The sequence below is a fragment of the Phyllostomus hastatus genome, unplaced genomic scaffold (assembly GCF_019186645.2).
Source record: "Phyllostomus hastatus isolate PE091 unplaced genomic scaffold, TTU_PhHast_1.1 phas_scaffold_345, whole genome shotgun sequence".
Taxonomy (NCBI): domain Eukaryota; kingdom Metazoa; phylum Chordata; class Mammalia; order Chiroptera; family Phyllostomidae; genus Phyllostomus; species Phyllostomus hastatus.
This window is the reverse complement of record NW_025334024.1, coordinates 16,296,806-16,583,151: the sequence shown is the minus strand read 5'-3', so window position 1 is coordinate 16,583,151 and position 286,346 is coordinate 16,296,806. Positions and strand designations below refer to the sequence as shown.

At 44.8% G+C, this 286,346-nt stretch overlaps 6 protein-coding genes and 1 non-coding gene across 10 annotated transcripts; 4 read left to right on the top strand and 3 right to left on the bottom strand.

The window, feature by feature from the left end:
* Window positions 1–2,472: 2,472 nt before the first annotated feature.
* CDH1 (cadherin 1) lies at window positions 2,473–77,245 on the top strand. The gene is made up of 16 exons (XM_045818754.1): window positions 2,473–2,644; window positions 3,476–3,590; window positions 52,105–52,340; window positions 56,273–56,410; window positions 56,534–56,689; window positions 57,327–57,471; window positions 58,609–58,781; window positions 59,054–59,182; window positions 60,726–60,908; window positions 62,364–62,608; window positions 66,579–66,724; window positions 69,183–69,407; window positions 69,715–69,948; window positions 72,732–72,862; window positions 73,783–73,926; window positions 75,605–77,245. The coding sequence occupies exons 1-16, from the start codon at window positions 2,579–2,581 to the stop codon at window positions 75,812–75,814; spliced, it is 2,676 nt and encodes an 891-aa protein (XP_045674710.1). The 5' UTR covers window positions 2,473–2,578; the 3' UTR covers window positions 75,815–77,245.
* On the bottom strand, window positions 45,962–46,100 carry LOC123806206. Its single transcript, XR_006783442.1, has one exon. It is a non-coding gene; the product is annotated as a U4 spliceosomal RNA (small nuclear RNA).
* A 4,026-nt stretch (window positions 77,246–81,271) lies between the features above and the next one.
* TANGO6 (transport and golgi organization 6 homolog) lies at window positions 81,272–215,163 on the top strand. Of its 2 annotated transcripts, none has more exons than XM_045819056.1 (18): window positions 81,272–81,422; window positions 89,044–89,684; window positions 91,896–92,033; window positions 94,125–94,266; window positions 97,259–97,395; window positions 100,110–100,272; window positions 101,760–101,842; window positions 116,656–116,768; window positions 118,507–118,683; window positions 120,258–120,384; window positions 122,230–122,421; window positions 126,098–126,232; window positions 132,586–133,101; window positions 135,255–135,312; window positions 156,110–156,250; window positions 179,250–179,401; window positions 189,143–189,256; window positions 214,749–215,163. In XM_045819056.1, the coding sequence occupies exons 1-18, from the start codon at window positions 81,326–81,328 to the stop codon at window positions 214,923–214,925; spliced, it is 3,303 nt and encodes a 1,100-aa protein (XP_045675012.1). In that variant the 5' UTR covers window positions 81,272–81,325; the 3' UTR covers window positions 214,926–215,163. The 2 variants fall into 2 exon arrangements, with proteins under 2 accessions (XP_045675012.1, XP_045675013.1); XM_045819057.1 differs by having other exon boundaries at window positions 81,274–81,422; window positions 91,917–92,033.
* On the top strand, window positions 215,126–239,292 carry HAS3 (hyaluronan synthase 3). Of its 2 annotated transcripts, none has more exons than XM_045819062.1 (4): window positions 215,126–215,255; window positions 233,430–234,065; window positions 237,469–237,570; window positions 238,369–239,292. In XM_045819062.1, exons 1-4 carry the CDS (start codon window positions 215,151–215,153, stop codon window positions 239,290–239,292), a joined length of 1,767 nt encoding a protein of 588 aa, XP_045675018.1. In that variant the 5' UTR covers window positions 215,126–215,150. The 2 variants fall into 2 exon arrangements, with proteins under 2 accessions (XP_045675018.1, XP_045675019.1); XM_045819063.1 differs by lacking the exon at window positions 215,126–215,255 and adding an exon at window positions 230,233–230,341.
* A 3,426-nt stretch (window positions 239,293–242,718) lies between these two features.
* Window positions 242,719–244,640, bottom strand: DERPC (DERPC proline and glycine rich nuclear protein). The gene has a single exon (XM_045819064.1). It carries the CDS (start codon window positions 244,638–244,640, stop codon window positions 242,901–242,903), a length of 1,740 nt encoding a protein of 579 aa, XP_045675020.1. The 3' UTR covers window positions 242,719–242,900.
* CHTF8 (chromosome transmission fidelity factor 8) lies at window positions 244,637–250,351 on the bottom strand. Its single transcript, XM_045819065.1, has 4 exons — window positions 250,275–250,351; window positions 245,630–245,688; window positions 245,250–245,367; window positions 244,637–244,861 (listed from the first exon to the last, which is right to left on the bottom strand). The coding sequence occupies exons 2-4, from the start codon at window positions 245,650–245,652 to the stop codon at window positions 244,637–244,639; spliced, it is 366 nt and encodes a 121-aa protein (XP_045675021.1). The 5' UTR covers window positions 245,653–245,688; window positions 250,275–250,351.
* Window positions 250,352–250,404: 53 nt separating this feature from the next.
* Window positions 250,405–278,020, top strand: UTP4 (UTP4 small subunit processome component). 2 transcript variants are annotated; one of them, XM_045819061.1, is made up of 17 exons: window positions 250,405–250,465; window positions 251,590–251,750; window positions 253,850–254,041; window positions 255,375–255,459; window positions 256,426–256,515; window positions 260,021–260,232; window positions 265,644–265,815; window positions 265,918–266,009; window positions 267,550–267,646; window positions 268,586–268,650; window positions 269,927–270,049; window positions 270,450–270,606; window positions 272,158–272,264; window positions 273,271–273,366; window positions 275,228–275,413; window positions 276,869–276,979; window positions 277,818–278,020. In XM_045819061.1, the coding sequence occupies exons 2-17, from the start codon at window positions 251,592–251,594 to the stop codon at window positions 277,932–277,934; spliced, it is 2,061 nt and encodes a 686-aa protein (XP_045675017.1). In that variant the 5' UTR covers window positions 250,405–250,465; window positions 251,590–251,591; the 3' UTR covers window positions 277,935–278,020. The 2 variants fall into 2 exon arrangements, with proteins under 2 accessions (XP_045675017.1, XP_045675014.1); XM_045819058.1 differs by lacking the exon at window positions 250,405–250,465 and adding an exon at window positions 250,533–250,757.
* The last annotated feature ends 8,326 nt before the right edge of the window (window positions 278,021–286,346 follow it).

The following is a 286,346-nucleotide window of genomic DNA, read 5'->3' as shown; positions in this document are numbered from 1 at the left end:
GGAAGTTTGTCCAAGCAGTGGCCACAGACACCTAAGAGGCTTTACTGGTGGGGGTGGGGAGGCTTCCTGGGGACTCACAGTTTTGCCTAGACCTGGGCGGAGAATGAATGCGCTAAGCCAAGAATGCTGACAGCTAACTTTTGGGCACTTACAAGAACCTTGTGAATTAAATGCTATCAACATTCCCTGTTTATGGATGAGGTCAGGTGACATGCTACCCAGCTAGTGGCAGGACAAGAATTTGAACCTCCCATCAGTGGCACAGGCTCACCCTCACCTGCTTGGGGTTGTTTGTTGTTTTTTTTTTTTCACCTGCTTGTTCGATCCTTACTAGGACGTATAGTGTTTTGATGGAAAAGGAAATTGAGGCCATTCATGGAAGAGGAGATTGAAGCCATTCATGGAAGGCCACAGCCACAAAACGCCCCTCCTCCACCGGGTCCCTCTGCGTGTCCCCTCCTCACCCTGGACGTCTGAGAGAGGGCAGCCCTCCACGATCAACTCCCTGGAGCTCGGAGAAGGACTTGCTGAGAAGTCTGAAGAGAGCATCTCCGCAGACCTGTCCACACTGCCCCTAATTGTTTTCTAAAATACTTTTTATTGAATTATCAGAGTGTAATGGAAGAATCGATGAGAGTCACTGCAGAGTTACAAGGCCAGGGCTTGCTGGGCGAAGGAAAACAAAGCCCTAACAGCTCCCTGGGCCGAGTGATGGTATAAAATATGTATTTTTACATAACTGGGAGAAAAAAAATAAACGGACAAGGCCGCCCCATGGGGGAAACGCCTCTTTCTGTATTTCCATTACCTTGTTTAATGCACAGTCCAGCAGGGGCCTCAGTAGGAAAGGAACACTGGAGCCTTTTCCCTCCGAGCCTCCTGGTGGGTTAAGAGGCAGAGAAAGCCGAGATGCAGAAATCCAAATGGCCTGGGCGTGTGCTCAGAAACCCATTTACACTGAGGGGCAGATGGGGAAACCCATTAAAACTGAGGGGACAGACAGGTCGAGGGGGCTTGAGCTGACCCTAAAGAGTGTCAGGTCTTGTTTTGTAGTGTTCTTGTTTTTGTAGTGTCTTGGTTTGAGACATCACCTCTCCTCTGGGCTTGAGAAAGTAGCTTCATGGGCTCAGATTTACCTTTAAGCTTTGGGCAAAATATTCTAAACATGGCCTTCCCCATGAGAAAGGGGGTGGTCCTTTCCAAAGAACAACCTCCTCCACTCCAAACATTTACAGAGCAGCCGCTACTAGGTGCCAAGTACTCTGCTTTGCGATTTCCTTGCATTAGCGCCTATCAACCCATTTGTAGATGAGAACACGGACTCGCCAAGGTCACCAGGTTAGTGAGCAGCTGACTCCACACACTGTTTTTTAGTTCTGACTGGGCTGGCAGGGTGACGGGAAAGACGGTGTCCTTGTCAGGGTAGCCAAACCACACAGATGTGGTTGGCCCGTGGCGCTCAGACAGGGAAGCTGTCTGACCTAGCATTTGCATGTCTCTTCTTTCTTTGGTCCTAAAATTATTTGGGGGGACAAAAATCCTCTAGAGAAGCGCTTGGTAGCTATGGTGTGGTGCAGAGTTCCAGCCTGGGGATCCAGAGATCTTTGGTTCTAGTCTTGGCTTTGACATTGATTTGCTGTGGGACATTGAGAGTTTTCTGCAAATGACAGGTCTGAGTGATCTCTGAAAGGGTGTCTTCCAGGTTAACATTAAAGGACAGACTGAAAACTGCAGCTCCAGCCGGAAGGCTAGCCAGGGCCACAGGAGGTGAAGCTAATGGAAGAAAGGGCCTTAAAATAAGGGGAAGGTGAGTTCCAGTCCTCCACCATCACCTACTTGCCTCAAATTCTTTATGCCTCAGTAATGCCTCTCAAATGAGGATAATAACACAGCTTTTGGGTTGTTTTGAGATGAGATACAATGAGATGGTCAGTGTCACGTGCTTAGCACAGAGCCTGGCACCATGACTTCCAATACCTAGCACCAGCTGTTACTGTTATTATCACTCGTATGTGTACAGAGCTTTTATGGTGCAGGAAACGTTGTTCTCATTAATCGCGTGGCAAGCTCACAACATAGGGAGGCATTTGTGATTATTATCCCATTTGGAAAGTGAAGAAACAAGTTTTGAAAGGGCAGATCCTGCCCAGTGAACTGATTTGCAGACACCAACCTTTGGAGACCTGGAGTTAAAAAGACACAACTCAATAAAGGGTCAAGCCCAGGTGGTAGCCACCCACAGCGAGACTGGGTGGCATCTCGGCGGTAACAGAAATCCTGGAGCCCCTGCACCCAACCCTGGCTCCCGCGGGTCAACGGGTCGGCGCGAGGCAGGGGCGGGATTCCGGTGGGCCGTCCTTTCCTCGTCTGAGTAGGAAGCTGGGCCGCGCCGCGCCGCTCATTGGCAGGTGCATCCTCAGCCAATCAGCCTTGCCGGGGGCGGGGCCTTAGAGACTCACCTGGCGGCTGCGGCCGATCCCTACTCAGTGGCGTCGGGAGCCTCAGGCCACCTGTAAGTTCTTGAGAGTTCTGCCAGACTCAGGCCCAGCCGGCCGGACCGACCCTCGCCTGGCCCGCCATGGGCCCTCGGTGCCGCAAACTCCCCGCGCTCCTGCCGCCGCTGCTGCTGCTGCTGCTGCTGCACGTACGTCGGGTCCCCCGGCTTTGCGGGGGACGTCTCCGCGCCCTGGCCCCTAGTCCCTTCCTCTCCTGTCGTTCCTTCCTCTTTTCTGTCGTCCCCGCTTCCCTTTATTGCAACAATGTTTGCGCCCAAATGCCCGGAGCAGCCTAAGCTGCTCGGCGGAGGCGAGCGCGGCTCTGCCCACCAGCCGCTCCGCACCCGAGGTGGGGGCGCGCCTCGCTGCGGGCTCTGGGGACCCGGGTTCGGCTGCAGAATGGGCCGTGGGCGGAAGGGGGGCCTGGGGGCAGAGCGGGGGTCAGGGTATTGCAAAGGGGAGCCCCCGTGCAAATCCAGGGGCGGCCGGGAGGAGTGGGGACGGTCTCTGAGGTGACGAAAGGGGAATCAGTAGAAATAAAGGCACCTGACAGTTACAGAAAGGGTTGTAAGTCGGTATGGGGGCGATCCCGGCATGAGAGAGTGGGGTCAAAAGTTGTGAGAGCGCCCTCGGTGTGAAGAGCCAGACTTAGGAATGGGAGCGTCCCGGGTATGAGGGAACTAGCGCTGGGAAGGGGAAGGGTGTCTCCGGTGGAACTAGAAAGGCGGGGGGACGAGGTGAGGGGCCAGGTGGGGAGGGGGCGGCCCAACAGCACCCAGTCCCTGGCGTCCCTAGGGGCTCGGCGGCCGCAGGTCTGGGAAAGAATTCGGAGAGGCCGCCTGCCCCGGGGGGTGGGGGTGGGTCGGTCGGTCCCGCAATCCCGACGCTGGGAGCGAGGGAGGGGCTGCGCTGTGGGTTTCGGTGTCGGCGGGAGGGGAACCGCGGAGCCACCCCGGTTCAACGCGTTTCTCCCACCCCAGGTCTCACCGCGGCCCTGCCAGGAGCCAGACCCCTGTCGTCCCGGCTTTGGTGCCGAGAGCTACACGTTCACGGTGCCCCGGCGGCACCTGGAGAGAGGCCGAGTCCTGGGCAGAGGTGAGGGCGCGCGGCCCGGGTCCTTGGGCCGGGAGGGTAGGAACGGGCAGGGTCCGAGAATCGCGCTCCCACGTCCAGGGGCTAGACTGGGCAAACGCCTTGTTCCTTGACTCAAATGACGCCCCTTTGGAATTTCTGCAGATGCAGGGGTCTAAGCGTCGCGCTGAGGGCGCACGGTGGTCGAAGGGGCTGTCCTGGGGTGGTGAAATGTGTCACGAGGAGGGGACACTAACAGAGGACTTCAGTGTGTCTTCTGTCGTCCTGGCTACTTCAGAGACAGTCTATCATCTAATACTGCAAAAATCTAACATGTGGGCAGGGCGGGAGGAGAGTGGCAATTCCTGATTCACAGGCGAGCAAAGGAAGGCTAAGAGAGCGCAGTCCACTTGCCCGAGGCCCACAGAGCGGGGTTTGAATGAGCATCTCGCTCCCAGGTCCGAGTCTGCACCACCTCTGCAGTTCCGAGGTTGTGGCTTTTACCTACAGAGATGACAACATTTGGGTACAAGAACTATTCTCCCAAGGAAGGATGTTTTTAAAAAAAAAAAGCCTGGTAGCTCTGACTCAGGGAATGAAAATGGACAAATGTACCCCTGTGACCTCTTATCGCTGTGATAATCGGAATTCTAGAGTTTTCTTTGTTTCATCTCTCTCTTGTCTGGGGGTGAAAGCAAGGGAGGTTGGTTTCTTACCTGTTTCCCTGATTCCCGGGTGCTTTTTTCCTTGTTTTCTTTCTTTATATTTAATTTAATTTAATTTTTTATTTTAGAGAGAGGGGAAGGGAGGGAGGAGAGGAAGAGAAACATCGATGTGAGAGAGAAATGTAGATCGCTTGCCTCTCACAGGAGCCTTGTCCTGAACCCATAACCCAGGCATGTGCCCTGACCGGGAGTCAAACCGGTCACCTTTCAGATTGCTTTACTTTTTTCTTACCAAACGACTTTCTCCTCCCTCTCGATTTTAGTTTATCAGGCAAGTTATCATTATAATAAATGAAGCACTTTTTGAAAGAAGAAATCACCCACAATTCCCCTGAGGGCGTTCATTGTTTATTCTTCCAGTCTTTGGCCACGTGGACAATCTACAGCAATCATGCTGTTGTTTGAAAAAAATTTTTGAAATTTGGAAGTTGTTCCAACAGTGGGTGGCATTTTTTTAAAACAGAAACTACAGCTCGATTGATTAAAATCTATTTGCTTTTCCGAGTAATTGTCTGTGTTGTGTGTGTGGAGCTTTCTATTGGATCAGTAAGGAAGTGTTTGCCTGATTTTTGCCAAAGGTCTGCCATTACCTCTGGCCGTGGGTTCTGCCCAGCACTGTGCCGGGCACCTGGGAATGAATGGAGATACGGGGACATTCCAGGACTTCGTGCTCCAACAGGTTGCAAAAAGTGCCCCAGGACCCCCTTACGGGGCACAGTGGAACATGGGCATTTAGGTGCCTGGAATGTTTTGATGGGTAGCATTGGACAGTGAGGACTGGCTTCTGGGAGGAGGCAAAGCTGACCCAGCCTTGAAGAACGGGGTCAGGGGTTAGAAACAGAAGTGTGTGTGTGTGTAAGTGAGGTGTCCCAACACAAGTGCTGGTCACTTTCTTTTCCCGCATCAAGACATTTGTATCACCAGGGGGGTGTTAGTCTAGTTTTTATCTGCCTCAGGAGTTCTTATGTCTGACCAATAATAATAATATTACATATTAATAGTATAATAGTTATTAGAATTAATAGCCATACCTATCATTCACTTTTAACTAGGCTCTGGGGCAAGTGCCTCATACATTTTACCTCATTTCTTCCCGAGACTCAAGAGTGTGGGTACCCTTTTTCTACTTTGCAGATGAGAAAGTGAAGCATACATAAAGCAGTTTGTCTGCTCAGGGTTTCACAGCTGGCCTTTCTCCCGTTCTCTCCCCTTCTCTTCTCAGCAATCCCCAGAAGGAAAGAGGGGCTTGGGGAATTAGTGTCTGCCGGGAAGTGGACTTCCTCCTCCTCCCTGTGTGCCTGCAGGAGGGGAAGTGTTGACAGGGCAGACCCGAGAGGGGTGGTGGAGAGAGAGCCGGGTCAGACAGAGCAGGTGCGAGGCGCAGGGGGCCCGCAGCTGGTGACGGTCTTCTCAGGCCGCTCGTGTGGCTGCTACCAGTTCTCTTTATGGCCGCCTCCCCATACGCACTCAACAGCTTTCCTGACATTTCACTTTTGGGGGGCTTTTTGGACTATGAATTGCCCCAGGACAGAAATGGCCTTCTGATAAAAAAAACACATGCAACTTGAGAGAACTGGCTTTGTAATTTAAAAAGGCAGCCAGGGTTTAGGGAGCTGGCCTCCCTCTCCTTGGGCAGCCTGGAGAATGGGGAGAAGCCGCATCAGTACCAGGTCTAAACACTGGCTCCATGGAGAGTTTGCTGTGTGGGAGTTTGAAAACGATGAACTTGTCCCTCTTTGTCCACTGCTGACCATCGAGTGTCACAAAAAGGATTTGGCTAAACTCAGGGGTCATTCCTGTGGCCCGTGAGATCCTTGTATTTATTTCATTGGTTTCCCTCCAGGTTCTAGAATGGAGAATGTTTTACAAACAAACAACAAACAAACAAACAAGCAATCAAACAAAACCCAGCTGTGAACTTCTTTAGTTTCTGATTATTTTTCTTTTTCTTAGCGCAAATTGGTTTTGGGATCAAGTATTACCTCAGTGCACTCAGCTGTAAGGTAACTGGAGGTGGGGGCAAGGAAGGCAGCAGGCTTTTAAACTGATGGTTTCCTTGCTCTGCTCTCTCTGCCACCTGGCCTTGGGCAAACAAGGCTTATATTTTGTATCCAAGCTCTGGCTGATGGATTGACCTAGCTCACAGGCACAACCACCTGTGTGGATTAAGTACACCCATTTTCCCTCTTTCTGAAAGATGTGCTGAAACTCGGTGGGAACCCTCTGCAGGGGTGGGGAGGGCTAATTAAATGGGCTTTAAAAAAACAAATAGAAACTGGCTTTGGGATGCTCTTATATCATCAGATCCCCACTCCCCAACGCTCAGACTCCTGGAGGATCATTTCCTGATCACGTCCGCATTACTCACATCTGTGACGAGGGTTATGCAGGGCTCACTGGGGAAGCCGCCTAGAGGGCCATCCTCCGGCCCTTGCTTTTGTGCCTCACTAGGAGCAGAAACCCAAGGTCCTGGGCCCTGCAGGGCCATTTAAGGGAGGCTGGCTGCTGCTCCTGCCCTTTCTCTGCCAGGTGGCTATGGAAATCCCTGTTTGCTCTCCGGGCCTTTTTACTGAGCGAGCCTTTTCTTCCGAAATGCTCACCTTGGTGTCTGTTACACATTCCCTTCCAAGCGTAGCCCCAGATAAGCCCGTCGCTGAAGCAATCAGCTCTCGCATCTCCCAGAAGCTGCCAAAACCCGAAAGTCCCCGAGAGGCACCTGTCACAATCCAGACTTGTGGGTTTCTCCCCTGCCTCGACTCCCATCTCCTCTCGGGGGCTGAGTGAATTCAGGATGGCTGGTTGGGATAGCTCTGGAAGTAGTATCTCAAAGATCCAGGTTTGAATTTCAGCTATTAGCTGTGTGACGCGGGGTAGATCAGTTTACTTGGATGAGCCTCAGTTTCCCCATGTGTAAAATGGAATGCAGTAATAGTTATAGGTTTGTCATGAGAATTAAACGTGCGTGTTCCACTCATAGAGTGCCGGCACAGGGCAGGACCCTGGGGTTACAGTAATAAATAAAGCAGATGTGGGCTGAGCATGAAGGCAGGTGAGACAAACATAAAGAAATAAGAAAGGATGGTGCATCGATGGATCACTTCTTAGGGACAGAGTAGGCATTCAAGTATCATTTTGGACAAATGAATACACGAATGAATAAATAGTTACTGCTCCTCATACTTTGGCTTACCTTTTTCCTCTTAAACTCTGCGGCCTCAGGCCAGCCCTGGATGTGCGTCGTGGATGGCCAGGGAAGAGTCGGGGCTGTGGCTGTTGAAGCTTTGTGCTGTGTGTCCCCGGGTTACAGCGCACTGAGTGCTTCCTTCTGAAAGCTTCGGAGGGCAGAGAAGGGAGACCTCAAACCCCAACTCGGAAATGGAAAGGCAGTTAGTCCTTTTTAAGTGTTTTTCATCTTTGGTCAATTAAAAAGAAATTTGTAGTGGCCTTTCTTTCTCCCTGTCTCTGTTTCCCTTTCTCTAATTTGTTTCCCATTTAAATGCCTCAGCTTATGCTTGGCAGGGCTGTCGGGCCTTTCTCTTTCTGCACTTTAACTCTTCCCTTCCCCTTCATCTACCTCCAGTCTTCCACTTTCCCCCAAGGACCTACTGGCATCTTCCCAATGTTTAGAAGGTTCTTGAGTCAGACCGCCTAGATTGAAATCCAGGTAACGCTCTTGCCAGCTGGGGAGACATCGGCTAAGGTCTTTCTAAGCCTCTGTTTTCCCATCTGTGGAATGGACAGGATAGTACTCTAGGATGTGTCAAGTGCTCAGTGAGTAGTAATATTAAAGCCACCAGAGGATTTGGTGTCTTCTGTCTGAGACACTCCCTCCGGTGTTTTACCTTTAGTTCAAACGGATCCCTGTGCTCTCTCCTGCTCAGCAAACCAGCCAAACCAGTTTCCTGGTCTTTCTGCTTCTGTGCTAAAGCAAACTTTGCTCTGCAAACAGTGACTAGACCAAAGCGCCCTTTGCTATGAAAGGAAATTCTGGTACCGCCTGCCACTGTGCAGGGTGCTTGGGGTGGGCTGCAGTGGGTCTGTCAGTTGATCTGCTTGTGAATGCTGTTTAGAATTGGGGTGGGAGGAGTGGGGCAAGGAGCAGCAAGGGCGGGGAAGGGTGGGGAAGTCAGGATGACCTTGAAGGTTTCAGCCTCTGCTCCTTTTTTTTTAAAAGGATCTTGTAATACACGGGCGGGCGGAAGGATACAGCTCTGTTCTCCCATTGCCGTAAATACTCTGCCCCAGGCCACAAGGCGAGGCCATGGATCGCCTGGAGCAGATGGGGTAGGAATGAGGAGACCTGGAGAAGTAGCCAGCCACAGCCCTCAGGGAGATTTCAGAAAATCTCTGAGAGAAAGTGCCCAGTACACTCTGCGAATATCCATGGGGTGGGAACGGGTTCAGAGGACCAGAGAAGTGGATTTACCTGCTTGGCCTTTGTGAGCAGGAGGGCGTCTGTCTGCACCAGGCCTGCAGAGAAGCGGAAAGAGCTCTCCCGGACGAGGACACGGGTGCGCAGGGGTGCAGCACCGCACAGCGAAGTCAGGCTAGGGCCGCGCACCCCCCTACCCCTCGCCGGGAACAGGGAAGGTGGCTTGTAGGAGCAGAGGGTCCCAGGACGAGGCTGCCTAGATTGGCCAGGGCCAGGCCTAGGACCTCGGTCTGCAGATAACCGAGGGTGTTTTCCTTCTATTCCTTTAGTAGGCAAATCATGCACTTGGTTAAAAAAAGCACAAAAGTCTCCTCTCCACCTCATTTCGCTCTATACCCAGGTCTTCCCCAGGGCACAGGTAACCAATGAGTTCCTCACAGGTAACTGGCTTTATTGGTCTCTTGTGTATCTTTTTCGGGGTTTCCTTATGGGAATACACGAGTCATTTCTTTATGCGAACGTAAATTTAATAATAATCTTTTCACAAAGAGTAGCACCTGTGGCACACGGCTCTGTACCTTCTTTTTTGCCCAACAATATATTTCCGTGTTCTCTCTCTACATAGAACGCCCACGTTCTTTGACTTTGGTGGTAGCTGTGTGGCATGGTTGTGCCGGGTCTGTTTAACCTGCCCCTGACAGACACTGGCGTGGGCCATGGGCTACATCTTATCTTTCAGAAAACAGCACTTCAGGGAATAACGTAGCATATATATCTGGTAGTGCATGTTCTGGTGTATGCAGAAGATAAATTTGCAGAGCTGGGCCTGCCCAATCAGGGCGTGCATTTGTAACTTCGACAGACCCTGCCCTTCACATGGCCTGGGTCAGCTGGCTGCCCCACCAGCATCTAGAGACAACCTGCTTCCCCACTGTCCCCCAGGGGGGCTTTTAAGCAAAAGGTATTGGGAGCCTGCCTCCCTGAAGAAAAAAATTGCTTTGATTTGAGGAAAGACTTCAAGGTTCCAGCAGCTAAGTGGCTCTAAACAAGAATTAGTTCCAGCAGCTTCTAGAATGTGTCTTTGCACTCATGCTGGGAATAGGTGAGAAAGAGGAGAAAGTTGGAGGAAGGAAAAGGAGTTCCTGGTTAGGGAAGCAGTGAGTGAGTGTTCCAGTAATCGGCAGAGCTATCAGTGGAGTGTCTGGGAATTTCTGTTTGGAGCTTGGGAGAGTGTTAGGTACCATTTTAAATATGAATTTGTATAGGAAAATGGTGTTTTTCTTTAATCAAACTGGAGCATAAAATGAAAGAAGGGATATACTGAGTATTTATTTGGAGGTGGCCAACAAGTAAAAATAGAAATATTTCTACCCAACATTAGGAGCGTGTCCTGCAAAGGGCCTCATAGACTTGACAGGTTAGTCAAGCCTCACGGTGGTCCAAGGCCATTGTCATGGTCCCCCACCCTAGAACAGAGAACAGGCTCGTAGAGGTTGGACAACTGGCCGCCCGGCCAGGTAGTGGCGGAGCTGGGGCTATAGTCCTGGACTTGTATCTTTCACGACGTGTGCGCTCGCCTGTGTCCCTCTGTGCCTCGTTGCCAACCTGCGTCTCCAGTGGAACCTTGTGCACCCTTCTAAGGGAAAGGAAGTCTCCCCTTCCCTTCGGAGAATACAGGGGTGGGTGAAACCAAGTGTACAGTTATAACACAAATAAATAATACAAGAATAAACTGTTTTGCGTATGCAAAACCGTAAACCTACTTTTGCTCACTCCTGTGTGTCTCTATATCTTTACGTCTCAGTAATTTTAATTGTGATGCTGGAATTCAGCCTCTCCTGCCTTTGAAGAGTCTCTTTTGTCTTTTGCTTATGTGCAGTTCTCAGCCTCTTCCCCTTTGACCTTCTCTTCCAAATAAATGCTGGGCGAGTAGCACTTATCCTTCTTCTGGTCTGTCTTTTTGACTTTCTGGGTCCTTGAGAATGCAATTACTGTGGCCTTCAAGACGGAGGGGTGGGAGGAAATCAGTCCTCAACAAACTCATGTTCCAACTGGGACTTATTCAAGGTGTAGGAGTCGGGCAGAGACCTGGGTGTGGATCCCTGTGCGCTCAGGTGTTCCCGCCAGGACTAATGGGGCCTGCCCGGAAGGGGTGAACCCGTTCCCCATGAGCAACATCGTCAACGGTAGCCAGCACCGGACCCCGTGGGATAATTGGCCAAGGCCTAGATAATAATTACTGGGCTTTATAATCAGGAGAGCTTGTAACAAGCCGAAAGCCTTTCAGTTATATGATACCTGGGCAAGCTGGAGGCTAAGAACACCTGTTTCTGTGGTTTGGCATCGACACACGCTGATACACCTTGTCTCATCCCAGGAGAGTTTTCCCAAAAGAAGTTTGAGAGGGTCCTCACTGCGATTGTTGCAACAGTCTCCTTTCTGGTCTTTATTGCCCTTTCACGTCCCCCAACACAGTCTTTCCTCTACCCAGCAGCCAGAGTGGTGGTTTTAAAAATGTAAATTAGAAAAGATCAGTCTCACTTAGAATCGGCCAGTGGCTCCCATTTTACACAAGCTAAAAAGTGAAAGTCCTTTCCATGACCTATGAGGTTTCCATGGTCTGCCCTGTGATCACCCCCTTACTCTTGCCCTCATCACTTCCAGACTATCCTAGAGCACAGCAGGCATGCATGTACCACAGGGCCTTTGCACTGGCTATTTCTACTGTTTATACTATCGGCTCACTCGTTTATGTCCTCAACTCTTTGCTCAAATGTCACCATCTCAGTGAGGGCTTTCTTGAACCCCCATTTGAGATTGTAAACCCTGGCCCCAATACTCTCCATTCCTTTTCTTTGTTTTATTTTCCTCTGTAGCACTTTTTGCCATCTAACATCCTATGCATTTCATTTACTTTCCACCAGAGCATAAGTTCCAAGAGGCCAGGGATTTTTGTCTTACTTAGTTCACAGGCTGTATTGTGTCTAGAACAGGGCCTGGCACATAATAGGTGCTTAATAAGTACTTGATGAATGAATGAATGAAGTTTCAGAGTGTATATATATAAGTTTATATATATTTATCTTTTGCTTTTGGAAGCTATTCCACTGTGCATTAAAAAAAAGATAGAATTGACCTATAACATTAGTTTCAGGTGTAATTGTGCCTTTTGTTTTATGTTTATTTTTTTAATTTAAATTATTTTATTGTTGTTCCATTACAGTTGTCTGTGTTTTCTCCCCACCCCTCCCCCCATAATTGTGCCTTTTGTTTTCAAGAAAAGAGGGAACTCTGTCAGTAAGGCCCCCATGAACCACAGAAAGGACACAAACTGGGGGAGGGGCTGATCTCAGGGTATGTGTCACTGCTTGGCACTCCCCAGTTTCTCTGAGCCCTGCACATCCCCGTTGTAACCTTACCTAATTGTCTTGTCACAAAACAGCTTGCAGTCTAGTCTAAAGGTCAGATGATCCATTTCTGCTTTGGTGTAAGGAAGCACCAGATCAAAATCTAAACGGAGATCTGAGCCCGCCAGGGCCATCTGTTTGGTTTCCTATTGTCTGGGTGACACCTTCCTTGAGCAAGGCTCCCAGATACACCCAACACCTTACTCCTGTGTATCCTTCAGGCCCATTAATTGTTCAAGACCTGGTGTCCATTCTTCTAGTTCTTGGCAATGCACAGGAGCCTGGAAAGAGCTTGTTGAGAGATGCAAAAAAGTTCAAGATAATAATGTAAGGCTAATTCAATCAGTTCATGGCCAAGATAAAAATCTCACAGCTCCAAAGTCCATCTGATCAATCAATATTTATGGAGGGAGTGTTATATGGCAATGCTTTATAATCTTGACGTAAGAAATACCACCCCACCTTCAGGGAGGTAACTGCCCAATGGGCAGCATTGCCAGATTTTGCAAATAAAAGACACAGGACACCCAGGGACATTTGAATTTTAGGGGGAAAATGACTAATTTTTTAGTATCAGAATGCTCCATTCAGTATTTGAGACATACTTACTTAAAAAAAAAAGGTTGTTTCATCCTCTGTTCTTATCACAAGCAACATTGTATTGACTAGTACTTGCTATGTGTCCAGTAAGACATAGGCGGTCTCTCCCCTTTGTACCTCACCATGACCAGTGACAAGTGATGGTCGTTGACCCTGCGAGACTCAGTGAGATAGAGCACGTCACAGAGACGGGAAGTGGGAAAGACTGGCCGCTTGCTCTGGTGGCAGTTGGACTTCAAACCTGTGCTCTTTACAACAGGAAAAGGCAACGGACCGGACAATCTGTGAGCAGCCAAGGGAAGGGGATGGATAATTCCTGCTCCGAGGGTCTCAGAGGGAGAGGGGTCCTTCTGGCTGACTGCGGCAGTCATTCGTGAATTCACGTAACCCATTCATGCTGAGTACCTGCCAGCACCAGCTCTGTGCTAGGCATTGGAGGCATAATGGGACAAAACAGACAAAATCCCGCCCTTGCGGACTTCTAGTCGGAGGAGACAGAAGGAGGCAGGTAGATGGTGATCTATGGAAGGAAGAACAGCACGTAGCAGGACAGGTGTAAGAACTGTGTGTGTTGGTGTGGAGAGATCTGTGGGAGTCGTCCCCTGAAGAAGTGAGGCGCTCAACACCGGTCAGAATTGGACTGTGTTTTGAAGGAGCTGGACTACCCACGTTCTTTCACTCCACGTGGGTGTCATTTAAAAAGACTATTCTCCGAGCAGGCATTTTGCTAGAGGAATAATCCTGAGGGTTAATTGTTGCCACATCTCCTTTAAAGGGTATCGGATTCCAACCAGAATCTAATGCTCTTTCCAAGCCACTCACCTGTTGGCATGTTGCCCAAGAGGAATATGGTTCTAGTCTCGTTTTCTTAACTTCCTCATGGCAGAGGGATGAGATCATCCTAAGAGTCATCATGACTCCTTGGACTTGATATTTTGGGGAGAAGTATAGGGGGAGGCACATGTGTACTTCTGTCATAGGACCTGCTGGTTAGAATTAGCCGTGGATTCAGCATGAGTACTTTCTTTTTCTCTTTCTCTCTCTCTCTCTCTCTCTCCCTCCCTCCCTCCCTCCCTCCCTCCCCCACAAATTCTTCGTTGCCATTGTGTGGGCATGTTTGAAAAGGGAACAAGTTGACCAGCTTGAGTTAGTGGGAAAAGTTGTGGTATTCCTACTGAAAACATCACCCACTGAATCAGCTGTGGGACAATATCCGGGGCACTTATTGGAGGGTGGGGTGAGACTCTGAATCACCATCATTGAGAGGCCGCTCCTTGTGAGCTTATCAGCATCAGAGGCTGAATCAACAGTGACATCACCCTCTCATAGTAACAGGTGCGGTAGGGGCCCACTCTTACTCATAAATCCCTGGAGATACTGGCCCTAGATCCCTTTATTCTTAGCAACAATCCCCAGGTTTTACAGAAATGACTGTTCAACATTCGCTTGGTGAAGTTCATGTGTTCAGTTTCACTGCCAACCCAATTTCTGGACTTGCAGTCATGATGAAACTTTCTGAAGAAATTAGCATTTGTGGATATACTGTCTGTGCCCTTTGCCCTCTCACGTCTCATGTATAAAGAAATGCTCTTCTGTGCTTTGCCGATGGGTGTTTTGGGGTTTGTAATTTGAGTGTTTGATTTTGAAACTTCCATGTAAATCGTGCTGGTTTTTCTTTGGACTTTGGAATTAGTTACACATTCTCTCTCTCTTTCTCCCCTCTTTCTCCTTTCTGCTAATCCTCTCACCTAAATCAAGGGCATATTTAAGACTTTGGGATTAAATACCAGGGGGACTGTCCACCCTGGGAAACTAGTCTTCACTTACCAGGTGTGAGGTTTTACTTCTGATTTCAACAGATTTGATGTCAAGGTTGTGACTTTATTTTTTTTATTGTATTTTATTGATTATGCTATTACAGTTGTCCCAATTTTTTCCCCACTCCCTCCTCCACCCAGCACCCTCCACTCCCTCAGGCAGTCCCCTCATTGCTCATGTCCATGGGTCATGTGTGTAAGTTCTTTGGCAACTCCATTTCCTGTACTGTACTTTTACATCTCCATGGCTCTTCTCTAACTACCCATTTGTACTTGTTAATCCCCTCACCTCTTCACCCATTCCCCTACACACCCCTCCCATCTGGCAACCATCAAAATGCTCTCGGTATCCATGATTCCGTCTCTGTTCTTCTGGTTTGCTTAGTTTGTTTTTTAGATTCAATTGTTGTTAGATTTGTATTTTTGCCATTTTATTGTTCATAGTTTTGACCTTCTTTTTCTTAAATGAGTCCCTTTAATATTTCATATTATAATGGTTTGGTGATGATGAACTCCTTTAGTTTGTTCTTGTCTGGGAAGCTCTTTTTCTGCCCTTCTACTCTAAATGACATCTTTTAGAGTGGCATCTAAATGGGTAGAGCATTCTTGGCTGTAGGTCCCTGCTTTTCATGACCTGGAATATGTCTTGCCAACCCCTTCTAGCCTGCAAAGTTTCTTTTGAGAAATCAGCTGACAGTTTTGTGGGAACTCCCTATAGGTAATTAACTTCTTTCCTTTTGCTTTTAAGATTCTCTTTTATCTTTAACCTTTAGCATTTTAATTATGATGTGTCTTGGAGTGGGCCTCTTTACATCTATCTTGTTTGGGACTCTCTGTGCTTCCTGGACTTGCGTGTCTATTTCCTTCACTAAATTAGGGAAGGTTTTTTTTTGTTTTTCCATTATTTTTTCAAACAGCCTTCTAATTTCCTGCTTTTTCTCTTCTCCTTCTGGCATCCCTATGGGGTAAATGTTGGACCTCTTAAAGTTGTCCTAGAGGCTGTTTATACTATTCTCTTTTGGATTCTTTTTTCTTCTTGTTGTTCTGAATGGTTTTTGTTTTTTTTTTTTTTTGCTTCCTTATGTTCCCTATCATTGATTTAAATCTTGCTTCATCCACTCTATTGTTATTTTCCTGTAAGTTGTTCTTTATTTCAATTAGTGTATCCTTTGTTTCTGACTGGATCTTTTTTATGCTGCTGAAGTTCTCACTAATTTTCTTGAGCATCCTTAAAACCAGTGTTTTGAACTCTGCATCTGATAGATTGCACTTCTCCATTTCACTTAGCTATTTTTCTGGAGTTTTGATCTGTCCTTTCATTTGGGCCATATTTCTTTGTCTCCTTATTTTGGCAGCCTCCCTGTGTTTTGTTTCTATGTTAGGTAGAGCTTCTTTGACTCCATGTCTTGGTGGTATAGACTAATGTAACAGATGTCTTGTAGGGTCCAGTGGCAGAGCCTCCCCATCACCCAACTGTGTACTTGAGGTACGCCCTTTGTGTGGGCTGAGTACACCCTCCTCTTGTAGTTGAGCCTTGGTTGCTGTTGGCAGATCAATGGAAGGGGTTTACCCAGGCCAGTCAGTTGCAAGGATTGGCTGTGACCACTTACTACCAACCCCTGCCCTCTGTGGAGAATCAGCTGTGCGGGGGGCAGGGTAGTGGTTCTCCCACATGATCTTTCACTAGGTGCGCTGGCCCTGGGGTTTCCCAGGTGATTCAGGCCAAGGTCAGCCTCTGCCAGTGTTTTGTCTGGGCCCCCATCATGCCTGAGCTGTAAAGCAATCTGAGACTGCTGCTACTTGTACTGAGCTTGGAGATTCCTAGGTGAAACCAAGCTATGACTCTAGGCTGGCTGCTACTAGTGCTGGGCCTGGGGCTCACTGAGACCAGCTGTTGCTTGTTTGATAGGATTTAGGAGGATGTGAAGCCTGAGCCAAGACCAGCTATTCATATGGAAAAGCACTTGGAAGTTGAGTGTGGCAGTCTGTAGGGATCTCCAAGGTGGGTCAAACAGTGTTAGCCAGGTTGATGGAGTCTCAGTTATGGCACCAGCTTGCCAGCTCTGTGGGAGGACAGTTTAGAAAAGGGACAATGGCCTCTGCTCACCTCGATGCCAGATGCTTCAGTTTCTCTCTGTATACCACTGGCATCTTTCTAGCTGCCACCTGGTGCTGGAGTTCAGAGGGAATGAGTCTGAGTAAGTGAGTCCATGTGTGGGTTCTTTAGGAGTAACTGCTTGGGGCTCCAGAAGTTTCTTCCACTGACTTAATTCCCACTGGTTTTTCCAGCCAGAAGTTGTGAGGACTTCATCTTCTTGGCACTGGAACCCTGGGCTGGGGGCCTGGTGTGAGGCTGGGACTCCTTGCTCCCGAGATATCCCTCCTGAATTTTTATCCACCATGTGTTGGTGACTGACCAACCCATTCCACATCCGCACCCCTCCTTCCAGTCTCAGTGGATGTGGTTTCTTTAATTCAGTGGTTGTCAGACTTCCATTCAACTTAATTTCTGGTGGTTCTGAGTGATGGTTCTATATTTTAGTCATAATTTAGAAGTGGGGAGTCGTGTCTATCTGTGCCACCATCTTGACTAGAAGTTCAAGGTTGTAACTTGAACGATCTTCAATATTTATTTCTCTTTTAACCTGTGAAACAAAGGAACAAGTTTCCCTGAGCTTCCGTCTGAGAGTGAAGATGAATGATTTTATTTTAATTGTTGCAGTACAATTTTCTATCTTTTACTCCCAACCCACCTACCCATCCGTCCCTTCCTCCCTCCCATTTCCACCTGCCCCTAGTTTTTATCCATGTGTCCTTTATACTTGTTCCTGTAAACCCTTCCTCTTTTCCCCTGAAATTCCCCTGAAATTCCCTCTCCTCTGCCCCCTGAACTCTGTCAGTCTGTTCTTTATTTCAGTGTCTTTGGTTATATTTATAGCAAACACTCTTAAGTAAGTATTGAGTTTTCAGTATTAGACATTTCCGCTTTAGAAGTATATCAAGGAGGTGAAAAAAATGTGTAGATGCTAAGGGAGCCCGAGAGGATCAGGATGAAGAAGGGCTATATTCCCTTGTCTTTATTTCTTTTTGTTTTTTGACCGCCCCAAGTCGAAGATACTCCTCTTGACCCAACACTGATTGCGCAAATTATTTGGTGCCACTCAGGCTGGCTATCATGATGCAACTCCGCTAATTTATAGTCACACCTCTTTGGTTCGGGCATCCTGTGAGCTTGCTTCTAGCCTAGTGTCATCTCCGTTTTACAGAGGAGGAAACTGAGATGCAGAGAGAGGTAGTGACTTGTCTGAGGCCACTAAGTCCACAAAACTAAGAAATGGCCAGCAGAGATTTGAACTCTGGTCCACTGACCCAAAAGCTTATGCCACTGCCTATGTACCTGTACTTGGCTGGTGCTTTTCTGTGAACTCTAAACTGTTCAGGTCCCTTGTCAGAGCCATTTAAAAAATTTTATATATATATATATATATATATAAATTTATATATATATATATATATACCCCCCAGTGTTTCTCGAATTACATATGTATAGATACTTATCCCTGCCCCCACCACGACTTAATACAGAAGGTAGCATATTAAACACACTGTTCTGCATCTTGTTTACTTGATATATATATATATATCTTGGAGATTGCCCTCACTTTTAACTGATTAGTATTCTATTGTAGTTTCCTGTTGATAGATACTGGCTGTTTCTGGTCTTTTAACATTAAAGCAACATCAAGAGCATTTTATTGGGTTGGTGAAAAAGTCCATTATGGTTTTTTTCGTATGATGGCTCCAGTAGTGCTTAATTGTGTTTAACTTCATTTGAAGCAATTTTGTTAGATTGTGTTGGGACAGCTGTCATCAGTGTGCATTTAAAGAAAAACTTACCAAAATTGGTGAATTTTTGTGCAGCCATTTTAATATTGAAGGTGGAAGAAGATATGCAACATTTCGGTGTATTATGCTTTATTATTTTAAGAAAGGTAAAAATGCAACTGAAACACAAAAAAAGATTTGTGCAGTGTATGGACTACTGTGACTGATCAAACATGTCAAAAGTGATTTGCGAAGTTTCTTGTCACTACTGATATTTTGGCCAGATAATTCTTTGCTGTGGGGCTATATTTAGCAGCACCCCGGCCTCTACCCACTAGGAGCCGATGGCGGGAGATAGCCAACATACTCAAAATATCCAAATCCATCAAGTTATTGGTGAAAATTTAAAAAAAATGTGTCTTTTATTTATGGAAAAAACTAAACAGACTTTTTGGCCAATCCAGTAGATGCCAGGTGCAGAATAGCCTGTGATATGAAGGTCTCTGGCCTCTGGGATTGTTACCGATTGCAGGGGGCAGATTCCTCCCTCGGTCAGTCCTGGGCATTGGAGAGGTACTAGGTTTTTAGGGTTTCTGGATGATGCATGAAATAGGGTCAGCATTAGTATGGAGCCAGGGGCAGCTTCTCTCACCAAAACTGGAGTTAATTCTCGCTGGGGTCCCTGCCCAGGCTCCCACTGTGCCGTCAATAGTTGAAGAATGCTGTTCTTTCCCCAGGCCCCGGGATCCTTAAGCCGCCCTGGGTGGGAAGTGTTTATGGATGACTGACTACCTCAGCCTTGGCTGCTGGCCTTTTGAGAAAGATGAGAACCAATTAATCTGCCTTCAAATACTTGCAAAGGGCATCCTTCACGGGGCCCCATGGAGAACGGAATGAAAGGAAACAGGGCAGCATTTGCAGCAGGAGGGACGAGGGTCAGACTCCTGAGGTTGGCTTGAAGCAGGGACACTGCATGTTCCAAATACTGACAGCTCCTCTTCCAGTTGTGCCACCTGAAGCACCTGTGGTCACACCTGGGTCATCTCACTTATGTCCATCAATTGCTTGCTGCTGCAGCCCTGTTCCAGATGGAATTCCAAGGTCTCCTTCCCTCTACAGGAAGACTCTGACTTACTTGTTCAGCACCAAAGTCAGAGAAAGAGTATGTTTTTCAAAATCCATTTATTGGGGGCAAAGTTAGAAGGAGACTTAAAAGAGTCTTGTAGTTCTGGCAGGGTGGTCCCCACCACCTGGGGGGTAGTCCCTGGTGGGGAGCTGAGTTGGTTAGAACCTCAGTCTGTACACTGAAAGGTTGGGGTTTGAGCCCTGGTCAGGGCACAGCCCTAGGTCGTGGGTTTGGTCCCCAGCTGGGGCACATACAGGAGGCAACTAGTTGATGTTTCTCTCTCACATTGATGTTTCTTTCTCTCTCTCCTCATCTATTTCTCTCTTCCTCTTCCTCTCTTTCTATCTCCCTCTTTCTCTCTAAAATCAGGAAACATATTCTCAGGTGAGGATTAGAAAAAAAAAAGAGTCGTGTAGCTCCTTAGTTTATACATGAATTTGGCCAGTTCAGTGTGGTTAGGTGACTGAACCAGAGTCACACAGCTGAGAGCTGTTGAATTAATAATAATAATAATAATAATAATAATAATAATAATAGTTATTATTAACTGTTGTTAAACAAGAATCATAAACTTCATTGCACTGTTCCTTGATTCAGTCCTGCACTGTTCACGAGGGGTCCATTTAAAATCCCTGTCCTGGCATTTGGGGTAGGTGCTACGACAGTTCCATTTCCAGATAATAAAACAGAAGCCTCTTGGGGTTGGTGAGCAGCCCAGGGTCCCACAGCTGGTGGCCTGGGATGGGAGAAGGTGCGTCTCCCAGCTCGGCCTGCTATTACTCCTCCCTGTGCTTGCAGCTCTGTTCTGAGCTACCGAGCATTCTAGAGTCTTCCCTCTGGCTGAGAGAGGAACCTCAAGGTCCACCCAAAGTCCTTTACTAGTTTTAGCCTTTGTGTAAATGAAGGTTCAAGATCCTTTAGGCTGCTTTGAAAACCCAGAATAAAAGGGGTGCTACTGGCCCCCTTGAGCTCCGTTTGAAATCTGAATGGTGAAATGTGTCCAGAGATGAGTTTGCAAGCCATTTCAGAGCTTCATGGTCTGCATTAATTATTACTATTATTTCTTTTCTAAATTACTACTTAAAGTTTCTTTCTAATTACTTTGGGGGTGGGGGTGAGAAAGGGATGGGGTAGAGGGTAAACCAGTTAACTATGAATGCCATAGTTTGGTTGACCTCCTTACCAGGCTCGATGGGAGGCAAGGTGTTTTGTTTTAAAAAAAACTTTTATAGTAGTAGTAATGGATTGCGGACATGCTAAAAAGGTCGGGGGAGAGCGTTGGAGATACACACGGACACATTTACAGACGGAAAGATAGGTGTCAGGGTGAGCGAGGAGCTGGGGGTGTAGAGGACCTAAGACCGCCATGAGTTACGTGTTGTAAGAGCTAAATCTATGGGGCCCGTTATAGCATTTTCTTTCCTTTTAATCATCTTTGAAATTCTTCATTATAAAGTTTGAACAAGTTGTGCAAGGGAAACCTGAAAGATGGTCTGTAACAGGAAATGCAGACACCCCCTCGCTCGCCCTCCCCTTCTCAGTGGCTGATGTCCGCAATTCGGTCTGTATCCCCCGGGTGTTTGTCTGCACATCTACAAAACGCGTGTCCGTGTTGGTGGGATTTTTAGAAATCGAGGTGTTCCAGAAATAGAGATATGAATTGTTCTGCAAAATGTAACCATCTCCTGCCCCTCCTTTATAATACGCCCTGGAAAATTTTGCGCATCAGTCCATGAAACTGCCCCCCCTCACCCTTATTTTCTGTAACCCAAGGAAGGTGTTTTTAATATCACAGAAGCTGACTGAGTTCCCCCTAGTATCGTGTTTGAGTGCCTACTGTGCGTTCCGTGTCAGTCTTGAGGCCCCTTTTGTCACGAGGGGTTTGGAGATCAGTCGAGCAGCATCGGAAAACACCGAGGTGCCAAGTTATCAAACAATGGGCGCATTCAGAACCCAGGTGGGGTTAGACCTGTGTGGGCTGGAGCAGCTGTGGAAGCTTCTGCAGGAGAGTGTGGGGTGGGCCCGAGGTGTTGGGTGGCATGTGAGCGGGAAAGGGGGGAAGGAGGCGTCTCTAGTTGGTGGCGTGGGTGGGGAGGGACCTCCCCTGCAGATTCTGGGGGCTAGGAATATGACAAAAGGAACGTTTGGATGGTGACTCCTAGCCGAGGTGAAGCGCAGCTTTCTGGCCTGGAACCCCACCAGGAGGGTGAGGGGCTGTGAGGAAACTCTCCCTCGGCCCTTCCGGCCTGGCTTCTGAGTCTGCCGGGGCCTAACAGGGTCACAGAAGGACACTAATGTGGCGGCCTGGCTGGGCCTGTTGGCGGAGGCCCTGGCGAGCTGGGAGAACAGGAGCAGCAGGTTTTCCTCTGCCTGCCGTGCGCCTCGTCAGCCCCGGAATCCGCTGGAGCAGCCTGGGGTGGGCCGCGGAGAGCGGGAAATGCGCCACACCATGTGTGGCCCTCGGCGTGGTCTGGCCAGGTTCATCACACCCGGCGCCGCCCCAAGAGCTTATCCAAAGGGCGCTGCCTCGGCACATGGCAGCGCCCACTCCATCCGTCCGTTTGTCCGTCGTTCACTCATTTGTCCGCTCAGTAAATAATGATCGAGAGCTCTCATGTCCCCCAACACTGCTGTGGGACAGGGGCCACCGCAGGGAACCAGTCATGAGCCTCCTCCTGGGGGAGGTGGTGTTCTGGTGCGTTGGTGGGAACAGGCAATGAGCAGTAAATACAGGGCCCCGCAGAAGGAAGGCCTGTGTGAGCGTGGCTGGTGGGGTAATAATATGGGTGTCATAATTTACAGTTCTAGTTTGAGCATTTCACCTAACACGTCATAGGGTGTGCTCGAGTGTGATATTGTTATGTTACAGAGTTACCTGCTTATGACTTTGTAATAAAAGATTTTGTAATAAAAAAGGGGCACTATTTGTGCCAGACCCTGTATGTCAGACATTTAGGGTATTGTGTGGCTGCAGATGTTTAGGAAACGTGAGTCTGAGGGAGGAATTGTTGGTAAGCAGTGGGGTGGGCTGAGGGGACTTCCCTCAAGAGAGGTAGGTGAAGGACCAGGTGGAGGGCGTTCTACACCGAGTGAACAGCAAGGACAAAGGCCCTGAGGCAGAGAGGAAGAGCAGGAGGCCAGTGTGCACAGATTTGAGAGACCAAGGAGCGCAGGGGGTGATGGGAGAAGGGCAGATGTGGGTGACGGCCCAGTGCAGGGAGCCTTGTAAGGATTTTGTCTTTAACTCCAGGCTCCTCTCTCCCATTCAGTCCAGATCCACACACTTCCAGCCAGTTCTGTCTCCTTCTTGTCACGTCCCGCCCCACCCACTCTCCATTCTAGGCTGTGGAAGACTTTACAGGTAGTTGTTTGGGCAGGGCTCCTCCAGGAGGGTTAAGCTGGTGGTTAATAGCTTGGGCTCTAGCCTCTGCCTGGAGCTGAGCTCAGAGGCCTGGGGCCTCTCAAGCCTTCTGATTCACCTGGTTCAGGGTGAGGCCCATGAATTCACATTACTCGTGGTGATGCTGGTCCATCTCCAGAGTAGCCAGGCTCTCTGACCCCCCCCCCCATTAGCACACTTTCCTACATTTCTTGCATAGCTAACTCATCTCTCCCTGCTAGCTTAATTGATGCTTCCTCCAGGAAGCCTTCCCTGATCTTCCACCTCCAGGCCTGAGTCAGGACATTTCTCTTCCCCCAGCTTCCTCTGAGGTTGGGGTCTCCTGAGTTCTCCTCTCTCCCCACCAGGCTAGGTGCTCCATGAAGTGTCCCCACCATTGGCATTTAGAATAATTGGCACTAAATAAGTAGTTGTTTGAAGGTCTGTTCGCTGGGGAGAATTAGGCTTCAGGGTCCCTGGGGATGGGGGTGACCTATCTCCATCTACTGGGAACTTCCGGAGTTTCACAGTGAGCCCACCGACCATCTTTGTAAACAAACAATGGGGGCTTTAGAAAGTCGTATGCTCCCCCCACCCCCCGTGGCTATTTGCTTCCCAAGGATAAATCAATTGTAAAAAGCAATTTAAAGCGTTCAATTCTTCTGCTGCTTAACATTGAAGGGAAATTGTGGTGACAGCAACTAATTTTTTGTGTTTAGCATCAGCTAGGCACTGAGACCAAAACTTCAACTCACTCTGCAGCCTATTGAGCCTACCCTGTGCCAGGCGTGCAGATAGGGCCTCGGGAGTGAGGACCTCCACCCGGGTGGGATTTCCATTCTAGGCCCATTCTAGGTGGGGGAGGGACAGCCAACAACAAGTAGAATGTGAGAAGCAGGTTAGTTCTCGCCAGGGGGAAAAGTCCAAGCAAAACGGGGTGAGGGTCGCACCTGCAATCTGACGATTGCCATAATCCTTTATCTCCTCGGCTCAAGCCCATTGTACAGATGACAGATTGAGGTGTAGAAAGAGGAACAGCTGGCCTTTCTGAGAGAGAAGTGGCCGAGGGTTGTGGGACCTGGAAGTGAGGGAGGGAAGTAAATGTTCACAGGCCTGGAGGGGGTAATCGCGGTTCCTCTCCCCAGTCCTTGGAATGTGGACGCCCCAAAGCTCTGCCACTGAAATGCTGATCAGTTCATTAGCAATTGTTTACAGGCCCTGGGCCCTTCCTAGGTTTTAACGGGTAGTTCTGGGAAATAGTTCTTTAAGAAGCTTCAAAACCACCTGTGTAACTAATTAAAAATGCAGAACTGCTGGGTCCCACCCCCTCAGATTCCAATTTGTAAGTCTGGGTAGGGTCCAGGAGTCTGCATTTTTAAGTGGGCCCACTTGGCTTGAACTGGAGGTTCTGGAACTACCCTCAGAATAAAAGCTGGACCACAGCACAGTTCCCAAACCTGGGCTAGAGTGTGGCTGACCCAGGCAGTGTGAAGTGCAAGCTTTGAGGGACACCCCCTTCAGAGATTCTGAGTCAAGAGGTCTGAAGGGAACTGGGGAAGTTGTATGAAACAGGTGATTCTTGTTTTTTTTTAAGATTTTATTTATTTTTAGAGAGAGCAGAAGGGAAGGAGAAAGAGATGGAGAAAAACATCCATGTGTGGTTGCCTCTTGTGCATGCCCCACTGGGGACCTGGCCTGCAACCCAGGCATGTGCCCTGGCTGGGAATCAAACCAGTGAACTGCACCAGTCAGGGCCCCAAGAGATTCTTGATTGGGTGAGTGATTTATGAACACACCCAAAGTTAAAATACTGCGAATTTGTAAGCATGTACACGTGCAAGCCTCTTCTGAGTTCAGAGGGTCCACAACTTTCCTCAGACTTTGAGGCAGTCAAGTCCCCCACCTCACACCCCCCTCCCTCCCATTCTGCAAGAGGCGTTCAAGGCTTGGCTGTGTGCAGGACGACTGGTTCCCACCAATCTGGGAACCAACCTCAGTCTCCCTCAATTCAGAGGTGAAGGGAAATTAAGTTGAGGGCTGCAAATTCCTCAAGATAGGTGACAAATGGTGGAAACTCTGGTGGAGGAAGATTTCCAGTGTGTTCACACAGGAGCTGGGATGGCCAAGAGGCTCATTCTTCCTTCCCCACCCCCCACCCCCACCCCTCCTTCCCTCCCTCCCTCCCTCCCTTCCTTCCTTCCTTCTTCCCTCCCTCCCCTCTCCTTCCACTAGTCATTCATTCTTTAATTCAGATAGTCTTTAGGCACCTGCTGCATCCAAGACCCTGAGCCATCCAGGCTGCTAGAGCAGGGAGGGCAACTCAGATAATTCCAACTAGTAGAGGATTTGACAAGTTAACGTACTTGGTTTTGGTCTGAGGTGGCATTTATGAGCCTGCAAACACAATTCCCTAATTTGAGCTGCCCAGTCCAATATTAAAATGTGGCCAAGCCCTACCGCTGTTCTGGAGAAGCCAGCGTGAAACTGTAGCTGAGCATGGAGTAAGGCAGCTGCCGGTTGAGCTTTAGGTTGGGCCAAGTAAGAATTTCAGGGACTTTTCCTGGCTGTGGACAAGGAGTCAAGTTACTTTTCTGTTTTTGTTTGTTTTTGGTGGCGGCTGGGGAGGAAAGGTTTGGTTTATGATTAATCCATCTAGAGTTTGGTAACAGATCCAGCAAATGTGTAGGGTATTTCAGAGATTTCACTCTGAATGCACTCCTGAAATTTGAGAGAGGGCAGTTAATCATGAACCTGAGGATTTTGTCTGTTATTGAACAGGTATGTCCCAAGACAGGTGATTTATCTCCTTTTTTTTTTAAATATTTCTGTACATGCCATGACTTTCAGATATTTAACACTTTTTAGAGATTTGTTTTTCTCTCGTCAGAAAGTTCCCTGTTGCAATTGGATCTGTTTTTTTCCCTACATCTTGTGCTTGTTCTCAGCCAATCCTCCTCAGTATAAGTGCCAAATAATTAATGGCCATTATCAAGAACCTTTCAGTTACTGACATGCACTTGGTTTTACATATGTGAACTTATTTAGTTTTCACAGCAACCCCATTATAATGATTTCCATTTTATAAATGGGAAGACTGAGGCTCAGGGGGACCCCTTGGCTACCTAGTGGCAGGGCAAGGATTTGCAATTTGCATCTAACTGCCGGGACATGCAGCATCCTTCCTTGAGATAACCTGATCAAGTTATCCGAGCACTCAGGGGCCAGCACTGGGTTTCTCTTGAGGCATCCTGTCTTCTGGGTAACTTTTTCCTCTGTAAAATCAGATTAGTAGTACCTGCTTCACATGGTTACTGGGGAAATTCAGTGAGATGAACGATACAGAATGTCAAGCATTCGCTGGGCACGCAGACAGTAGCAGTTCCTACTCTTCCCGATCCTTGTAAAACATGCCAGCTGTCACAGTTAACACTGAAACAGCCCTTATTACACGCCGAGTGTTGCCCTGAGCATTTGGACAGTAACGTATAATTCCACCCATCACTCTGGGGGTAGTAGGTCCTTGACCCCATTCTTGGATGAGTTAATTGAGGCCCAGAGAGTTTCAATTAGCTTATGGTCCACTATGACATGAAGATCTGCCACTTAGCTCTTAAGGGCATTTGATTCTTCATGATAGAACCTGCCGAACTGGACCATCCCTACTCCATTGGAGACAGTGATGTTCTAGTAATGGGAAGGTCAGGATCCTCCAGAAATGAGCATTTTCTTTCCCATGGTGCTAAGACTTCCTATAATGACAGTCCTTTTTCAAGACTTCAGCCCTGGCTGGTGTGGCTCAGTGGATTGAGTGCCGCCGGCCTGCGAACTGAAAGGTCGCTATTTCGATTCCCAGTCAGGGCACACGCAGGAGGCAGCCCATTAATGTATCGCTTGCACACTGTTGTTTCTTTCCCTCTTTCTCCCTCCCTTCCCCTAAAATAAATAAATAAAACCTTAAAAGAAAAAAAAAGACTTCATTAAGAACCTCTTGTCTTTATTGGTCTGTTTCTTCGCTTTGTTCATTCCTACCTCATTCCGGTGAAGAACTTGAAGACGTGACTTACTGAGATACGTAATGTCTGTATCTCAGACAGATAGGGACATGGGCAAAGGGAAATGCAAGCTAAAAGATGAGGACCGGAAGAGGCTTGAGTGGCTAAATGCCACAAAGCCTAGGTTCCTGCTGAAAGCAGACCACAAATTTGAACTTCCTACCAGTCAAAACAGACTGGTTGCATGACGGAGCTTCTGTGTGTTAAGCATAAATCGGTACTTTCGTGGGGAACCCAGCTGCTCCAGGGGATCTTTGACCTCCTGCAGTTCTGGCCACGCCTCTTATGCCTCAGACTCCGCATTTGTAGTTTTCTTTATTATAAAACTAATAGATCCTACCTAGATCTCACTGTGGGGAAACATGTGGGTGTATATCCTCCTAGAAGGAAGGTGCCTGTGACTGTATCTGGTGGCTTGTAATATAAATGCGTATTGGAGCAATAATATGTAATGGCAGCTTTACCAATGCACATCATTCCCCAGCTCGCCGCTGCCTCGGGGCCATGGTGCCTGCTGTTCCCTGAGCCTGGGACGCCCCTCCCATGGGTATCCTCGCGGCTCTGTTCCTTAACTTCATTCAGGTCGCTGCTTCACTTTCACCCTCATCAGCGTCCTTCTTGTGTAACAGTGCACACCTGAACTTGCCACTGCACCCCTTACCTGGTGGTGGTTTAGTTTTTTTCATGTGCTGATGTATAGTTCAGAACCAGGATCTTGCTAAGCTGTACCGACTTAACATCCGTTGTTTGCTTCCTGATTTCCACCAAGAGGCCTTTTGTGCAGGTGGCTTTTTCAGGGAGTCGTTCCTCTTTCTTCCCAGTCAGTTCTGTGTCCAGTCTGGGGGCCACTGTTACGTTTCCTTCACCTTTGCCTGAGAGCCATGACTGCAGCATTGGAGGGGCTCTGGGGGCGGCTTGGTCTGGCCTTTTCTCTGGCCTTGAGAGTCGAGCTTCCTGCCTGCCAGCCCGAGAGCCTCGCTCACCACTGCCCTGTGTGTGCGCTCCAGGGAGCTCAGTCTTCCATCCTCAAAGTGTCACCGCCCCGGCTCACGCCTGCTTCCCATGGACACCACCCCTGGCCAGGCCCTCTCTGACACACCCTCCCCCTGGGACTAGAAGGACCTCAGAGGTAAGGACTTGGGTCTCTCTCCTCTCCCACCAGGCATTTAAGAGGCCCTTGAGGACTACTTATGGACGGATGGATAACTTCACATCCGCCTCCAGGTGGGCATCCATTAATCTACATTTATTCAGGGCCCGCCTTTGAAGACAGGGCGACACACCAGCCCTATCTGTGCCTTCAGGGAGCTGCAGTTCTAGTGTCTAAGTAGACATTAACATGTAAGTACATAGGATTTCAGGGAGTGGTACCTTTTATGAAGGAAATAAAGCAGAGAAATGGGGTAGGGAGGAACTGGGGTGGGGAAGAGGTCTGTCCACTCCAGCTAGGGACGGGTCAGGTAAGTGCTTAGGAGGACACATCTGCTGTGTGTAGAGCTGGGAAGGAGGATGCCGGGAAAAGAAATGGAGGAAAGGGATCCTAAGCAGAGGAAATGGCGAGGACCAAGGGCCCGAGGCAGGAAAAGATGCAGTGTGCTGGAGGGGACAGCGTGGCCAGGGTAGGGAGGCAGCGTGGGGTACAGTGGGGAATGACACTGGAGGGCAAGGCAGCGACCAGATCTTGTCTCTGGTGTAGCCGACCTCTCCTGAAAGACAGATAAACACCCCTGCATCAGCATCCACCCAGATGAAGTGATTCGAACCAGTCTGTCTGGCTGACTCATCCTTCCGGTTTTTCAGGGAGATCTTTGCCCTCAGCTAGAAGTGGCTCTCTCTATTTCTTTCAGAAATGATGCGCAGGAGACCAGAATTAAGTGTATTCAATGAACATGGCTTAGCTAAGCGTGGACTCTGTGTCAGAAAGGACTTGGGGTAGATGGTTGATGAAAATTAGCTCCTGCCCACACCATCCTGTCTTTCACTTCCAGAGAAATCTGACTTCCCTTTGCCGCCGCTGTGCGCATGGACGGTTTCCTGCTCCAGCTCTGTTTCTGGTAGCATCCGATTTTTTCTGTCCCAGCAATAGCAGCCATCATTCATCAGACTTTCCTTCTGTGTCTGATACTGTGCTGAGGGGCTTTCTCCATCCATTAACCTGATTAATCATTGCATCCCCCTAGTAAGTAGGACCCAGCACAGGCTCTGTTCGGGTGAGAAAGTGACACAGGAGAAGGTGAAGCGTGGCCCCTGGGGTGGTGTCATTGATAAGTGGTGAACCTGGGGTTTGAACTCAGGTCATATGACCTCTCACCTGGGCTCTTACTAACTTCTTATACTATACCGTGGCCCTGAATTAAGGACTCGGAGTCCATGGTACTTACAGTAATCTCCAAACTGACCCCATATTGCCCTGTGATGAAGACTGTTTACATCCTCAAGTTCTCATAGACAGAGTCACTCACTGCCTCTTGTGACTCTTAGGCTCCTCGAGCCAGGCCTGGAAGGGCAGGGCTCCATTAGAGCTCTGAGGCCTCATGTCTAATTTACAGTTTTGACAATTGCTGTCCCTCCTGACCTCTTGGGAGGAAAGGTTAAATCTCTTTAATTAGTCCACTAAGATTAATAAGCCATAGACCTTTCAAGTAGTAAATGTTCAGTAAATGTTCACTGAGCGTCTTTTATATGACCAGGCTCTGTCTGCTTTTAGTGTGAGAGCCAACACTTGCCGCGCACTGACAGTGTGCCCGGCACTGCACTGGCCTCTCCCGGTACGTGTGTGTGCTCCCTTCTCACCACACTCGGCGAGGTAGGGAGCACAGTCATTTCCGCGGTAATGTGACAAAGGCCTTCCTAAAACGCCCCCAAGAAAAACCACAAGGCTTATGTGGAAATGGCTAGGGGAACAGCACTCAAACACCGTGATGCATAAAAAAAGAAGTTCGAGAGGGGAAGGGAAAGGGGGGAAAAAGAAGTTTGCTTGCGGAAGCAGGTCCCAGTAGGGTGGCATCTTGTGAGTGGTGGAAGGAAGATAATCTGGAATCAGATAGAACGTTGCAGCGGCAGGTGTGGCTGGGTGTGGATGTGTTGTGCATTCCGGTGCTTCAGCTGAGAAAACTCTCCTGCGTTCACCTAGTGTTTCTCACAGACAAAATCATAACACATGAGTCAACTTGACAGTTGAGCTATGCTCAAACTGTTCCCTAATAAATCATTCATGTTGGAACAAAGTTTCATTTTCGAAGCAAGCATTGTGGAAGGACCAACTGTGCTAGTCTGTTTTGCAGTAAAGGGACAGGCGGGGCCAGGGCAGAGCTGGGATTTTAGCTCAGGTCAGCCTTAACCTCTGTGTCCAGGGGTCTCCCCTTCCTCCTTCACAGGAAGCAAGTTAGGCTGACAGAGCGGGCCAAGAGGAGAGACTCTGGAACCTCCCTAACTAGAAGGAAGGGTCTGTGGTGAATGGCTAATAGTTTAAGGAGGGTCAGGAGTGATGTTTTAAAACATTTAAGGAAGGCCAGTACAGCATGGAACCACGTACAAGCAAAGTGCACGCCTGGCATTTACTGCTCAAACAGGTGCTGGGCTCCTGAGCGGCTGCTGGAGGATGGGCGTGGGCGAAGCCCTCAGAAGGCTGGGGCGGGCGGGGTCAGCTCACCAGCTGGCCAGGGGACTTTGAATATTTCAACCCCTGGTACAGCTGTGCCAGTGCATACCAGCAGGATATCCTTCCTCACTCTGTGTGCTACCTGCCCTCGCATGGGCTCCGGCTCCTGGGGACCCTACGAGCGAGTGATGTCCACAGTGTTGGTCTTCAGCAGGCCCGCTCAGCTCCTGCAGACTCGTGCCTATGGCTTCTTCCGTGGAGTCGCTCCACCTCGTACGTGGTCTCCTCTTTTCCTGCGAACTTCTGGCTTCTCGCGACGTGCCCGAAGCGGGGTGCTTCGGTTTGTTACTTTTGCCTCATGAATAAATACATGGTTGATTCATTCGTTTAGTTCTTAATAGGTCAGATCTTATGATAGAATCTTCCTCCCACCGCCAAAACGTTTAATTATGGGAAACTTTAAAAAGCACGTGAACGTTGAGCGATCGTACGGCGAACACCTGAATACACTCGTTCTACAGCCATCGCGGTCTTACGCGCCCTTTCTGTGTGCGCATGCGCTTTGGGAGCCATCGGGAAGCAGGTCGCAGACGTTCTGCCACTAAATACTTGAGCTGGCATCTCCCAAGAGCAAGGACGTTTTCCTTTTGAACCATAATAACTGTTATCACAACTTAGAAAATTTACAATGTCATCTAACATCTACTCCATATTCACATATCTCCAACTATCCCAAGAATGTCTTTTATTTATTATAGACTCTTACATGCATACCATTTACAATGTTGGCTCCCCTGATCACAGCGGCCTCTGTGTACCCAGGGAGGAATGCGAGAAGAAAAGGGGCCATTCTTTCCTTCTGGCCGGAGTCTGCTGGCCTCTTTTGTTCTCCTGCTTTGGGGCTAGAACTTGAAGTTATCTGTTGGGTGCTAGGAGGGGTTTGCAAGTTTCTGTTTTTGTGTCTCTAACTAAGAACACGAATTTCACATAAGCCACGCGTATGTATCCATAAACACACTAGCCACACTTGGAATTCAAGTTTGTAATTAAAAAAAGACTTTCTATTTCCCTCCCCTGTAATAAAGCAGAGCTGGAATTTCTAGATCTGAAGCTTCCCAGGTAAAGAGCTGATGGTGTCAGCATGTTGCTTTCAAGAGGAACAAAAGGTTATGATTTCACAGACCCTGAAATTAGACCTCTAGGTCAAGATGGCGTAAGCTCAGGTAGAAGCAGTTCCCAGAGCACTCACTCACACTTGGGTGTTTAGCTTTAGTCAAATGTTGCCCTTTGTATTTTTCACCCATCTGTCACAGGCACTCCCAAAAGGGGGAAATTTAATGTGAAAGTCATTAAAAAGTCCCCAAATAGACCTATTTTAGGTTTTAAATATGGTAGCGGGTAACGAGCACAGCTTGTATATTGTTCTGAATAATGACGATCATCATTCCTGGAATATGAGCAACCGAGTAGGTGCTCAGCGTGGGGCCCGGCGCACACTAGGAGTTCGGTGCTCACCGCTGCCGGGTGCACTCACTGGGTGTCACCTCTGAGTCTGACAGGCTAGCGTGCGGGTCCCTTTGGGTTATGCACTTTCTCATTCAGTCCTCGCTCGAGTTCTCTGATTTAGAGGTTGCCATTAGACCCACTTTATAGATGAGCAAAGTAAGGTTGGGGGGCAAGGGCAAATGGCTTACCTTCTCCTGGAGTTCTGAGTGGTGGAGCTGAAACCTCAATCCAGGCGTGTCTGACTTTGGAGTTGCCACCTGTCGCCACCATGCGGTCCCACCTCCTGTGTTCATAGCCTTGGTAAGAATGTGGTGTTGGGTACAGTACAGGGGTTAGACAGTCATCGGCTTTATAGTGAGTTCCCCCTAAATAAGTGACAAGGATGGTTCGCCCAGTCAGGAAAACACGTAGCACTGGAAATAGGTTCCTTTGCATTTGTATACAGAGGTGTGGGTGCAGGTGAACTGCAAGGCACAAGGCATTGTACGGTAGGCTAACTAAGGCCGCTGAAAGGTGGTCATGTCCTAGTCCCTGGATCCTGTGAATGTGTTACCTTACGTGGTAAAAGAGACTTTGCTGATGTAAGTTAAAGTCTTGAGATGGGAAGATTTTCCTGAATTATCCTGGTGGGCCTCATTATAATCACAAGGATCCTTCTGAGGCAAAGAGGGAGGCAGGAGGGTCAGAGATGGAGAGGTAATGACAGAAGTAGGGATCACGGAGGAGATGCTGTGTCAATGGCCTTGAAGATGGAGGAAGGGACCACTAGCCAAGGCATACGGGCAGCCTCTAGGAGCTGGAGAAGGCAGAAAGAGCCTGCAGACGGAACCGGCTGTGCCAGCACCAGCTGTGGAGGCGTGAGACGTGAGAAGTGAGGCGCCCTGTGTGCTGAGTCAGAAAGATGCACTTCTGTGCCCTGTTGCAGCGGATTCTCAGTTTTGCTGTGCAACAGAATCACAAGAGGAACTTGAAAGAAAATCCAGATTTTCCATGGGCCCCACCCACTGAATCAGAGTCTCCAGGGAAGGGCCCAGAAGCTGTATGCTTATTATTGCATTGTCTTCTTACTTGCATCGTCTTCCCAGTAGCTCTTTTCCTAACATAGCCACTTCATCTCTTTGCATGCTATCTTCAGACTCAGTATCTCCCCACCAAAAAATGCCCTTGATTCCGAATCAAGCAGATGGGTCATTTGTCTGTAATTCACACGGATGTTGCATTACATGAACTTTGCATTAAGATGGCTCTTGTGAAAAGAAAAACATGTCCCTGGCTGGTGTAGCTCAGTGGATTGAGCACGGGCTGGGAATCAAAGTGTCCCAGGTTCAATTCCCAGCCAGGGTATATTCCTGGGTTGCAGGCCATAACCCCCAGCAACCGCACATTGATGTTTCTCTCTCTCTCTCTCTATCTCCCTCCCTTCCCTCTCTAAAAATAAATAAATAAAATATTAAAAAAAGAAAAGAAAAGAAAAACATGTGATGTCAGTGTACTTGCATCTTAAGCTAGTGGGGGGTGGTATTCAGGTACGTCGGCCTTGTGCCCCCTGTGCTCCCTCCAGGCTTTCTCAGCAGACTTTGTGTTCCCGGAAGCCATCCACGAAAGCACAGTGGCCAAGAACTCTAATTCTAGTTTTAATTAGAATTAATTCTAATTCTAGTAACATACTCTTTGTGACCTTGCACAAGTTACTCAACCCCTCTGTGCCTCAGTTTTTCCACCTGTCATTGGAGATGATAGTAACACTTTATAGCTATTGTAAATATTAAATGCCTAATATTAATTTAATGAGCCTGGCACTGGCACGTAGTATGTGCTATAGAAAGTGTCAGTAGTTGTTGTTGCCATTATTATTATTATTAAAATATTTATATATTTAGTTAGTTTTAGAGAGAAGGGAAGAGAGGGAGAAAGAGAGAGAGAGAGAAACATCAATGTGCAAGAGAAACATTGAGCAGGTGCCTCTCACACATCTCCGACTGGGGAGCTGGCCCACAGCCCAGGCATGTGCCTCACCTGGGAATCAAACCGGCGACCTCTGGGGTTCTCAGGCCAGCAATCAATACACTGAGCTACACCAGCCAGGGTGCCATTTATTATTATTAATTATTATTATTATTATTATCCCCGCCCCCGCAAGGCCTTAGCCAGGGTTGCCTTCAAAGCAGTGTTTATGAGGTGGTGATGTTCTAGGGGAGGTGACATGTTTCCTTAAAAGCTCATTAACAAAGCCATAATCAGATAACATTTCACACTCACTGGGGTGGCTGCAATTTAAAAACAAAGAGAAAATGACAAATGCTGGCAAGGGTGTGGAGGAATGAGAACCTTCGTACGCTGTGCTGCGGGTGTGCAGCTGCGCAGCCGCTGCAGGAAACAGGCTGACAGTGCCCCAGAAAGCTGCCGTGGTCGCCGTGCAGCCCAGCGATTCCACTCCAGGCGTGTACCCAGGGGGTTCAGAGCGCGTGTCCACACAAACGCTTGTCCACGGTTGTCATAGCACTGTTTGGAGAAGCCAAAAAGTGAAACTAACCCAAGTGTTTATCATCAACTGATAATGTCGTATATACATACAATTGAATACCATTCAGCTATAAAAAGGAACGGACTTTGATTTCATGCTAATACTTGCTACAACGTACATGAACGTGAAACCTGCTAAGTGAGAGAAGCCAGACACAAACGGTTACATTTGTACTTTGTACGAAATGTGTACAGAACAGGCAAATCCATGGGGACAGACACAGATGGGTGGTTGCCAGGGGCTGGGGACAGAGGAGAGGAACTGGGGCCGACTGCTGATGGGTACATTTTTGGGGGGCGGGTGATGGAATGTTCTGGAATTAGAGAGTGATGACGGTCGTACAACATAGGGAATAACTAAAACCCACTAATGTTGTACACTTTGAATTGGTGAATTTTATGTTATGTGAATTATATCTCAAGCTTTAAAAATGCAATGGGGGAAAAATAAGATTATTAGTGAATTACTTCCTGCTGTAGCTAGCAGAGCTCCTGCTGAGCTTTTCGTAAACAACCTCAGACTGAGGGGTGGTTCTCAGGGCCCTGCCCTCCAGAGAACCTTGGTTCGCAGGCTTCCCATAAACCACAGGGGTTCTGGGAACCCAGAGCCACCTACCTGCCGAAGAAAATGGACACCCGAAATAAGTTTGATGTATTGTGTAATTCAGAGGTAGGCAGGGAGGCTTTCGGGACGAGCCTAAGCTAATGGCTTAAAAGGGTGTTTAAAAGAGAAAGCTGTAGCCCGACTGGTCTGATCCCCTGCCCAGTCAGCAGAAACGGCGCATTAAGAATGAAAAGTGTTTAAAGCCGGCATCCGTGGCACGCGTTTTCCTTGTCTTGCAGGGTTTACTTAATGCATGGTTCTCCGTGGAATTGATTAAGGTTGGGAGGTTCTTTCACCTCTTCCTGGCTCCCCTGGCGTGCCCCCTTGATGTCCAAAGGCAGGAGGTTCTCTGGAAATTAACACTCAAAGGTTGCGCTCTTCTTTAAGCAAATGAAGGCCTTTGGGGATGGCCAGGTGGCCCATCAGGTTTTGCCAGGTCAGTGAGCCCCATTACCAGCCAAGGTGTTGAGCCTACTTTATTTACAGCTCTCAGAGCCAGTCCCTGTGCTGTCGAAATCCCCCGAAGACCTGTCTACACCCACCTTATCAGATGTCAACACACTGCCTGCCCCATCAGCACCTTAGCCTTCCACCTACAGCGAGGGCTTTGATGAGACGCCCCAGCGCCTTCTCACCTGGAACCCGACACTCCCATTAGGTGACTGTGTTCAGGGAGGAAAAAGGCAGAGAGGGGATAGGTGCTGACAGGGCACCTGGGCAAAGTGGAGGTTATGGCTTTGGGGTCAGGCTGGCTTGAGTTCGGTTCCCAGCTCTGCTAGGTGTGTGACCTTGGGCAAGTCACTTCACCTCTGTGAGTCTTGGTTTAGTCACTTGTAAGATGGGGCTTGCACTTCCTCCCTCCCAGGGTTGCTGTGGGGATTACATGGAGGCTCTACGGTGCTTCCCATCAGGCTGACACTAGATCGCTCGCTGGTGACCACAGGCAAGAGGTCTTTCGGATGACTAAAGCAGCTCTAGCCCACTTGCAGGCTCATGAGCATGCTTGGAGGGTCTAAATCGGGGATTCCCAAGCCCCCAATTCTCATCCATTTGCAGGCCCCACCATGGCCTCTGGACAGTGTGCCCCCCTCTCATCTGCAGGGTTCACATGAAGGACCTGCTCTTTGCTTTGGGGCCCCCGGGGCCTCCTTGGGATCTGGACATGTGTGGTGGAGACAAGGGCACCATGTATTCATTCACAGATATTCACTGAGGACTGGTTAAATGCTCAGCACTGTGGTAGTAAAGGTGCTGCAGTTACAGTAATGACCACAACATTTAGCAAAGCTCCTGCCACCATGGAACTTAGTTCTGCTTGAAGGACAGCAGGTTATAATAAGTAAATAGGCACAGTAAGTGTACACTGTGCTCAGTGCTGTAGAGAAAACATGAAGAAGCTGGGAAGAAGAATGAGGATGGAGTGCTAGAGGCAGGGGGTTGCCATTTGAAAACAGTGTTCAGGGCCCACAGGAAAGGTGACCTTTGAAGGAAAGCAGGGGGAGGAATCATCTGGGGAAGAGTGAGGTCATTCGGGCACAGGGAAGAGCAAATACAGCATACTGGCTAGTGGAGAGGGAATGAGGCGAGGGTTTTCTATGTCAAGTCAGAGAAGCAGCTGGGGCCTGACCACCGGGAAGTTGTGTTTTTATTGCGAGAGAAACAGGGATCTCGGGAGGGCTATGAGCAGAGGCACGTTAGTACCTGACCGTGGCTGTAGTGGGTTCACTGGGTCTGTTGTAGAGAAGAGCCTGTAGGGGTCTGGGCCAGATTTGGGAAGACTGTTAGGCTACTGCAATGGTCCAGGCATCCAGAGATGAATTGGGTCTATGGGTCAGAGGGGCGGGGGCGCTCTTCTTGGCCTGTCTCCGTGTTCTTCTCCCACCCCACCCTACCCCTCACTGGTGCTTTGTTTTTATTCACAACACAGCAGGAGGCTTGGAGTTACTTCTCTGCTGGTGCTCAGGGGCCCCTGCTAGCGAGGCCTCAGAAACACCCAGTCATTGTGGCCTTGCCCAAGCCCCTTCATTGTCTGCCCTCCCTCCCAACACCCACAACGCCAGGTGAAGCCCTGAGTGTGCCTCTGGTCCAGAGCTCTCCTTCTGGGGTCTCAGACCTCTTTGAGAAGGTATCACAGGTATCCACACCTTTACTCATAATTCCAGGGGCCTCACCTTCCTGTTCACAGACCCAGACCTTGGCTCAGTTCAGAGCTCAGTCCTCGGGGGCAGGAGGGTGGGCAGGCAGGAGGGTGGTAAAGCAGAACAATAACGTGGGAAACTTCTTTAAATGGCCGCAGAAGAGGCTTCCAGATGGTCCGAGACGGTAGTAAAACTTTGACCAGGAGTGGGGGGAGAGAACTGACTTCTCCAAGTCCTGAGTTTGCCTTTGGTCTAGGGGCACCGCACCCAAAAGTGGAAGTGGCAGATCACGGAGGTGTGTGGCTGAAGAGGGGGGAGGGTGGATGAGGAGGCACTGATAGGACTTGAGTTTGTGGAGGGGGCCCTGCAGGGCTCTGCCTCTCCTGCAGGGTGGCCTCAGGCAGCTGCAGAAGTTTCCGGTTCTGCAAATCTATAATAGGACAAAAAATAGTAGCAAAGGCAGGTTAACCACTTGTCAAGGCTGAGCACCTAATACAAACTCTTATCTTCCCCTATTGTAGGAAAGGGGAAACTGAGAACTGAGAAATTGTGAGAAGGGGGAATTGACAGGGGGTTAAATTTCCTGCAGTCATGCAGGTAGTCAGCGGCACAGCTGAATGAAAATCTAGGTTTACCTGGACTGCGGGCTCCCCCACTGAACCTCAGTGCCATAGGGAAGCCGCCCCTGATGACGCCATCAGAGCTGCCGTGAGGGCCATTCGGGAGGCTGGCCGGCAGCCAGCCCAGTTCTGTGTGGGGTCAGCTCCGAGCAGAAGACATTTCCTTCTTTCCTTGGGTGGTCCTGCTGTTTCTATTCTTTTCGCCGGCCCATATCTTGCCCTCTGATGCCATTGTCACCGACCCTTCTAGGAGTCAGCCTTCTTGAGGAGTAAACTCCTAGCCTGTCTCTTCTCCAGTCTGCCCCTCACTCTGCAGAGGGCAACTCGATCATCCTTGCCCCTCTGTCTCTGGAGCAGTTCCATGGGTCAATGTTCCTCTTAAAGTGTGACCCTTGCGAAGGAACAGCATTCGTCATTTCCATCATTCGCTTGTAACCCTGAGGACGCACTTAGCCAACCACAAATAGAACTGGACAGGCCGAGACCACGGAGCCTCCCGTGTCTGAGTGTCTTGTTTCTGATACTGCGGCTGAAGTCTGCATCAGGGGCTTTGGGAGCCCACATGCAGGGTTTGCCCCTTCAGGTTAGTCAGCTCAGCCCTAGCCCTCCTCGGGTTCAACCCTCTTGTTAAAGAAGACTGTCAATATGTAAAGATAAGGAAGCAAACATGAACCAGTGCAAATGGCAGAAAAGAATAGAAAAGCAGGTCTCCTTCCCTCCTTCTCCTCCTCCCCCTCCCTCCATCAGCGGCAACAACCCGTGCTACCAGCTTCTGGATCCTGAAGCACATTCTGGATTCTAAGTGCATTCTCTGTCCAATTTTGCTTTTCTGCCTTCTTTAAAGAAAGGCAAGTTCCTCCAATATTATTACGTATAGATTTGATTCTTTTAAAAATTAAATGTATCAGAGTCATTTGACTCTTTTTAACAGCCACCTCATTCTGTTTAGTTTCTGCATTTTTTCCCTATCGAGTGAGCGCCCACTTAGTGTTTTCCCAGTTTCCTATTTTTTGCCACCATAAACGAGCCTGCGGTGACTCGCTGTGCATCTGTCCTTGTGCACCTGTGTCCTCGGGCACGTGTGTGAGTCCATCTGTGGGAGGCCCTAGACGTGGGCTTCGGCAGATGGAAGGATGGAGGCCTGTAAGATACGTGAGCAGCACAGTCAGGGCGCCCTCAGAAAGCCGTGCTGGTTCTACTTGCCAAGGAGGCCTGCGATCCCCACATTTTTGTTGACAGTTCGGCCTCTGTGTCACAGATGAGAAAACTAATCCAGAATGAATGAAGGGGACCAGTCCAAGCCCTCACCTCCAGGAAAACCCCTTAGAGAATCTGGTCATCTGATTTGGCCTCTAGCCTTCTTACTAGACCAGCTGACAGCAGTCCCCAGCCCTCCCCCCCCCAGCCCACGCCACAACACCCCTTTCTTCTCCTGTCACATGTGAGTCATCCTCTCTTCTACCCCAGCACCCACGTGATCCCTCTGTATGGTCTGCTGCATCCTGGGTTGCTGAGATTATCAGAGGGGTTGTGGTCCCCTGGGACAAATCCTGAGCGTTTGTGAAAAACTAAACATTTTTTCCTGTGGAGTAAGTCATAAGCCATTTACATATGGTCCCTTACAATTTTTTAAAATTTGTGAATAAATATAATGTTCACATGGGTAAAAAAAAAATCAACCTTTCTGTATGCAAATGTAAGCAAATATGGGCATACGTTCTTAGCCCCCTGCGCTGCTTTGCACCCTGCTTTCATCTCCTAACCCTGGGTTCATTCCGCAGCAGCGTATAAAGAGCCTTCTTCTTTGTTTTACAGCCACACAGCATTCCATGGTGGGGAAATTCCGTAGTTTATTCAGCTAATCCTGTTGATGGGCGCTTGGTTTGTCTCCCGTGTTTGGCTACTTACTGCCTTAGCGAATAGCCGTGTGCATTCTGCCTGTGTGCACGCTTCCGGTTTGTGATCACACTGGAGGCGGGAACAGGCCAGGTAACGTCCAAACCTGTGAGAATTTTTATGAGTTTATTGGAGCCAAACTGATGGTGATTGCTGGGACGCAAAACCTCAACGGGTTGAGAAAATGCTCTGGGGAGTGGTGGGTTAGCACCTTATTTCACACATCACAGTCAAAGCAGCTGTAGTTGGTGACGGATTAGGGAGGGGATTAGGGAGGTGGGAGAAAGTGAAGGGGAAGCAGGAGGGACATCTGAGATTAGATAAAAAGTAAAAGGATGAGACACCTACTTCTTTTACTTAGGTGGGTGCAGGGTAGTTCACAGTTAACAATGAACGGGACAACAACAAGGAGGGGCTCTGTAGTCTCTTTCTGTGGTGCAGTGATTGTGCCCTGAGGGGTCCGGAAAAAGGAAGTTACTCTGATACTCCAAAGGTTTGTTCTGCAAAAAGACTGGCTCAACTTTTGTCAAGGAAGAAACTGGCCTAGGACGTCACCACCCTCCTTGACCAGCTTTGAGTCAGGAAGTTTTCATTTCAGACCGACCTATGCGGTTCCTTTCGGTCTTTGAGTTTGTAGAGCCCACCATCCAGGCCTCCCCTGAGCTTGTCAGGTTGAGTATGTGGCCCCCTCTTCATCCACAGGACCAGAGCCTTGTAAGAGCTGCAGCCAAGAAAATTGAGTTTGGGAACCACTGCTGGGACAGGTTCCACAGGGCCCCATGGTGGCGGCAGCCGCCTGTGCCGTGGCATCTTGCAGGAGCTAGCCGCGTGGCTGGTGGCTGTGGCCCAGTGGGTGCCGAAGTCTGTGTCTGGAACTGTGGGTTGGTCTTCATGTCATTTTCTTTTTATAAATTACGTTTTTCCTTTTTTTAAAAGACTTTATTTATTTTTTTAAAGAGAGGAGAAGGAAGGGAGAAAGGGAGGGAGAGAAACATTGATGTGTGGTTGCCTCTTGCACTTCCCCAACTGGGGACCTGGCCTGCGACCCAGGCATATGTTTTGACTGGGAATTAACCGGCAATCCTTTGGTTCGCAGGCTGACGCTCCATCCACTGAGCCATACCAGCCAGAGCAATTTTCTTATTTTTTAAAAAATGTTTTTATCTACTTGGAATTTTGAGGGTAAGAAACCTCAGTCTGAGATTTTTCTGCTTTTTCCTGGTACTCAGTGGGATGCGGGATTGGTTGTGGGGGCTGAGCAATTTACCTTTGGAATCAGTTGAGTAGATTTAGCAAACACTCTTGGAAGCAGCCGCCTTCCATATCAATGCTTATTTGTTCTTGATAATGAGAAATGGTGCTAGCGTCCACTAAAGAAGAGAAAGCCCCCTCTTGTAAGCTCTGTGGGACAAGCGAGCACTTGTTTTGGAGTCATCTGCGAGTGCATGTGACCCCGAGACTCTGGGAAATGCCTGACTTCTGAAGCTTGGGCTCCCAGCTGTTCTTCTGGGCCGAGTGAGGAGTGCCACACATCTGAGGCAGAGGGCCCAAGTTTTCTAGCAAAACCCACATTTGGAAAAGGTGCCAGCCTCTCATTAGTTCTTTGTATTGCAGAAGAGATTTCCAGGCTTTGATCTCCAGTTACTGAATGATCCAAAATTCTAAGTCCACAACAGCTTTTCTTATTTCCACAGCCAGCGTAGCACATTTCTGTATCAGCCAGCTCTTGGGAAACGCTGCCCTCCAGATTGGCACATATTTATATCTGGGTTACCTTTTCTTCTCCCCACCCCAGAAAACTAAGTCTGTGCTGTTAAGCAAACTACCTTTGTGCCCAGCATGGATTTTCCTTGATCTCTTGTTTCTACCTGTGGAGCTTCTCTCCCGCCTCAAGGCAGAGCCGTTAAACCAACATGGGCTGGTTGGTTCTGGGTGTGAATCCTACTTCACAGACTGGCTGTGTGACCTTGAGCAAATGACTTCAGCCTTTCTGGGCCTCAGGCCCGTCAGCACCAAAGGGATTAAAGGACCCCACCGGCTTCACAGCAGCTTAGGAGCCAGTGTTTGTGAAGAGCTCAGCACAATGCCTGCACATAATGACTATCATTATGTTGGATATTTATTTACTCTTCTAATTACTGTTAATTATGTGTATTTATGGCTTCTCTTTTCCTTTCCCACTTTTTCATAGCTCTGACCCTGGCATTATTGGGTGCATGGATCATGTCGTTTTTAGATTTTTATTTATTTTTATTTTGAGAGTGAGGAGAAGAGAAGGAGAAAGAGAGGGAGAGAAACATCAATGAGTGGTTGCCTCTTGCATGCCCCCGACTGGGGACCTGGTCCTCAACCCAGGCATGTGCCCTGACTGGGGATCAATTAGCGACCCTGTGGTTCATAGGCCAGCACTCAATCCACTGAGCCACACCAGCCAGGGCAGATCATGTAGTTTTTGAACCATGGGACTTTGACTCATGGGGTCCTCCTCACAGAAGATCCTAGTAACTATTTTCATCACAGGTTCATTGGGATGTTACTTACAAACCACACAATTTACCCACCGTAAGTATACCTTAAGATAATTTTTATAAACACACTCAGCTGCCTGGCCATCATCACCACAATCCAGTTTCAGAACATTTTTATTACCCCACAAAGTTCCCTGGTGTCTATTGGCAACCAAGCCCCACACCCACCCCTGGGTCCAGGCAACAACTGACCTGTTTTATCATGGTTTTCATATAAATGGAATATGTGCTTTTTGGTGCACTTACAACAATTTTTTTTTCAATTTATTGATTTGACAGGGCGAGAGAAACATCAATTTCTTTGTTATTCCACTTGTTTATGCGTTCAGTGCTTGATTCTTGTATTTCTTGTGTGTGCCCTGACCAGGTGGGAATCAAACCCACAGCCTTGGTGTATCAGCACGGTGCTCTAATCTACTGAGCTACCCTGCCAGGGCCTGTCATGCACTTTTAAAAACCTACCCAGGAATGGGCCTTGCCCCAGACTAACTCCAATCTCCTGGACGGGTAGTCTTTTGTCTTTTTCTTTCACTTAGCGTAATGCTGTTAAGGTTCATCTATACTCTTGCAGTTACAATTTTTATTGCTGAGTAGCTATACCATATTTTATCCATTCTAATAACTAGGTTGATTTTTGTTGTTGTTGTTGTTGTTGTTGTTGTTGTTGTTGTTGTTGTTTAATGGGCAAATGGTAAAGAAAGAACAAAGTTAGGGAAGAAGGTCCTTAAAAGTATAGTAGCGCTGTAACTGGTGTGGCTCAGTTGGCTGGGTGTCATCCTGCAAGGTGAAGGGTCTCTGGTTCAAGATGCATTCAGGGCACATGCTCGGGTCTTGGGTCAGTCCCTGTTCAGGGTGCATGCGAGAGGCAGCCTGTCGATGTTTCTCTCACACATCAGGGTTAGGGTTAGGGTTGGAAATGATCTTACGGGTGTATGGGTCCAGGTGCTTTATCTCACAAATGAGCAATTAACTCTCCAAGGACCTAGGACCTGGTCCCTGACCCCAGGCCCATCAGCTGCCCCTTCTCTGAGGGGTCAGCAGGAGTTGGAAATAGGAGCCGTTCAGTTGCTTTGGAATTTCAGAATATGGGGCCCTACCTGGCCTTGGGAAACGCCACAGAAAGGAAAAGTGGACAGGTGTTGTGGTGTAATAGGGGGCCTTTTCTTTTTAATCAATAAGCAAACAGTTCCTGGGGTTGTACAACCTTGCCACAGGAATGCTTCCTGGGTTGCAGGTCATGGGAATGATCAATGATCTTCTCTGTGTTGAGACAGGCAGGCTCGTGTTTGTGTACTCGACATGCAGCCAGGAGCTGGGACAATAACACCCCAGTTCAGTGTGGAAGCCAGAGGGCCTCCCCGTTCTCTCTGTCCTTTTCGATGAAACCAAATGCGCTTTCCTTGCTGTCACAGGGTAGAAGCCCCCCCTCCAACCTCTGTAGCTGGCCAGAGCCAACTCCCAGTTAGAATGGAGCTTCGTCACTTCCCCCTCTTCCCTTGTTTGAACAAACTAAGGTGAGGTTCCTTGGCAGATAGCGTCCACCTTGGAAAACTAAAGCTAAGCCCTTGGTCTCAGATTTGAGCCAAGAAACAGCCTCAGCTGAGCCACTGGAGCCCCATCCAGGCAGGAATGCTGAGATCAAACTAGGCAAGGTTTTGTCATTGGGGGCTGGCCATTTCTGAACTGTCCAGGAGAGGCCTGGGATGGAAAATGACTTGTTTTCTGGCCTTGATCTGAAGGCGGAGGCCACGCCCTTCTAGACAGGGAGAGCAGGAACCCTCACCACTCACAGGCCTGTGGGATCCCTGTGCTCATTACCTTCCCTTCCACGAGGATGTCAGCCCCAGGAGGCCAGGGGACCAGTACCTGATGTGTTCACGCCAGGGTCGTTAGCCATGGACCCCAGCTCACAGTAGTAGCAGCTGAGCAGTGCTTGACTAGGCCCACTGGAATGTCAGCCCCGTGAGGGCAGGGATGGTGCTCTGTACACTGCTGTATTTCCCAGCCTCGGAATGACGCCTGACAAAGAGTAGGAAGAGTTCAGTTAATATTTTGTTGACCGGTGCAGCTTGGTTGGGCATTGTCCCACAAAGCAAAAGGTTGCTGGTTTAATTCCCGGTCAGGGCATGTGCCCAGGTTGCGGGTTCAGTCCCCAAATGGGGCACATGAGAGGAGCAGCCGATCGATGTTTCTCTTTCACATTGATGGTTCTCTTCCTCTCTTTCTCCCTTTCTTCCCCCCTCTCTAAAAATAAATAAAATCTTAAAAAACATATCTCGTTGAAACAGTCCTTGAAGCAACCCCTCTAAGAATGGGGAAGCTGACGCTCGAGGGAGGTCAAACTGATTGGCCTGCAGTGGCGCGTGAAAAGCACACCTGGGATTTGAATCCAAATTGGCATGACCCCATTAAATGTAAAACGTATAAAAGTATTTGCACTGGCTTTTCACCGACCCCACAAGTGCCACCGATGACGTTTGTTACTGGGCTGATTCTGATCAACATCCATGGTATTCGCTGTTCAAGAACGAAAGCAGCGTGAGCCCAGGCAGAAACCTGACTGGTTTCTGGCAAACACGCACTGCCAGAGTGGCCCCGACCGCATGAATCACCTCGAGACAAAGGGGGACACCCAAGTGTGATGCATCACCCCTTCATCCTTGTGGACTGCCCCTCGCAGGGGCCTGGGCTCATTTTTTCTTCACCTGTACCCTCACTGTTTGCTCTCTGCACTGACACTCCGCCCTGGCCTCCACCTCAACCGGCTCCCATGGCGACAAAAGCAACGGGGACTTTGCTCTTTGCTTCCTGTCTAGGCAGCCTTCATTGATGACACCTGTCAGTTGTGTGCAAGTTAAGTGAAGACAGAGACCACTTAAAATTTGTTCTGGGCAAGGACATGTTGGGAGGCTGGGAGAAAAACCTCAGTAAGTTTCGGGAGAGTACACTTCCCACCCCCGGGAAGTCCCCGGGGAGCCGCTTTGTCAACAAGGGAGATCGGACTGATGTGGGTGCCGCAGGCAAACCCTGGAGCCCATCACCTGGGCTTTGTGGTCGCAAGCCTGGCTTGTGCTTATGCAACATGATCTTCCAAGCTGCTTATCTTTCCCAGAAAAAAATGTTTGGGCTTTAAGAAACTCTGACTCATTTTAGCTAATGTAACGTGGTGACTTAGAGGAAAATATTCTTAAATCCGAAGGTTACTACTTTCTCTTTCACTTGGCTTCTGGCTGTCATTAATGCTTTCTGAGGCTGGGAACGGGAATTCCAAGGGATGGCAGCCTTCATTCAAGGAGAGAGAGGGAGTGAGCGTGTGTAAGGGGAAGATGGAGACCAGAAACTTTGCTGTCATCACTGCAGCTGCTCTCCGTTTGTCTTGCTCTTTTGTGTGAGCTCACTTCCGGTGTCCACTCAAGTAGTAATTTTTTTGCAAAATGGCTTATCAATATGAAGTGTCTGCTTGGTGACTAAGTCCTGATAGTGGCACCAGACCACAGGCTCTGCCACTGGATGGCTGTGTGAGCCTCCGTTTCCTCATTTATAAGCTAGGGCTGCTAAATTCCTACAGCCCAGGGCTGCTGTATCCAGTAAGGCCATTAGGTTGTGTTCTGTTCATAGTTCTCCTGTAGCAAATAGACACAGACGTTTGAGACTTACTGGGGCTAAAAAGATAGTCTTCCTGATGCAACTTGAATCTCCTCAACATCCTGAGGGTGGACAAATAGGAGGATTTCCCTCCCACTGTTTAGTTTTCAATTAGCAATAACTACCTCGGATAAACCTCATTGGCTACCATACTCTCACTGCACAAAGCTCCCCCTCCCACTTTTTAAACATAAAATTGTATTTTCTGCTGAGCATGGGTGTTCAGTAAACCCGTAATGTTCACTCATTTCATGGACACCCATCAAAGGAAGATCTTCCGGAACCACCTGGTGCCATCAAAGAAAAGGGAACCTAGAAAGAAATTTTATAGGTAGTGGTAACTGTGGAGAATTATGGCTTTGTGGTTGGAGTTGGACACACTGTTCCCAGCCAGTGAAAAAGAAACCCCTGCCTAGCTAAGTGACACATGCCTCTCTTCCCAGGGTTCCTTTTTGTCCATCAAGTTCAACTTCTGGTCTTTATCCTAACTATTTAAGTTAGAAACTGAAGCTCTTGGTTTGGGGGTACACCATGGCAATGTGACCCCCCCGACACAGGGGCCTCAGAAGTCTCCCTAATCTAGCCCTCGAGTTGTTAGTGTGAACTTCTCCTCCTGAGGCTGAGCGCTCCAGTTCAGATGGTCCGTGAAGTAAAGCTAAATGCCGTGTTCTTTGGTACCAGCTGTGGGAAATGCGTTCTGACAAGAGGGAAACAATCCACATAATGCACGCCTTTCTGTGGCGGGTGGGGAAGACACTACTCTCAGATGGTCGCTTCTGAGAGACTGGGTTATCCCACCAGTTACCAAATAACTCAGCTGCAGTTTACTGGCTTTGATAGCAGCCCCCATCCTGAAATCTCCACATCTGAAAACTTATACAGGCTTTTCAGACGGTTTTGTTCCTACCCATTCACATTCTAGTTATGGGGCTGGGCCGGGCTGGGGTGGGAGAAGAATCCTTTAAACTGGGCTGCTCTGTGGCACGATAGCAATTCTAAGCAAAGAATGCTGCTGAGTGCCCAAAGCTGCCCCAGGACCCAAAGCTTTTCACAAGTTTAATTTGTATTTGAACTTCAGCCATCTCTTCCAGGGTCCTCTGGTGAAAGCTTCTACTTCTGCCAAATAAGCCAGACAATGGGATGCTTGCAGGGTGAATAATACACAAAATCCCGATGTGTTAAAGAAACTTTTTAAAGTCACTTTTGTTTTTGTCATTTAAAAAAAGTAATTGAGCTGTAATTGTGATGCACAGTGTAATACAAAATGTGTAAGGAAAACATGTTTAACAAAAAGAAAACTGCCTCCTACTCCTCCCCCATTTCCCTCCACCCAAATTACTGTTAACCTCCTGGTGCGGAGAATTCCATACTGTCCTGGAATGTCTTTTTCATGTTTGTTTTTTTCTTTAAATATTCCATTTTATTATTGCTGGAAAGCATATCCTTGTTTTGCATAAGGGCACAGTGGGGAAAACAGCTCAGTCCCTTAACTCACCAGCACATAATTTAGGGCAAAGGAAATGCAGATAGTGATGCCCACGTAAAGGATGGGAGGTGGGGAAGTTGAATCAGTGCAAGAGTTCTGGCTTGTAGAGAGAGACAGGAGAAAGAGTGGTTAGGAGCCCGAACACTCAGGCTGCCCAGGGTTCCAGTCCCAGTTCTGCCACTTACTTATTAGTTGCCTCAATTTTCCCACAGTGAAAGGGGAATACTGATAGTGCCAATGTCAGAGAGATTTGGGGTTGATATTTGTAAAGTGCTTAGAATAGAGCTGACTACAATGTTTCTGCACCCATTAGAAATATTTAAAAATTAGATCAAGGTAGTTGAAGCTATTAGTTGAGGTTGTAGTTTTATTTAATTTTTTTTTTCATCTTGAGATTGTGGTTTTTGATGATGATGATAATAATATTGTTGCAGTGAAAAGATTTTCCCATTAAGAGATGGCCATTGGAGCCCTAGCTGGCGTAGCTCAGTGGATTGAGCTCAGGCTGCGAACCAAAGCATCGCAGGTTTGATTCCCAGTCAGGGCACATGCCTGGGTTGCAGGCCATGACCCCCAGCAACCCCGCATTGATGTTTCCCTCTCTCTCTCTTTCTCCCTCCCTTCCTTCTCTAAAAAATAAAATAAAATCTTTTTAAAAATGTTATATTTTTAAAACGGAAAAAAAAGAGAGAGATGGCCATTGGGTTCTTGGCTCTTATCATTGGGATTTGATTTTTAGACCAAGTGACAGGCTTAAGAAAGGAGGTGGACACACTGACTTAAAAAACAGTCTCTTCCTTCTTTCCTTCCTTCTTTCTTTCCTTCTTTCCTCCCTCTCCCCTCCCTCTCTTACTTTCTATAGATCTTATTTATTTATTTTTAGAGAGATGGGGAGGGAGGGAGACAGATAGGGAGGGAAATATCTATTGGTTGCCTCTCACTTGCCCCCAGCCAGGGAGGGACCTGACTCACAACCCAGGCATGCACTCTGGCATGAATTGAATTGGCGACCCTTTGATTCATCGGCCTGTGCTCATTCCACTGTGCTTAAGCCACACCAGCCAGGGCTGGCTTTTTGTTTGTTTGTTTCTTTAACTTTTTTATTGTGAAAATATCCAAATATACCCAAATCCCATGTACTGATCCTCTAGTGTCAACAGTTTGCCATTCATGTTTACTTTCCTACATTCTGGCATTAGTGGTCATCATGGCCCCCAGTCACTGGCCAGCCCTAGCCAGGTTTGAAGTGAGTTTCCCAGAGTCCCACCCCGTGCTGGAGATCCCCGCTGTCCTGTAATTTCTGGTTTATCAGCCCAGAGGATCAGGTTGCCTGGCAAGATAATGACCCTTAATGAGCACCTAGAAATTCAGGTTGGGGCTGTCTGTTGGCCACGCTTCCACTTCTGTCACTTCCCAAAGGTAGATTGAGGCTTAGCCACCATTAAGATGAGATGCCCCAAAGCAGGTTAAACGTTGTGCATCAAGTGATGTGAAAAAGCCCCTTTTCATTTTTTCAGGCCGCCACCCTTGGCAAGTCCAATCATGCTTGTCCCAACTTTCACTGCCCAGATTCGGGCCACCTGGGGAAAGGAATGCAGTGTGATAAATGAGGGCCGCTCTTGTTCCTTACTTACGTGACAAGCCCCTGAAAAGTCCAGTTGCCCCATTACTTCTGCTGGAAGTGGCACAGGGAAGGGTTATTTGAAAAACATTTTGTGCTAGTTTGAAAAGAAATCCCTGTTTTAGACTTAAAGGGCAGTGTCTGCCCGTCCTTTTCAAGACTTTGCATTTCTCCTTGGCTTCTGTGGTCATGTTAGAGCTCTTCTGTTTGTTTAGCAAATACTTGTCTTCTCGCTTGTGTGCGTGGAAATAAGAAGCTCCTTAGACTTGCGTTGTTTTTTTGCTTTCAAAATGTCGTTCTCCTCCTCACAAACTCCGGAAGAAGTAGGCTTGATCAGCGGTGGTATCCTTCATGTTCCAGTAGAGAAAACTGAGGCCCAGAGAGGTTAAACATTTTGCTAAGGCCACTCAGCATGAAACATGGCAGAATCTGGGTTTATAATCAGTCACAGACTCAGATGAGCCCTTTCTTCTTGTTGCCCTCTTTCTGTCATTTATTACAGCTTTCCACAGCTCACCCCACTCCACCCCCTTAAGTGTGGGAAGTGAGGGTAAAGTTGAGGGTAAGGATGGGGGCATGGTTTTGATTTTTTTTTTTTTTTACCAACTGGGAGGGAGGGTTGGGTGAGTGATTAAAAGGACCCAGCTCCCTTCTTGTGGACTAATAACACTTCTGTTTTGGCAGCTTAGTTTATTTGCTAGGTAGCAGACACCCAAATGCTGTATGGGATGGCCTGAAATTTCTACCACCCCTGGATTCTAGCTAGGAGGCAAAAATCTTCCTTTAAAAATAGTCAAGGCCTCCAGAAAAAAGTTCTCTCCAGGGTAAGGGAGTGCCAAACCTGAGACTGAGTAACTCATGTGAAGGGTTAGTCCCTGCTGTGCTGTAAAGTAGTTATAGGGTGTCAGGCGAATTTATTAACTTCTTTGGGCCTCAGTTTCTTCATCTTCAAAATGGGGCAGTTTGTGGTACTTACCTTCCCACCCCAAGCACAGTTTTAATTTCTCTGGCCGGGGTGGGGCCGTCGGCTTCAGAAACATTTGCAAGAGTGGCCTCTGGTGGCAGGAATAAAAACTGCAGCTCAGGCATCATGGGTGGCTTAGGGCTTTCTGGCAGAGACCTGATACTGACGAATGAAGAGGTGTCTAGCTATGTAAAATAAGCACAAGAGCAGGAATTTTATTAAAATATCACTTGAACAAAATATAAATTCTACTGGAAGAGTGAGGGGCAATTATTTGAAAGGGAGGAAAACAGGCCAACTTGCGAGTTTCCCCGAATAAACTGTTTTGTCTGTGGTTCCCTCTGCCTGGAAGGCTGGAACTAGGTTTCTGCAAGGCCGGCTCATGTAAGTCTCAGCTCAGATGCCTCCACGTGAGAGAGGCCTGCCCTCTCCATCCAATGCAAGTTATGCTTTCCCCAAACCTCCCTGCCCCTCTTTAATTCCTTATATCCACTGACATTGATCACCGTTTTCAATTTTTGGTTTTGGTGTTTGTCCATCTCTGCCACCATAGTATCAGCTCAGTGGGAGCGGGTGTCTCGTCTAGCTTGGTCACGGTTTTGATGCCCAGCACAGTTTCTGGCACATAGCTTGGTGGGAAGCTGATGAATGAGTCCTTTGGAATTCTGATGTTTAGTGCAGATGCTTTTCACCCAACTTCTCTAGCTTTGTGTATTAATACTTTTATTAAAGTTTTAATACTTTAATAACTAAAGTTTTTTAAAAACTAGTTTTGTCTTTTAGCCACTGGTCAAAAGTCCCCTTACCCAAGCAAGCAGTCTTTCTCTGCTTTTTGCTTTTGACTTGCCTCCCTGTAAGATCAGGTTGAAGTGTCCTATGAAACCTTCATTGGCCCTGGCTGGTGTGGCTCAGTGGATTGAGCTCTGGCCTGCGAATGAAAGGGGTCGCTGGTTCACTTCCCAGTCAGGGCACGTGCCTGTGTTGCGGGCCTGGTCCCCGGTTGGGGGTGTGTGAGAGGCAACCTGTCGATGTATCTCTTGCATATCAGTGTTTCTCTCCCTTTCTTCCTCCCTTCTCATCTCTCTAAAAATAAATAAAATCTTTTTTTTTTAAACGAACCCTCCATCATCTCCCCTGACAGCCATCAATGTCTCCTCTGTGCATCCTGAAAGCAGGAATTACCTCTCTGTCTCAGATAATAAGGATATAGTCAACACTATTAAATGTCTACAATTAACTAATGTTTTTGGTGGAATACTCACAGGGATTGAATAAATTATTAACCAAAGCCATGTTTGCTTTTAATCTTTTATTTAATAAACTTTAATATAGTGATGCTGTGCCAGACACTGTCCAGTGTATCTAAAAACAACCTTCTTTTTATAGATAGGTAGACTGAGGCACACAGAAATTTAATAATTCTCCCAAGGTCATAGAGCTAATAAGCAGAACTGGGACTTGAACCCAAGGAGATTGGTCCAGAGTCCATACTCAGTCAGTATTCCTTGTTGGCTCTCTCTTGTCTCCTACTGTTTATTGAATTGTAAACTATTTGTTGATTGATTTTGTTGATATTTAGAAAAAGAGAGAAAGAAGCACCAGTTTGTTTTTCCACTGATTTTTGCGTTCATTGGTTGATTCTCGTATGTGCATCAGTCGGGAGGATGCTCTAAACAATTGAGCTACCCAGCCCGGGACGTAAACTATTTAGATGTAGCTTCCCCACAGCAGCTAAATGTAGCATAGTCTCTTAACTTTTGGACTCAATAGGTATTCTGTCTCCACTGCTTTAGTGGTTTGTTTTCATGTTGTAAAGAGCCATCTGAAAAGGAGAAGCCCCTTTTATTGTTATAGAAAAGAAGTTATTTTCTAGACAGGTTACTGTTTCACTTTACAAGTAGTTGAGGGGAAAAATCAGATCCTCTAATTGTGAAGAACATGATATCGTTGTTGTTCTGTCACCAGACTATGGTTTGATTTGCTGGTACTTATTTTGTGTGAGTCAGGCTTTTGGTAGGTGAGTCCAGTTTGCTTTTTAGAGAAGGAAAGCACTTGTTTTTTAATCTGCCCGATTTCTTCATCGCTGTGATTTATGCCCTGCAGTGAGTTTCGAAGGATGCACCGGTCTGCCAAGGACTGTCTACGTTTCCGATGACACCAGAATCAAAGTGGGCACGGATGGTGTGCTGACGGTCAAACGACCTTTACGGCTTCACGGTCCAGAGATGAGCTTTCTTATCCACGCCTGGGACTCCACCCGCAGAAAGCTCTCCGCCAAGGTGACCCTGAAGGCAGCAGCTCATGACAACCGCCGCCGCCGCCACAACAACCATAATCCCGTACGTTGGAGCGTCTCTTGAAAAAAGCTCGCTATTATTTCAGTCTGCTTCCTAATCCAGGTTGCTCTGCTTGGCACCATTCGGATTTGGGGCTGGATAATTGTTTGTTGTGGGGCTGTCCTGTGCACTGTGCTCTCTAGTGGCATCCTTGGTCTTAACCCACTGGCTGCTAGTTGCACACCCCCAGTTGTGACAACCAAAGATGTCTCTAGACACTGCCAATGTCCCCTGGGGGGCAAAGTAGCTCCCCATGGAGAACCTTTGGTCTAGTTGAACTAATTCTTATGCTTGTTTTGTTTTTTCCTCCCTTAAGTACAATTTTTTTCATTGCTTTTAGAGAGAGAGGAAGGGGGAAAGAGAGAGAGAGAAAAACACAAAATCAATCCCTTGCTTCCTGTACATGCCTGGACCGGGGATCAAACCCATAACCCTTCAGTGTATGGGATGATGCTCCAGCCAACTGAGCCACACTGGCCAGGGGCTGAACTAATTCTTACTGGGGACTTTTTGTTGCTGTCGGGTGGAGAGTGATTAGGTGGAATGATGGGAAGACGTCATTACCTTTATTTCTGTGAGTAGTGTAGAATAGTGGGCAAGGGCATGGCCCCTGGGACTGAATCCCAGCCCTGCCATTTACTGCCTGAGTAACCATGGGTACTCTGTCCATGCTTGAATTTCCTTATCTGTCCATGCTTGAATTTCCTTGTCTGTGAGATGGAGATAATAATGACTGCATGAATTAATACATGTGAAATGCTAGAACCACACTAGGCATATAAGTCCTCAGTAATTGTTGACCGTTCTTATCATTCCCTTCCTGGAGGAAGAATGAATAAGAGGTCAGTTCTCTGACCATTTTGCTCTTGGTGTTTGCAGTGGAGAGGGTCTTGGCAAAGAAAGGGCGCTCACCCCATTGGGCTGGAATCTGTACGAGATCCTCCCCCATTGTATTGCGGCGCCTGGCCTGGGGTCTGGCACAGACCAGGAGGCCACTGAATATTCAGTGGACAGACAAATGGACTGGCCATGAATGAAAAGACAGATGTATGCCTGTCCCCGTCCTTGGCAAGAGTGTTTCTTGGAGGCATTACCCAAAGCCAAAGGCCTGTGCCAGTTTTTAAACTGCTCCCGTGGCGCTTCCTGCCCAAATGTCTCTCTGGGGAGCCATTCCGGCCACTCCCTGCGAAGGCCTTGGAAGTGCAGAATGGGCTCTGAGTGCCAAGGTCTTGCAGGCTGGTTCCTGTTTTTCTCCCCAAAGATTCCTGAGATTCTGGGACCTTAATAGTCCTGATAGGTTAAAATTGTTCTTCCTGGTATAACTGGACAGGCCACAGAAATGAGGAACTTAGCAGAGTTATATTAACATAACTCCCTGACTTAAGTATTCAAGTGACTAGGGTTCACATGAGTTCAGCACGGTGAGTCCTTGCTGAGAAAGGCTGTGCTTGAAAGCCTCTTATGACCAAAGACCGTTTTAAACTTGGTTTTTCAACTTTTCCTTTCCACCTTTGCCTCTGCCTCCATGTCTGCTGAATTGTGACTGGGTTCAAATGAATGTTAGAGAAAAACACAAATCACAGTAGTTTATGCAAAATACAGTATTTCTCTTGCAAATTAAGGAAATCCAGGTTAAGGGTTAGTTGTGGCCCGTGTAGAGACCCCACAGTCATCTGGAGCCTGGGTTCTCCCTTTCCTTCCTGTTCTGTCGCCCCTAGTGCATGGTTTCAACCTGCAAGGATTCCTCCTGACCCAAGGGGGCTGTTCCAGCTCCTGCAATCACAACTTCATCCTAGGTGCCAAGAAGGAGAAAGGGAGGAAGACAGAACGTGTTTCCTTCCTTAATTGCCTAGCTACCTTTTTAAGATGGCTTTGTGGAATTCTCAGGAAGTACTTTTGCTTATATCTCATTGGCTACAGCTTGGCCTTGTAGCAGCTACCCATAGCGGCAAGTGTGGTACAGGAAATGCAGTATTTTACTTGGGTACACTGCTGGATAGAAAACTGAGACACACACACACACACACACACACACATGAGGAAAGACAGGTATTTTTGTTTTTATAGAAGAAGAGAAGAGTAGATGTTAAGTGGGTGGGGGGACTCTGCCATAGCTGGTTTGCAGACCATGTGGCTTTGGTAGTTCAAGGGACCTACGTGGAGCCAGATGGTCCTGCATTCGGAGAAGGGGTGACAATCTTACCTTTCTTTCCATTCATGTAAGAATACATTTTTTAAGAATAGATCTTATTTGTACATTAAAATATCATGTTGTTCACCCTAAATGCATACAAATATTTTTCAGTTATGCCAAAATAAAGCTGGAAGGAAAATAAGAATAGACGTAACTTCCCAGTTCTTTGTCTTTGTTTGTGTGGATTTTCTGAATCTGGTGTATCCTTTTGTCTGAGGGATGAGGTCCACGTTCAGCGTGCTTACCCATGATTCCCTTTAATTTTACACCTGAAGATGTTACTGTTATGTTTGGCCAGTACAGTGTTCATCATTGTTCATTATCACCCCCTGAAAATGTCCTGTAGTCCTGATGGCAGCGAGGCACAGTCTGTGTCTTCCTCCTCGGAGGAGCAAGTGAATCTGTGTTTATGCATCAACACCTGTTCGCCACCCTGGCTGGGCAAAAGGCTTGTTCTTAGGCTTAGATTACAGTATTGACAGTTTAATACTCGTTTCTATGCTAGGGGGTCAAGCCCCACACTTGATTTTGTTCAAGCCATAACTTGCTGTTTTCCGACCAGTTTAACCATCATTGTTATGTAGTGAGCACTTAATACGTTTGGGATACTGCTTGCAATACTAGTATCTCATTTAATCCTCCCAAGAACTCAATGAGGTGTAGGTAGTCATATCATTCCTGTTTTAGACCGTAGGGAACTGTGGGACAGAGAAGTTAAATAACCTGCCCAGGAGATGGAGGTGCCACCGTGAGGATTTAAAGCCAGGCAGTCTGGCTCCAGAGCCTGCCCTTGGCCTGGGCAGGGCTGCTGCTCTAGGAGATGCATGTGAGGATGCAGGGGGGTGTGGGTGTGTGTGTGTGGCCAGGATGCAGAATTGGGAAGGACTTTGTATGATATCTGGTCACATCTCATGTCTGTCTGGTGAATTTTGAGTCAAAGTGTAAGAGCCAGGAAGTAGGGCTTGACTTGCCCTCGCAAACCATGATCAGGGACTGTAGAGGGTGGGCGATGGAAGAGTCTTCTGGAACCTTCGCCGTGTTCCCACTAATCACTTTAGACCACTTAAACAATTTGGAAGATTTTTTTCCCTTCCATCTCCAACTATATCTTATTTCCCTGTGTGTGCACAAAGTCATCATTATCGCCCATGAAAACTGTCCAAAACAGGTCTCAGAGGGCGTTCTAACAGCTTCCGTTCGAACAAATGGAAACCATATAGATATAATGGCATCATGAGATTAAGGGGTTTGCATTGATCACAAAGTAATTCTTAGTACTAATTCCCAAAACTTACTTATTTTGGCTGATAAGTCCACTTTGGGGACCTATCACTCTAGGAAAAACATAAAGAAAAAGAAAACACCGGAATGTCCAGTTATTGAAAAAGCTCTGATATGAAATCATTGTAGTATAATGTTCTATTAAAAAAGACAGGTGTGATTTGTAAAGTATATGATTATCTAACCACTATGCTGTACATCTGAAACTAATACAACATACTATTAAATGTAAATTGTAGTTGAAAAATAAAATTTAAAAAACATGACAGGTGTGATATTGTAGGCTTGAGATTGCTTATAAAATAATGTCAGACCCACAAGACTGTAATTGTGTATGCATCATGAGTACCGAACTCTGGACACTAAGAAAGATCAGAAGAGAACACCTTTGTTGTCGTTTATTGGATTTTGTTTTGGCTGTTAATTATCTCATTTTGTCCTTCACCTTTTTTCCTTTTAGGACCCTGGGGTTCCGGGGGAATTGCTCACGTTTCCCGACTCCCACCATGGTCTCAGAAGACAGAAGAGAGACTGGGTTATTCCTCCCATCAGCTGCCCAGAAAATGAGAAAGGCCCATTTCCAAAGAATCTGGTGCAGGTAGAGAAGGAAGTTCTCTATTTCTTTGGGAGGAATGTGGCAGAGAAGGACCAAGGAGGGGAAGGAGAAAGACCCAATGTAAGGATCCTTCCTTGCTAATTCTATTTTTTGTTATGTCTTCAGATCAAATCTAACAAGGACAAAGAAACGCAGGTTTTCTACAGCATCACTGGCCAAGGAGCAGACACGCCCCCTGTTGGCGTCTTTATTATTGAAAGAGAAACAGGATGGCTCAAGGTGACGAAGCCTCTGGATAGAGAAGCCATTCCCAAGTACATAGTGAGTATCTCTTAGAAGCTTGTTAATGATGGGGCCCCATCCTTCCAAAGCTTTTGATCAACCCATGTTGGTTCCTTGGATCCAGTGCTGCAGACATATGAGGAGCTTAACTGGACACCTCGGGATCTACTGATAAGCTTAAATGGCAAGAGAACCTAGATAGGGGGTGCAGGGGGAAGAGTCCTTACGCATCATGCATGCATAAGTTTAGACTCAAGATACCAACCTATTCTTGGAGCTAAAAGTCCCTGACCGGAAGGAAGCATCCAGTGATGATGTTGAGGAGCAAAACCCATTTCTGGGCCTTGGTAGCAGTGAGCTTAGGGAAGCTGGGATCTATCTCTTGGGTCTGGCTCCCCAGCCCTTGTGTGGGAAACAGGAGCTCTGACCTGGTGGGTGTGTCCTCCAGTCTATAGGTTTGCACGTGCCATGATCTCAACTGGTGTCGTGGCGTCACCAAAGCAGCAGCAGCAGCGCATGTGTGAGAAAAGGCCTCTGCTGTGGGTGTCCATGTACTTGGGTCCTGGAGAGTGGGAAGGAGAGGGACACCGGGGGGCCCCACTCTTTGGTCAGGCCACTTCTCCTGCTTCCTTTTTCCTCCCCGAGGCCCAAGTAACACTCACTTGGCTCTTGGCAGCTCTTCTCGCACGCTGTGTCTTCGAACGGGAATGCAATTGAGGACCCAATGGAGATTGTGATCACAGTGACAGATCAGAATGACAACCGGCCCGAGTTCACCCAGCCCATCTTCGAGGGGTCTGTCATGGAAGGCGCTCTTCCAGGTAACAAGAAGCCAAATACCCAGAAAGACACTTAGCTTCTTTGGACCCCAAAGTGTGGGGGCTGCCGTTCGGGGTCAGGCCCTTCATGTGGGTAGATGGCTCTTCTTTGGAAGCCGCTGCATGTGCGCGCTGTGTGTGTGCAGGCCTGGAGCACCTGGCCTGTGAAAACATGTGCGAAGTGGAAGCAATGGAAAAACAGCCTTCCCTGATTAAACAGATCCTTGCCGCTACTTTAAGCCCCACGTACCATTTTCCCGATCATATTTTTTCTCTTTCCCATAGAGGTAGACACTGCCCTGACCTTTGTGGTAATTATTCCCACCCGCCCTCTGCCTTTTAAAAAAATGTATCTTCTACCGTGTGCGTATTTACCCCTAGAAGTTTTGCCTACTTTCCTAAACTGTTTTCCAAGGTGGCCAAACCAATTTACCCTCCCACAGGCAGCGTATGTCCTGGAATAATAATTTAGACTTGTCAGCTTTAGTCAATGTATAATTATATCTCAGTGCCATTCAAACTTGTGTTTCTCTGATTATTAACAGGCTAAACATATTATCACGTGTTTGGCCATTTGAGTTTCTTTTTTACTTTATCACTTAATCTGTTCAAGTCTTTTGCCCTTATTCTCTTGGGCTGTTTGTCTCTTTCCTATAAACTCTTAGAGTTATTTAGATGTCCTGGGAACTAGTTCTTTGTCAGTCATACGTGTTATAAATATTTTCTTCCACCTTAAAGGCAGTGATCTCAAACGACCCATTCTCTCCGGTGATGCTATGGCTGAGAAGCCAATTGCAGAAATCATGGGATTTTTCCTACTTCTCAGGCTATTCTGTCAGTATAAGAGACATGACAAAATGGTTCAGGTTATTTATTCCCCATCTCCTCCTCACCTCTACCCCCACCCAAAACATCTGCTGGAAAAGCTGAATTCTCAGGACACCACTCATCTGGTGGAAGGTTTTCCTCCTGTAGTACTTAGGTAGGAAATTTGGAAATAAGCCATCAGAAGTGCAGTGACATGGTATTGTCCCAGGGTCCTGCCTTTCATTCTCTGGACACATCTGAATGGAGCAGTATTGACCAGCTCCTGAGGCATGCATAGCTTGACTAAATCTTCCTCTCCTTCGATGCTTCCAGGAACCTCTGTGATGCAGGTCACGGCCACAGACGCAGACGACGAAGTGAACACCTACAACGCCGCCATTGGTTACAGCATCCTCAGCCAAGAGCCTTCTCAGCCTTACCAAATGTTCACCATCAACAAGGACACAGGAGTCATCAGCGTGCTCACCACTGGCCTGGACCGTGAGGTCAGAGGGGGAGAGATCCAGAGGTGGTTGCAGGCAAATGCACATTAGTTAGGCCCATGGACAGCGCAGGGCTCTGCTGAGGCCAGCTACCCCTTGGACAGTCGTGATCTGAGCTTTGCAGCTAAACGTCTGGCAGACAGGCTGGTGGACCGGCATTTAAGCAGATGATCAACTTTGTTTCCGTGCTATGGGCTGGGCTGATGTGGCTGTTGGTCCTAGGGCTGGGCTGATATGGCTGTTGGTCCTAACTCGGGTGTGTTCAATCTCTACAGAATATTACGACGTATACCCTAGTGGTTCAAGCTGCTGACCTTCAAGGTGAAGGCTTAAGCACAACTGCAAAAGCTGTGATCACGGTCACTGACATCAATGACAACCCTCCTATCTTCGACCCACGCACGGTAATTTCTGCACTTCCTTGGATGGTTTCCCAGGAAAGGTCCTTTGTCGCTTTATAACTGCTCCTGAGTGAAGTCTTTGAAAACTTGCCCCAGACTAGTGAACTTTAAACTAAGAAGTAAGCAGATTGGGCCCTGGCTGGTGTGGCTCAGTAGACTGAGTGCCAGACTGTGAACCAAAGGGTCACCGGTTGGTTTCCCAGTCAGGGCACATGCCTGGGTTGCAGGCCAGGTCCCCAGTAGGGGGCGCTCGAGAGGCAACCACATGTTGATGTTTGTCTCCCTCTTTCTCTCCCTTCCCCTCTCTAAAAAATAAATAAATAAAATCGTGTTTTTTAAAAAAGTAAGCAGATTGGGGTGGCAGTTGTCCCTGTCTGGTGCCTAAATATTTTCCTGATTAGACCCTGTATTAGACACTGGAGATATTATCCCAAACAAAGCAGACAGAGATGCCATTCTCATGGAGTTTATAGTCTAGCTATGGAGATATTAGACAACGTAAATGAATTATTGTACCCAATTAAATGCAGTCCAGGAGAAGGGGCTAAGTCATGTAAAAGAACCTTAAACCTTATTGTGTTTGTTAGAAACCAGCTCAATGGTTAGCAACAGAGTGTAGACTCCTGCAGTTTCTGCAGAAAGGTTGGCTTTTTCCCATACGTCACAGAACACCCAGAGGTGGGTAGTCTGCTCTGTCAGAGACCAAGCCTCCACCCTCTTGCTGTCCCACCAACCTTGGTGCATGGCTTCCATCCTCGGCGCCACCTTGTGGCTCAGGGTGGCTGCTGGAACTGAGCCGCATGTGCGCTCCGTTCAGGAAGGAGGCAAGGGCAAGGAGTGCAAAAGGTGTTGCTAAGTGAAGTCCGCTTGTTTCTGGAAAGACCCATCCTACAAATTCTGTTTACACCTCATTAAGAACTGTGGTCAGCCAAGGAAGACTGGACACACAGTGTCTTATTTGGGAACATTGCGGCCACCAGCAGTACAGTGAGTGAAGAAGGGGAGAGTGGACATTCAGTAAGTAGGCCATTAGCAGTGTCCACCACCTTAAGCTGGGCATTGTGACAGTGAGGAACATTTGCAGTAAGACTTGAGGATGTTGACAAATGTGAGATGGGGAGGGTAGAAGAGTGTTGAGGCAGAGGGACCAGCATACGCAAAACGCATTGAATTAAGTTTGATGCATAGCAAGAACTGTAAAAACAGTGTAGGACCAAATGAGGTTGGGCCCTGCAGGACCTTGTAAACTGAGCTAAGAATTTCAGAATTTTTTTAACTCCGTCAGTAACTGGGCCAAAGTGAGCTGAGGGGCTTGGATAGCCAGGGCTTCGCACAGCCAGTTCAGGGACTCGTGAAGGAGGGTGCCCCTGAGAGCTCGCCGATCCATGGACAGGAAGTACGGGCCCTGCTCTCGAGGGACCACTTCCTCCGAGACTCTTCTCCTCTAACCTGGGCTCCGAAAGCATTCCCTTAGCCCTCTGAGACCTAGTTTCATTATCGTGTCTCAGGATGTCGTATGTGACCCATCTTCTCCTCTGCTCTGCAGTACCAGGGGCAGGTCCCCGAGAACGAGGCTGGTGTCGTGATCACTACGCTCAAAGTAACCGATGCTGATGTCCCCAATACCCCGGCATGGGAGGCCGTGTACACTGTATTAAATGACGAGGAGGAACAGTTTGTTGTCATCACAGACCCAGTAACCAACGATGGCATTTTGAAAACGGCGAAGGTTTGTAGGGTGCCTGGCACGAGGCAGAAACTGACAGCCCAGCTGTCAACAGCTGCCCACTCCCTTGTCCCGGTGTCCTCTGGGTAGATTAGCATAGCTATGGTGGGGCAGGGGTGGCCAGGTCCCCCAGGTTCTGTGGACCATTTGGGGTTTGCGGTGACACTTCAGGCTCCTATGAGAAGTCAGGACCAGCATCCGAAAATTGAAAAGGAAGTACCATCTATTTTAATAGGTTCTTTCTGTGAAACATTTGCCTACAGCTCATATCTGTTTTACAAATGAGAGCAAAAATGGTTTGCTGGTCTCTGCTATTTTGCTGGATTTATTTTACAAATGGGCCTGATATGACTGTGTTTGAATGATGTCTTAGAGCCTTGGTTGGGTTGCTCATTCTAGTTGTTTAGAATGTTGTCCTGATACACCAAGGTTGCAGGTTCAATCCCAGTCAGGGCACATTTAAGAATCAAACCGTGGCCCTGGCTGGTGTGGTTCAGTGAATTGAGCGCCTGACTATCAACCAAAGGGTCGCCGGTTCAATTCCCAGTTAGGGCAAATGCCTGGGTTGTGGGCCAGGTCTCCAGGGAGATCGCCGTGAGAGGCATCCACACATTGATGTTTCTCTCCTCTTTCTCCCTTCTTCCCCCTCTGCCTAAAAATAAATAAATAAATCCTAAAGAAAATCAACCAATGAGTGCATAAATGAGTGGAACAACAAATTGATGTTTCTGTCTCTCCAAAATCAATTTTTTAAAAAGATGACTTGAAAGCTAAGAAGTTGAGTGGTTGTTGTTGTCGTTGTCAACGTTAGAGAGTTGACAGATCTCTGGATCAGCCCCACAACTTGGGCTTCCTCTCAAGCAAGTGAGAGGACCCTTCATTTCCGAGTTACTTAGTACATAATCTTATCTCCCACTGAACATCGATGTCACCAGTTTTTGTTATTATTCTATCTGTCAACTATAAAAAGAACCTAGTAACTTGAGTTCCTACTGCATAAGGCTTTCATAAAAACCCCCAGTTTACTCTTTACAGCACCTCTGTGAGCTAGCTCCTTTTCCTACTTACTTGGGTGTAGAAACAGACCCTCAGGGTACGTCGCCCAGATCACACAGCTAGGAAATGGCCCAGCTGGGGTTTGACCTGGTGGCTAGCTGATTCCAAACTCCCTGGGTTGGTGAGGGGGACAAGCAGGATCTTCTGTCCATGTGCTGTCACGTGGACAGCTTGTCATACAGGATATGAACATTCTGACTGGTCTCCGTGTGCCGGTGTTTGTTAGCTGAAGCTCACTCTTGCAGGCTTCATGAGTTCATGTTCTTCTGGGGTTCTCAGCTTCAGTGCAGCCAGGTTGGAGGATCGTTGATCCATTGTTCACAAGAGCAATAATAATTAAGGATTTCACATTTTTTTTATATTGACCTAAACATTCTTTAAACTCATTTTTCTGCTCTTTAGGGCTTGGATTTTGAGGCCAAGCAGCAGTACATTCTCTATGTAGCCGTGAAGAACGCGGCCCCCTTTGATGTCGCGCTGCCCACGTCCACGGCCACTGTCACTGTGGACGTGATGGATATGAATGAAGCTCCCATTTTCATACCACCCCAAAAGAGAGTGGAGGTGTCTGAAGACTTCCCAGTGGGGCAGGAAATCACATCCTACACTGCCCAAGAGCCAGACAAATTCATGGAGCAGAAGATAACGTAAGTGCGGATTTTTCAATGGACTTGCAGCAACTGGGTGTGTGTATATAAAATATTTAGTTTATAATATTTTATTATCATTGGTCTATGCAAGACACTTCTCTTAATTGGCCTTTAATTTTTTTTTTCTTTTTATCCCCATTCCCCACACCTTTTCCATTCCCTCCATAGCCAGCCATTCTAGGTTTACTGTGCTTCCTCTCTTTGGGCTCACGTAGTATAGTAGGCATGTGGTTGTAATTTACAGACATGGTGTTGTTTATAAGTAGTTTGTTGCTCTCTTTAAACTTGAAGGCACCTCTATAGTGTAAACTACAGCCACGGATGCTGGAAACACATATAAAGCTAACGACAACAATGTCCTTAGACTTTTGAGAGCTGGGTTTGACTTGGAAAAAATGTTAGAGCCCAAGCCCAAACATGGCACGTGTGTCTCGTTAGTAACAGTGTGGTTTCCAGGGGCAGTAGAGGCCTTCCTCGGTTGTGCTAACTTCTTCTCAGGGAGAGAGATTCCTGCTCGTTAATATCTACTTTAGAGGAATTGGTCAGAATGCTCTGGACTGTTTATAACAAGGTTACGCAAATCCAGAGTAGAGTCATGCTTGGTAATTGAGTGTGTTCTTATTGTGGACGGTGTTTATGCTTTGGCTTCAGTGCCTGTGACTTACAAAACTTAAAACAGACGCACAAAAAAGAATTTGTGTGACATCAACATCTGAGGTTATTCTGGAAGTGTTAATTCTTCCCTGAATGAAAGGGCTCATAAATACCTTTAACCCTGCATGCGCTACACAGGATGAGCCGTGTAGAGGGTCCCGTTACTGATGTTCATGGCTGTGGGCATCACTGGGTCAAGGACGATGAGGAGTTTTAAAATGGAGGAACCAGGCACATAACACCCAGACCTTCTGATTAATTTTAACATGTACTGAAAAAGCAGGGACTACTCAACTTGATGTGCCACTTGATGGGATTCAGTAGCATGTGTACAGTGCCACTAAAGAAATCTTTTCGGAGAAAACAAAAGTTGAAACAGAATCTAATCAAGTCTTAGGATCTGACTTTGAAGATTTACAGGGAATGAAGAAACAAGTTAAGTGCCGTGAGGAAGCAGACAGCCAGATTGAGAATGTGGGAATTGTGTGACAAATGACATTTCTTCAACAAATAAGTGGCAAAAGGGTGAGGATGACCACTGTAAAGAGTATTGAGACTAATCAACCAATTGTAATGTGTACACCGTGCTTGAATACAGATTCAACACTCCAACTATAAAAGATACCCTCGAGTCCTCGCTGGTGTGGCTCAGTGGATTGAGCACCGGCCTGTGAACCAAAAGGTTGCTTGTTCGGTTCCCAGTCAGGTCACATGCTTGGGTTGCGGGCCAGGTTCCCGGTTGGGGTCATGTGAGAAGCAACTGATCGATGTATCTCATACACAGTGATGTTTTTCCTTTCCCTCTCTTTTTCCTTCCCTTTCCTTCTCTCTAAAAGTTAATAAATAAAATTTAAAAAAGTACCCTTGAGGCAATTAGAGAAATTTGAACATAAACTTGGCATTAGGTGACATTAATTATTATTGTTTTTGTTGGGTGTGTTAGGGGCACTTGTGATTATGTATTTTAAAAAACTTTTACCTATATAAGATATATGCTGAAGTATTTACAAAAGAAATCTTCTAATGTTTGAGATTTGCTTTAAAATACTGTTAATTTATACATGCAGTCAATGTACTACTCGTAATCCAGGGATTCTTCTAGGTGGTCCAAATATAAAAGCTGGTAAGATGGGTTTCTAATCAAAGATCAAAAGGAGAGTAAAGAACCAAAGGCAGTATTGTAGTGTATATGTTCAGTGATAAAGCCCCAGATTATACGGCTTCCCGCCTGGCTTGATATCTTAGCTTGCAGCAGTGAAATAGGTAGTTCAAAGCCTCTCTTGGTCAAGTTTAGGAACCAAGTCTTAATAGTGTGTGTAGAGGCCCTTCCCCCTGGATAAAGACCACTCTGTGAAATTCATTGCTTTGCACTTCTAAGGAAGTGAGGATGCACCCACGGGTGCACTTACCTCCTTAGGTTTCTTTGCTTCTCTTTCTGAGCCTTTCCATGACCCGAGTAAGTAACTGAGCAGCAGAGCTCTGACTTTCATGCTGTTGTTTCTTCTGATGGAGTTTCTGATAGTCCGAATAATGTGTTGCGTAACAGGATCCTCTTGGCTTTTCTTTTTCTTTCTTTCTTTTTTGGTCTATTGCATCATTTTATTTGCATGTATGTATTATGTCCCTAGAAAAAGAATCCCAGATTTTTCCTCCTGTGTGCTTTCATCTTGCTTCTTCCTGGTCCGAGAGGCCCACTGGGGTTGTCAGTACAGCGAGACCAAACTGACAGTGTTAGAAAGCAGACAATGACGTTGGGGTGTGGCCTAGGAAGAACCTGGCATTTGCATCTCTTTTTGGCAGCAGCTAAGGCATTCATTCACGCACACCATTTTGGCAGCACAGAAAGATGGTGGAAAGGACTCTCTTGGCATTTTGAATAAAACTTGACTTTTGCTCTTCAAGACCATAGGGAGCTTTAGCCTCCCTCACACCTACCATTAAATGCCCATGCAGCAGCCCATCCCCAGGTTACTGTGTCACCCAAACCTCCAAATGCTAATGGTACCCGTGTTGAATGGCACTGCCCTCTGAGAACTCCTGCACCCTTTGGGGAGCTGTTCTGAAAGAGCTTGCTTTTATTTTATTTTATTTTATTTTTAAGATTTTATTCATCCATTTTTAGGGAGGGAAGGGAGTGGGGGGGGGAGAGAGACAGAGAGACAGAGAGAGACATCAACGTGCAGAGACATCAACGTGCGGTTGCTGAGGGTTATGGCCTGCAACCCAGGAATGTACCCTGGCTGGGAATCGAACCTGGGACACTTTAGTTCCCAGCCCGTGCTTAATCCACTGACCTACGCCAGCCAGGGCTAAGAGCTTGCTTTTAAAAATACATAAGAATCACAGTAACTCTGACGTGATTCATCCATAGATGCTAACTCTATGGGATGAAAGTTAGTTTGCCAACAGGACATTCTCAATGGTGTCCCTTCAGATTATAGATTAACTATAAAGAGGAAAACAGTGCCTTTACTGTGAGGAAGCCTGGGGGCCCCTCCTTCATCCAAGTGATCGAAGGGAGCCTCAATTAAAAGAGCAAGCAGACGCCACGTGTCTCCTAACGAGACGCAACAAGAAGGACATAACATCACCTGTGTGGTGTTCTTGCTTCTGCCCCGTGAATGCTTCACTAAATTTAATTATGGGGGAATAATCAGACAAATCCAAACGGAGGAGGCTTTCTATGAAACAACCGACCTGCATACTTCCAAGATGTTAGTTTTAAGAAAGGAAAGACAAGCTAAGGAATGGTCCCAAAATGAGTGGAAACCAAAGAAACATGGCACCTGAGTGCCATATGCATGACCCTGGATGGGGTCCTGACTCAGGGCAGAGGTGCTGCTGTGTAGGGCAATTTTACAGAAACTGACAACTTGAATATGCACCATGTATTTATTAATAATATCTTGTCAAGGTTATATTTTCTGAAATTGGAAATCTAATTGTTGATTATATTAGAGAATACTTCTATTCTTTGCAGATAGCATATTGAAGTATTTATGAGTCAAGGAAAATCACATCTGCAACTTATTCTCATGGTTCAGCAAAACAAGACATTATGTATATGCATGTCAGCTTTTGTATATCGTGAAATATTAACAATGGGTAGATCTAGGTGAAGGGCACGTGAATGGTCAACATATTTTCCTGGCAACTTTTATATAGGCGTGATTTTTTTTTTTAATGTGGAACTCAAAAATGAAAGAAGTTGAAACTGATCTTTAGAGGAACTTCAGCAAAGAGGAACTTTAGAATCCATCCGCTACCTGCGGATTGCTGTTCCCTCTCTAAGCCAGAGCTCGTGCCTTTTCAGGTATCGGATTTGGAGGGACACTGCCAACTGGCTGGAGATTAATCCGGACACTGGTGCCATTTCCACTCGGGCTGAGATGGACAGAGAGGACATTGAGCATGTGAAAAATAGCACGTACACGGCCCTCATTATAGCTACGGACAATGGTAAGGACACCCTTCCCCTCTGGCCTCTGCTGCCTCACCTAGCTTGCTTCCCTGCCCCCACCCCTTCTTTTGGAGGCATGATGAGTTCCTTCTTTTTCTTATATTCTTAAACAAAAGCATTCTCTTTGTCAAAAATGCAAATAATTTGGGTCAAGCAGAAGTCCCTTTTCACCATTCCCTCTATACCTGAACCCCACTTCTTCCGGCAGGCAGACTGCTTGAGTTAGTTAGCTCCTAGGACCAAAGCTGAATTGCCTATGTGACCTTGGACTTATTGCCAAATTTTTATGTCCATTCCTTTATCTGACAAAATGGTAATATCCTGTCAGAATTCAAATGAGTTAATTTATGTAAAAAGTGCCTGTTACATAGAACATGCACATTGAGGACTGTCCATGTGTCTTGAATATATGTTTTTAAGACACAGGGCTGTATCAGGGCACCTAACTAATCTGCAGGCATGCGTCAGAGCTACTGTGGGTTCAGTGCTAGACCTCCACAATATAGCGACTTGTAATCTTTTTGCCAGTGGAGGGTCTTGCCTTCCCTATGGAAAAAATTGCAGCATAAAATAAATAAAAGCAACGCACAACAAAACAAGGTGTGCCTGTACCTCTTTTCAGTAAAATGCCGTTATCTGGACACAGTATAATTTAATCATTTGCTCATTAAAAGACCGCTGGGGTTGTTTTCAGTTCTTCGCTATTTATGTGAGTGATAAAGTAAACATCCTTGTACATGTCTCCGCGTGCAACTGTTTCCCTCAAACAGATACTCAGAAGCAGAATCCCTGTTTAAAAAAAACCTGCTAGCAGTTTCTGTGATTGAATTCTCTTCCATTTTCTCATTCCTCAACCTCCCGAGGTGGTCATTCCAGACCTGACAATCTGGAAAGCTGAGGGAAAGGCAAGTAAGGCCACGACGGGACTCTGTTCGCAAAGAGCTTCCGCGTAGAGGGACAGCTAGCCCATTGCTGCAGCTGCCTCCACACTGGCCTGCGGCAAGCCGAAGGGGCTGCGTGTAAAGCAAGGGCCAGCAACCTTTCTCCAGAGTGCCAAGGATCAAACAGTGTGGTCTCTGTGGTCCATGTAGTCTTGGCTGCCAGTGTAGTCTAGAAGTGTCATAGACAGTCTTTGAAAGAATGAGCATAGCTGTTTTCCTAGTTTGGCCAGAAAGCCATACTTTGCTGACCCCTGAAGTAATAGTGGCTAAGGTGTGGTCATTCTGAATTATTCCTTAATTTTGTGCTCGACTCAACAGTTCTCAGTGTAGGTCTAAAAGGAGAAGGAAGTTTCATCAGGAAGTCTATCAGCTCATTAAAAAAAGTGCTGTTGTCTTTTTTTTTATTATTAAAAATTTTAAGTGATACCTGCTCATTGTTAAAAACAATCCACATGATAAAGTAAAAAAATCATCCACAGATGAATGGATAAACAAGTGTGGTGCATACACACACAATGGAATATTACTCAGCCTTAAAAAGGGAGGAAATCTGTCACATGTTGCAACATGGATGGGCAGTGAGGATGTTATATGCTAATTGAAATAAGCCAGTCACACAAGGACAAATACTGTCTGAGTCCACTAACATGAGGCAGTAAAGTCAAATTCACAGAAACAGAGTAGAGTGGCAGTTGCCAGGAACTGGAGGGGAGGATGGGGAGTTGTTTAGTGGATAAAGAGCTTCGGTTTTACAAGTTGGAAAAGTTGTGGAGAGCTGTTTCTCAACAGTATGCGCATACTAACACTATTGATCTGTGCACTTAAAAAGACGGTAAATTTTATGCTATGTGTTCTTTTTTAGCTCTTCCCCCCAAATAGATAAAAAGGAAAAATAATCACTATAGTCTTGCCTCCCAGGTATAGCCATTTACAGGTTTGGGTTATAGCCCCCTGGGTTTTGTTCTTTGTTTTGTTTTGTTTTGTTTTGTTTTGTTCTCTCTACAATACACTAATATCGATAATGATTTCCTGAGTAGCTACATTTTCTGCTACCATATGCTAGTTGCTCCATCAGGATGTAGAAGAAATGCAAACAGAAGTGTGTATGAACTTGTAAATCTATTTTGAAATCAACTTGTAGCTATTTTAAAAGGCTCGACCCTTTGACAATGACCTTAAAGCCATAGACGTTCAGAAAAGGGAGAGCTGGTGGGGGGGACCATGAGGACTTCTGGGAGTGGTGGAACATGGATGGGTGAATGAAGATAGGTGAAGAAGGGGAAGGGGGTGTTCTTGGTATGAGGAATGACATGAATAACTATTATCAAAATGGGGAATAAGCGTGTCAGAGGCCTGCTCACATGGGAGTGGAGATGCCCTGAGACCAGCAGGCCAGGATGCTCTGTGGGCGCGTGGCCCCGAAGAGCCAGGACGAGCTCTGGGCTCGGTGTGGTGGGAGGCAGCGGGACTTGTCAAAGTTCCTGAGCCGTGGCACATCCTCTGCATGTCCTCTTAGGTTCTCCGCTTGCTACTGGGACGGGAACCCTTCTCCTGGTCCTCTCCGATGTGAATGACAACGCCCCTGTCCCGGAACCTCGGAGTGTGGAGTTCTGCTACAAGGACCCACAGCCTCGTGTTATCAACATCGTGGATCCCGATCTTCCCCCCAACACATCTCCTTTCACAGCGGAACTAATACACGGGGCGAGTGTCAACTGGACCTTCGAGTACAACGACCCAGGTGGGAACTGGAGGCTCATTGCGGAAACTTCGCTCTGACTCTCATGCTCCCCCTGCCCCCACCTCCCTTTCTGAAATTCCCTTTCATCTGATGCCTGTTTTCTTGTCCTTTCTACATTTGAGGCATTCCACCAAAGTTCTCTTTCCTTTGCTGGTTGACTTTGCAACATACTGCTCAGGGTAATCTGCAATCTAAGCAGCTCTGCTTTCTTTGCTGTTTTGGAATATTTTAGTTCCTTAATAATCTTATTCTACAGTAAACTTTCTTTTCTCCTGGTTCCATCATCTGTTTTTGTTGCTTCCTCTAGAACACGAATCTATCCTTTTGAAGCCAAAGAAAGCCTTAGAGCTGGGTGAATACAAAATAAACCTCAGGCTCGAAGATAACCAGAACAAAGACCAGGTGACCACCTTAGACGTGTCTGTGTGCGACTGTGAAGGGGTGGCCATCAATGGCTGTAAGAGGACCGCGGGTTACGCCGAAGCAGGGTTGCAGCTTCCCGCCATTCTGGGGATTCTTGGAGGCATCCTTGCTTTGCTAAGTGAGTACCGCTGACAAGTGTACTTCGACTTCTAAAATGGGGGAGTCTTCTCACTTGTTGAATGTTTCAGAGGTCGGTGGTCTGAGACTGGAAGGCTGCCCGTTGCATTAAATCAACAGGGGGCTCAGTCCTATTTTATTGTTCTTCCAGTCCCTCAGGGCAATGCTTCTCAAACTCAAGAGCATACAAATCACCTGGGGCTCTTTATAATATGAGAATTTTGATCTAGTAGACTTGGCGTGGGGCCTCAGATTCAGCATCTCTAACCAGCTCCGGGGTGATGCTGGGCACTGCACGTCCTTGGACCAACTCAGGGGAGCAAGGCTTTGGGACGCTGCCCTCATCAGCATGGTCAGAGCCAGTCGGCTCCCCGCCTGCACATCCGTCCTAGAGGAGGGATGATCGAGGAAGGGTAAGGCACACCTGCGTATATCACTGTCACCCACGGCACCTTTTCCCAGCCACAGGAAGTTCCCACTCTTAACTGGGTGACCATGTGCCTGATTAAAACTTGGCAGAGGTTAGGGGTGGAGTGTGGAGTAAACGGTCAGTATCAGTGACTGAAAGGATGCAGGAGGAAAAGGATAGTGGGGAAAATTTGGCAGTTTCCGCCATAGTCTTTAAATACTGATATCACCTGAACCCACCTTGGGTTGACACGGATGCTTTTACAGTTTCAAAAATCTAGCAGTGACAAGTGAATTAGAAAACCCTTGAAGACAGTGTATAATTAGAGGCTAGAGAAGTGGTCTAGGTCATGAATGCTTTGCAGTCCAAAGAGGGAGCTGTTCCCTGAGTCTGAAGAAAGGTTTGGTGGCAGACAGGATGGTTGTGCTTCAGGGCTGGTGGAATCCAGGCAGGCCGAGGGGCATTGTGGAGGTTCCAACAGGAGTGAAGACACAGAGGAGAGAGGACGGCTTGATTGCACTCCGTAGGGCAGAGATGAGGCCAGTGGAGTCGAAGACAATTTTTAGAGAGAGAGCAACGGACCCAACGCCAGGGCTTTTAATCTAGATTCTGCACAGGCATTATTGAGCCTGCTGCTGCCGCCGCCGCCACCATTGCTGCCTCAATGGGTTCGAGAAGGGGTTATTTTTTTACTTTCAGTGAATGTTTGCTACATCCATCTGCTCCTGCCCTCTGCTGCCTGTGTCCTCTCAAAATTGGAAGGAAGACGAGTGTTTAGAATTGAGCCTCCTGGCTTTATTGCTACCGTGGGACTAGTTGGTTCGCCTTCCTCTGTTGTGGTCCCCGGCGCGGTGACGCAAGCCCTGCCAGCCCACTCGCTGCCTGGGCAGGTTGTGTTTCCATGGGCCAGTCTGTTTCAGGGACAGTGGTTACTAAAATAATATTTGCAGGTAAATAGTAAAGATTGTCATTATACTTAAAATACCGATAGCATTTTTAATAATAGCATTACCTAAATGTGCTGTGGGTGTATTTCACTAGACACAGGGGCTGAGAACATTTTGTTCAAGTGTGAAGCAACATTTACAGCAGAAGCAATGCCAGGATTCAGATTTCCAACTTCTTATTCCTGGTGGGCAATCAGAGAACTCGTGTGTCTAAAGAACGTTCTAGAGAGGCACCAGGGTGTGAGAGTCTTTATGTAGTCCAGCGGTATTTCATTGCTTACTCGGTGCTGGGCTTGCTGTCAGGCCCTGGGGGTGCTGGGGTTTCGGTGCAGCTGGGGCGGGCTGGTGTGCTTCGATGACTGTCCTTTAAGTGACATTGAAGTGATACTCCATAAGAAGCAAACTTCTAGGAGCAATGACACGCCTCTGGCTCTTGCTTGCTCCGAGCTCTGTGTGGATGGGGGCTACCTGCCACTTGCACTGTCTTCAGCGCTGTGTCCTCAGTGCTGAGGCAGGCCTGGGCCCACCAAGGAAGTGCTCAGTATTCCTGCTCAATGAATTATGGCCAAGGGAATTATGTTGCTTAGTTTTAGATAAGATTTTGGAATCTTCATTTCAGAAAGAATAGGTAGGTTGGGTACTTCTAAGGAATCTTCTCCCCAAGTTTATGTAGTCTTCTGTTTCAGTACAATAATGCTTCATGAGGGTATCATATATTGGTATTTGGGCACAAGCATCGATAAAGAAAACACTGAATTACATATATTTTTTTACTTGTAATAAATAGTTTAATATTTGAAAAAATTAAGCATTAATTGTATATATCTTAGAACTATTCCAAGATCAAATGAAAACCTTGGAGACTAAAATGGCATTTAAAGCTTGCTTACACGATTTTTATCTTGAGAGATACCAAGTGATTTTTTTAAATAGTCTATGCCTCGCCCCTAAAACTGATACAGTAATATGCACGTATTAATCACATTTAGGCTGACCAAATTCTGCTCACAAAACTGCAATGGCATCGACGCACTCAGAACTGAAGCCAGCGTCCTGCCAGTGGTCCACATGTCCTGGTCGCCCCTCTGGCCTCCACGTTTCATCCCCCTCACTCACCCTGCTGCAGCTGCGCTGGTTGTCACACCTCATCCGCAGTCACACCAGGCACACTCCTGCCTCGTGGCCTTTGCCCATAACGTTTCCACTGGTTGGTTTAAGATCCAGTGGTGAATTTAAGACCACACTTGAATTCGCATGTCATTGTCCAGTCCGTTGTGCTGGATTTGTTGTCTTCAGGGCTGTGCGCATCTCCCCGTGGGTTGTGTGACAGCCGTCTGTCTGGGATGCGAGGCCGAGGTGCCCGGTGAGAGCTGCAGCTTACAGAATTCTTGACCTCCGCCTCTCACCACTGTCCCTTCCCCTTTACAGTCCTGATTCTGCTGCTTCTGCTGTTTGTTCGGAGGAAACGGGTGGTCAAAGAGCCCTTACTGCCCCCAGAAGATGACACCCGGGACAACGTTTATTACTATGATGAAGAAGGAGGTGGAGAAGAGGACCAGGTGGGTCTTTTAAACTGTGGTAAAAGGCAATCACTATATTTGGAAGAAGCAATGGTTAGAAGGCAGACATTTGAACTAGTTCTGTGTCGTTTTGTGTATTACTATTATTTTTAAAGCCTTACCCAAGAACACAGACGTTGTCACTGGGCATCACATTAATACAGCATTGCTGACAGTTATTGATCGCTTACTTTTCTGCACTCAGATGACTGAGCAGAGGCACAGAGCAGTTAAGCAACTTGCCCAAAGTCACACAGCTAGGCAGCATTAGAACCAGGTAGCCTGACTCCAAAACCTACTTGTCCTCATTGCTAGTCTCAGAATGTAAACTCCATTCAAATTACCTTTGACATGGAGCAACTGATCTGTTTTAATATTTCATTTCCCCTGAGTTATTTGAGCTATGCTAAACTGTTTTTTTTTTTTTTGCTTTTTTGTTTTGTTTTGTTTTGTTTTTGCTTTCTGTAGACGTTAAATCTTTGAGCTTTCTTTATTTTTCCTAATTTGGAGATGGTCTTAACTTGCCTTACTCTGGAGTTTTCCAGAGAAGTTTTGAAAGTCTACAGTGTTTAGAAAGGGAAGCACAGGACCCAGCAGAGCCTGATAGCAGGTGGAAAAGGAACGAGTATTTGCTGAAAAATAATCAAATAATCCTGCCCTGTGAAAAGTCAATAAGGTACAGCCATCTCCATCTGTACACACAAGTGTTCCTCACAACGCTTTTATGCTATATTTGTGCTATTTTGAAGACTCCTAGGTTGAGAACTATCATTTCAGGGGATACTGGCACATGCTACTAAATATCCCCCCGCTGCAGCTAAGGCACTGTTCAGCACTAGAACCTACAGACCACCTGGAGCCCTGGGTTTGTGACTGCTTCTGGTTTACGCTTTGCTCTGCTTTTACCTTTTTCTCCAAAGGACTTCGACCTGAGCCAGCTGCACAGGGGCCTGGATGCTCGGCCGGAAGTGACCCGCAATGACGTGGCGCCTCCCCTCCTGGGCGTGCCCCACTATCGGCCCCGCCCTGCCAATCCGGATGAAATCGGAAACTTTATTGATGAAGTAAGTAAGCAAAGTCAAGAGCCAAGACACGACTCCTCTCTAAACTTAGAAAAGAGCAGTTGTGTCAAAAGTGAGGAAGAATCTAGATTCTTCCCTTTACCACATTTTCATCTTGCATGATCCATGAGCCCGGTTTTGTTGTGTGTGGGGGTGTCATCTGAATTTTAGAAACGATAGCCTTTCAGACGGGCCTTAGTGGATCTGCAGAGTCCACACGGCAAAACCAAGAATCATGAAGGGATTTACTAGAGCTAGGAACTAAAGAAATTCAAAGTCAATGCAGTTTAGTTTCACTAATGGGTCTCTTTCTCCCTATGTCTCACTGATGGCTGTTAATGTTAAATATGTATCACAAGTCTACCTGAGGGCCAGAAAAATACCATTCATGATGTATGTGTCAGAAATGCATTCAGCTATAAATATCAAAAGCTTCATAGAAGTAGATTTACCTCTTGCAAGTAGAAGGCTGGGGTAAGCAGTTGAGGCTGGAACAGCAGCCTCTCCTACTTTCCTGCTACATGCTACAAACATGTATGTTCGTTTTCTCATGTTCATTGTCTCATGACCACAAGATGGCTGCCACACTTCCAGGCCTTGGGTCTGTATTCCAGTCAGGATAAAGTAGGAAGGGCAGAGCAGAGGGCAAAAATCTTTCTACCAGCAAACTGTTGTACAAGAAGGGTGTTTAATCCTACACCTTAGTGTCCAGAACTGTCACAAGATTGCTGCTATCAGCAAGGGAAGGTGGGCAATGAGACATTTAATTGATTAGTTTAGGGTAAGATGAGGAAGAAGTGGGGCTGGGATGAGCACAAAACCAATTAAGATGACATAGCAAAATCTGTTTTCTTAAACTCTGTTACCTGATCACTGACTCGGTTACTGGAATAAGTTTCAGGACCTGGCCTGTCTGTTGGTCCAGTGGCCCCCCTGTGGCCAGTGTTCCAACTTTGCTTTAGCTTCCCGTGGGAGCTCTTGTCACCGAGGACTGTACAAAGCACAGCAGTGTTGGCAGTGACCAAACCACATCCATTCCTGCCACTGGGTCTGAAAACTGGGAACCAGAAGGGCTGGTTTCAACCATCCTTTTTAGATACACCTGGATTCTAGTTCTTTCCTCCATTTACATTCATTTGCATATTATTATGTTTGATTGTAGCTTTAAAAAAAAATTCTAAAAGGATATGGCTTATTATTTTAAATATATAAATTATGACAAAGTACATAAAGAAAAAAATGTAAGTTCTTCCTTAGTTCCTCTGACCCTCCTCATCAGAATTAACTGTTGACTGTTTGGCATTCATCCTTCCAGGCCTTTTGGGCAGCCTTTATGGGTTGTTATGACTGTCCTTGTTTTTAGCCTCTGTCCATCCAGATTGGTCTGTGCTTACATCTCCCCTGTATACATATAATTTACCCTTTTAGTTCAGTGGGGAAATATGCCATGTACTTTCCCATAACTTCCTTTTCTTTAGCAACATGTCATGCCTATCTTCCGCTACAGTTTGTACGAACCCGCTTTATTGGTGTTGATTGCTCTTGGTGTTCCACAGGATGGTTGCATTCCACTTGCAGTTGTCGTGCAGTCCACTTTGCACCAAGGGAAGGCATCCCGCCTGAGATGGCAGGTGTGTGGTTCCTCTCACTGAAAGACCCTGTTGTTTTCCTTCTTCTTTAGAACTTGAAGGCGGCCGACAGTGACCCCACTGCCCCCCCTTACGACTCTCTGCTCGTGTTTGATTATGAAGGAAGTGGTTCCGAAGCCGCTAGTCTGAGCTCCCTGAACTCCTCGGAGTCAGACCAAGACCAGAACTATGACTACCTGAATGAATGGGGCAATCGCTTCAAGAAGCTGGCAGATATGTACGGAGGTGGCGAGGACGACTAGGGGACTCGAGGCAGTTGGGGAGAGGGGTCCCTATACTCATGTGATGGGAAATGTAAGAAGAATTGCTCTGGTCTTTCAGTTCCCTTCACTTGATGAATTTCTGGGAAGAGAGACTGTGGTCAGCAATGCAGTTAGAGTAGCTATGTTTTCCACTTTGTAGATCTAATCTGTGTGTGTTAGAAAGAAATTGACTCATTTTTTTCCTTTCATCACTCTTTACAAGCTTGCAAATTGCAGGTTTTCTTAAGGGCTTTGTTTCATTTTTTAAAAGAAAGGGGAGAGGTCGACTGCCCTATTTTTTTTTTGTATCTATATAAATTTTTTATTTTTAATTTGTGTGCATTTTTTTTAATCCTGTCACTGCACTGGTGTCTCATATTCTGATATTCATTTTCACTACTTCTGAATTTACACTGCCCCAGACATGAGTTCTCTGAGTCAGAAACTACTGGGCCCTTTAAGGGTAAGAGGCTGTATCTTAGTCTGGCTGTGTCATGACTGGGTATTGTATAGTTTTCTTTTCTCATCTCCCAAGTATGTAACTTGTTTTGAGTAAGAATGATTGTCATGTGAATGTCATTATGGGATACTTTGGTTCTAAATGCGGAGCCTTGACCGGAAAGTGAGGTGATAAGTTTTCAGGTGCCACTTAACTCTGAATGTTTATCACTAAAACAAATGAGTGATATTTGAACATTTTGAGGCTCAGAAACAGTGCCTGAAGTGTTGCAGCCACAGAGAGAAGATTCGGCATGTCGCAGCAGATGGAAAACGTGAAATGTGGGCTTGGAGATGACAGGAGGAATTGTCACTGAGCCCGGCAATTTAGGAAACTGAGCCTGAGAATGGTTGAGGTGGCTCTGCCTCTAGCCCTGCAAATTCTGGAAAAATGAAAGAATCTCAGCGTGTGCTTCCTACCAGGATCTTTCCACCATGGTTTGTACCCGAAGTCCAGAATCCCCAGACACTTGCTTCTGTTGGTGTCCACAGAAAATACTGGCTGATCCGGACATGTTTGCCCCAAATTCCAAGAAAACGGAGCATGTCAGAAAACCCAGAGTTTTTCTTAAGGGGCAGGGGAGGGGAGGGGCGGGTAAGGACTCGATTTGGATATTCTTCTGGTTGAATGTGGTCATCAAGAAACTTTTGACAACCCCTGGAAAGAAGTTTATCTATGTTGCTTTACTGTCTGTCAACGGTTTTTTGAAGAAAACAAAAATCATTCCTGCAACCACTTCTTGGAACTGTTTTGATTTTTCAGGAATTTAAACTCTGATGTAACTCTGTATAGACTGTCACTGTAGTTTTGAGTGTATGTGTCTAGGTGATGATAACTTGTATTTTCTTTGGGGGTGGAAAAGGAAAGCAATTCAGGCTGATAAACTTGATATTCATTTTTATAAATTTTATTAAAGAATTTTGTTAAGTCATTGTCAAACTTGTTTTATTTGCTTACACTGCAATTTTAGGCAAGACCAGTGATGGATGAGTCTAACCGTGGAGGAAGAAACCGTGGAGGAGGAGTATGACTTTTTAAAATATTTAAAAAATCTTTAAATTGTAAAATATAAACAACATTTTACTTTTTAAAATAATCTGTGTTCTTTTATTTTTTATGCTTTAAAGACTTTATTTATTTTTAGAGAGAGGGAAAGGAGAAAGAAAGAGAGGGAGAGAAACATCTACTAGCCTCTCTCACACCCCCAACTGGGGACCTGGCCCACAACGCAGGCATGTGCCCTGACTGGGAATCGAACCAGTGACCTTTCTGTCTGCAGGCCAATGCTCAATTCTCTAAGTCACACCAGCCAGGGCACATTTTACTATTTTTAATTGTACTGTTAAATTGTGATAAGTAATACCTTTAAAAGGGAGAAAAATCCTGACACATGCTACAGCGTGATGTCAAGTGAAACAAGCCAAACACAAAATGACAAATACCATGTGATTCCATATAAATTGGGTACCTAGAATAGTCAATTTTAGAGACAGAAAATAGAGTAGAGGTGATAGGACCGAGGAGAGCAGGATGGGGAGTTACTGAATGGGAGTCAAGGTTCACTTTGGGATGGTGAAAAGACTGGAGATGGATAGTGGTGATGGCCGTACACAACACTGAAAATGCACTCAATACTGCTGGATTGTTTCCTTTAACATTGTAGATTTTATGTCTATTTTACCATGATAAAGTCAGCAGAAAGTAGGATAAGGGTAAAGACAGAAGAGTAATGGTTCTGCAGACAATAACATTGAACTGTTTACAGAGTACCACGCTGACCAGTGTGGCTCAGTTGTTGGGCATCGTTCTGCAAAGTGAATGGTTGCTGGTTTGATTCAAGCTCAGGGCAAATGCCTGGGTTGTGGGTTTGGTCCCCAGTCGGGGGTGCGTTTGAGAGGCAGCTGATTGATGTTTCTCTTTCACATCGATGTTTCCTGCAGCAGAAAGAAAGAAGGAGCCCCTACCCTCTGCGACAGCATGGATGGAGCTGGAAAGCATTATGCTAAGCGCAATAAGCCAGGCAGTGAAAGACAAATCCCATATGATCTCATGTTTAACAGGAACCTAAACAACAAAACAAACAAACAAGCAAAATATAACCAAAGACACTGAAATAGAGAACAGGCTGACAGTGACCAGACGGCAGGGGGGAGGGAATTTCAGGGGAAAAGGGGAAGGGTTTATAGGAACAAGTATAGAGGACACATGGACAAAAACTAGGTGGGGTGGAATGGGAGGGGGGTGGGGAGGGCTGGGGTGGTAGTAAAAGACAGAAAATTGTACTTGAACAACAATTACAAAAAATTCATTCCAAAAAAAAAAACAAACCACATTGATGTTTCCCTCTCTCCCTCCCCCTCTCTAAAAAAAAAAAAAACACATTTTTTAAAAAGAAAACTTTACAAATTACTTACCATATGCAGGGGGCTGTACCAGCAGGGAAGAGTGACTTCTGAAAAAGACTAAGAAGGTAGTTGGGCCAGGCCAGGAGCCTGGCTAGGGAACTGCGCCTCTGCTTCCCTCTGGCTGGTTCCGAAGATCCTGACCAGGCAGTATGTGGTGAAGACACCAAGACAGGAGCCATGCTGCCTGAGTTCAAGTTCTGGTTCAGTCCTTTCTAGCTGTGGGCTCAGACAAGTTACTTAACCTTTCCCTATCCTGTTTCCTTATCTCCAATAGGAAGGTAACTGTTTCTTCTCCATAGGAGGTTGTGATACTAGATGAGTTGAAATGTATAAAGCCTTTAGTTCATAGCAGTGCACTGCTAAATGTTAGCTTTTATTTTTATTATTAATAAGGAGTAGAGCAAGGGAGTTTTGGGTAGAGGAAATCTTTAAGCAAAAACAGGATGTTAGGAGAGAAAAGGCCAAGCTAGACTGGATTTAGTGGGTCAGATAGAGTGAGTCAAGTATTCTGAGCAGAGCTATGTGAACCAAAGGGGTGTTCTGTGAAGGCGCATCTGTTTGCAAGGTTGGCGAACCGGCCTGGAGAGGCCAGAGACAGCAAAGAGCCTCTGAAGTTTGAGTTGCAATAGGAATGAAGGGATCCAGAATATACTACTAATGTAGAGGGTTGTTTCCTGAACTTACCTTCTCTGCCTCCCAAAAGAATTCAAGAGTCATAAATCTCCCCAGGAGTTTCACAACCAGGGAGGATTGACTGCTATCGCCAGAGACTAGAAGGGCACTACTGGGACAGGAAATCACCTAAACAGATATTTTCACAAAACTATCACATCTCCCATCTATTCTCCTAAGGGCTCATTTCTCTTTCCTCAAAAGTCATTTGTTTTACCCCCAGATTCTAATCACCTCTTTGAGACATTTTTCTGTGAATTCTCTCAGATGTGAATAAAATCTGTTTTCTCTCACTGATCTGTCTTTTGTCTGTTTTATTTCCAGGCCCCAATATTGAGAAGCTAAGTAAGTAGAGGAAAAGTTCCCCACGACAAGTATCTGACTGATAGCAAAGGGAGTGGTAAAATGAATGAGGCCCTGGCTGGGTGGCCCAGCTGGTTGCAGTGTAGTCCCCTACACCAAAAGGTTGTGGGTTTGATCCCAGTTTGGGGCATGTAGTCAATCGGGAGGCAATTGACTGATGTTTCTCCCCCCCCCCCCAAAATCATTAAACATAAGGTGAGGATTTTTTAAAAAGATTATTCATTTGGTGTCTACAGTGAGCTAACCCACATTTTTTTAAAAAATGAAAACAAGCTTCAGTGATGTCTTTGTGGAGTGGGTGGTGGAAGTTAACACAAACTAAGGTTTTCACACCAGTAGAGTAAAAATTTAGGGGTCAATTGTGGGAAATAGAATGCAACCATTCCACTTATCACATGTCACTTGAGAAGATAGAAACCTTTAACCCTTAATTCTCAGGGGTCTTTACTGGGAATTCAGTTATTGATAGCTATTGGATGTCATAGGCTTCTTAGTTCTGGGTTGACCCATTTCCTGCCTGCTTCATTAGGTCTCCCAGTGTTTTGGTGTATGAATATTTTCATACTGAAATACATATTATTTCATGATAAGCTACTTCTAATTGCTTTTTTTAATTTATTGATTTTGAGAGAAAGGAATGGAGACAGAAACATGTTCCTCTTTTTTCCTTTTTTATTATAAAATCTTTCATTACAAAAGTCATAAGCATGTAATTCTTTTTTTTTAAATTATTTTATTTATTTATTTTTTTAGAGAGGGAAGGGAGGGAGGGAGAGAGAGAGAGAGAGAGAGAAACATCAATGTGCGGTTGCTGGGGGTTATGGCCTGCAACCCAGGAGTGTACCCTGGCTGGGAATCAAACCTGGGACACTTTGGTTCCCAGCCCGCGCTCAATCCACTGAGCTACGCCAGCCAGGGCGCATGTAATTCTTTAAAAAAATTTTTTTATTATTGTTCAAGTGGAGACAGTTGTCTCCACTTTCCCCCTACCATACACCCTCTCCCTACTCACGCCCACCTCCCATCCCCAATCCTACACCCCTTTGGCTTTGTCAGTGGGTCCTTTATATGTTGCTTTTCTTGTTTATGCATTCATTGGTTGATTTTTGTATGTGCCCAGTGGAACTAGCAACCTTGGCTTATAGGGATGCTCTAACCAACTGAGCTACTATGCCAGGACCAATTTCCTTCTTGCACTTAATTGCACCTAAGCAGGTTGTGTTGTCTGCGGGATTAAAAAAAAAATTATTCATTGACTTAGAGACAGGAACATCCTGTTGTTGCATTTACTTATGCATTTATTAGATGCTTCTTGTATCACTTGACCATGCATCCGACCCGCAATCGGGAGGACGCTCTAACCAAATGAGCTACCGGAGTGAGACTGAGAGGCTGGAAGAAAACAATTATGTAAAGTGGGCGTTCCTGACCAAGTCACCCCGCCCCGTGTAGGTGGCTCCGCCCCCAGCGCCTTGCGGCTCCTGCCACACTCAACATGGCGGCGGCCCGGTCCAAGGCCGCGGTCTGCCCAGGCACTTGAGCTAGTCACACCTGACGCATGCCACACTAATTATGGCGGATCCCCGGCGGGACCCGGGCAGCGGGGCTCCTGAAACGTGCGGTCTGGAGCAGATTTTGGAGGCGTTGAAGCTGCTGCTGAGCCCGGGAGGTGAGAGGACGGACCTCTGCGCTGGGCTGCACCCGGGACTCTCAGGGCCGCCAGTCTTCCACGGCTGCCCTGGATCCTACACGGTGCGCCCCCAGGCCCTCGCGGGGCCTCAGGCCCTGGCGGCCGCCCCTGGGGGCTTTGGGCATTGTCCAGCCTAACACTACCATTGAGTAAACCCAGGCTCAAGGAAGCATGGGCTTCGTTGAATATTGATGCTAACCAGGGTCTCCTGAGCGCTCACCTGCCGGGCACTGTGTAAGCGCCTGGGTACGTGGTTTCATTCAGTCTTTACTGCAGCGCTCAAGGCAGGGACTGCAGCAACGGCTTCAAAGAGGGTAGGCGCTCGTGAAGATGAGGTGAGGTCCCAACCTCTTGAGGGCGCAGGATCTAATGTGAATGCTGGAGATTTGTACAAAATGTTGAGGAGTCCCGAAAAGGCAACCAGTGACTTTTGAGCTGGATTTGGGGAGAGTATTTAGTGATTTACAGTCTGGGGAGGATTTACAGTCGCTTTTAATCTTTCGTGGTGACAAGATCTTCCCAATTTAGAATTTTAAGATACCTTGGGAGTGCGTTAGTCTGGCACTCACCTTTGACAGCTGCAGACACTCAAGTCGCACTGAAGACATAAGTAACCTGCCCAAAGATCATGCGGTCTAATTAGGGATAAGACGCAGACCTAGAGTCGAGGTCTTCCGAATCCCTTTCTCAGACCAAAGCAAATTATTCCGTATGGATCCTCAGGTGTTATCTGGAGATTTGAAAAAGGACACAGTTGGAGTGGCTATTTGCGGGGAAGGGGCTTAGTTAGGATGAGCAAGGCAAAGTACATGAAGCAGCATGAGTTGATGTTCCAAGTCTCAAATTTGAGACACCCAGTCCCCCCCCCCGCCCCCTGCCCAAACTGTGAAAACTCCCACATACCTGGGGAAAGTGAAAATAAGTTATTAATAATAGTAATTGAGTGCCTACGAAGTATCAACCCCTGTACTATGATGTTTACATATATCATTCAATGCTCACAACAATCACATGAACTAGGTATTACTTGTATTACCTCTTACAGATGTTGGAACCAAGGCTCAGGTACATTGGAAACTGCTCAGTTTCAGCCTAGTGAGTGGCCAAGCTAGGGTTTGAATTCAGGAGGCTTCCCCAATAGTGTGATAACTATACCATCTTGCCTCGATGAAGAAACAGCAAAATGGAGTTTTAACTTGCTAATTGAGAGGACATTTGTCTAGCAACTGCAACTATCTCAACTAATGACTGAGAGCAAAGTTAAATAAGCAAAAACTTTGCAAGTAATTATCACAAAGCACATGTACTTCATTTACAGAAGGCCTCTAAATCTTGAAACGTATGTACTGGGATTACATACATGAACTCAAAGTCCAAGCATTCCTGTTTGAAAAAGAATACTTTTTTTAGTATGGTTAAATGACATTATTTTGCCCATGAAGCTGCCTGCTGTTTTCCTTGATCATATCAGGTGCTGAGGGCATTAAAACATACCTGTGCATTACGAGTATTTACATGTCCCTGATGGACAGAGGGAACTGAGGAGGCAAGATGAAAGTATTGGTTAAAATTGCAGCTGTAAACCTTTTTTGATCTATAAACTGCCTACCTTTGAGGTAATATGTACTGAGAGTTAACTGCATATAATATTTATCTTCAGTGCTACTGGAAATACAAAAATGTGTAACAACTTGTGCTCTCAAGTTTCTTGTCTGTTTGGGGAGGTGGTACTATGTACATATAAACCAAAGATAGTCAACATGGCAGGATAACACTAGTGGTGGGTGGATGGTACAGCTAGCAACGGGTTGAGGTTATGGAAGGCCACAGCGGGAGGAGAAGTGAGTCCAGGTGGGAATTCATGTTTGGGCCACCAGAAGTTCTGCTGCATTAGGCATTTCTCTTCCCCTGCTTTCCATTTCTATTATCTAGCATGGGGCAGATAAAAGTATCTCTGCCTTCATTTTTAGGAATCATGTAAGCAGAATTTGAAAGGGGTTTATCAATTTTAGTGTTTTGTTTGTAAAAAAAAAAGGGGGGGCAGTGAATGCATAAATGTAGATCCACTGGACTGTTGTCATTAACTTTGAGTTACGGGGGGAGAAGGGGCTGAAAATGTCAATAATGTGTAAGTAATGAAGCTGTATCCCACTCATTCTTGCATGCCACATTGTTTTATACTTGGGACTTAATAAAAAGTACCACACAAATAGTGAAGTCTGCTTTTAAATGTCACAAAGCATAGATATTTAAATTGGCGATTGGAGAGAATAGATAATGCTGTTCATGAGGGCATCATTTCAACTTTAAAAAATGATTTAATTTGAAGAAATAAACACATGAAGCAAATTACAGTATAGCTGGTACTCAGATAAATGGCCAAATCTGGGAAACATTGTTTTAAGGCAGTGGATCTCAAATTTTTCGGTTTCAGCACTCTTTTACACTCTTAAAAATTGCTGAGGACTTAAAAGAGATTTTCTGTGGGTTATATGTACCAATATTTACTATGTGAGAAATTAAGACCTTAAGAAAAACCTTTTACAATTATTTAAAAATAATATTAATAAACCCATGACATGTTAACATAATGACATTTTTAATGAAACCATATTTTGCAGAATAAAATAACTTAGTGGGAAGAGTGACATTGTTTTACATTTTTGTAAATTTCATTAATGTCTGGCTTAGTAGAAGACAGCTCTATTTTTATATTTGCTTCTCCAGTCTGTCACCATAGGTTGTTCCGATCGAAATAGATGAGGAAAATCTAGACTCACATAGTTTTGCAGTTGGAAAAGAGAAGGGGTTTCAATCACCTTTTCAGATAATTGTGTGTGTTCTTTTATACTGGGCTGAAAACAAGAATTTTTTAAAGGTTAGTTGCCCTGTGGAACCCGAACTCAGTGACTTTTTATACTTGGTGCTCTCATGAGAGAATGAGAGCATAAAAGGCAAGTGATGCCTTATTATTAATACGAAAATAGTTTTGACCTTGCAGACTCCCTGAGAGAATCTTGGGAAGCCCCATCGAAACCGGAGTCCCTGTACCACACCTTGAAAACTGCTGCTTTAAGGGAATGCTTTTATTTTCAAGATTTTATTTTTTACCACCAGTAGAGGGCAGAAGAGTCTGCTTTATTAAAGGGCTCCATAAATAGCTTTTGTTTTAAATCACTTTCTTTGTGTCCCTTGTTTGGGTTCAAATATTTTATCAAGTCTCAAGAAGTCACTTAGAGGTTGTTTAGTGATCTTAATGGGCAGCGGCAACCAGCTGTGAGAGCACGTATTTCCTTTTTAGGTGTCTTTAGCCAAAGGAACCACATTTCATGCCAGTGAGTCAGAACAGTCCCGGATGGCCCTAGAGAAGTACTGGAAAATGTTCCTGATTCTTATTATTTTAAAAGAACAATGTTATTATACCTTTTTATTTTTATAAAGTTGTTTATGTTCCTTAGAGTAGAGCTTAAAAACATAGAAGCTAAAAGAAGAAAATTAAAATGTCCTCAATTCCACTATCTTGAGATTGCATTTTGGGAAATACTATTTTTCTTTTTGACAAGGTCTCATATACCACCCACTGTTTTATAACCTTAAAATAGCCTTTGTTTTAGTACAGAAACAATAAATATTTACTGTAAAATTTTTAAACCATATACAATTAAGCCAAAAAAAATCCTTATCTCCTCAGTTTCCTCCCTCTCTCATTAGATAATTTATTTTAGTTTTAATTTGTTCTTACACAAAAGGTGGCAAATATATAAATTTTTCTACATTTTAGTTTCAATTTAATTTATAGATTTGAGAGAGAGAAGGTGGGGGAGAGAGAAAGATAGACATCGATTTGTTGTTCCACTTACTGATGCATTCGTCGGGCGATTCTTGTATGTGCCCTGACTGGGGATGGCACCCACAGCCTTGGTGTATGGGGATGACTCTAACCAACTGAACCACCCAGGCAGGGCTACTTTTAAATTTTATTTTATTATTAATTTATTTTTTCTTTTTTGAAATTTTATCAGGAAATCTTTTAAAATGATATTTTATTGATTATGCTATTACAGTTTTTCTGACTTTTCTCTGGTTTCCCCCTCCACCCAGTGCCCCTCCCTCAGGCAATCCCCCCACCGTGGCTCACGTCCGTGGGTCATGCTGATAAGTTCTTTGGCTACTTCATTTCCTATACTGTACTTTACATCCCCAAGGCTACTTTTGTAATCTACCTATTTGTACTTTTTAAAAATTTTTTTAAAGATTTTATTTTTTTATTTTTAGAGAGGGAAGGGAGGGAGAAAGAGAGAGAGAGAATCATTGATGTGCAGTTGCTGGGGGCCATGGCCTGCAACCCAGGCATGTGCCCTGGCTGGGAATCGAACCTGCGATGCTTTAGGTTCGCAGCCCGCACTCAATCCACTGAGCTATGCCAGCCAGGGCTCCTATTTGTACTTCTTAATCCCCTCACCTTTTCACCTATTTCCCCCCTCCACCCTCCCATCTGGCAACCTTCTGGTAACTAGCTTCTTTTCTTTTGCTCTTAAGAGTCTCTCTTTATGTTTAAACTTTGGCCTTTTAACTAGGATGTATCTTGGAGTGGGCCTCTTTGCATCCATCATAATTGGGACTCTGTACTTCCTAGACTACTTCCTTCACCAAATTAGGAAAATTTTCTTTCATTATTTTTTCAGATAGATTTTTAATTTCTTGTTTTTTCTTTGCTCCTTCTGGAACCCCTATGATGCGAATGTTGGACCTCTCAAAGTGGTCCCAGAGGTTGTTTACACTATCCTTATTTTTTGCATTCTTTTCTCTTCTTGTTCTGCATGGTTGTTTTTTGCTTCTTTATGTTCCAAATCATTGATTTGCTTCTCAGCTTCATCCACTCTACTGTTGTTTCCCTGTAAATTATTCTTTATTTCAACTAGTGTATCTTTTGTTTCTGATTGGGTCTTTTTATACTGTTGAGGTCCTCACGAAGTTCCTTTTGCATCCTTATAAACAGTGATTTGAACTCTGTATCTGTAGGACTGCTTATCTCCATTTTATTGAGCTCTTTTTCCTGGAATTTTGATCTGTCCTTTCATTTGGGCCATGTTTCTTTGTCTCCTTGTTTTGGCAGCCTCCCTGTGTTTGTGTCTATGTATTAGGTAGAGTGGCTATGACTCTGTGTCTTGGTAGTGTGGCCTAATGCAGTAGGTGTCCTGTAGGGTCCAGTGGCACAACCTCCCCTATCACCCAAGTTGGATACTCAAGGTGTCCCTGTTGTGTGGGTTGAGTACACCCTCCTCTTGTAGTTGAGCCTTGGTTTCTGTTGGCAGATCAGTGGGAGGGATTTAACCAGGCCAGTCAGCTGCACGGTTTGGCTGTGACTACTGACCACCAAACTCCACTATCTGTGGAGGATCAGCTGTGCAGGGGCAGAGTGGTGGTGCTCTGACATGGTCTGTTGCTGTCCACTGGGTGCGTTGGCCCTGGGGTTTCCCAGGTGGTGCAGGCCAAAGTCAGCTCCCACCTGTGTTTTGCCTGGGGCACCCTGCCTGAGCTATAAAGCAATCTGAGAAGGCTGCTCCTTGTGCTACTTGGAGATTCCTAGGTGGAGCCAATCTATTCTGGCTGCGCTAGGGCTCACTGAGACCAGCTGTTGCTTGTTTGATAGGATTTAGGAGCGAAGACCAGCCATTCTTATGGAAAAGCAGCTTGGGTGGGCCTGCAAGTTGGGTCCGGTGGAGCCTCTGTGGATGTCCAAGGTGGGTCACACAGTGTTAGCCAGGTTGGTGGAGTCTTAGAAAAGGCACCAGTCTAGTGCCTCTGTCAGGGGAGGGCTCAGCAAAGGGACAATGGCCTCTGCTCTCCCAGATGCCAGACACTTCAGTCTCTCCCTATACACCACTAGTGCCCTTCAAGCTGCCACCCTGGTGCCGGATCTCAGAGGGAGTGAGTCTGAGTAGGTGGGTCCGTGTCTGGGCTCCCCAAGAGGAACCACTTAGGGCTCCAGCAGCCTCCTCCACGGACTCAGTCCTCACTGGTTCTTCCAGCCAGAAGTTGTGGGGGTTTATCTTCCCGGCACTGGAACCCTGGGCTGGGGGGCCTGGTGTGGGTCTGGGACTTCTTGCTCCTGGGAAATCTCTTCTGAATTTTTATCCCTGTGGGTGTGAGGGTACCCTGCTCTGCGTCTGTGCCCCTCCTGCCAGTTTGGATGGATGCGGTTTCTTCAATTCTGTAGTTGTCAGACTTCCATTCAACTCAGTTTCTGATGTTCCTGAGTGAAGGTTGCTCTATAATTTTTTAAAGAGATTTTATTTGGTTACTTTTAGAGAGGGGAAGGGAGGGGGAAAGAGAGGGAGAGAAACGTCAATGTGTGGTTCCCTCTCACGTGTCCCCCGCACCAGGGACCTGGCCTGCAACCCAGGCAAGTACCCTGACTGGGAATAGAACAAGCGACCCTTTGGTTCACAGGCCCGTGCTCAAGCCACTGAGCCACACCAGCCAGGGCTCAGTCGGTTTACTGTTAGTAGACATTTGGGTTGTTTTAAGTCTTTTGTTAATACAGGAAGCACTACAATCTACGATGAATATCTTATGTATATGTCATTTTTGCCTGTATTTATAGGATAGATTCCTAAAAATGTAATTGCTTGGCCAAAGGTTAAATGCCCATGTAATTTTGCTAGATATTGCCAAATTTCTGTCCTTGGGGGGGTGTCATTTTAGTTCTGCCAGAAGTGTATGAATAGTGTGTGTTTCTTCCAAACCTTGCCACTTAATGTGTTATAAAAGTCGGATGTTAGCAGGTTGGTAGATGGGAAGTGCTATTTTAGTACGGTTTTTAAATTTACCTTTCTTTTAGGAGCAAAGTTCATCGTTACCATGTTTAAAATTCATTTGCATTTTCTCCATAAACTTCATCTTTTGCCTACATAATATTTTGTATTCTTTGTTCACTTTAGAATATATTTAATGAAAATGTCATCAAATAGTGTTCAATATAATTTAATGGCTGCACTGAGAACAATTTGAATGAATCTTCAGTGGTAAATGTTCAGTTTTCTAAATTTCTCTTCTAGCTACAACTGAAGCCCAGTAAGGGGACTGAGACTGGCCTCTGCCTTCAGAACACAAGTGGAGCCCTGGCTGGTGTAGCTCAGTGGACTGAGTGCTAGCCTGTGAACCAAAGGGTTGCTGGTTCAATTCCCCGTCTGGGTGCACGCCTCAGCTGCGGGCCAGGTCCCCAGTGGGGAGCGTGTGAGAGGCAACCACACATGGATGTTTTTCTCCCTTTCTTTCCACCTCCCTTCCCCTCTGTCTAAAAATAAAATAAAATCTTAAAAAAAAAAGAACACAGGTGGAATAGAAACAAGCTAGATGAAGTGTAATGTGTCAGGGACTCGATTCTGACTACATCCGAAGTGCTGTGGGAAGGGAGGAAATGTGGTCTTGAGTCCTGCCCGGGCTGGGGTGGCGCAATTAGGGAGGCTTTCCAGAGGCCGTGGCGTCTGAGCCAAGGCTCAGGATGAGCTGGAGCGGGCAAGGCATTCCCACTGAGAAAGTGTAGTTCGTTTTCCATGCATATTATTTCTATCTCTTTTTTTTTTCCCCTTAAAAGGATCAGGCTCAAGTTCACTACAGATCCCAAAACGTGATGTCTTGTTGGCTACTTTAAAATCTAACCTGTCTGCTTTGGAGGACAAGTTTCTGAAGGAGCCCCACTGGAAGAAACTGAAACTGCTAAGGGAGGAAGTTGCCAGCGAGGCAGGATGGCCCCAAAGCTCTGTGGACGTCACCTGGAGCTTTACGGCTCAGGCCTTACTGCTGCTCCTGTGCTTGAAGGAAACCATGCTGCACCTGGCGGCCAGTTTCAATCCACGTAAAGCCGACCCCCGGACTCCAGAAGCCGCCCCTGCCCTGAGCCCAGACACACTCAGTATCTCCCAGCAGAAGACCGTCCAGTCAGTTTTACAGTTTGTAGTCACCTTGGGGGTCTGTCCTTACCTCATGCCCGGTGTTGGAGTCCCTTTGAGATGCAGGACTGAGTTCGGGGCTGTTGTTCAAGACGTGGTGTGTCTCGATGCTGCCCCCGATGCCACCCGGAGACTGTATGCCAGCTGCAGGGTCCTCCTGAACGTTGCTCAGCACGCCGCCCTGGGGAGCCTGATTTTCTGCCGCCATTTCGGGGATATTGCCGCTGGGCTGTGCCAACTGGGATTCTGCCCAACCAAGAGAAAACCACTAAATTCCGAGGAAGAGGTAAAATAGATGTTGAGAGAGAGAGAGGCTGTGAATATGTCTGTGTGAGTGTGTATGAATATGTGTATATATTTGTGTGTGGTTATTTTAAAAGATAATTCTTAGTTTTTTGGAAAGGGACTGATGGAAAGATCTAGAATTTCTATTGAATGTCAAAGTATATCCAGTAGCTAAATGAATCTTTTGGGGGGATTGGAGCTTCCATTTATTAGACGTTAGCCGTTTGCACGCCTGGAGAGGCCACTCTGCCTGTCCCTTCTTGTTATTGAATGGAACAGCTATCGCAGGCTATTTCTTTGAGCCTCTGTTTTCTTTTTTTTTTTTTAATTATTTTATTGTTCTTATTTCTTTATTTTTAGAGAGCGGGAGAGGGAGGAAGAAAAAAAGGGAGAGAAACATCAATGTGAGAGAGAAACACCGATTGGTTGCCTCTTGCATGCACCTGAGCAGGGACTGAACTTGCAACCCATGCATTCGCCCAGTCAATTCGCCCTGACTGGGAATTGAACCGGTGACCTTTGGCTTTGCAAGATGATGCCCAACCAACTGAGCCACACCAAGGCCATTTCCTTTTTTTATAAAGTTGTATATAATACTTGCCTTGGAAGGTGGATGTGAGGATTTAGGTTAATGTGTGTAAAGTACCTAGCCCAATCCCCAACAGTGGCTCATCAAAAAGTAATTGCTACTAATATTACTATTAAACTATCCATGCCTTCTTCATTAAAATTCTTGTAAGGATTAAGTGAGATAAAGTAGGTAAAGCACTGAGTACACTATTCGTTGTTGTTATTAGGCATTGGGGGCATGTGCCTGTGTTGCTGACAGTAGGTGAGGTTTCAGTATCTGGACTGCAAAGGTGCTATGGAAGTTACAGAAGCACAGGACACAGTCCTTTTCTCAAACAGCTCCCGCATTAACTGGGAGACAAGACGCACAAGTCTGACGTAGCAGTGACCTCTGCTCCCCCGGGAGAGGACCACCACCCTCATTGGCATAGGACCTGGCCCGGAGAAGCTGTCACTGTGTGAGTGTAGCGAGGGTCAGGGCAGCGCGTACGCAGGGAAGTTCCTCAGCCACTGCAGCCAGATCTCACAATGCCCACCCTCCTCATTTCTTTGTCACCTTTCTATGTCACCTTCCAACTCCTTTTTGGTTCGTTCCCTTTGCTATTCTTTCTCCTGCCTGTGGTCACAGACATTTACCTAAAAGCCGCTATCACTTGAGCAGTGACAGGAGTGTATGAGCTCCCCCAGCGCCTCCCCCATGTGATGTGGAGCAGAGCACCACGCTCTTTACAACAGGGCGTGAGTCCTGACAATTCTGTCAGTTCCAGCCGCGTGCACTTGCGTGGTACAGGGGCCTCTGGTCCACAGGCTTTATTACTGTTCCTGGGGCTAGGCAGTGCCCAGGGATCTCGGGCAGGAGTGGGAAAAGGGGAAACACACAAGAAGGACCAAATGGGAAGCGGGGAGAAGACATTGAAAGAGGGGGAAACCTGAAGCTGAACAAACTCCAGCTCTAGCTGCTGCCCTGAGCAACTCCCAGACAGCCGCAAACGGTGGTACCCTGGCTGCTCGCTGTGCCCAGGCTGCTTTGGCAGTTACCAAATGGGGACTCAACTGTTGAGGCCCCAGGGCACCCCATGAATAGCACCCCTCTTTGCTGCCCAAGTTCTGAATGAATTAAAAGACATTCAACAGTGTAAGAATGCTGAAAATTCAAAATGTTAACTCTATTACTCATAAAGTCGGGGGATATTGCTTCTAGATGGAGACCCATGGGCTTCCCAACAGTGCATCCCAGAGTTAGACACACTTACTACTCCCTCCCCTGACCCCCGTTTTAAGGAGGGCTGGGAAGCTGCAGCACCTCTGCCCCATGGTGTGGGACAGGCCTCTGTGGACCCGGGGCAAGGAAGAGCAGAACAGAATATGCACTCGCTCTGAAGAGGTGGAGGAGGAGCGAGCTGAGCTGTGCCTGCCAAAGCCAGCCAGGCGGTTCACTCCACACTCCCCGTTAGGGTGAGTCAGTGAGACCCCCTGCGCAGAGGGGAGTGGGGGGATGGAGAGAGGGCTGGGGAGTTTCAGTGTTACCGCTTCCTCTGGGGGGAAGGAAGCCAAGGAGCCTGCCTCCCTCCCCGATCGCACGAGTCTTAGTGCCGCTCTGTAAAACATTACCTTCCTGCGCCTGGTCTGCATTGTGCTAAAGCCAACCGCGTGTTTCTTTCAGGTGATAACCGAAGAGGAAAGAGCCATGTCTAGGAAGGCCCTGAGAGACGTCTTGGATCAAGTGTATCAACCGTTAGCAGTTCGGGAGTTGCTTTTCCTCCAGGGAGGGCCACCCCAGGTAGGTGGCAGGCCGGGGGCGCTTGTGGGTGAATCGTTAGTGAGGGTGTGCTGTGTGCTGTCTTCTCCTGGGAAGTCCAGTGACCCAGGCGGATCTCATTTCGTCTTTTACATCATTGAATGGTATTTGTAAAACTAAATTTTACTGATTCTTAGGATAACTTAAAAGGATTTTTCTTTTCAATGGAATGATGGACACTCTTCCAAGAATATGGCAGTTTTATTTGAAATATATTTTATTCATAGTGAAACTAGATATTTTTAAAAAGATTTTATTCGTTTATTTTTCGACAGAAAGGGGGAGGGAGAGAGAGGGAGGGAGGGAGAGAAACATTGATGTGCGAGAGATACATTGATCGGTTGCCTCTTGCAGGTCCCCTGCCGGGAACCTGGCCCAAAACCCAGGCCTGTGCCCTGACTGGGAACCAAACCAGCGATCTCCCACTTTGCAGGCCGGCATTCAATCCACTGAGTACACCAGCCAGGGTCTGGATATTTTTAAACTAAAATTTGGCTGTTTGACAATGCATTTTTTGGACAGAAATATTTGGACATCTTATTCTTTGAATGGAGTATTTGAAGTCAAGAAATTAAAATAAGACCTATTATTGGGACTATTTTTAGCTCCTTTGAAAAACATAAAAGTATATATTCTACTAGGCATAGTGTCTTTTTTTTTTCCCTTAAAAATAATTAGTTATCTGAAATGACTGAATTTGAGGATGTAGGTGGGGATTATCTATTTGCTTTTAGGACCTAAATTTTAGTTATGAATCTCCGTGAGTAAAGCATGAGGGGCCAAAAGAATTGACTGTAGGCCAGGAACAAGGACCAGCTGAAGGTGGCAACAAAGATATCTCCCAGCTGAAGTCATTTTCATCTCATCCTTAGAACAGTACTAGGCACCCTACCCCATTGCCCCCCTGCACCCCACTACCCCACTGCCTGACATTGGACTCCTCTGGCCTCACACTGTGCTTCTCTGAATGAATGCGTCCACAGTTTGCCAGATTAAACCAAATGTGTTATAATGACGGTGTGGTAACAAGCAGAGACTCTGGAGTTAGGCACACTGGGATTCAACCCCAGTGTGCAGCTGTATGAATTGGTAGATCTTTCCATTCCCCAGTTTCCTTACCCATAATATGAGGATGACAACAGTTGAGATTATGTGAAGGGTTCTTAGCACAGTGCCTGGTACATGATAACTCTCAATAAATGGTAGTTATTACTTCTCCTCAAAAGAGAGAGGACAGGTTAGTTAGGATTAAATGTTTCTATCACACCCTGGCTGGCATAGCTCAGTGGATTGAGCATGGGCCTGCGAATCAGAGGGTCGCTGGTTCAATTCCCAGTCTAGGGCACATGCCTAGGTTGCAGGCCAGGTTCCCAGTGAGGGGCATGTAAGAGGCAACCACACATTGATGTTTCTATCCTTCTCTTTCTCCTTCCCTTCCCCACTCTCTAAAAATAAATAAAATCTTTAAAAAATGTTTCTGTCACTAACTTTGGGGCTCACATTGTTAAGTGTAGTGAAAAATAGGGACATCAAGTCTGTTTGTTCCTGGAGCTCCACGGAGTTCTCACAAAGGAGCCCTTGAAGAAACCCAACTCTGTTGAAATTCCCGCGTCACGAGGAATCCCAGTAGTTCAGACCACGGAGGCGAGGCCTCCATGCCCTCTCACCGTCGCCACCTGCCCTCCCAGTGGTGAGCGATGTTCGCGGGGTCTCCTTTGGAAGCTGGATCCTTCAGTGGGAAGGATTGCATTCGGAGACTGGTCACGTTAAGCTTGTGTTCCCAAAAGCTGGATTTTATTCACTGATGTGTTTGTCTGTTTCTGGGTTTGAACCTTCACTGGCTATTTCACTTGAAGTTTCACTGTATTTTTATTTGCTTAAAAGTGATACTGAAGAAGGTTTTGTAAATGAGAGTTCTTTCTTTTTTTTAAAGGAAAAAATGTTGCTCCTTTGAAGTCTGTATAGGATATTGTTTCTTGTCAGTCTGTCTCCATACATGTATGTTTTAATCATTTCTCCACATCCTAACTATTTCACTGGCATTCAATTCACACCTTTCCCTTCCTTTTTCAGTCCAGCACAGACAGGAAGACACCAGTGAGGTGTCAGGCCCCAGCTTGGCTCCGGCGTCTCTGTGGGCAGCTGCTCTCTGAAAGGCTGATGAGACCCAGTGGTGTTCAGGCAGTGGTCCGGGGCATTTTGGAAGGAGCAGGTGGTAAGAAATAAAACGTTTGTTGCTTTGGTGTATCCATTTTCCTTCATGTCAGAGTGATTTATTGGTCTTCCACATTTGCCTTTAAAACCTGGTTGAGACTATACTGTGTCTTTGTGGAGATTAAGGAGGTTAGACTTGGAAGCTAAACCTTAATGAGTTTCTTTTCCAAAGAAACTCGTTTTCTTGCCATTTTTCTAAAACAGTCAGATACACTACTCACAGTGTTGAATTAATTGTGAGCTTTTTCAAATGATTTATAAGAAGAAACCATTGCACAGAAAGTTTAAGGAAAACCCGGAAGACAACGTGAAGTTCTCAGTGGAAAAGGGACTTGGTAGCAGGTGCCAAGGGGACTTCGCCTCAGGGCTTCAACCACGAAATAGTCATCTTGAAGCTGGACATACCCCAGAGACGCACATGTTGGGATGAAGTTTTAGATTCATTTCCACAGTTATAGTCTCCCTGTTTGTAAGATTTTATTTATTAATTTTTTTTTTTTAGAGAGAAGGGAAGGGAGGGAGAAAGAGAGGGAGAGGAACATCAATGTGTGGTTGCCTCTTGCACACCCCCTAATGGGGACCTGGCCCACAGCCCAGGCTTGTGCCCTGACTGGGAATCAAACCCATGACCCTTTGATTTGCAGACCAGCACTCAATTCATTGAGCCACACCACCCAGGGCTCCACAGTTATATTCTCTAAGTCCTCATTAATAGGAAAAACTTAATTATGTTAAGCATGGTAGTATTTTCATTTGTATCTTTTGTTTTATTTTTTTAAACAAAATTGTACATGCTCATAGTAAAGAGTTTAATAGGTTGACAAGGCCGATAGAGAAAAGCAGTGGTCCTTTCACCAATCCGCTCCATTTCCCATTCCTAGAAGCAACCACTTTGAACCCTTTTAGAGAGTTTTTCTGAAATTTGCCTCTGTGTTTCTAATTATAATGCCTACATTGCACCTGCATCATTTTTTAGTCTTATGAATCATCTATTACCTTCTCACCGTGTGTGGAAAAGGATTTTGTTCACTTTCACAACCCTACCTTCATTCCCCCAAGCATGCTTTCCATCTCCTTGATAGCCATATCCTAATTTGGGTTAGATCAATATTCAGCGTTTGTAGTCTTATAACTATGTAATTATTTTTTATAGCTAAGCTATGTAGTATATTATGACTACTTTTTTTTTTTTGTCCGACTTTTGTACTTCCTGGGGTTAATAGCTAGTCTATTTTGTTTTTTATAGTCTGTTAGTCTGTTTTGTTTTTTAGGTAGTTGTCGCTAATCTATTTTCAAGCTTTCCCCCAGTTGTTTAAGACATTCAGATGCTCCAGATGTTCTGTCGGTTTCACCTTCTTGGGGACTGCTCTCCGAGTCCTCTCCAATCCGGGTTAGGTACCTTCTACTGGGCTGTTATCCTAGGCTCTCCCTTCACCTTTATCCTGGTGATCCTTTTGCTTCTTTTTGGCGTTCATTTCCTTATTTCCTGTATCCTCTGCATATTCTAACAAGTTACTGCAAACTTAGTAGCTTTTTGTTGGAAAGTGACATTTAAACTGAACCCTGAGGGTCGAGTTGGGGTTTCCCAGTTGACCAGTGAGGGAAGACTATTGTGGGCATGCGCGAGGGCACATGGGAAAGGGCGCAGTGTTTTGAGGAAGTTTGGGTGAGGACAGAGAGTGGTGTGACGGGGAGGGGGCAGTGGCCACATAGGGGAGGCCTGTGCACCCAGTTCAGTGTTTCAGGATTGATTCTGAGGGCAGTGGGAGAGAGACACGCTGAAGCCCGCATTTTAGAGATATCCGTCCGGCTGGTTGGTGAAGAACAGTCTGGGTGAGAGCAGGAGCAGGGAGCAGGGAGCAGGGGTGTCGGTTAAGAAGCAGTCGTCAGAGAGACCACTGTGGCTCGGTCAGGGGTGGCCGTGGAAATGGAGATGCATGAGGACAGAGGAGAGAGAGGGCGATCCATCTCGACTTTCCACTTCCGGCCGTACCGGCAAAGGTGAGGTCAGTGTGCTTGGCAGCCACTGGTAGGTTTGATCTCGAGTGGCTGCAGTGTTGCCTCCCCGGTTCTGCCTGCAGTGGCTTCTGGGGCCAGTGCAGTGATCAGTGATCAGTTACCTGGGAGAAGTCAGGCAGCTCTGTTCTGGGATGCAGTTGTTTTCTTGGCATCAGTTTGATCCCCAGACCTGGCTTTTTTAATTATTTTATTTTTTTGAAAATTTTTATAAGAGTTTATTTGAGCCAAACTGAGGACATATGCCAGGGAGCAAGACCTCAAATGCTCCTTGATCCTGTCTTTTAAGCCTTATTACTGTGGGTCTAGCACAGCCTTCAATCTAAGGTAATGTGGCTGCACCTCTGAGGCAGTAGCCTTCTGAGATTTTGCTCGAAGCCCCGTGTATTAGGAGGCCTCCCCTGCTCACCTGCAGGAACACAGACTGTTCTCAGCCCCGTGTGAACTCCGGGGATTGTTCCCTTATTCCGTTCTAGTCGTCCTTGGCCCAGCCTTTGGCTTTGTTCCTCACACACGTGATTACATGATTCAGATAAAGAGAAATAATACTATTAGTAATAAAAACTGAGAAGAAGCTAGTCCAGAAAGTCTGTGAATAATGTCAGTTCATCCAGTGTTGTTTTATTGTAATGTTGATGAGATGCCCTAGGAACCGAACTCCTGTTTACGTCTGTCCGTTAGCCTACGGTAAGACTGGTCTCATTACACATCATGTCACTTAAAGTGGCACAACCTATTGAAGACATTAAGTGAGGACATACTGTATTCAGTCATACGAACAATATTTCAATGAATAAGTGCTATTTTTTTCTCTGAACTTCTCAGAATCCAACATCGAAAGAAAAGTGCAGAGGGGTAGGTTATCTTATAGAAGGAATAAACAATTTTCAGTAGAGAAAAGATACTCTCTGCCCTAAATTTTAAGGACCTTATGGGAGACTGCTATGAGTTTTGACATCTCCATCCATCGTTGACAGCGGGGGCGGCTGGCGGGAGTGACGCAGAGGCCACGGCTGCTGACTGGAAGAAGTGCGACCTGATTGCAAAGATTTTGGCCTCCTGTCCCCAGCAGTCTCTTTCCCCAGAGGATTACTACAGGGATATCTGCCCCCAGGTAAACGGTTTTGTTTCTTTTGAACCTTTGAGGATCATCTGCTTATTTACAGAAAAAGAACTTTTACTGTTCCTCTAACATTGAGGTAAAAGCAATATAATATATATTTTTTTAATTTAGTTTCAGAGAGAGGGGAAGGGAGGGAGAAAGAGATGGAGAGAAACATCAGTGTGTGGTTGGCTCTATGCGCCCCTCCACTGGGGACCTGGCCCGCAATCCAGGCATGTGCCCTGACTGGGAATTAAACCAACGACCCTTTGGTTCGCAGACTGGCACTCAATCCACTGAGCCACACCAGCCAGGGCTCTGTGTGTTTTTAATTAGTTAAAAAATTGGTACTGAATAAACAAGGTAAATTAATATGGTACCCAATTTAAAAACCACAAACGAGTAAACAGAAAAGTAAGCTTCCCTCTCACTTCCATTCCTTAGTCCTTCAGAAGTACTATTACCAATTTCTTGTTTATTTTTCAGACATATTCTGTGTATTATGTATATACAGTTATATGTGTATAAATAGTCTAATTTCTATCCAAATGATAACATGCTACACACACTGTTTTTCATTTTGCTTTTTTTTTAGTTGTTTTTTTAAAGATTTTATTTATTTTTAGAGAAAGGGGAAGGGAAGGAGAAAGAGAGGGAGAGAAACATCAATGTGTGATTGTGTCGTGTGTGCCGCCTACTGGGGACCTAGCCCACAACCCAGGCATGTGCCCTGACTGGGAATTGAACCAGTGACTCTTTGGTTTGCAGACTCTGGCTTAATCCACTGAGCTACACCAGCTAGGGCTCATTTTGTTTTTTTAACTTAACAGTGTACCTTGGAGATTATTTCATATAGTCATTTTGTATAGAGCTGTCCATTCTTTTTCATGGGTACATAGTATCTCATCACATTAATGTATCATAATTTACTTAACCAGTCTCCTAATGGATATTTCAGTTATTTTCATTATTTTGCTATTATAAGCCATGCTGAAGTTAATATTCACAAATCTTATACCATAGGAAAAATTTCTAGAATTGAAATGACCAGTTCAAAGAGTATAAACATATAAATTTTTAACTGACTCTATTTATTTGTTTTCCTACTCTTCTGCCTACACAACATGTTATAAAACTTTTCTATTTTTGCTAATCTGATAGGTAAAAGTTGTGGAAGGAGTGTTCTTAATCAGTAGTCCCCCTGCATTTAGATGTGAGACAATGGCTTTTGAAGTACAGTCCAGAAGAAAGTCGGTCATCTTACAGGACAAAGTCAGCATGTGCAGTGATGAATAAAGTTTCCGAAACTAGTCACTATAGTGTTGGTTCTTGGCAAAATGATAAAATCAAGTCATAGGTTTCAGACTTGCTGAGTCTCTTTCAGGCAGTGTCAGAGAGCACAGGGATTCTCCTGCCTGCAGAAAATGCAAAAGTCACTTTTAAGTCAGGGACAGAAATATACTTTTCTGTCAGTTGCTTATAGACTGGGCTAAACCCTCTCAGGCACTGGAAATCTAGGTTTGTCTTTGAGAATAAAATAGCTGTTGTCTGGGGTAGTTCAAAAACAATGGACAATCTTCAGAGTCTAAATATATTTATATGTCTTGATCCAGCAAATTCATTTGGTGCTGCTATTTATAATAGCAAAGTTTGGGGAGAAATGGAATGTCTGAATATAATATTTTTGAATAATTTATAACATGCCCTGGCTGGTATTGCTCAGTGGATTGAGTGCCCGCCTGTGAACCAAAGGGTCACTTGTTCGATTCCCAGTCAGGGCACATGCCTGAGTTGCGTGCCAGGTCCCCAGTATGGGGCACACAAAAGGCAACCACACATTGATGTTTCTTTCCCTCTATTTCTCCTTCCCTTTCCCTCTCTCTAAAAGTAAATAAATAAAATCTAAAAAAAAATTATAATAATATGAGAATTTAGTAATACACAAAACTGAATATTAAGTGTAGTCCCAGTTAAGCAGGAAAATGAATTATACAGAAATATATTGAGCCCTGGCTGGCGTAGCTCAGTGGATTGAGCGCAGGCTGGGAACCAAAGTGTCCCAGGTTCGATTCCAAGCCAGGGTACATTCCTGGGTTGCAGGCCATAACCCCCAGCAACCGCACATTGATGTTTCCCTCTCTCTCTCTCTATCTCCCTCCCTTCCCTCTGTAAAAAAATAAATAAATAAATAAAATATTTTAAAAAAAGAAATATATTGGAAAAACATATCCAAAATGATTATAGTGATTTAGGAAGATTTGATTTTATTCTTGAAACTTTATTTTCCACAATGAGCATCCATTTTATATATTTGATAAAATTATTTAATAAAACATAGTATCTTCAGTTCTCACAGCCTTTGATACTGGGTTGTTAAATTTATTCTATTTTGATTTTTTTAGAGAGAGAGGAGGGGAAGTGGGAGTAAGGGAGTGAGACCTGTTCTACTTATTTCTGCATTCAGTGGTTGATTCTTGTATGTGCCCTGACTGGAGATGGAGCCTGCAACCCTGGCATCTTGGGACGAAGCTCTAACCAACTTGTCTAGGACCTTGAGTTGTTAAACTGAAAAAACAAAACAAAACACAAAAAAACGATTTTGTTGAATCAATGTTATTGCAGTGGATTTATCTTTGGGCTTAAAGACATTAGTGTTTTCTCTTCTCAGTTAATATAATGCCCCTTGTCAAGAACCTGGTATTTATTTCATGTACTTTTTCTTTTAGATTCTGGATTTATTCCACTTTCAAGATAAATTGACGGCACGACAGTTTCAGAGAGTGGCCACCACCACCTTCATCACTATGTCAAGAGAACGCCCGGAGCTGGCGGCCAAGTACTTGCTTCGGCCGGTGTTAGCGCCTCTGTGTCGGTGTCTGAGTACAGCAGGTAAAGGAGGAGGGCCGGTGACCGGGTCCCTGCGAGTGGCTTCCGTCTGTGGTAGTTCAGTTTTACCTTTCCCCCCCAACTTTTTAGATTGATAAATCTAGTTCACGTCAGTTCCAAGAAGAGTACCGTGGACCACCCCTCTACACTTCGCCTAGATTAACCACCTGATAGTTTTTGGCAACATTTGCTTTATCTTCTCTCTTTTTTATGTGTACATTTTTTTCTGAAACATTTGAGAGTTAGTTGTAGACATTGTCTACAGAATTTATTCAGATTTCTCTGATTGTCCCATGAATTTCTTTTATAGCTATTTTTTTTTTAAATTAAGAATCCAGTCAAGAATCAGGCATTACATTCACTTAGGTCTTTTCAGTTTCCTTCGATGCAGAATAGTTCCTCAGCTTTCCATCTTTCGCCACGACATTTTTGAAGAGCCCAGGTTATAGAATGTTCCTCTATTTGTATTTGTCTAATTGTTTCCATGTGATTAGATGCAGATTAAACACTTGAGCAGGAATGTGACACATGAGGATGGTTTTCTTCTCAGTCTCCCTCACATTAAGGGGTATATGTTATCAGTTTATCCCATTATTATCAATGTTATATTTGATTAAGGTGTTAGCACACAGATTTCTCCATTGTACAGATACCTTCCTCCCTCTGTAATTAGTATTGTGTGGAATGATAGTCTGAGACTGTATGTGTACAGTTTCCCAATAGTCTTTCATGCTGTGGTTTGGCATCCATTGATGAGTCTTGTCAATAAAATGGTGATCTTCTATTTCTTTTGTTACTTCTATTTTGTTAAATGGTGTTCTGTAAAGAAGATCTTTTCCTTCTCCCTACCTCGCCCCTTTTTAAATAATAATTACTTATGTATCAGTATAGATTTATAGATTTCTTTTTTAATTGGTTATCAAGCATTCCTGTCATTCATTTTGGTGCCCATATTTCCCCATATTTGGCCAGTGGGTTTAGTTCTGTTTTAATGTTTTAAAAGATTGGCATTTTCACCACTTCCCTTATTACGTTGTCATGCTTTATTGAGTTTAATGCTGGGATGCCGAGTATCATTGTAGCATTCTTAGTGATTTAAAAAAAAATTTCTAGACAGTAGTTCCTAAAGTTAAAAGTAAAAAAAAAAGTTTGATGTTATGGTTAAACCAAATTTAGGTCTGTGTAGACTGTGTGGCAGTCGTTTTGCAGTAGGTTGTTTTCTGGGTGTGTGTGGTGGGGTGCGGTGGCGAGGGGCGGAGAAAGTCTAATTCTCTTACATAGTAAATCTTTACCTGGTGGAGCCTTGGTGAAGTGAACGTTATTTGGACATGACAAACATGATATTTGAGCAAATACTTAATATTCCTTTGTATGTTTCATAGGAATTTAGGAATCCTAGAATCAGTATATTCTTCAAAAAAAAATGGCTTAAAAATGAAGGATTATTTCTGTTGGCCTCAGTGAAGGTAATTTTGGTTTTTGTTTTCTAGAGATTCCAGAGAGTGACATGGTGCCAGGGACGATTTTGGTGACAGAAGAAGAACTTAGTCGATGTGTTGAGGACATATTTAAGGTTGGTAATTTGAGTCACTAGTGGCTTTAGCTATATTTGTACTTAATCTTTTAAAATTATTTTGTCGCCCCGGCCGGGTAGCTCAGTTGGTTAGAGCATTGTCTGGACCTGCCATGCTGGCAGGTTTGGTCTCCGTCCCGTCAGGGCGCATACAGGAAGCAGCCAGTGAACGCGTACAGAAGTGGAACAACAAATCGACATTTCTCTCTTTTTCTCAAATCAAGAAATAAATTTAACAAATGAAATAATTTTGCCCTTTTAATTGGTACTTTAAGAATGAGAATGATTACTCTTAAATTCCAAATTGTAAATCTTTTCACTTTAAAAATTTATTTATTTATTTATTTTTAGAGAGTGGAGAAGGGAGAAAGAGGGAGAGAAACATCAGTTGGTTGCCTCTTGCACGTCCCCAACTGAGGACCTAGCCCTCAACTCAGGCATGTGCCCTGACCAGGATTTGAACTGGTGACCTTCCAGTTTGCAGGCTGATGCTCAAAGCACTGAGCTACACCTGCCAAGGCTGAATCTTTTCGCTTTTTGAAATTAGAAACCATAAGATGTTAGTGAACAAAACTAATAGATTTGAATTCTTTTTTATTTATTGACTTTAGAGAGGAAGGAACACAGAGAGAGAAACGTTGACTTGTTGTTCCACTTATTTATGCATTCATTGGTTGATTCTTTCTTTTTTTAATTGGTGAATTTTTTTTTTAAGACAGAGGGAAAGGGAGGGAGAAAGAGAGAGAGAGAAACATCAATGTGTGGTTGCCTCTGTGTGCCCCCAACTGGGGAACTCGGCCCGCAATCCAGGCATGTGCCCTGACTGGGAATCGAACTGGCAACCCCTTTGGTTCACAGGTAGGCACTCAGTCCACTGAGCCACACCAGCCAGGCCTGCATTCGTTGGTTGATTCTTGTGCCTGCCCTGGCCGGGATCAAACCTGCAACATTGGGGTATCAGGACAACAATATTCTAACCAATGGAGCTTCCCAGCCAAGGCAAAACTGACACATTTTGAAACTCTGTTTCGTCATTTATCTGAATGTTAAACAGTTTATATTCTCAAACTGGCACATGCCACTGATGAAGGTATGTCTTTTAAAGCAGTTAACAGAGACATTTACAATACTGTAATTTTCCTAAAAGTATATGTACATTTCAAATCTACCTTATAACTTTTGATAGTAATTCCCATCATAAAGAAGTCTGAATAAATGAATCCTGCAAATGACTTATCTAAATATATACTTAATATGAAAAGATATAAATTGCATATTATATGATTTTATGATATGAATTAAATATGTATTTGTAGGCAAAAATAAAATCCATTGTGTTAGGGCCAGGTGGATTTGGGATAAATACTCTTTTTTAATGTGTATTTCAATAAATTTACAGTAGTATTTTACTATAAAAAATATTAACAAGAGGCCGTGGGTGGTGTGGCTCAGTGGATTGAACACTGGCCTGCGAACCAAAAGGTTCAGTTCCCAGTCAGGGCATGTGGCTGGGTGCAGGCCAGGTCTGCAGCTGGGGGAGTGCAAAAGGCAACTAATCAATGTTTCTCTCTCACATCTATGTTTCTCTCCCTCTCTTCCTCCCTCCTTTCCCTTCTCTGTAAAAATAAATAAATAAAATCTTTAAAAATATATTTACAAGAGTAAATAACCTTTAAAACTGTGCTCCATCTAAAAAGGTACAGCCACTTTGGAAAATACTTGGGCAGTTTCTCACAAAGTTAAACACGGAGTTATATGACCCAGCAGCTCCACTCCTAGATATATACTCAAGAAAAATGAAAACATGTTCACACAAAAGTCTGTACACAAATGTTCACAGCAGCGCTATTCATAATAGCTAAAATATGGAAACAACCCAAATGTCTATCAACAGATGAATGGATAAACAAATGTGGTATATCCACATAATTTACTGTTTTTTAGCCACAAAAAGGAATGGAGTATGGATATATACCACAACAGATGAACATTTAAAAATTATAATTAAAAATTTTAAAAAGAAGCCAGACACCAAAGACCACACATTGTATAATTCCATTTGTATGAAATGCTCAAGATAGGCAAATTCATAGAGACAGAAAATAGACTAGTGGTCGCTGAGAGTTGTGGCAGAGAATTGGGAGTAACTGTGCATGAGTATAGGGTTTCTTTTTGATGTAAGGAAAATGTGCTTGAATTAGATAGTGGTGATGGTTATACAATCTTGTGAATATACTAAAAACCACTGGATCGGACATTTTAAGAGCGAATTTTATGGCATGTGAATCATATCTCAATAATTTAAAAATTTATATTCCACACTTCTCATTTCTATCGCAGTAAATTAAACATTTCAGAGTAACTTTTCAAATTTTAGTTTATTATGAAATATAATAGTTCAAACATACAAAAAGTGTGATGAGTAAAACACTCATATACCCATCACTCAGCTGAAATTCTCCACCTACTCATCCCTGCTGTCATTTCCCTTGCTTCCCACCTGAAGGGAGTCACTGTCCTGAATTTGTATTTATTATTCTGTAAATTATTTGTAGCGTTGTTGTGCACGATTTTAAATTTATTTATTTATTTATTTTTAAATTTTTTATTGTATTTATTTATTTTTAAAAAGAGGTGAAGGGAGGGAGAAAGAGAGGAAGAGAAACATCAGTGTGTGGTTGCCTCTTGCATGCCTCCAGCTGAGGGCCTGGCCTGCATCCCAGGCGTGTGCCCTGACTGGGCATCGAACCAGCAACATTTTGGTTTGTAGGCCAGCAGCTCAGTCCACTGAGCCACACCAGCCAGGGCTGATTTTAAATTTATTTAAATGACATTGTAATGTAAATGACTTTATTTCATTCATTTTCACTACTAGATGTTATTCCATTTTATGACTATATCACCATGTATTTGTTTATTCTTCTATTGGGAGACAGTCGAGTTGTTTCCATGGAGTTTTTGCCAATCTGTTATGTACACTGTCATTTTAATTAGCAGTTAGTTCCTTTATTACTAGGAGGTTAAACATCTTTTTGTGTTTTTTAGTTCATTCATATTTTTACTTCTCTAAATTGTTCATATATTTTGCCCCTTAAAAAATGTATTTGCCTCTTTTACAGTAAATGTTTTTTTGTAAAACAGCTTTTTTGAGGTATACTTTAGAGACCATAAACTAATGTTTTAATTGTATAATTGTACGTAAATTGCAGAGTTGTGAAACCATCACAGGACCCTTTTAGACCATTTCAGTCACTCCCTCCCCCGCCGAAGATCCCTTGTGCCCATCTGCGTGTCAGTCCCTGTTCCCACTCTCAGCCCCAGGCAGCCACCAGTCTGCTCCCTACCTCTCTGGGTTTGCCGCTTGTGGGTATTTTGAATGAGGGAATCGTGCAGCATGTGCTCTTTTGTGGCTGGCTTCTCTCTCTCAGCAGAATGTTTCTGAGGTTCAGATGCTACGATATCATTATTTTGTCCCTTTTTTTGCTAAATAATCTATTGTATGACTATACCACACTCTGTTTATCTGTCCATCAGTTGATGGACATTTGAATGTAGAGTAAATCTTGTTTTAAAACAGCTTTATAAGGTACAATTCACATATTGTATAGTTGACTCATTTTAAGTGCAAATCAATGGTTTTTTAGTATATTCATAGGTTTGTGCAGCTGTCATCACAGTCTATTTTAGGACATTTCATTACTCACAAAGAAACCCCACACCACCCCCAGTTCCCTCACCACCACTCCTCCAGCCCTAGGAAGCCATTAACTAACTATAGATTGACCTGTTCTGGATATTGCATACAAATGGAATAGCATATGTTTTCCAAAGTAACCTCACCATTTTACATTTCCACCAGCAGTGTAAGAGAGTGGATAGTCAATCTTATTCTTTCAGATAAGAAGGCAGGTGCTTTTGTTTTAAGCTTTATGTATGCTACTAATAAATTTGTAAATATAAAATGCATGCTTGAAAACTGAAAATTCATTCTCCATGACACTCACTTTTTACTAAACTGAGATGTTTTCTACCCTTTTATTTAATTTTGCTATTAAAAAACAAAGAACATACCTTTTACAGGGTTGGCTTGGTGTACAAATATGGAATTATTTTGCTCATAAATAAAACATGACATAGTGACTTAGTGAATATAACGTTATTTTATTTTACTTTTTTATTATTTTTAAAGATTTTATTTATTTAGTTTACAGAGAGGGGAAGGGAGGGAGAAAGAGAGGGAGAGAAACATCAATGTGTGGTTGCCTCTCACGTACCCCCTCCTGGGGACCTGGCCTGCAACCCAGGCATGTGCCCTGACAGGGAATCAAACTGGCACCAGTTTGATTCACAGGCCAGTGCTCAATCCACTGAGCCACACCAGTCAGGGCTGTTTTTTTTAATTTTTAATGCCTCATTTAGAGACTTATGAAAAGAAAGTTCTTATGGCCTATTCTGTGTATTGACAGTCAAGGACTTTTCAGGTTATAGGAAGGTGAGAAACTATGTAGAGCAGTCTGGAAAGCGAATGATCTGAATTAGAAAACAAGGCCAACTAACTTTCAAAAAGATTACCTTTCCTTCCTCCCATCCCAGGAATGTCATGGTGAAAAGCTGTTAAGTGGTTGGGTGTGGAATGTCAGAAAGACTTGAAAGTGCTGGTAAGGGTAGGACTACCTGTGACTAAACGTTTGTACAAACTCCTCACAGTATTCCTTGGAAGTCAATAAATCATTTTTAAAAGTAAAAGAAAGCAAAACAGCTTCTTGCTGGCAAGTGAATTAGCATCTAACAACAGGGAGAGCCAGCAAGAGTGAATCCTGTCATTTCTCCCACTGTTGCCCCAAAAAGAGTGGGGCGAGGGAATTCATTTCTAGTTTGGTGAACAATTTGGTGAATTTAAAACCTCCCGGAGAGGCAAGCAAAACAGTTTGCCTTAGACACTTGATTGTGCACAAGGATTGGGACTACAGCGAGGGCAGGAAGGGGTGCAGTGCAGGAGGGTAATTATTCTCTCTGCACGGTTTTGGCAGCTCAGCTGCAGTAGGAAAACAGAGGAAATGTGTATGTTGGAGGGAAATGGTAAACACAGGGTAAAATTTAGCTACAAAGGATGTGTTGTCTTTTTTTATTAACTTACTGCTAATACTAAATTATAGAGTACAGCTCAAAGGGAGGGAAAAAGGAAAACATCTGGGATGGTTGAATTGATTCAGCAACTCCCTGGGTGACGAGGGTGCAAGTGGGTGTTCAATTTTAGAGAGGTATTTGGGAACATTTCCAGCCCTGGCTGTCTCTCTCTGTTCCTTTCTTTTCTTTTTAACAGATTTATTGAGATATAATTCACATACCACACAATTCACACATTTAAAATGTTCAATTCAGTAATTTTAGTATATTCGAAGCATTGTGCACCCATCACCACTACAGTCTAAGTTTAGAGTATTTTTGGTCCCCCTGAAGGACCCCCATGCCCATTAGCTGTCACCCCCCATTCTTCTCACTTTGCCTCCCACCCTCATCTACTTTCTTTCTGTACAGATTTGCCTGTTCTGGACATTTCATATATATGGAACCAAGTAATATGTGGCTTTCGTACTTGGCTCTTCATTTAACATATTTTTTAAAAAAACCTTTTATTGTATTTTTTTCCATTACCATTTAGCCCCCTTATGTCCCGTCCCCCTGCAATCACCACACTGGTGTCCACGTCCATGACACCTTTTTACTTTTTGCTCGATCCTTCCACCCACCGTAATCTCCCCTCACTTAACTTGTTTTTAAGGTTCATCTACATTGTAGCATGAAGCAGTAAGTACTTCATTCCTTTAAATGCTGACCAGTATTTCAGTGTAGGGCTATACCACACATTGTTTATTCATCATATGATGGACATTGGTGTTATTGCTGCATTTTGACTGTTCTGAACAATGGTGCTATGGGCATTCATGTACAAACTCTGTGTGTATATATGTTTTCATTTCTCTTGCGTATATATACCTAGGAGTGGAAATGCTAGATCATATGGTAACTCTGTCTAACCCTTTGAGGAACCACTAGACTGTTTTCCAAAGTGGCTGTACCATTCTGTATCCCCACCAGCAATCTATGAGAGTCTCACTTTGCCCATATTTTGGCCAACACTTGTTATTATTCTTTTGTAAAATTATAGTCTTCCTAGTAGGAGTGAAGTAGTATCTCACTGTGCTTTTGATTTACGTTTCCCTGTGGCTAATGATGTTGAACAGCCTTTCATGTCTTCACTGGAGAAATGTCTGCTAAGATCCTTTGCCCGCTTATAAGTTGGGTTGTCTCTTTATTTTTGGTGGGTTGAGGGATGGGACTCACCCTCACCAACAACTCTCTCCAAAAATATCGTCCTCACTGACCTACTGTCAGTCCCCACACTGCGATCCTTCTCTGCCCTCTTTCTGCAGAGGCGTTTCTGTGCTCCTGTTTTCACCTACTGGAGTTCCACTTGTATTCTAGCATGACATTTCCAAGTCACCATTGTGTCACCTGAGTTATGACAGCCGCCCATCTCCCTGCCATCTCGTCCTGCAGATGCAGACAGAGCCCCTTGGTTTCTCAGAGGCAGTTTCGCCTTTACTTCTTCTGCAGTTCTGACCAGATCGGTGATGTGGTTTTAGGACCACAGCCGAACTAGAAGGAGTGAATTAGACTGACTAGGGCACACTGAGGAGAGGATGCCGGCAGAGAGGAGCAAGAAAGGAGGCAGAAAAAGTACCCCCAAAGGGCATAATAATTTGGAAAAACAAAGTATGTTGGGGCTGGTATGTTCAGTATGTGTACTTTATTTTAGGAGACAGGGATTGCCTATAATTCATTTTGTAAATATTCCCTTTTGAAACAGTTAAAGTATAAATACATCTTGCTGTCTTAAGGACTCTCCCTCACCTCTCAGAATGAAAATTTTATGATGGGAGCAGTTACCAGGGAGGGCCTCTCTGCTCTCGCATCCTTCGAACACAGCAGCGAGCGGGGCAGCATGGCTCTGCTGGGCCCAGTGGGAAGCTCTCACCCGCCCAGGTGTGTTCTGTGTCGAACTGAACTGAAAATTGGACACAGTTACTTGTACTTGGTCTGCATAGATCCTTCTCATCATTTCTGTGTGCATACCTTACCTCTGGAAAACCGACCTAAGCCGAAAAGGGGAGATGCAGCTCCAAGAGCCCGCAGTCCATTGGCTTCCTATTTTCTGTTTGCTCTGGCTCTGCCCGTCTGGGCCCAGTCCCTAGAGTGCCGAAACCCTTTTGTTCTCCTTGCTATGAGGGGATAAATGGTTTTTCTTTGCCCAGGGAGGTGAAGAGAGGCCTCAGTTGTATAGAGATTGGTTCTGGGTAGAGGAGGATAAGAGAATTCCAATTCTTTCTGATTTGGACATTTCCTTTCATTTAAGAGAACTGGCCAGGATCTGATGGTGGACCTGTGTGAATGGGCGGGGGGGGGCTTACTTTTAGTATTCCTTAAAGCACTTGGCTCAGACTCCCTGAAGGTAGAAGAAATTTTAGGGTAGGAAAGGTTAGAATTTACCCAATTAGCTTATTTTCTTCATTCTCGTTTCTATTCTATCTCTCTGTTTTCAGATTCAGGGAATTACCCAAGTATTTTTCCCTCATTAATCTTAATGAATTTCTAATTAAGGTTTCCTTGTCAGATTGGCCAGCTGATGTCTCTTTCTGAATCTTTAATAGAGTAAATTAGAACAAAACACTCTTAGAGCGGGGAGGACTTTAGCGATAGTTAGTATTACCCCTCATTTTTTAAGATAGTCCTTACTTTAGAGCAGTTTCAGGTTCACGGACATTGAGCAGGAAGTGCAGAGGCCCCATAAACCCTCGGGTGCTGCGCGTGCACAGCCTGCCCGTGCCAGCCTCCACGCCAGCGCGGTCCCCTCGCCGCAGCCGGTGGATCTGCACTGACATGTCAGCATCGCCCCAAGTCCATGGTTTACATCAGATTTGCTCTCGATGTGGGACATTCTTTGGGTTTTGACAAATGAATCCCTCACTTTACAGTAAAGGAAACAAAATCCAAAAGACTGTGATGTGATTTGTTTCAAATCATATTAGCGAGTGGCAGAGCTGGGTTAGGGACCAACCTCTCCTTCTCTCTGTCTTTCTCTCACTCTTTCCGTATTTAGAAAAGATAATATATTTGCACATGGTACAGGTTTCAGAAGTGCAAAAGGCTTTAAGTTAATCTCCCTCCCATCGATGGCTCTTCCCTAAAGACAGCCATTCTTTATGGATGTTCCTGTCCCTAACTGAACTGGGGCCTCGAATAACATGCAGAGGACTGAGATCCCTCCAAAGCTGTGGGATATGCCAGAGTTAGATTTCCTAAATGCTGCAGTTCAGAAATTTATATAGAATATATATATATAAATTTCTACAGAATATAAATTTCTATATTAAAGTGACAAGCACCTGGCCCTTGGAGTCAGACAGAGCTGGCTTGGAATCTGGCTCCAGGGGTGACTATCTATATGCCTTATATGCAGGTTAGGACATATTTAACACTGGCGTTGTGGGGATACATGAGGTAACTTTTGGTAGGTTCATTGCATGCTTTAGGACATAACAGGTGCTCAGAAATGCCAGTTCCCTTTCAGTTCAGGGAAACTCTTTTTTTAAAAGCTAATCTTATGCAGTATGCTCTGAAAGCATGCACAGTACAAAACATTGTGTTAGGTAACTTGTCCTGTTCTTTTGCCTCTCACAAATCTTACTTAAACTCAGTGAGTACATCAGCAGTTCTGGAACATTGCTATCAAAAGGATCACTGTGATATTTTAGAAGGCAGCATTTGACTAGTTTAATCTGGAACCGGGGTGAAATCAAGTTTCAGCCTGTGCTGGATTTCAGTGTTAAGATTAAGTCAGCTTCATTTTGAGTAGACTCATCATGTCGTTATTTCCACACGTGTCCATCCCTGAGAAAGATAGGGCTGTAAATTAAGAAGACCGTTCCATTTACAGTGGCATCAGTGAGAATAAAATATTTGGGGATAAGTTTAACATTTGCACAAGGCTGTTTATTTTACAAAATGTTTTGACATGAATTATCTTAACTGGCCCTTGTGCCAAAAGCTTGGTGCCTACGTTATAAATGAGGAGCCTGAGATGAAGGAAGGTTTAAATGTCTCTGGTCCATGTGCACTCACTCATATGCGATTTGGGGCAGAGACGAAACCACACCCACGTTTTCTGACTCCTGATTTCCCAGTGCAGTTTTGTTACTCGGCAGGGCTCTCCAAGGGACATGCCTGCCAACTCGATGGAAGTCTGTGACATGAGAGATGCAGCATGTGAGGACTGCTTCCTGTGTTGTTTGAAACAGAAATGCATTTTATTCTTAATACTTTTGACCATTTGGACTCTTGCGAGTTTTTTCTTTCCTTATTTTTTTTTCTTTATATTGTAATCCTTTTAGAGAAATTCAGTCTTCCAGACATTGAAGATAGGTGCTAAACAAGCCAATATAGTAAAATAAAGTCAGGCCTTCTTTTGTCCAATTTTCTCTCCCTTTCATGGCTGAAGTTCTCTCCTGGTCAGTTCATTTGCATTGATCGAGTAGCTTCTGGCTACAGGGTTTTTTTTGTTTTTGTTTTTGTTTTTTTAATGAAAATACAGCAGGCATTGTAACTTCTCCCCAAAAATAGAGCTTTAGAGAAAATGAACACCAGTCAGTCTACCTTGTTCATTTTTTCTTTGATTCAGTTCATCGATCACAAAAAATATTTACCAAGCACCTACTAAATGCCAGATACTTTGCGAGGTTTACCAATACATAAATGATTAAGAGCCAGCCACTGCCTTCAGGGACCTCCCAGTCAAGCAAACAGAGTTACAGTGAGGTGCGACCTATAGTTCAGTGCCCAGAGACACGCCTCCGTGACTCGTGGGAGCAGCAGTGTGAGCTCAGATGCGGTGTGAGGCTTCGTCTCTCACGCTGGCTCTGCCATGGAGAGCCAGGCTGCATGGGGAAGGACTGTGGAAATCCCCAGAAAGGAATGAGGAAATCCCCTGGCTGCCAGCGGGGCCCTGGTTTCCTCTTCTAATCTGTTCTGAGCCACTGTGGTTTTCATGGAGCTGTACTGTTCTCTTATTGTGCCCCTCAGCCCTGTCCTACACATTTATACGGGAAAAGCCCCAGGTAGTTATGGAAGTTCAACTGCAAAGCACCATTTCACTTACTTGCAGAAGGGCTTTGCACACCAAAGAATTGAAAAGGTACCTTGAGAGTCTGTCTCTCCCTTCCCTGCTTCAGTGTTCCCATCTCTTGGTGTTTGGTTGGGTGGTCCCTGGCTGTACAGATACTGCAAGTAACCAGAAAACTTTTCAACTAAATAGGATTTCATCTTTAAAGTACTAAGTTCAGAACAAATAGAATAGAGATTAGGTAAGGAAGGGGTAGTTCAAGATTCAGTGTTTCAAAATGTTTTGGGTGGGGAAAGCTGGTTCATTTTTTTCAGCTACTCTTACCTCTTAACGGCTGAGGTAGCAGAAAGGTAGAGAGGAAAATGGGCAAACCTGCAGCCAGGCCAGAGAACGCTAGGTTAGACGTGACCAAGGCCTTCAAGCTTCATTAATCCAGCCCTTTTACTCTCCACGTAAGGAAACTGAGACTCCATTGGTTTGTGTTAAGTCTCACAACTGGTCAGTAGAAATATTTACAAACAACCCTGCGTGACATGTACCCAATAATTATACTGCTGAAAAAAGGAAACTTTCAAGTGATCTAGAATATTTTCACCACAGGTGGGAATAATATATGAAGTACTGAAGTATGTTTCAGAACTTGAGTTCCCATCCCACTTCGCCTCTGGATGAGCAGGGAGGACCCACCACTAGGAAGAGATTGCATGTGAGCACAGTCCGGGGAAGTTGCACGGGAGCTGGGTGTTAGGGCACAGAGACAGCGAAGTGGAGCCGCCCCTCGGTGGGCAGGAAGCGGCTTTCCTACTGTGCCTTCACTGCCTCTGCAGTTCGTACTGCCACCAGCCTGGTGAGGAGGAGACTGGCCCGACAGTTTCCTCCATATGCAGTGTGACTTCAGTGGAAGGACTGTTTTTTTGTTTTTGTTTCTGTTTTTGTGATTGTCCCTAGGGTACCTGGTCATTGCCAGTGCTGGCACCGAGAAATCATAGTTCAGCACTGGCTGCATCAGGCTGGCCTCACTCACGTGTTCCTTTATTGTATTGATACAAGTCAGTAATGTGGGGAGCCCACTTACAGGGGAAGTGACCAGAGCCTACTGTGGAAGTGTAAGTTGGAGCAGACCAAACTGTTACCCTGCATGTGAGTTCAGTGTGAGGCAAGAGATTGGAAGGAAGGGGCTGTGGTTGTAAAGGACTGGCTATGGTATGGCCACCAGAAGACTCAGTAGAAGTGGGAGAGGTAAGACGAGGAGGAGGAGGAGGAGGAGGAAGTGGTACAGAAGCCGCTGTCCATGGTGCCACGCAGACACTCCAGCTCTTTTGTGCAGAGATGCCAGGCATAGGGTATTAATAGTAAACTGTGGTAAAATACACAAAACATAAAATTTACCATTTTAACCACTTCAGTTCAGTGGCATTAGGTCCATTCATGATGTTGTGCAACCATCACCACTGTCTAGTTTCAGAACTTCAAAAAAACTTTTATTTACTTATTTTTAGAGAGAGAGGAAGGGAGGGAGAGAAACATCTATGTGAAAGATAAATGTGGATCAGTTGCTTCTTGCACACCCCAACCAGGGACCTGGCCTGCAACCCAGGCATGTGCCCTGACTGGGAAACAAGCCAGCGACCTTTGTGCAGGCCAGTGCTCAGTCCACTGAGCCACGCCAGCCAGGGCCCTGGTTCATTCTTGAGTAGGTACTCAATGATGCACAATAAATGGTAGTTATTGTTTGCTTCATAAACGCCATGACAGTGGGGTTCCTTTGAATTGTATGCCACTGTGTCTAAACTGCTTATTTAACAAAAATTGAGGTAATACAACATAACCACCTCCTCCAATAGGGGTTGAAGTAGGAAATTTAACTTTTGCCTCCCAGGCTAGTTCAGGAAGTGAGAGATAACTGTATGTTCAAAGACTGATCATAGTTTACAAGCTTTAAAATGCTATTGGAATTTAGAGGGGAAAAGTCACTACTGGTGGTTAGATAGATGCTTAATGAATATTTGAAATAGTGAATGAATGAATGGACAGTTGACCAGTCAAATCCATAGCAGGCCTATGGAAGAAGTAGAAATTGACCTGGGTCCATTTAATATGTACCACTGCCTGTCTACATCTACAAAATACAGTCTGGTCCTCAGGACACAGAGCAATCCGTAAGGTGGGTGAGAGAAACTGGATTATGGCCAGTCCAAAACCCCTGGGGAACAGCTATACCTCCATCAAGGAAATTTCAAGGAAGGTAGATTTGGGCTCAGTATAAGGAAGAATTTACTGTTAATGTTGAAGGGGGAGTGACAGTCCTGTATGTGTCAGGCTGAGGCCATTTAAATTCTTTGAGATGTAGAGAAAAGGAGACTTTATTTCTAAATCTTTCCACTTTGAAAAAAATTTTCATTTCTCTGTTCCTATCAGTATGAACTTAACGGATTATTAGTTGACAAATTGATAGGAGTTATTCCCAATTTCTCTTTCTTTCCACATGCTCTTCCCGCTCTGCCCCTCATTGCTCTCTGTTCATGTAACTTGTTTTGTTTTCCTTCACCACACTTGTCACTACCTGACACTATATGTTTGTTGCTTATTTGCCGTCCCCCCAACTATTAATAGGATACAAGCTCTGAAGCAGATAATTTGTTCACCAGTATACGCCTGGCACACAACTGGCACTCAGTAAACATTTGCTGAAGCTCTATATAAAAATAAATAACATATGTATAAATAGCTGTACAGCTTTTCCTAAATATAAAAGTAGTACTTGTTTCTTGTTAATAAAATACAGAACAGTACAAGAAGAGAATTTAAACACTGGAGGAATTTATCAACAACAATGAATATACCCCTGAGAAATGTGCTTGATTAAGTTCATGTTAAAGTTCGAGATGTGTTGGCCCAATCAAGCCAGTAAATAATAAAGATTTAACTCCATCTGTTTTTTGTTTGTTTGTTTTGTTTTGTTTTTAATGTGCAAAAGGTGCTGGTAAGGAAGGATGGCTCCATAGGGATTACCTCTGGGAACACAGAACCCAGAGCCAAACAATAGGCTTTTACGTTATCTGGGAATCTCTCTTTTACCTCCTGTAATTGGCAGTATATAATTAGGCCTGCATATTACTTCTGAACACTGCCATACAATGCACTTCATTTAGCTGGGCTTATGGAGATTAGATCATGCACAGGAAGCTGGCTTCTTGGTTATCGAGCTCCACAGAGGAGCTGGGAGGTTTAAGGAGTGTAAAAAATTAGGGTTGATTTAAAGGGACAGGGTTTCTGGAAAAGCACAGAGATTTTTCCGTCTTGGTGCCTCTATGACCTCTAGTTTCCCATAAACAGCGTTGATTCTTACCTCAATACTTTCTGTAGATAAAGACCTCTTTTTTTTTTAAAGATTGATTGATTGATTTTTAGAAATAGGGGAAGGGAGGGAGAATGAGAGGGAGTGAAACATCGATCGGTTGCTTCTCGCATGCCCCCAATCCCAGGGACCTGTCCTGCAAACCAGGTCCTGACTGGGACCTGAACCGGGAACCCTTTGGTTTATGGGACAATGCCCAATCCACTGAGCCACACCAGCCAGAGCTAAATAAGGGCTTCTTTAAGCTTCCTTATCCTCATCCTTTAAAATAGGGCTGCTAATACCGACTTTGTGAGATTGTTAGAATTTTAATGAGCTAACTTCTTAAAAAATCTAAGTACCTGGAAGATGCAAATCCTACCATAGTTCCTGGGACACGTAGTAAGTCTGTAAACATGTCAATGTCTCTTCTTCCCCCTTTTATCATCACCATCACTGTCCACACTACCAGGCTTTTATTATAACAGAATTTCATTTTGAAATCCTATTATGTTTGTCTGGAGTTTTGAATGGCATTTTGCACTTCTTAAGATACTTTAAGTTACCTACCTTGAGTTAGTGTTATAATTGGTCTACTTGTTTTATTCTTCTTGATAGATTGCAAGCAATCTTTGAGATGACTCATTCATTTTTATATTCATTTCGGCACCTAGGACAGTACTTTGATCTCTGGGTATTAAAAAAATGTACCATAATTATTGTTAATAAAAACCAGCATTCTCACACACTTAACCCTATAAAGTCAGTGAAGATCTAGGTACACAGCATAACTCCTTCGAACATTTATTGATTTGGAGAGAATAGGACATGCCACTGTGGCAGTGATGTCTTAAGAATGACAGATCTATGTGTTTTTTTTTCCAACTCGTTTTCTTTTTTTTCCTATATGGCATTAATTGCATGTTAGTTCCTAAGAGCAGAGCCCTCAGCAGTAAGAGAATTACTGTGCAGATAAATAATAGGCAGATTAGGGGACTCAGAGGCAGTCAAAAGTAGGAAAGTGAGGGGTCAGAAAATGGGTTAATTTACTCACAGTCACCCAGCAGTTTTTCAGGCTGCTCACACAAAGGGGCTGTAGTCCTGTCTCCCTCCCTGTGTTTGAGCCTGTCTGTCAACCTCAAATGATTTCCCTGGCCTCAGAGCAAAAACTGTTTGTCTTAGGACCAGAGTGCTGCTCACGTAGGACTCTGAGCCCTGCTAATAAGCATATAGTGTTTGATTTCTGTTCCTCCGGCCTTGCAGTCATGATACCTCTCACCGTCTCCTTTTCCCTAGGTGTACGTGGTCGGGAACGAGCCTGTAGCAGTTCTGGTGGATTCCCTGATTCCAGTCCTGGGAGTGCTCTTTTCTCTCTACTGTTTTACCAAGCAGAGTGTGTCGCATCTAAGGTAAACAACGAGAGAGTCTTATTTGTTTGTAAATAGTGAAGTGTTCTCTTGCATGTTGTCCTTATTTTGAATTTGACTTATGCCACCTTGTAGTTGTCTTTTCCTTTCAAAGTCAGGAACACATTTGAGAACCCTCTCATTCTGCTCATCTAGAAAAGAGAGAGCTTTGCCTATTGAAGGGGGTTGGATGCAGTTTTTACAATGACTTTCCTGAGCCTCAGTCCTAGACAACAGATAGGAAATCTTTGTTTACGTGTGTGAACATGCCACTGTTTAATCAGTGAAAAATACTGGAATTACATGTCTAGGAAGGAGACAGCAGGGATGGGTCATAACTACCTTGTGGGGAGTGAGAAATCCAGCTCAGGAAATCTGGATCTGAATGTGGCACTCTGTAATTTAGCCTTGGATTTGGTGTTAGTGCTGCACAGTGTGGTTTAGAATGAAGGTGTGTCTTAGCCATCCAGAAAATAATCCTTTGCACTGGAATTTAAGTAGGACTCCTTTTGTATCAGCTCTATTTTCACAGCCGCTTATGTTGCTTCTTCCTCCTTACAAGTTTATATCCTTTCTAAAATCCTACAGAATTCAAGTTTTGGTGTTTGGAAATCTTCTGTGTGTAACCTGATTGATATACAATTGTACCTTCTTCATTCACTTATTATAAAGTCTAACTATGCATTAAATTATTTAGCAAATAGGAAACTATCATCATCAAGTGGTGAAGGAAAGTATAGCTGATGCTTGAACAGCATAGGTTTGAACTGTGTGGGTCGACTTAGACACTATTTTTTTCAACAAATACCTGTGCTGGTTTTAGTCCATGGTTTGCGCATGCGTGGTTGTGAAGAGCCAACTGTATGCATTAATCTGTGCCATTTTATGTAGGGGCCTGAGCGTCTTCAGAGTTTGATACTCGCAAGGGGTCCTGGGACCAGTTCTCCACAGATACCAAGGGACAGCTTAAGTTTTGGGGGGAGTCAAAGTTATACATGGGTTTTTGACTATGCAGGAAGGTTGGTATCCCTAAGCTCCATGCTGTTCAAGTCTTGCATATTAGTCAAAGCTTACATATTGCCTTTGACTCTAACTTTTGGTTAGTGCGTCACTGTGGCCCAAAGCCATAGGGAAGTGACAATAGCAAGTGCACTGGAAGATGGAGACCATAACTACATGAATTTGGCTTCAAAGGACCATCCATATAATAACTCTTGTCTCAGTTTTGAAACCCACGTTCTCATAGCACTGTCATGTCCACGTCAGAGACCGAGAAGGAAGACACAGACGTATATTCCATTCCTCTCCTAGTTGATTGGCACCAGTAAAAGTGGATGAGGAATCAGCAGGAACTCGTCAGTATGCTGTTTCTTGGTCACGAGCGGCGATCGGGCCCATCGATAGCGATGGGTTGTATTATCAGTGTCAGTTTTCTTTCACAGTGCCGGATCCAAAGACAACGGGTGTACTTGGTATTATTAATAAAAATTCATGTGGGACTCATATGTGATATCAAGGTTGCTTCTAGGGCCAAAGATCAGTCTGTCATTCATTGGATTTCAGGATATTTGTGCTTTGAAATTCACAAGAAGCACACTTTCCACTCCTGCACTTCAGTAGTAGTACTAGGTGACTGTGCCAGCATCCAGAATGCAGCGGGGACCCCACAGTCTTTCTTTCTGTCTTGTTAGATGTGCAGAGTAAGATGACAAGCTCATTTATAACCGTTTTTTCCTGCCAGGTCACTTTGCCAAGAAATCTTGTTATGGATTCTGGGGAAACTGGAGAGGAAGAAAGCAATTACCAGCCTGAAAGGTTTTGCGGGATTGGACAAATCCGTGCCTACTCTCCATTCTCTGTGTCAGTTTAGAGCTGCCACTCAAGGTGGCATAGTGATTACCATCAAAGAGGCCATTTGGTGAGTCCAACCATCCTTGCTGTCTCTCTTCAGACGTAATTGTACTGAAAAGGCCATTCTGCAGCTAGTCCACTAAGGGGCGCTGATAGAAAGGAAACCAAAACCTGAAGAGGCTGAGGCTGAGGTGCTCCTGTTCATTATAATCTCTAAATGAAATGTGAGCCTTAAGTAATCCTCCAGCTTTTCTCTAGATGCTAGCTAATAGTAGGTGCAGTTTACTGGAGCCTCACGGCTCCGCATCACGGCAAGCCCACGTGCTTCACAAAGTCTTCGCCAGTGAGTCAGAGCCAAGGGCGGACCAGTGCTCTTTCTCACTCTCAGAGTGGCATATGGGTGTTCAGGGCCAGACTCATGCCTAAGGGAGACTGCTTGATAGCTGTCTTTTATGATAATTTTATAGTGGGGGTTCGTTTCTCCTAGAGGTTGACTAGAAGGTACTTAATAAATGTTATTGGAATGGATTATTTATTTCTCCAACATCTCACAAGTGTATTTTAAGTTATTTCCATTTTCTGGGTGATATGTGTAGGTGTTAGTACCTCAGAATGTAAATTCTTGTTGATCAGAGTTCATATAGTATTTAACTGGTGACAGTTACTCTACATCACATTGCAAATGCTGCTGTTTGTTAAAGGGTTTAAATTTAATTTTTTAATCCACGGCTAACTTTAAATTTTAGAATGCTCTTTCAGTATGATGGACTTGAGGAAAACAGAAAGAACCACAATGATTGCAAACAGAATTACCTGTACAAACTCAAGCTAGTAATTTACTGAGAGTTGTTCTGTTGAGCATTGGTAGGTTCTGTGGTCATAACTATGCGTCCAAATGGAAAAAGTTTTAAAAATTCTGGCATGTTTATTTTTAAAAATATTATATTTATTTATTTTTAGAAAGATGGGAAGGGAGGGAGAAGGAAAGGGAGAGAAACATTGATGTGAGAGGGAAACATCAATCGGCTGTCTCTCTCACACCCCCAGCTGGGGACCTGGCCTGCAACCCAGGCATGTGCCTCGACCTGGAATTGAACCAGCAGCCCTTTGGTTCGTGGGACAATGCCCAACCCACTGAACTATACGAGTCAGGGCTCTGGCATGCTTTTTTAAAAAAACATTTTGGGACAGTTTAAGCAGGGACCAATTTTGTGAATATACAGAGAATTTTGTAGTATTTAACTTACCAGTAGTTAAAACGTACTGCTATCTTAACAAGTCCTTAGTGCACTTTTAGTGCACATATGTCAGAATCAACTGTTCTCATTGAAACTAGCTTCTCTTCATGGTAGGAAAAATAGTGAATAAGCAGTGCTATCAGATCCTTGACCTGGGGTCTCTGTGTGGACTTCTAAGGGGCTGTAATCTCCTTGGAATTACCACGACAAATTTTCCTATATGCAAGCATGGATTCTTTCCCCCTCTGGGGTAACAGGAAAATAATTTAAACAAAGTTTTGAGATATTTCTAATGATTTGTTATATGGAAATAACATGTTACCTTAGAATATTATTAATGGGGTTTCAAGAAAATACCTCTGGGTGATCAATCTTACCAAGATAAACCGACTGCACATTGCAGTGACGAAGATGAAGCCCTGTACCAGAAGGTGTCCTCAGAGCAGTGCCAGGTAGAGCATCTCGGGGACTTGCTGTCCCTCTGCCAGGAAAGTGGTTTGGCTGGTGACTTCTTCATCTTCTGCTTGAAGGTAAGAACTGAATATGCAGTTCATGGCCAGCTTTATTCCAGGGTAGTATCAGGAGCCCCTTTGAATTTTAAAGGCCGTCATAATTTCAGGTTCTAAAATTAGGTCCTATTAGGAGAAGTAATCAGAGAACATGGGAGTAATTTATTTTTTAGTAGTTTCGGTAAAAAGAAGAAACTTATCTTTGGCAATACGCACATGATTGAATGATTTCAGCACTGAGATCTTAGGAGCAAAGCAGAACCGTGATCTCCGAAAGGGTTAATCTTTGCTCTGTGTTCACAGGAAGAACTCTTTTGAAGTTAATAGCAGGTTTTACAGCTATAGAGTAATCCCATATCCTTTCTGACTATTGTTTTGTCAGGTATTTGGGAAGGAGATTTAGCAGTTCTCTCTCTCTCATTCCATTTTGTAGCCGCTTGCAACCTTTTCTGGGTTTGCTTCTTAGCTCTGGTGGTTGTGCTTCCTTTCGTCCTGATCTCCCCCGGTAACCTGGACCCATACAGTGTGTTGCTTCTTACTTGCACTGTTTGAGAACACAAGCCAGGTGATCTCTGGTTCCCTGTCCTCCAGTCCTGCCTTCTTCATTGTTTTCCCTAAATAAAGTGTCTACTCCAAGAGAATGTGTATGGAGTTCAAGGACGGTGGGGGTGCGGGTGCGGGAGCATGCGGGGCAAGGGGGGAAGCAGGGCTGACACCTCTCGGATTTGAAGTAGGGGGTACTTTCTGATGCTGTCTCATCTCTCACGTTTGCATCCATCCCCCTGCCCGGCCACTCACTGCAAATAACATTATACGAATATATCTTCTAAAAATATATTTTAAAAACTAAATAAAAAAATAAAAACAAAAAAGGGAGAAAAGCAAAGGAAAAAGAATATATCCTTTTAATTGGATACTTAGAAATTTTTTTTTGTTTAAAAAAAGCAAAGGGCTTTCTTTGCTCTAAACCAAGGCTTTCCCACCTTGGTAATTATTGACATTTTGGGCTGGGTAATTCTTCGTTGGCAGCAGGTGAAGAGGAAATGGGAGGGGGCCTTCTGGCTTTGGGGGCAGGGGAGCTTCCTGTTCATTGTATGATGTTTAGCAGCATCTCTGACCTCTACCCACTAGGAGCTCGTATCATCCTCCAATTATGATGACCAGAAATGTCCCCAGGCATTGCTGAATGCTCCCCTGGGGAGCAAAATTGCTCAGGCACAGTTGGGAAGCACTGCTCTAAACTGTCAGTTCCTTTGTTAAAGCATTAATTGTTAAATAACGTAAGGTTTTCCTTTCCCAAGGAAATTTGCCGTGTGAAGGGTAGGGGGGACGTGTGTGAAACCCACAGTAATGAGTTACCTATTGGTAGAAGTTCTGAATACCTTAGGGAAAAAGGGCTGCGGTGCTGAAAGCATCTAATAGTCTCCAAAAAGAGTTTGGGAATGTTCTATGGCCCCAGTTCAAGGAAAGCTAGTGATAGAGATCAAAGATACTGGTCAAGTACGTAGCCTGTGTATGTTTTTCATTATGAGGTTTTATGTTTTCACATGCAGGGTATCGCAGTACATGCACTACTCTGCCACTCACGTTTTCCACTCCATAGTGTTTTTGAGATCTCTCTATACTGATACCCACATACACCTAGTTCATTTATTTCAACTGCCAATACATAGTAAATACATTATAATTTGTTCATTCTCTTGTTGCTGGACATTTTTGTTTCCGATTTTGGGCCCTTATAAGTAATGCTACAGTGAACACAGACGGGTTCTTTGAATACATATGTCAGACCGTTTTCTCGCTGTTTTTGAGCCCTTCGTTCTACAGGCTTTTTCTTCACTTTTTGCTCTTCTCCTGCACTGATAGGAGTTGACTCGTGTGGCCACGGAAAGTGAAGCAGAGTTAAAAACGCAGCCCTTCTCCAGCAACAGCCTGTTGGAGTTGGAGCGGCACCAGACTCTTCTGGTGGAAGGCCAAGAGCAGAAGCTGCTGGTCCTACAGCTGGTGGCTGTTCTGTGCGAGAGGATGTCTGAGCAGATATTCACAAACATCGCTCAGGTCAGTGGCTGCCACGTTCCGGATCCCACCTGGATTGGTTTCTTTATGTTCTTTCCCAAAAAATGTTACACAGAGTGTGGTTCGATGACACCTGCAACAGCGTTACCTGGCATGCTGGTTAAACATGCAAATTACTGAGCCCACACCAGACCAAGGGAATCAACACTTTACAGGTCCTGGGAATCAGTACGTTTAACAAGCCCCCGAGGTGATTCTCACGCACATAAAATTTTAAGAACTGTTTTAAATGTTTGTATGTTATGTCACAGTGGTTGTCAACTTTCGGTGCAAATAAAATCATCTGGGATCTTTTTCAAAATACTGATGCCTGGGCCTCTTTTAGAGATTCTGATTCAGCGTGTCTTCATCGGAACCTGGGCGTCTGTGTTTTCTCTGCTTTCTGGATGATTCTCATGTGCACCAGAGGTGGAGAGTGAATCAGAAGCTCAAATTTGAAAAACACAGATCACCTTGATTTCTTCAGGTCTTCTAACTCATAGCTTATTTCCCCAATAGCCTGTGAAATTTTAATATTTTTTAAAAATGCTTTCAGAATAGAGTGACTATGTGAATCAGCACCTGAATTTTATTGGCTCAGATATAATTTTTACCAGCATTTAAAAAAAATAGGAAATAAAAGTAATAAAGCATAGGCAGTGCAGGTGCCGTTTTTACCACTTTACCAGAATTAGTTGTTGCTTGGTTGGTGGGTAGTCGGTTGTAAGATGGTGTGGTTGCCACGCTCGAATCTGATTCTCTAGTTCTTTGTATCCTCCTCATTGTCATCTGCCTTCGGGTGTTGCTAAGCAGCATTTCAGCGCAGCTCCTGCTGAGAAAATTTGCAGCTGCCTGTCAGTTCCGACTTCATCGTGACTGTTTAATGAAAATCATGGTCATGATTTCTTTCCGGCCCTCTTATTCCCTCAGTTCACTGACCCTGTGTTATGTTACTCAGTAGGGGGATTTGTTTCTCCTGTGTTTTTACCGGTTCCCTGAAGACTTTTTTATGCAGACCTTATGTTTTTTCCTCAGGATGCTAGTTGGAGGGGGAAATGGTCCGCAAACTGATAGGACTTGAGCTTTTGCACTTATCTCCCTTTATTCCTAATTAGGGAACAATGGTTTTAGGCCGATACAAAAATGATTTGTCCCATTTAATTATCCTTCAGCCCTGGCTGGTGTGGCTCAGGGGATTGAGTGCCAGCTACAAAAAGAAGGGTGGCCAGTTCGATTCCCAGTCAGGGCACATGCCTGGGTTGCAGTCCAGGTCCCCAGTTTGGGGTATGTGAGAGGCAACCGATTGATGTATCTCTCACACATTGATGTTTCTCTCTCTCTTTCTTCCTCGTTACTCTCTCTCTAAAAATAAATGAATAAAATCTTTTTAAAAATAAATAAAAGAGAATAATATTTGGAAATGGGAAAACAGTAGCAATTTTAGCAACTTCAAAAAATGGGAAGCTAAATGCCTGCATGGGAGAAGTCAAGAAACAAAACACTGTATTTCAATAAAATTGTCTTGAAGATTAATTTGAAAAGAATAAAAAGAAGCAAGCTACTTCTCACTGCAGAACCCTGGAAGGACTGGAGGTCCCAGATAAGCTCTAAAGATGGAGCTGAATTTAGAGCTCAAACAAGTGGAAAGGCTCTGCTAGCTTCAGTAGACCCCTTGACTGCTTCCTCAGCTTTGCACAGCCACCTCCCTGCCCCAACCCCAGCAAAAGACTGTAGGCTTATTCTTGAAAGCGGTTGAACCCTAGAGATTCTGAACTTGGTGGTATTCGCAAACTGAAAACTGCAGGATTAAGTTGACATCTGCACACTTCCCAGCGAGGCCTCCAGTCCCCCCACCTCACTAGCCAGAATGGCGGCAGCAGGTTCATCCCTCCCCACAGGATTATTGTGAGGATTGAGTCAATACCCATGTGTTCCGAATGGTCAACAATAAATGCTTACTGTTGTTATTAAATAAACCAGCTACAAAATTAGAAGTGGTTGCCTTTGTAGGGCCAGAATCTGTTGGAGAGAAATGGGATAGGACATTCTGTTTTTCATTAAATGATGCACCTTTACAAAAAAAATTAAGTTAAAAGTAAAAGTCTCTCCCCACTATCCGCAACAGGCTTCAGTCACATCCCTGTTCTCGTGGCTGGCAGCCCCACAAAAATTACAGGAAATGAGTAGTAGGGGAAAGAGCCGTTATCCAAATGGTCTGGTAGTTTTGTTGTTACAAGAGAGTTTGGGGAAAAGGGTGCGTCGTAGATGGTGATAACAGCTGACTATCGCACCAGGTAATCACTCTCAGGGTTTAAAATATATATAGAGACAGACAGACAGACAGACAGACAGACATAGAAGATTCCTTCTTACCAAAAACAGGATGATACTACTTGTTTTGCAACATCAAAAAATTTTTATTTCATGGAGAGGAACTTAGAAAAAGTCAGAAGTCTAGATAGGTTTTCCTAATCATGTAACAATGCTTGTGCTGAAATAGAAGCTTCCTATAAACAAGATGTGCTTTAGAAAACTCTTTAAAAGCAAAATAGGTAGCCCAAGACGGTAGGCGAGCAGTTTCTCTGAAAGGACCAGTGTCCTTCACTGTGGTGTTAGTGAAGCTCTGGGCTACAGAGGGTGGTGAAATTGCCATAACCAGCACATTTCAGTGAATGGAACTTTAAATAACCTTTCTAGCTTCCTGCCTTACTCCAAAAGACAAGTGTTAACAGGCCCCCTTTTTTTTTTTTACTCTAAGCTTGCAATAAAGATTCTAGCATAGCATGTAATTTGCCCAGAGAGTTGAACATGCAAGCTTACATGGTATTTAGAGGCTTATTATGACCTATCTCAGCTGCCCCATTTTCAAAATGATTTTTCCCTTTTGAGTCATTAATCCCCCATATGTGTGTGTGCATGGGCATGCACGCGTGTGTGCTCGCACGTGTGTGTGTGTGCTGTCTTTTATTCAAAGGTGGTTCTGCTTAGGGTGATTAACCAACATGCAGTTAAAATAATGCTGACCAAATTAACTCCATTTAAGGCTTAGTTGTTAGCCAAATGTGACATAAAGTGGTACATATGAATAATCTTAATCCTTGAAAAATATTTGACACTTAAAAAAATGACTCTGGATCATTTGTGCAGATTGTTTGAGGACACCAGCTTCAACATAAAATCGAATGCCTCTTTCCCCTTCTTCGCTCCCCAGCACTGGACTGTCAGAGGGCAGAGGTGGGGGAGGTGTCCTCGAGGGGGAAATCTCGTCAGGAGAAGCAGATCTGGGGCCCTCTCAGATGGTCAGAAGGTCACAAATCATTTTCCATTTTAATTTCCTGGCAAAATTCACAAAAAGTCAAGGACGTTGGATTAGAATGTGAAGGCATGTGGGAAAGTATAAATGGACTTTCTCATTTATTGACTCTGTGGCCTGGAGCAGATAACATCTGTAAGTCTCAGATTCTTCACCTGGAAGTGAGTCTGAGTGGTGACCTCCTGGGGTTTGCATGAGGCCTAAGTAAGATCGTGCATGAGAGACACTGAGCGCCAGGCCGGCCACACAGCGCCAGTTGTTCTTGCAGGTTTTCGCTATCATGATGTCGATGTGGACGATGTGAAGAAAACGTTGAGTTTTTTTTTTCTTACTCCTTCCTAATACTGAATCCCATTCCCGTGGCAGGTGGTGGAGTTTGTAGCAGCCACCCTGCAGCGAGCATGTGCAAGCGTGGCGCACCAGACAGAGAGCGCCGTGGAGTCACAGACTCTGAGCATGTCCATGGGGCTGGTGGCTGTCATGCTGGGAGGAGCTGTCCAGGTGAGTTGCAAACATGAGCCAAACTTGAATGGAGGGAGAAGAGAAAGAGAAGAGGAAACGCCTGCCGTTTCCCTTCCATACCTTTGTGAGAGATAAATGGATGTTGCACAGAGGAGAATCAGGGTAAACAAGTTGTTAATGAGAATTCTCTTCAAAGTAGAGCACCAGAAAACTGTGCCACTTCTACCTTATCTCCTGCATAGTGGTCACCATCAGGAGGGAAGGGCCCTTTCTGACCTGGCACAAGCCTGATTTGGACAACCCCAGTACAGCGTTCTGCATCTGTGGCAAACATTAAATTCTCTTACCCTCCCCGTAATGGCTTTGCACAGCTCATCCCTGCTGTTGCAGTCGGGGGCGGGAGGCAGGGGTGGGAGAGGTGGGGAGGGTAGGAGGGGGGAGCCTTTGCAACCTGCTGGTTGCTTAGGGTCCCATCTGTTTTTAATAGTTCTGTTTTAGCACCAGATCCATTATTCAACCCAGGTCAGATAGCATGGTAAAGCTTTGTTTCCAGTGTACTTATCTTACATACATCATTTATAATCTTTTAATTTTTTCACTCAAAAAATATTTACTGCATACTTGCTATGTGCCACATACTGAGCTAAGGTGCTGGGAATACAACAGTGGTCAGAGAAGACATGGTCTCTACCCTCATGAAGCTTACAGTCCAGTAAGGGAGTCTGATACCAAATAACTACTCAAAAAATATACTTAGAATTGAATGAAGTGTCTCGGAAGAGAAGTGGAGGGTACCACTGCAAGAGAACATAGCATCCAACCTAGGCTGGGAAGGTCTCTACTGAGAAGGTGTAAGTTTAAGGAAAGACTTGAATGATGGATAGGAATTTGGGAGTGTGTGGGACAGATGGTGGAAATTCTTCCAGTTAAAGAAAACATCTTGTGCAAAGGCTGGGAAGCAGAAAAGAGCTTGGTATACTTCAGACACTGACAGAAGGCTGGTGTAGCTGAAATGTAGAGACCTAGGGACAAAGTGCCGCCAGACAAGGCAGAAAGGTGGGCACTGGTTGGTTATATAGCACATTAGGTTAAGAGACTACAAGGAGGCAGAATGGGCTTAGTGCAAGTATTATGAAGCCTAACCTGAAGTCACACTAGCCATAGCTCTTAGAAATGAGCAGGGAACCCTTTGGGAATGGATATTTGAGTCTGAGGATTCAAATTTGATACTGATTTTTGATATGTTAGAATTTCCCATCTCTGGCCTGTCCTGCAAGGAAAAAGGAATTTATTTTGGCCTGTTGTTAACATAAAGCCCATTTCTTGGTAGATTTACTTATTGTTTCTAATTTGATATTTACCATATAGTTTGAGAAAAAAACATTTTTGGTTCAGCTTCTGGAGTTCTGTTATTTCCCTGCTAATAGAACTGTCCAAGAGGAATTCACCAATGGAATAGTTTTTGTGAAGTTGAGTTGATATTGGATTAAGTTGGCTGATTGGTTTTTATTTTTGTGATTGAGTATTAATTTGAAAATTCTTTGTTTATATAAGTTGAAAACATATTTTTTTCTCTTCTTTCCTCTTATTTATCATTGCAAACTATATCCTAAATGGAAAAATAGAACATTGAAATCTCCATTTCCCTTTCTAAAAGCCCGTTGTTTGGGACTGACTGTGTAAATTAGTAATGTTCTAAGAGAGACTCACATAATTTATGCAAATATACACCCCTCACCTGTCACCTGTCCCTGCCCTTCCATGAGCCATCCTGACTCACCGCTGACATCCTGGGTTCATTCCTCTGACTTAGCAGTTGCTTAAGTGAACTTAAACACGTCACCCCTATACTTTTGCCCTGCATCTATTAATTTTTTTTCCCTGTTTGATTCATGGATTTACAAGTGGCTTCTAGAGTAATGCTGTCTTTTCGTTGGGAAAAAAGTCACAATTCTGAATTATGTTTTCAGATAATCAGTCTAAGGCTTAGGGTTTTTTTTTGCTTCAGAGCCTAGAAGATTATACTGTACCCATTCCCAGCTAGGATTCATTGGTTTAGCTAATGAAACAGTATCTAATAGCGTTTGAATCTTTCTTTTTTTTCTTTCTAATTTATATAATTAAGGTGATTATTAGAACATAGTGTCTGGGAAGAGAAGTTAATTAGGAGAAAGTGTAGGCTTAAGACAACTGTAATTCCAGACTCATTTCTAAATTTCAGAATTGGCCATCAGTAAAAGTAGCACGAGGCTGGTAACTTCCCTGTCCCCACAGGAAGCAGTTTCTCCCTGAGGTTCCCTGGCCTCCTCGGAGTGTCACACCTTTTCCCATCTGTTCCCTTAGAAGGAAACACCTTCCCGTCACCCTCAGTCTCGGCCCCACCAGTGCAATTCCCAGTTCTCAAACTGAGAACTTGCAGAAGTTTAGAACAACTCACCAGCTAACCCGTTCACTCCTGATGCCCTGAAGGAAATCACAGATGTGGGCTGACATAGCTCTGCTGGCTCCATTCCTGAAGGACTCCAGAAACTCTGCAGAGAGGCAGCCAGATAAAGGAGTCTGTCACTCACTTGTGGGCTGCTGCTTCGGGCCTCAGGGCTTCTACACAGAGTTCTGAGAGCCGTGCTGGGAAGCAGTGACAGGAGGAGAGTGAGGGCTCCGTGGTTGCCTCCCAGTTTCGGTGGTATCCCTAGGTGGTCCTGGAGAAGTACTAAACTGGTTAGTGCTTCAGTTTTCTCATCTACCAATTAAGCAACTATTACTTTATACCTCAGAATTGTTTTTTAATATTTATGAACAAATAGGTGGCACCTGTAGTCTTAAATTTTGCTCATTATTCTAATAGTGGGAAATCTGTAGACTTGTGAAGCTGAGAGCATGCCTGGCTTTAACTGCCTTACCAGCTCTTTGGTTCAGAATCCACCTACCTGCCCATGGTGAGTAGAGGAGTTACCCAGTTTAATAGGATGAATCTTCCAATGACTGAGAAGTTTGAAGTGTCGCAGGTTCGATTCCCAGTCAGGGTACATGCCTGGGTTGCAGGCCATGACCCCCAGCAACCGCACATTGATGTTTCTCTCTGTCTCTATCTCCCTCCCTTCCCTCTCTGAAAATAAATAAATAAAATCATTTTTAAAAAAAAGTTTGAAAACAGGGAGAACAGATTTTTTAACAGAATTTTTAGAGCAGTTTTAGGTGTGCAGAAGAACTGAGCAGGAAGTACTGAGGTTTGCTGTACACCTGCCTACCCCACTGCCAGCGTCCTGTGACAGGGTGGTGCACCCGCTGCAGTCGCTGGACCTACATCGGCACGTCATCATCACCCACAGTGTGTGGTTCACATTAAAGTTCCCTTACAGTGTGCACTCTGGGTTTTGACAAATGTATAATGACACATATTTACCGTATGTAATGGTTTCACTGTCCTAAAAATCCTCAGTGCTCTGCTGGTTCACCTCCCCACCCCCTAACTGCTGAGAAACACTGATGTTTCTATTGTCTCCACAGTCTTGCCTGTTCCAGGACGTTATATAGTTGGAATCATATACTGTGTAGCCTTGTCAGACTGACTTCTTTTACTTAGTCATATGTATTTAGGGTTCCTCCATGTCTTTTGTGATTTGATAGCTCATTTCTTTTTAGTGTTGAATAGCATTTCATTGTGTAGATGTACTACAGTCTACTTATACATTCATCTACTGAAGGACCTCCTGGTTGCTTCCAAGTTTTGGCAGTTATGAATAAAGCTGCTAAAAATATCTGTGTGTAGGTTTTATGGCCATAAGTTTTCAACTCATTTGGGCAAATACAAGGAGCAGGGTTGCTGGAGCATATGACAAGAGTATGTTTAGTTTTGTAAGACATTGCCAAACTATCTTGCAAGTGGCTGGACCATTTTGCATCCCTACCAGCAATGTATGAGAGTTCTTGTTGCTCTACATTCTTGCCAGCATTTAGCGTTGTTTTATATTTTAGTTGTTTTAGTGGGTATGTAGTGGTATCTCATTGTTGTTTTAATTTTGCAGGTCCTTGGTGGCATAGGATTTGATATGCTGTATATCTGTATATCTTCTTTGGTGAGGTGCCTGTTCAGGTCTTTTGCCCATTTTTAATTGGGTTGTTTTCTTATTGTTGACTTTTAAGGGTTCTGTATATATTTTGGATAACCGTCCTTCATCAGGTGTGTCTTTTGCAAATATTTTCTCCTAGTCTGTGGCTCATCTTCTCTTTTTCTTGACATTGTCTTTTGCAGAGCAGGAGTTTTTAATTTTAATGAAGTCTAGCTTATCAGTGCTTTCTTTCATGGGTTTCTTTTCTTGGGTTTTTAACTGAAAAAAGTCATCACCATACCCAAGGTCATCTAGATTTTTCTCCTATATTATGTCATAGGAATTTTTTAGTTGTGCATTTTACGTTTAGTCTCTGATCTATTTTGAATTAATTTTTGTGATAATGTAAAGTCTCTGTCTGGATTTTTTCTTCCTTTTTTTCTTTCTTTTTTCCCTCCCTTTTTCTTTCCTTTGACACATCAATGTCCAATTGTTCCATCCCTATTTGTTGAAAAATCTCTTTTCTTCATGGTATTGCCTAGGTCTGTTCCTGGGCTCTCTGTTCAGTCCCATTGGTCTATTTGTTGTTGTTGTTTTAAAGAAAGTGTTGTATATAATAGAAGTGAAAAGAGTCCATGTACTGTAGATATAAGTAGATACTCCCATTTCAGATGCTTAAAAAAGCAAAGGTCCATATACAACAGAGGTACTGAATGAAGTCTAGCACAATGACAACACTAGCAAAATTATTCTAAAATGTCTTTTCCAGTTCCACAGAGATTCCTGATGCAATTTACCTTTTTTCTTAAATAGCAAATGCCGTTGCTGTAGACATACATACTGTCTTCCTTAAGACACAGTCCCATGGGAATGGTCAGTTGTTTTACATGTGAGGACAAGCTGACATATGTTACAGAACTAGAAATTCTACCTTACACCAATTTTGCATTAGTTTCTAATTGTTTAAACAAAGAATTCTGGGGGGAGCGTATGGTGACATTCTGCATGTACAAGCCTGTCATGTGCCGCGGTTTTCGTTTACTTGGGAGGGTGGTCGTGGGGAAAGCGAACAGCAACAATTCTGCGGACTCGTCGCATAAAGTGAGAGCACTAGATGGGTCCTGTGAAGACAGTTAGTTGGTTAATCGGTTGGTTGGTTGGATAATGAAACAAGTGAATGAATAAGTAATAAATGCCCTGCCTTAAAAGGACTTAAAACCTGCAAGGTTTTCCAGTTACCAAGGACTCGCAGGGGTTCATATGATCATTTTTCCAGCATTTTCAAACAGAAAGATTCCCGCTGATTCTTGTTTTCTTCACCGACTGCACACATACCTTTCCTATCAAGGCCTACGGCATCATTAGAACAAAACTCCTGGAAAAAACAAAATCATACCTAATTTTTGCTCGTACTTTATAGGAGAAATTCCCTTTTTCTAGTTATTGTGCCATTCCTTTCCAGACCTAAGGTGCCATCATATGCCAACCAGCCACTTTAGATCACAGCTTTGCTTGTTCAGGTGAGACCATGTAGGGCGCTGGGTAAGAACACAGGCTCTGGAGCCAGACTCGGTGAGTTCATGTCTTACCATCTCCGAGTTACGTGACCTTGGACATGTTGTTTCACTGCTCTGTGCCTCAGTTTCCTCCTGTTTAAAAAGGAGGTAATTTTAACTAGATCATAGGGATATGAATATGTGTGTTTTGTTTATCACATTTATTTTTAAAACATTTACAGAGTACTTACTCTGTGTCGGGCACCAAGTACTTTGCTAGTGTGAACTCATCTTTGTATGGCAGTAGGTATGTAAAAATCAAAAATGCAACAAAAGTCAAGAATACAATAATCTGGAAGAGAATGTTATGATATGATTGAGTATTAAAATCAGATTTGGTGAGAATAGCGGTAGAGACTAATAGTTTAATGGGTGAGTGGGTCCAAAGGATGTTAACATCTGTTCACAGAAAATGAAATGCAGACAGTCTGTAAATGTGAAAAGATGCTCAATAGTGCTGTTAGCCTGGCTAATGCAAATTAAAACCATAAGATACCATGTGCTGCTCATCAGATTGTACAAATTAAGAGTAATAATATACATTACTGACATATTTTTTAACTTATAAAAGTGCCTATACATGGTAAGTATTCAATAAATGTTTTTTGTTGTAGTTATTCAGCAAGGGTTATTAGTGCCAGACTCAGGCTACCTGCTGATTGATTACACCAGGAACAAGACTTGCTCCCTGCCCCTTTCACTCGGGGTGTGTTTTTTGCCTTAGGTTCAAGTCGTGTTAACATCTGCTACGTTACTTGGGTTTGCCATTTTTCCTTTCATCTTGCAGTTGAAATCTAATGACTTTGCTGTCCTGAAGCAATTGCTGCCTCTCTTGGAGAAGGTCTCCCTCACGTACCCGGACCCTGTCATCCAAGAACTCGCTGCGGATCTCCGCATCACCATCTCTACCCATGGGGCCTTCTCCACCGAGGCCGTCAGCGTGGCCGCCAAGAGTGCCCTGAGCAAAAAGGACCCAGAGGGGAAAATAGAAGAGCAGCAACAAAACAGTTGTGAGAGGTACACTGGTGTGTCCCATGGCCACCTCAGCCAACAGCAAAGCCTGGAGAAACCCAACCAAACTGGCCTGGAATCTAGCGCTCCACTCAGTCCTCAGGAGGGCAGCAAGCCCAGCACTACTGCAAGCCAGACAGCTACAAGCATAACCACAGAACAGCTCCAGGAAGTTCTTTTATCTGCTTATGATCCTCAAATTCCAACACGGGCTGCTGCCCTGCGAACTCTTTCTCGCTGGATCGAGCAGAGAGAAGCAAGAGCCCTTGAGGTGCAAGAGAAGCTTCTCAAGGTGAGCAGAGTACGTTATGTACACGCGCACGCGGGGTGGGGCAACCTCGCTGGAGCCTGACTGTGTCAGCCCTGTCTGGGTACTCTCAGGGAACTTGTAATTGTTCCGAGGAGGCAAGACGTAGGCATAGGAAAGACCTGGGTAACCACACAAGGCTAAATTGAACATGAATTTTTACAGGCGAGAAATGCTATGGACAGTCATATAAGGAGAGAGCTGAACTCTGGAGGAAGTAGGTCTTGATCCTGCCCTAATAAACTAGTGAAGTTTGTTCACGTGAAATAAGAGGGAAAGGAACAGCATGACCAAATCCCCAGAGTTGGGAAAGTATTTTCTGGTGAATAGATCCACTGTCATCACTGTGACCCAGCCAGACAAGCCACCTATGTTCTCTGGGCCCCCTATAGAGGGGCATTTGGCATAGATTTGTGGGGGAGAACACATATGCTTAGCTGGGGATCTTTTCCCTTTCGTGGAAGTCATCCTGACCTCAGTACGGGTTAAGGGCAAGTAGTCTGGAGACTACTGACCGAATTCTGAGTTTTTGCACAAGTCACTTAAACTCTCTGTCTCAATTTCTGCATCCGTAAAGTGTAGAAACTTTATGTTGAAAGATTTAAAGTAAAATCATCCACGTAAAGCTCTGACTGCAGTGATGGGCATATACTGAGCACTGAGGAAAGGTTGGCTGCCACTGTCGTTATCATCTCTTCCGTACAGTTTAGCCGTTAGACTAAGAAGTGTAAGTCTTGGAAATGGGAGGGAGAAGGGGAGGGCTGGGTGGGTGGGCTGGGATGGGAGTAAAAGATAGAAAATTGTACTGCAACAACAATTAAAAAAAAAGTGTAAGTCTGGTTGGAAACACATTTTTTAGTCACTAAAGTATTAGAAGCAACAATATAAAAATAACTGCTGTGTATTGAGCCAGGCCCTATACCTTTCCGACATTGTAGGCTGCAGAATTGGTATTTTCCGCACCCGCTCCCGGCCCCACACTTTGTAGAAGAGAAAAGCGAGGAATGGAAATGAACCAAGGACTTGTCATTAAAATGTTGCTGAAAACCTCATTGTATCTATTTTTTTTGAGGAATCATTAAAAATACCCCTTCATATTCCTACTTAGATGATGAATGGAGTGAACATCTTTCGAATTTTAAACTTGTTTAATCTCTCTCTGCTGCACATAACAGGTCATCAAAGTCCTGTCGGTCGTTTTTTTTTTCCTTCCAAGAAACGTTTCAAATCTATCTCTTCCTCTTTTTTCCCCACACTGCTACCCTGGATTAAGCTTCCTTCACTTCATACATGCTCCCCACCTCTTCCAACCTGGCCGTCTTCCCAGTGAACGAGCCGTAGGCCCCCTGCCATGCTGCACATGCGGAGACCAGCAGCCCCCAGTGGGTGTCGGGAACCACTGTGCCAGCAAAGGACGTGTCACTGCATATGGAACAGCCACCCCGCTTCCCCTAGACACCAAGCAGGAGGGACAGGCACATGGCCACTGTCCTTCTCTCACTCTCATGTTAGGGCCTCAACCTAACATGTCACTGTCGTATCTTCTGGATAAGCAGGACCCCCAGTGGGTGACACGCCGCGGTGTGTCCCTACATTGTGAGATGTGCTGAGAGCAATTTGTTACTAATGTCGGCTGAAGTGCTCAAATTTGGAAAAGATTTTGAAAAATGAATTAGAACAGATTTAAACGTATCCCAATAGCAACGTTTCTGTTTCTCACTTGTATTTCCATATGCTTTCTGAGTGCAAGAGAAAGGAATCAAATTATAGCAAATGTACCACCAGCTGGGCATAACCCCGAACCGGGCCTTCAGTGTGTCATGGCCTGGAGTCTGTCACGTCGCACGTGAGAGTGTCATCCACCGTGGGCTGTAGTGGACTTTTCCTCCAGATTTTGGTTTCCATGCTCACTCCCGGGGTGTACTTGACTACTTCTTTTAACACTGCCTTTTTTAACTATTATAAAAATGGGACTTCAAACGTATGTGCTGTTTTCTCCATGAGACTTAAAGTCAGACCAATGTCTAGCTAGCTAAGAGAGGTAAGTAGAAAAGCACTTATTCTTTTGAGGCTGCTATAAGGGTCTCAATCTTGCTTCCTCTTCTGAGCCACATCACTGCTGTATTTTGTGGTTCCAGATATTCTTGGAGAACTTGGAGCACGAAGACACCTTTGTATACCTGTCTGCCATCCAGGGTAAGAGAGTCCTGGTTCAAGGACTTCGAGTCTATGTCCTGTCATGTATGTTTGCACAAATTGCTAAAGTCACAGAGCCACAAGACTGCTGATCTTCCTGTAGCCTCTCCATGACTTGATTTCAAATTCCTGGAGGGTTCCCAAAGGGTACTTATAGAGTTTCAGTGTCTCACAATGCTGAGGAGGCCTTTATTTATGTTTACTTATTCTGTGGATTAAACCCCACTTCCTGTAATTCAAGGAGATAAAGAATGGCTCACACATGAGCTCTTATTACATTAACCTTTTATGTATTTGACTACTGTCAATATGTACCTTTGCTCTCTCTTTAAACTCAAATAATCTTAGGGTATTTAACGTTTCTTCTTCAAAACATTTTTTGCAGTACTTTTATTTCTCTTTTGCGATTCTTTGTTCTCCACATCTCTATTAGTTTTGGGATCCCAGATGTAGGGAGGGACCTCATGCAATGGGGGGTAGAGAATTAGTCACCCAAAAGGGCCAGAGGCAGACATGATGAGACAGTCAGAATGAACTCACATGTCTCTTGGGTCCATCAGCGGAGTACGGACGTCAGGAGCCAGGGCTCTGGAGACGAGGCACCTGGATGCAGCTCCCATTCCCTGTTTCTCAGCTAGAAGAACTCTGGCAAATTACTTAATTGCTCTGGGCCTCAATTTCTTACTGTAAAAGGGAGCTAAATAGGAATGCAAAGTTATACACCACTTTGGAGACGAGTTCGGCTGTTCCTTGAAAAGACACATGTAGAGTTACCACTTGAGCAGTCACAGTCCTAGTAATGCACCGAAGAGAAGTGAAAACGTCCGTCCGCACAAAAACTTGTACATGGGTGTTCATAGAGCCCAAAGGTGGGAACAGCACAAATGTTCATCAGCCGCTGAACGGATAGACAAAAGATGGTATGTACACATAATGGAATGTTATTTGGCCATTAAAAAATTAATGAATGAAACTTACTGCAGCATGGATGAGCCTTGAAAACATTGTTACATGAAAGCCACGTAAAAAAACACGTTTTATGGTTCCTTTATATGAAATGTCTAGAATAGGCAAGTTTATAGAGACAGAAAGTAGATGAGTGGTTGACTGGGGTTGGGGGGAGGGGGAGGAAGGGTCAGGAGGTGATAGCTAAAGGGCACAGGGTTGCACCGCTCTGTGAGTACGCCAGGAGCCGTTGAACTGTGCACCCTATGTCAGCGAATTGCATGGGAGTGTGGTCCCCTCTTACCGCAGGTGGTATGTTCCAAGACTCCCAGGGGATGTCTGAACCGTAATCAACTTCCTCAACTCTGCCAGAAATGTGGCAGTGTCTTCATGGGCAGTCACAGCCTTTTCAGTCATTTCTGCGTTATTTAGTCCGAACCTGTTCCTGAGTCTGTGTAACCATTTCTCACTTGCAGTAAATCGCTTGGTGTCCCTCATTTCGGAGGGCCACTTGCTCAGGTCTTTCTGTAGGCTCAGTGCTTTCTGGCACTACATGTTGCTGTCAGTCAGAACACATTTTCTTCTCATTCCTTCCACCCACAAATTTAATACCTTTCCATCTTGATTAAGCACTTACTAGGTACCATGCAGGCAACTTTTGCAATTTGCAGTGCAACAGCAGAACTAGCCCAACTTTCTTTTTCCTTCTTCACAACTTCATGGATAGAAGGTTTGTTTTTACCTCAGCATATGATTTTTTTCCCCTTATTAATTTGAGAACTTTGGTCTTGTCGCTTATAGGGAGTACTTTACCCCTTCCTTTGGTGTGTCCACATGCCAGATCACTATTCTTGGGCTTTGGGGCCACTGTTAAGTGCAATACGGGTGACTTGAACACAAGCACTGTGGTACCGTGACCGTCGGTCTGATGGACCTGATAACCGAGGTGGCCGCAGAGTGACTGGTGCACAGGTGGTGTCTGCTGCGTGGGCACCCTGGGCAGGGGGTGATCATGTCCGAGGTGGGGTGGAGCAGTGTGCTGTGAGATTTCATCATGCTGCTCGGGACAGCGAGCAGCTTAAAACTTATGATTTGTTTATTTCTGGAATCTCTCCTTTAATATTTTTGGACCATGATTGATCACGGTAACTGAAACCAGGGAAAGCGCACCCGCTGGTAAGGGAGGACCACTGTACTTCCGCTGTTTGATTGCTAGGTAATGGCATGGTGATCTCTGTGACCTCTCGGGTCTAAAGCTTGAGTAGGCCGATCCTGTCAGTTAGTCATTGCTACATGGCAGTCCACCCCACACTCAGTAGCTTAAAACACCAATCATTTGTCATCAGTCACACATCTATAGGCCCATGTCGCTCAGCTGACCTCAGGTGGGTTTGGTCCAGCAGCTCTGCTTCTCCCTGGAGGCCTGTCAGCCAGCGGTGGCGGCTCTGCTGAACATGTTCCAATCATCCCTGGACCGACGGCCTGCCGGGGCATGCTCCCTGGGTGCTGGCAGCAGTGTAAGAGAGCAAGGATAAACTCAGGAGGCCTCTTCAGGCCTCAGTTTGGAGCTGTAATCCTATCACTTCTCTGCCTCATTCTGTTGACTAAAGCAAGTCATGTTGGTGGAGAAATATGCTCTGTCCCTTTAGTGGGGTAAACTGCCAAATCACAGAGTGGAGGGCATGGATGCAAGGAGGCGTGAAGAACTGAAGCCAGTAATGCAGCCCTTCATGCCGGTTGTCTGTAAAAGACAAGGTTCTCTGCGAGCACAAAGGCACCTACGGATCCTTACTGACTGCTTATCTCTTGGTATAATTTGGGTCTAATTGACTCTGTACAGATCTAGTAGTTGAAACTTCAGAAAGAGTACAGAGGGGAAAATACACAGTCATGAAGGCCTGAGCCTTGGGATTTATTCTCTATTCAGCAAACATCTACTATGCGCCTACTGTATACGAAACATGTGACAGTGAGTTGTTGTGACTAGGTTAAAAAGCAAAAAGGAAACACTTCAAAGGAGACCAAACGATCAGCCAAAGAGGTTAGAGGACAATGAGGTGAGAAAAGAAGCTGAAAGAGTCAAGGTTTCAAGAGAGAAGGTAACTCCCTGCAGCCGAGAGGCCAGAGTCTAGGAATTGAGGTCAGTCTGGGGCCCGACAGGCCCAGGAAGCCACATGACGATGATGGTACCTCTGGGAATTAAGTAAATCAATGAAGTGCCTGTAATTAAAATGTCTATAATTAATAAGTCTCAGAAAACAAGTCACTCTGTACTTTTCCTGAGAAACTGTAATAATGTGACGGAGATGTTTCTCATTGATTTTTTTTTTTTAGGGCTGGGGGTTTGGGAAGCCTCAGTGTGTCCCTCTAATGTGGCAACATCGCTGTTTGGAACAGCTTCTTAGCTGATTAACCCATGGAGCTCATTAGCCCCTAGGGTCTGCTATAAAAATCACAACTGTTGGTTTTGTGTTTGTATTTAGTAATTTTAATTGGTGTGCTAATCAGTTAGTAGCTAATTTGCTGATGAAGAACATGGGAGGTAGAGGTGTAATTTCTGTTCTCAGCTCCCCTTGATGGGCAAGTTTGAATTAATTGATGTTTTTGGTGTTTGTAATGTACACTTAAAGACCAAGGCCTTAGGTGAATTTCCCATTAAGAAAAGAAGGAACCGAATTTTCCCACCTGTATTGCCAGTGTTCCCTGCCCAGGCCTAAAGCACTCCGGGAGCTAAGCCACGCTGGACTTCCAGTCAGACGGGACCAGCCCACCTGTGAATGTCCCGCAGCGATCGGAGAGCCTAGCTGTGACTTCAGGAGCATTAGTTTGGGGGACTGTGTGTGTGAGTGTGTGTTTAATGTTTTCCTTTTCTAGGCTGCCTCCATGTAAAAGTTACAATATACCTTTTACCTGATTTATTGATACTTTGGATTTCTTTTGTAATTTTTTACCAATTTAGCAGTCTTAGCATAGGGCAGAGGGGAGTTAAATAAGCTCATTCATTCAACAGATATTTATTGGTGCCTGATGTAGGAAATTCTTACGTGTGTATTACCTGCCCCTCACAACAACCTGAGAACTAAGTTCCCTATAAGTTAAATTTTAATTTTATGGAAGATTGCCTGCATCTACTTTTAGCCCTAGTAAAAAAGTGATGGTTGACTTAGTTATTAGAGCAGCTGCCCTCGCGTGCTCGGGAGCAGCCTCCGCAGGCAGAGAATCACAAACCGCTTTGCTGAGTTCCAGTTACAATCCAGCGTTTATAAATGGACGACTTACTCTTAGACCATCGCCATTAAGGGTCTCCCCTTTTTAAGACTCCTTATCTATTTTTTTTTCATTGTTTAAAACAACTTGTAGTGACAAGGAAGTATTATATAAGGTAAGAAGTGGAAGTTCTTCTTTTTCCCAAAACTGGAGTTAAAAATATGTCCTTGAGAGTCCCATAACTTATATTCAGTGATTTGGGCATTTCCAAACTTCTGTTTTGAAATCGGTGTTCAGTAAAGAACGGGATGAACACATAGTGATAATCTTCCAATCTGATTTCACAGCCAGGTTGTGAGCCATACTGTGGGTCTGCTCGCGTGTCCTCTCAGTCACTTTCAATCATTGAAGGGCACACCGAAAGCAACACCAGAGGCAGGTGTATTTTAGGGATTCAGGGATCCAAGTGCTCCCTATCAGTGTCAAAAGGATCTTTGGATAAAACTACCAGGCTCATTGAAAAAGGGGGAAAAAAACCACAAAAAAAGAAACAAAACAAAACAAAAAAAACCTAGATTCTGAGCCAAGCTTGAGAGGTAAAAGTAAGTCAGCGTGTGTAGTGAAGAGAATCTCGACCTCTGGACATGCCCAAGCAGATCGCACTGACTCTTCCTTTCAGTTTTCATTTCTGACAAAAGAGCCAAGAAGAGAGAAGGCAAAGGGCCCGCCAGCGGGGAAGGTGCACTCAGGGCGAAATTGTTTTTACAGCGTTTCAACTGAGCAGCGTTACAAATCTTAACTTGTCGGAGAGAACTCCCTATCTCGTTCTCCGAGTCCCACCTCGAATGAAGTACGCTGGGAAACCATTAACTGAGAATAATTCTACCCCTTCAAGGACCATCTAATTGGATCTGGCATTGAAATTTGGAACACAGCCCTGTGAAGTTTATCATCTCCACTTATGTCCTTGAAATGGGAAGATTTCTTTTATGTCCTGACCTGGTTTCTGTGCCGCCTAATTAACAAATGAGCATTTAGCAAACGTCTCTCATACATGCCACCTCAGTCAGTTCTTGAAGTAGTTCTGGGAAGCAGGCGTTATCACCGTTTTTAAAACTTCTTATTTGAGCTACAATTGACGTACCTGAAATTCATCCACTTAAAATGTGCAATTCAGTGATTCTTAGTATACTTAGAGAGTAGCACAACTACTACCACTGTCTAATTTTAGACCTTTTTCATAATTTCAAAAAAGAAACGTGGTATCTATTATCAGTCACTTTACATTTCCTACTCCCCCTGTCCCTGGCAATTGCTAACCCACTCTTTGTTTCCGTGGGATTGCTTCTTCTGGGCACTTCATGTAAACAGAATCACGCAACGTGTGATCTTTTGTGTCTGGCTCCTTTCACTTAATGTTTCTGAGGTTCATTCATGTTGCAGCATGGGTTGGTACTTCATTACATCTTCAAGCTGAAAAACATTGTATTGTATTAATTAACTAACAATATTGTTCTCTGTTCATCAGTTGATTGATGTTGATTTGGGTTATTTTCACTTTTGACCATAATGAATAATGCTGCTATGAATATTTATGTACTAGTTGCTATGTGGACATATGTTTTCATTTCTCCTGGGTATACACCCAGAAGTGGAATTGCTGGGTCACTTAGTAACTGTATACTTAATTTTTGAGGACCTGCCAAACTTTTTCAAAGTTGCTGCACCGTTTTACTTTTCTATCAGCAATGTATGAGAGTTCCAGTTTCTCTGCATCCTTGCCAATGCTTATTATTGTCTGTTTCTGACTCCCATCCTACTGGGTGGGAAGTGGTTTCTCACTGCGATTTTGATTTGCATTCCTCTGGTGACTGATGATATTGAGCATCTTTTTATGAGCTAATCATCCATTTGTATTTCATCTTTGGAGAAATGTCTTTTTAGATTCTTGGCCCATTTTTAATTTTTTAAAATTTATTTTTATTATTTAAGTTGTAAGAATCCTTTAGATATTCTGAAAACAGGTTTTTTAATCAAGTATATGAGTTGCAAATACTTTCTGCCATTCTGTGGGTTGTCTCTTCTCTTGCTGATGGTGTCATTTAAAGCACAAAACTTTTTACTTTCAATGAAGTCCACCTTATCAATATTCTCATTTAGTTCTTGCACTTTTGGTGTCATTTCTAAGAAGTCAATGTCTAACCAAAGATATTAAAGATTTACTTCTGTGTGGTCTTCCAAGAGTTGTATAGTTTTAGGTCTGTGATCCAGTTTGAGCTAATGTTTGGGTATGATGTGAGATACATCATTTTACAGCTAAAGATTCTGAGATTTAGATTGGTTAAATCCCTTTTCCAAGATTACACAGCAAGTAATTTGAACCTTTTTCTTGGCCTCCAAGTCTCATTCTTTTCTTTTCAATACACTGTATTACTTCTCTAGAACTTCAGATAATGGTAGAAATTGGCCCTATTGCTGTGTTTTAAAAAATATTATGATTGTGATTATCAATAATATTTATTAAAGTTGAATAATGCTTAATCATCTAGAAAGATCTGACCCTGTCAGCAATCCTGAAATACAATAAGAGCAGGTATTATAATCCTTTTATAAATGAAGAATTGATTTGCCTATAGTCACAAAAACTGGGAGAGTGGTGGAGTTGGCACAAGACCCATCTTCCAGGGATTCCCACTTCACGGCACCTCATCTTTCGACAGCCCAGGCAACGTATACGATGCCCTTCCCCTCAAGTCAGAGACTGCATGCCAAGCCCAGATCAGCTGAGTTTTACATCAGCTTTATTTTTCAAATGTCTCTCCATTGTTTCCCACTGTCAGTTGAAGATCGGTACATTCAGATTTGCATCAGGATATTTAGCAGTTTAGGCCCTGGCTGGTGTGGCTCAGTGGATTGAGTACCGGCCTGTCAACCAAAGGGTCGCCAGTTGGATTCCCAGTCAGGGTGCATGCCTGGGTTGCAGGCCAGGTCCCCAGTAGGGGGCACATGAGGGGCAACCACACATCGATGTTTCTCTCTTCCTCTTTCTCCCTCCCTTGCCTTCTGTCTAAAAATATATTAATAACAATTTTTAAAAGACCATATTTAGCAGTTTAGTACTTTTATCTGTAAGTAAATGATGAACTGGCTACTTCAAGTTTTGTTATCTTCCCTGAATAATTGCTGTATAACAGAAACGGCAATAAGTACTACGGAAGTCAGCACTTGCCGAGTGCCTGTTGTGCGCCAGTCACGGCAACCCGGAAAGTCAGGGATTATTCCTGTCTGCCAGGCGAGGGGACTGGGGCTCTACAAGGTTAGGAAACTGGCTTGAAGCGACACAGACAGTAAGTGTCAACATCGAGATTTGATGGAGGGGAACAAAGGAGAGAAAAAAGGGGACAGCTGTCATAGCATAGTCAGTAAAATATACTTTAAAAAAATAAAGACTTACATTGTCCCACTGCAAAGAAAACAAATCAAGATTTGAGTCTTAAATCTCTCTGGCTCTGAAGACTATGCTTTTGCTATAGGGAAAAATAATCCCAGTGCCCATGTTGCTCCTGTCCCCAGGGTGCGAAAGCTGAGTTTTCAGATGATCTCGGTGTAGGAGAACCAGCGGGCCTATGGGGAATAGTTTCACTATAAATCGACTCTTCCTATAACTTAATAATATGCTGACCTCATGTTTGCTCGATTGTGTGTGTGTGTGTGTGGTTTTGCTCATTTGGCAACGTGTAGCATTACATTGTAAGCAGTCTCAGTGTGTATCTTTGAAACTCATCTCTCGTGTGTGGAGCACGAGAGCACGTTACCTCACGCTGCCTGCCCCGCTGCCCACCGGCGGTCTTCACGGGTTCAGTGTGCAGGGCCTCCTCATCGCTTTCGGAGCACCAGGAAAGAGGCTTCAGAAATCCACCCCTAGGATTTATGCGGTCGACTGAGATTGTGGGTTGTGTAAACATGTAGTTCTCTGTATAGAACTCTTGATACTTGTTGCGTCTCTCATGCCAATAAGTGACATTTAAAAATAACTTACTTTAATACAAATCATGAGGCCACAGAGAAATCAGAACCCTCATACACTGCTGATGGGAATGTGAAATGGTGCAGCTGCTCCGGACGATAGTCTGACAGTTTTCTGAAGGTTAAACAGTTACCATACGGCCAGCCAGTTCCATCCTTGGATGCGTGCCCAAGAGAAGAAAACATATAGCCACATAAGAGTGATATGTGAATGCTCGTAATGGTATTATTCATAGTGGCCAAAACCCAGAAACAACCTAAATATCCATCCCCTGAAAAGTGGATAAATACAATGTGGTATATCTTTACAATAGGATATTATTTGGCAATAAAAAGGAATGAAGTGCTGATTCACGCTACAAAACGGATGAACCTTGAAAGCATGGTTAGTGAAAGAAGTCAGACACAAAAGACTACATATTGTGTGATACCATTCATATAAAACATCCAGAATAGGCAAATCCATAGAAATAGAAAGTAGATTAGTGGTTGCCAACGTCCAGGAGGAGAGAGGGATGGGACTGACTGATAATAGATATGAGGTTTCTTTGGGGACTGATGAAAATGTTTTAGAATTAGATGGTGGTCCTTGTATGACCTTGTAAATGATCCCAGAAATCACTAAATTGTGCATCTTAAAAAATAAACTTTAAAAACTCAGAGCAGTAGTTTTTCATGGAACTTGTAGGACTCTGAGGGATGGATGGGCAGGATTAGACCCCTGCAGATGGAGACCCCTGCAGATGGAGAGAGGGGATTAAAGCTGAAAGAAAAGAAGCAAAAGTAGGAAGATGCGCAAGCGCAGGGCAAGTACAAAGGAGGGAGGCAGTTCGGGTTGGTAGTGGGTGAGGAGGGAAGAGCGGGGCTGGGCTGCAGTGCGGAGCGGTCGGAGTGCTGACACCTGCACTTTTCTGTGGGCTCTTGGACACCTTTAAAGGCTCATTGTTACCAGCCCACCAGTAATGTCTCAGCTTCTGGGATTCCATGCTTATTGGTAATTATTACTTATGTAAGTCTTTTTTCTTATTTTCATTCATGATTTGCTGAGCACCAACCACATATCAGACGTAACTTAACATCATTTCATTTACTCCTTACCACACCCTATGAGGGTCGATAATATCTCCCCATTTTTCAGACAAAGAAATCCAGGCTCATGGGTTGGTACCAGTAGAAGGCCAGCCAGTGAGTGATGCAGTCCGGAGTCACGTCCAGAGCTCTCTTGTCCCTCTCCGTGCCTCCTCCCTCCCTCCATTCCGTTTCCTTACCGCTCTCAAGTCAGCATGGCCTCTGCTCTTGCAGGCAGTAGAAGTAAACTGTAGAACCAGATCATGACATTTTCAGCCAAACAAGTAAATACTTCTTAACTTCTTGGTTTCCAGAGCTCATTTCAAACCCTTGACCTCCCTACTCACATAAGCCAGCTGTCACAAAGACCGATTCACTGCTAAGGGGGCAATTGCGAGGTGCCTTGGGTAGGCGTCAGTTGCTTAAATGTCTACAAAACATTAAAAAGGTGCAGGTACCCTCCCTGAAGAACAGCTCTTTCAGTTTTGCCCTGGAGTCACCCTTTCTTCAGTAAAGTTGGAACTTGAAGGCAACTTAAGGAGAATAAAATAGTGAGAGCGCTCATAAGTGAACTGTCAAGTTCCTCATTAGACTCATCAGTAAGTACAGTATTCCTTTACTGTCTAAGAAATCAGTGCATTTTGCCGGAACTGCTTTGGTGTAACAGCTGGAAGGGCACTCTGCCCTTACCTTCCCCCCCCCAGACTGAAGCGCAAGCAGCCCGCTTCAGTTCTTGTACAAATTAAAATTCCTGATCTCCCCAGATGTGACCACGAAGATCCTTGAATCTGTTCCCACACTTAATAAGCCCAATTATATATTTTTATTAACCCTGACATAGTTCCTTTTGTTGCTGAATCATACGTTTAACATTTTTCACTGAAGCGTTAATTTCCGCTGCTTGGGTCTCGTTGAGCTCGTAGGCGGTGGTGGAACAGTGCAGTTAAGTGGGGTCTGTGCAGTTTTGGCCACTCATTTTTACATTCTTAAATTAGACTTTTAAACACGGTTTTGTTTCCTGAGTGCATGGCATCTCTGCTGTCCCTGAAGAGGCTGGGAGGCTGGGATTGAACTGAGCCTCCGGGACCAGATCACAAGCAGTGAGCTACCCGAGACCCGATGAGCTCATCTCTCCCTTCCACCTGCCGGGGCATGATCGCGCAAGCGTTCTTTCTCAGGAGAAGGCTGCTTGAGAAGCACTTTATGTCCAACTTTTGTTTTTCATGATTGGCACCCTGACTTGAGATAGGGACAGAAAGAATTGTAAAATATTTTTGGCCATTGATTTCTTTTTCTTGATGGTTTAAAATGTTTGTTCATTCATTCAACAAATATTTTTTGAGCACTTACTAGGTGGGAGGGCACTGTGAGTCATGCACTGCCTTCGTGGGATTTACAGTCAAGAGTGGGGGAAGACAGGAAGGGGTAAATATTAATCAAATAATCTCAGAAAAACCATGGGAAATATACTGAGAAGAAAAGGTACACTGTGATAGGAGAAGCTGTCTTAGGGTCACTTTACTTGACAGGGAGGGGAAGGAGGAAGTGGCCAGTAAGCTGAGATCTGGTGGATGATTAGGAATTGACTAGTACAGAGGGGAAGGGAGAGTGTTCAGGAGCGAGGGAACAGCGAAGCTGCAGTGCTGTGGCAGGGAGGGGCTGTGGGCCGGGAGGACTGTGTGAATGAATGCCTGTGTTTTACAGGACCCTTAGGGGCAGTGAAGAAGGGTGGGCCGGGTGGGCTCGGAGCACCAGGCAACCCTCCTCTAACCAGAGGACTCTGCTTTTCTCTCTTTAATTGAGCCTCCTCTAAAGATTTTATATGAAGCAGACTTCTGCTGCTTGTAAGAAAAAAAAGGATTTGAAAAAAACCCACAGTTTTAGGCCATCTATCTGACCTAGCGAGGAAGTTTTACAACACGTCATCTGTGATGTGTCATGCCACACAATTACTATTTCATCACCTGCTCCTTATCCCTGGTAGAGAACACTGTCTCTTTTTGAGCCTGTTTTCGTGAAATGCAGTGTGTATGCATTTGGCTGTGTCTGCAAATCTCTGAACTCAGTTGTCCAACCCATAGCCCTGAGCCATTGCAAAAAAAAAAAAAACACTCTAATTGCAGATGAAAAAGGTAAAACAATATGGAATTATATTAGGCCAGTGATTTTCAATTTTTTTTTCCACTGTGGGATTCATTTTTCAAAGGAGATCTAACATGAAAGTGTCAAAAATTCAAAGTGCTCTTTATTTTCTTATTTGTGCCTTTTTCTTATATATTTCACATTTTCTAGTATAAACATTTATTACTTTTATAGTCAGGAGATAATGTTGTTGTTTTTTTATTATGTGGCTGTGTAGGAAAACCGAATCATTTCATGGTAACAAGTCTCAGAGACTAGCGCAGAATGAAACAGATGGCTCCCTCCGTTGCAGCACCCCCCGCTGACCTCCTCACAACCAGGCGTCACCACATCACAGGGCGACCCGCGGCTTTCCCCCCACGCATTGATGTGATGACAGCAGAAACCTTACTGACAAACAGATGTTTTTCCCAAGTAGAGTTTTGCTTAATGAAATGGTTGCTTAGAAACCAGACCATACTAATAACTTTTCTATATTTAATTTGTAAAGTGATTCCACTTACAAAATGATTAAGTCAGAGAATACCAATTAGATAAAATTCAACATATCTATTCTTTTTTGTCTTGCAATCCAGTAGCCAGCTGGTTAAATTAGCAGCAAAATTTCACCCAGATCTGTCCATACAGGTGCTATTCATAATCAGGACCCACAAGGAAAACGGCAGCTCGGAGAGCCACCCTGCTCCGCTCTTACCCGTGATTCTCTCTGGTGGCACAGCATTTGCACTTTCACCAGCACGTGTTAGGAGCTGTGACACGGAGCTTGTTCGGTTGCCGAGAGGGTCCATTAGGTCGGCGGGTCAGAAACTGTATGTGAGGATGTAAAAGGAACTTGAAGTTAAGCTCTGCGACACAACAGTAGAGGAAAGGTTGGGAGTGAAGATGCTTGTTTGGAATGACAATTTTTATATGGGAAATATGATACGCTGACCGTCACTAACACAGAGAAATCTCAACATGCACCACATTTGTCAGGTGAATTAAAATGTCTTAAATTCGAACTAGACGAAAGTTGAAAGAAATACATTTCTGTCTTTTATTTCCAGTATGATAAGATAGCTCAGCTAAAAACAGCTGTTCTTCCATAACTAGCTGTGGTCCCTCCCAGAAGTTGTAGGCGAAGTGTTCAACGTGCAAGTGCATTTATCAGGGAGGAGGGACTCCTGAAATTTGTAGTGTCTCTGCCCGGTTTCTCTATGAAACTACAGTGGAAGAGCTATAAAGCATGGCTGCCTTGTTCCCCAACAACCACAGCTTCTAAGCCAGTCCTCGTGCCTGTCACCAACGCCCATCTCTTCATCTCATCAGGACAGTCGGCCAGGCTTAACTGAGGACAAAAAGAATTTCAGAAAAGTTTAGGTCTTGACTGTATCACTGTTTGGTGCCCAGAGCCCAGAGCAAGGCTCCAGGTCCTGAGACACCAGAGAATGGGAACGATCAGCCCTGTCTTGTCAGAGCTCCAGGCAAGGTGACAGCCCTGGGAGGCTCTGGCTCTCTCCACACTAGTGAGGGCCTGACGCATCAGTCAGCGCTGCTGATTCTGCAGCTGCTCTTTGCACGGGCTTCAGGTGAAATGCCAGCAGAAACTTAGACAACAATGCATCCGGAGCTCAGATGGCAGTCCTCCCACCGGGACCGACCATCTCGGGGTCTGTAGGAGTTACAAAGTGTTCTGTTCTCTTACCTGGATAGTCTAAAAGAGAACCACTTACTGTTTGCTGGGAAATCAGAAGCTCCTATTTTCTTTTTACCAGTATGTTTGTTTCGGTAACATAAAGGGAAGGTTAAGGTGCTTTTCTACTCTTTGAAAGCTACATAAAGAGAATTAAATGGATGACACTGTGTTTGTTTGTCAGCCATGGTCAGCTGACATGTACATTTCTCTGAACATGTAGGGCAGTGGTTACTCTCAAAGCAGTGGTAGTTGCTGTTCTTTTTTCTTGCTGCCTTACTTACTCCCTCAGTCAGTATTAGAGCAGCTTTGTTCGTATTTCTGTGCGTAAAACAGAACCCTTGACCACGTGGCGTTCTTGAGGCTCTGTTTTTCTTAGCCCTGTTCTTACTCCTCCCTCACCCTTGCCCAGAGTTATATGATAGAGACAGCCCTGCCAAAGTAGGCTCTAGGCTTTATGGTGCTGTTTTGGGTTTTATTTTATTCATTTGAGGAGGGTAGTAGAATTAAAAAATTTAGGGGCCCTACAGTAGCCCAAAGATGTTGTGGAGTGGAGGTGCTGCCAAATCACTGGTTAAAAATTGGAACTCATTAAAATCCAAGTTTTGGATTTCCTCTTGTATGGCTCCTCTGTCATCGCGAATGGTGGCAGCACCTCAAGTTAGAGCCATTTGTGAATTCCATGAACTAATATTCTATTATAATGTAATATTTAGGAAATAGTATTTAAGAGATAGACACTGGGTACAGTTCTTGCAAATTTTTAACTGTCATTCTTCACAGCTCATTAGCCTAACCCTGTTTTTCCCTCAGGCCTGAGGAATACTCACTCATCTCCAATGTTTAAAAATTTGTTGGAGCTTATCTACACTTAACACAACTTTGGAGCTTCAGAGAAACTTAACATCTAATTGACATGTTAGATATTATCATTTACTCCAATTACAAAGACAACCCAGCTATTCAGTTGAACTCCCCATACTTCCTTGATTCGATAACCAACTTCCCCACTTTGCGTACCTTCCTGGATTTGTAGAGCTGAAGTTATTGTTACTGTCCATCATAGTGAGGGGTCCCAGATGAAGCACCTGAAGTAACCTACTAAAGGGTAGTGTTCTCCTTCTCTTCAGGTTCTGCCTTGATTATCTCTGTGCAGTGGAGCTGCCAGGGAGGACAGCCACAGCTTGGTGCTTACCCTTTTGCAATCAGAAGGAAAATCGCCTTGTGCCTGATATCTTCTCTTCACCATCATTGTTCTTTTAAACTAGAGCTTCCTCCACAGGTTAATACACATTTTAGCTTCTCTTTAGTTTTTCAAAAGAACTTATTTGTATAAATTTACTTTGAAGATAGTTTGTAAAGAGTCAGAAAGTTTATCCCCTGCCCTGCCTCTACCCCCTCAGAGTTCTACTCTCCAGAGATAGCCATTCCCTCTGCCCACCCCTTTTTAGTGTTTTTTTTTCCCTAGTAATTGCCTCCTCATTTATAAAGAAAATGCTTATGCAGATGTCTTGGACATTAGTTACTTTCTGTACGTTGGGTGAGGATTTGGCACATGCGCACACACATGCACACTCATACCTGCATATCCCACCTACCGCCCTTCTCCTCTTGCCTTTCCCCATCACAGTCTTGGCTACGTCACTGGGCAGCACTCGCTGCTGACTATATGGGTGTTACTCACTGCTGAGCCCAGTTCCATCTTTTCTCTTATATATTTGCTTAGTTTTCTATGTAATTATTGCTAATTTTTAAAAAATGATCCAACAGCTCTATCAAATATGTATCATTTTTCTCCTACCTTTCTTCTCTTTACCCAGACTTCAGCCTTGGACACATATCTTGTTCTTTTCATCGTTGTGTGTTTATCTTTGTTATTCCTCAGTTGTCACTTGAGTGGGCTTTCAGGAGGAAGGGAATACAAATGTCTGTGGTCATTCTGCCATGTTTGAGTGCAGATTCTTTTTATATTGTCACCTCTGAAAGAGGCTATTCTGTTTTAAAAGGCCATGCCCCTTATTACAGATTTTTTAAAAAGTATTTGATTTATTCACTTTTTTAGAGAGAGGGGAAGGGAGAGAGAAGAAGAGGGAGAGAAACATCAATGTGTGAGAGAGACATGGTTACCTCTCACACATGCCCCCTACTGGGGACCTGGCCTGCAACCTAGGCATGTGCACTGACTGGGAATCAAACCAGTGACCTTTTGGTTCACGCTGGCACTCAATCCACTGAGTCACACCAGCCAGGGCAGGTTTTAAAACACTTATATTTAATTGAGTGCAGGCTGTGAACCAAAGGGTCACCAGTTCGATTCCCAGTCAGGGCACATGTCTGGGTTGCAGGCCAGGTCCCCAGTGGGGGCCCGGTGAGAGGCAACCACACATTGATGTTTCTCTCCCTCTCTTTCTCCCTCCCTTCCCCTTTCTTTATTAATAAGTAAATAACATCTTTAAAAAAACTTATATTTACTTACATTTGATAGGTAAATACATGGTTCAAAATTCACACATGATACAGAAAGATACAGAATAAAAAGTATTTTCACTCATATCTATCCCCTGAACTCCTCATTTTCTCCCCTGCCCAAACAACCAGTATCATTAGTTTCTTGAGGATACTTTCAGAACTATTTTATGAGTGTATTTTCTCTATGTACACAAATCATTGAATTCTGTACATATTGTTTTATACCTTGCTTTTCACTTCACTTCACTTAAAATCTTAGCATTTATTTCATATCAGTTCTTAAAAAGCTTATTTATTTTTTATGGATGCATTGTATTCTGTTGTATCAATGACCACAACTTAATCAATCCTCTGTTAATGAACATTTGTTTTCAATCTTTCCAAAGAGTGCCACAGTGATGATTTTGTACAGAGGTGATTTTCTACTTATGATACAATATTTATTAGGATAAATTCCTAGAGTTGAATTTCTGCCTTACCACAGAATTCAGATGTGTAAACATTATTCTTACAAATGCAAGACAGACTCTTTGAAATGTGAAATGTTTGATTTGTTTTCCCATTCAAATAACAAATCATTGTCTACCTCTTCCCACTCACCCTGCAGGGGCAACCAAAACAGATTTAAACATAAAAAGAAGCTGATGCTCCGCTCTTGGCAGTAGGTTTCCCTTTGCATTCAAGATGTACAGTATTTTCTCCCTTTTTCTTCTATTCTAAAAACCTCAAAGGGTAGATATGAAGTATTTTCTTATAGTTTTTTATAATAACTTTTGGAGATATAATTGAAATACCATATGATTCACCCATTTACAGTATGCAATGCAGTGGGTTTTAGTAAATACACTCACAGAATGTGTAACCATTGCCACAACCAATTTTGGAAAGTTTTTATCGTTCCAGAAAGAAACTCCATACCCACTAGCAGTCACTCCCTATTTCCCGCCAACTCCCACAGCCTGAATCTACTTTCTGTCCATAAATTTGCCTATTTTGGATATTTCATCTAAATGGAGTCACACAGTAATTGCGGTTTTGCATTTCTTACATTTTTTCGGCTGAAATACCCGAGAGGTTAGAGTAGGTGGTTTTCCAGGTTGACGTGGGATTTGGAGAGGTAGGTGGTTATCTGCCTGGGGGAATGAGGCAGGTTAGTCTTGGAGTGGGGGTGGCTTGGCGGGCTTAGGGACAGAGCCAGTCAGCAAAGGCCTTGGGCGCTGAGCTGTCCTCCCGTGCAGGCGAGACTACACCAGCACTGCTGTCACTGCCAAAGGTCCGTCCACAGAGCCACTGAGCAGCATGCGGAGGGACCACCTTGAAGCCAAAACCACTTTGAACAGAGTACGTTTCTGGCTCTATCATGAAAGTCATCGGGAGAAAAAAAAGTCACTTTACAAAGTTGATTGTCTCTGTTTTGTTGTATACAGTACTTTTAATAATATTTTTAAAGGTGATATGCCCATATCCTATGCTTTTCCCCAAAACGCAGGTCAGAATGCTTTCATGAACTCTTGCTGGTTTGTTCATTTCGCCTTTACCTGCTGTGTATCTTATCTGTTACCACATCTTGAAACCGCAGTCATTTTCTTAGGATCAGAGCAGGAGTGGCTATCTCTCTCAGACAATCATTTGCTTCTTGTTGCCCAAGAGATTGATGTGTCATGTTTCCTTGAAGCCTGTGCTGATCCAGAAATTACCTCATTTTCCCATTACAAAGGAGTTATCTGGTGTGAGGGGCCAAGGTTCATGCGAAGGTTACGGCCATGTTTCCTCAGTTGTCACAATTCAGAAAGCTTTTCAAATAGGAAACAGAAACAGCTATACCACGTCTCATCCCCGCACATCGTTATACTGTCGTAACCGCCATATATGATTCTCTTCACTGCCCTTGTCCTCTGTGGATTTATAAACTCATAGGTGGCAACCGTGTCCTAAAAGATAACACTCAAACAGTCAGAGGGCCATTTGGCAGCAGCCTGTGGAGCAGCCCAGCAGGAAGATAAATAAACAATTGCTAATGGGACTGTGGGAAGCAAGGAAATTGTACTTTGCTATTGGCAACATCTTAATGCAAGATTGGGAGAATTTAAAGCTCCCTAGTGGAATTAAAAGTTTGGCATTATAGGAAAAGTAAAAATAAAAAATCTGAAATTAAAAAAATATGTATCTGAAGAAGGCTGTGTTTGATTGAAAATAATCAAACTGGCAGATGCATAAAGGATATTTATTGGCTGGTAGATCCAGAGAGTCTAACTGGCCGGACCCAGGGGTTCACAGCATGCCATCAGGTCTCTGCTTCTCTCCCTTCTCTCGGCTTCCCCCTCCTCTGCGTTGGCACCATTTTGGGTGGGCTTTCTCCACGCAGTGGCCACTGGCAGCTTCAGGTGAATCAACAGGAAAGAAAAGTGAGAAGAACTCATCTTTCCCAGTAGTTCCCACGGGGCTTCAGGATTGAATGGCATTGCCTGTTCCTGAACTGGCCATTGCGGTGGGGATGGGAGGCAACGTCCTGCCCGACCAGCCTGGGACTTGAGTTCGCATGTGGAGGGAAAGTAGGACGTTAGCTCCAAGCACAAAGGCTGAAGGGGGGGTGGAGGATACCTACCAAAGGAACACCTGGTGCCACCACTGGGAGGGAGAAGGTGCTGTGTGCCACCGAAAGTGCCTGATACGGGGAGGGAGTGAAGAGCTCATTCTGAAGCATGTCGAAGCATATATAGAAGAATAATATGCTCATACTGTTCTCTGCCAAAGATTAATGAGAGAAAATAGGCATAAATGACAGTAGGAGGGATTTTAATAATAGATGTGCTTTAGAAAAGCTAGATATAGATCAAAGTTTTATAAAGCCAATCCCATTTTCCCACTGATTTCCATTATAAAGTCACAACCTTTTATTCCCAAAAAGGAAGCAGATCTGTCAGGTTTTTTGGCTGAGAACTTCTAATGAAAAGTAGTTATGATAGCAACAGATCTGTAATATGCATGAGGCCTTGTAATATATCAGCTATCCAACATCTACGGGAATGGCAGTTACCAAGCACCATTCATTTTTCCTCTGGGGCTCTTTCAGAACTTGGAAGCTGTTTCCTTTCTCTCCCTTAGTAAACAAGACGTTTATCTTTTCTTAAGCCGTGGACCTTTTTCCTGTGCTAGGATGTTTCTAATTCCACCTTGGACCTCCAAGAAGTTGTCCATTGTTTTACATAATAGAGCTAACTACAAATGCAGGGTCACATTTTGCCAACAGGGAAGCTATCTAATTCAGGTTCTGCCACAGCCTGAAACTCCCTTAAGAGCAGAGCTTCTGTTTGTATTAAATTGGCGGCTGCATAAAGAGAGCTGCGACTTAGGACCACCTGCAGAGACTTCCCAGGCTTTTCCTGAAGCAATGAAAAGGTAGGGGTGGGGAGAGCAGAAGAGAGGATGGGCAGGCAAGCACAGCCCTCAGCAGGTGCTCCGCCTTTTGTATATCTAATTTAGAAGAGAATGGAATCACAACCTATAACAGAAAATGGTATGTAGACTTTGCCTGCAAGATTGTCAAGTTTAAACAGGAGAATGCTTAACTCAGGTAAAAAAAATAATTACAGATTTCTCAAACATTTATATTACTCATTCCCCATCTTCTCTTTTTTAATTCCTGAAATTTATATCAAGACTGTATCTTTGAACTCTTTTTTTTGTTCATTCATTCATTAAACAAATAGTTATTGAGCACCTGCTGTGTGCCGGCGCTCTTCTAGGCATTGAAGCTGTAACAGGGAATAAAACAAAATCCCTCACTTTGTAGAGTTCACATATTAAGGAGGAGAGCAGTCGATAAATAAGCAACTATGTAATGTGTCAGGTACTGCTAAGTGCTGAGAAGAAGAATGAAGCAGGGAGAACAGGACAGAAAGTGGTGAGAGAAGGAGGCTGCCGTTTTATACATGACAAACGTGGTATTTGAACAGAGCCATGATGGGGTTTGGCGAGCAAGCAGTGAGGCTCCCTGAATGAGGAGTAGCCTGGGCAGAGGGGGAAGTAAGGCGGTCAGTCTGCTCTAAGAACAGACTGGAGTTGCTGGACGACAGGGAGTGGTGGTGAGTGTGGGAGAGTGTGGTGAAAGATGAGGTCAGAGAGAAAGCAGAGGCATGTGGAGAGTGGGCGCTGCTCGTATTCAGGGCAGAAGGGAAACCACTGAAGGATTTGGACAGAAAAATGATGGGGCCTGATTTATGTTTTAACCAGAAAGTTCCGGCTGCAATTAGGGAATAGGGTAGAAGCAGAGAGACCAATTAGGAGATCATTGAAAAAAACCAGACCAGAGATGATGAACCACCATTTGAGATGGAGGTGGTGAGAAGCATTCTCATCTTGGATATATTTTGAAATTCATATATCCTTCGTTTGCTTTTTCTTTTCTTTTTTGTCTCACTATTCTTAAGAAGCGTATAACTTTGCCCACCTACCCAACCCCAGTGATGGAATTGTATTTGTATGCTTTGAGACCAGGGGCTTTATTTCTGGTCCTGTTTGAGGTCATTCTCTCCTTCCTCTACCCCTCTAAAGTTTGCTTGCTATGGAGCTGGGCATAGATAATGGTAACGCTGTTGCCGATGACACACTTGGGAGGTGCTGGCATGATGGGCGAAGGGATCAGCAAGCCCCAGGAAGGGGGACTCACGAGCGGGATCCTCCCTATTTCTGATCAGGGGACTCAGCCATAAGCCTCTATCTGCTACTGATCATGCCCACATGCTCTGAAGACATTTCCTTGTGGAAACTGCTCTTGTTTTCGACAGTTTTACAGAGAGGACTCATACTGGCACGGAGAACTGCAGCAGAGACAGGAATCACTGCTCTGCCTCCAGCTGATGTGTTGGCAGGGACGGTAGTAGATACAGAACCCTAAAGCCTCAGAATCAAGATTCCTAGAAGGCATTTAATCCAGTTGTCTGCTGCTGTTGGGTGAATCCCTACCATGGCTGTAATCATCTAGCCTCTGCTCCAAGAGTCTGTAATTCATAGATCGTAGAATGTCAGTGCTGGAAGTGATCTTGGAGATCACAGATGCCTGGAACTAGAAGAATCAAGGGTCTGGCCTCCCAGACCCATGTTCTTTCCACTCACTATGTTGTCCCTTCAGATAAATGGCAGCAGCCCTTGCTGAGAATAACAGAGGTGGGTTTAAATGTCTCTGAGGTCATCCCACCACAGGCCGTCTGGGTTTATTTGCCTTTCAGTCCTAAACAGTAATGACTTCTCTTCTTATTTTCTACCCAGGTGTTGCCCTGCTCACAGATGTGTACCCTGAGAAAATCTTGCTTGGCCTGTTGGCTCAGTACGACGGCAGTAAGGACAAGCACACCCCGGAGACCAGAATGAAAGTCGGGGAAGTCCTGATGCGGATTGTCAGGGCGTTAGGTGAGTTTTCTTGTTCCATCCATCTGAAACGGGGTGGTGGAGCAGCATGGCTTCGGAACCAAAGTCTCTACACCTGGAGGCTTGGTATGCTGCCATGGCGAGGGCAGAGATGCTCTTAAACATTTCGCAATGCACAAGACAGCTCCCTACAGAAAAGAGTGATCTGGCCCAAAATGTCCATCCAGCTCCTCTGGAAAGCTCCTATTCTAGAGCTCATGGGGGCCATTCCATTTCTGCTGTAACTCAGATGTGTTAGTCAAACCCAGGAATGCCATGTACAGTAATTCAGGTTGTTCACAGCTGTAAAAAGTCCAAGAGGCATCACTGTGCAAATGGCGTGCCTGGAGTTGTACAGTACTCCAGCACCTGCACCATCAACTGCCATCTCACTGGACAGAGTTCGAAAAGTTACTCATTCCTTTCTGTAGTAGATTTACTGGCGCTTTCCGATGTGGAAGCTTCTGCATGTGGCTAACATTATCTGTTTTATACCAATCTTATGGCGTAATTTTTTAGTGGATAGTCGTTTCTGATTCCTGCTAAATATGAGAATATGTCCTCATTAGAGCCTGTGGCCACCCTTGAAGTGATTATGTATGCCTGCTACCCATTTTTTTGCCTTTCTTTTACATTTATTGTACCATAATATAAACTAAAGTATATTTTAAATTATCCCTTATATTTAGGGACTATTTTATATCTTTTTTTTTGCTGATATTTCTTTCTCATTCTAAGGAAAAAGAAAGAAAAATAAATGAAATTGGTTTTTTAATTTGTATGTGGCTGTTGTTTGAATCCTGAACTTGGGCCAGAAATCCTTGATGGAAAAAACACTTTCCACCTCTGCCCATTGTAATACCCAAACATTCTCTGAATTCTAATTCAATTTCCTGCTTTTGTCAAGTTCCAGATCATATAAATTCCTGGGTAATTTGGTAGTTCTTCCCTAATGCTCAAAGTTTTTTAAGTCTTGAATATATATTTTTAAATCTTAAGGGTAGTGACATCAGTGTAGTTCAGTTCAGAAATATTTCTTGTATAGTTACCGTATGCGCCGGGGAAATAGGAGCCTGAGAAAAGCCACAGTCTCTTCCTGCAGGGACATTGCGGTGTAGTGGGAGAAGTCAGCTCAGACTCAAGTCGTCTCAGAAGGTGACAGGCCTGTGGAGGGTATTACGGGAACACAGAGGAAATGGTCTCGTCTGTCCTTTTTCTTCTCAAGACCCTATGGTTGAATGTGGCAGTGTGCTACGGGGCAACATTAGTCCCTCATCACTATCACAGCACAGCCAAGCAATTTCTGAAAAAGAGCTTTTGTATGATAGTTTTCAGAGATTCTCATCTCACGCATAGGCCTAATTAAGGTGAAAAGGGAGGTTGCATGTGTGAATAATTGGGTACCAGTACTGGGTACCAGTTGGGCATTCATAGATGTCAGCAGCAATAAACAACAGTCAGGGATTAGAGTTCATATATATGTATACATATATGAACTCTCTCTATATACATATATATGTGTATGTGTATACACACATATTTTTTTAATTGTCACCTGAAGATATGCTTATTGATTTTACAGAGAGAGGAAGGTGGGGGAGAAAGAGAGAGAGAAATATCGATGTGAGAGAGAAACATCAATCAGTTGCCTCCTGTGTGCACCCTGGCCAGGGTCAGAACCCGCAGCCCAGGTATATGCCCTGACCAGGGGTCAAACCCACTGCCTTTTGGTGCATGGGATGATGCTCCAACCAACTGAGCCACCCAGCCAGAGCAGAGTTCACATATTTTAAAAGGAGAATTTTTCGGCAAAATTCAGAGGATCGGATGAAATGCTTCTTGCCAAGTCCGCCTAGGTTAGCATTGGAATAGTTCAATTCAACAAATATTTATATTAATATAAGTTGGAAATACTTACCTGGTCAGAATTGAAGGTTGAAGGCCAGACTGAATAACTATTTCTTTCTCTTTCTCTTCTTTTTTTCCTTCCTCATGTCAGTTTTTTTCAGAGGTGTAAGTTTAAAGTCTGTTTATAGACTTTGCTCCTCCTAATTGTATCAGTAATACGTGGTAATTTTGGACAATTTGGAAAATATTATAAAGTAAAACAGAGGAATTACATAGTTTCACTATTCAGAAGTAACTACTTTTTGTTTATAATTTGATATTTTCCTCTAGTTTCCTTTTTCCTTAGAATTATAATTATACTGTATATATACTGCATTTTTTAATTTAACAATGTTTACAAGCACTTTTCCACATCATTAAATATTTCTTGAAAAATAAGATTTATTGGTTTAATTTGAATTTATTATCATAATATTTAATTATCTTCTAGAAAGCAATTATTGTTTAATTAGGTTTCCAGGCTTCCTTTCTTTATGAGGAACTTTTTAGGATTATGAGAAGTGCGCTATTGTTTATTCTTTTTTAAAAAGATTTTATTTATTTATTTTTACAGAGGGGAAGGGAGGGAGAAAGAGAGGGAGAGAAATATTAGGGACCTGGTCTGCAACCCAGGCATGTGCCCCGACTGGGAATCGAACTGGCAACTCTTTGGTTCACAGGCCAGTACTCAATCCACTGAGCCACACCAGCTAGGGCCTATTGTTTATTCTTATACATAAATCCTTTTAGTGAGTCTTTACTTCTTTCTTTAGGATTGGTTCCTACTAGGGAGATTACTAGGTCAAAGTATATGCACGCTTTTAAGGTTCTTACTATTTAGTGCTAAGTTGCCCTCCAGAAATGTACACTCATGTCAGCAGTGAATGAGACTGTGAATGTTTCATAAAGAAAAATTATTCCATGGCTTCAGACCTGATTTCTAACCCTGATCAGCTGTCTCCCAAATGTATACCTTTGCTGCCAGAATGAATGGTGGAACCTGTCAGAGACTGTGGTGGGTGGGTGGGTGGGCCGATGGAAGGAAGGAGTGGGGTGAAGGGAAGGACTGATGGGCGGAAGGGCGGATGCATGACTCAGTGCACTCGCTGTTGCTCAGGGAGAGCAACTCGGATCTGCTAGTGTCATCACAATACACAAAGAATAGCACTGAATTATGTCTGAAGGCAGAATGTAGTCTTCTATTCAGCAAGCTCAAACAAGTTCCAGTTTATTCTAGATCAGAAGTTTCTAAAAATAAGAGCAAAAATAGCCATATTCATGTTGAAGATATTCATCTAAAGAGTTTGCCTTCAGTGAAATCTATAGGAAAGATCAGGAATTAATTTTTGGAATGAAGAACGAAGGGAGAGAACTAAATCTCAGGTCTCTGCTGGAGTGTGCCAGGGTAAGTAGAATGGCACCCAGGATGCTGGGGCAAATCGACTTATACTTCTATCAGGTTACCAGGTACCTTTTCTCAAATTACTCTATTTTCCAGGAAAAGAGTGGGTCCTGGGTTTAGGGTATATTTCTAACTCTTAAAACCTGCAAAACACCCTTACTTAATATGCTTTGTCAACTCTTCTCCATATCACCTGCTGACAACCATCTTTTTCTAGCCAGTTGTAGAAAACAAAGGAAAATAGAATAATTAGATTTGTCCAGCCGGCTACTGTGAGTACCAATTGGCTTGATGTGGGAATTAAGATGAGAGAAGGAGCCCTGACTGGTGTGGCTCCATTGGTTGGGTGTTTTCCTGAAAAGCAAAAGGTCACCAGTTCAATTCCTGCTCAGGGCACCTGCCTAGGTTGCAGGTTCGGTCCCCGTTTGGGGCGCCTACAATAGGCAACCAAGGGATGTTTCTCTCTCACATCTATGTTTCTCTCCCTCTCTTTCTCCTTTCCTTCCCTCCTACCCTAAATAAATTAATTAGGGTTTTTTTGTTTGTTTGTTTAATGAAAGAGGAGCTTTAAAACAGCTACATAGCCCTGGTTGGGTAGCTCCTTTGGTTAAAGCATCATTCTGATATGCCAAGTTGTGGGTTTGATCCCTGGTCAGGGCACATGTAAGAATCAACCAGTGAATGCATAAACAAGTGGAACAACAAGTCAATGTTTTTCTTTTTCTCTCTCTCTAAAGTCAATAAATAAAAATTTTAAAAAATACAGCTACATAATATTTTATAGTATGGATATACCACAACTTACAAAATTTATTCAGCCATTCCTCTGTGAATGAACCTCTATTTTTCCCCTGTGACATGCAGTATTGCAATATAAATTCTCGTATATGTGTGCTAGTAGAAATATATTACACATGTGCATATTTTATATATATGTATGAATACAAATTTGGTATTTGCCAAAGTGGAATCACTGGGTCAAAGGATGTTTACATTTTAAATTGCCTATATACTGATAGATTACTTTCTAAAATTGTGGGTGAGATTGTGCTTTTTGAATCTCTGCTATGTCTGTTGCCAAATAGAGAAAAGTATCTTTTGAAAATTATGTTCTTCAAAGTGAATGGACTAAGAAAGTCCTCTTTTTTGTTGTTTGTCTTGATTGCAATGGCGAAAAACATCTTGATTTAAGAAATACAACATTAATACATTTTGCTATCAAGTGCTTTACAAGAGCAGTCAAGGAATGACAAAATAAATCACCTTTAGAAGTATCTTACTCAAAATTTGCTTAAAGGTGCAGCATAATAACCAATTACCTCAAGGCCTTCTAATTAAGTAATTTCCAGAAATATTTTAACTTTTAATTTACTAATTTAAAAGTTTTACTTTATGGACTTTTTTTTCATAATATGTCATTTGGTTCTCTTCTGTGTAATAAACAGCCCCAGAATTTAACGGTCTAAAACCACATCTGTCTGTTCAGAATTCTGTAACGTGGGTAAGGCTTGGCGGGGGCAGCTCCTCTCCGCTCCACGTTGCGTCCTCTGGGCTCAGGTGCTGGTGCTTTTGCTGCATGTAGTGTAGGCTGGGCTCACCCAGGGGACTGCATTCACCTGGGGTCTTGACTGGAGGGTCTCATTGCCCCTCCACATGGCTTCTCTCTGTCCCTGCATGTGGACACTCATCATTTGGTTGTTGGACCAAACTTCTTTCCAGCATGGGGAATGGTTTCTCAGAAAACAAAAGCAGAAGCTGCCAGGCCTGTTAAGGGCTAAACCTGCAACTGGCTTACTATGGCTTCTGCCATATTCTACTGTCAATGTAAGTCATAAAACCAGCGCAGATTCAAGGGAAAGGGAAGTAGCCTCTAATTCCTGGAGATGGAAATAGCATTATGTTCAGGGATGGCGTGTTGGCAGCCATATCGACATACTAATTGCCACACTACCAAAAGTAGTGCATGCTCACCACAAGCCTAGCAGTACAGAGAAATATAAGGAGAAATCGGGTGTGTCCCAAATATTAGTTACATTTACTGTTGTCACCTCCCAAGATAAATAGTGATAATAGTTTTGTATTATTCTTTTACACCTTTCCCTGTACTCATATGGATATATGCAAAAATATATGAGCTTCTTGTGTAGGCTTTTATTTCCCTCTTTTACAAAAGCAATTTTTTTAAATTAAAGTTTTTATTTATTTACTTTTAGAGAGAGGGGAAGGGAGGGAAAAAGACATGGAGAGAAACATCAATGTGTGAACGATACATCACCTGGTTGCCTCTCACACACCCCCAACTGGGGACCCGGCTGGCAACTCAGGCACGTGCCCTGACTGGGGAGTGAACCTGCAGCCTTTCAGTTCGCAGGCCAGCGCTCAGTCCTCTGAGCCACACCAGTCAGGGCTAAAAAACAGAAAACAGAAAACCAAAGAACTCAGAATCTTAATATACTTTTACTATTACTCTTACTATTATGTGCTTTCTTTGAAATCACCTTTACCAAGGTATAATTTGCATTAAATAAACTGCTCCCATTTTAAGTCTACATTTCAGTGAGATTTGATATAAAATCCATGTAACTATCACTACAATAAAAATAGAGAACGATTTCATCACCTCTAAAAGTTCCTTTGGGCCCAGACGACCTCCCATTCACATCCTACCCCAGGCAACCACTGATATGCTTTCTGTGACTATAGATCAGATTTATCTGTTCTAGTGTTTTATGCAAATGGAATCATTCAGTGTATAGATACCCTTTTGCATTTGACTTCTTTTGCTCAGCATAATATTTTTGAGATTCATCCATGTTGTTGTGTATATTAGCTTTTCACTACCTTTTGTTGCTAAGTAGTATTATTTTATGTGAATATACCGCAATTTTTTCATACATTTACCAGTTGATGAATACTTAGGTTGTTTCCAGTTCTGAGCTGTTAACGTGAACATAGCTGCTATGAACATTCAGATATACCTTAACATCTCTGGGCCTCGGTTTCTGCATCTATAAAATGATCTTAGTAATAATACTTTATGGAGCTCTTGTGAGGCTTGCAGGAGTTATTAAATGTAAAGTGCCAGGTTTATAATCAGCAGGTATGTAATAATAATGTTACTTTTTATTACCTCCAGCTCTAGGTAGTGACTCTGCAGTCACTGAAGCTGCAGGCCAGTAGGGAGACTAGTCCGTTAAGGGTAGACTTTCAACCACCTCAGGGGGCGGGGGGGCGGGGGGGAGAAACTAAATCCAAACCAGGCCTCTTGCGTACGGCCGGGGGACTAGATTTGTTCAACCCCTCACACACAAGAATGAAAGGTAGAGTTACCACTGGGAGCAAGCTTCTGTCTTGGAAGACAGATAAAGACACGGCACCCCGCCCCCGCCGTCCCCCACCAGCTGCTGCTCACTGGTGACGAGGACTAATTTCTAGTAATTTCCCAAGGACGAGAGCCCCTGAAGTAAAACTACTTCCGAACTGGGTCACCTGCAATATCGGTTTCTTCTTTCTGCTGAATTGTTCCCATCTTCGTGCAAACATGACTTAATATATATTTTTTAACAAATAAACAAAACATGTCTCTTATCCCCATTTCCCCTTCCAAACATAGCCCCTATTTCCCTGGTTTCCTCCAGAGTAAAACTCTTTGAAAAAGTTGTCTGGACTTTCGGGCTGCACTCCCTTTTCTTTTTCTGCCCATGTCACCCCAATGGGACTTTCATCCCTAACATTCCTATATCAGCCAAAATGTTGAAAAGGCCAGTGATCAGTCCTTTGTCCTCATGTTACCTAACCCCCCAGTAGCACTGGACGTTTGACCACTGCCTCCATTTGAAACCCCTTCCTCTCCAGGCCTCCCTGGCTGTAGACTTGCCTGATTCTCTTCTTTCCTCATGGCTGTTCTTTAGTCCCTTTAGCTGCTCCTCCCGCACTGCCAGACCTCCAAAGACTGGAGTCCGCTGAGGCTCCGGCTCAGTCCTCTTCGCTTTTCTATACACACGGTGCTACTCATGCCCTGGTCCGTCTAGCTAGAGGTTTACCAGTGGTATTAACATATTTTGCAAAGAACCAGCCTTTAGTTTAATTAATTGTCTTTTGGTTTTCTATTTCATTGATTTTTCCCTCCTATATTTAATATTGTTTTCTATATTATCTGTTACTGCAAAACAAATTACCTGAAAACGTACCAAATTAAAACAAGCAGCATTGACCTCACAGTTTCTGTAAGCTGGGGGTCCACCTGGCTTAACTGGGTGCCTCTGCCCCGAGGCCTCTCAGAAGGCTGCCGTCAAGGCGTTGCTGGCCGGTGGTCTCATCTGAAGGATCAGCTGAACACAGAGCCCTTGCAGGCTCACTCACATAGTTGGCAAGACTCAGGGGCTTGTGGGCTGTTGGACATAAGGCCTCAGCACTTTGCCGACTGTTGACCAGCAGCCTCTCTCAGTTCTTTGCCACAAGGGCCCATCCATAGGGCACAACGGTGGCACCTGGATTCCACCAGAGCGAGCAAGCAAGAGAGCAAGGGAGGGCGAGCAAGGTGGAATCTTGGTTCTCCTGTAACCTAATCTCAGAATTGACAACCACTTTTGTCCTCTTCTCTTTGTTACAAGCAAGTTACTAGATTCAGTCCCAATTCAGAAGGAGAGAATTATACAAGGCATGAATACCAGGAGGCGGGGGTCGTAGGGGACCATTGTAGAGGCTCCCTACAACACCTTCTTTCTGGTAACTTTTGGTTTAATTTGCTTACTTTCCTAGTTGCTTAAGGTGGAAGCTTCGTTCACTGACTTTGGACCTTTCTTTTCTAAAGTAAACATTAAAACCTAAATTAATCTGTAAGAACTATTTTAGCTGTATTCCCCAACTTTTGATGTATTTTCATTTTCATTCGTTTCAAAATGTTTTCTAATCTTGCTTATGATCTCTTTTCTACCATGGATTACTTAGAAATGTAGTGTTTGTTGTTTAGGTTTCAAATATTTGTAGATTTTCCAGGTAACTTTCCATGATTGTTTTCTAATTTCTTTGCCGTTGGGGAACATAACGTGTATTATTTCAATCATTTTAAATGTACCGAGACTTATTTGACGACCCGGGATACAGTCTTTCTGGATGCATGTTCCACGTGCACGTGGAGCTGTGGCCTGTGAATGTCAATGAGCTCCGCTCGGTCGGTGTATTGCGAGCGTCTGCTCCTGTGTGCATGCGCAGTCAGAACGTTTGTCTGCTTGGTGAATCGACCCTTCATCCTTGTTTTTCATTCCTTTTGCCAAAGTCTAATTTTTGTGATGTTAATACAGCCACACCATCTTTCTTGAAATTTGTGTTTTCATGGTATATCTGTTTCTATTCTTTATCTCTTAATGCGTTAATGTCTCTGTATTTGAAGCGGATTTTTGTAGGCACTATATTGTTGTTCTTGCTTTTTTAAATCCAGTCTGTACTCAATGCACTTTCTGTCTTTTAACCCTAGTCTTTTAAATAGTTTAGACCGTCTACGTTTAATGTAATTTTAATATGGTTGAGTTTAAATCTACCATCTTGCTGTTTCTCTCATCTGTTCTTTGTTCCCTTTTCCTTCTGTCTTTTGTGTTGATGAAGTATATTTGATGATTTTTAATCTCCACTCTTGGCTTGTAAACTATATGTCTTTGTTTAATTTCCTAGTCTTCATTCTAGGACTTCAGTTATCTCTATGTATGTTAGAATATTTCTTATTGTCCTCAGGCTCTGTTCTTTTTTTCTTTTCTTTTTTTGACCTTTTTTTCTCTCTCTCTGCTTCAGATTGAACAGTTTCGGTTGCTCTGTCTTCAAGTTCATGGACTCTTTTCTTTCTCATCTTCAATTCTGCTATTTGGCTCATCCGGTGAAATTTTTATCTTACATATTGTATTTTTCATTTCTAGGATTTCAAATTTGGTTATTTTTCCCCATTTGGCTCTTTTTACATTTGCTGCTTCTTTGTTGAGATTTCCTAGCTTTTTTTATTCATTAAAAGCATATTTTCATTATATCATGTGATTTCCTTGTGTACAGAATGTAAACAATAAAATACGTGAACAAACAAACTAGAAACGGACTTGTGATACAGAGAACAGACCGGTGGTTGCTGGAGGAGAGGGGACTTTGGGGCTGAGTGAAAAAGGTACAGGGATTAAGAGTAACTAATTGGCAGTTACAAAATAGTCATGGGGATGTAAAGTAAAGCACAGGGAATATAGTCAATAATATTGTAATAACTATGTGTGGTGCCAGGTGGGTACTTGAAATACCAGGGGAAACACTTTGTAAAGTATATGATTGTCTAACTGTTATGCTGTACGCCTGAAACTAATACAGAATTATATAGAATGTAAACTATAATTGAAAAAAGCGTATTTTCCTTTACCTCATTGAACATATTTATAATAGCTGCCTTAAAATCCATGTCTAATAATTAAAATGTCTTTGTCATTTCAGCCTTAGTCTCTGCTGATTATCTTTCTCCTTGAGGATGGTCTTTTTTTTTATTATAAGTGATTTTGGATTATATCCTGGGCATCATGAATATCGTGTTGGAGGATTGTGGATTCTGTTATAGTTCTCCAAACTCTGGAGTTTTTATCTATGACGGGTTTTCTGTTTGATTTTTGGGTTGGTTTGTTTTGGTAATCCCGTCATCATTTTTACCCAGCTGTTGAATTTTTGTTTTATCAGGCAATTAGCTGCAGCCTTTGTCTTGCCTGCAGTGGGCGGAGCTTAGATCTCAGGTCAGTTCTTTTCGCCCCAACTGCTAGCAGCTTTGAGTCTGGTCCCTACATGCTGAACTTCAGCACATTGCCCTGAGGTCCAGGAGAGGCAGTGGGAGACTAGCCTTACTTACCCACCTGAGTCCTTATTTTCTTCAAGCTTTTGTCCTGCTTGTCTGCTGCTTTGGCAGTAAATAAAGTTAAAAGAAAATAAATGATTCTCATCCATCTTCAAACTTAGCCTGGGTTCTGTGGCCTGGCTTAGCTCAAGAAGCCAAGATCATAAAGAGCCAAGTGTGCTGTGTTAAGGGATATGGATTTATGTTGACTTTACATGGAGCCATTGAAAGATTTTAAGGAGGGAGGAATTAATCATAATTACATTTTAGCAAGATGACTTTGGTTGCTTTGTGAAGGAAGGATGACAGTGGGACAAGACTAGGCGCAGGAAGACCTGCTAGGATGTTGCTGAGGCAATCTGGACCTAGACAGGAGGTGATGGTGGATATCAAATGAGGGTTTACATGTGAGAATGATGGGAAAAGATGTCTTCAGATAGGAAAAGAAGCATAAGAACCGAACCAAAGTGGACCGCTTGTGGCACGAGTGGAGAATTGAGACTTGACCTGTCTCCCTGGACCAAGTTGTGTTGGGTGCCTTGGGGAAGTACAGCTAGACAGAGAGGGTAGGGCATGGCACAGAGAGCCTTGGGGGCTGGGCAGAGGAGTTTGGACTTGATGTGATGGGCATTTGAGAATCCACAGATTCTTAAGAGCGGAAGCAGCGTGGTGAGACGTGTGTAGGAGTGATTGGCAGGGCTGTGAAAGGTGGGTGAAGAAGGAGAGCCTGGAGCCCGAGAGGTGGCGAGGAGGCTGGGTTCCATGGCACCCAGAAAGGAGGGCCTTGATTGGAGGGATGTCTGTGAGAATGTTGAGAAGAGAAGTAGATACTCGAGACAATTCAGAGGGAAAAAGGAGTGGCTGTCATCCGTCATCTGTTTTTTTACATTTAAAAATGGAGATCGAGTTATAGTCCACCCAGGAACTGTTATTCTCATAGAATTGTGGAGAGGCTGAAATGAAATAATATATATTAAATCACAAATATTTGAGTGTCGTCATAGATACATATTTACCATTATATTAACTCTTGTAGTAGGGTTGCCAGATACCAAAGGAGAGGTGTGGGATTATCTAGTGTGGCAGCCATTGGGCAGGTAAATAAGAATTTGACGTATAGCTTTAATCTCGGAATACATTTTACCTTTCTCTGTCAGAGAGAGGTATGTACTGCGAAACCCTAAGTTTTGAGCTTGACTCACATTTAATAGCTACAGACAAGTCACATAATCTCTCTGTTCTTTACCTGTAAAATGGGGATCCTTATAATGACTACCTGATTGGGTTGTTATGAAGTTTAAAAGATAATATATGTAAAGTGTTCAGAACCAGCAGCTCTCATGGTAAGGGGTGAGTAAGTAATTGGTTGCTATTATTTTCCTGTTGTTATTTTTGAGTGAGTGCATCGTGTTCCGTTATTCTCCCACGGCCAAGGCGAGCCCGAAGCAGCCCTTCAGATGAGTGCAGGGTGCGGTCACCTGTCCGACTCCAGGGTGCAGGTCATGGTTGGCCACTCTCTGTTAATCACTTCACATGCGGGTCCACATAATCCTTGAAATGGCCCTGCAAGCCGATTCCTGTTATCATTACCACCATTTTATAGGACAGGTGACAGGTTCAGAGAAGTGACTGAATCCCCAGGGTCGCTCTACTGGTCTATGCTGGATCAGGGACTGAAAGCCAGATCTCTTTTCCTCTTCTTTCTTTTTTATTGGATTTATTGGGGTGACACTGATTAATAAAATTATACAGGTTTCAGGTGTACAATTCTATAACACATCATCTCTATATTGTATGTGTGTTCACCACCCCAAGCCAAGTCTCCTCCCATCACCATTTATCCCCCCACCTCCATCTGTCCCCCCCACCCTTAAGCCAGATCTTTCTGATGGCAAAGGTCACGCCCTTAGTCACAACTGTAATAAATAAATGGTTTGCTTTAACCAAACATATCCTTTAGTTGATTGGAGACTGCAAAAAACAATTATAGAACTCTCAGTGGTAGAACGTACATTGGTGACCACAGTGGCAGCAGGAAATTTCTATAACAAAAAAATCATGGAACTTTTACATTGGGAAACGGCAGGGCGTCGACAACTACTATCCAGGTGGCTTCCTGTCTTGATTTTCATTTTTTGTTTTTGTTGTTTTCACATTTTTAAATAATTGGTGTCAGTGAAGAAGAAAAATCTTTTGTGATGTGTGAAAATTACATGAAATGCAAATTTCAGTGTCTATGAATACAGTTTTATTGAAACAGTCACACTTATTTGTTAACATATTGCCCATGACTACTTTTGTACTACAACAGCAAAGTTGGCTAGTTACGACAGAAATCATGTGACCCTCAAAGCCAAAGGGCTTTACTATTTGGTTCCTTACAGAAAAAGTCTGCTGACACCTATTCTAAGGTAACCATGATCCAAATAATTATTTTTTTTTGTTATCAGCACCTCAGTGCTTGCTTTTTAATGTTTTTGGAAGTTACTCATCTTCCTAAATCATCCTTAAGTCCTCTTTTCCCCAAATCAAGCATTGTATCCTACTTTAAGTAGCAGAAATCTTACCTTTTATAAATATTAGATCTTTTTGAGTAGATTGGAGTAGATACTGCATTTCTTTTCTGAAAATCACCAGCTGTAGGAATCATTAACTCGGGAGATACAGGATGACATTGGCAAAGGGTTCTTTCTTTAAAGATAACAACATAATTATACTTGCGTGTTTTGGCATTTTATTTTGTTGTTATTTTTATTTTCATACTTTTGTTTTCATACTTTTGTCTTCTCATTGCATTCCCCTATTCCAATTTAGAGTAAATGAAAGCATTAGTGTGAGTACTTCAGTGTGTGTGTGTGGAAATGACACAGGACTACAAAGCATCTGATTTTCTTTTCTTTTTCAAGTTTTGAAATAGAACTTGCATTTATTTTTACTTATGGACTTGAAAGAAAGTAAACCAACAATTTAACTGGAATATAGTTCCTTAGAAAGAAATTGTAACTCCATTTTCCTTTTGCTGGACCTGGTGTACAATAGTAGAGATTGATTTTGTAGCAGTTGAGGGATATTGTGTCAATGGTTTAAACATGAAATTATATTCTCAGGCCACAAGCCTCTTGATTTGCTTTTCAGTATTATGAGACCAACTAATTCTTGAGCATGCTTTAACGAGTTTGAACATTTATGTGGCAAATTAAATTAATTAAGTCACTGGAATGGTTGTAATACTTTCATCATTACAAAATTATAAAGAGTCTCCTTCATTTAAAATACCTAGTGTTCTTTTTCCTTTTATCTTTTAAAGTAACTTGCCATAAACCTGGAACTTTTCCTTCCTTGTGATCACATTTCTGGGCTTCACTTTGTTCATTCTGCCCTTCAAGAAAATTCCATCGTGTTTCTGAAGTCTGTTCCTGTCTCAAGCACGCTTTTCAGGAGAACCAATCTGTCTTGTCAGTAACACGTTGGGGTAGAGTCAATTATTACAGATTGTCATTGTAGAGTAACTTTGTGTAAACTGGAACATTTATACGTTGATTAAACCAATCTTGGGGTTCAGTGAACTGGAGTGAGTTGAGATGGAATGAGTAACCTAGTTAATGTATAACTACAGAAGTCTTGGCATCTCCTGTTATGAACTATTTGTTTCTGTTTCTTTAGTTCATGGAGTTGGCAAAAATCCATTGGTACAAAGCATTTCCTATACATTCTCACTTTTCTAAAGATTTTTATCTGTAGTTCTTACTTGCACATCACTCTGTTATTTGAAGACATGGAAAGAAAACTTTGCAAGTTAGAGTGTAAAGTAGGGACTCAACTTCTCCTTTCAGCTCCCCTCACTTTACCTCTTTTTCCTTCTCGCCTCCCCTTTCAAATTTCCCTCAGTAGGTCCTCACCCAGACTTGACCATCACTAGAAAGTAATCAAATTTTAGAAATCATCTCACCCTCACATCTTTCTCGTTCCTTCCCAGCTCGTAAAAGGAGGTAGCAGTTATATTAATATTTACTAAGGGATTGACGGCAGCCTCCTATTATGTTGTCCTTCTTGGGATAATTTTGCATTTTTAAAAGATTTGATTAATTTATTTTCAGACAGAGGGGAAGGGAGGGAGAAAGAGATGGAGAGAAACATCAATGTGTGGTAGTCTCTCATGCACCCGTCACTGGCCCACAACCCAGGTATGTGCCCTGACTGGGAATTGAACCAGCAACCCTTTGGTTTGCAAACCAGCGCTCAATCCACTGAGCCACACCAGCCAGGGCTGACTTTGCATTTTTAATTGGAAGCTGTTTAGCCCAAAGAATTCTAATGATTAAATAGACTCTAAGGCAATACAGTTTACTAATAGAAGAAAGATTTGGAGGCAAGAAAGCCTATCTGGCTCTTTAAAACAGTCCCAATCCCTGGGACAAAACTTGTCCCACAGAGATCTTCCCATGGTTACATCCACACCCATCCGTCTGTCTGTATACAATTTATGTTTAAATCATCCCTGCTTATGTGGTCTGTGTGATGAGGTGCAATGAGACCACAACCAGGAAAGGGAGGGCTAAGAACCCCTGAAATCTTTGCTAGCCTACTCATGGCTCAGGGTCACCTCTTAGTTACAGGGCCATAAAAAGGATAACAGTATAAAGGTAAAACCAGAAATGGCAGGTCAACTATTAGCCTTAGGGAGAAAAGTGGGTCCTGACATGTAGGCACCAGTCTCAGGAAATCTATCCAGGGACTATCCAGCATCCTTGCCCAGTGACTACTTCGACCTGCCTCCTGGCAAGCCCCGTCAAGACCAGAGATGGTTTTGGCTCCAGCACTGTGCAATGCCCTAATATGTGCATCTAGTATAGAGGTTCAGCAGCTTTCACAAGGCATTTATCAGTCACCTTCTGTTGTTAGGAAATCAGAAGTGTTCACCCCTTACCACTTTGAAAATGCTTAAGAGGGGAATTTTTTTGTTCTCCTCAGGCTAGAATTAATAGGATTTCAGCCCTTCAATAAGACCATTAAGTAATAGAGGATAGGAGATGGGGATGGCTGGGGGGAATTGTAGGGGGAAAATAGAGATAACTGTACTTGAACAACAATAAAAAAAGAGTGAGAGAGGGGGGATAAAAAGACCATTAAGTAACAATTCTGATGCTTGCCCATGGACTAGAGGAACTTACTCCCGTTAAAGCTTGCGCACTGTTTGAAGGGGTGGCACTGGCTTCTCTTCCACCCATGCCCTTGAAGGTTAAACAGAGAAAGACCATGAACGTCTGAGATGTGGGTGAATCAGTTGGCCCCAGTTAGGTCCTTTGTTTTAGAACAGAAGTTCCTGCGCATCTCTATGGAAAGCCACGGAAGTGTCCCGGTGGCAGTAGAAAGAGCCCTCTGCCTGGGAGACAAAATCCTGGTCTTGAGAACACATCTGTGTTTCAGTAGCTGTGTGACCTGGGATTGGTCTTCTTTAAATTTTATTCTCACTTATAATACAAAGGTAATAATATTTTTTTTTCTATCTACCTTAAATTCTTGTGAGGCTTAAATAAGATAATAGGCACACAAGTGCTTTGCTAACAAAGAGGCTTACAAATGCACACAGCATTGCCTCATGGCACAGCATTCCCTGTCTGGGCTGTACTGTTGCTGCATATTTTATCTTAACTAAAATCTGTGCCCTGTCCCTAAAGGGCTGTGTAGAGAAGGGAAGCCAAAATCAGAAAAGAGATGATTTCCCCAGAGCAACAGGGGAAATTCAGGGCTGAAAAGTAATTGTTAATAGGTCATGATTTACCTATGAGTTTTTTAATGATGAAGTTCATCCAAAATTAATTGCATTTAATTATTTAATTCTCTAAATGGTTTTTGGAGAGGAAGTCCTGCCTGTCAGGATCTGCCATGCCAATCTAGTTTCTTTCTGACCTCAACAGAAGCTATAATCTCTGTTGAGTCTGGTCCACACGCGTGGCAGCGAGTTGCGTTCATGGAACGTCACGTGGAACCAGTGGTCCTTCTACTGTGTTTCTTTCAGTGGCAAAGTAGAGCTGTGGGGCTGATACTCAGGAAGAACGAATAGATGCTAGCGAGGACATGAAAGGGTACGCAGGTAGAGCTCGGTCTGTGTTTCGTCTCCTGTTTCCTCACCGACCGGATCAGCAGGGAGACTTCTGTGAGGGCTCGTGGCTCTCTGCGTCACCCCTAGGAGCCTATTCACTTCAGCTCCCGCCCGCATAAATGGGGCTCCGGGACGGGAGGAGAAGTCGTGCCTCTGGATCCCGTTTTTCAGTAATTGATTTAGTGAAGTCAAGTGTGTATTGTTTCATTTCGTCTTTTTCCACCTTTGCTCTTTTTTCTCCCCAAAATATCTGACACCAAAACTGACAGTGCAGAAAGTAACACCTTGGAAGAGGGAAGCGCACCTGTGAACTGGGGGACTCAACACCGTGGCTGAGGTCTCCATCTCCACGGAGTCCAGTCTATAAGGGGAAATGAAATAGAGCAACAGAAATTTGGATCACACCTAATGAAAGCCTGGAGCACAAAGTTTTTTAAATATTGGCATGAGGTCTTACTATCCTTGGGTTCATGTTGTGCAATATGGCTTGGCGCAGCCATTTCTACAGATGGGACAGTGCACTAAATGGCTATGCCAATGTTTAAGGACCTCGGAGTCTAAATCTTCAATATGTTCTAGATTCTTTTAAGAGACTTTTAAATTACACTGTTTTTAAAAAAACTAAAGCAGTGGGAGTTACTGACTCTAAAGTAGTAAAGACTGAAAATTTTTTTGGCACCGTCTTTTATTACAAATAAGGAAGCAAAGAGCTGGCAGAAGTAATGCCATTCACAAAGTGTAGGAAAAGCTTTGGGTTCTGCTTGACTGGTGGTCAAGGGCAAAACCCCGTTACCATAGTGGGCATATTACCAAAGAATCCGGATGTGGAGGGGAGCAGCCATTGTGAACAGTCTCTGAGATTGGTCCCCAGGCCTTTGTTCTCTGAGCTTTTGGAAGGCAGAGGTGTGTTTTATATCAGATTCTATTTACACACATATCCTTCTTCTCCTCTAGTATGGGAAGATTGTTATGTTTTTTTCCCCCCAGCTTCCTTGTAAAATAGATTCTTCAGCCTTCCTACTCCTCCCACTTTAAAAACTTACTTAAAAAATGGTTTTATTGAGATATAATTCATATACCATACAGTTTACCCATTTACAATGCATTATTCAATTTTTTTTGTATGTGCACAAGTAGGTTTTTTTGTGTGTGACTGGCTTCTTTCACTTAACACAATGTTTTCAGAATTCATCTTTGTTGCAGCATGTATCAGCACCTCATTCTTTTTATTTACAAGCAATATTTTATTGCATGGCTGAACCTCATTTTACCTCTTTTTCCCTGGACATACCACATTTTAAAATCAGCTATACCAGGGGATTAAAACAAAGGGCATACTGCTAGATGAATACGATCAGGCACAGGCAGGGTCACATCACAGAGGGCATGAAGTTGAAGATTTGAGCAATGGGCAACTGAAATGCAAAGTGGCACAGTCACCTTGACAGCCAGTTTGGCAGTTTCATGCAAAACGAAACATACTTTCACAACATGACCCAACAGTCATGTTCCTTAGTATTTACCTAAGTGAGTTGAAAACTTATGTCTGCACATGAAATGTTCATTGCAGCTTTCTTCGTAATTGCCAAAACAAGCAACCCATAGTCCTTCAGTAGGTGAATGTATAAATAAACTGTGGTCCATCCAGACAACAAAACATTTTTCAGCACATGAAAGAAAGGAGCTACCCAACCATGCAGAGACAAGGAGAAACCTTATGTGCATATTACGAAGTGAAAGAAGCCAATCTGAGAAGCCTGCGTGCTATGGGATTTCAACTATAGTTGACTCTTGAATAATACGAGTTTCAATTGCAAGGGTCCACAGACTTTTTTCTATAAATACTGGAATTGAATTTGCCTTATAATCTTGTTTCTTTTAAAAATATTTTATTTATTTATTTTTAGAAGGGGCAGGAGGGAGAGACATTGATGTGAAAGAGAAACATCAGTTACTTCTCACACACGCCCTGACTGGGGACTGAATCTGCAACCTAGGCATGCGCCCTGACTGGGAATCAAACCAGTAACCCTTCAGTTTGCAGGAGGATGCGCAAACCACCAAGCCACACCAGCCAACACCCTTATGATTTTCTTAATAACATTTTCTTTTTTCTAGCTTATAATGGTGAACACACAATACAATGTACAGATGATATGTTGTAGAGTTGTGCACTTGAAACCTATATAATTTTGTTAACCAGTGTCATCCCAGTAAATAAGTTCAATAGAAAAGAAAAAAGCCCTGACTGGTGTAGTTCAGTGGATTGAGGATAGGCCTGCAAACCAGAGGGTCACTGGTTCTATTCCCAGTCAGGATGCATGCCTGGGTTGCAGGCCAGGTCCCCAGTGCAGGGTGCGTGGGAGGGAACCATGCATTGATGTTTCTCTCCCTCTATTTCTCCTCCCCTTCCCCTCTCTCTAAAAATAAATAAATAAAATCTTTTAAAAAAGGGAAAAAAATCAGCAGGTCCCTGACTCCAAAATTATTGTGTTAATTCAGATTTGGTAGCACGCTTTCACTGTGTAAGTCATCTGAGGTTCTTTATAGAGGAAAATGGTATATGCTAAGTGAATCTATCAATCTAGACTTCAGAGTATCATTGAAAAGCTGGATAAAAATCTTCCAAATCCTAATTTGTTAAAAGAATCTCATCACATGCATGATAATTGATGCAAGCAAGTCATAGGTGGGTTAAAATTTTTCAGCTATTTCAGTATGCACTTGCTTTTTCACCTGCCAAAGCAACTCATTTTTATCAAGTTTGTTCAAGCACTTATAGATCCTCCAGACTTGCTTCCTTGAATACGCAGCTGTTTGCCTCTCAGGAAAGTTGGTTATTGCTGACACCCTGACAAGAACATGCAGATGCAGATAGCCAGGTGTCGCCGCTATCGCTGCACAAGGTAGAATTCATTAATGCTGTGTGCTGAGATGAACCCCGCCAACCAGCATCTACTTGAGTAAGCTTCTAAAATGGGCTTGGATTTACTTAACTGCGTTCATTTCCCTGAAGCTATTTAGAAATCCTGAGGAAAAGGTGATAGTCACTCTAACTTCAGTTCCATGGGTAACTGTTAGTCTCCGTCATAGCCTGTGGTGATGACTTTCTGAGAATGGACATGAAGGAATGCAGAAATCAATACGATTTTTTTTGTAAAAGCCATATAATGTGCATATTTTTAAGGAGACAGCTCAGTGGGATGGTATGAAGGTTTGCCCTTGTCAAGGGTCAAGTGTATGTCATCTTTCAGACAAAAAGTGAATTAGAGTCTTAGCATTTTGTGGTTCAAATAAATTTAACTGGATCAGGAATACTATTTATCTGGAATAGGAAAAGAACCAAAAAAACACAACCAAACAAACAAAAAACAAACAAACTAAAACCAGGAGTGGATAGGATAATTGAGATTTGGTTGCTTAATCGGAAACTAAGGAATAGTTGTGGGTGTTCTGGAGCTGTGATTTTAGTTCGCAACGAGCTAGGTTTTAATGTCAGTGGTTGTGAAATGCACTCAGCAGATAGCTCTCTGCACATGAGCTGCTACTAGAAATAGTTACCTTTTTAGCCCTGGCTGGCATAGCTCAGTGGATTGAGCGTGGGCTGGGAACCAAAGTGTCCCAGGTTCGATTCCCAGCTAGGGTACATTCCTGGGTTGCAGGCCATAACCCCCAGCAACCGCACATTGATGTTTCTTTCTCTCTCTCATTCTCTCTCTCTCTCTCTCTCTCTCTTCCTCCCTTCCCTCCCTAAAAATAAATAAATAAAATCTTTTAAAAAATAAAGTACTTTAAAAAAAAAAAGAAAAAAAAAGAAATAGTTACCTTTTTAAAAACAGGTTGGCAAATGGGAAAGTCATATATACTAGTGATATTACAAGAGCTATGCTGTCTCCTAGACTATTGTCCCAAATGGTAATTACAAGAAAAATTATTGGGTTTAGTTTTTCTTCTGTTATATGTTAGTTATAAAATTGACTTTTGAAGCCTTTAAAAAACACATACTGTCTTAAATTCCTTTGTTTCAGAAAATCTGACTTTTCTGGTTTTATACTGATAGACATGGAACCGACGTAGAGAAGTACTCTGCAATTTTCAGGAACACCCCAGTTTTCATATTGTATCAGTTAAATGATTTTAGCTGCAGGTATGGAAATCCCCGACTTAACTGGCTTAAACAATAGGGAATCAATCATCGCACTTTACAAAAAGTCCAACACTAGTTCATTCTTTGGCTCCATGACATCATTCAAGACCCAAATTCTTTTCACCTTTCTGCTCTGCCAGCCTCAGCTTTTTGGCCTGTTCCTCTGGTCCCTCAGCTTTTTGGCCAGTTTCAAGTTGGCAGTAGCACCTCTAAGATGTCATATCTTTAACATAGCCAGAGGGAAAACATTTTCTCAGAGGTTCCGGCAGATTTTCCTTCACATCTCATTGCCCAGCCTGGGTCACATGCCTATGCCTAAGCCACTTAAGGCAGGGAGATAGTCCATCGTGACTCACTTGGACCAGTGAAGACCTTTGCCTGAACAGCATTGGTGACAGTTAGGGCCCAGGGGACAATAGATACTTCAACAAAATTAGAGTGCTATTTGCAAGAAAGAATGGGAGAATGACAATGGGATGTACACAACAATATCTGACATATAGGGATCTCTAAAGCTGAAATTAAAAACCCTTTAGATGGGATCTTTAAGTGCTATGCCTGTGACAAATTGCAGCCCTGGAAGTTTTATTCTGTAACTACACGCATTCATTTTGTCCTGCATAGAAACCCGCTCAGGGCCACCCCCAACCTGGAGACTAGGATTCAGTGCAGTCTTGAGAAACCAGCCACACAGCATGGTAGGAGCTGGGAGGAGGGAGGCTAGCAGACCCCCCGGGAAGTGGAAGCAGAGCTTCTTTCTTGAAGAAGAACAGGTCTGAGCAAAGGTGTGACAAACCTAGGCTGCGTATGTGAGGTCCGAGAGAGGATAGGTCACAGAGAACAGGATGTCGGGGTACTCTGAGCAGTGCAGAGTGGATGCAGCAAGTGTTCCGGATCCTCCAGGTCAATGCCTGGGAAACTAGGTCCCAAGTGGGCCCACAGCCAGCCGCCTGGGTACAGTGTGCGGCTCTTGACATGCCGACCTTCCCACTGGCTCCTTGGGGTGTCAGGTGTGCTGGGGGATGGCGGTCTCGGTGGAGCATGCAGTTAAATGGATGCTCATTTGGAAAGTAGTAGCAAAGCTCAGGCAGGGCAGGAATTACATAAATGCAACATTAAATTGTTTTTTTTTTAATGTAATAGTATCCCCTTTTCTTTTATGGTGGGCCAGTATAGGAAACAGCCATATGATTTCTACACAGAGTATAAAACTTCCATTGTCCTTTCTTCCCTTCACTTTCCCCCAGTTCTCACATGACTTGTTCCTTCACGTCTTCTCTCTGACAACTTTTCCCTGAGCCCTGGCCCCGGCTCTCAATCCCTCCCCAACCCCACCTTCCTTCTTCTTCATCACACCCCTTATTGCTGCTGGAAGGTTCATCTACTGTCTCGTCTTTCTCCCCCCACCGGAAGTAGGCTTCGTGGAGATGGGGACTTTGCCTCCTTGTTCATGCTGTATTGTCTTCAGTACTGAGAACACCCCTTTCTCTATGCATTTGTGTTTTTAATATACTTATTTAAATTTGTAAGTTTGGGTTGTTTTCAGTGAGAGTTTGTGTGTGCATTTTTACATACAGAAATGGAATGACGCTGGTTCTCTAAGTTTCTTTTGCTTAACAGGGTCCTTCCATATTATATTAGTGCATATATTTCTGTTATGTTCCTTTTAATGACTGAGTAGTATTTCATAATATGAGCGGATATTAACCACTTCTGTATTAGTGAATATTTAATTCGTTTCTTCTCATTTTCACTATTACACTTCTGCAGGAAAACATTTATGCGGACACCCTTGTGCATGTATCTGACTGCCTCTCCAGGACTGACTTTCAGAACTGCCACCTAAGAATGGGCACAGAGTCCCCTCTGTTCTGAAAGTAGGCTGTGACTAAGTCACCACTGATTTGTTTTCCACAATATATGTTGGTGTTTGCTGGGCAGGGGATGAGTCTTATGACTGCATGTAGTACATTAGGAACTGGGAGCATTTTAGAGAAATGCTTCTCATCTTTTTCTTTCTTTTAAAAAATTTTTTTATTCTTGTTGTTCAAATACAGTTGTCTCCATTTTCACCCCACCATGGCCCCCCACCCCACTCATCCCTTCCTCCCACCCTTGAACCTACCCCCTTTGGCTTTGTCCATATGTCCTTTGTACATGTTCCTTGATGGACCTTCCCCAGTTTTTCCCCATTAACCCTCTCCCTCCGCCCCTCTGGTTACTGTCTTTTTCTTAAATGGAATATATAAAGTACATAGACCTTAAGGGAAAACAGACAAACTTCCTCTTCCTCCCCACTCAGGTGACTGAGATCAATGAAGTTATGTTCTCTAAGCAACCTCTGCTTGACTCTCTGATGGCATTAACCAGTCCTCCAAAGCTATTCTTTTCAAGGTCAACAGAGACCGCATTGTTACTCAGTCCAATGGTCAATTATGAGTCTTCTTCCTGCCTAACAGTGAATGTTCTTCCAGAGCATGATTTTTTAATGGTTATGCAAGTACTTTAAAGAGTATAAAACACCATAAAAGCACCATGCTAATGTCATTATTCCTTCTTTAGGAAGTTGATCGTTTGCTCTAAAAGATTTTGATTTCTTCCTTTTTTCTGTAGGGGATATGGTCTCCAAGTACCGAGAGCCTTTGATCCACACCTTCCTGAGGGGAGCGAGAGACCCAGATAGCGCTCACAGGGCCAGCAGCTTATCCAACCTCGGAGAACTGTGCCAGAGGCTAGACTTTCTGCTGGGCTCAGTGGTTCATGAGGTACTGTGTGCTGATTCCTTTCTCTAAAGTTTTTTTTTTTTTACTTGGACTTATAAATAGCTTCTGGGGTTGGCAGTCACAAGACTTGTATCCTATTTCCAGGTCAGGTAAGTCATTTAACATCCCTTGGCCTCACTAGTCTGTCATGTATATTGAAAGTTATATTAGAATAGTTTAATTGCAAGAGGATTTTTATAAAGAATCCAAGGTAACTAACAGAATTGAGGAAATCTTGAGGAAGTGCAGATGAAACTTTACTTGGATGTCTGGGCCAAAGTCAGGTCTCATCCCCATTCACAGAAAAATCTCAGGCAAATACCCTGATTGGCTCTCTTTAATCACATGTGCCCTGTGTTCCTAGTCATTGACCAGAAAAGACTAGTTAAGCTACGTGTACTGTTCAGCACTTTACACCCAGTGCCTGGGACACAGTACATGAAGGATAAATGAGCAGCTAAAATAACAGCCGTACAAGATGTCAGCACTAGATGTTCCTCCTGATTTTAGAGTTTTTGGGTTAACGAAATGTACATCTTGTTGCACATTTGTGCACTGCTCTAAGATATCTTCCTCTAGCCTCCTGAGTTTTATCTTTGCCCTCATGTTTATTTAGTCATCAATAGGTTAATATGTATCTTGAGCACCTACTATGTGCTAGGACCTCTGCTATTTAAAGATGATGATAGGAAAAAAAAAAACCTCATTGATATGTGCCCAGGAATCTTTTTCTGACCAATGCACTTGACCTTCTTAAATCTTTTTGAAAGAAGATGGCTTATAAATTATAAATAAGTAAATAAAATATAGCTTATATTACTTTTGTATTTACAAGACACCAGAGGTTTTTTAAAAGGTTTTTATTTATTCACGTTTAGAGAGGGGAAGGGAGGGAAAAAGAGAGAGAGAAACACCGGTGTGTGAGAGATACATTGATTGGTTGCCTCTCACACACCCCCAACTAGGGGACCTGGCCAGCAACCCAGGCATGTGCCCTGATGGGGAATTGAACCAACAACCTTTCGGTCCACAGGCTGGTGCCCAATCCACTGAGCCACACCAGCCAGGATGACACCAGTGTTCTTATATAGAGCATGTAACTTTATAAGACCAAAAGCTTAGAAAACTGTAATACAAATTCCTTCTTTTACAAATTTCAGCATCCTAGGGCTGACCATGTTGAATGTCAAATCTTAAGAAGCACCTCCTGAGAAGGAATTTTCTTCCATGTGCGGTGATTGTGCCTTATCGATAAGGAGAGAAACACACTCACAGATTATACATAGGTTGAATCTATGGCATTTCCCAATTCCTGACCTTTATATGCTTTGTTTTATTGATTATGAAGGCTGTTCTTCTATTAAATTCCAACAAAGGATTTTTAGGAAAGTTCCATACCAGCCATTTCCTCTCCTTTAACTCTCCCCTGAGGGACATACCCCTATGTCCAACTTTTCGTATCTTTTTAAAAATAACTTAGAAACGATGATTATTGCTGACTTAAAACCTTCATTCGCTCTAGCGCACATCAGCCATTAGGCCTCTTTGGTCGTTCTGGATGTCGCTTTGCCCATCTCTTGTTCTTTAGCAACATGAACTTGAAACACCTAAGAGAAGGCCTTTGCAGGACTATTTAGTTATGTCACCTAAAGATTTCATCCTATTATAATTGCTTTGGGTCAGATATTGAAATGGTTCCCATGTTTTTTTTTTTCTGTTTACTTGTTTTCTTCACATGACTCAATCTAAACTGAACCATAAACTATGAACTGAAATAAACTCTTAGACCACGATCTGAATCAAACCCAAATACTACTATTTTTAATAACACTTTATTGAGATAGAATTCATATACCATACAATTCACCCATTTAAAGGGTACAATTATATGGGTTTTTCCCCCCAGAATTGTGTAAGCATCACAATGGTTTTGAAACATAACAGTGAACCGAGTAAGTTTCCCCCGCATCTCCCAGTAGGACAGCTCACGCTTGACAGGATCCCACACGTGTTCTAAAACCAATGAACCCAGACAATGTCTGAACATCAAGGTCCTCTCCGGACCCCAGAACTGAGACCATATTTCTTTTGGAGTCCCTAGATTCTTCTTCCCTTTCTCTCTCTTAAGGAAACTGTAGGATGCTGGTGGCGTATCATTTCTTGTTGAAAGTGTTCGGGAAGTTTCTTGGTTCCATTAATTAGAAAGATGGAGCTAAAGCAGGTTTTGTAACACTGAAGAAGCATCATCACTTCTTCGTGATTAGTTGCAGTCCATTGTGACAGGTGCTGTGGGAGCACATTTTAGGAGCCCCCCTGTCGGGTTTGGGTGCTGACAAAGATGTACTGCAGGAAGAGACCCCTTAGAGCCAAATCTGGAGATCAGGCAGTAGCTGGGTAGCCCGGGAAGGCAGAGGTAAGAATTTCAGCAGAGGGGCAGCTTCCATGAAGGCACTGTGGTGTGCGACAGCCCGGCTGGTTTGAAGACCTCCGGGGAGATCCGAGGGCTGGGACTGAAGGTGCAGGGGTGAGAGGTGAGGTGGCGGCAAAACAGAGGCAGGACGGGTAGCAGGGACCACGTCATGAAGAGCTTGTTAGCTCTACAACCTCCTGGCTCACGGTGAGAATCCGGCATTGCTTATTAAGCCTTCAAAAGTGCAGTGTGAATAGGTAGTAGACTCTTTGCTTACCGTGGACGCTAACACAAAGAGACAGCCCTTTCTTTTATTTCAACTTTAAAATCAGAGGTGAGGAGCTGCTGTTGTGCGGGCACCTGCCTGGAAAACCTCTTGTCCGGTGACCCTGCCCCACTTCTAGAGACCTGGACTCCTTGTAACATCAAGCCCAGGAGTGTTCATGGTCCTTAATAAACTGCAAGCATAACAAGGGCTGAACCCATTTGTATTCACCTTTGCACCCCAAGCGCCTGTCGCAGTGCTTAGCATTTCGTGGGTCCTCAGTGTGTTGTTTGATTAATATTGAAGGAAGAGGAGGGTAAGGCTTATTTGGGAAAAGTAGTTCCTACCTGTTTTAAAAGAGTAATAATAGTAAACACTCAATACTCTTCTGAGTACCTTACATATGTCAGTGAATCCAACCCTCAAAGAGGAAATTGAGGCGCAGAGAAATTAAGTAAGTTGCCAAGGAGGAGTGGCAACTTAAGTCATGTCGACAGGAAGTAGCAAGATGGGATTTGAATGCTGGCAGTCAGGTCCTGAATCCATGCTCTTAACTACTCCTCGGTGTTTTCTCTCAGTAAATGTTTTCAGTTCATTTATAAGGCTGCTTATGAAAGAAGGAAATCTTACCTTTAGGCGACAGCATGAATGGACCTAGAGAATATTATGCTAAGTGAAATAAGCCTGTCAGAGAAAGACAAATACCATGTGATTCCACTTACACATGGAATCTAATGAACACAATAAACAAACAAACAAAATAGAAACAGACTCATAGATACACACAGCAGACTGACAGCTGTCAAAGTGCAGAACTGGGGAGCTGGGTGAGAAAGGCGAAGGGGTGAAGCAAGAAAAAACACCTTACAGACACAGACAGTGGTGTGGTGATCAGTAGGGGGGAAGGGTGTGGGGGGAAATGGTGATGGGAGGAGACTTGACTTGGGGTGGTGAACACACAGTACAGTATACAGATGATGCATTATAGAGCTGTGCACTTGAAATCTGTGTAAGTTTATTAACCAGTGTCACCCCAATAAATTCAATAAGGTTTTTGTAAAAGTAAAAATTTTTAAATTTTCCAGATGTTGATAGATAGGAGTTGGTTAAGCAAAGCAGGGTACATACTCTCCAGAATGTGATGGATTTCAGTGAGAACTGCTTGTGTAGAAATGAAAAGATGTATATGGTATTGTAATAGTAAAGATCAAGGTATAAGACAGTGTGTATAGTAAATTACTGGTGACTTAAAAAAGGGGAAAAAAGATTGTTTTGTGTCCTTGAAAAGGAAGAGACTTATCGTATGAGGAAAGCTACTGACAGGAAGGGTCATGTAGCTTTGTCTTAACAGCACTTGCTTTTGGCAGTGAAACTTCTGAAGGCAATATATTCGCTCTGATTTTGAAAACCAGGTGTTTCCATCCTACATAATTTCTGTCTCTTCTCTTTAGATGTGCTTTCTTATGTAGCATCTCATACTTGCCGTGTCCCGAGTACCACGCCAGCTGCCTGGGGTGGGCTGCAAGTTTGAACATGATTGGACACCTGACAGTCTTAGTCTTTCATTCACGGAGTCCTGTAGCCAGACTGCTCCTGTTCACTCACATGGGAAAGGGGGATATTTGGCATGGCTCCTAAGTAGTTTCTCATTTGTGTCTTCATTCAACAAACACCGATTGAGCACTTACTCTGCGCCAGTTCCGGGACTACAACTAGGCGAGGTGGTGGGGATCCGGCTCCGAGCACAACACAGTTCCGGTTCTCATGGAGCTGACGTTCTAGAGGGGGGAGCTAGGTAACAAACAAGCAAGCAAGTAAACAAATGTGTACTGTGGTTGGTGGAATAAAGGCTAAGGAGATAAATCTAGCAAAGTAAGGGGCAGGAAGGGAGCTTGTTATTGTATGTGAACTTGGATGAACAGGAAAAGTGATGAGTAACATTTGAGCAAAGACCTGAAGGAAGTAAGGCATTGACCAGGCACATACCTGGGCAGAGAGTGTTCTAGGCAGAGGGAGCAGCAAGTACAGAGGCCCTGAGGCAGGTGTGGGCTTGACTCAGCAAGCACAGCAAGCTGGCCTGATGCACAGCCAGGCCAGCGTGGCTTGAGTGAAGAGGGGAAGGGAAGGAACTGGGGAGGAGGTCACAGCCCAAGTGGAGCCATGTGAGAACTTCAGCTTTTGCAGCAAGTGAAATCGGAAGCCAAAGCAGAGGAATGAAGTGATCTAATTTATTTTAAAGATTGTTGTGTCTTCTTTGATGACCATTCTTCCAGTGCCCCATGCAAGCTCTGGAAGTCTTTTGTCGTCTCAGAAATGCTTAGCTGCACTATGTACTGGTAGAGAAGGAACTTTAACTTTGGGAAAACTTGTCTTTGGCTGCAGTCTGAAGAAATTCTCCTTCATTAGCATTTGACAGATGTCAGGTATGTTAGAGGACACAGATAAAGGACCCAGTCTGTTTCCCTGGGGAAATCTCAGTGGAGTGTGAAAGACCGGAATATAGTGACAGTGAACTAGATAGAGGGAGGTCAGAGAAGCAGCACAGGGTGCTGAGGGAACCCAGAGCTGGGCCCCTCAGAAGGGCTAGGGTGGTGAGGAAGTTACATTGATCAAGTATCAGCCAGGCAGAGGAGGAGCGCAATCTGTTTTGATGTAAAACTGAACAAACCATAGGAACTCCTAAACTGATCTGATCTAGGGGTCAAGGTTACAGCCATCAGGTATCTGCAGAGAGCCATCCGTCCGACTGGTCAGGCAGGGTCCAGATTTGTGGACTGTCCGTGCTGTGGCAGTGCTGGCTGGCAGGGAAGGGATGTAAAGGACAGCATCAGCTCTTCCCCATTCTCCATACTGGGAATTCAGGTTTCCCCTCTCTGTTGATGTCAAGATTTAACTTGTTTGGAGAGCATCATCATTTTTCCCAGTTCCTTCTTGCTCTTGTCAAGAGCTATGTTGCTTGAAACCAAATCTTGATAGGCTCTTTCTTCTTCATTGTTTTCTGTGAGAAGTAAATATGATTCATGTCAGCCACAGTGAGAGGCCCGGCCTCGGCGCAGCGAATGAGATGTGCCCCGGGTGACAGCGCGGAGCAGCGCGCTTTCACTGTGGCGCCCACCAAGCTGCGTTTCGAGATCTGATGCAAAGCTGCCATCTGCGATCCCGCTGCGTGGTCTGAGTTTGTTACCCGCTTTCCACAGCCAATGCAGCTTTCTTAGCGACAGGGTGTGTGCAGTGGGAGGGCACGTGGAGCCCTGAGCTGCGGACTCAGTGGATGTCCTGGGAAACCTCCAGGGAGCTCAGGCAGCCGCCAACCACGGTGCTCGTTCCTGGCAGGGTGACCGGGCGGGCCGAGCACACGTGCGGTAGAGACCACACTGCCTTTGCTGTTAAGGTTTCTTAGTTTTCAGTATAAAGGGACGGATGGTCTAGTTTCAGACTAGTTAGCAGACCAACTGAATTTTAACAACAGGAGTGTTAGGAAAAGGGATGAGGATGCAGTTGGAAAATTGAAATCATGCTTTCTTAATACATACCTCTCAACTTTGGTACCTCCCTTCTAGAATTTTCCAAGGTTATTTTTCCTTCCTTCTTTCTTTTTTTTTTTATAATCTTGCCATTTGTACTTTCTTTATTTATATAGTTCTGATCCTGTGTGGTGTGTGCCAGCTGTTTGGGAAGTGATGTTCCTTATTTCTGTTGGCACCCATCAGGTGTCAGATTGCTTCAGCCAACCTTTAGTGTCTCCAAAGCAATCATCTTCCTCTCCGTCTGGCTCTCAGAAGTGGGTATGATTTACATAATTTAGCCAATGAAGAAAAAGCCTTACATAGTATGGTTTATTAAAATAGGTACATTGTCCCTTAGGGCAGGCGACATGAAGATCACACAGAGTGAATGGCTTTCTGTCCTCCGGGAGGACTCAGAAGTGGAATAGAAATATTACACCAGTTCATAAATTAGTAAAGACCTGACATCATCTGTCTATTTGCCAAGGCTTTTAGGGGTGGAAGGCAGTGTTAAGTACATCCTTGGGGTTGGAGGTTAGAGAGACCAGCCGTGGGAGTGACTTGTTCAGACTGGACAGGTGGAAAAGACTGGCCATGCGGCCTCCCTGCTCTAGTGCTGGTCGAGGGGCCTGTCTCACTTGCCTGCAAGAAGAGCAGCATTACAGGTTGGTTTTGGGAGCTTAACCCGAAAAGCAGAAGGCCTTTCTTATTTCTAGGTGATATCTGTAAGATCATATTAAAATTCTAATGCTTTAAAAACATTCTGCATAACTGACCATCATATGTTTCATAGAACTGGGTGTTTGTGGCAGAGGTACTGAGGAAGTTTCATGAACGCTCTCCTGTTCACAGGACTCTCCCAGATTGTCTCGGCTGGCTGATTGCAGATGGGCTTCGTATAGTCTGGTGCATAAATCACTCATAGCTTGTAGCTATCAGGAAACCATTCCAATACCTCTGTGAGGTACTGTGAGTCATTCAAGAACTGGCCTTGCTACAGAAGCCCTTTTCCAGCCAGAATGCCTTTGCCGATCCCAATTATAGAATAAATGTCTAATGTCGTTAGACCTGGCCTTACACTGAGAGGTGAGGCAGGAGCATGGTCTCCTTAGTATAGTGAATAGAACAGAGGTGACAAAGCTCAGTCCTAGCAGGGTTCTAGACCAGGAAGCTTTGGTCTGCCAAACCTGGAAAGATGGGCCCAAAACTAAAACCTAGGGGGAAGCAGGCAAAGAGGCTTGGGAGCGCCTGCATATTGCATGGCCCTGTGCTGGCTTTCACACTCTAGTTATCAGACTGAATAAGTAACCTTGCCCTGACTGGTGTGGCTCAGTGGATTGAGCACTGGCCTGCAAACCAAAGGGTTACTGGTTTGATTCCCAGTCAGGGTACATGCCTGGGCCAGGTCCCCAGTGGGGGGCCTAGGAGAGGCAACCACACATTGATGTTTCTCTCCCTCTCTTTCTCCCTCCCTTCCCCTCTCAAAAAATAAATAAATAAGATCTTAAAAAAAATAAAATGTATAAAAAAAGAATAAGCTGAACTTTCATGTGTCAAGAAATACTCAGACCTAGCTCTAACTTGTTTCTCTGATTTCAGCTCTTACCTTGTAAATACTAAGCCTGCAAGAGGAGGTAGCTATTATATTGTTGCCTGTTTGGAGGTCGCCCAAGGAATTCCTCCTAGGACTGAGTTGGCTTCCACTGTTAACGCCAGAGGCATGGAAGCCACTGATGGCTTTCGGTCAGGGTGTCCCAGGTCAAGGGTGGAGCAGTTTGCAGGGTCTCATTGAAAAACAGCCCCCAAAGAGTTGAACTTTCCTGGGGTTTCCCTTCACTTGCCAGCTGCAAGTTTATCTAATAGCTGTACAATGTGATTCAATGCCAGTGCACCACAGATGCAATTATATTTAAGAACAAGCTACTTCTCATCTCTCTGCCATCGCTGATTAATTAGACACTTTGAACTATGCCCAACTGCTTGAAAGCTGTGAAAAATACAACCCACATAGTTAAAATTTCTGCACAAGCCTATGTCTTCATTTGTGCCTGTATTTTTAAAAACCTTTTTAAAAACCATTCTTTAAGCATAGTATGTATTTATACATGTTTCCAAGTACACAATCTGTTTATTTTCTTATAGTGGTTAAAAATTCCTCCACAGTTGGCCAAGAAACAGAATCACACAGTAAATCCAATAACAAAGTGTGTGAGGGATCAATTGAATAATTTACTTGCCTTCCAGTTTGTGCTGCCATTGGTCATAGTCTTAAAATTTTTGCTTTTTCTTTTTAAATCTTTCACAAGTGCCTCAGAAAGGTTTGTTGCTATTGTTTTTAGTGTGATCTCTTGATTGAAGTTTTGGAATATTCTTATGCCTGAGTTGCTGGTACAGGGTATAGAAACTCTCATTTTATTACATATAATTATTAGCTACATATCTGGTACCTTGCTTTGCAGGTAATTTCTAGTCTTTTCTGTTCTAGAGCCATCTGTCAAAGTAAATGAGCACGGGAAGACCTATTTCACAAAAGAAGAAGCCCAGGCAGGGAGTCTCTGGAATTAGTTCCTGGTGACTCACCTGGAGTATTAGCTGGATTTGTAGGATTGGGAAGTCTGGACATGCTAAAGGAGATCAGTTTGAATATTTGCGTATTTCTCTGTCCCTGGGCAGAAACTTTCATTGGTGACACATCCATCTTTATGCCAGGCCTGAACATGAACTCTGAAGCCTGCTTAGCTGACTCTGTGGTCCTCACTCCCCAGATGCGGCTGTGTTTTGGGGCCATCTTTTCTTCCTCTGATTCAGTGTCTCCAGAGCAGGGCAAGTAACTGTTTTTCCCACCTTTTTTTTAATCCTCACCCAAGGATTTACAAAAAACTTTTTTTATTGATTTTAGAGAGAGAGGAAATGGGAAAGGAGGGGAGAAACATGAATCGGTTGTTTCTCACATGCGCCCCAACCGGGGACCAAACTCACAACCTTGGCACGTGCCCTGACTGGGAATCAAACCTGCAACCTTTCGGTGTACGGGATGAACACAACCAACTGAGCCACCCGGCCAGGACCATGTCTTCCCACTTTTGAGGAAATATTTGCGTTTGACCATACTTTTATTGTACAGTCATATGCCGCATAAATGACATTCCAGTCAATGACAGACCCCATATGAGATGGCGGCACACTATATGGCCAGGTGTATAGCAGGCTATACTCTCTAGGTTTGTGGAAGTTCACTCTGATGTTTGCACAGCCACACAATTGCCTAACAATTTTCAGGAGGTAGCTCCATCGTTAAACTGCACATGACTGTATATATGTATCCCTTCCCACTCCCTAACTTCCCTCCTGAATTACAAACCAGGTTTCATTTTTCTCCCTGAGAAAGACTAAATCAAGATCTCTACCAGTAGGTCTCTTCCTCTTTATTGAGAATGGAAACTCTCCACCACTCTCTGAGCCAGATTGTTCCTGATGGATGTGTAGAAAGTGGGACATAGTTGAGAGGCTTTATATAATTGTGCAGTCCTGAGTTTTATTGACTTCTTCCCTCACTATCCTAGGTAACAGCTTGCCTGATTGCCGTGGCTAAAACAGACCATGAAGTTCAAGTGCGCAGAGCTGCCATCCATGTGATTGTGCTGTTGCTTCGGGGACTCAGCCAGAAAGCTACAGAGGTGAGCCAGTTTCTTCCCATTTGCAATTTCCTTACCTCTGGTTCTTGTGTGTTTATCAGTCTTCCTTTCACCAGGGCAGGCTTCAACCCTTTCACCTGGGTTGACTCATGTGGATGAATCCATAAGCAGGGATTTTGTAACAGGAAATTGTACATAGTAGGCAAATTACACACTAACCGCTACAGAAAAACCGGAGCATAAATTTATAGATTGAGTCCTGGCGTTCTCCTCGGTGGGATGGGTTCCAAGGTGACCTGGCTGGAATGTACTGAGACTGCCTCTGTAACCTGAACTTTAGTGACTTGTCTTCCTGGCTCATAGTAGTTCATTCTGAATTACTAAGGGGCCTCGTTCAGAATGTTCCCTTTCTAGCTAAGAGTTCAATCCATGAGATTTTAGTTGCTGCATAAATTAAACTTTTTTCCTCCTCCGGGTGGGTTGGCTGGATTTCTCCCCGGTGTATGGCAAACACAGGAAGACAGTGTTTATATCTGTATGTGTGTGAGCTAATACATACAATGAGTGACCTCTAAATTAATATCCTTCTTGATCCTAATGGACACACATTCCCAGTTGACTTTGTAGAGGGAGGTTGCATAAATAATTCACTTACTAGCATCCACAATGCTCATCTGTGGCTGGCATGTCAGTATTTAACTAGGTGTCAGTGAAGCCATTAGAAGAGTGATTGTTTTGTCAGACACACAGGGTTTATTCGTGCTGGAATTTTGCCATATCAAGTTTCTGACACCATTTTTGTACAAGCTTGGACTCATTAGTTACCCCCTAGTTATTATCTAGGACCTTGATGGGAGTGGAGGACGTACAGATCATAACTCAGTAATTCAGATAATTAACTTGTTGTGGAATACACACTGATCTTGTTGAGAATCTGCTGTAAAGGGGGAGTTAAGAAAGAGTGAGTGTTTCACACCCATTGTCAAGGTCTACAAAACTCTTGACAAATAAACCATCATTATACAAGTTGCTAACAATATGGGAAGCAGGGTGAGGGGTGTACAGGAATACTTTGTGCCATCTGCACAACTTACCTGTAAATGTAAAGCTATTTCAGGATAAAAATCTACATAAAAATATGATACAACTCTACTAAAATAAGGCTACCGCATTCTCTAAGCGCAACACACTCTCACTGAGGAAGAGGGAAAAGGCAGTAATGAGAGAGTGTGGCAGAGCAGTGTCTGGTTTGTAAAGCGAGAGAAGAAATAGAAAGAAACACTATCCAGATTTCTCAAACACCCGTGTGTAGCCAAGGAAAGCAGCGCTGCTTGTCTCACCAGTACTGAAATAATTTGTGGCCATGGAAGATTTTTGTCACTTGCAAAAAGCCATGTGAATGAAACACCTCTCTCCTAGTCTCCCAGACAGCTCTAGTCTGCACTTACTGAAATTTATAAATTGTGCTTACTCGGTGAATAAAGAAAAGGAAATGAGAGAGGGTGGATGTATGATTCCTCTTCCTGTGGCATCCTTGAGACCAGGTGTGTTAAATCTTGTAATCGTAGGTGTGATTATAATCAGGGCCACTTTAATGAGAAGCGGAGATAACCACAAAGCTTTCAATCTAGGATTTCTCTTTACTGCTCTATTTTGCCCCCAGGAACAGCTGAAATGAAAATGCCACTTTGTTGATGAAGTTTGGTGTTTTGTTTTTTTCCCCCCTTCTAATCACTAGCTCTCAAGCAACAGAGTGCCAAAAGATAATCCCTGGTTTCAGTGAATTCTCTATTGTTCATAGATGTGCTGGCCAAGGACCCCTGTGGTTCTGGCAGCTTGAAAAGGAGGCAGAGAGTCCAGTAAGAGGCAGAGGTTCAGAAGACCAGCCAATAGACTGGGATCCGAGAGGGAAGGCGTCACTACTGCTGACTCATGAGGTAGCTTTTACCTCTTTCCAGCCAGGTCCTCCTTCCAATTTGAAAGTAGCCAGGCCCTGGATGGTGTGACTCAGTGGATTGAGTGCCGGCCTATGAACTGAAAGGTCACCAGTTTGATTCCCAGTCAGGGCACATGCCTGGGTTGCAGGCTGGGTCCCCAGTTTGGGGGGCAAGAGGCAGCCTATTGAGAGGCAACGATGTATCTGTGTATAATGCACACTTTTTGCCTAAAACTTTTAGGGAATCTAAGGATGTTCGTTATACATGGGTATAATAGAGGGTAGAATCCATGTATAATGTGCACAAAATGTGGGTACATACTATACACGGTAAAATCTTAAAAAAAAAAAAAAGAAAGAAAGAAAGTAGCCAAAATTTTGTGCTGCCAACACAATATCCACCTTTGAGGAGGGGGTGCATGCATTCACTTTTTTTATTGAAATACTTATTTTCTCTGCTTAGCTTTATTTTGGTCTTATGACCACAAGTGTTTATAACTCATTCCCAGTATAGCCTGAAGCCTAGCAGAACCAGGAAGGACACTCCTTTAAGCCCGTTTAGCCTTACCCTTGCTGGAAATTAAACTTACTAGGATACCCAGGAAAGGAGCTATGATTAGACCTTATCTTCTGATGGCCTCAGAATTAATAACAGCCCTCCGCAACATGGAGAAGATGAGCTGAGTGACAGAATGAGAAAATCGTGCCTAATATACAGGTCTTCCTGAATCAGGTCTTTGCAAGGTGACTTATTTAAGTATTATAAATGTTTAGAAGATCCATATTTATAAATTTATTCCAGACAATGATGAATAGTTGGGGCAATGGTGGCCAAGTACTCGCCTATTAGACAGGCCATCCTTCATATAGCAACTGAAAACTCTGTGTATAGTATAGTAGGCAGCTACCTGAAGACACTGGAGCGTGCTCAGAAGCAGGCAGGTTCTCACGGGGGAGTCCTGCCTAGAGAAGAGGTGCTGCACACGGTGAGTTCCCGTTTTCTCTGAGCCAAGTCTGTGTGCCGAGGAGTGCAGTGCACTGGGACAGTGGTGGAGAAGTCCTGGCCTTTCTGGAGGGTGGAACCAGAGAGGGTTGTTTTTGTTTGTTTGTTTTTTGGTAAAGAATAAAGTTTTTATTCACTCTTCAAGAAAGGAGAGGGGCATGGTGTGGAGAGATACACCAGCATTGAGGGGTGGGGGCTTTGAGATTTTATTGGATTATAATTGGATTAAAAAAAGGGGGACATGTTGTTGTGTGGCCCCCGGGCTCTTGGGGCATTGTAACCAGAGGCTGCAGTTTGTTCCGATGTTATCTTCCGCCTGTGGCTGTAGGAGCAGTTAGTTCTGTTCTTACTTTCTGGTAATTTTCAGACCTGGAAAGACTGCCATGAGCCAGGTGACAAAGCAAGGTACCAGGCCATTTCTCCAAGAGGCTTTTAATGGCTTCAAAAGTCAATCTTAATGCCCTAAGGCTTTCTGGTGACATCCAGAGTCCGGGCATGACTTCACTGATAGTTGCCGAATTCTGGAGGGATTAGGTAGGGAGAAAATATATAAATGTTTCAATGTTGCTTATGAGGGTATAATTTACCAATTGTTCCAGGGAAAAAAACAAGTTTTCTTATATCGATCGCTAGCTGTGAAGATGGGTGAGGAGGAGGCTGTCCGCAGAATCCAGAGAGATGGAGAAGGATTTAGGACCCTCTCCCCAAACCTCACAGAGACAGGGTTAGGGGGTCGGCCCGGGTGGAGCTTCCGCTGCCCACTGCTCCCCTAGTCGCAAGTCTCAGGAGGCTGGAGGGGAGGGAGAACTAGAGAATGTCCCCATAAGGGCCATCAGTATGTTAGGGTGGTCAGTGACGTGGGCTGTGAAAGAACTCACAAAGAGAAGTAAGGGTACAGCATAAAGGTTTTATTCACTGTCCAAGAAAGGAGAGGGGCATGGTGTGGGGCAGTACACAAGCCCCAGAGATGGAATCTGGGGAAGCTACAGCTGCAGGAGGGAGGGTGAGAGTCCTGGAAGGGAGAGACCCAGAGAGGGGTTCGCCAGTTCTGTCTGTGTGCATCTCTGGCTGACCCCTGAACCAAGCAAGGTAATTGCCTGCTGTAAAAAAATAAAAGCACTAATTGGAAAAGAACAGAATCCAGAGTCTCCATATTTTAATATTCATGATGTCCAGGATACAGTCTGAAATAACTCAATATATGAAAACCGGGAAAATGGAACATATTCTCAGTAGAAAATAAAATCAGCTGAGACCAACCCAAAGATAATCCTGATGTTAGAATTATCAGGCAAGGACTTTAGAGCAGTTATATCTATCGTCAATTAATTAAAAGAAAAATATGCCTGCAAATTAATAAAAAGATAGGAAATCACAGCACAGAAATAGAAATGATTAGAAAAGAGCCAAAAGGAAGTTCTAGAATCGAAAACTACAATATGAGATTTGTTTTTTAAAGATTTTGTTTATTTTTAGAGAGGAAAGGGAGGGAGATAGAGAGAGAGAGAGACATCAATGTGCGGTTGCTGGGGGTCATGGCCTGCAACCCAGGCATGTACCCTGGCTGGGAATCGAACCTGCGACACTTTGGTTCGCAGCCCACGCTCAATCCACTGAGCTACGCCAGCCAGAGCTGATATATGAGATTTTTAAAAAATCACTGGATAGAATTAGAAGCAGAATGCAGATGACCAAGGAAAGAATAAAAGAATTTGAGGATAGAGCCATAGAGGTTATCTAATGTGAAGAAGAAAGGAGAAAAAAAAGATTTGAAAAGTGAGTATTTTGGAGTGACCAGAGGCTGTGGGAAAACTAGCCTTGTACTTCCCCTGGGAGCAGTGGTTCTGTACCACCGGGTCAGTGTCTGTGGAGACTTCACAGGACACGCCGACTGTGAATAATGAGAATCGGCTGCGGGGGTACGTTCCAAGACCCCAGTGGAGGCCCGAACTCACGGATAGCACTGAACCCTACGTGCACGGTGTTGCCTCCCGTACATACATACATACTTACAATAAAGTTTAATTTACACGTTAGGCACAGTAGGATTAACAACAATACCTAATGATAAAATAGAGAAATTGTAACCATATACTGTAATAAAAATTAGGTGAATGTGGTCTCTTTCTCCTTCTCTCTCAAAGTAGCTTACTGTGCCGAACTCACCTTTGCACTTATAAGAAGCACTTCCTGGTTTCTCTTTGGCAGATCGGAATTGCCAGCATCACTACTCTTGTGCTTTGGGGCTATTATTACATAAAATAAGGGTGACTCGAACACAAGCAGTACAGTGCCGTGACAGTCGATCTGATAACCGAGAGGACTACCGAGTGACTAACCGGCGGGTAACGGGGACAGCACGGACGCCCTGGACAGAGGGATGAGTCACCTGCAGGGCAGGACAGAGCAGGGTAGTGCTCGGTCTCATCGTGCTGCTTCGAAGGGTGAACAATGTAAAACTTTTGGGTTATTTCTTTATGGGATTTTTCATTGAATATTTTCAGGCACGGTTGATTTCAGGTAACTGAGACCGTGGAAAGTAAAACCGCCCATTAGGGAAGACTACTGTCCATACAATAAAAGCTGATGATCTTTTTAAAAAGAATAAACGACTTGGGGTTGCTGTAGTTCTACAGTGGATTTGTCCAGGTAACGTCCACTGCAGTCCTCTGTGTAGTTTACAGAGAGCTGACTTCCTAGAGGAACTGGGAAGTACCAGAGAACTCTGCGTTTGGGTTTGTAGTGACGAAGTATGGCAGCACCTGATACTGACACATTTTTCCTTGCTTTTTACTATTAGAAGGTAATTCCCAGAGTTTAGCTTTTCTTCCTCCTAGTCCCTAATTTTACTTTTTTTAAAAAAGTTCTTATTTATTTATTTATTTTTAGAGAGAGAGGAAGGGAGAGAAAGATTGATATGCGAGAGATGCATCAATTGGGTGCCTCCCGCATGCCCCCAGCTGGGGACCTGGCCCGCAACCCGGGCGTGTGCCCTGACTGGGAATCCAACTGGCCACCTTTCAGCTCACAGGCCAGCACGGAGCCCACTGAGCCACACCAGCCAGGGCCCTAATCCCTAATTTTAGATGACAAAAGAATAATCTATTCTCTGCTCTGTCTAGTGGGAGATAAGTAGTAGGCTTTAGAATTCATTCCTGCAAGAAGATAACTCTTAACACCAGGCTGTATCTTCAGAAATAAGCAAAATCTGAAGCATCTTCAGGGGGAAGAGTTTGGGATTAATTTGTAGTTGATGGCTAAGCCAGGCTCTGAGCCAAACCCAGGCCTCGGCCCAGGAATGATTTTTCATTCCTTCCGCTGAGTCCAGCATTGGACTCTGATGACAGAGTGGTTCCCTGAGACTCGTGCGGGTGGGCGTTACCGCCCTACTTCTTTGTGAGAGAGAGGCAAACCCTGGCTAAAGGAAAGAATGAATGACATTGTGTACGGCATTCTGTTTTCTTAACGACAATGGTTACACATGGTCCATCCGAGAGGTTCAGTGCACACGCTCTAGGTTCACCTCAGGTCTGACTGTCCAGACTGGGAACTAGGACCTGAGGACACAGGAAAACCGACAAGTTATAAGTAAATGGACAGGCTTGATGGAAACTTCCTTTTATTGATTTGGTCTTATCCTGAAAGTTATTTTGACAACATTTGGTGTGTATCTTTGTGCTGCAGGTCCAGTAAACAGGCCTCATTTCCTTCCCTGAGGTCGTTTCAGACAGTGCTCCTTTTTAGCAGATCGAAGGCTCCGTGTGAGAAGCAAATGAAAAGAACACATATAAAAATGACTGGGATCCAGGTAGTAATTATTCCTCTGTAAACTTTGAAAAAGTGCTTGGGAGAGCCCTTCCAGGACTGAAATTAAAGAGCATCTCCCCTTCCTGGGAGCGTGGAGCTACAGCCAGCAACCAAGGCAGCAATTCTGTTAATCACCTTCTGCTGCTGGCCAGGGCTTGCGTGTTTATGGTACTGATATTATTCATGAAAGGCAGGTAATAAGAATTCAGTGTTTGTTGGACATTGTTTGCAGTGTCAAGAGGGGCAGAGGCATAGAGGAGCTTTAAGATAGGTCTGTTGTAAGTTTACAAATGATCTCTTCACCCCCAAACACTTTCCTCTTTACTTACTCTTAGACATCCTAGTTGCTGTTGCTCCATATCAGTCTCAGAAGAAGGAAATCCTCTTGGGCCCTGGATGAGTGTCCTTGGGCTGCCCTAACAAAGTGCTGCAAACTGGGCAACTTAAAACAACACAGATGTGCTGCCTCATAGTTCTAGAGGCTAGAGGGACACAATCAAGATGGTGACAGGGCCACGTTCCCTCTGACCCACTGTCGGAACATTCTTCCTTGCCCCTCCCTAGCTTCCAGTGGTTTGCCAGCCCCCTTTGGCATGCATTGCCTTGTAGGTGCACAGCTCCTATCTCTGCCTTTGTCGCCATCTGCATTCTCCCTGCATGCCAGTGTCTTTACCTGGTTTCTTCTTACAAGGACACCGGTCATGTCGGATCAGAGGCCCACCCTACCCTAGTGTGACCTTGCCTTAACTGGTACATCACAGCAACCCTGTTTCCTAATGGGGTCACATTCTGAGGTCCTGGGGGTTAGGATCTCAACATACCTTTTTGAAGGGAGCAGGGGACACAACTCAACCTATAACATGCCCCGGAGATTCCACAGTCCTTTCTCTCTTGTGCTTACGCTTCTCCAGCTGTTCATTATTGCTGCATCTTGAGAAGAGCCAGTTTTGTGTGGGGCATCTCTGTCTCTGTCACTCTCTTCCTTTTTTGTTTAACTTCAAGTGTCTGCTACATCCAGAGCCTCAGGAAGGCAAGAGGAGCAATGTTTCTGACATGCTTGCCTTGAAAGAAATGGATTTGTGCACTTAAATAGAGAGAATAATAAGGGAACATAGAATAATTGAGGGGGGGGTGCTGTTGGCCTCAGTGCAAGTCTGTTAGCCTCTGTGAACCTCATTTTCTCTTCAGTCCTACCAGCCTGACAGAGGGGTGGCAAAACCTAGATGGGATAACTTGCAGAACTGCACACATTGTAAAGGGTTGTAAATAGAAAACACAATGCTGATGACAGCTACGAATCATTTTTATCGTTGTTATTATTACCACCACCACCACCGCTACTACTACTATCTCATCCACAGATTTGCTGGGGGGTTTTAATGATACGTTTTTAAACCCACCAAAGATAATTTTACATTTAATCTAAATGAACAGGCCATTGATTTCATGGCTGGAACTGTTAGAGCCTACACCACATCACGCCACGCTGTCACCGTCAGTCATCTCAGGTTTGGGAAAACAGACCTAATTCTGTGGGACCCAGTCTTCCGACTCCGTACAGGGACCTCATGTTGTACGTGCCCCCGGGTTGTCACTCACGATGGATGCCAGCTCAACTGGAAAAACACACAAGAACCTCAGTGCTTTGTGGTTATTGAACAAAGGGACTTAGCACATGTCTGGACTTGATCTGACCTCCAGCAGTATTGTTTTCTCCCTTGCTCACCTACCGCTCGGAAGCAGTGGATATAGTACCCCAACATAATGTGTGCTTTCGTGAAGCAGTCACTGAGCTATGTGCGTTACTGTGTCATTTCTGTTGATTCTCTCAGGAAGTCTGAGGGGTAGGTGGTGTTAGTCTCATTTTACAGATAACTGAAGCAGCCCTGGCTGGTGTGGCTCAGTTGGTTGGAGCATTGTCCCGTAGACCGGAAGGTCTCGGGTTTGATTCCCAGTTGAGGTACTTGCCTAGGTTGCAGGTTTGATCCCCGGTCAGGACACACATGAGAAGGCAGCCAATCGTTGTTTCTCTCACTCTCTCCTTTCCTCCCTCTGTAAAAGCAATGAAAAAATGTCCTCAGATGAGGATAAGAAAAGCACAACAGATGACTAAACGAGGCCACTCAAGGTTAAGAAAACTGCTCAATGTTTTCTTAACATTGCCAGCAAGTGGCAAAGCTGACTTAAACCCAGGCAGTGTGTCTGTACCCAGCTCTTTGTTTCCTACCTGTATTAGACTGCTTATTTTTTGAGAGAAAGGACAAATCAAGATTATTTTTAAGGCAAAGAATTATGTCAATAATGGGTGAAATTATAATTTCCCATGCTGAGGAGATTTACACATTCTAGTTTATTGAGTAGGGACTTGTGCCAAGTTCTAGTTGTTTAGCCATATACTTTTCCTTTTTAATTTTTTATGTATTGATTTGAAAGAGAGAGAGAGAAACATCAATTTGTGATTCCGCTTATTTATGCATTCGTTGGTTGAGTTTCTTGTATGTGCCCTGACTGGGAATTGAACCTGCAACCTTGGAGTATTGGAACAATGTGCTAACCAACTGAGCTGCCTAGCTAGGGCTTATTTTTTCTTTAGGTAACAAAGTTTTCATCATTTCTCTGTGTCAAGGTATTGTCCTCCCCCAAAAATTGTGAAGAGTTTTATACCTGTTATACATATTTAGAAGCTTATCTTATTTGGGTTTGTCTTAAGCCCAGCATAATTTGCTGTCTTTCACTCCTTAAGATCCAGACCAGAAGCACAAGTTTCCAAATGTTCATTCCCACACATTAAAAAACGAATGTTCAGTCATTAATGAATGTCTGTTTTTCCAAGGATTTCTACCACCTGTCAAATGTAAGATTTGTATGTAGGACAGCAACTTGGAAGTCATGCCCCTAAATCTCTGAGTTAAACAGTTTATAGCTAGATCCCCCTGGAGATAATCAGGGGCCTTCTTCAGGGGCGTATTTTTCCCAGGATCTGTGCCCGGGTCTGAGAGACCAGGGCTGGAGGGCTCCAGAAGAGGAGCGGTGCCCGGCTGGAGACAGACCCAGCCTGCGGGAAGTGGGCGCACAGGAGAAAGGCCAGTCCCGGTCCAGGCAGACAGGCCGCTGCCGCTGCCCCACGGGAGGCGCACGAGTGTGCTCTGTCATCAGTGGTGCAGTAGCCTCCACTCCCCATCACTGTGCATTTTTTTTCTCACATAATTTCTTAAACTGAGAGATATTCATATCCATAAAATTTACCCTTTTAAAAATGTACAAGATAACGTTTTTAGTGTATTCGTAAAGTTGTGTCAACATTACCACCACCTAGTTCCAGAGCATTTTCATGAACCCGGAAAAGAAGCCCCGCCCCCATCAGCAGTCGCTTCCCCTGGTCTACTCTCCGTGCGGCAGCGGCGGCAGGACCACTGCCTGCGGCCCAGAGCTGCGCCTCACATCCGGTTGTCAGATTTCCTCTCATGCCTGAAATGCAAAAATTCAAGGGAAGAAACTTAATATTCCAACCAAGATCAGATGCTCATTCCAGGCTGAGCCAGGTGGGGTAGGTGGGGTTGCTGGTTTGTGCACAACTGTATTCATCCTCCTCCACCATAGCCATTTGTGAGAGGAGGGGCCAGTCCTAAAGGTCTCCTCAGTGGTAAGTTGGCCAAACTCTTATGGCGTTAATGATGAATTGGAGAATGAAAAGGTTAGGACTCAGTACCTTACTGTGACTGCTAAAATATAAATGTTCAAACTTTCCTCGTGAAAACATAAGTGGCAGTTTGGAAGCCTTAACATTTAAAACTGCTCCCTTGCTGCCTTTTCTGCATGTCATTTACATAGATCTACATATATTAGAACTTGGTTTGTCTTCCTCTTCTGCATCAGACTTCTGCTAGTTTATTTTCTGCAGGACAGCTTTTTCTTTACCCTCATTCTCATCTAAAATGGTCAAGAAGATTATAGAAGAACTGCACTCCCAAAACAATATAACTTTATTAACCAATGTCACCCCAATAAATTCAATTTAAAAAGTAAATAAAAAATAAAATGGCCAAGAAGAAGGTAATGCCACTTGAACACAGAATTTTAGAGCATTGGAGGTAGAAGAGGCCTTGGAGACTGTTTATATCTTGCAAAAATGTCCCTTGGCTTATTAACCTCATGAGCTACTCCTTTGGTGTGAGGTCTCTATGGTCAAATAAGTTTGGAAAATGCTGCATCCAACTATATATCCTCTTCTTAGATACTTGGTGTATGTTAGCCTGTTAAGGAGTCTCAGAAGAAAACTAGCAATTCCCTCAACTCATTTACCAAGGAGCCCTTTTATCTTGATGAGCACGCCAAGTAATAAAGTTCCATGGGACACACTTTGGGAAATATTCCAACGATCTTGTTTTATGAATGAGGAAATAAAGTTCATGAAGAGACTGTGGTTATGATTTTCCAGAGCTGATGCCAGGGGGAATTAGCACTCATTTCCAGTTGTTCCTGGTAGTTTGTGTTGGCCAAATGCTAATGAAAGTATAGTATCTCCCCCCTCCCTTTTACCTAAGTCACTTATTCACCTGAAACAAGGTTCATCTCGGTGCCCGGGGCACCTTAGGTACCATCACAAGTGTGAGTTGGAGCACAAGTTAAGCAGGAGGTTTGGGAATGCCTGCTGTCCACTTTCTTTTCTCTAGATAAGACACAAGATACAGCTACCTTGTACTGGCAACTCGGATGTCCATCAAATAGCTGACTTTCCAACATGATAAACTACTCTGTCAAGTTCCAACAAATGAAAATATTGTCTTCTCTTAACTTATACAGTAGTCGCATTCCTGAAGAATTCAGTGTACATGTATATTAAAACCCCACAAAAATACTTTTTACTGAGCATTTACTAGATGATAGCACTTATATCTGAGTGCTTTACATTAATTAAGTCATTTAAACTCCAGAATAGTCCCATTTAGGTATGATTAATGTCTGCATTTTACACAGGAGGGAATGAAGACGGGGGAGATAAGAAACCCATCCAACAACCAGCAAGTGGCAGTAGATGACCCCGGGCAGCACGACTCCAGAACTGGCCCTCACACGTTCTGTGACTGTCCTCTGACAGACTCAGAACTGAGTCACTTGGGCCTTTGCGACACGATCGTAGCCAACAGAAAGCTGCTTCAGGTCCTGGGAACTTGGTGCCCAAGAGACCTCCCCCCTCCAGCCTATTTACTGTCTGCCCTGGAGGGGACGGAACAGTGACAGGAGTGTTTTGGCCTCGCCCTGGACCCAGGTGCCCTGACCTCTCAGGACCTACCAGTGTGAACTCTTCAGAAAGCAGAGACAGAAAACAGGCTTGGCTTCCTTTCTACCCTTCCTCATGTTCCATTATCTTTTGCCAAAAACACGGTCCAACCATGAACTACGCCATCCAGCCACTTCCCGTAATATACACAGACCTGAAAAAAGCCGGGAATGGAGAAACACTGAGGCGAACAAACACCTTCGGGGCTGCCAGGCTGGGGAATGAGAGTCTTGGGGCTTTCCTCCTGCCCCGCAGCCTGAGTGGGAATTGTGTCTTCCTCTGAGAGAGATTATTCTGATAATTAGATGGGCCTCTGGGTTGCAAAACCCAATTATCTTTGCTCCGTTCTCTGAAAGGGAGTTGTGACTGGCGTTCCCTCCTTGGGGTGACGCGAAATGACATTCAGGATTGATGCTCTGGGGTCTGTTCCAGCCCGTTGCTCATCGTCCCGTGGTTTATTTGCCCTCAGCAAATCCGCTCCAAATAAATTCCATGTTCTCTGAGGTTTAGTGTTTAATAATAATATAACCAACATTTATTAAGGCCTTATTGTATGCCAGGCAAATGCTAAGTTCTGTGGATTCATTGTGTCGTCGGTAACACCCCTGTGAGATAAATACGCTTGTTCACTCTGTTTATGGATACGAAAACTGGGGTCCCAGAGTTTGCGCATAGATGCCCAGGTGAAAGAGCCAGTGAAAGGTAGAACTCTCGTGCAAGCCCAGGCTGCCTTATTGGCAGCTGGGCTGTTCGAAGGCCCTAGTTACAAGTGGCCTGAGACTGTCCTTGGGGGAGAGGTGAACTGTTACAGGTACATTGGTACACACTTGGCTTCCTAGGACCCTGTTTCCGTAAGCACTGGACTTTCTCCTACTCCGATTCTCCGGGGTCAACAGGTATTCAGTTTCTTGGGGAGCAGCCAGAGAGATCTTTCTGAAATGCAAGTCTGCTGAGATCCAGTCCCCAGCTAGCAGTTTGTAGTGGTCTCTGTGGTCTGTAAGATGAAGGCCAGGCTCCTTCACAGGACACACAGGCCATGTGTGCCCCCACCTGGACCCCGCCTGGCTTGTATTTCCCATACTTTCCTCACATGCCCTGAGAACCTCATGCCAGCTCCAGGTAACCTGCGTGCTAGTTCTTGCCTCCGCCTCTTGGTCCATTCTATTTCTTGTGCCTCAGGTGCTTCCTCCCTGCCACCCACCTGTGCATCTGCTAAGCCTTTCTTCCTCCTTTGGGACTCTACCTAAGTGTCACCTCTTTGTGAAAATTCTTTCCTGGTTTCTCAAGTAAAGTTAATTCTCACTCCTCCAGTCACTGCAGGACTAGATACTGTAGTTCACGTCTGACGTCAGTGGAGACTGTGAGCCCCTGAACATATCAGTCACTTTTTAAAGAAGTTGTGATGAAGTGTAGCATCTTAACCACTTCTGAGCGAGTGGTTCAGTAGCGTTTTTGTATGCATTCGCATTGCTGTGCTCCGGCCACCACCATCCCTCTGCAGAACTCTTTCACCTCGGAGAGCTGGCACTCGGTCCCCACCAGCTCTCCACCCCTCCCTCTCCGCAGCCCCTAGCAGCGACCATTCTGTCTGTCCCAGGGACTGGGACCCCTCAGGGTGCCTCATTCCATTCACTTGCATTGTCCCAAAATCTAGCACATTGCCTTGCACAAAATAAGTGCTTAATAGATGTTTATTGAGAGAGCATATGAGATCTCTTACTGACACAAACCCATCTTATGAATTTCTTTGTACCTGCCTTAGTAGTAAGTAAGTAGACATTTTAGATTTTAAACTGGAAATCCTGGGACTTCGAAACTCTTCCAGGTTTCCCAAAAGCAGAAGTTGTCCAAACAAGTTCTCTCTCCAAACAAGTTCTCTAGGGGGGTGTTTTACCTCTCCTACTTGGAAATGCCTAAAATTTCCGCTGCAGTGGGTTGCAGACCTGGTGTCACCAAAGCAGGTGGGATAAGAGGTCCTGAGGCAGACTGACGGAGTGAATATTGATGTGTAGTCAGAACCGTCGCGTTTCCAAGCTTGGATTCTCCCCTCCACACCTCATCCGTGCTGATCAGTTCGTGTCTCACGCCTGCTCCCCTGCATCTCTCCCGTCCGGGCAGAGGGTTCTGCTGTAGTCCCAGCTAATTTAGCGACAGAGGCAGCTGCACCTTGGTCGCCTATAACTTCCTCTGTGTTCAGAATTGCCCTTCACATACACGTGACTGACAACAAACTTTTAAGATATTTTTGGGAAAAGATAACATTTTAATTTGTGGACCAAAAGTGATTTTCACCCTGTCTCCCTTCTGGAAAATGAAAACCTGGTTGCTGAAAATTTAGAAAGTTCCAAGAATGTAATGGGTTGTGTCCAAATCACTTGCAACTGGCACTTCGATTTTTCGAAGGCAAAGTCCTAACGGTGATCTCTGCGTCTGAAACCATGGCGTATCTCTTACTAAGTCTTCTCTTCAGTGCTTTTTCCTAACAATCCTGAACTACTGTGTCAGTCAACTGGAGAGTATAAACAGAAATTAAAAAAAAAAAAAAAAAAGCCCTGAGCCCTAATCCCTAAGATTCTGATTCTAGGGCCGAGGCATTTAAAAGGTCCCCCAGGGGATTATAATGTGCAGCAGGGGTGGAGGATCACTGCACCGGAACAGCGGCCTTGCTCAGAGGCAGAGTCTGGGCTGTGCAGACATACCTGCGAGTGGGCCGTGCTCTTTTCCAGTTCAGTCCACAGCGTGTGTTAGCACGTAGTGCAGCCCCTACCAGGGCCTCTGATGTGTAGTGACTCTGGTTTCCTCCGGCCTTTGGTCTAATTCTATAACCTTTTGTTCCCGAAGCATCTGGCTCAGAGCATTGAATTCCACTAAGTGAAAGCCCTGAGGAAAGTGGCCCGCTGCTTCCCCTGTGGCCAACTCAAGCTCGACCTGAGGCTGTGTGACCCAGGTGAGCGGGGGTGGGGCCAGGCCCTGCTAATCGGTGCTGCAGAGGAGACCCAAATCTTGCCAGCAACTGGTAGACTGGTGGCTGCTCCCTCTCCTCCATAATCAGATCCCATCTACATGAGTAGCTTTGATGGTGCAGGAAAAAGGTCAGATTCTCTCCATAGCTTTCTTTTGCATATTAGATTTTCCCCAGACTGCACGAATTCAAAAGCAAGATTTGCAAAGTTAGCTCTAACAGACACAGGTTTGAATTCTGGCTGTGCCCTTGAGCAAATCACTGAACCTCCACAAATCCCCTTTCCCTTTTTTGTAAACTGGGCCTAATAACACCTACCTCACAGGATTAAATGAGATAGTGTGTGAAGGGCTGGCACAGTGGCTCAAACGTGGTAAACATGCAATATGTGGGAGTAGTGAGCCTTTTGCTGGCACTATCTAATCCCACGTGGGAGACATTAGGTGCAGAAAGGGAGGGAGCAGGACTGTGTTCCTGAGCAGGGTGTCTGCATGGAGTACCTCAAGGGCCAGGGAAATGAAGCCCTTGCCCCCAGACGTGATAAAGGGACACAGTCTGAAAGCTGGGATTGTAACCACCTTTAAGGAAAAAGCTCCCAGTTTCTCCCAGGAGCATCAGCCTGCTGTCTGTGCACATACTCCGGCCATTTTTCCTGCCTTCTTTGTTCTATTTCCGTGCCTGTGCGGGTGCAGGAAAGCTGCTGCCTTCCTCAGGTTGCTATTTAAAGCCATTCTGAAAGATGCTGCTGCCGCTGCTCCTAGCACCAGAGCAGTCACTGTTTCTGTCTGCCACGGAGCTGGCTGTAGTCCCTGTCAGCGCTGTCTGACACACCGGGGAGCTCTGGGTAGCACGCCTCAGCGTGATCCAGCCTGGGGGCACACACAATCAGGTGTGAATCCCCTCGCCTGCTTTCTGTGTAGGCCCCTAAGCTATCGCCCCTCTCAGGGGTTAACTGGCTGTCTTGGCCTTTGTCCCCAACCTGCCCAATCCCTGTAGCATTTTTGGCACTTGACCAGTTAAAATTTTTCCCCTTATTCTTCAGTGAAAGTCACGCATGATACCCTCCCCCCACCACCCATCTCCAGTTTTCACTTGAGACACCCTCCCCGTTTAACAGCCAGGCACAAGCCAGAAAGGGTAAAAATGCCATTTATCTCTGGGTCAAGCAGAGAAAAATACTGTGGAAATAGAAGGTTTTTGAAAAGCCCAGTAACCTCCAGTTAATAATAATGCTACCCTGAACTTTTCAGCATGTTTGGGACTGTCTGTCAGGCATGGATAGAAATCTCCTAGACATTAGTAATCCTGTCTTTCTTTGCTGACCCACCCGACGCTTTCAATGAAGTGGCTCAAAAGGCTGGTCTTTCTGTCTGAATCGGCCCTCATTTCTGTTTCATAGACCCATCAAAGTGGAGGTTCGGGTTTTATCAGTAAAGCATTTATCCTTAGTCGGGCCAGAGCTCCCTGAATGAGGTCCCCATTGTCTCCCTCCATTCTGCTTCCTCGGCTTGTACCCTGCTCATTATCTCGGGGAGGCTGCTCGCCTCCCAGACTCAGAGCCGGGCCCCTGCCCGCTTGCTCAGCAGAATCCCTCCGGGTGCTCTCGGCTCCTCGGACAGCGGGGCTGCTTCCCAGTATTGGCACCCACCCCGGCCCTGATGGTGCGTGCAGGTGACGGGATACCTGTGTCCCTTCCCTTCTCTTCTAACTCCCCTCCAGGTATCCACCTTCCTGACCGCTCGCTTTTAGCTTCTGCTCTCTATTTTTTTGTTTTCAGAGTTGTGCCTTTCCCCTCATTTTCTTAACCCCTTGGTGGTAAACCCAGTTGCCTCAATGTCGGAGTAGTAATAGCAACACTATTTTGAATGATATATCACTCAGCTTGTGATTGCAAAGAATTCTCACATGCCTTATGCTCCCCACTTCATAGTGGTGAAAGCACAAGCACTTCGAGAGACAGAACAGTATAGAGGAATGACAAAGGACATCGGCTCCCAGTCCGGCTGCCAGGGTTTGAATTTTGGCTCTACCTGTTCCTAGCTCTGTGGCCCAGGGCTAATCGGAGATAATGATAGTACTTCTCTCTTTGTGTTGTTGTGAGGATTGAGTTAGCGTAGATAAAATGCCCGGAAACATACCTAGCACATAACAGGTATCATGTAAGGATTAGCTATTGTTATCATTCATTCATTCACTCATTTATTTATCAAAAGTGTACTGCATGCCAGGGAGTGTTCTAGGCCTTAGTGACAGAAGAGTAACAGGTGGGACGCAGCCCTGGCCCTCAAAGAGATCACAGGATTAGTGGGCAGACCGACAAGCCACCTCTTAGTTAGCAGCCCCCCATATGCAAGTCCTTGTGGTTGGATCTTTATAGACATAGATCCTTAGAACAGCCTTAGAAGGTGGCAGCGTTATCTCCATTTCACAGATGAGGTCACTGGATTCCGAGGGCGGAAGGTTCCTTAGCTAGTAATTGCGAGCTCCAGGATTCACTTCACCCAGCTCGCCCGCCTCCCAACCTTTAGGCTCAACTGCCCCAAAGGGTGGGAGCTCCTGACGGGCAGGCGCTGGCCGTCATCACCCAGAATACTCAGCACGGTGCCCTACACACGGCCTCGGAGATGTTGGCCGGGCTGTGCTCTGTTGAGGACCCTGACCCTCTGCCCCATTCCTAGTCTCGTCTGTTCCCTCTTAACTCCCTCAGCCACCAAATCATGCCTTGGTTTTAACACCGAGGCACAGCGGTCAAAGTGAGCGTTCTTAGAAGTTGGCTTTCGGTTTTCTGTCAGGTTCACACTACACCTAATGGTTTTTCCAGTGTGTTTTCAAACAGAACTAATCAGATGCTGGGGTTCCTTCTTCCTCTTCTGATCCCAGTCTAGAGGATGTCGTGTGCCCGGCCACTCGGCAGCCGCCGCTCCAGTCCCCCTCCTCCCTGCGGCTGCCCCTGCTTCTTGGTTCCAAGTCTGACTTCCCCATTCGTCTTCTCTTTCTGTTTTTGTGCCCAGTACTTATTTATTTTCTGAGCCACAAAGGGAGCCACAGTTGGTGATTGATAGGATTGTATGGAATTTAGTTTTCTTTCTTTCTGACCTTTTTTGCCTCATCTCTTGGTGCTATAGAAGATTGAATTTCTAAGTATGTGCCAGCATTGAACTTCTTTTATCCTTTTTTATTTAGCAACCTATTTCCCCTTAAATACTAAGGAAGTATAGGTGGAAAATCCTAGGCTGAATCATATCATTCCCAGTTCTTATTTCCATAAATGTTTGTAATCATTTGTGTGAAGTACAAATGACTTTTTCCCTATTAAAATCATTTTTATTTTTTAAAGATTTTATTTATTTATGTTTTAGAGAGGGGAAGGGAGAGGGAAAGAGAGGGAGAGAAACATCAATGTGTGGTTGCCCCTCACGCCCCCTTCCGGGGACCTGGCCCACAACCCAGGCATGTGCCCTCACTGGGGACTGAACCGACAACCCCTTGATTCTCAGGCTGGCTCTCAACCACTGAGCCACACCAGCCAGGGCTATTAAAATCATTTTTAATGTTACTGAATCTACCAATTACTAAATGTGCTTTATGTTACAGAGGTTGTTTGACTAGAGACTTTTTTTTTTCCTTCCTCTATTTTCCAGATATTCTGGGTTGTGGTTATACTGCTTTTATAATCAAATAAATTTAGGAATTATTCAAAGAAGAAAGATATTGGCTGTCTTTTGCTCTTTTTGATCTTAACTCAGATACAGTAACCACTTCGGGGATGTCCCGGGTCAGGCTCATTGAAAGAGCCGAACACCGCTTCTCTGCTCTTCCATTGAAAGTGCACCTGTGTGCCCAAGGCGGTCTTTGCTCTCGCTGTTCCCTTTTCAGTAGGGCCTGCCTCCTCTCCTCACCTGGTCTTTTCGAAGCCACATCTAACCCTGAAGATTCGCCCTTGTCCCTGAAGCATCAGCATTGCGTGCTTCGGGGAACCGGCGCCTGGAGAGGGGGGGAGGGGAGGGGAGGGGAGGGGAGGGGAGGAAGTGTGTGTGTGTGCTCGCCCGCACACATTTGCTGGGCTCCCACACTGTAAATTCTTTTAATAAGGTACCTGCATCCCACCTTTTCCCAAAGAGCTTTCACACTACAGACCTTGGTACTTCTTTCTTTAAGAGATCCCTGCCCCACCCCCACTCATCTCTGGACCCCGCTCCACATTTGCTCGGAGTCCTCGGGCCTTGATGAGCAGAGGGATGACGAGCAGGTGTGAACTCTTAATGAGAGGTTTCCTCTGCGGGATTGCCTGTATCCTGCCCACCACAGAAGCTCCTGTGAGTAACTTTACCTTTGAACTCTCCTTGTATTCAGCCCCTGATCCACCGGATTTGGTGACAATCCCAGGCTGGCAGGAAGCTTTGATCCCTGGGGAGTCCAGAGGAAGTCCTGTGATGTGTGGGATCCCCGGGGTTACAGGGATTGGAGGGAAGCGTACCAGGGTGGGTTGCTCAGGTAGACCCATTAATTATGAAGGAGGCTTTGCCTAACATTCAGTTACCTTAAAAAGGAGATCCGGTAACTGATAACAAGGAGCTCAGCATCCCTCAGGTATGAAGTGGCGTTTGTACAAGCGTTATTGTTATTTTAAGGGCACAGCAGGGCTGGGGGGAGTATTCCTCCCTGCACCAGGAAAGTTCTGAGTAAAAGCCAACCTTGCTGTGAATGTTAGGAGGCTCTAGCAAAAAAATCTCTAAGACAGTTTTGACTAGGTGAAAGACTGCTCTAGGGAAAAGAAAAAAAAAATGACCTTGCAATAAAGAGGAGGAACTCTAGAATTTCTATGAGACACTTTGGGCTATAACACATTGGAGAGAATGTTAGGAAACTGGTCTTTAAACTGTATTTCCATAACAAGCATGCCCAGTTTGTTCATGCTCTGCATTTATTTGGCTGCTTGCAGGTGAGGGGACTCCCTGAAGCTTCCCCAAGCCACTCCTTGGTGCCACCCATTGGCTACAAATGAAAGGGTGAAGGCCCTTTCCATGGTATCTAGATGTTCTTCCCCCACCTACTTCCTCTGCTTCCACAGAATCCTGTCTCTCTCTCTCTCTCTCTCTCAGAGTGGGGGTCACGCTGTCTGAGGTGTGACTGCCTCCCCAGAGGGCAGGGTTTGTGCATTATTCATCTTTTTATCACCGGCACACTGCCTGGGCACGACACAGACCCTTTATAACAATCACTGAGTGAGTGAGTAATCCTGAGGTCGTAACTACGGGGACTCACCCTCTTTCCGGAATCATCCCTCTGTTTCCACACTGCCAGCCTGGAGGGAAGAAAGGGCACGTGGGATGGTGCCACAGTCAGATGCCTGGTCAGGAGACCTACCTCCCATTTGTCTCAGCAGCTTTTTGAGAAAACCCAGGAGGCAAGTGCACAGCAGGGATGGGGCAGCATCTTTGGGAGGTTCTGCCCAGCAAGGAGCTCTATGAATTGTCTGCAAGTCTGACTGCATGGCCTGTGGAGCCCCATGCAAATTCAAACGCAGGGGTGCGGGGTCCCTTGTTCAAAAAGTGCTGAGGTGGTGTCGACAAAAGAACATGCAGCCTAAGAAAAAGTCTTCCAAGAGGTTTTCTGAGCCAAATCAATGACAACTGCAGGGAACAAAATCTGAACGGGTTGAGAAAATGCTCTGGAGAAGGGCAGTGTTGCACCTTGTTTTATACATTGGAATCAGAGGAGGAGACATAAGGGGGCTGCGTGACGTCCACTGGTGGTAGCTTAGGGAGGCGGGGGTAATCCCGCGGGGGGAAAGCGGGGCAATCTCTGAGACTGGATAAAAAGTGAAATGGAGAGACACATGTGTCTCTTACATAGGTGAGCATAGGACAGTTAACAGTTAACATTTACAGCACAGAGAGATGGTGTGTGGGCTCTGGTACCTGGAGTTGGACCTTTGAGGGGTCTGCACACGAAGAGTCCTCTGACATTTCCAAGGTATGTTATCTTAGGTGCACAAAGACAATAAACAATGTCAGAGTTGAAGACTGATCTTCGCCAAGGAAGCTACAGGCTCAGGATAGGACTACCCGCCATAACTCGCTTTCAGTTAGAAATTCTTATGTTCCGACCACCTTGTGTGGTTACTCTGGTCTCTGGGTTCGTAGGGCACACCATGCAGGCGCCCCCTGAGTCTGTCAGGTTGAGTATGTGGCTCTTTTCACCCATGTGGTTTTAAAATACAGACTTTTTTCCTTTCTCCCATAATCCCTCTGTCTCTCAACTTGTCATGGTATTTTTTATTTGCAATTAAGTTTGTTCTAAGTAAAGAAAAATGTAAATGTTATTAGCATGAATTTTACTGTTCATCCTTATATTGTGCAATGCCAATTTTATTTTTTATTTTTATTTTTTTAAAAAGATTTTATTTATTTACTATTAGAGAGAGGGGAAAGAGAGAGAAATGTCAGTGTGTAAGAGATACATCCATTGGTTGCCTCTCACATGCCCCCAGCTGGAGACCTGGCCTGCAACCCAGACATGTGCCCTGACTGGGAATTGAACCGGCAACCTTGCAGTTCATAGGCCAGCACTGAATCTACTCAGCCACACCAGCCAAGATAGTAATGCCAATTTTAAATGCAAGTATAAGAGTATTTAACTCATATGTGGAACCTCCAAAATTACATAATTTGTATTCCATAGCTTGCACATGCATATGTATTTCCTTCTGAGCCAAACAGTGGAAACTACGCAAAACGAATGCAACTGTTTTATTTCACTTCTTGACATGTGCCTATTCTGTCAGCCCTCTTTACCTTCGGTTTATTAATGAATAAGAATGGACTTCAGAGTGTGAGTTGTCGTGTTTCCTTCTGTGTCATCATTTTCAGTGGAAATAAATGGTTGGCTGAAACAGGGAAGCAATAGGGAGGATATGTGGAGTTTATCTCTCACCCGTGTTTCTTAGAAAACCATTGCCTTCTGTTTGAAGCAAGTTCTGGTTCGAGTGGAAAGTGCGGCCCCTCCAGGCTCTCAGTGCCTCCACTGACTCAGTTGTAAACATAACAAACACACTCCCCTTCTCCTGGCTTTGAACCTTGCTGAACTCCCACGCGGCGTGGGTCCTTCAGAACTTGGCGCTGGTGGAGCGCAGCGAGCGCTCTATTCGAAGGCACCGGCGAAGAGTGGCGGACACACGCATGGGGCGTACCTCCTCTGCTCCCACTCGTGTTGCTTTGTCCCATTGGACTTCACATACAGAACACAATCCAAAGATAAAAGTAGTAAGAATTGTAAGAGGACAACAACATGGGGCCCTCTGGATTGTGGGTCCCTGTGTGAGTGCGGATCACACACCCATGAAGCCGACCCAGGTTGTCTAGCGTTGCTTTAATAGATGTCCTTACAGTGTTTAGGATTTAGCAAGTGAGAGACTGGCCAAGAACAGCGTGCATGCCTTCTTTCGTTCATAAATGTTTTTTAGGTACCTGCCATGTGCCCGTTACTGTATAAGGACGACAGCAGTCGAACAAGGCAAGACGTGGCCTCAGTGTCAGTAGTAGCACGTGTGACCAGTGGGGAAGACTTTTTAAAATTACACAATAAGTATTTAAGTCACAATTGCAATGGGGCCACAGAAGAACTACAGATAGGGTGGAAAGGCTTACTGTGGGTGTTCAGGGAAGGCATCCCTGCATAGGTGTGAGTAGGAGTTCCAGGTGAGGAGGAAGTAAAATGGTCTCCCAGGCGCAGGGAGCAGCAGCACATGCGAAGGCCCCGAGCAGGGAAGGCGCTCTGCTCAGACCAGGAGACAAAGAAGGCCTGCACGCCTGGAGCACAGGGGACGACAGGCGGAGCAGCCACGTGGCCTGGGGGCTTGATTTGATTTTTCTGTACCTTCCTCCTTCCACTTCCCAGGACCCATGCTGATCAAGAATACAAAAGGTGGAAAGGGTCCTTTCTCCGTTCTCTGGTGGGCCTAGGATATGTGGCGCTGCACACGTGGTTTACTGACGTGGGACTCGACCACGGCCTTGTTGACCACTGACGTAATCATTCCCTTTGGGTGCATCCACCATCTCCAGTTTCCTTCCTGCTCTTCAAACTTGGCCTCTCTTTCCTCTGCCCTCTCACCCCCTGCTCTCTCAGGACACTCAGCGTGTTCTGTTTTGTGCCGTCTGTATCTGTGTGCACGTTCTACCTGTAAGCCTTTGGAGGGCAGATTCTGTATCTCTTTTATCTGTGCAATGGCCTTAGGAAAAGCCTTATCTAGGAGTTGACTCAGTTCGAGAAAGCTTACTTATTTTTTAATAGGTAAAATATTCATAAAATTAAATACTGAAAAGGTATAAAAGCATGTATAATTCTCCTCTTCCCTCCCCAGTTTCCCTCTCTGGAGGCAACTAGTTTTTAAGTGAATTTTTTCATAAATACTCCATGTTTATAGTATATAGGCTATTACACATAGTTATTACATGTTTATATTATATAGGCTATTACACATTTTTTATGAAAAGCCAAAAAATGAAAGAATGGGTGAATGTTCTATTTCTTTTTTTTTCTGATCCTCTTCCTTTTTAGAAATTATATATTGGCACAGCCTTCATTGTACAGTAACTCTTGAAGTTCTATTTGTTGGAGAAAAAGTTTTTAAGTCCATTTGAACCAATTATCTTTATAGATGTCTGCATAAAGTGATGCAAACCCAACTGGATGCATGCGGGAGCATTACTAGGAAACAGAAAGAACACAGCATAGCATAATGGCTAAGACTATAGGCTCTGTTTTTTTTGTTTTTTTTGTTTTTTTTTCACAAAGAGCCCTTACAAGTCAGTAAGGAAAAGCTCAGTTATTTATAACAGGAAACAGTCATATACTTTATGTATTTATTAGAAAGATGCAAATTTAAAATAGCAATATGCTACTTCTTACTGACAGGATTAGCAAAGATAAGGAGTTTACAATGCATAGTACAGATGAGAACATGGGGGAACAGGTAAAAATGTAAATTCTTGCAACCTCTCTGGCCTTACCTATCAAAAGCTTAAGTATGCATTACTCTTTGACCTAGAAATTCCATTTCTAGATATCTGTCCTATAGATACATTTGTACATGCCTGCAAAGACTTAGGTATCAAAATGTTTATTGTAGCAATATTTGCAATAGCAAAATATTAAAAACACAACTTAAGTGGCTTTCATTTGGGAGAATGGGAAAATAAACTGTACGATACATGTGCAGTCATTTAAAAAAGGTTATTTCCAGCCCCGGCTGGTGTGGCTCAGTGGATGGAGTATCAGCTTGCAAACTGAAGGGTCTCCGGTTCGATTCCCGGTCAGAGCACATGCCTGGGTTGCAGGTCAGGTCCCCAGTGGGGGATGTGTGAGAGGCAACCATTTGATGTTTCTCTCCCTCTCATTCTCCCCCCCTTCCCCTCTCTCTAAAAATAAATAAAATTTAAAAATAAAAATTTAAAAAGTTATTTTCATATATGCCAGTCATACAGAAAACCTTCCAAGTATGTCAGGTGTGGGGAGGGGCATATGTGTATATGCGTGTATGCTCATAAGCATCTAGTGTGTTTCTCACAGTCAAGAACTGTATCCTCTGGAAAGGGAAACTAGGAGTCTGGAGTCAAGGAGAGACTTACTTTTTCCTGAGTATGATACTTTTGCTACGTTGCCTTTTCTGTATAAATAAGTAAATAAGAACACAGGCTCCACCATTTTTTTAGGTAAGTAACCCTGAGAGTTACTTAACCCTCTAATTCTCTGTTTCCTCTTCTGTAAAATGGGGCTAATAACTTTCATTTATATGAATGGCATAAAAATTAGATAATATATAGAAAATATGTAGTATAGTACCTGACCCCAACATAGTAGTTTTTGAGACAAAGAGCCAGACCAGAAGTGACTTCAGAAGTAGGTTCAGACAAGTTACATGACTCCTTGTGACCTGGTTGTCTTCAGTCCCTAGTTTGACCAGATGATCCTTAAGCATTTTTCTGTTCTTTCTGTTCTTTTGAGACCTATTTCTTGCTAGAAGTTCTAGCTCCCAAGCCAGGAAGATTTTGGCGGAAACTGAGAGCTCCTGGGACTTCAAAGTAGTGGCTAGGCATGACTGCTGAAGAAACAGCCTCCTGGGTCTCATAAGTAGATGCCTTCTCCTGTGGATGTCATGTCAGCGAGGGCTTTGCGGAGTGCGGGAGGGAAATGCTGGCGACTGTGCTCTAGCAGCTACCGCACCGTGCTCCTGAGGTCCGCGCTGTGCTTTGGGACCAAAGGAAGGAGTTTGGGATCTGTCCATGGGTCTGATGCTGAAGCAGAGCAGCAGCCCCCAAGGACAGTGTGGTGAAGGGTCTGGAGTGTGTGAGAAATCCAAAGGGAAGCCTGTCTCAACACAGCTGCCCCTCCCACTGTCTCTAACCTGAGTGGGCCGTGCATAACCTTCTTAAGGGAGCGTGTGAGTTTCCTCACAGAACTCCTCAGACAGGAGAAGGCAGTTTGCCCATCCTTGGAAATGCGCACACAGTAGACACATGGTCATGACACTCTCTCGTACAGGTGCTGAGGGACGTCCTCAAGGATCTCTACCACCTGCTGAAGCACGTAGTGCATTTGGAGCCTGATGACGTGGCCAAGCTCCATGCCCAGCTGGCCTTGGAAGAGCTGGACGAGATCATGAGAAACTTCCTCTTTCCACCACAGAAGCTGGAGAAAAAGATCATGGTCCTGCCATAGACCTGGAGGGCTCAAAGGACCTGGAGGGGCCCCGCAGCCAGAGCAGTGCCTGAGCCTTCCAGCAGGTGGCCCCACGTCCTCTTTGAGGCTGGCAGTATGGCTGACCCTGCAGGTGGCTTTGTGTCTCTGGTCAAGAGGCATTGCAGAACATGAAAATGCAGTTGGAGGTAGGGAGGGGAAGGAAATTGTTATTGAACCATGCAAAATGGAATAAAATGACCCTGGATGCAAAGAAAAACAGGTCTGTATCGAGATGGAAAGCTGTGGTGTGAAGGAGGATTTGCTCTCCAGGAAAGAGAATCAGACTGGTTTCATCTCGAGAAAAGAAGGGTAAGCCCTGTGTTTGTCCTCCCTGGTTGCTCACACCCTGCGCTGCTGTTTGCACGGAGCTGCCCTGGTTCTAGGAGAAGGGAGCCACGAACATCTCAGATGGGACCGTGTACATATTGCGTTCAGTCCTCTGCTCCTCTAGGGAGGTGAACGAATGCTTTCACAGTGGGCTTGTACTGAATGTGTGCGGACCGATGTCAGATTTGTCAGAATCGTTTCAGGTGTAGCACTGTGGAGTCCTCTTTATTTGTATATTTTGGCCACTGGATTTTGGTTGCAGCTAAGAGAAGACCAAAAGGAGAAGCTTGCTGTTTCCAGAGGCACTCCCTGTTGTCAACGCCTTGACAAAGCTGACCCCGAGCTCCTTGGTCAGCTCTCAGCTTTGCAGGCCTGGGTACAGAATTTTACCACAGTATTTGAGCCCTGTCCCTGGGGTGACGAGGCCCCGGGGAACCAGAACACAGTTTTCCAAAACTCTCAGGTAGCTGAAGGATCTGTATACAAGCATGCTTATTCCTATGTGTCAGTTAACAACAAGATATTTCTCCCTGGCCAGATGATAAACACAGTTCTTAGCTTAGAATCTTCGTGGTATGCAATCCTTTTAAGAAGTCAACTTATAGACAGTTAAGGATCACAAATTACCTTAGTGAGCAAAGAATTAGAGCTAAGGCAGTGAGATGTTTTAAGGAATGTTTCCATTCAGCTAGGGTAGCTGGGTTAATTTCCATTCTCCAAATCAAGGATATCTAGAAAATCAGGATTGGGACTTTCAGGTTAGAGAAGAATCTCCTTTAGACCAGCTAGATGTGCACAAAAAATTCTTGTTTCTTGACCTTCCTTTAACTGGACTCCATACAACCCACATCACATAATCAGACTGAGTATGTTAGATGATTGGCTCAACTTACACCTTTTTTTTTATCCTTACCCAAGGACATGCACATTGATTTTAAAGAAAGGGAGAGAAAAAAAATCCACAAAAGATCCACTACATGAGAGGGAGACATCAATCAGCCTCCTGCACCCTCTGCCGCGTGTCAAGACTGGGGGGTTGAGCCCACAACCCCGGCACGTGCCCTGACTAGAGATCAAACCCGCAATCCCCTGGTGTACTGGTGTACGGGGATGACTCTCCACCCAACGAGTCACCTGGGCGGGGCTAACTTACAACTTTATTGGTATTAAATGCATTCCGATTCTGAAGACATATCCTAATTGATCATGTTGATTAGACTGAGAAACTCTGTAGTCTAAGAACCTAGTCTCCTAGGAAATGCCTCATGAAGTATTCTAGTCCCTGCATTTCCATTTGTAAATTTTCCATTTCCCTTGCCTCTTTTTTACCCTGGATGGGTAGTTCAGTTGATTGGAGCATTGTCCCAATACGCCAAGGTTGCAGGTTCCATCCCCAGTCAGGGCACATGCAAGAATGAACCAATGCATGCAGGAATAAGTGGAACAACAAATCGATGTTTCTCGCTCTCTCACTCTAAGATCAATTTTTTAAAAATTAAATTGCCCTTTAAAAAACTTGTAAAGAGAGGAAGAGAGGGAGAAGGAGAGAGAGAAACATTGTTGTTCTACTTATTTACACATTCATTGGTTGATTCTTGTTTGTGGCCTGACTGGGGATCGAACCCGCAACCTTGGCATATTGGGATGACACTCTAACTAACTGAGCTACCCGTAAAGGGCCAAAACTGGCTCTTAATTTCACTTACTTGGCAAATAGCAATAAGCACCTGTCCTTTGTTGACTTTCATGGATGCAATTGCACAGCGACTTGTTTTTTTATTTTGTTACCAAATTCAAAGGGAAGATGGCTTAATGTCACCCTCCTAAACATGATGAAAATATTAAAAGTTTCCAAGTTATTAAATAGTTCTTTCAAGTTTATATATATATAAAATCTCCATCTCTGGGGTAGAGCATAAGAACTGAGAACTTTAGAATGGTAAACACAAAATTTAACAAAGAAACAAACCTCCAAGGGGCAGATGGATGGCAGGAGCAACAGCGGCACTTCCCTGCACGGGCCTGTGGGGTGTCTGGCCCTGTACAGTAACAACATGCCCCCCGCTTCCTCCCACCTCTGCCCACCTCTTCTCCCTCCGAGGCCCTCTTCCTTCTGCCCCTTCTGGCCTCCTCCCGTCGTCTCTCCTGCTGAAGTTCTCCTGACCTCTCACCTTCAGGCTCCTCCATTGCCCAGTCGTCTGTCGCCCAAACTCCCCTGGATCGCCCACCTGCTCTTTTACTTGGCCCCTTCCCTCCTCTCCTTTCTTCCCTTCCTGGTTTCTCCTGCCTCTTCCCAGGCCTGCTGTGCGCAGCTCCCTTGGCCTGCAGAGGATGGCGCTGTGGCAGGGGGCCCAAAGCTGTGGCTGCAGCCAAACCCCAGGAATCGTGCGCAGGCGCTGACTCCTTGTTCAGGTTAGATTTCCTGGACATTCTAGAGAGTTTCCCTTTCTGCTGTGTTCTTCCTTCCTGGCACAGACTTGACCTTCTGCAAGTCCTCTGTTACTGAATCAGAAATCTCAATTTATACTTTGCTCCTCGTCTCTCCACACACATAACTTTTCCATACTTCCTAATATTCTTTTCCTTTCTTCACCCTTCTTCTTCATCCCTTTACTTCCCTGTGGCTCTACCCACCCATCCACATATACGGGGCCGAGGTGTCAGAAACTGGAGGGTAGGGAAGCAAATCACAGATATCAATGACAACAATTTATTGAGCACCTACTATGTTCCAGATGCTACACCAGACACACTGCAAACCCAGCAGTAAACAAAGCAGACAAAACCCTTGCCCTCCGGGAAGCTTACTTCATAGTGGAAGGAGACAGATAATAAATAAGATTAATAGAATAGACAGAATGTCCAGTGGTGTTCAGTGCTATGGAGAAAGATAAAGTGGGGGAGGGGGTTGAGGAGTGTGTGGGGATGGGGGCTGTGAGTTGAGGTAACTGGTCCTGAGGAGGCCTCATGGAGAAGTCGATATGTGAGTAAGGATCGGAGGGAGGCGAAGGAGTTAGGAAGAAGATGTTCGGGGGAAGAGCATTCCAGGCAGAGGCCCGGAGGGGAGAGAGAGCCTGTCTGGAGGCCGGCATGGCTGCAGCAGAGAGGAAAGTGGAGGGGTGAGGGGAGGGAGGCGATGTGCCCATCACATCACATCAAGGCTTGTTGACCACTCTGAGCCTGGGGGGCAGCCCCAGACCTATTTCTCCCTGAAGCCCCTTCAGTTTGTTCCTGGAAAGTGCTTTTGAGGCCAGGATGATAAGTTCTGTAAAAGGGGAAATACTTGTAAACAAAAGGCATTGCATACCCGGCCACAGTTTTTGTCTCAGTCAGAATGAAGCGGTGAACCCCTGTTCCTTTTCACCACCCCCTCTTCTCCAGCAGCAGCAGTTCCTCCTCACTGGCACAGGAAGAAAGAGAAAGGCAGTTGTGTCGTCTGCCCTCAGGCCACCCCCCTGCTCTGTCCCTTCCTCTGTGAGAGGGGCAGTGAACAGAGCATTGCCTGCCCCTGCTGTGGCCCTCACCTGCAGTTAGCAGCAGCGGAGGACTGGCTAAGCCATCTGAAAGTCAGTCGATTGGTAGGAATGACTTGGGGGATGACTCATCTGATGGGCTTCTGCAGTCTTTTTGCACAGAAATCTAAAATGTCATAGAGAATTTCAGTGGCAAGGGAGAGAGAGACAGGAGCTGAGTGCAGGGTGGGCTGTGAGAGGTAACCGCTATTCTGTGACCGTGGGGACTCTTCCTCCCCTGCTCCCCTGTTCAGCAGACACGACCTCTGAGGGCCTAGCTGTGTCCTCCAGCGAGTTCTGCAGCCAAAGACATCCTGCAGTCACATGCGGCAGCCTCACTGCAGTGCCCAGCACCCCTGACTTCCATGCACCACTCTGCTTGGAACTGAGCGGCCGCCTGGGGGTTGGGAAGTCGTCTTCTTAGAGCACTGGCTGCTGCAGTCTTCCCTGCTGGCCGGGCTCAGGCCTGTGCTCAGCACGCCCCTGCATGCTGGCAAGTAGAGGGGAAATGCAGACCCTCACCATTAGCCCTGCAAGGGGCTGTGCCCACTAATTTGAAGGGTCATGTTCCAGTGACCCTCCCCACAGTCCTTTATACTGACTCAGTAGCTCCAAGCTACCGGGAGGGCCCAGGGATTGCCTCCCGGCCCAGGTCACCCTCTGCAGTCCCTGTGGGGAGTAGAGTACGTGGTCAGTTGCTCTGTTTCCTGTAGTTTGGAAAGTCTTTTCCTCTTTCCTCTTCTTCCTTCCTTCCTTCCTTCCTTCCTTCCTTCCTTCCTTCCTTCCTTCCTTCCTTCCTTTCTTTTCTTTCTTTTCTCTCTTTCTTTCTTCTACCCACAAGCTTGTCTGGCTCTCACAACATCACGGAACAGGGAAGCACACTATTGTTAATCCCCCTTTGGTGGGATTTGGCCCCACGTCTCTTGGGCCCCAGCCAGACTCTTTTGAACATCTGCTGAGTGTCACAGAGCCTCTTCCCCCGAAATGGAAGGAAGAGCCTTTCAACGAGAGCCCAGTGTGGGAAGCGCACTCGGGGGCTCACATATCCCCGTGAGCCCTGGCATTCAGGTGCCACGAAGAAGTCATTTCATCTCCACTGACACATCCTAAAGATGCCCACCAACGCCCCTGTGCCCGCCTCTGCCCTCTGAGAGCACTGAAGAGCTAGAGCCCTCGGGTACGGATGCCTTGGCTGCCTCTGTGTGTGTGTGTGTGTTTGCCAACCACATAGGTTATGTGAATCATAACAAATTTAGTGTGTATGTAACAAAGAAAGAAAAATTCCTGGCCCTGGCTGGCGTAGCTCAGTGGATTGAGCTCGGGCTGGGAACCAACGTGTCCCAGGTTCGATTCCCAGCCAGGGTACATTCCTGGGTTGCAGGCCATGACCCCCAGCAACCGCACATTGATGTTTCTCTCTCTCTCTCTCTCTCTCTCTCTCTCTCTCTCTCTCTCTCTCTCTCTCTCTCCCTCTCCCCCCCTCCCTTCCCTCTCTAAAAAATAGATAAATAAAATATTTTTTAAAAAAAAGAAAGAAAAATTCCCACAACCTCGCCTCCACTCCTACCCACCACTGACAGTTTGGTGTACATCTCTCCAGAGCTTTCTTTCCTTCCACCCTTCTCCCAAATGAATGCTAACAAAGATTACTGCTTCCAAAAATGTGATGTTTACCGTAACTAGGGTCCCGGGTAGTTTTTCTTAGTTACATGCCTCGGAGATGCTCTCCTGTCGGTCCTTCTCCTTTGTGGTGGTGGCATGTCTTCCACTGTCCAGGGGAGCCACTGTTGGTTTAAGCATTTTTAAAAAGATTTTGTTTGTTTTTAGAGAGAGGGGAAGGGTTGGAGAAAGCGGGGGAGAGAAACATCGATGTGTAAGAGAGACGTCGATCAGTTGCCCCTTGCAGGCGCCCCCGCCGGGGACCAGCCCGCAGCCCAGGCACGTGCCCTGACCGGGGATGAAACCCGCAGCCTTTCTCTTTGTGGGCCGATGCTCAACCCAGTGAGCCACAGCGGTCAGGGCTAAGCATTTGTTCTTGATGATTAGTAGAGTTGTTTCTAATTTCCAGTGATTCTTCCGTGGTTCTTAAACGTAACTCTTTGCGTACTGAAGTGTTTCTATAGGGGTTGGGGATCAGGGAGCTATGAGCATCTCAAATGTCAGTACCAAAGTGTTCACCAAAAAGTTAGTGTTGGTCTGCGCTCTCCCGTCCTCAGCTGACATTGCTTTAATACCCACAGGAAAGTGTTAACGCCGTTCTCTAAATAATTCAGGACTAGGAAATCTTCAGGGGCCGGAGTATTTCTGTGCACCAAAACCGCCACTAGGGGCACAATAACATGCTTCGGAAGTTCACTCACCTGCAGCAGTATCCCAGCTGCAACGGTTAGGTCAGGGTTTGCATGGGCCCGCCTTGGGCAGAAATCCCGAGCCCCTGCAGATCTACTGAAAAGGGCTGTTTCCCAATTCTGAGCCCGGAGGTTCCGTCCTGAGTGTTAGGGTATGCCTTCTTGTGGGGCGTGGAGTGACCTCAGGATCATGACTCCAGTTCCCAAACCAGACTCCGTACATAGGGTCTGATGGCCCCTCAAAGTATCTGTTCATCCTGTAAAACCTGGGCTGAATGGTTACAGCAGCCATACATCACTGTGCAAATCAGTTAACAGTATAAAGAGCAATTCTGCTCTTCTCTGCACTTGACATATATTAATCCACTGAGTCCTCACACTGCCTCTCTGAGACAGGTATTATTATTATCCCATTTTACAGATGGGGAAACTGAGGCACACAAGAGGCTAATTACCTGTCTCAGATTACATAGCTAGTGAGAAGTAGCCAAACCAGTATTTGGACCCAGGAAGTCTGGCTCCTTTCCAAACTGTAAAAATTGCTTAATACTAAGTGGTTTCCCCTGCTTATTTAAACGGACCGCTTATATCAAGTTAAGCTTCAGCCCTGAATCCTTCTAGATAGGGTCCCGAACATCAAAACCCAACCTCAGACACCAGAACTTACTGCATACGACTGGTGTTTGCCCCAGCAGTTTGCCCAGCAGCTGTGGATGATATTTGCTAATGTTCCCCAGCCCACCTGCTCCTTCGACAGCCATTCTAAATGGCTTATTGAGAGGCTTGCTCTTCTTTCTGGGGCAGCTACGGTTGTGCTGCGGACCGAGGCTGCCTTCCTGGGAGCAGAGGGGCGGGGGGCCATGTTGTGTGTGTGCATCAGAGAGAAGGTAGCAGGTCTCCCCTGAACTCCGGAGCCCAGAAATACCCCCTTTTGGTTTGCTGTTGATTTTGATGTGTTTTATCCTTTCATCTCCTGTAAGCAGTTCCAGTTCTCAGATTTCATTTTCAGCATGGTAGCAATGGGACATTTAAACTGTTATTTCAGCCCTGACTGGTGTGGACCAGTGGCTTGAGCACTGGTCTGCAAACCAAAGGGTCCGTGGTTCGATTCCCAGTCAGAGCACGTGCCTGGGCTGTGGGCCAGGTCCCCAGTGGGGGGCGTGTGAGAGGCAACCACACATTGATGTTTCTCTCCCTTTCTTTCACCCTCCCTAACAATAAGTAAATAAAATCTTTTTTTAAAAAACTTACTTCTTGCATAAATAGTTCTTGCACATATACATGAATAGCTCCATTCCATACCACTCCTTCAGAGAGAGAGAGAGACATCAATTAATGGCCCTCGTCTGCAGAAAGGAAAAAGAAGGGGCAGAGAGGCAAGTTCTTACAAATGAGAAGAGAAAGGGGAGACGCACGTGCACCTGAGCAGAGGAAGTTCCTCCTCCATTTACTCGTTCTTCATATTAACCCGTTGAGGAGCGCCTAACTCGGTCGCAGAGACACGGAGCAGCTGCGGGGGCGTGGTGGAGACCCGCAGACTCAGTCTGCAGGGCAGCTTTGGAGCCGCAGGAGCACCCTGGGCGCCGGGGAACCGGGAGAAGCTGCTGGGCCTTTAAGTGGTTTATTAAATGATGTAAGATTTAATCTTCACCGTCTGCCTTAGAACTGAAGCCCACTCAGAACAGTGCCTGGGTGGGGCTTTTCTGATGCACAGACAGCCGCCGTGGTCACATGTGCAGGCAGCCCTGTGCTGGAGAGAACAAAGCCGCCCGCTCCACACTTGCAGAGTCTCTAGAACTTGAACGAGCTCCTCCCCCCCACCTCCCCATATACAGCCTTTATTAGACTACATACCATTTTCAAACTTCAAAACCTATGGTGACCATATTAATCCCAGGGCAGGGCCATCCTGAAATTACGCTGCCTTTACTAGAAGGATGGTGGTGCTGTGGCTTCAAAGAGCCTACGGGCGTGGGGGGTGAGCCCCGCCCCCCCACAAAGGAACTGTGAGTATCTGTGTTGTTCAGAGACTGCACAGAACGAGGCTCCAGTGTGTGGGCATTTTTCCATGGCCAAGGCCGGGGCCCACTACCCTAACTCATCCTTGAGTGGGAAAAGCCCCCAAAGTGCAGAAGTGTCATTGCTCAGAAGACAAAAGCTAATCCAAGTTGCCTGTGGCAGCTCTGCCCTCCCACTGACAAGGGCTGACGGGTTTTTCCTCAGTTCTCCTGGAAAAAGGAGGTACCCCCTTTGCCAACAAAAAAATCGTGTCAGTCCAATTCCAGGTAGACTGTGGAGCGCTGGGGGCTGACCCGGCCCTTCTGGTCTGTCCCCCGTGGTTCTCCCCGCTCTCCCTTCTAGTTTCCAGTTCCATCAGCACCCTTTCTCTTTTTCCTTCCGGCTTGATAGCTCATTGGTTACATTTTTATAAAGATTTTATTTATTAATTTTTAGAGAGAGGGAAAAGGAGAGAGAAAGAGAAACATCGATGTGCGAGAGATACCACAAATACATCAGTCGGTTGCCTCTTGCACGTCCCCAACTATGGACCTAGCCTGCAACCCAGGCATGTGCCCTGGCTGGGAATCGAACCAGTGACCTTTCAGTTAGCAGTCACTCAATTCACTGAGCCACACCAGCCAGGGCTCATTGGTTACATTTTTAAGGTTAGTTAATTCAAACAGGTATGGCAGGCAAGATGCTAGAGGGAGATGGATAGACACTCAGTACACCCTGGGGCTCACCTCTGGGGTGGGCTGGCTCTCTGGCAATGTCCAAACACAGTGCCAGAAATGCATTTGCAAGTCTCAGCTGAGCGTAATCCTCTCTGTGCTAGATATATAATAGAATCACCTTGGGAATTTCAGGATAAACAGAACAACTCAAGCCTGAGGCTCACCCCCAGTGATTCTGACTAAATTGGTTCAGGATAGGAACCAAGCATTAGCGTTTTTGTTTTTTTTTTTAAGTTTCCCAAGTTTTAAAAATGTAATGTGCAGCAGCCAGATGTGAGAACCACTGTATTAGCTTGTCTGGTGAGAAAAGAAGGTATGTGTGTGTGTGTGTGTGTGTTGGGGAGGGGTCCTAGCAAAGAAAAATCTGATAGTAGGACATACTCTGGGGGTCCCTCCCAGGAAGGAGCTGATGGGAACTGCTCCTACCCTTGGCTCTTCCGTAATCACTTTGATGGAGGATCTGGCTCTGGACCTCCTCTGTGACAGTGACTAATGATGTCTTTAATCAAGAAAGAGAACAAGAAGCAGAAGTGCCAGCACATTTAAGAACTGTAGTTGATATTATTGTAACAAGAGCCAAATGAATTTGGAACAAGGTTACCTTAAGCGATTTGTTCCCCTCCTGCGGTTCTGGACACTGGGATTGTGACTGTAGACTGGGACTGAGCTCCATTAAGGTCTGGGAAAGTGTGCGCTTGTGTAATGAGCTAGCAGGCGTGTGTCTGTTTTGGGAGAGTGAGTTATGTGCATGCCCAGGAGTGGATGTGCACATGGGTACTTGCACAGGGTTTTCAGCACCTGGAGGAGGACCTCTCTCTGGAGATCCCTCGGGCAGGAGTGCAGTGCAGTTGGCATCATCACTCTTGGAATGCTTTTTTCGAGAAAAGTGTTTCAGGGTACTCACAGAGCACATGTGCACCCCCTCCCTTCCCAGGATCACCGTGGGGGCTGACACCAGCTGGGGTGCGCCAGGCAAACCACGAGCCCTGGTTCATTGCTGCGTTCCCAGGAGGAAGGATCTTTTTCTAATTCACTCCAAGGTGCTGGATGAGCTAGCACAGCTCTGCGTACTGCCCCCTTCCCTTTGAAATTTTCTCAGAGGAACAGTGGGAAGGATTTAAATGAGCAAAGTACTCAAGTTTTGGCTACCACTACTCCTGTTCCCTGGCCTCCCCAACTTGACTGAGGTCATCCGACCCTTTTCACATGAGCGCATCTGAGATACAGGCTATGCCTCACCCAGGCCCAGTTTGGAAGGAAATTCTGTGAACTCACAATTCGCATCATCTCAAAATATCTTTTTATTATAAAATTGTTATATCTATCGATAGGAAATTTGGAGAACACAGAGAAAAAGGCAAAGAGGAAAAAAATCTATTGTTCTACCACTCAAACAGACTCAATCTTAATATCTGAGTGAACTCTCTTGCCTTTTGATTCATAGGATTTAAAAGAAAACAAAGCACCCTGGCTGGTGTGGCTCAGTGGACTGAGTGCCAGTCTGTGAACCAAAGGATCACTGGTTCGATTCCCAGTCAGGGCACATGCCTGGGTTGAGGGCCAGGTCCTCACTGGAGGGGTGCACGAGAGTCAACCACACAATGATGTTTCTCTCCCTCTTTCTTCCTCCCTTCCTCTCTCTCTAAAAATAGAACCTTTTAAAAAAAGAAAACAAAGCAAATATAGTCATTCATACTAACAATTTTGTATCCTGCCTTGTTTACATTTTCGCCTATTTCTACATTCTCTTTTTTAATTTATTGGGGTGACACTGGTTAAGTACAGGTTTCAGGTGCACAGCTCTACAACACATTGTACACTGTATTGTGTGGTCACCACCCCAAGTCAAGGCTGCACCCCTACATTCTCTTTACGAGCATAGTTTTTATTAGCTGCACACTACAGTCCATGAAGGAGGTAGATAATGGTTGAAAATGTCCTGGGGTTTTTTTCTGCATTCACCTAGGAGAAGGAGAAAAAGGAAAAATGGCCAAGTAGAGCCTTTTCTGTTCCAAGAATTCCAAGAAAAGCATCTCCAGGTCTGGTTTGATGTTCAGTTGTCACTCTGGTGTGCCCTCCTAACCCTGACCTTCACGCCTGCACAAGAACCTGGCCCCTTAGTAGGGACTGACTGCTCTGTGGCAGAGCAGAGTCTCCTTGATTTGAAATGAAAACCAATCTTCCATCCAAGGACAGAGAGAGGGAGACTGGAGTTAAAAATCTCACCGTTGTAACCGCAGGACAGAAAAGTCCTTACACCTGCTTCTTCAAACACAGCCCCTGGAAATGGGGCTGATGGCAGAGTGCTTGTCGGTAAGAGGGCAGAGTTATGAAAGGGCAGCTTTGTGTGGTAGGAGCTACCTCGCCGTCGTCAAGGCACACGGTTTCCACTTTGAATTATGTATTAACTAGTGTTGCAGATGAAGCCACCTTGAAGAGAGAGCCCTATTTAGTCAGCTGGGGGGCATAACCTGCGCCGCTCTGGAGGCCAGTTTAAGTTCACCTTCATGAGCTTCAAGAGGTTTTGATTGTAGTCCACCCAGGGGAAGCTGAAGGGATGGATGGACTGGGGGAGACCTGGTGGCTTGGCTGCCCTCCATTCTGCTTTGCTTGGGCAGAAGCTGTGGGCTGGATGCCAGGAGGAGCACTGAGTGTGGGTCAGAAGGGGGGGGCAGCTGGAAGGAGCTAGAACAGCCCCCCCCCACCGCATCCCCCCTCCAGCCCCCAGCCACTCCCCAGGAGCCCAGCAGAGCAGCACCTGCTAAGCGGAGGGTTTGTTCCCGCAGCCAGGGATCCAGCGATGGCACGAGAGAGTCAATGGCAGGCTCCTGTTGGTGCAAGACATTTGAGCATTTCAGGAGTCTGGGTTTGAAATTCACTGGAAAGGTGAAATCTTTGTGGAACCATCAGCTTTGGTTACCTCAAACCCTCCAAACGAACCGTTAAGAATGGCCCTTTCATCCTTACGAGCTGTAGAAATTATTCCTCCACCTCTACCCTCACTTGCCCCCAAGGTGGTGACACTGCCCGCCCCTCTTCCTGAAGGCAGCACTACAGCCCTCTCGGTTTGTCTGCCTCCTGGCAGGTCTCCTACCCCCCGATTCCTGGCCCTTAATGCAAAACACCACTGGCACAGCCGCCCCCAAACAGTACTTTCAGTCTATTACCACCTTGCTCAGACGTCTTCAGCAGTCCTCCACCATCTACCCGATCGAATCCAGACTACTTGTTCGGTCATTCACGGCCTCCCACGGTCTGCCCCTAGCATCTTCCTCGGCTTGTGGGTGCTTCCTGTGTGATAGCAGACACCGTTCAAGTTCTTTAGTGTAAACTTCTTGTTCCACCCGGGCCTCTCTTTACCATTCTTCAAACACACCTCACCCATTTCTGTACCTGCTCCTGTCCTTAAGCTATTTGCGTTTCTACACAGTCGGCTCAAGGTCATGAAACCCTGCCCAGCCCATTCCAACTCACGGAGATCCCTCCCCTAAAATCCTCAAACTCTCCTAGTTGGATTCTCTCCTCAACATTTAATGACAAACTGCCTTGTATGGTGACTTAATTGTTTAAATATAATTTGTCTTCAAAACGGAGAACCATTTAGATGGCAGGGACCAGCCTGAAACTGCGCAGTGGCCAAGCACCATTCCCTGCTCAGAGCGGGCCTGCGGAGGTTTTTAAATGCGTGTTGAAATGAAGCACAGATTTTCTACAACCAAGCTGAATAGGGAGGCTTATCTTCTGGAACCTGAGTAAAAGCCAATTCACAACATCTGAATTCACATTTTTAAGTGATTGGGTATGGAATTAGTCCTATTTCTGAATCACCAGTGGTAGGCAGAGATAAAGTTGAGCTTTATTGTATCAGCCCCTTGAAAATTCCCCTGCCCAACTCCTCCTGAAGAGATGAATGTAAATAGGGCAGCGAAAACCAGATGCTTGTCACAGACAACCCTCCCCGGCACAGACCCAGACCGGCCTCAAAGGTGAAGACTCTCCTGGCTGCCTGATAGCGCCAGATCTCTGGCCCTGCAAACAGAGGAGGGTTTCCTCCCTTGGGCAAGCCAGCCTGTGTGGGCCGAGAGTTTCCTCATGATGTTGCAACGGGACTGGCTGTTCCTTTAGGATGGTTTAATTGTGCTGCATCAGCCCACCACCTAGAAAACCCCCTGGAGCCAGCTGAGCAAGATGGGACAAAGGTAGGTGATCCTGGAGCAGCCCCAGGCAACTCACACTAGGGAAAGGCACGTTGCCGTCGCCCCGAGGGCAGATGGGATCTTTCCAAACTGACTATGTCTTAGCTTTTCAACGGGTCACTTACCAGCAGCCAGTTGGTTGGCTGTGACTCAGATACATTTTTGCCTGGCCCATGGAGTGTATTTTTTTTGACATTGGATTACCCTCTAACACTTACAAATTGGGAGACTTCGCATAGAAATCTGGATTTCTGGCTTCTCGACAACGAACGGAACACCGGGCCATGCTGGGCCCTCCCTCTGGCCCGGACGGCTCCTTCAAGTGGGGTACTCGCTGCCCAGCAGGCTGAGGCTCTCTGTCTTTTGCCCTCACCTAGTCCCTGCTTGTTTTCCCTGATCTAAAATGTCACAGAGTGCAAATTTGGGTGGGAGGTAGGATCAGATAGCTAATCTCTGGCAACCCCAAGCTCTGCGATGCCCCTGGATGTGGAGGAGGTGGCCCAGGGCTCTGAGAGACCACAATGCAGTCAAGACAAGGCATTTGTCATCAACGCTGATCTCTGAAATTCTTGTCACATCCTGGGGCAGGGGCATTTGGGATCCACAGCATGGCAAGTGGATGCCATTTACTGAGTACTTACTCTCAGCCAATCTCTGCAGTCCTTATAACAGCTCTGTAAAGCAGACACTCAGTCCCACTTCTGGGACAAAGGTACTGAGGTCAGTGCCACACAGCCGGTGGGAGCACTGGCTGCCTGCCTTCAGAGCCAAGGGCCTCTTGCTCCCCCCGGTGCATTATTAGCTCTCTTTAGGGCCAGTCTTTAGTTCAAAACACATTGCCATTGTGGATTCGATGATAGTTTTTAAAAGCACATACTAATGTTTAAACGATGTATCACATTTGTGATGATTTTCTCAAGCAAAAGTGTAAAATGACTTGATATCTGTCATGCAAGATGGGAGTGGGCGGAGGAGGTGTGGGGGGTTGGGGACGGTCTTTGCTTGCCTGGGGCGCTGAGGCGTGAGCTCCTGAGCTCCGGGGCGGGGAGTGAGGGCTGTTGGGCAGGCAGGTGAGTCCCTGAGGAGCAGCTTGTAGACTGCAACTCAGGCTCCTATAAAATTGTGGCAGCTTGGAAAGAATGGAAATCATCTCAGGTGCGCTTTAAGGACATGCAAATTTACTTTTTACTAGTCTTTAATTATAATTTCTCTTCAAGTTTTTCCAACATCGAGGAGCTCAGTGTGTTCACCCAGTTCTAAACTTCCTGTGCTGATAACTCCCCGCCTCTCCCCAACCCCACCCCACCTAATCCAAATCTAGCATGAACTTTCAGGCACCTGGAAAACATCTGCCATAAGGTCAGTTGGGAATTTAAGAGGTAATGGATATCGGGAATAAAGGTGTATAAAAAGAGGAGGAGGCGGAATTGGTTTTGGCTTTAAGACACCGGAACTTCCAAGGTTTTTGCAAGACGCTTGCAGCCTTTGCAAACAGCCTTCAAGTCATCAGCGCCCCGCTGCGGAATTCAAAGCTAAGTTCGTCATAATTGTTAACACCTTTGACCGGTCTTTTAATATCATCATCATCATCATCATCATCATCATCATCATCATCATTTTGCCGGCGGGAAGAGTCTGCGGTCTTGGTTTTAGGGAGTACTATATACAGGGAACAGCCTCCTCGCGTACATAAGTAAGGGAAGATTTCCACCGGCTTGCAGGGTGAGTAGGTTTCCAGGCTTAGAAAGCGGGGCGCGGGGCAGGGGGGACGGAGAGTAACAATTCTGGAAGGCCCCATGGGTTATATTGGAAGTTAGCGACGCTTCAGGCTCTAGGTTGAGCACAGTGACCGCTTTGCTCTGGACAGCTAGCTGGACCCGAGGCGATCGCCGAGGAGCTCGGCCTCTGGCGTGGTTGGGGGGACCCAGTTTTCGAGGGCGCAGAGACTGCGAGCCTCTGCAAAGCGGAGGAGCCGCGTCCACGCGGGAGCCGGCATCCTGCGGGGTGCCGGCCGCGTGGAGGTGCCTCCACCTGAGCCAGGAAGGGGGTGCTCGCTCGCGGCCCAGGGGGAGCCCTCCCACTCTTCCCAACTTTGCCGGCCCCAGGGCCGGAGGAGGGCGCCTCTCCCGGCGGCGTGCGCTCGGTACTTAAAGGCGTCTCGGCTGGGCCAGCGCTCGTCAGTCGGAGCGCGGCGGCGGCGGCGGCGAGGAGCGGGAGGAGGGGCATGGAGCAGCCGCGGGCCTGCTGAGCACCGGAGCGCGGGCGGCCGGCAGCACGGTGAGCGAGGGCCCGGCCGGCCGCTTCGGAGGGGCGGGCCGCGCGGGGACTGCTCCGAGAGCGCGGGAGCGCCCGGCTTCAGGGGTGCCCCGCGGACTCCAGCCAGCTCCCCCGGATGTGCAGGCGCCGAGTCCGGAGCCCGGAGGCAGGCTGAGGGCTGCGGCATCTCCAGGCTTCCTGGTGGCGGGTCCTGCAGCCCCCTCCCCACTGACCCCTCCTCCCTTTCTTCCTCCATCCTCTGCTCCAGCCTCTCCTCCCTTCCTCCCTCACGGCTCCTGGTCTGTGAATGCACTGGGAGGCGGGCGACCGTGCAGGGCACTGGCGGGCTGAAGTCTCTCCCTCCCCCACGGCCGCCCGCGGGTCCGCACCTGTCCTGGCACCGAGACGCTCGGCGCCCGCATTGCTGCGGGTCAGCCGGGCAGAGGCCGCGCGTGTCCGCGGGCCTGGGCGCCCTTTCTTTTGCCGGCTCGGAGGGGCGGGTAGGAAACAGCCCCCGCCCCGCGCACAAGTTTCCATCCCGCTGCGTGTGGGCCCCGCAGCAGGGCACACCTGTCAGCTGGAGAAGCTGCAGATCGGGCAGCCCTGCAAAGTTTCGGGGGTAGATTGGCGGTGTGCGTCCTTGGTTGGAGGTTTTCTCCTTCCGTTTGCCTAGTGGGTGATGTGTGGGGTGTCGGTCTTAGGGATCGTCCCTAATCCGGTGCCGTTGAAGCCGGGTGCGCATTAGCCTGCCCCGGCCGAGCTCTCCTGAATCCCTCCTGAGCGAAGGGGGAAAGTGTGCGGGCCGAGAGGCGGTTTAGCGTCTCCTCCGCCGGCTTGGGGTAACACGGTGCCCGGTCTGGGCAGGGGCACCGTGGCCAGAGCCCACACCAGCGCCTGGCTGTTCGCGCGGTCATCGGCTATAGAATCTACTTGGCCTTCAGAGGGGTCGGGGGTGCAGGGTAGTGCCTCCAATTCCTGCTCCGGGTGTCGGGGTCCCGCCCGGGGGAAGGTGGGGACCGGCGACACCAGGGATGTCGCCTTTGTCTGCAGGCAGACTTTGTCAAGGTAGCTCGGGCCCCGGGGGGATGAGTGGGGCCTGGTCAGATTGATTCATTGGGTTTTTCTGTTCTCTCCCGTGGGTCGTGGGAAACCGGCACGTGGGTGTGGCCGGCGCCTCCTTCACCAGAAGGGGAGACCCGAAAGCAGGGGGCGGGGTGGGGGGGCGGGTGAGAAGCATGGCGAGTGCCTTCCCAGCTACATTAATAACCTGGTGGGCACTGGCTCCGGCACTGCCCCGAGGCCGCGCCAGCGCCCAGCAGGTTGCTGGGCTGGCCTCGGACCCTCTGCCGTTTCCCAGATTGCAGGTGGACAGCAGAGCGCGCAGCGCCTCCTCGGCATGTGAGCTCTGGATAGGGACACGAGGGGGCGGCACGCGCCTGGGCCCTGGGTACCGGGTTGGGGGGGGGGCGGGGCTGGGCCGCAGGCGCGGGCCAGGAGGGGGTGGGGTGGGAACCAGGGAGGGCTGGGAGCCCTGAAGAGGAAGCCTCCCGGGGATGGAGGGGCAGAGCTGCCGCTCGGAGGCCGCGCTTCCCGGAGAGGCGAGGCTGCCAACAGCACTTTCCGGACTGAAGCTGCTGGAATGGGGCTGGTGCCTGAATCTCATATGATACAGCAGTGACTGCGTGTTCCCCTGGCAAGAAGGTGTGCTTGTGCTGGGGCGGGACTCGGGGGACGGTTTCAGCGACACCCAGAGTTGGAGCAAGCTTGGGAGTGAGACCTCATTGTCTGTAGAAAGTGGTGGGGCTGGTAACGGGATTCTCCAGATCAGGCAACCCCCACCCCCCACCGTCAGCCTTCCCACTTGGGTAGTCTTTCATGACTGGAAACGCTTCCATTTTTAGAGAGATGATTTATTAATACCTGAGATCTATGAAGCAAGAAACCATTAGAACCCCGGTTAGGGGGAGATACCAAGTCCAGAGAACTTGGGCAAGGTCAGGCAGCCAGGAGGTGGTGGTAGAGCCCTGTCTTAAGCACAAGTCTTCTAGTGTCTGCCTAGTCTTAGGCTCTTTTCGATAAAACACAGCGGTTTCCAACAGCACAGGTGCTAGGAGCCCTGATTGTTGCAAAGGTAATCTGGCAGCATTTGCAGGAGTGGCCGGGCAGGGGGACCAGCAGCGAGATTCCATGCGGGCACTAGGACCAGGCTGATGGGGCCTCTCAGGCAGCTGCAGTGTGGCTGCAGTTCCCTTTGGTGCCCTGAGCGCCGGGCTCTTGCAGGAGAGCTGTCCACACCCCAGCCCTCATTTCCCTTTCCTTCCCTGGTCCTCCTTTCCCAGTTGCTTTCCCTTTCTTTCCTGATTCTCAAGTAAATGAGAAAAAGGTGAAAAAGCAGAGAAAACAGGGAAACTTTCTCTTACTGATTTTGCTGTTTCGAGAAGAGGAAGCTGTTTCCTTCTTTTTTCCCCTGGCACCTCTTTTATGTTTCCCATTGTCTCTCCTCTCTTCCTCCCACATTCTCTTCATGGGCTGTGCTTCACTAGCACACGTCCCCTCCCCGAGTGCGGTCCCCTGGTGGGTATGGCAGGGTAGCAGCTCTTGGACCACTGGCTGCCTCCTCATCCACCTTCCTTCTCCCTGGCCCCTCCTGTGCTCAGGAGTGCCTCAGGCTCCCCCCTACTGATTGATGCCTGCCTTTAAGAGTTTTTGGTCAGGCAGATCACAGTTCTGCCATCCACGTGCTCAGTATCCTGCAGCTCTCTCCAGCTTTGGTTTGCCTAACAATAATAAGTGCTACTTTAAGTGCTTTATGGAACCATTTAACCCTCAAAGAGGCTACAAGGTTAGTGCTACAACCCACAGATTACAGGTGAATTCACTAAGGGACAGAACATAGTCACACAGATAGGAAGTGTCAGGGCTGGGATTTGAACCCTAGTAGTCTGGCTTCCAAGTCTGAAGTCTTAGTCATGCTCAGCAATGAAAATATTTTTTGTTAGTGGGTCATTTCGTCAGTTTTGGGCCACGCCCAGAGAAAATGCTTCCACTCCCAGTGACTGGAGATGCTGCCTCCTGCCTGACCCCCGCATTTCCCGCCTTCTCCCACCAGATGCCGGTGCAGCTGACGACAGCCCTGCGTGTGGTGGGCACCAGCCTGTTTGCCCTGGTAGTGCTGGGCGGCATCCTGGCAGCTTACGTGACAGGCTACCAGTTCATTCACACAGAAAAGCACTATCTGTCCTTCGGCCTGTACGGCGCCATCCTGGGCCTGCACCTGCTCATCCAGAGCCTGTTTGCCTTCCTGGAGCACCGGCACATGAGGCGGGCAGGCCGGACGCTGAAGATGCCCTCCCCACCGCAGCGTGCAGTGGCACTCTGCATCGCTGCGTACCAGGAGGACCCTGACTACTTGCGCAAATGTCTGCGCTCAGTCCAGCGCATTGCCTTCCCCAACCTCAAGGTAGTCATGGTGGTGGACGGCAATCGCCAGGAGGATGCCTACATGCTGGACATCTTCCATGAGGTGCTAGGCGGCACTGAGCAAGCCGGCTTCTTTGTGTGGCGCAGCAACTTCCACGAGGCGGGAGAGGGAGAGACGGAGGCCAGCCTGCAGGAGGGCATGGACCGTGTTCGGGACGTCGTGCGGGCCAGCACCTTCTCATGCATCATGCAGAAGTGGGGAGGCAAGCGAGAGGTCATGTACACGGCCTTCAAGGCCCTTGGCAATTCGGTGGACTACATTCAGGTAAGGGTGGCTCCCTGTGAGTGTGCGGCTGTGTGGCTGAGTCCAGCCAGCCGGGCATACCCTCCTCCAGGAGTTCCAGTCCAGTCTAGATCCCTCGTGTGGTGCACAGCCCTCCTCTGCACTTAAGGCGGCAACAGGCATAGTGGTTCTGAATAGCTGTCCTGGGGTCAAAAACTCCTGGGATGGAATCCTGATCCTGCTGTTACTTAACTCTGTGACTTGTGTCATAATAATAATAATAATAATAATAGCAAACAGATGTATAGCACTTACTTCATACCAGGCACTATTGTAGGCTCTTGGTACATATTAACTCTTTTAATCTTCATAATACTCCTAGGGGATAAGTACTGTCTTTTTTTTTTAAAGATTTTAGTTTTTTATTTATTTTCAGAGAGAGGGGAAGGGAAGGAGAAAGAGAGGGAAAGAAATATCTTGTTTGCCTCTCCTACACTCCCAACCGGGGATCTAGTAGGCAACCCAGGCACATGTTCTGATTGGGAATCGAACTGTCAGCCTTTAGATTCACAGGCTGGTGCTCAATCCACTGAACCACACCAGTCAGGGCCGGGGATAAGTACTATTATTACCGTATTTTTCAGACTATAAGACACCCCCCCCCAAATTTGGGAGGAATAATGGTTGTTAATGCTGCTGTTCAGTTCTGTTTACATTTACATTGGTGAAATATTATATTATTTATGCTATTAAATATTTTACCACATTTTTTGCTTCAAAAATTTTTTTCCTATTTTCCTCTAAAACCTAGGTGCGTCTTATGGTCTGAAAAATACGGTATCTCCACTCATAGAAGGCAAACCTGAAGCACAGAGAGGCTGAGTGACTTGCCTGATGTCACTCAGCAGTAAGGTACAGAGCCAGAATTTGAGCCCAGGCATCGGCCCTTACTGTGCAACACTGCCTCACCATTGGCAATGTGGGGATGAGCCTCTCCAGCAGAAAGAAGTGTGGTGAAGAGTGAAAGTCATCACGCTGGAAAGCACTTGAATACTGTTTTAGTTATTGACCAAAAGCCCTACTCTTCCCAGTGTCAAATTCGTGTCTGTAAGGTGGAGGAACACAGGTGCCACTCATCCTACAGTTTGATTCTGTCACAGTCTTGGTAGGGCCAGAACCCTGAACAGCTTCCAGTCAAAGGGCTCACTAACACCAGCCTGAAAACTTAATTAGATTGTCAAGGTTCAACAGCTCCGGCTTTCAAATAACAAAACCTAGAGAGAGCTGATTAGAGTTTCATGCATTTCAGTAACAAGTAGAAACTGATACCCAGGCCCCCAGATTTCTGGTCCAGCACCCACGCTGTCCATTCCTCTCTTTCTGCCCTTCTCTGTACTTGCCAGAGGGCTTCGCCCATCGCTTGAGTGAGTCATGGCTGCTGTGGCAGCCTACCTGTGTTGTGTTGCAACTCAGTCCTGCTGACCGCGTGTTCAGTACTCCTCCAGTATTTAGATGTTCTCTACTGTACTCACCTAAAATTAGTTTGCCACCAATTTTTTGTTTTGGGTTTGTTTGTTTTCTTTTGAAAGTTGTATCTTTGCATGAGATTTGGTACATTTACCTTCTCCTGTGTTCCTAGGCCCAAGGACCTGTCTGCTTTGTAGGGAGACATGTAAGGCAGTTCTTGGCTCTGCAGTTCACCTAGGGTCAGAGGGCCTTTGAGCCTTTCCTGAGGACTCAGAAGGCTTAGCAAAAGCCCCTGAGCCCCAGCACAAGCTCAAGCCACAGTGACTTTGTCATTCGCTCTCTTGAAGCACAGGGTCCCCCCAAGCCTGCTCCGCTCCACGTCTTTTCCCATGTGTTCTGGTGGATTAGCAACCAGGCTCCCACACCTGAGCCAGCCTTTCCCCTTACTGCCCTGGTGGAGTTCATTTCAGCCTGTCTTCCAACAGCCATGCTGAGGGTGTGTCTTTCCCTCTTTGTGGAGATCACCTTGCCCCAGACAGTGGGGAACCGCAGGCAGCCTGGAGCTCTAACTTCCCTAACCCTGCCCGCTAGAAAGACCTTCCTGGAATGAAGGAAGCTGAGAAGCAAGAATGGTTAGGGTCAGGGTAGGAACTAGCCATGAGACCAGCAGCACTGGGAAGCTTGGTTTGTAAGCTGAGGAAGCTCTGGGAGTCTAGCCAGAAAGTCTGGACCTTCCCAGCCAGGGCCAGAAAGTAAGAGGTGGGAGAAAGCAGGTGCGGTGCGCTGCCTGGTTCCCCCTCAGCCTTCTGCGGCTTATCCTGGTCACCGTGTCTTCCAACAGGGAGACAGAAAGCTGGGTAGGTTGGAGCATGAGGGGCTGCCTCCTTCCTATGGGCTAATGGCTTTCACTCTGCACCTTCAGCAAAAGGATGTGGGGCTTTTGTAGAAAAGGATTTGGCCTCATCTGCGGACACTGCTCCCTCAGAGGTCAGGAAACCAATTCTCCTGCCCAATAGCTATCTGGGCTCTTTGTACCATCTCAGCAATGTTCTAGAAAACAGACAAGGAGTCAGCAGCAGGGTGTGTTCATAGTCCAGATTCAACTAATAACGGGGCTGTGTGTTGGAATCAGACCATGAGTCTCCTAGGAAAGGAGGGCAGGTGGGCAAGATCCGATCCAGGTTTTGGAGGCAGTTGCTGCCAGAGCCTCTGCACCCATCCAGAGTGCAATCCAGGCGAGAGTGGTCCCAAGCCATTCTGTGCCCTGATCTGAGACTCCGCCAAAGTGACTGGGTCGTGGGTCATCCAAGAGGCCAGAAACTGAAACAGGGAAGACCTTGTTGTTAAAATCCTATGGGATAGCTTCAGGCAGTAGCCTCTGTAAGAATTTGGCCTTCTGAGGAATGTCTGCTGGCCCTGTCTATAATCTGATTTCAATGATTTGAGCCTTCTTCCTTCCCAAGGACCCAGAGAAACATTTTAAGATCATTTCTCAGGAGCATGGCTTCACAGGGGCTAAAGACTTGCCTAGCACTAACCCTTTCTCCCCTTGCAGGTCCAGCACTGACAGAGCCTGGGTTTCTCTCTCAGCCTATTTTCCTTTGTTTCTCCTCTCATCCCCTCCGTTTGGCAGAGATCTCTTAGCTAGTGGCTGGACATGAATCATATGAATGGAGGTTATGTTCCTCAGGCCATGTGACCTGAGGCCAAAATGGTCTGAGAACCCTGGCTGGTGTGGCTCAATTGGTTGGAGCGTTTGTCCTGCAAACTGAAAGGTCACAGGTTCAATTCCCAGTCAAGGGACATGCCTAGGATGCAGGTTGGGTCCCCAGTTGAGGCATGTGCGAGAGGAAACCTGATTAGTGTTTCTCACTGATGCTTCTCTCCCTCCCTCTCCCTTTCTCTAAAACTAATGGGCATGTCCTTGGGCGAGGATAAAAAAATTTTTTAATGGGCTGACAGTGCATTTCCTCTGCAGGTGTGTGACTCTGACACTGTACTGGATCCAGCCTGCACCATTGAGATGCTTCGTGTCCTAGAGGAGGACCCCCAAGTAGGGGGAGTCGGGGGAGATGTCCAAGTAAGAAGGAACGAAGGATTCCTGGGGGAGGGGGTCTGGACTTTTTCTTTCTAATCCAATTGGATAGATCTGGGAAATGGCATCTTGACTTCTTAGTATTTTGGGGGGTGGGGGAGACATTCCTCTTTTGATAGTTTCAAAGGGCTCACTTGCTATTCAACCCTTTCCTGCCCTTTTTCAACCTAAGGGGGAAAAATTACCAGGTATGTGGAGAGCCTGTGATGCTAGGAGGGGCACAGGACGCTGAGGCCATTGATCCTGAGGGGTGCCTCCTTTTTTGCTGATAGCGCAGCAAGCACCTCCAAGGTTAGGCCCCTGAGAAACCTTTGCTCTTTGATAAGGTGCTCTGAGGGGCTCTGGACAGTTGTGGTCAGAATAAAGGGCATTATCTTCTAGAGGGTACTGCTGCCAACATACCAGGTCTTCCTGAGAAGCTTTCCAACTGAAGGGTCAGGACAGGTGGCCGGGTGTTGTTTTGTGTCTTTGTCAAGGCCTTCTGTCACTGCCACAGGCTTCCTCCTGAGACTGAAGGTGGCTTTGGCTGCTAGAGTAACTTCACTGGGACAGCCCATGCAGACTCACAGTGGAGAATTGGGGCTGGTGCTGAGGAGGAGAGTGGGTGTGGCTGGCTCCTCTGAACCTCAGGTTTCCCAGCCCTGGATGGGCTAGGGCTCATGGCTGGAACTTGAGCAATGGGCTATGGAACTCAGGGCAAGGAGGCCTCACAGTCTCCGGTGTCTGTCTCCTGGGGCTCCTGGTCTCAGGTGGGGAGGCCCAGCATCTGTGGTTCCCTTACAGATCCTCAACAAGTACGATTCATGGATCTCCTTCCTGAGCAGCGTGCGGTACTGGATGGCCTTCAACGTGGAGCGGGCCTGCCAGTCCTACTTTGGCTGTGTGCAGTGTATTAGTGGGCCATTGGGCATGTACCGCAACAGCCTCCTCCAGCAGTTCCTGGAAGATTGGTACCATCAGAAGTTCTTAGGCAGCAGGTGCAGCTTTGGGGATGATCGGCACCTTACCAACCGTGTCCTGAGCCTTGGCTACAGGACTAAATATACAGCGCGCTCCAAGTGCCTCACAGAAACCCCCACGAAGTACCTCCGGTGGCTCAACCAGCAGACTCGCTGGAGCAAGTCTTACTTTCGGGAGTGGCTCTACAACTCTCTGTGGTTCCACAAGCACCACCTCTGGATGACCTACGAATCCGTGGTCACGGGTTTCTTTCCCTTCTTCCTCATTGCCACGGTCATACAGCTTTTCTACCGTGGCCGCATCTGGAACATTCTCCTCTTCCTGCTGACAGTGCAGCTGGTGGGCATCATCAAGGCTACCTATGCCTGCTTCCTCCGGGGCAATGCAGAGATGATCTTCATGTCCCTCTACTCCCTTCTCTATATGTCCAGTCTCCTGCCAGCCAAGATCTTTGCCATTGCTACCATCAATAAGTCTGGCTGGGGCACCTCTGGCCGAAAAACCATTGTGGTGAACTTCATTGGCCTCATCCCCGTGTCCATCTGGGTGGCAGTCCTTCTGGGAGGACTAGCGTATACAGCTTACTGCCAGGATCTGTTCAGTGAGACGGAGCTGGCCTTCCTCGTCTCTGGGGCCATCCTGTACGGCTGCTACTGGGTGGCCCTCCTCATGTTGTATCTGGCCATCATCGCCCGGCGATGTGGGAAGAAGCCAGAGCAGTATAGCTTAGCTTTTGCTGAGGTGTGACATAACCCTCAAGCAGAGCGGGAAAAAGTGCAATGGGTAAGGGAGGGAAGGGGAATGGAAGAGAAAAGATGGGGTGGGAGGGAGGAGGGAATGCTGTTTTAGTTTCTTAATGGTCCAAAGGACAAATCTGAAGTGCAAAGAAAGGTGATTTGTAGTATGGCCGGGGGCAGTTCTGCTTAGAGAAGGCAACATTGATCCCAGCTCAGGCAGGTGGAGAAGACTGACTTGTTTCCAGGCTGCCTGTCTGCTCCACGGTGGTCTCCGGGGAAGATTCTACTCCCTGCCCCAGGGGTCAGAGGGAACTCAGAAGTGTGCTAACTCAAAGAAGTTCCACTCTGGCAACTTCTGGTAGGTAAATGAGCAACACCAGCTTGTGGGAAGGGGTTCTCTTAGCCCATCTGAACACAGCCAGAGGTGGTGGGAGAATTTCTGAGGTCTGGGCCAGCTAGTAAATAGCTCCCCCCTCAATCTAGTTATCAATGCAATAAGATTGTGCCTGAGATATGAGTCCCAGAAGCTGGATCTCTGGGCATCAGAAAACAGGGTACAGGAATGGTGCTTTATTATGCGATATACCCCATTCCACATCTCCACATCCCAAGGATGAGCCAAACTGACAGGGATTTAGCACTGAACTGCTTTCAGGTGCACATAGACACGAATGTTAAAAAGGCAAGTCTGCCAGGAGGAACGAAGATTGGCAGGGGCGCTGAAGTCCATGGGCTATATGGAGGCCTGTATGTATTCCCCCTGGACGCTGCCCAGGCATCTGGATTAGTTTGTCTGTGAAGTCTACTGGGGAGATAAAATGTTCTGGTCATCGACTGGGAAGACTGAACCCCAACGTACTAAAAAAGTGAAGGCTCAGTATTTCAACCTGTCTGCTCCTGAATTCCTCTCAAATTCAGCCGAGTCCCAAGACAGCCTCCTAGCTTTGCTTTCAAAGAAATGTCATCACCTCTTCACCCTCCTCCTCACTGAGTTTTTCAAGATGGCAAGTGAGGCAGAGCCTGGATTCTCACACGCCCCTCTGTAACAGGCAAGTCTGCTCTCAGCACATGGAGGAAAACCCACAAGGAGCCTCTGACCAAAGTGGCTACCACCTTGGAACTGCTTGGGACAGATTCCTTGCCAGCTGGGTAGCATGTGTGACTTTCAGGATACAAATCTTGACAATCGTCTCTAATGGAAAGCTTTTCAGTACTCCCTAAGTGAACCCTCAAGTCCAAGCTGGTCATCTTTGAGACTGTCCATTCTCCTCAGTGGCTTCTCCACGGAATTCTTACAGCCAAGCAGTGGAGAGTCCCTATTGCAATTGCTTCTTTCCAGAAACCAAACTGGGAGACGGAATTGATTCCTAAGGTTCTTGCTTTCTCAGGCCACTCAAGGCTGTTTTATTTCTCCTTGCTTTTGTGGGGGAATAAAGGAAAGCTTTTTTCTAGGGATTGGCAATCCACAGACTATTCTCAGCTCCTGGGTTTGAAACCTGGGATCTCAACCAAGCCTCTGAATGAGGGGTTGCTTGCTTGTGTGTACTCTCTCCAAATGGTCCACTCTCACAGGGTCCAGCTAACCTCCATAGAACCAGCAGTAAGGGAGAGAGGAGTTGAGGGGGGGGGCAAGCCTCTATAGTGTGCCCAGGTGCTTCCTACAAAGGAACAGTGTGCTGAGCCACAGACTGGCAAACCCTGGTGCTTTCCTTCATCTCCCATGAACTCAAAGGTTTTCCAAGTGCAGCCAACACGGCTGCATCACACAGACCTCAAGTTTCTGATAAGACCGCTGGTTGCTGTTGGACCCGATCCACGAAGACTAGAAGAGACAGCAGGCATTTGCTAAAGGCAGTTGTTCCAAGCTCTTCCGTGTTTTTTGCTGGCCAAGAAGTAAACTATTTTGAGCACTACAATGGAGGAAATCCGGTCAGCCAACTGCAGAGCTCAGACTTGACTAAGGGCTTGTTTTTCTTCAAGCTTTACTTGAAGGTTAATGTAGGATGGACGGACTCCCAGATGGAAAACTCCTGGCTGTCCTGCCATCAGCTCTGCCTTGCACTGTGGTTATCAACTTTCCTCACATCACAAGTAGGCGAGTACAAGTAGTGGGCTCACAACGTTTGACCTCGACTGGTTTTTCTAAGTTATTTTGTATGTTTTTCAGCAGTGAAACCAAACTGGGTCTTCAGCTTTATCCCCATTTCTAGCAAGGGAAGAGCCTTTATACAATCGGACATGTTTTGGTTTTTCCTCATTGAGAATTTTAATTGTTTTTTTGTATTATTTCTACAATAATTTGTAAACATATTTATTTTTACCTGCCTTTTTTTAACTTTTCATGTCGTTTTTTATACTGCACATTTGTCAAAATAAAGATTCTCACATAATGCTATTATCTCTGAGCTACTTCCTCCTTTTGTACTTAATGAAAGCTAGCTCTTCACTCCAGTTTTAAAAGGGGCCCTTGAGCTAGAAATATAGTTGAGGTAATCCCAGCGTCACTCAGAAACAGGGTAAGCCGTCAGCTGCCCGCACTGGGGACTATGGTAGGCCCACCTTGGTAACTGTATGCCTGTGGTGGCTTAGATTTTATTGTACGGGGTGGGCAGGGTCTTTGGTGAAATTATTGGCAGATGAGTGAGCCAAAGCTAAAAGTCTAGCTTGCCTCTTCCTTAAATGAAGGCATGTTATCTGGCAGATAATGGAGGATTGTGGCCAAGCTGAAACCATAAGCAGTGGAGTAAACTTCCTTCCCTGTGGAACAGGTAACAAAATGGCGTGACATCGGCAGCCCTCTCATCCCATTTATTAAAGAAACAGTTAGAAAAGATACAACGCAGGAAAAACAACCATCCTTTCACATCAGGTTGAACAAAGCACAGTGATTTCTCCCCCTCACCCCCAGCCCCCCACCCCATGTCCCATCCGCATCAGCTTAAATTCTGAGGTTCTGTGATCGGGAGTACCAGTGGAGGGAGTTGTATGAGCAGTGGAGCCTTGATTCTGGCCTCCTCTGAGTCCCAGAGAAGGCAGCTGCAGGACTAGCCATCAAGTAAAAATTGTATTTGGTGGGTCTTTAAAGTGGTCACCCACCTCCCTATTCTGTGTTCCAGCCCCCAGGGAAAGGTACGGCAGTAGAGGATGGCCAGGTCCAAGCTGCCCGGGTCCGAACTGCCGAAGCACGGTCTGCTCACCAGTGCCGCGTTTCTAGAGCGCAGTGAGCTGATTCTCCAGTGGTGAGCAGGGGGCTGCATATGAATTGGGACCTGCAGGCCAATGTATCCCTGAGGAAAGTCCACAAGAACAATTCAAGAAACTAGTAAGAAACAAGGGGCAGAAAGCTGTGGGACAAAAGCACAGCAGGCTTCTGGAAGGCTGGGGATCCCTTCTCTCAAGGCTAGGATCACTCCGCCTGCTGCAGTCCATGTCCCACAAATAACATTTCACCTTCAATCAAGAAAGAAGCAGAATTTGAAAAAGATGGCTCATTTGAACTTGAGCCCCAGCTATGTACTTCAGACTGTAGCTCCATGTCTACCCTTTCGCCTAAAACACAGCCTCGGCCCAGAACCACGATGCCTAGAAACCAAGGTGGTCCTGGAGAGAAAATGCTATTTAAGGGGGTAACATTCCATTTGGGTACATTGTAGCCATTGGGCCCCCTGGTCTGGAGAAAGCAGCTGGGTTTGTGCCAGGGAGACTACCCACTCTAGGAAACGGGACCAAAGTCTTGGCTACAGGGCCATTCATCCTTGGAAAGGAAGTTGGGTTTAGACCCAGGTTCCCTGTTGGTCTTGCAAAAGGAGCTGGGTTGATACCCACAGGGCCTGCTGGAGAAGAACCCAGAGGCCCAGGAGCTGACCTGGGGAAAGTAACCTGACCAGGGCCGAGTGGGCCAGTGGACCTTGGGAACGTGGTTGGACTTGGACCTTGTAAGCCGGTGGCCCTTGGGAAGTTAGCTGGGTTGGGTACTAAAGGCCCAGAGGCTCTTGGGAAAATTGCTGGATTTGAGCCCTGGAGGCCAGCAGACCTCTGGAAGGTAGCTGGGTTTGAAGCCAATGTGCCAGAAGACTGAGAGAAGGCAGCTGGGTTCAGTGCCCCGGAACCCGTCCCCCTTGGAAAGGGATTAGCATTTACTCCCATGGGGCCAGCTGACCTCGAAAAATGAGCTGAATTAGGGCCCATGGGGCCAGGAGCCCTAGACATGGGAGATGGATTTGGCCCTGGAAGGCCAATTCCCCGAGAGCCAGGACCCGAGTTTGGGCCCATGGGGCCAGGTATTCTTGCCATGGAAGGTGGGCTTGTGCCCATGTTTCCAGAAGCCTGTGAAAAGGATGATGAATTTGCTCCTAAAAGACCTGCTGCTCTTAGAATGGGGGCAAGATCTAGGCCTTGAGGGCCAGCCATTCTTAAGTTAAGACCAGATCCTGTGCCCAAGAGGCCACCTGCTCTGGTATCCAGATTAGGGCCTGGGCCCAGGCCACCTGCCCTTGGGTTGGGCCCAAGGCCTGGGCCCAGGTCGCCTGCCCTTGGGTTGGGCCCAAGGCCTGGGCCCAGGTCGCCTGCCCTTGGGTTGAGCCCAAGGCCTGGGCCCAGGTCACTTGCTCTTGGGTTGGGCCCAAGGCCTGGGCCCAGGTCACTTGCTCTTGGGTTGGGCCCAAGGCTGGGGCCTGGAAACATACCGGACCTTGGGGCAGGGTTAGAACCTATGAAGCCCGATCTCAGACTGGGGCTTGGTCCAGGGCCCAGGCCAAGGGGCCTATTATTGGGAGGACCATTTCCAGAAGTCAAAAGGACACCCGTTCTCAGGTTGGGTGCAGATCCAGGGCCCATGGGGCCTCCACTTCTAGAGTTAGGACCTGTTCCCAGGAGACCACCTGCCCTTGAGTTGGGCATAGGACCTGGCCCAGGGAGACCCCCTAACCTTGGGTTAGACAGAGGCCCTGGGCCTGGAAGAGCCCCTGCTCTAGGGTTTACAGCTGGGCCCGGACCTGGGCCAAGGAGGCCACCTGGCCTTGGGAAAGAAACTGCACTTGTGCTAGTGGGATTCATTCCCCTTGGAAAAGAAGCCATGCCTGGGTCACGAGCACCAGCAGGGAAAGGTGCCGCATTTGAAGCCAATGAACCTGATGAAGCTGAAAAAGGAGAAGAATTCCTTGGAAATGGGGCCAGATTTCCACCAAGAGAACCAGGCGTCATAAGGAGGGAATCCGAGATCATGCCCAGTGGGTGGCCTGTGTTTAGAACAGGACCCCCCTGCGGTCCCAGGGAACTGTCGAGCCGTCCTCGAGGTGGCAGTGGAGCACGAGTCCAAGGAGCTGGCCGCTCTCTAGGGAAAATCCGGGGTTCTTTCATACTTTCTTGGGAACGTTGGTGATAATGGGCTTCGGGCGAGTTTTGAAAAGAATCTTGTTTTTGATGAGTGCTGTCACCAGGTACCGGGTACCAGTCTTGCAGGCACGCTCATCACAGTCCTGCTCCCCAGAAGTGTGTTTGACAAGGACTGCAAAAGGTTTTTCCAGGTGGATGATTTTCCCATACAGGATATGATGCCCCACGATCAGCACAGGGATTCCCTTTGGCAGAACAAGAACGAGATGCCTGAGGTTCAGAGCAAGATCATAATGCTCAGGTGCTTCCTAGAGATGCTCTTGGCAGGCAACACTGCCACCTGCCCTCCCTGGTCTGGCTCTTCCATTGCTGAGCAGCCACAGTAGACAACCCACCCTTGTGCCCTTTTTTGCCCAGGTAAGACAATTTTCACTTTTAGAACTGTGACCTTTTGAGATTCCTCAAAGCTAAACTGCCCTGCTACTACAGAGGTGGGACAGTAAACAGCTTAGCAGATTAGCTAGACCTTAAATAACAAACCTGAGGGGAGTCCTCACTCTGGGTCCTGGGAGCACCACCTTGGTGTAGCTTGCTTTCCTGAGGCATTAGGCAGGGAAAGAAAAGCCCCCTCACCTCAGTGGTGTAATGTAGGTCTCCCAGGAGGTTTCCAGCTAATCCAGTGCTGTAGCGAGCCTCGATCTCCCCCTGTAGCTCCATCAGCACCCATTCTGCCAGGCCTCCAGCCCCAGCACTGCAAGCAAAGGGCTGGCGGTTACAATATTTTTGTGGGGTGAAGGATGACTAGTGTCCTACACCACCATTCAAGGCCCAAAGGAACTTTGTGCTGAGCACAAGTGCTCGGGAAACTGGGCAGTGTGCCGCACTAAACTAGAGATTGAAATGCAAGGATCTGTATGAGGGGTACCTCAGGACCCTGATTCCTCCAATAATAGAAAATCTATATAGCTCTAAGCAGTCAAGCTGAGTAAAAAAAAGCCTTAAAATGTACTTACCTGGAAACAATAATTTGTACCATGAGCCTTCCGTCTTTACAAAAGCAACTGAAAATAAGCTGTAGAGGGAAAAAAGGGTTTAGGATAATAGCAATAGCTCATATTTGCTTGTGTACTAGACATAGTGCTTTATATACATTTTATCTCATTCCTCTAACAATTCTATAAGGTGTAAACTTTAAAAAAACTGATATACGTATAAGACTGCTTAAGATCACCAAAGGTAACTACAATGTAAACAGTTAATGAAATATCACAACTGGGTTCAAGACCACATAGCTAGTAGTCAAAAAACCAGAATTTGAACCCAACCTATACACTGCACAGCCCACATTCTTAACTACTATACTAATAATCTGCTTTCCTCAAGGATATTGTTAGGAGCTAGTTCTTTTAGAGTTTACTTTTTTTCCTTGGTGATGCCATAAACTTTGTGCCCACTTTGCTTATCTGGTATTTCAAGGTTCAAAGGACCTCTTTTAACTAAAAGCCTTGCGAACTGAAGTCCTTCAATCAACTTTAGTGAAAAGCTGATTTCTGATGTGACTCTCATCAAATGCTTTGACCACTTTTGGCTTAAGGCACTAAAAATAGTATACTACAGTGACACTTCTAAGACTCACTTTATACAACAGCACCACCTGGTGGCAAGTTTGTGGTACTATACAAGATTGGGTTTATAGTGAACACTTGCTGGAAACTGGCTTCACTTATACTTGTCTTTCTGGGAGGGACAGATTCAGCGGGGATCTAAACTACAACTTCTGTATACATCTTTCCAATTAATAGATGGAGCTTAGTGGAAGGTTATTAGTCCAGTGTTTACCAAATGTAGTACAGCAAGTTAGTAGGTATAATTGTGTTCAAGTTTAGCCAATAAATTAAAATAGGTTTCTTTACCGATCTGTTCATCTTCATTTTGGATCTCCAGGGAAGAGTGCACTGCCATCAAACAGACTTAAAGGACAGCAGATTCTACTCTTGAGCACCAAACATACTTTGGGAACATGAGGTTGGTCAAATCACTGGACTTTAAATATAAAAGGCAGCTAATATTTAGTGAATTTTTAGTATGAATCAGATGCTGTGCACATATATGGGTAGTATCTCTTATCACTGTGACCACTCTGAGATAGGTACTTATCCCTATTTTGCAGATAAAGCTACTGAGATACACTTGCTTGTATGTGGCACACACACACACACACACACACAGCCAGTATGTAGTAGAGCCAGCCTAAGAACCTAGGCCATCTGACTTTATCTACACTAGTTATGACTACCCAATTCTGTCCTCCCAAAGAAAACCAAGTGCCAGTGAGAATTAAAAGGCATCAGGCAGGCATAGCATACACCCAAGAGCTGGTCTGAAGGGCAACAAGGAATCAAGAAGCCATCCTCGAATAAGCCACACCTGCAGAAGTAGTGCCAGCTGTGGGACCACTTAAGAACAGGTAATGCACTAGCTCAGGAGGGCACTGGTATTTTGACAAAGGTGGCCTTCACTGAAAGAACCACCAAAAGCACTTCCAAGGTTTCTAGGAGAAAGAGTAATGATTTAAAATAAAACCCCAAAAGGTCTGACTGGATTCAGAACAATCTGGGTGGGATACACATTGCCATTTGGCTTCTATCTCTGTTTTGAAGTTATTTATTATTAAAATTATTAATTTAAAAGCCTGAAAAATCAAAGTGCTACCACGATTTCTAAGAAAAAGGTCCAGGCAGGGCATTATCTTTATAATTCAAAAAGCTTCTTTTCTGATTTGTCTGAACACTTAATCTGGAATCTTTCAGTTCTGAAATGCAAACAATTCTACTATGTGGACACTGTCTTATCTCCCATTTTACAGATGAGGAAAACAGGCTTAAAGAAGCTAAAGGTCAAGTAACAACTCACAAAGTGGGAGAGCTGGGATGTGAACTAACTCCACAACACGGTCTCTCTGCCTACCTCTCCTACAACTATATTGTCAAATTATAAAATTCTACTTTAGGGCCTTAAAATACCCTATCACCTGAATCCTGTATTTTTTCTTGCAACAGTTGCCCTTTAGCAAAGTAGATAGTCACTGAGTATGCCTGTAGAACTCTGACTGCTTTACAGCACTAGCCTTTCTCACAGCATCTTTTACAAAATGGTAAGTAAGTAACCTATGCAGGTCTTGTAACTTGCTACCAAAGCAGCTATTTCATCTGTGGGATGGGCAATTAAAAAAGAACCACAAGCCTGTTTATATTATCGTATCTAATTGTTTATAGAGAACATTTTTTGATAGTGATTCCTTTTAATCTCCAACAAAATGTATCTTTTGGTTTGTGAATTGTTAGATTACTGTCTTAAACAGAACAATCTTATAGTGAACAATTATTTTCATAACGGTAACTGCCCCCAAGATAAAGTATGGCAGAATAAAGAACATACAGCTTTTACTGAAAGGGGCTTGACTCAATGGTTTAACTTAACCACAAATAATTTTTTTCTAGAGCTAAATAATGTCTTATAAATTGTTTTCATTAGAATTTTCTAATTCTTGTTTTTTAAGCTTTTTAAAGTAAGCGAATAAAGACTTTAACATATGGTAGGCCAACAGGTAGCATTTACTGATCTCCTATTTGGGCCCAGGGACTACTCCTTGTGTTTAGGGATACAGGGGGAAGCCATTAGATCTGGATTCTATGATTATGCCATGTATCCTATGTATGACAGGGATCATTTAACCTTGTTTCAGTTCCCTGCTAATAAACCAGGCATAAAAGAGAATCACTTCAAGGAGTTGTGAGAATTAAATGAGGTTATGAATGTATTCAGCACAGTACCTAGTATGGTAAAGCCTTTAGGGTCAGGCTATTGGTTACCTGGAGGAACATGGCTTTTTCTTAATATAGAATGTCTTCATATTATAGTATTACTATTTCAATATTTATAGTGGAGTAAAACATCCTATAGAAGCAGCTGGTTATCAGAATTAAATCAAGTTCACACAATGGGAGAACAGTTCAAACAAGGCAGTCAGGGTTCGCCAAACTGCTTCAGTTCTTGAGGTTGTTTTCCTCCAAATGATGACTATTTTTCTGTGTGCCTTTCCACCAAATAAACAATTCAGGAAGTTTGATATATAAATGAATACAATTATTTTTATTAGCAGTGTTACTGTGATTTTGTGACTGAAGGGGATGGTCTAAAAGGGATCTTGTCTGTGGACAGCTTTCTATCAAGTGATATAATCCTGTTTCTGAATGAGAAGCTTGCCTCCCTCCAAAAGGGGGCTATGGAGGGTAGGTGGAACTGAATGCTTCCAAACTTTTCTTAGTGAAGAGTGTGTTCAAATACGTGTGGATACTATGCATACACGTGGTACTTTCCCATCACATTTTAGGATTCCCATGATGGAGGGAATCAATTACTGGTATTTGCAGACGAGTGGAAAAAATGGCTTCAGTCGATCTGAGTTACTCCAGTTTTCTCCATCTTCTGCCACTCTGCAACCCCATCTCAACCCTTCCTCCTCTTACTGCTATAGCACCCTACGTTCCCCAAAGCCCCTTCCTTCTAACCCTGCTTGAAGTCTCCCTCAATCGCGGACTCTCCTCCCACCAGCCCCCATTTTCTCCACCCTCTCCCCTTCCCATCCTTCCCCTTCAGTTTTGGGACTTCCTACTTGTAGTCCCGCCCACTTTCTGGGACTTCTCAATCCGCTTCCCCACGCTTCACTAACCTCCACCAAGTTACCCGGACTTTCGCTGGGACCTATTGCCAAGGTGTTTAACCCTTTCTGCTATCTCCCTGGGGAACGATTCTTTACACTACCTTACTCCACACCCCCTAGAGTGATGTTCCAAACAGTTCACCCTCCACCAAAGATTACTCTTAAACTTTCTTCTACCACCCTCATTCTCCAAATCGTTTGTTTCCCTCTAATTACGATATACTTCGTTCTTTCCTTGGAAGGACCCCACCCGACCCTTCTCTCATCTCTCATCCCGCCCACAAAAGAGCCTGGATCACTTTCCAGACTCGACTCTTCCTTCCGACCACCCTGCAAAACGATCTCTCCCAGGCGTCTACCCCTCCCCCGCCAATTTAAAATGTCCCCTCAAACAAGATTCACAGTCCTACAACCCCCACCCCCGAGAGTCCCCTTTCTGATATTCCCGCTGCCGCTTGGGTTCCGGTTCTACCCCGATCCCATAAACCTCGTGTACTGGGCTCCCACCCCACCGGGGAAGAGCCCCTTTCCGCACATACCTCGAGGATCCGGCCCGCGCCGCCCCCTTCTCCGTCCTCCGCCCGCGCTCGGCCACCCTTTCCGCCCTTCTCCGCTCCGCCCCGCTCGCTCCCCTCCCTCCGCCTTCCGTCTGCACATCGCTCCCTTCCCCCACAATTCCCGGCCTACCTACGCCCAGGGCACCCCCTATTTCTTCCCCCACCTCTGCGTGGCCCTCCCCGCGCCCCTCCTTCTTCCCGATCTCCCCTCCCCCGCCCGCCGCTCCCCGCCCCTCCGCTCGCCATTCTTCTCCCCGAGCCGCGCGCCCCGCTCGGCCCCAGCTTCCTAGCTTCCCGTTCCCTCACACCCTCGCCCCCATCCCCAGCTCAGCCCTCGCTCCCCGAGGCCTCCCGCGACCCCCCCGCCCGCGGCCTGACCTGCAATGGCGGCCGCCGAGCGCGGCGCCGCGCGGCCAACGGGCGACAACCGAACCTCCCGCCGCCGTCGCCGCCGCCGCGAGCACTGCCTGCGCACTTCCGGCTTTGCGCCACGAGCACTTCCGGGGCAGAGCACGTGAACGCGCGCGCACGTGGGGCCGGGGCGGAGAGAAGCTAGCGCCCGTCCGCGGGTAAGTTGGAGGAGGTGTGTGGGAAGTGGTTCTAAGGAAAGGGCAGTTCGCGGGGCGGGGGTACTGTGTACCCTAAGTTGTAGCCCCTTGGAGCTCGCTGGCTCCGAGTGTCGAGGGCGGGAGGAGGCTTCTCTGTAGATCCCCGGAGATGGAAGGGGCGGTGGAGACCTCCCGCGCTCTTCGGACGCTCACTTAGCCGGGCCGGGCCCAACACACCTCTTCTGCCCTCGGCTTCCTAACCTTGAAGGGAGCCAGCTGGGGAGTGAACCGGACCGGGCCCTACGGTTGCGGAGTGCGTCTGTTGGAAGCGGAGGTGGAGTGGGAGGGGTAGTTGACAGATGCCAAACCAAGTCCTGTCGCTTCCTTCTTGAGGAGCTCTTAGTTCTGGCTGCCCCATCAACCCCACCTTCACTGCTGTAGTTTGAGACTGTAATTTGCACTTACCATGGAATAGAGTTAGGTGGAAGTGCTTGCTAAAACGGAGTTTCTTAATGACTTCCCCCCAACACCCAGAAATTGGAATTCTAGAGCTGTGGAGTAAAGACCCGAATCATACATTTTTAACAACCATTTTTTTCGAGGGAATTTTGATGCAGGAGTTCTGCAGACTTGACTTTGAGAGACTGGTTTAGGGGCAGCATTTCTTGCTTCTTTAGAGTGGTGGTGGTGGTGGTGTTTACCCTCCTCTTGGCCCTCAGAGAAACCTCACACCCTAGATAAAAAGAAGAATCTTAGTTCTACTTGGACTACACTCGATCAGCTCCATGTGTCTTCCTTTGTTCAAGTTCAAGCTCCCATTAGACAATGAGATTATTTTCAGTCTTTTGCTCTAAACTCAGTTTTAGATTCTCACCCCTCTTTTTCATACTACTTCAGCAATTGTCAGGATGCTCTGTATGTTGACTTTTTAGATTTTTTTGCAGAAGAATCTTGAGCTTCTGGAGATTGTGTAATAGAGTCTTGCGTGGGGCATGAAAATATCGTTACTTAGATACTTAGAAATGAATCTCAGGGAAATATAGTTGTTGGAGTCTTCCATCCAGAGCAGTGATACTAAGGAACAATACATACAGCATTCTGCAGTTGACATTTAACAAAAATTACTCTCTTTTTCCCTCCCTTAGGAATGGGTGAATTTAAGGTCCATCGAGTTCGCTTCTTTAATTATGTTCCATCAGGGATCCGCTGTGTGGCTTACAATAACCAGTCAAACAGATTGGCTGTTTCAAGAACAGATGGTACTGTGGAAATTTATAACTTGTCAGCAAACTACTTTCAGGAGAAAGTAAGTCATTTAGGAGCCTGATTTGGTATTTCTGAGGTTAATTTTCTTAAGTTCAATTCTACAAAAATTATGTCTTCTATAGTCAAAGAGGTCAAAAGGAAGTGACTCTACCCTCTCTCTCGAGTTGTTTTGAACTACGTAACATCTGTAGCATGCGATTTCTTGTCTGACTTTCTTGATGAGAGAAGCAGAGTTTTGGTCTGTGTAATGTTGGTTAGAAAGATTCTACCTAGGAACTGGTGCAGCTCACTGTCACTTAGAAACTGAGGTTTGCTGGTTCTTTTGGGCACAAGAAGAGAAACTATTGAGACCATTGATTCACATCAGTCTGCACACCATTGCAGCTTTGGTAATGTAGCATTTCCTGCTGGCGGCATCAGTACCTATTTCGTTGGCAATTCAGAAATATTCATGAAACATTTTCATATCAGAAACACTGGTGATGTGATAGCGGGAAGGTGGATTTCCAAGTTCATCTCTCTGAGAGAATGTAGACTAACATGCCTATGTATTGAGAGTAAAGGAGTTTTTAAATTAGGTAAAAACCATTTTGGATGTATGCAAAGGGCTGTTATTGCAGCATTTTTCTTCAAAGGCACTGATTACTCATTTCAGATGCAACATCTAATTCAATTCACATTTGTTGAGTGCCTTACATGCTCTGGGCACCATGATATAAATGGATAGATGAGTAAATGAATGAATTTAGTGTTTGGATGAGCCTAGTGCTTGGAATGTAGGCTCTCCGTAAAAGTTTCTAAATGAATGAGGAGCAAATATTAGGCATTAAAACAAATGTCAGAAGCCCTGCCATCGAGAAGCTTAAAGTATGGGGGTGGGGGGTGGGGGATGAATACACAGTTTCCAAACATTGTCATAAGTTTTATATAAAGCTACACACAAGCGTGCTTTTAGTGGAGTGATGTTGTACTCTGATGAGATGGGTTTAGGAATCTTGGAAAAGGGATGACTTACTGAGCTGACCCCTGAAGAACTAACAGGAGTGAAAAAAATTACTGGTCACCCCAGCTGGGTCCCATTCTGTAGTGTGAAGGTCATGCTGTGGTTCATGCTTGTTGCATCACTTATGACAACTAATTATATACTAGTTTGTTGATTTGTTTAATGTCTTTCTTCCTCACTGAAATTCAAATTTTATGAAAACGGACTGTGTCAGTGATGTTCATGACTATATTCCCGACATTCGGCAAGTGTCTAGTACAAGCCACTGCTGAGTTAGTATTTGTTGAATGAATTAAGTCAACCATGTCTGATTTAGTATCTCTTATTCTCTCTGTTTTCTAAACAATTAATTCAGTCTAGTCTGCTTTTTCCATATTTGCTACTATTTAAGATCACTTAGCGCTGTTAATCATTCCCACAAGAAAAAATTGTATCTGTTAGAGTGGAAAGAATAGGGACTAGGAATAGTGAAACCAATATTCTCTTCATGTCATTGACTTTGGCACTTGGGGCAAGTCACTTAACCCACAAGTTGGCCCTTTCAGATTCAAGTAGGAAAAATTATATCTACCCAGTCACTTTTGCATCAAGTAAATATAAGAGAACAATGCCTTGATAGGTATGGAACTTTTTGAGGGCTAAGAAAGCACTTAGAAATGAGACTTGAATGAAAAACTGGAGTGAGTTGCATTAGTTTGTCTGTTTTTATTTTTTAAATAGCTTTTTATAGGTAAAATTGACACAACAAACAGCATGTATTTTAAAAGTTTATATGTTGATAGCTTTCAATATACGTATACCCTTTTGAAACCATCACACAATCAAGATAGTACATTGATCAAAAGTTTAAAGTTAGATACAATCAAATACAATGGGACAGAAACTCTGTTCTACTGAAAAGCTTTTGCAGAACAAGTCCTTGTAAAAGAAACAAAACCAGCTGTGGAAATAATGAAAAATGTGAACCTGGAAAAAAAAAATGAAAATGTCAGTAGAAATGACCTCCTGGTAGCACAAAACCCCACACTGTGTTTTTCTAGGGAAGCATTTTGTTTTTCACCATGTTGTCTGTGACCACTCAGTGCTGATAGCTGGTGAATCCGTGGGTGGGCTGAGAAGTTACGGTGTTTCTGTAGTTTTTCCCAGGTCATGAGTCTCGAGCAACAGAAGCTCTGTGTTGGGCAAAAGGACAGCGACTCTTCAGTGCTGGACTCAATGGAGAGATTATCGAGTATGATTTGCAGGCATTAAACATCAAGTATTCTATGGATGCCTTTGGAGGACCCATCTGGAGCATGGCTGCCAGCCCCAGTGGATCTCAACTTTTGGTCAGTAAGCAACTGTTGGTCATTTAAGCTAAGATTTCTCTTATGCCCACTTAAACTTCTTCCCTGCATTCATAGGATGGTAGATTAAAGTTATATTAAGGCACATACTGACTCCAGTCTGAGCTGGATTCCAGCAACCCCTATATAAGGTTGGAGTTGATTCTGCCAATTAAAAATCCCTTGTCCTTGCCCTGACTGTTGTGGCTCAGTTGGTTGGAGCATCATCCTGTAAACTGGAAGGTCAAGGTCGTGGGTTCATTTCCAGTCAGGGCACATGCCTAGGTTGTGGATTTGGTCCCTGGTCAGGGTGCATTCGAAAGGCAGTGGATCAGTGTTTCTCATATTGATGTTTCTCTCCCTTCCTGTCCCCTTTCTGAAAACAATAAGCATGTCCTCAGGTGAGGGTAGATAAAGCGATTAAAAAAAAAATCTCTCGCCCTGGCTGGTGTAGCTCAGTGGATTGAGTGCGGGCTGCGAACCAAAGTGTCGCAGGTTTGATTCCCAGCCAGGGTACATGCCTGGGATGCAGGCTATAACCCCCAGCAACTGCACATTGATATTTCTCTCTCTCTATCTCCCTCCCTTCCCTCTCTAAAAATAAATAAATAAAATCTTAAAAAAAAAATCTCTCGTTCTTTTACATCCTTTCTGCTCTGCTTTGTTCATTTATTTATAAAAAGAGAGGGTTAGTTTGGTTTCCCAAGCTTTGTTCTTTGGAATTGAGATCGATAGAGACTTTTTTGTTTAGTTGTGCTTCAGAATACAGCTTATTAAATCCTTTTGTAGATTCACAATGCACTAATGTGTATTTGAAGTTCTCGGGTCCTTGCACCAGTTAATCTGTGCCAGTACATTTTACCACAGTGTTTCTCAAAATTGTTTGGGCACAGATCTAGAAGACTACTCTCCCCATCCCCCATTAATATTACAGTGATGCTTTCAGAGATTTAATTTTCTGTGATAAGACTATGATTCCCTTCTAATTTGCATTAATTTGTGCAATATCGTGGTAAGTCTCTGTTTAGGTTATATAGTTAATAGGTCTTTTATTTAGGCCGTGGGTCTCTAGCAGAGATGTGCTGTGAAATCCTGCTTTTCTATTCTATGTCCTGTGCAGAAATTAGGTCACTAATTAGCCTGCTTTCTCATTAGGACAGGAAGGCTGCCAAGAATACACTATCAGTTTCTTGGTGCCAGTCCTTCTCTCTCACCAACTATTTTTCAGGGCAAGTGATGGGTTTAGGAAGAAGTGTATGTATTTGATAATGTATACATCTAGTTAAAAGTATAAAATGCTTATCTTCTGTGTTTTCTACCTCCTTTCCCCTAATAGGTTGGTTGTGAGGATGGATCTGTGAAACTATTTCAAATCATCCCAGACAAGATCCAGTTTGAAAGAAATTTTGATCGCCAGAAAAGTAAGGGTCATTTCTGGTGGGGCAGTGAATAGCCTTAACAGGTATTTATGTTTCTGTGTCCCTGGGGTTGGAATATTTTCCCACGGGCCCAGGTAATGTTTTATCCGTAAAACCTTCTTTTTCAAAAGAAGGTGGAGGGCCTGATTTGAGCTTAGGGCCATAGTTTGCTGATTCCTCACTGAGAAAATAATAACTGTCCCATGTATTCTCTGTGTCCACTCGTAATATTTATGCTCTGCTACTCAGATTTATATTTCAGTTGCTTTTAAATATCTTGAGGTGTTCATATATATAGTGCTTGTTAAAATTTTCATATGTTTTAAAAGAAAGTATCTCATTTCACAACGTAGACAACGCTTTGGGATGAGCATCTAGACTTTTGTGTATCCCCGTAGACAGACACGCAGGGAGTGCCTGCACCTGTCTGCAGCTCTCGTTCACTCGTTACATCACAGACGCCTGTGGCGGTCCTGCCAGTCTGCACAGCACGGCATGACATTTGATGGTGCTCCATAGTTTATTTAGCCAAATTCCTACTGATGGGTGGTAATTTTTTTTTTTTTACTGCTACAACCAGTAGTGCAGTGAATATTTTTATATACATGTTTTTGGGTACCCATGCAAGTATTTCTCTGTGATTAATTCCCAGTATAATTACTGGGCCAAATATGTACATTTTCATTTTGTTAGGTTACTGCCAGATCACCCTTCAAAAGGTTGTGCTTATTTACACTCCTGTCAACCGTTTATACATGATTAAAGTTAGTATCCAATACTTCATTATGGATCCCAGGGCACAGTTGTTCCTCATCTGCTACAGAAACAGTTCTTCACACGAGTGTGGTGGTGAGAGAGCTGAGACTGCAGAACACGAGTCCTATTGATAACTGTGGAAGGAGAACTCAGTTACCTTTTGCTGTATATTTACGTGTGTGTCACTTTCTTTTTTGTTCTTCAACTCCCAAGGTCGCGTCCTGAGTCTCAGCTGGCATCCCTCTGGTACCCACATTGCAGCTGGCTCCATAGACTACATTAGTGTGTTTGATGTCAAATCAGGTGACTGTTTTTCTCATTTCATTTGGGATGTGGGTCTTGTTGGTCAGATTTCTGGGTTCCCAAAAGCTGGAGCCCTTGTCATACTTTCAGGAACGTTCAAGGCTTAATCTCATTAATTTCCTAGGATGTTCGTTGTGAATTTCAGACCTTTCTTGGTTTACTGATCCTGCTTTGGGAGGAATCTTAGTTCTTCCATGGGCTGCTGTATTTTTTATCATAAAAGTTCAGAATAGCCCTGGCTGGGTGGCTCAGTTGATTGGAGCATCATCCTTGTACACCAAGAGGTTGTGGGTTTGATCTCTAGTCAAGGCATATACTGAGGTTGCCGGTTCAGTCCCCGGTCAGGGTGCGAATGGGAGGCAATTGCTTGATGTTTCTCTTCTCTCTTTTCCTCTGTCCTCCTCTCTCCCTCTCCCTCCCTCCCTTCCTCACTCTCTATAATCAATAAACATACTCTCCAGTGAGGATTTTGAAAAAGAAGAATCCATGTCTTTAAAAAAAAAAAGAATTCACAGTAAAATTTTTCCTCAGCCAGTAAGATGTTAATGATCAATAGAACAGCTATTTATTTGTGCCAGTTCCTGGAAAGAGTGAGCATCTGTCTGAGGAACATGAGATCTTGGTAGCAAAATTGGTGAGATGTGAAGTCAGGAAGGTAGAGAATCCCATTCTTTCTCTGCTCTTGGCCTAGAGACTTTGCTAACGGAATCTTTCAGTGATGAGATTGACTTCAATTTGCTAAGTGGCTGTATCTGTACCCATTTAAGATGAGGTTAAACTCATTAGGTCTGTTTCCTTTTCTTTTTCTTCAACGCTTGAGTAAGTTTTTATTGTTACCAGTTATGCATACATAGTCAAAGAATTCCTTAAGGCTTGTTACAGAAAAGCAGGGCTCCCTCCTTTCTCTTGTCCACTTCTCAAAGGCATCTACCTGCAACTGTTAGCTGATTCCTTTGGTACTTACCTCTGTGCTATACATAGTGTGCCTATTTTGATATATTTTGATTTTTCAGCTTTAGACCATTGTTTATTGACTTCCACCATTTAGCCCTCTTTCTACCATCTGTCACATGCACACTTTTTCCTCACCTTCCCAGTATGGTTATTACTTTGGTCAGATGAGTAGTCACTGTTTTCATGATAATGAAATATAAACTAAATAGTGCCCCCACAGTAAATTACCTTTACTATCCTGCATGCTTTTGGTTAATATCTCTCTCATACTCTCTCATTCTCTTTCCCTACACACACACACGCGCGCGCGCGCATACACACACATATCTGTCTCACTAATTCCTCCCCACATTCTTTTAGTTGTATAAATTAGGTTCAGATACATCTGGGGTTTTTTCTACCACTTTTGTCGTCTTGACTGATTCTCGGCCAGAGCTTCTGACTTGCTCCAGTGCAGCCAGTTTCTGGGCCTCCTGCACCACTGTGAGGTCTTGAACTCTGATTTTTCACCCGTTCCAGGGATCCCCTTTGCTTTTCTTACTGGTAGAATCCCGTTTCCATGTCATTCATTTTCTTGGTTAGTCTTTTGCTTGGTGGATCCTGAAAAAGGGTTCATGAGAAAGGATTCTGGGTTGGAAATTGTTTTCCCTTAGAATTTTGAAGGCACGGCTCCACTGTCTTCTAGCCTCACGTGTTTTTATAAAATCTAGTGTATTCTGAGAGTAGATCTTTTGTGTGAGTCTCTCCCAACCCATGCCCCCTCCCCAGAAGCTTTTAGGACCTTCTCTTTGTCCTTACTATTCTAGAACTTAACAATTTTGTTTCTTGGTGTGCAGATCTGTTAACATATCAGAGCCTTGGTAGGTTCTTTAAATCCCAAAATCTATGTTTTTCCATTCTAGGGAACATTCTAGTAGTTATTTTATGCATGAGCTTCCATTTTCTTTCTGGAATTTTATTTGCATGTTTTCTCTTCCAATTTTCTTACTTCTTTTTTCCCCTCTTATTTTTTGTCTCTGATATTTTACTCTGCTTCCTTGGAGATTTTGTCATCTTTATCTTTAAATCCTGTTATTGAGTTTTTCATTCTCTTTTTTCTATAATTTTATATTCACTTACGTGATCATTTGACAGTTTTTCTTTATTGTTGTTCAAATACAGTTGTCTCCTATTTTCCCGCCACCACTTTCCCCTAGGCCCCTGTTACTGAGTTTTTCATTTCCAGAATTTTTTTTGTTTGTTTCCTGACTTTTACAGAATTCTCTTTCTTTTTCATACTCACTCTTCTCTTTCTAAGGCCGTTCTTTATGGTATTTGTCCAGTGTTCTTCACCCTGCCTCTGTTTCTCCTTGGGGGGGGGGTGTATTTTAGTCTGCTTGGCCCCTGCCTTTCATAGTAAAGCTTTTCCTGTGTCTGGTGATCGCTCTCATCACGACGTAAGTGGAGCTTATTGCGCATGGGCTTCACTGAAGAATGGTCTGGCTGGAATGTTTGAAGAACCTCTGAGTGAGGTTCTGACTGGGTTATATGGATCTTTCCTATTATGATGGTCATCTTCCCCAGAAATGTTCTTTTTTAAACACTTTTTTTTAAAGATTTTATTTTCTTTAGTGAGAGGAGAAGGGAGAGAGAAAGAGGGGAAGAGAAACATCGATGTGTGAGAGAAACCTCAATCTGTTGCCTCTCACATGCCCCCAGCTGGGGACCTGGCCCACAACCCAGGCACGTGCCCTAATGAGGAATCCAACCAGTGGCAACCTTTTGAGTCGCAGGCCAGCACTCAATCCACTGAGCCACACCAGCCAGGGTGAAGTGTGCTTTTTAAAAATTCTCCTGCCTAGTGATAATAAGCCTGCACATCAGCATTCTAAGGAGAAGGAAACTTTTTTTATCCCCCCAACATTTATGTAATCTACTTTCCATACAGGATTCCCACCCTCAATTCTGCCTGATGTCCCGCTTCAGAGAGTAGGTCTCTAGCCTTCCGTTGAGGTGGGGTTTTGGGGAGGTGCCTGGCGTCTTAGGGGGTGGGTATCTGAGGAACTAAAAGTTTCTTAACCTTACTTTTAACCAGCCCCTCCTTTTAGCCCCACTTTCACCTCTGTTTCCAGAGTACCTGGGGAATTAATGCCTCACTTTCCTGAGGATCCCATGGTGTAGGTCAGGTGGCTTCTTGGCTTTCCCCACAGCTGACCTGGGACTTGGTTTCAGGGCTCTGCTAAGTCAAGTGCCATCCTGTAAATGCCCCTAAATTGTCACTCTTCTCTTTCTTTCCCATGGAGCTTTGGAAAAGATTAAAGTGTAATGGGTGTGTGTAATTGGCTAGTTTTAAGGGAGGTCTCGTGTCTCTTTTTCATTCCATCCCTTCCCTCTCCCACTCTCTCATCCTTAGGCAGCTGTTTTGGTGCTCAGAAACTGAGTTCACCGTAACTAGTATTTACCAGCTGTTTGTGCTTGGGCAGCTGACTTGACGTATGTCTACCACAGGTAGTGTTTGCAGACTGAAGGAGAAATAATTATCATTCAAATGTGGGCTTTTCTTATTTTTCAGGGAGCACTATTCATAAGATGCTCGTCGACAGGCAGTATATGGGTGTGTCTAAGCGGAAGTGTATCATATGGGGTGTGGCCTTTTTGTCCGATGGCACCGTTGTAAGTGTGGACTCTGCCGGGAAGGTGCAGTTCTGGGACTCAGCTACTGGGACGCTTATGAAGAGTCATCTCATCGCAAATGCTGATGTGCAGTCCATCGCCGTATCCGATGTGAGTATAGTCCCTGTTTTGAGTGGTTCCTGTACAGTCCGTGGGATGGTACCCCCCACACACTGACTGGTCCCTGATCCTGAGTGTTGTACTGGAGGGAGATGCGTTTACGGAAATGGATCTGAAAAGCCATGTAATTTCCCTGAACTCTTTTATTTTCTAACAACTAGTTAGAGAATATTCTCTGAAAGACTAGCTAGCAGCAGAAAGGTTTTCTGTGGACACTCCCCACCCCTAGGTAATCCGGTCTGATTGTAGACAGCGCACAAGTGTCCTAGAAAAATCTTGAAAAGCACTGTTTCCTCTCTGTACAATTGTTCTGCTTCCTAGCTTGGAAAATTAGAAGATAATTTTATAGTGACTTTGAAAATGTTCATTGTCTCCTGTTTGAATAGACTTATGCAGATTTTTGCTGAATAGGTGTTCCTCTTCCCGTTTGGTAACCAGAATTCTTGATCAGAAACGTTTGGGTAGTTCAGCAGTGAGGTACAGAAGTAGTTTTGAGATTTGACTAGATCCTTTATTCTTTGTCATCTTAATCTGAGAATTGCTTGCTATCTTCAGTGTGAAAATCCAGTTTTTAGTGTAGCGATCGCTCATATTTGCTCTTCTTGCCTATAAAATGTTCCTGTCCCATTTTATAGGTTTTCCATGAGAACAATTTGATGTGTGTTAAAAGCCCTGTGAAACATTTAGATGTTACCTATAAACCATTAAAAAAGTATAAGTGAAATGAGTGGGGGAAATTCTCTTTTTAAAATAATCTTGATCCAAATTGTTTGGAATTATTAGACTTAAGATTTAATTATTAAATTTAGTATCATTTAAAGTGTACTTACTCAAATATGCTTTTTCAAAGACCAAGGACGATGCATATTTACTGCTATTTTACAATTTTCAGGAGTTACTGTTAAGAGAAACAGAATAGTATAATAGTATATAATATAGGACATAATAGTGTATAAAGAGAAGAAGGGGCAGATTTATATATTAGATACGTTATGTATATGCAATTATCCTGATACATATACACACATACCTATAATATTTCTAAAAAGGTTTTAAAATGTAAATAACTTATGGAGAGTGAAGCTGTGGGGGGCCAGCAGGAGACAGGCTGAATTTGTACTATATACCGTTTTATGCTGTCTCATCTTTTTTCTGCCATGTTGTGCCTATCTTATTACATGGCATTGAATCTTGATATAAATGATTGTAGAATAAGCCATAGTTTTTTTTATTATCATGGGAAAGAGAAATACTACCAATTAAACTGTGCTATAGTGCTACTTTTAAAAGTGAAGTATGAATTTTATATGATAAGCATGTAATATAAATTATAATATAAAATGACACTGCTTTTTAAACATAGGATTTATGTTTTCCTTATTGAAGAGCTCCTTGAGACTCAAATTTCTGTCATATCACTTTTGCATATATAAAAAGGAAAGTATAATTGACTTGAAGTAATTAAGGTATTCATACTCTGTCTTTGCATTCAAAGTTGGGCTCCGAATCACTTTTCCATTGAATCGCCGGGGTCCACGCGTGCCACACACACCTTCCAGCTGTACGTGTGTCGGTGGTGGTGCTCCACTGTGGGCCCGAGCCTTTCTTTTACTCTTTTTGCAACTTGTCTGAAATTTTAGTGCTCATTCTTTACCTGAAGATGTTGCGCATGAACAGATACAAGATATCCTGATTTGAGAGCTGTTAAAATGTGGTAAAATACGTGCCTGAGAATCAGTGAATTGTGGTACTGAATTAAAATTGAAAAATGCAGTTGTACATACAATATACAGATGATGCATTATAGTATTGTACACCTGAAACCTATATAATTCTATTAACCAACATTCCCCTAATAAATTCAATAGAAAACATGCAGCTGTACAGATGCCACCCCTCGGTAATGCTTATCACAGACTCGAGTGGGCAGACTTGAATTTGACTCCCAGCTGTACCACTCAAACACTGTGTATCTTCCTTGGGCAGGTAACTTCTTCCTGAGCCTCGGCTCTTTTCTGTGAAAGCAGGGATGCTAGTAACACGTACAGAGTTGGGGGGAAGATTAAATGGGTAGTGCTTGTGAAGTGCGAGGTACCGCGTCTCAGAGTGCAGTGGTATTGGCGTTATTGTTTCCACATCTCCTTTGAAACTGATCCTAATTACTTTTCTCCACTACACTCTTGCCAGAACAGCTGATTATTTTTAGTTTTCTTTTTATTGTATTTTCATTGACTAAAATGTGAACAGTGGCAGACACCCAGTCTTTGTTCTTTTTAGATGTCTTTCATCCTAAGTACAGGAGTACTGATTCCTGCAGGGCATTGCAGGGAGCTTTGCTTTCCTTTGTAGGTCAGTCCTGAGATTTTTTTTTCTCTGTGTGAAGCAGTCACTCTGAAATTAGGGCACACACAACCACGTCCAGTACTGCTTTTCCCTTGCTTCGTTCCTGCTTCACTCTAAGAACGCTCTTATGTTTCCTTTTCAGTTCCTTTGTGGCTCCACCTCAGGGAAAGAGGCTGTGGAGTGAGGGAGACCTGCCTTCCCAGTGCCTCTCTGTAGGTGGGACTTTGAACAAACTGCCACATTTTTTATTTTTCCGGTAAACTAAATGAACTGTTTAGTTGGAGGTGGGAGAGAGTGTGTAGGTTCCTAAGCTGCTCAGTGTCTCCACTTTCGGCTTGAGTGAATGGATTTCAATTAGTAACCTTAGAGGAGGTGAGGGAGAGGCTGGTCTGGGCCACCTCATGTGCTGTCCTTCTGGTACACTTTCCTTCTTCACCATCATGTGCCTGCAGGTGACCTCAAGGAGAGCTGGCACGAGGTGGCACAAGGTTGAGCAGTTGTGGTGTATCCAGAGCAAAGGCTTTGGAGGCAGAGAGCCATGTGTCCTTGTCATGTGTCTAAACCTCTCAAAGTACCAGTTTCCTTATCTGTATAAAGGGCTGTTAAATGATAGGAAAATGGGTAAAGGGATGACTCATACAAACATGGACTGGAAATGCATCAGGGATGTTCTGTAACTCATTAACTGAGAGAACTGGTAAGATGGTACAAGCACTTCAAAGGAGAATTTGAAGAACACAGATATATATATGAGGTCATCAGGAATGCTGAAACTGTCCACAAGGTGATACTCAGTTGCATTTCACCAGGCAAAAGTTTTTGCATTTCTGTGCAAAAGAATCATCACCCCCAATTTTCTACAATTGGCAGAGTTGTGAAACAGCTTCCAGACAATCAAAGGGCTCAGTAAACAGGACACTGGTACTTTGAATTTTGAATGCTCATTTCAAAGTCTTATTCAGTTTCTCCTGATAGAGCAAGTGATGCTTAATTTTGCAAGGTATTGAAGGATTAAAGATGATATGACACATACAAAGTTTCTGGAACAGTAAGTGGGTAATTGATGGCAGCTGCATGCTCAGACATATTCAGACATCTCATACCTCTTGACTGGTCAACCCAGTCTTTAGGCTGTTTCATTGATTAACTGCTTGATTTGGGGTCCCCCCCTTTTTTTTTTTTAAGATTTTATTTATTTATTTTTAGACAGGGGAAGGGAGAGAGAAAGAGAGAGAAACATCCATGTGTGGTTGCTCTCATGTGCCCCCTCCTGGGGACCCGGCCCGCACCCCAGGCAATGTGCCCTAGAGTGGGAATCTAACTGGTGACCCTTTGGTGTGCAGGCTGGTGCTCGATCCACTGAGCCACACCAGCCAGGGCTGGTTCTTAATTTTTCTTACTTTTCTATCAAACATCCTATCTTTTTTTGTCTTGCTCAAAGTTATATGTATTTCAAAAAATGAATTAAAGTGAAAATGGTTTTGAGAATATAGAGGAATTAAAGTAAACTAAGACCTTTTAAAACTAACAAATCACAGTGTTCAGCATACTGGCAAGAGAAAGCCTTAAACTGGGGACCAGGGACCCCGGGTCTTTTATACTGATCAGGCTACTTCCCCTCCTCAGCCCACTTTCTCTTCATCTTTAAAAAGATGAGAATGAACTTCAGGGATTTTCAAACTTCAGTCTTTTGACTACCTGTTTTGCAATTTTTTCCCCTATATTCTCAATACTTTATTTACATTAAATTTTTTTATTGTGGTAAAATTTTGCCATTTTAACTATTTTTAAGTGTGTAGTTCAGTGGCATTAAGTACATTCAGAGTGTTGTGTGTCTGTCATCTCTCCATTTTCAGAACTCTTTCATCACCCCGCACAGAAACTCTACGCATTAAAGAATAACTCCTTATTCCTCCCCTCTCCCAGCCCCTGGTTACCTGCATTCTACTTTCTGTCCCTGTGAATTTGCCTGTTCTGGGTACCTCATAAATGGAATTGTGTAATATTTGTTCTTCTGTGCCTGTGTTATTTTACTTAGCATATTATTTTCAAAGTTCATCTATGTCAGAGCATTATCAGAATTTCGTTCCTCCTTACGACCGAATGAGATTTCATTGTGTATGTACACCTCATTGAGCTTATTTATCTGTTGATGGACATTTGAGTGGTGTCCATATTTTGGCTCTTGTGAATAATGCTGCTGTGTACATGTATCTGTTTGAGAACCTGCTTCCAAATCTTTCTTTGACTATATATTTTCATTACTATTCTTGATTGGGTTTGTTTTGTTTTGTTTTTTAGGGTTTTTTTTTTCTCATTTCTGGGTTTTTTTTTTTTTAAGATTTTATTTATTTTCAGGGAGAGAGGAGAAGGGAGGGAGAGAGAGGGGGAGAGAAAAAGCATTGATGTGCAAGGGAAACATCAGTCGATTGCCTTCTAGCACACCCCCAACTGGGGACCTGGCCTGCAACCTAGGCATATACCCTGACTGGGAATCGAACCAGTGACTCTTTGGTTCACAGGCTTGCACTCAATCCACTGAGCTATACCAGCCAGGGCTGACTGGTAGTATTTTTATAGTGTTATGTGAAACTTATAAATTTCCTTAGTGATCATCAATATCTTTATTATGTTAAATATTCTTATTCAAGAATATGGTATGGATTTCTCTGTTTAGGTTATCTTTTACATCCTTTAGAAGGACTTGGGTTTTTTTCTTATATAGGCCTAGCACATGTTTGTTAAATTTATTTCTAGTTGTTTTATCTTTTTTGTTGAATTCATAATTAGGTCTAGTTTGTGTATAGGAAAACACCTTCCTATTTGAGGTGCATAATGTTTTGTCAGTAGGGGTGCATTGTTATCTTTGAGGGAGCTTGTTCAATGAGGGGTGTTGGTAATGTTAGTAGCTTCCAGAAGAAAAAGACCCCTATAACCTACCTTCTGATTCTGGCCATAAGTTTTCCCCTAAGCTGCCCAGACAGACAACTTCAGGAAATATTCTTCAAATTGGGCCCTGTTTTGCTCAAATGTACCTCCCTGATGATTTAATTTCTCAGCAAGAAGACAGTATCGTGGTGGGCACAGCCGAGGGGACAGTATTCCATTTTCAGCTGGTCTCTGTGACTTCCAACAGCAGTGAGAAGCAGTGGGTGCGGACAAAGCCATTCCAGCATCACACTCACGACGTGCGAACCGTGGCCCACAGCCCGACAGCACTGATATCTGGAGGTGCGTTCTGCTCTTGGCCAGGCTGCTTCCTGACTCTGCCCAGCTCCGGCTGTCTTCATGCGGGACATTTTCTAATTCTGTCTTCTCTTTCCTTTTGCCCAGGCACTGACACCCACTTGGTCATTCGTCCTCTCATGGAGAAAGTGGAGGTAAAGAATTATGATGCTGCTCTCCGAAAAATCACTTTCCCCCATGTAAGTATCACCCCCAGCCCCCACTGTCCCCTCAATTCTCCATTCCCCTGCCCCGCAGACTGAGCACAGCTCACAGTTCCTGAGCAAATCTGTGACTTCATTCATACCTTCCTTCATCCTTCTGTTTCTGAGGCAGGCCTCTTAGAGACATTTATGGGGCCAAGAAAGTTACAGTAGCGCTCCCAGTTCAGATTCCCTCCTTTAGAAAGTGGTGGTTATTGGGGAGTTTGTTTTTAACTTTAGGCTCTTTATTATTCTGGGCGGGAGGAGGAAAGTTCAGGGTTCTAATGTTCATTTGTAGGTAAATGGACATCTTTCCCCACTACCTGCTTCTACATTCCATTCAACCAATAAACCTTCCTGAGTCTACCTCCTCATCTTCTTTAAAAAATATATATATATTGATTTTAGAGAAAGGGGGGGAGAGAAAGAAACATCAGTTTGTTGTTCCACTCATTTGTGCATTCATCAGTTGCTTCTAGTATGTGCTGTGACCAGACCCCACAACTTTGATGAACCCACAACCTTGACATATTCAGACGACACTCTAACCAACTGAGCAACCTGGCCAGGGCCTCAGTCTCTAGGAGGGACAGAAGGAGAGAAATATCCATAGGCTGCCTCTGCACACACCTCGAACAGGGACCAAACCCGCAACCTAGGCATGCTTCCTGACTGGGAATTGAACCCCGTAGCCTGTCGGTTTATGGGAAGATGCCCAACCAACTGAGTCATACCGGCCAGGGCTCATTCTCTCTTGAATCTAGCTATTTCCCTCTATTTACACTGCCATTGTCCTTATTTGGATTACTGTCTTTTTGTATATGGATGTCTTTACAGTAGCTTGGTAATGACCTTTATTTACATTTGTATTATTCCAGCCTATTCTCCACTGATCAGTTGAAAAACCAACTTGGGTTCATCACTTCATACTTAAAAGCCTTTGGTTGGCCCCTGTTTCCTTCAGCATAAAAACCTAATTCCTTAGCACAGCTCATGAAACTTGGCTTGATCTGGTCCTGGCCCTACCTCTCTCACAGCCTTGCAGCACTCACCCAGTCTAGCCATTCAGAAAGATTCATTTAATTCCCTCTAATGCTCTTTTACCTTTCAGCTGTTTCACATGCCATTTTCTCTCCTTGGAATGTCTTTCCCTACTTCTGCCTGAGTAGACTTAACCAGTGAAACCTCATCTGGGCTCCTCTCTTTACCCTCAGGAGGCTAGAGTAGATATCCATATGCTTTTTTGTTCCATACCGTGCGCAGGCATGTTAAAGCTCTTAGCACACTTAGTGTAATTGCCTGTTAATTCTCTGTCAACCCTTCAGACTACAAGCTCGAGAACAGTAGGTATGTTTTCATTTACCAGTGTGTCCTTAGACCTTAGGACAGTGCCTGGCATATGATAGTGTGTAGGAAATATTTATCAAGCAAATGGATTTCAACAGTAAAAAAAAGTACAATAGACGTTGCTGCTAAATCTAGTACTGAGGCACTATATGATCCTGGCCTGCTTACCGCTTTCAATTCTTGGGTACAGCGACGTCTCATTTCCTGTTCAAAAAAGAAGCAGCTTCTCCTCTTCCAGTTTTCTCATCACTTGGATCTCTGGCGATTGGGATCTACAGTTGCAACAGGTAAGATGGGAGCAAGTTTTTTCCAGTAAGAAAACTGGAGAGAGAAACCAGAAATTAGAATTACAGTTGATACTCTGTGCTTATGGAAAAAATTTTTCTGTGTCCGTTGGAGCTCATAGCTTTTCCATCCACTAGATGGAGCAGAGGAGTTCTTCAGGGTGTTAGAATCCTCAGCAGGATGCTGGATCAGCTGTTAAAGTGACAGTTCTGAACTGTAGAGAGGGCGATAGTGGAGGTGCAGGATGTAGTGGATGGAAGGGTTGTGGGATCATTGTTTGCCCTGGCTTGACTGAGGTAAAAACAGGATGTTGAGAAATGACAGGATTTAGTGTTGGTTAGTGACAACTCTGCATGAAAAAGGTCACATGGGTCTTACTGGGGTGACAGCCTAGTGGCCATTTGTATCTCCTTATAGGAAATGTTTGGGTTTTGTTGTTTTATATCGGGTTAGTTTATGCTGGATTTAGGTTCCAAATGAGCATATGAGATTGAGGCCACACAAATTCTACTTCCAGCCTGGCTGTGGGGCAGAACTTCAGCGAGTTAGTGAGGTATACCATAGGTCATAGCCAGGGCACCCGAATAGAAGCTAAGAAACTGTTCGCTGCTTTCCTCTTTGTATGCCCCCGGAAAACAGTGGGCTTCCTGAGACATTTTTCTGATTTCTCACTGGTAGAGATTCCATTCTACCCAGGAATGACTTTTTTTTTTAAGATTTTATTTATTTATTTACTTATTTTAGAGAGGGAAGGGAGGGGGAGAAAGAGAGAGAGAGACATCAATGTGCGGTTGCTGGGGGTCATGGCCTGCAACCCAGGCATGTACCCTGACTGGGAATCGAACCTGCGACACTTCAGGAATGCCTTTTGAGAAGAAAAAATGTATATACAAATAACCTTTCTTTGAGAAGAAAAACCTCAGGGAAATTTCTTATTCTAGGAAAGCATGGGGATACCCTTCCACTCTCTAAAGATGCAGATCATTTACTGCACCTCAAGACAAAGGTAAGGAAGTTCAACTGTGTGTGTTCATGGTCTGAAACCCACAGCATTTTTCTCATTCTGAATTTTGAGGATTACTTTAGTTAACACGACTAACTATAAAGTCTAAAATAATTTGAATGAAATACTATGTGAACAGAACTAGATTTCCTGACATTTTTAAGTTGGACGTTCAAAATTTATTGGTTGAATACAGGAAATTGGTTTTAATTTTTTTATTATGGAAGATGCTTTTTTAAAAATTAAAATGATACAGAATAGTGTGCAATGAAAAGTGAGTCCTCCTCTTACCCCAAATCCCTGGTCCCACTCTGCAGAGGTGATCATTACCAATAGTTTCTTATATATCCTTCTAGAAAAAAAATTCTGTTTGTGCATATATCCATTCTTTTGACAATAATGGAAACATACATCCTTCTTTGTATCCTTTAAAAAATCTTTATTACACAGATACGTGAATATAGTCTTACTGTAAAGCATTCAAACAACATCGATAGTTTAAATCCTTTTCTACCTCTTTAATTCTTAATTCTAGTCTCCTTTAAAATAATTGTTAATTGATTAGTTATATATATATCCTAGATCTTTGTGTGAGAAAGTATTTGTATGTGTATGTATACATATTTACATACATTTAGATATACTTCTTGAGTTTTTTAGTTATAAAAGTGTTATATTAAACTTTTCCTTTGTTCTGCATATTTTTCACTTACTATTTTTTGTTTGTTAACATTCACCTGAGGATATGTTTATTGGTTTTAGAGAGAGGAAGGGACAGAGAGAGAGAAGTATCAATTGGTTGCCTCTTGTACGCTCCCTGACCAGGCATTGGACCCACAACCTTTTGATGTAGGGACGATACTCCCAACCTCCTAAGCCACCTGGCCAGGACCACTTACTATTTATTAGAGGTTTTTAAAGTAGGTTGTCATATACCAAACAAAATTAGTTCTTCAAGTCACCTTGCTTCCAGAGCTTCCCTGCATTAAATTCTGCTCAGGTTTCTGAAGTTAGGGTTAGTAGAGGCTATCTGTGAGGTACACAAGGCTTAGATTAGTTTACAGTGTTCATAGACCTCTGTTCTTGGAAACTGAAGCCACACCAATTTGGGTGCTCCACTTCCGAAAGAATCACAGTGGCACAGCGAATGACTGTTAGAATTATGCGCAGGTGTTTGTGAATCTGTCCAGAGTGATGGCAGCTCAGGGGTTCATGTCACAGTGAACCTTGTTGTATGAAGCTTTACTTGAACATTCATCCTGATTCCTAACATTGCCAGGGTCCTGAGAATATTATTTGCAGCTGTATCTCCCCATGTGGAAGTTGGATTGCCTATTCTACAGCTTCACGGTTTTTTCTGTGTCGGTTGCATTATGAAAATGACAACATAAGCCTCCAAAGGGTAAGTGATTAAGCCCAATGTCTGGTTGAACAGGAAGAAAATTTATATTTTTGTGTGAAGTGAGGGTGTACTGGATATGAATCCTTGCTCAGTGAAAGCTATTTGGAGACAGCTATTACAAAAAAAGCCTTTTCTTTCCACTTTGATTTGCTTTTGTTTTTGGAGGAGTAGGGAAATGCCAGGAAGTGGCAGTGAAGTTCAGGCTTTTGAAGAGATGAAGGAGGGAGTGGAGAGGTTTCAATAGGTATGTCAGCGTTCCAGGCCCTTGGTCAGTGGGCTTCTGTAGGGACTGGAAGTGTTCATGTAATTGAAGCCTGGCTGTGATTATTTTTGATGGCCTCTAGGTCTCACTTCTCTTTCTTCTCTCTCTTACTTGTTTTTACTACTGGTTCACCCCAAGGTTTCCAAAATGCCAGCGTTTCTTCGCTCTGCTGTTCAGATTTTGTTTTCTGAAGATTCAACAAAGCTCTTTGTGGCTTCAAATCAAGGATCTTTACATGTCATTCGGCTGTTGGAAGGAAGCTTCAAGCACCTGCATACTTTTCAGGCTCAGTCAGGTAGGAACTTGGTAACTGGCCACAACAGAGAGTTGTCTGTCTTCGATGTATTTTTTTTTTCCTTTTAAACCTTATTCATTGTCGAGTGTTCACTAATAACTCTTCTCCACCCCGCAAATGTACATTCACTCACATGTTTGCAATTTAAAGTAGGAGGAGACATCTGGCAAATGAAAACATTGATGAGGTCTGAAATGTTCCTCACACCTACTCTTTTCTCACTGGGCTTTTGATTCCTAATTTGGGGCCAGAGAAGTTTCATCACCCTTCCTAGGGTTTTTGTTAACAGAGCAAGAAGAAAGTTAAAAGCATCTGTAATACTGACACCCAGAAATAACTACTGTTAATATTTTTGTACATTTCCAACATGTGTTTGTTCATAAGCATTTTATAAAGATGAACTTACACATACAGTTTCATTACCTGTCATATAATGTTCGTGACCATTTTTCCATGTTTTATGTGAACATGAGTGTGCCTGAATGAATGAATGGTTAGCTAACTTGCTAATTGTTGAGGACTTACTGCCCAGCTTAGCTGGTAGTTTTTTGGGTACTTTGGGTATGAGCCTTTTCCCTTCTCCCTCACCCTGGATTATAGCAGCTTCACTGTCATTTAGATTCCGTCAGCGTGGAAAGTCAAGTCTTTCGACTTAAACTCTGACCATTCATAAGCTGCTTCAGAAGCATACAGGAAGAGAAACCCACAAGTTAGTAATAAGATAAAGTAAACTGCCAGTTTTTATTGAGTTACCTGTACATGTTTTTATTATAAAACTTAGACCCTTTATCTTACATTTAGCATCCCTTAGTATTAGACCCTGCATTATATATATAATTTTATTTCTCTCTCATTTCACTTCCCCCTTAGAGTCAGGCTGGTTTCTTTACAACCCCAACACCTGTATGTCAGTCCTTGTCACTTAGCTCACATTGTGCTTTGTCCTTTTCTGCTTACCTCCCTCATCCTTTAGCATCTGGCTTATGTCTTGTGTGAAAGTTTATGGTTTAGGAGTGTTAAATGCAGCACATAATTCGGCACATAGCATCACTGTCGCATTTTTACCCCACGTGAGTCTTCACGTTGCCAGATTGGTGTAAAATCTTTTGATGACAAAGATGGCTTGTATGTGCCCGTGTTCCCTTAGTGCTAGATGTACGGCAGGCACTCAGTCAACTTAAGGTTTGCTTCAAGCCTGTTGAATAGGCCATTTGTCCATAACTTTGATTAAAAACTATCTAATAGGAAAGGATTTTGAAACAATTATGGAGTTTAGTAGCAGCTGCTACCCTGATCCTTCATTCCTGTAGTGGGCAGTGTCTCACTGAGGCCTGGGCAAGTAATGTTTTCATGTGTATCTCTCTGGCTCCTCTTTATGTGCAGAATGGTTAGTTAAATGGAAATAGATTGACTTATCTAGAACTTATTTGCAAAATGATCACAAAATTATCCTATTAGTAATTTAAAACCGAGAGTCTCACTTTTGCCATCATCTTCAAGGCAGGGCTGGCTGTGGACACGGATGCAAACCTAACTTTTTTGCCCTCACAGGGACAGTGGAGTCCATGTGTCTTTTGGCAGTTAGTCCAGATGGCAGTTGGTTGGCTGCATCAGGCACCAGTGCTGGAGTCCATGTCTACAGCCTAAAACGTTTAAAGGTGAGCTTTGGGTTTGGTTGTGGCAAAAGGAGGAAGTTAGCCCTGTGGTTATAAGGCTCAAGGCCAGTTGGTATGACCCAGAAAATTACTAGGCTTTTTTTTTTTTTAAACCAAGAATTTTTCTTCTTTTACTTGTTTGGAACTGAAAGCTATAATCTGTCATATTGAAATCAGTCAATAGGAACAGTGAAACCACTCGTGCACAGAAATTTGAGATTAAGGATTTATGGCCGATGAATCCACATCCAGGTTATTTCTGTATTTTGGAGAGGAGAAGTTCTGATTTACCAAGGTGAAGAGTTACAGGTAGTGACAATTTCCTTAATAGACTGTCTTGTAATCTCAACGTATTTTCTAAATTAAACAGGCAAAGGAATAGCAGGAAGGCATTTTTCATGAATCAGTAATGATATCATCATTTACACATTGAATCACTAATGGTCTCTTGCAAGTCCTCCTCTTCATCATAAAAGTCAGATAAGAACTATCCAAAACTTGCAATAAGCATTAGAAGTTTCTAAAACAGTATCAGAGTGCTGTATTTAATGGATTTGCCTGTTAACTACACAACTTACCTTGTGGCGAGAGCATGTGCTGCTTGCTCCTTGAGGCTTGCCTGGCATTTACAAATGTTCCCGTGGCGTGGTGCACATCCCTTGCAACTGCATGTGGACGTCCATGCCTAGGCACTGATTTCTTTTAAACCCAGTGTAGAGCTGTGAATTCCCTGTTTAATGACATGTTTATGTTCAGTTCACAAATCACAGAGCTTTACTCTGAAGTTCTCTGCAAAGGCTGTCAGTTTCGTAAGCAGTTACACATTTATTTTTTTTTTTAATGAAATTAAAGGTTAGGTTTGGAGAAATGGCCTGGCATATATGGGAACTTCTATAGAACCCTTTGAGTTCCAAGGAATACTGTTTAAAAACAATTGACTTGGAACACCCCATCTTTCCTGGGGGACAGTATCACATGGAGTTGCCTCATTTCTGTTATTTCTTCCCAGCTTCACTGCACAGTTCCTGCTTACAACTTCCCTGTGACTGCCATGGCCATCGCCCCCAATACCAACAACCTTGTCATTGCTCATTCTGACCAGCAGGTAAGAGATTCCAGTGTTTCCTAATTCCTTTTTGCTGGATGGTAACTTAGAAGACGAGGTAATGACAATTTTGGAAGTCCCTTTCTTTGAAAGTAGTGGATGACATAAAGGTAGTTTTCTGCTGTGTGAAATAAAGCTTCCATGACTAGTGTGGGCCAGTCATAGGCCAGTGATCTCCGTGGGCTTGATAGGGCACAGTGGAATGGTGCAGCACTGAGATTCTAAAATAAAGAGGTATAAGAAGGGGAAGAATTTTGAAGTACTTGCTTTACTGGTTGTTTTTAGACTGGAGATGACTGGACTCAGGTGTGAGACTAAGTATGGGATGGAATAAGATTTTGAGAGTTGAAAGTGACTAAAAGATCATATAATCAACCTTCACTTTTGCCAGAGAGGAAATCAGGTATCTAATAGCAGCCAAAATTAGTGCTTAGTCTACCGATTTTTTCCATGCCAAGTTGTAAGAAGATTGTAATTATAAGGAGAAGAGCTTTAAAATACCTGAGCTGCAGAAAACACTGAAATTATCAGTACTTCAGTGTGTAATGTATCTTCATCTGTAAAATGGGCATGATAGTACCTTCCTCACTGGAGAGATTAAATGGGATTCAAGAAGCACATTTAAGTAGCTTGCTAGGCAAATGATGCTTGCTACTTTGATTAGCAGTTTTGTGGGTTTTTTGAAGATTTTATTTATTTATTTTTAGAGAGAGGGGAAGGGAGGGAGAAAGAGGGGGAGAAAAATGTCAATGTGAGAAACATCATTTGTTGCATCTCATACACGCCCCAACTGGGGACTGAACCTGCAACTCAGGCATGTGCCTTGGCTGGGGATGGAACCAGCGACCTTTTGCTTTGTGTGATGAGGTCCACCCAACTGAGCTATACTGGTCAGGGTTGATTAGCAGTTTTTACACTCACACATTCACACACATATACATTCTATTTAAAAAATTAAATCTCTCACTTCAGTTTCATAGATCTGTGTCCTTTTACTAAAGACTCAGAGATTAGTGAAGCCACATCCTTGTCTTTGTCACACATAGTGATAATGTCCACCTAATGCCTTTAACTGGCAGTTGGTCCCGTAAGTGCATCGGTCGTTAAAACTGGTGGAAAGTTTTTTGTACCTGTTAGATTAGCAAAGATCAATAGAGTTGATAATATACAGGGGTGTGAGAGTAAGGGGAAACAGCATTTCACACATTGTATAAATTACATAGTATGACTTCTTAAGAGGACATGTTGGCAATATCTAAAAACATTTTTAATGCACATAATCTTGGGTTCAGAAGTTCCGAGTCTGTAAGTTCTTCCTACAGATAATGTGCTTTCAGTTGTGCAGATGGACATTATACAGAGATGATCATTGCAGCCTTGTTTGTAGTAGTCCGAGATTAGAAATAACCTAAATGTTCATTGAACAGACTAGACAAGTAAATCATGGCACAGTGAGGGGATTATTACATGTTCTTCAAAGGGGGCGTGAGTGATCTCTACTAACATGAGTCAGTCTCCGTGATACAATGCTAAAGGGAAAAGCAAAATACAGGATGGTGTGTCTTATATGCATAAAATATCTCTGAAAAGTTGAAAATAAGAAATAGCAGGCTACTTTGGGCTTGGGGGAAACAAATGTCAAGATTGCAGGGCAACTTTTCATTATCAACCTTTCCATGCTGTTTCACTTATTCTGTAATTTACCTTAAATTTTTTGATTTAAAAAAGTAGTGAGAAAGCAAAAACCTGAATATGATACATTCAAGGTTCGTGTAGGTATTTTCTGGTTGGGAATGAGGGGTGCCTTTCCGATCTTTCTGGGTACCAGCCAGCATTTCCTCTGTATCATGTCCTTCCTCAGGTATTTGAATATAGCATCCCAGACAAACAGTATACAGAGTGGAGCCGAACTGTCCAGAAGCAGGGGTTTCATCACCTTTGGCTCCAAAGGGATACTCCCATCACACACATCAGTTTTCATCCCAAGAGACCAATGCACATTCTTCTCCATGATGCCTACATGTTCTGCATCATTGACAAGTCGTTGGTGAGTTCTTTGCCACTATCACCCATGCTCTCACTGAATCTTAAGAATCTTCAAGTTCTAAAAGCAAGACGTACAATAAGTTAGAGGAAGGAGAATCAGAATTAAGTTTTCCTGCTTAACACTTTGGAGGAGAGGAGCTTTTTGTTCTGCGAATTCCTCATTTGTGTTCCCACATTCTTTAGGCTCCCAGGGACGGAGTGGGCCTTTGTGTACTGCCTTCTGCTGATTTGACCACTTCTCTGTTTTGTCTGTGAGCACATAAACTTAAGTAGGAAAGTGATTGGGTCAATGTTCAGAAGGTGACCCTCATGGGGGAAGATCATTGATTTGGCTGAAACACTTCCACCTTTGTACCCTGAGTGACTGAATAATGTGGTTTCATCAAAGATACAGACTGTGGTTTTGACCACACATGCCCCCTTGGCTGCATATATTGACACTATGTGCAGGCTTGAGGAGTTGTTGGTTTTAAGTTCTTAAAAAAAAGTCCAGCTTGGAAAATTTCATTCTTCAGGGCTGTGATTTAGGTGGGATATGAGCATATTTTCAGTTCTAGAGTCCATCCTCTGCAAGCCGCTGTTTGGATTCACTGCTAATCAATATGTCTTTTCTGGGCAGGCACTTTCTTTCCTAGGAGTGCAGTGAGCTGTGGCCATGCCTGTAATGCCCTTTGAGCTTAAATTAGAAGTAACACACACACAGTGTTTTGGTGTGTCTGTGAAGGTGGGGGTGGAAGGAACATGGAGAAAGCAGCAGATGGCTCTAAGAGAGCTGTGCGTGGTGATGTGTCACTGGAACTCTTCTCATGGGCCCTGCGTCCTCTGAGTGTGGGAAGCAAAGCCCGCTGACAATTGCCTTCTGCACTTTAGTGATACAGGAAGGGCCCCTCCCACTTGCTTGCCTCTTTGTAATTCAGTCCAGATCGGACCATATTTTTTTCCCAAGTGTTGGTGATAAGTCCATCACTTCCTCTTGCTGGGCAGAGCTATTTCCCAAGGAAGTCAGGGATGAAATATCACTTGCTTGACCAGAGGCCATCTCTTGAGGTGTCAGTGACATCAGTGGGGGTGGTTTTGTTGTGGTTTCTCCCGGGGAGAACTTTAGTTACTTGGCCAGTCTGTGATCTGATTGGGGGAGAATCTAGAAAGCAGAGGCTGCATGGGCTAAGCTCCTGCACATGCTACTTTGTTTCTGTCACACCAAGTGTTACTGACAAGACTGGCCAGAAGCCCCAGCTGGGCAGTTTGATCTTGCCGGCAGAGTGCTGAGCCCTTTTTGCCTCATTCTGCCCTCTGCAGCACAGCTCTCTTCCTGAAGTGGGGAGAGTCAGGGAGGTACTGAATGTATGCTGTGATGGCTGGAAGATAGTGTTTGCCTGAAAAATCACTAGAGTCCTTTGTTCTGTATAAGCGCAATAAAAATAACGACTTAAACAGTATATCTTTGTCTTTTTAGCCTCTTCCAAATGACAAAACCTTACTGTACAATCCACTTCCTCCCACAAATGAATCAGATGTCATCAGGAGGCGCACAGCCCATGCCTTTAAAATTTCTAAGATATATAAGGTAAAACATCTTGCATAATACTCTGGACAGTTGACTCCTTGTGATATTATCAAAATGTAATAAGCTGTCAAAATGTCACCTTCGTTTTTCATCCAGAGGACCTAGTTTTGGGAGACAAGTGACCTTTCCAAGGGTGTGTATCACTTGTGTCTGTATTTCATTGCTCTTGCTTTAGTAGCTTGGAGGCAGGCACGTGATACTTCACCAGAATGAGATACATAGGTAGTGAGAAAAGAGGTTGGAGCTCAGGGGGGTTTTCTGTTAAAGCTGGCTTTTAAATTAGACTTCTGGTTGGAGAATGTTCCATAAGATAATTTACAGCAAGTGGAAGTCATTGACTTGATTATGACTTTCTTTTCTGGGCTAGGCTTTTCACTGTATATAAAACAAATATCCGTTGAGCTTATGACAGTCCAGCTATTTGTGCCACCTCGGAAGTTCTAGATTTATGCTTCTCAGATTGGAGTTCCTTGGGCACCCAGGAACATTTTCTCAGGTGTCTGTGTGCACTTTTTAAGGGGGGTGTCTGTGAATTATTCAAGTATGATATGCTTCTTGGTGCATTTGTAACTTGCCATTTGTCCAGAATTTTGGCTCGAAAGCCCTCAGTTAACATTAGTTCTAAGAAATTAGATTTTCTGTACAGAGAAACATGAAAAATCTTGCTGAAATCTTCTATGAGTGAACTCAGTTAAGAGTCCCCATGGACCTTTTCAGCTGTTCGGAGTCCTAGGACTGGAAGGATTGTCAGATTTACGTCCCTGCAGCCTCTAGGCCCTGTATTCAGGACTAGCCCTGGAGCCCAACTCCTGGTAGAGTCATTCTCATCTCTCCACAGCCTCTACTCTTCATGGATCTTTTGGATGAAAGAACACTTGTGGCAGTAGAACGGCCCCTGGATGACATCATCGCTCAACTTCCACCACCCATCAAAAAGAAGAAATTTGGGACCTAAAACAAGGCACTATCGGTGCCCTTTCTTGAACTGTTCTACCCTATTTGTTTTCGCCAGTCATGCTAATAAAACAAAGTTATTCTTGAGGACGAGTCATCATAAATATCACCTTTCAAAGTAATGGACAGTAATTTCTCTTCATTGAATGAGAGTGAAAGAAAACACCAAGGTATTTGGGGTAGGTGGGGTAGTGTTCCATGTAACTACAAATACGTGTAACTTTCTTAGGGCCCTGCTTGTTCTTTAGACCATAATCTAAGGGGAAAATTTTTTACTCTTTATTCCCTAACATGTGCCTGAGGCTTCAGAGTGCCGATGACCTTCACTGTCTGTAGCCTCCAACGTGTAGCCCATGCTAAGGCTTGCCCAGCATTGCCCTTGAAGGCAGGCGAACTATGCTTGCTTACCAAAGATGGCCTAACTACGAACAGCGATAATCAGCCTGTGTTTCAAGGAAGAATTTTAACTGCAGTGCTCCTTCAGAAAAGCAGATGCTTTTGGCCTTTGGTTGTCAGGTATTAATTTTATTTAAAAGGGACAAACTAGGCTTTGGAATATCAATCCCATTAACCCCCTTTTCACCTGTTATATGCCAGTATCAGAGGTTAAGAAACCATTGGGCATTTTGTTAGGCAGTCGGACTGCAAGTGGGGACCAGAAAAGCCTGCCATACATTTCACTTTTCTGTCCTCGTGTACTCTCTCTGACGTTGGTATTGCTGTGGATGTGATCACCTGACCACTTCTAATGCGATCTTTTAAATTAGAAGGTGAAGGACTATACTTAACCTGAACTGCACAGATAGATTTCTTTCCCATCTCAGTGGATGTATTCTGTTGCATGCCTGTGGAAACCCAGCATGTGTGGTTTTGTTTGTGTGTTTGTTTTGGGGATGGAGGGCTGTGGTGTAGGCAGAGAAGTATGTGAGTTCTGATGACATGAGTACAATGCTGGTGAAAAAACATTTTGCTAAGATGACACCCCGCCGGAGTCTGGAAAGGGAAAATAAATGTGAGAACCTAAGGTAGATAGATGTGTGGGAGGAGGACTAGCAGGTAATAAGAGATAAAGGGAGCCCAGTACTTAAAGGACAGCCTCTGTTCGTTGGTTAAGAGGGAACAATGGTTTATAATGGACACAGTGTCTCGGCCACACCTGTTTAGATTTTTTTATAGTGATAATCAGGACTACCTTAAACAAATAGATGCAACTTTGTAGGCCCTCTGTGTAAAATAACTTTCCTCTTGAATAAATAATGTCTAGTGTGGCATATTCTCCCAGTCTGTATTTGACTGGACTGTTACAAACTTTTAATAGACTAGAAGACCCTGCCTTTCCTAAGACATGTTTTAGGTGCTCTTGTGTGGTCAAAACCAAAGTTCAAGTCACTGGTCCACATTGACTGTGACCAGAGGGAGATTAGGATTCCTTAAATATTAACTCACTTGCTTTTCACTGGCTGTAGAGCTATAAATTCAGAGGATCTTTATTAACTGTAGTTTAGTTTATGACTTGATTTACTTAACCTTAAACATTCTGAAACCGTGTGGATGCTGGAGGGTGTACTTCTGACAGAGAGGGCTCACAGGCTGTCTGAGTGAAGAAGTAGAACTTGAAGTGGAAAGCATTCTTTTGCAACATTTCCAGCCAGTGATTTGGATTTCCATAAATGGCATGGGAAGTAAGAGCTTTGGGCCTTGAAATTCTTCCTAAGCAGAGAACTTTGAATTCAAATGAAGCAGAAACTGACTGGGGGGAGGAAAGGCGAAACAGTATGAGAGTGCACGTGTCTGAGGGAGATTCTGCTTTGGGGGTTTGTGTAACTGCAACAGGTTGTGTTTCTCTTTGGGGCATTTTGCAGGCTGTGGCATATTTGGGTTCTACAGAAAAATTTTGATCTGATACTAATATGGGAAAAGTCCTTTTTTTTTTCTGACAGGACTCGTATACTTGATAAAAACACAGTTTTCTCATATAAGAATTTAGTAATCTAATCTGATCTCTGAATGGTTAAGTTACCTTTCACCATGGAGATTACAGCAAATTAGACTGGAATATTGGAAAAAAGTTAGAGATTATTTAGTGTGAGGTGTTTTTTTTTTTTTAAGCTCTTTGTTTAAGCATCAAAACTTTGTTCCAATGGAACTTTATCCCGAACTGCAGTACATGGTATGGATAAAAGTGAAACTGTTCTGGTTGCTGGGAGGAGGGATGGGAAGGAAGCAGAGTTTGTGAAAGAAACCGAGTGCTTCTTGGCCTCATTTTTATATTCTTGGTGATGGAGACCAAGAGATGAAAAGGTGACTTTTTCCCGATGGTCATACAGTGGTTCATTAGAGGCCAGGGTGGCACTCTTATGGTTATTCTCCCACTCTGTGTCTTGGTTGTAGGGACCCAAACATAAATATGATCAGCAGGCATGGTATACTAAAGGCTTTCCATTTCATAGGTTACAGGGAAGGTATTTTTTTCATTTCTTGCTCTGGATGAGCGCTGGATTTAGCACAGTCCTGTGGGCAATCTTGTGTGTAAGTCACACACAGTGCTGCAGTGAACGACCTAGTACACAGCCTCGTGTCTAGAAACCCAGCGGTGTTTCTCCAGGGGTACTTCCTCGGAGTGGAATTGCTAGAAAATGGGCATATTGTGCCCATTTGCTTTCATTTTTAGCTACCTTTTGGAGTGGTTGTATTTCCTTCAGCGGTGTTTGAAAGGACTCATTTTCTTTCACATTGCCGGTGTAGTGCTAAACTTTACGTTAGCCCATCTAATGGGTGAAAAACAATATTTTATTTTGCTTTTGCCTGTTTACTAATGAGATTGCTCACTTTTTTATGTGCTTTGGCTGTTTGTATAAATTGTATATTCATAACTTTTTTTTCCTAACCTGTCTTTTTTATTGATATTTCAAGGTATTTTATGATACAGGTCAGCACTGTCCAGTACACTATCTGTGGTGGTAGAAATGGAATGTGTCCCTACTGTACAGTACGATAGTGACTAGGCACATGTGGCCATTGAGCACTTGAAATGTGGCTGATGTGACAAAGGAACTGAATTCTTATTTTTAATTTAAATATTCACATGTGGCTCCTGGCTTTTGTATTGGACAGCAGAGATCTAGCTATTAAGGCCTAGCTTTGTGTCAGTGCTTTGTCTTCAGGAAGTTAAAGAACTTAATACTCCCTTAGCCTACATTTATTAAGTTCCTGTTACATGCTGTGTACCAACAACAGGTGAAAAGATGATCTCAGCCTGCAAGAGCTTCCCAGCCCAGTTGGAGAGAGAAACAAGTAGATCAGTGATGCTACATTAGAGGTGAGCACTGAGAAGAGGCACCTAACCAGGGGGGTTAGAGAAGGTTGGAGGCAGGAGATGGTTCTTAAGCTAATAAATACCTCTTGGAGTTAGGTGGTAACTAGCCAGATGGAAGGGAGGAAAGAAGATGCTTCCTGGAGCATTCTCAGTGCCAAAGCCTGAAGCCAGAGAGAGTCTGTCCAAGGGACTGCCGGTAGTTCCACATGGTTAACGCACAGCAGATATTAGAAATGGAGGAAAATGAGGCTGTGAGGCCCTCTGCCATGGTACTGAGAGCATGCATGTCTCACTCAAGAAAACATCCCTGCCAGGTGACAGCTTCCCTAGTTGATGGTAATTAAGAACCAGGTGAGGTTCCTAGAAAAAGTAAGAGTAGTTTCCAAAGAGGAAAGCTAAGCGTCTTAGAAAAGTATGTGGGAAAGCTAAGTAGATTCCGATAAAGAAACCTTAAGCCAACATGTAGAGAGAAATGACACCAGGTAGGAATAAGCTTTGCAGTCAGGTTAAAAATTGTCATTCAGGAAAACATAGCTGTGGACCACTCCGATTCAAAGGAATAGCACAGCACAAGTGCCTGTTTAAGTAAATAAGGGACAGAAGAGACTGGCAGTTAGAAAGGCCAAAAAAGGCTGTTATGTACATTCCTGACTTGGGGTCTGTATTCGTTTGCCAGAGCTGCCATAACACTATCTGTGGCTTAAATAATAAATTTATTTTCTCATAATTCTTGAGGGTAGAAGCTCAAGGTCACGGTATTAAGCAACTTTACTTTCTTCTAAGGCCTCTCTCCTAGGCTTGTAGATGGTCATCTTCTGGTGTCTTCACATGGTCTTTCCCATGTGTGGTCTGTGTCCCAGTTTCTTACAAGGAGACCGATCCGTTGGATTAGGGCCTACCCTAATGACCTTGTTTTAGCTTGATTACCTTTAAAGATCCTTTCACCAAATATAGGTACATTCTGAGGCATTGTGGGTTAGGACTTCAGCCTATAAGTTTAGAGGAGACACAGTTCAGCCCATACAGCAGTCATTGCGAGGGTTTTAGGGGCTTTGCGTGCTCCAAAGTCTGAATGCTGAACTTCGTACAAGTCCGCATTTGCCTGAGGCCTGCCCACAGCATGCATGCACCTGATTCCCAAAGGGGCCCGTGATTCCTCACAATTGGCTATTCCATTCACCAACTCAGGAGGGAGTCACAGCTGTAAAACAAAGGCCTAGAAATACCATATGCATTGATAAACATGATTTGGTGTTCAATAGTATATAAAAAATGGAAGTTAAAGCTGACTATAAGACTGCAAATCTTAGGAGGTACTGGAGATTCTGTTAGAACTGATATTGGGGGGAAGGAGATTTTTATTTTGCAACTGTATTTGAATTTCATGACAAATTATGTTATTTTCTTGATTGTCAATTAAAAACACTGGTAATTTTCCATAACTAAGTGGATTCAAGGGGACTAACCTGCTTAGTATGTCCTTGCTAATATTTTCCTAAGAAGAAAGCCACAGGGCTACAAAACTGTCACCAGCTGCTTCTCATTAGTAATGTGGTTAGCAGATGTGGGTTTCCATCGTCATAAAGCATGAGATAGTTAATCCATTTTCGTGGGTTTCAGATGGATAGTGATTTATCTTGGCGGGATGAATTTTAAAATGTGGTTGCATCAGCTAAAGGATATATGCACCTTTCCCTCTTTCACTTCATGTTTGTGCTGGAGAGAAAAATACATTTTAGGATATTTCTCCTGGAAGGCAAAGGAGTACTGCCTGCTGAAAAGGACAGTTGATCTCACTGTCTTCCAACTGGAGAACTTTTCAAAGTTGGAGATTGGATTGTCTATCTTATAAGCTTATTTGTGCCTTTGGCCTCTTTAGTAGCAATTGAGCAGCTCTTGCTTTTGTTCCTCTGGCATCGGGCCGCTTTTGTGGTAGTGACCTTCAGGCTTGCTAAGGGCTGCAGTTTCGCCTGGGGCCCTCCTTCCTTATGAAATTGCGCAACACTCAAACCTTGGACGGGGCCCCAGATCCTCTAATTCTTTCCTTTGACGGACTCTTGGCAATATGTTCTCCCTTTCCGCCCAAGTGTAGCTTTACACAAGATCTGTTTGTCACCAAAATTAATTTGGCCATTTGCCCCTTAAGCCTGAAATCAAATGGTATCATGGCAGACTCATTCCTAGACAAAGTATAGACTCTTGAGCTCCAGAGTTTCAACCAAAGGTTTTATTGCTGCTGCTGCTGCCGCCACCACTGAAGATCAGCAGGTAATAATAACAGCAGCAGGTACTTTTTATGGAACTCTTCACAGTGTGGTAGGTACAAGTGCTGCGAAGCGCTTTGCATTTGTTGTCCCATTCAGCCCTCACAGCCCTCATTACCGTCAGAGGTAGAAGGTATCTGGATTTTTCCGAAGAAGGAACCAGAGTCCATGACCTCATTCCTTGACCATTGTCATATAGCTAACATGTTGCCACCTACCGTTTGAACCCTGTGCTCTTAATTATCACGCTATATTATACATCTATGAAGGAGAGGGAACAAAACAGGCCATTGGGTTTTGAGAGGGCACGGAGTCAGAGTCTGAGTCATAGAGCTGTAGGAAATCATGGAACTGAGAGCTCTTCCAACCCCCTCATTTTAAAATAGCAACGATCCCTGCCTTGTTCTGAGAAATAGTAAGATAACAGCTTGAGTAGGGAAGATTACATATTGATAGGTGACAGGAATAAAAGATTATTAGGAATTTTCTCAGCCATTTCCTATTTTAGAGAGGTAGAGAAAATAACATGGCTGTTCAAAAATTATCTAAGCTTGTCTCAGTCCCTACGAAGCCATGGAAACAGATGTGTACTCTTTTTATTTCAGATTTCATTATCAACAGTAAGTAGATTTCCACTGACTACTTGAAATTTCCTAGATGGTAATTTTCACTCTGCGAGGAACCAATAACCTTCAGAGGGATTATTTGAAATGATGACAGCCCAGGAGGCACTGAATGCCAATCAGTCACAGCTTAATGAGTTCCTTTTCTGCAAGGAAATGTTTTTTGGAATAATGGAGAATAAAAGAAGTTGATGGGTGGTCCCTGCCCTCCTGTATTTTTAAATCTGCTTGGGCAAACCAGCCGAGCATAATATAAAATTGTTCAAAGGAAAAATCCCAATGAATTGTGTAGACAGGGAAAACTTGGATCTTAGTAGGTGGGAATCTTGCAGCCCTTAGCAAGCCTGAAGGTCACTACCACAAAGGCAGCCTGATGGCAGAGGAACAAAGCAAGAGCTGCTCAAGTGCTACTAAGAAGGCCAAAGGGAAAAATAAGCTTATAAGATAACCAATCCCACATCCAACTTGGTAGGTAGGTAGTGGTTGAAAGGGGCAGGAGATGTTTGGAAGGATGAACTCCAGTAGGAATTTGCAAAGCATCATTGGGAAATACTGACGGGATGAATTTGGCTAATCTGAAAGTGATGTGATTGTTGAAAAGTAATTTAGGTTCTGATGAAAGATGTAAAAACAGCTTGATAGTTTGGGATTTTTTAATGGATATATTTAAAAATAACCCAAGTAATCCAAATACCAGTCTTCATTACCGTCTGTCCTCCCAGGGTTAAATATTTCATTATGTAACTTACTATCTTATGTAAGTGCCCTCATTTACTATTTAGTTGGAAGATCTATAACTTCCTTCAACTCTGGACCAAAAGATCTTAATACTTTGGGAGAGAATTTCCAACACTTCCCTTTTGCTAATAAAGGACAGTGTCCTCAAGCGCCCAACCTCTGGGTGATTATATTTGTAAAGGTTTTCAAAATAGTGCTCGTACTCTCAAGAATCAGCTGCAAAATGCTCTCTAATAAGCAGAAATTTCACATAACTCAGGCCTCTGGGGGCTCATGCCTCACCTGGAGCAAAGCCAGAAATGTCTGGGACTGCAGGTGCACTTGGGCACATCGGGACCTGCTGGAACGGCGAGCTGGCCTCATTGCAGTTGATTTAGGAGAGGGCTGGAGGGTTGAGCTTCTGCTGACATTTGCAGTTTGGAAAATCCAGCTCCATTAATTGCAAAGTGGATTCTGCTGGAATGATTTTTTTGGTAGGTTACTTTTCTCAGTTTGAATTCTTCCTTTGGGCTCTGGGTGCTTTCCAGTCTCTATTTTTATTGTTTTAACTCCTGGTATGGGAGACTCTGTCAAAGTTTTGCCAACACATGAATGTGCATTCATAGTGTGGTGCATGGACATGGCTTGCAAGCTTCAACACGATGTACTTCATGAGCAAGCAAGTATACAACCCCTTTACAGGAATTGGTGCACACTCCCTCTTGCTGCCCCCCTCCTCCCCCATGAAAACATGGGGATTTTGCTTTTGCTGTTGAGAGTTAAAGGGCACCTTGACCTCATGCTTTTGCTGAGATGTTTCTCAGCAGTGTGATTTCTGGACCGTCAGTTTTGAGGTCTGAGGTATGTAGTTTGTTTTGTTTACTGGTCCAGGAGGCTGGGTTTCTCTGCTTCCTTACTGTGTGCTTTGGGCCAGATTCGTTGGTTTTCTGAGTCTCACTTTCCTTAGCTCTTCCATTCTATGAAGCTGGAAGGAGCAGGTGGATTGCATCACCCATGCCTTCGGATAAAAGCTACTGTAGGCTCTGCAGGGTACGTAGGATTTCTGGAGCCGCCCATCTACACTTGTACTAATGAAAGGCCATGGCCTCCAGGATAAGAAAGTCAGATCTGCAAACCCAAGTTCAAACTCTTTGATATTTGATTATATGAGGCTTTTCACACTCATGTTTCTGCCTCCACTGATCCTGTGCTCTGTTCACATTGGAATTTTGGCATCTTCCTAAGTAACCATTCTGCAAATCTCTTAAAAGGCTACCAGTGTTACAGGCAAGTAAACAGATGATAAACAAGTAAACAGCAAGGTGATAAATGCTTGGAATCCTTTCTCTGGACCTTTGCCTATGCAGTTACCTCTGCTCCACTTACCTTCCATTGTCACCTCTGTGAAGCTGACCTCAGACCCACCTAAATGTTTCTCCTACTCTGTTCAGGGTGTTTTCTCTCACTTAACCACATAATATCACACCAAGTTG

Bases quoted from the DNA above. Each gene is read 5' to 3' on its own strand.
- HAS3 (XM_045819062.1), top strand. From the start codon at position 215,151: ATGCAAAGAAAAACAGGTCTGTATCGAGATGGAAAGCTGTGGTGTGAA. The intron at 234,066-237,468 runs GTAAGGGTGGCT...TTTCCTCTGCAG, and splicing joins ATTCGGTGGACTACATTCAG to GTGTGTGACTCTGACACTGT. The intron at 237,571-238,368 runs GTAAGAAGGAAC...GTTCCCTTACAG, and splicing joins GAGTCGGGGGAGATGTCCAA to ATCCTCAACAAGTACGATTC.
- UTP4 (XM_045819061.1), top strand. From the start codon at position 251,592: ATGGGTGAATTTAAGGTCCATCGAGTTCGCTTCTTTAATTATGTTCCA. The intron at 255,460-256,425 runs GTAAGGGTCATT...TCAACTCCCAAG, and splicing joins AAATTTTGATCGCCAGAAAA to GTCGCGTCCTGAGTCTCAGC. The intron at 273,367-275,227 runs GTAAGAGATTCC...GTCCTTCCTCAG, and splicing joins TTGCTCATTCTGACCAGCAG to GTATTTGAATATAGCATCCC.
- TANGO6 (XM_045819056.1), top strand. From the start codon at position 81,326: ATGGCGGATCCCCGGCGGGACCCGGGCAGCGGGGCTCCTGAAACGTGC. The intron at 120,385-122,229 runs GTAAGAACTGAA...CTGCACTGATAG, and splicing joins TCTTCATCTTCTGCTTGAAG to GAGTTGACTCGTGTGGCCAC. The intron at 133,102-135,254 runs GTGAGCAGAGTA...TTGTGGTTCCAG, and splicing joins TGCAAGAGAAGCTTCTCAAG to ATATTCTTGGAGAACTTGGA.
- CDH1 (XM_045818754.1), top strand. From the start codon at position 2,579: ATGGGCCCTCGGTGCCGCAAACTCCCCGCGCTCCTGCCGCCGCTGCTG. The intron at 3,591-52,104 runs GTGAGGGCGCGC...TATGCCCTGCAG, and splicing joins AGGCCGAGTCCTGGGCAGAG to TGAGTTTCGAAGGATGCACC. The intron at 52,341-56,272 runs GTACGTTGGAGC...TTTTCCTTTTAG, and splicing joins GCCACAACAACCATAATCCC to GACCCTGGGGTTCCGGGGGA.
- CHTF8 (XM_045819065.1), bottom strand. From the start codon at position 245,652: ATGGTACAAATTATTGTTTCCAG. The intron at 245,368-245,629 runs GTAAGTACATTT...CTTTGCTTGCAG, and splicing joins GTACAAATTATTGTTTCCAG to TGCTGGGGCTGGAGGCCTGG. The intron at 244,862-245,249 runs GTGAGGGGGCTT...GTTCTGCCAAAG, and splicing joins ACCTACATTACACCACTGAG to GGAATCCCTGTGCTGATCGT.
- DERPC (XM_045819064.1), bottom strand. From the start codon at position 244,640: ATGAAAGAACCCCGGATTTTCCCTAGAGAGCGGCCAGCTCCTTGGACT.